We start from the raw sequence: 247,299 nt of genomic DNA, 5'->3' as shown, positions 1-247,299 counted from the left end.
AAAATATTGATAGCAGCTCTTTTTGTAGTGGCAAAGAATTGGAAATTGAGTGAATGACCATCAGTTGGGGAATGGCTGAACAAGTTATGTACATGAATGTAATGAAATACTTTTGTTCTGTAGGAAACCTTGAGCAGCCAGATTCTAAAAAAGCCTGAAAAGACTTGCATGAACTGATGCTGAGTGAAGTAAGCATAACCAGGGCAACATTGCACATATTAACGGCAACACTGTAAGATGGATCAACTATGTTGGGACTTGCTCATCTCAGCAGTTCAGTGAAGGACAATCCTGAGAGATCCATTATGGAAAATGACAACCACATCCAAAAAAAAAATAACTCTGGTGTCTGAATGCAGAGTAAAGCATATATATATATTTTTTAAATTTCTTTTATTTTTTTCTTTCTTTCCCTTGGATTTTCCCATCCTATAGTTCTAATTCCTCTTTCATAACATGATTAATATGGAAATATGCTTTTGTTCATGTACAACTTATGCTAGATTGTTCACTGCCATGGGGGGGGAAGGAAGGGAGGGTGGGTAGAAAATGTGGAATTCATAAGCTTGCAAATGAATGAATGAATGGTGAAAACTACCTTTACATGTAGTTGGGAATATACTTAATATATATATATATATATATATAATTATTTACTCTTTTTTTTTTGCAAGGCAAGTGGGGTTAAAGTGTCTTGCCCAAGGCCACACAGCTAGGTAATTATTAAGTGTCTGAGACGGGATTTGAACCCAGGTACTCCTGACTCCAGGGCAGGTGCTTTATCCGCTATGCCACCTAGCTGCCCCAATTATTTACTCTTTAAAAAATTTCTTCATCTGAAAACTCCCTGTTTATATCCTTTGACTATCAATTGAGAAATAACTTATATTCTTATAAATTTGACTCAGTTCTCTATATATTTTAGAAATGAGTCCTTTATCAGAAACACTAGCTATAAAAATTGCTTTCCAATTTAACTGCATTCCTTTTTTTTTTAGGTTTTTGCAAGGCAATGGGCTTAAGTGACTTGCCCAAGGTCACACAGCTAGGTAATTAGTAAGCATCTGAGGTCACATTTGAACTCAGATCCTCCTGACTCCAGGGTAGAGCTCTATCCACTGTAGCTACTCCTAACTGCATTCCTTTTCATCTTGTTGCATTGGTTTTATTTATGCAAAAGCTTTTTAATTTAAGGTGATCAAAATGAATCATTTTTCATTTTATAATGTTCTCTATCTCTTGTTTGGCAATAAAGCCCTTCCTTTTCTATAGATATGACAGATAAACTCTTCTTTGTTTTCTTAACTGGCTGATGTTATCACCTTTTATTTCTGAATCTTTTACCCATTTTGACCTTATCTTAGTATAGGGCAAGAGTGGAGAAACTTTTTTTTCTGCCAGAGGCCATTTGGATAGTTATAACATTATTTGCAAGCTGTATTGGTCAAATATTTAATTAATTCACCCCTAAAAAGCATCTTTGATTTATTGAATTTCAAGTGTAAGCTGTGGTGTCTTGGCTTGCAGGCCGAAGATATAGGGTGTGAGATGTTAGTCTTTTTATTTTATGAAGAACTCACACAAGGGCTGGTGACCACAGTGAGATCAGAAGCAATACAGGGACACCCTGAAGGTCTCTCTTAAGAATTTTGGAATTTGGGGGGGGGGTGGCTAGGTGGTGCAGTGGATAGAGCACTGGCCCTGGAGTCAGAAGTACCTGAGTTCAAATCCAGCCTCAGACACTTAATAATTGCCTAGCTGTGTGGTCTTGGGCTAGTCACTTAACCCCATTGCCTTGCAAAAACTAAAACAAAAAATGGCCTTTAGTAAGTAAGCACCTACCATGGACCAAGACCTGTTTTAATTGCTGAGGATCTAGACCTAAATGCAAATGATCCCTCCTCCCCTCAAGGAGATTACTTTGTTTTTCCTTTTTGGGTGTTTTGGAGCTCACATTTTACTAAAGGGAAGATAGCCTCTCCAGGGGCATGGTGGTGGCCAGGAAGGAAAACTCTGCTTTGGGAAGTCACAGGGATGATGAGTGGAGCCATAGGGGAGTTACCTGATAAATCTTTCCCAGGAATAGTAGTGGAAGGTGGGAAATGGCAGCAAGGTGAGGGAGACAGCAGCAGATTTGATTAAGAGAAACTGTGACTATTTTACTCACTCATCAGCACAGGGAGGATCCCAGGGCAGGAGTTCCAAGAGGACTAGTCCTCAGGAGGGTGTGGTGCCAGGCAGAGCAAACGGAAAGGAGTTGACTTGGAAGGCCTAGAGCCAGGAAACAAGGAGATGGTCCAGGTAGGGAGGAGTTGTAAATCCTAGGTTCAAGTCTGAGCAGGGCCTGGTTAGGCTTCCTCAGGCTTAAGCCCAAGTTGGAGTTGGGTCTGTTTCAAGACAGAATTAGGAATCTCAGACCAGTATGAGCACATGTAAAATGTGAGTGTGTACGTGGAGGGGGAAGGGCTCTTCGTTAAAAACTAGGGTAAATGTTCTCTTTCCTTTTTTTTAAGAGCTTGTTTTGGGGATTGATTTATTTGTAAATCATTCGAATCTTTTTTTTTTCCTCCTTCCTGAGCAGGTGGGCCATCCAGGAGCTGCACAATAAAAAGAGCGGACATTTCTATAGACTAGGAAGTTTGAAAAACATTTACAATACAGACATTGTTTTATTTGAGTCACACAAAATCCTGTGTGATGGGGATACTATTGCCATCTCCATTTTGTAGACTGGGAAAATAAAGCTGGGAAAAATGTTAAGTGACTGGGCCAAGGTCACACAATAATTGACTGAGATAAGATTATTGCTGTGTCATAAGAAATGTCAAATAAGAATTCAGAGAAACAGGAGAAGACTTCTATGAACAGAGCAAAGTAAGTTCTCAGTCTTGGCCTCTTGCAATATCCCCCTAGTAATCCTGGTCATCTGGGATCAAGAAAGGGTTAGAGTCCCTGACTATCCCAGGGAGATCTGCTATTCTTCCCCTATTCTCCTTGAATGGCAATTACCTACCTCCCTATCACCACTCCCAGTCCCTGAGTTTTCTCTGTTCAAAATAAGGTACACAATAATTACAGTATAGAGAGAACAAAAACAAAAAACTGGACATTGTGTAATTATATACAAAAACAAAACAAAACTGGACATTGTATAATTATAACAATCAATTGGACCCTAGGAGGTAGGGGGGAAGAAAAAAAATCACTTCCATTCCCTCTTTGCAAAAGTGGGGGATTATAGATATAGATTATTGCATTTTCCATCAACTATAGCTGATATGTTGGTTAGACAAGATTACTGTCCTGCCTTCCCCATCCCCCCCTTTCTAAAAATTTTATTTATTTAAGGCAATGGACTTAAGTGACTAGCCCAAGGTCACACAGCTAGGCAGTTATCAAGTGTTTGAGGTCACATTCTAATTCAGGTCTTCCTGACTCCAGGGCTGGTGCACTAGCCACTGTGACACCTAGCTGCCCTTCCTGCCCTCCTTTAAAAAAAACCTCCAAGAAGGAGGAACTTACTACCTGAGAAAGCTGACTGTATCATGGTGGAATCATGTTGGCATTTTAGAAGTTCTCCATTACATGGAAACAAAATCTGCCTCCCAGCAACTTCACTGCCCCAATTGAGTTCTAACTTCAGTTGAACTGTGGAGGTCAGGGACTTCATGTCCTTCATCCTTGTACCTCTTCCCCCAGAGCCTTGAACAAAGTCCGTAATGGATAAAAGCTTCTGAAAGAGAAACAATGAAGCATGCCAATAACAAGGAGACTCTATGGAATGGGAAATTATAATGGCTGATTATAATGGACACCAAGAGGCCAGAAAAGGCATCTACCCACCCCACCTTGGGGAGGGGGTGGATGATATGAGTTTGGAACAATAGCTTTCATTGTCGGTCCTTCAATATGTTGATTAATTTTGCTAAAGTGCTTTTCCTGTCTTTTGTTCTGTGTTAGAAGGGAAGGCTCTGGGGAGACAAGACTGGGAGTGGGGGTGAGGAGAAATACATTGTCAAATTGTAGGTGACATGTCAATAAAAATGATGTTTGGTAAAAACAAAAAAAAAGGGCGGGAAGAATTAGATGGACTCAAGAAGACAATTGAATTAATATTCAAGTAATGATATTATGAAATGAAGGCAGGCACAGCCAGATCTTGGGACCATGACTTGGGGTGGGGGGAGAACAAGACAATCACACTTTAATTAAGGACAAAGGATAGGGTTGCCACAAGTCCATAAAGGCAGAGACAAGCAGCAAAAGGGGTACAGGGTGGGACAGCTAGGTGGTACAGTGGAGAGAGCACCAGCCCTGGAGTCAGGAGTATCCAAGTTCAAATCCAGCCTCAGACACTTAATAATTACCTAGCTGTGTGGCCTTGGGCAAGCCACTTAACCCCATCTGCCTTGCAAAAAAAAAAAAGGAGTGAGCCTGAGTTCAAATCCAGATTTAGGCACTTAATAATTACCTAGCTGTGTGACCTTGGGCAAGTCACTTAAGCCTTGTAAAATAATTATTTTTAAAAAGAGGGTGCAGGGGCAGAAGGTATAGGGATAGTGAAGGAAGATGGGCAGTGAGGGGAAGAGGATGAACAGGGGGAGAATGAGAACCTATTACCATAATAACGATTGGGGGAGCAGCCTAGACTCTGATGGAGAATTGGTGGAAGGGTGAGGAGAAGAGGGAAAGTAGGGGTTGAGGGCTCATAAGGTTTTTTTGGGGGAACAGATCTCATCTTTGCCAACTTGGGGGTAGTTCATTGACATTTCCAAATCATCTCAAAGTGCTCGTGGGCCTGAATCTCAAAGCACCTTTGGATTCTCTGCTGGTCTGGAATTGTGAAAGTCTGGAATTTGTCTTCAAATTTATATATCACAAAACATAGAACCCTGACAGCATCCCCTAGAGGCTTCTGCTGGTTCAGTATATATATGCAGAAAGGGAATTTGGGTTAATATTTGTTGCAATTTGTAAATTCTGCACCTTTGATCTTTGGGAATATTTGTATGTGATTTCCGGGGTCCCCTTTGCAGTCTCATTTCCTGCCATTGCCCCCTTATACTAGCTACTTCTAAACTTATTTACTATTTACTAAGCAGAAATGGTGGGGGAATGGTCAGGGGACCAGAACAAGATAGTTTCTGCACAACAAAGTACACAAAAGCCACAAAAATGTAACTGGAAAGAACCAAAACTTTGAAACTGGACACCTTGTCTAAAAAATGATTAAGTCTAGCTCTGTAGCAGAGGAGAGAATGCATGCTCCTTCCTTCTTCAGCAGAAGTGGGGGGCTGTGGGGATGGAATATCGCATACACTCCAACTCAGTGGAAATGTTTGTTTCATTAAGGCTGAGGCTTTTTGTCGTTGTTGGAAGGTCTTTTTATTTTTTATTGCAAGGAATGTTCTCTGGGTAGGGGAGGAGGAAATTAGAAATATTTAGAAATAAAATAAGGATTTAGATAAATTCTAAAGTGAAAAGTTATTTATAGAAATAAAATTTTAAAGTAGAAATGAAGATGATGGCAAAAACAAATGTATCAGTTTTTTAAAGGTTAAAGAATGGTGAAAGCATTGAGTCACACAAAACACATCCTTCCTTCTGCAGACAGTAAATATTTGAGCTCAAAGTCTTGTTTCCCCTTTGTCCAAAGATCTTCAAAGATGGGACTTGGAGGCTCCTCTCTGATTCATTTCTTTTGCCATTCACACGCTGAAAGGGGAGCAATGGAGGTTGCACACCCCAAGTTGAGAGTCCTCAGAGGCCGGTCTCCTTTGGCAGGAAGCACCGCTCAGGGGATGTTCCTGGTGATATAAGATCAGCCATTCCCCTTGTCCAGGGTCTGGGGTGGGGGTTGGGAGTGCTTAGGGTACCTTGCAAGGTTCCTTTTGGAAGGTAAATGATGGATCTCTCAGGAGTGCTCAGAGCCTCCAGCCCTGAGCCTGGCTACTTAAACCAGCACCCAAGTGAGATAAAGCCCTAGTTAGGCCTCTAATTTGCTTTGTATCTGTGGGCAGGAACATTCTCTTCTCTCTGGGGTTCCTTCTCCCAGTCCCGTGAAGGGTTACTCCCTCCAATCCTTAGTTCTGGCCCTGATATCGGTGGCATCAGCTTTCAAGAAAACTCCCCTCTGCCCCAGTTCTAGCTCCCATCTGCTCCCTGGGGCCCCCCCAGTTCTGGCGTGATCATGCAGTCCCTCTGGGCCAGGGCTTAAAGGAGACTATCTTGGTTACTCAGCCTCTGATTTCAGTGGGTTTTGAGCATAAAGAGACCCCAAGCAAGTCAGCAGGGGGGGGAGGACACAGCCGGAAGGAAGAAGAGAAAGGCCAGGAGGAGGTCTAAAGGCCAGTCTCATAATCTGATTAGAAAACAACCAGAGGAAGAACCGTAACCCATGTCCCTAGCTTCCTTAACACACACACACACACACACACACACACACACACACACACACGCACACATGCATCCATGAAGGTGCTTTCCTCCCTCTGCCTGCACTCTTAGGAAAGGGAGGAAAGGTCCCCACCCCACCCCCAGCCAGATGCTCCCTGTCCCAGGGCTTAGTTTGAGAGACCCCTGAGACATATAAGGCCACAATTTGAGAGCTGGAAGGGGTCTTCAAGGATAACCTCAGTCCTGTCTCCATATGAAGACACCGAGGCTGCACAAGGAGGCATCTTGGCCGCAGGCGCGTCCAGCAGGGCCAGAGCTTGGATCTGAGGCAGCCCTCTCTAGCCCTCCGTCCAGGGTTCCTTCTCAGTCCTAGCTGAATTCCATCTGGGCCTAGCTAACTGCTGGCTCTGAGCCCTGCCCCCCCAGGGAGCCCACCTGGGCCCCCTAGCACTGGGGATGGGGAGAACTTGTATAAGGTTGGAGAGGATTTGCTTAGACCTGTGGGGCAGATGAGAGCTGCTCTCCCAGCCTGGGCCTGTGGGCCTCTTGGGGAAGGGCCACCGGCTGGGCCTTGAAGTCTGGGCCGAGATTAGAGGAAAGTCCAAAGTGAGAAGGAGGGAAATGAGGCTTATAGAGGGAGTTTAGGAGGGAGGACAGGGACCCCACAGAGAATATCTTGTTACAAGTACTGTATCTTCTTAGCTCCACAATGCATTTCTCCCACACAAACAACGCCTCTGGTTTCACAGAATGTATCTTATGTTTAGGCTCTGTCGGTTATTATGTATAAACGATATTCTATGCCCCAGGTCCACAGACAATGGTCAAAGGAGAAGTGGAAGGGATGGATTGGGGGTTCTAAGGACCTGATTAAGGGGTGGGGAGGGAGGAGGTCTTCCCCTCAAGGCAGATGAGCTTGTAATCCTGAACTCCGTCCCTGGCCTGAATCATCCTCACCCTTCCTTTCAGGAGATCCTCTCCTTGTCATTCTGTGGGATCATAGATTAGAACTCACAAGGTTGTTTAGCCCAATTTCTCTCACTTTGTTGATAAGGAAACTGAGACTCAGAAAATCTAAGTTAAATGTCCCAGATCGCACGGATCATGAATCTCAAAGGTGGGATTTTTGATCTGTAACCCCTAAGACATCCCACCAGATCCTTACACACAACATGCTCCCAAACTGGAAAACTTCCAGTCTAAGACACTCAGATCTTTCTCAGATAAGCTTCTGCCTATTTATGTCTAACCAGCTTGTAACTCTCACTATTCTTGTTTTATATTTGAGGAAATTGAAACAGATATGAAGTTAAATGACTTGACCAAGGTCATACAGCTAGTGTCTGAAGCAATATTTGAATTTAGGTCTTCTTGACTCCGGGTAGAAGGTGGGATTTTAATTGAGACCAGAAGGAAGTCTGGGGGAGAGCTAATTCAAAAAATGCCCTGAATTCAGAGAGGAGAACAACCAGGAGACCAAAATAAGGTGTAAGATGAGCGGGGAAAGGGACAGGTTGGGCTTTAAAAACAACAAAAAAAGGATTTTTCTCTTTGATCCTGGGGATACTAGGAACCAGTGGAGCTTGATTAAGGGCATGGCAGTTGTACGGAGTCTTGGCTGGAGTAGGGAGAGACTTGTGACAGCCCAGTCCCCCCAGAAGATGCTGTGCCAGGGGAAAGGGCTACAAACAGAAAGAAAGAAAACTCCCATTCTCTGGGAGCTTCCATTCTGTCTGGGAGGAGGCAATGTGAAAGTGTCAACGTAAATATGCAGAATCGATGAAGAGCACCAGCAGTGGTGGGAGGCAGGAAAAGTTTCATTGCCCAGGTAGTATCAACTGTCTTGGAGAGGAGAGCTTACTGGAGGTAGAGGTGTGTGTGTGTGGGGGGGGCATGTCAGACATTGGGGCGAGCAGCAGAGGTTGGGACCAGGTATCCCTTTTGCTGGATCTTCATTCAGCTCATGACTATTAACAGGAGAGGCCATCTCCAGTCCTCCTGATGCGTATCTGGCCACTGGATCCCATGGCTCCAAAGGAGAAAGTTAGGTATATCCTCACTTAAATCCGATCCACGTGTATGTCACGGTGTCACATGCCTGATGATACAGTCCTCTTTGAGAACAAACAACACAGCCACCTTCAGCTTATAGACAGGATCTATCTAGCCTAAGCCTAAGACTTCTTTTCTGATGAAATTCCATTGACCATTTCTGGATGATGATCTGGACCGCCAAGATCTTTTTGAATCCAGATCCTACCATCCTGTGTGCACCAATTATTCCTCCAAGTTTTGTATCATCTGAAAATTTGATAAGCTTGTCTTTCTTTATCCAAGGCTAAAAATGTTAAAGAGAACAGGGCCAAATATAGACCCCTAGGATGCTTCCCTGGAGACTTCTTTCTAAGCTGACATCAAGACCCCAAACCCAGTGATTAAAGCCCCAATTATTCCCAGGTCTGAATTCACTAGGCTGTACTGTGGTTTAGCCTTCACCCTTTCATCTTTTCCACACTAATAGTGTGTGGTCTCCTTCATATTCATTAACCCCTTTTATTGTTTTTTCCCTTCATGGAGTCTGGAATTCAGAGGTAAGATTCTAGTGCAGGAATGGACCCATCTCTGATCCTTTCTGAAATAATAGGTTAGGGTAAAGGATTTCTCTTCCTCTCATTCTGGAGGGAAGATGGCAATGCCGGGAGCAGTGTGAGCAAAAGTGTGACCAGGGCAGCAGGAAACATCAGAACAGACTCCGAGCCATGACTCAATCAAACCAACTGCTCTGAAGTGGGTGACTGATCAACCAGGAAGATTTCCATCAGCCCCTCTTTCACCTATGAACTTGGAACATAAGAGTAAATTTCCCCAATCAATTTGAACTGTGTGTGTGTTTAGGAAATCTTCCCATCTTTTCTGAAACCCTGGAAGTCAGTGGGTATGATGGGGAAAGAGAGTCAGTCTGCATTGTTGAATTTTATTTCGTACACAGTGAAGTTTTGTGATCGTAATTCACTAAATGACTGAAGCTCTGGATCCTGAGAGAAGAGACCTGAACCTGAGAAAGTGAACTATCCCTAAGGGGTGGGGGATGTGCCAAAAGCACAGTGTTTATTAAATACCACACTTTATTATATTAAATACAGGCTTTTTAATGTTTGATCCTTTCATTCTGGGCTGTGGGGGGGATGGGGGAGGGGTTCCTGGTGATGAAAACAGATGCTCTTGGCTTCTCCGTACCATCTGGACTGTTTGGGTGGTCAGTGAGCCCCAGGAGAAAATGAACTTCTCTTGAGCAATCTCCAAGTGTGATCCAGTGATTGGAGTTCTGACCATGTGGTAAGTTTGAATCCCACCATTGACACAATTTAGACCAGTCATTTCCTTCTTGGTTTTCATATCTTTACCTGTAAAATGGGTATAATAACACCACCTCCCAGGGTTGTTGATAGATGTGGACCGAATGAGATAGTAATATGGGAAGGATACTGCCAATCCTAAATCATTCTGGCTAATATGATCACGGCCAGCATCAACTGTTTGTGTGTGTGTTTATCTGTGGGCGTGTAGGGTGCTGAGATATGAGTCACTCCTAGGTATGTTGAGGCTTGTGAGGCAGAAACCCAGGGAGCTGAGGAGACTGAGGAAGCCAGGTGAAGAAAAAAGGATTGTGGGGGGTTACACAGGGATTGTACCTTACGTTTTGTTATTATAGAGCACCCCCAGGTATGGAGAGATAGATGGACTGAAGGACAACTTGTGGCTGGCTGCCTGGATGCATAAATCATTTATTACCCACTTAGACTCTTCCAAGCTCTGAGCTAAGTGCTGGGGAAGCAGAGACAAACAAACAAAGGAAGCTTCCCTTCAAAATGGCAGGGAGATGCCACATAAAAGAAAACTGGGGGATGGGGCAGCAATGACTTGGGAATGCCAGGAAGTGAAGTGAAGGCCTGAATTCTGGCAAGTTAGGGCAAAAGCTCCTGGATCAGAGGCATGGGGAGGTCTGTGCTGAAGATGAAACAGGTAAATTCATGTAGGGGCTGAATATTTCCTACAACTCGTCCATCCATGAGACAAGAAGGATTCATGAAGCACTTTGATGCTGTGCTCTGGGAAAAGACATATCCTGTCCTCGAGGAGCTTACATCCTAATGAGAGAAACAAGCATGTTACTGAGTGAGACCAATGCGCAGAAGGCTCCAGCAGCTGGGGTGGGAGTGGGGAGAGAGGACTGAGAGTGGGGGCAGTTGGATCCAAGTTATCGACAATCATGTGAAAAATGGTTCGAATCACTAATGTCTGGGGAAATAAGAATTTAATCAACCCTGACTTGCTACATTACACTTCTCAGGCTGGTTGAAAAAGATGACAGAGGTGGGAGGGGTTATGGGAAAGCAAGGACTGTGCTATTGGTGGAATTGTGGAGTTGGGCCGGTCATTCTGGAAAGTAATTGCAACCATGAGTCCAAAGTTCCCAAACTGTGTATGCCCTTTCCCTCAGCTACAGTGTGTGTGCGATATGTGTTAGATATAATATATTTCTATAATATATAACATTTGGTATACTACAGGACATTATATCTAATGCTTACATTATAGGATGTATACTATATATAGTGTTTGTGTGTGTGTGTGTGTGTGTATAGAGGGTGTGCTATATATGGATGTGCTGTGTGTTTGTGTATAGACATACACGGGTGTATCTATTTACACATGCATATGATCTATTATGTTTGCCTGTGTCTATATACACATGCATTCATCTATATACACACATATCTATACATGCAGAATAGGGTGGGCTGTGTGTATAAATGCACACGTTTATACACATGTGTGTAGGGTGGGCTATGTGTGTGAATATATGCATGTTTATCTAGATGCAGGTATATAGGATGAGCTGTGTGTGAATATACACATGTTTATCTAGACACACATGTATAGGGTGGGCTGTGTGTGAATATACACATGTTTATCTAGATACATGTGTATAGGGTGGGCTGTGTGAATACATCCAAACACATGCACACCTACATACATATGGGGGTGGGCTTTGTAGGTGTGTATCTGTGTTTACATGCACAGGTCTATAACCACACATATAGATTCACACACACATGAATACAGTCTAGTTTGTGCTTGTGTATACACATACACACACACTTACATAATCCCATTCTCCAAAGAAATCAAAGAAAGAAGAAAAGGCTTTCTCTGTACCAAAATATTTCTAGCAGCTTCTTTGGTGGTATCCAAAAATTGGAAACAAATTGTGGCATATTAATGTAATGGAAAATTTTTGTGTCATTAGAAATGATGAAATGGATCATTTCAAAGGAAACTGGGAGGACTGGAATGCCTTGATGCAAAACGAGCAGAACTAGGAAGATGACATAAACTGAAATAACACTGCAGAACCAGACATGGTTTCTGAACAACACGGTGATAACCCTTGAGTCCAAAAGTCAGAAAATGAAACCCCACCCCCAATCAGAAGGGGGTAAACTCAAAAATACAAAAAGACACACTTGTTTTTGGCCAATAGAGGACTTTTTAAAATACTAATCTACACACACACACATTAAATATGTAAATTAAATAAAATATGCTCAACAGAAATCAAATTGAAAAAATTTTAAGCAAAATTTGAGCTGAGTTGTGAAAAACACTAACAGGGAAAAGGAGGAAGACAGAAACGGAGGCAGAGACTATGTCTCTCATGCTTAAGGGACAGCCAGTCCAAAAGTGGGAGAATTGAGAGATTAAATGATTCCTATAGGGAAATATAACAAAGATATGTCTGGGTTGGACCTGGAACTCCTGGCAGGTCTTCCTGGCCAACTCTCTAGGGGCTAGGCCTCCTTGACTCTCTGGTAGCTATATATACTGAACAGTTTAGGGAGAAGCAGGAATAACCCAATTGGAGGTCCATGGGATAGATATGATTGGATGGAGAGGGCATTAAAGGAAGAAATGGGGCCACTAAGCCAGTGATATCAGAGGGAGTGTGCCAACCCTTCCTCTTGGCCTTGGGTGGAGGCTGGGAGAGAAGCAGCAATCCACCTGGCAGGATAGATCAAGAGGTGTCATATGTTCCAGAGAAAGCTAGATTGCAGATAGCCTCAGAACATGGGAGGAATGTGTAGTAAAAAATCTAGAATGACTGTTAACAAATGAGAATCTCCCTGATGCAGTGGCTATAGCACCAGCCCTGGAGTCAGGAGGACCTGAATTTAAATTGGGCCTCAGACACTTAATAATTATCAAACTGTGTGACCTTGGGCAAGTCACTTAACCCATTACCTTGCCAAAAAAAAAGGAAGTGGAGGATCATGGGTGTGGAATAGCAAATATATTTTATATGTTGATTAGTTTTATAGGACTTTTGTTTTCTTTTTTCCTCTTTAAAAAAATATTAAAAGGAATGACTCTCTAGGAATCTTCTATAAATTGAGAAAAGTGACCTAAAAACAAAAGACAGCAATAAAATGTATTTAATGACAACAAAATCCCCGTAGACTTGGGTTCCAGAGGACAAAGTTAGAGAGGGAACATTGATTAAGGAAGCTGGGGTGAGTTTGGCCAGGGTGGGACTCTCCCTTTGATGATCTGGTCTCCAGTTCAGGCTGTGCTGGGGTTCCCAGAGAAAAAGAATCTACTCCCAAGGAAAAGGGCCTGTGAGACACCTCCAAGGAGAGGAAACAATTGAGGGTGCTGGATAGTATGGTGGAGGGTGCTCCTCTGAAGTGGGTAACAGCACCCATCTTCCTGCCTCTCAGGCTCCTTGGAAGGGATGAGGGGTGGAGGTGGAGGAAGATGGGGTGGGGATGGGAGGGGGTGCCAAGCAGATTCAAAATCCTAGACCTAATCCTGGTCTCCTGCCCTTGGCTCCCCAGGGTCCACACACTCCCAAGATGATGTATACAGCAGATGAGGGCTGCCACAATGGCCCTTGCTTACCCATAAAGACTCAAGACTGGGTAGGACCCAGGAGCAGTGGCAGAATGCAGGCTGGGGTGGGGTGGGGTGGGGCTGGGGAGTGGTGGGACTCGCCCATCCAAAGTGGATGGTAGCAGGTAGCCCTGGTAGCAGGCCTGAGGGGAACTGGAGAAAGGGGGGACTGTTCCAGAGGCTCCCCCAGCCCTCTCATTCCCACTCCAGAATGGCCAGAGGGCTTGGTCACGCCACGTTCCACACCAGAAGGCCGGGCCACTGAGGGCATTGCCACATTTCATTCTACCCTGCAAGGTGAGCCATCCCGAAGTCTTGAGACTGAGTTTCTGTGCTCTTTCCCACGGGAAACTTGGCCTGCCTGCCTCTATCCAAACTAGGGAAACCCTCCTTCTCCATCCACACCCCCTCCTCCTCTCCCTGGCTGTGTATCGGAGCAGAGCCAGGCCTCTCTGACCACCCAGCCACCACACCCACCTCTTGCCAAGGCCCCTAGGGATGGAAAGTGGGAGAACAGGCCCATTGAGTCCTGCTCCTCTAGAGGGCTAGTTAGTTCTGTGGGAGGAAAGGACAGACACTGTTGGGAAACCCTTATGGCCCCGGGGTCCTCTCTCCTAACCCCAAGCATGTGTTGGGGCAGAAACTCCAGAAAACTCAGCCTCAGTGACCTAGTCTTCCCATTGTCCTCCCTGGGATCTTACAGTGGAACCTCATGGTTCCTAGGGATGAGGGTGTAGACTATTGAGGTATACTATTCCTCCTTTACTCACAAATCCCCCTCCCCTATAGCCCTCTTCCTTTCCTTCCTTAGAAAACATTAGTGGAAACTGGGTTCTCCATGAGGTCCAATAGAGCTTGGCATTGCCCCTCCCCACTCACCAACAAGATTCTGGAACATTCAAGACTCAGTGCTTGAAAAGAAGTCCAAGAGACCATATGGGAAATTTCCCCTCGGAGAGGCAGGTCTATAGAATCTTTGGTTTAGGAAACACCCTTTTATCTCCCTTCCAGGTATCGGTGGGTAGGTTGGAGCCCTCCTGTGTCTCCTGGTCCCTTGCCCTACACCACATCACTTTGATCTCAAGCATGGGAAGGTTTACAAGAACTGATGGCCTGTATGGGGAAAGAGGGGCATGGAAGGGAGAGAAGGACTTGAAGGGATGGGAAGAACTTGTGGGGTACCTTGGCCACAAAGTTAGCCCTCCCATGACTTCCTCTTCCTGCACTTGCCCGTTGTGTAAGTCACTCTCTGAACCTCGGTTTCTTCATCTGTAAAATGTGGCTAAATAATAGAGCCTACCTCAAAAGTTACTCTCTGAAAAATCATTCTGAGCCCCAGTTTTTTCATCTGTAAAATGGGGCTAATAATAGGGCCTATCAAAGCAGTCACTCTGAATGGAAGTCACTGGAAAATCACTTTCTGAGACTCAGTTTCCTCATTTGTAAAATGTGGCTAATAATAGAGCCTACCCCAATAGTCACTCTTTGAATGGAAAAGTCACTGAAAAGTCATTCTCAGAGCCCCAGTTTCCTCATCTGTAAAATGGGGCTAATAATAGGGCCTATCTCAACAGGTCAGTGGGACAATTGTAGGAGATAACGTAGAAGGACTTTGGAAACTTTACAGAGCTGTGGAAAAACCAGCAGATTAATGTTCCCGAGGCCCTATTGCTCCATAGCCCAGGCTTTGCCCCCTTCCCTGTTTTTATTAGCATCTCTCTCCTGGGGTGTAGAGGGAGTGTCTGGGACCTGAGGGACTGAGGGCGTGACCCACCAAGGCTGCTCTGAACAGAAAGGGGGGGGTCGAGAAAAGGAGGCACATTGATCCCCCCCCACCTCTTGATAGAAACAAAGACACATGAGACATAAGCAGGGGTGGGAGGGGGCAAAGACTTTATTAGGTTTTGAGGCCTTCCCCCCAGTAAAAACCCCAGTCCCTGGCCCTGCCTCAACGCCTGACTTCTCCGAAGTGAAGTTCAGAGGATTGTTACGCTCTGTAGCTGCACATCACCCCCAACCTCCAGGACCTGGACCAGTTCCAAGGGGAGACGGTGTGCAAACTGGTGGAATACAGAGTCACCTGACACGGCCTGGGGGGAGGAGGGGGAGAGACAAGGGCAGAGATTCGACTCAGATGCGCCCCCAGCTCCTAGAGGCCCTGGCCCTCCCCTCCCCAGCACCCTCTGTTCCAGAGCCCCAGCCCCTGGGACCTGGGTTGGTCCAAGCAGAGACACCTCAGGGGAAGGGGCCGCATCTGGGACCCTTGTCAGCCCCTTCCTGGTCCCCTCCTGCCTGCTTATTCCCACTCTCCCCATTCTGGGCCCATCATCCAAAGTCCTTCGGTCCCTTGCCATTCCTCTCCCTGTCTCAAGAGCATGGTCATGGACACACACACATACACAGCCAAAGACACACACACACACACACACACACACACACAAACACACAGCCGAACACAAATACACACAACCAAAATACCGCCCCCCCACCACACACCAGAACCTTCTCATCCCTCCCGCCTACCTCAGAGGCAGGTCCCTTCAGACACCCCAGAGGCAGGTGCCCTCCCCTCTGCCCTGCCAGATTCTGCCCCCAGGGCAGAAGGCTAAGGGGTGGAGTGGAGGGTGGGTCCTAGGAGCTCCCCTAGTCTCTGGTCTGATCCCCCCCCAATTCTACCCCATTCCCAGTCCCACTCTGCCTCAGTGGTACCTTGAAGTTGTCACTAGTGGCTATAAGGAGCAGGTCAAAAGGTTGGTCTTTCTGGAAGGGAAGACTGGGGCTCCTCTCCTCCTGACCCCATGCTCCTCGTTCAAAGCTGTTGAAGACCATCTCCCCAGAATCCAGGCGGGGGTTGACGTGAAGGACTGTGTCTACCCCGGAGCCGTCCTCACACAGAAGGTTGACATGGAAGCTGGGGTCAGACAAGGAGGTGAGGGGGGTGAGGCAGCAGCTGGGTGGGTGGAGTGCGTGGGGGGAATCAGATGTGTATGGCAAAGAGTCAGGGGGGGCTGCCAAGACCTAAGCCTTGCATTGCAAGCCTTTCTAGAGTCAGAGGCTGTAGCGAGAAGTTCTGGGGTGATGGTGGGAGTCTGGATCCCCCAAATACACGCCCAAGTCCCTGTAAGACCCCAAACACACCTGGTCAGGTCCCCATCCATGGCACCCTATTCCCCCCAGGGGCATTCTGAAAATGCTCTTAGGAATTGTCATAGGATGAACGGCCCAGATTGTGGGGCTGGGAAAGGGATTCCGAAAGCCAACCCCAACCATCCAGGACCCCAAGACCCTTCCCATCATGCCTCAGGAACCCCAGACTCACCGTTTTCCATTGGCTGGCACAGTCCCCCTAACTCGGATCACGGACCCAGGCCGGAGCCTTTCTCTGAGAAAAGTCTTGTGAGGGACAGTCTGTGGGGCACAGAAAGTGAGCGGTGAGCGAGAGTTTCAGCCACGGGACAGAGACAGTGAGAGATGCCCCAACAAGGACCCATGGAGCCCCTTGGAAGCATAGGGATACAAGAGACACGGAGGAAAAGACGCTTGGACAGGACCCAAAGCGGCCAGAGAACAGAGCTGGAAGCAGCACCGGCGCCCCTTCCAGCCATCTGTTCCCATCTTCCATCCTATCCATCTCACAGACTCACCAAGTTCGACATGGTCTAGTCTGCACGGGTGTTAGGTGGTGGTGGGAGGTGGATACTAGCTGGGACAAGTCTTATAAAGCATGGGGGATCAGGGAGGGCCCTGACTCACCCTCCCCCGCCTGCCCCAGGGGGCTCAATGACTCAGAGCTCTGGAAAGGAGGGGGGAAGAGACAGGGCAGGGAGTGATCCCCCAGATAACAGCTCCCCAACTCCACCCTCCCTGGGAGATCCTCAAGCACAGTTAAGTCTACAGAAGAGCAGGGGTGGGGTGCAGGCACTCCCCAGAATCCCATTTCCAATTGGGTACCATAACCTTCCTGTAACACTATACATCTCAATTAGGAAATGGCAGGGGGAGGCTCACGCATATCCTACCCTCCAAATGAGGGTGCTAGAAGGTCTTTTGAGACTCCCCAGAAAGCATAGACAGGGAAAGTTTGGGGAGAGTGAAACAACTCACACAGGTTCACATTTATCCATCCACATAGCCATCCACCCACTCATCCAACCATTCACACATCTAGCAGGTGACACGGAGACCCAGGGTGCTGGCCTGGGAGAGGAGTGACAGAGACAAGTCTCGGGATCTGGCTCCTGGCACACTGTCCCTCCCCACCCACCCCAGGGAACTTCTACTGTATTAAGAGACTCCAGTGTTTGGAAGTCAGTATACCAATGGAAAGAGGGGGTGAATTAATTGAAGGTAGTTTGAGGATGCATAGGGGTCCTGATCCCTGATTTAGAATCAGTCCCAGTTCCAACTGGTATCTTAAGTGCTTAGAGATCCTCAGACTCAAAGTAGATCAGGGGGGAGAAGGAGAATAAGAAGAAACTCAGATCTGGAAAGGACCTTGGGGAGCATTGTGTACCTGATAACCATCCTCTCATTATAGACCTCCAGGGAAGGGGAAACCTGGACCCCACCACTCCCCATTTACCCTCTAGAAGCTGCTCCTCTTTCCAATTTCCCCTCTGCTGTTCCTCAATCTACCCTTGGGAGCTAAGTAGGAAGAGAATTTCTTTTGCACTAAACCCTCTTCCATTGGAAAACTCGTTGGATTAATAGCTGGGCATATTTCAAGATACACTAATAGCTCTTTGATCTCATCAATGTGAATGGTGCAGATTGAGACCTATCCACCCCTGCCCATCCTGTGGGACTCCGATCCAAGCTCTCCACTAAGATACCTTCTGGAGACCTTCTCGGCCTCTCTGGGCATTCACAGACTTCATTTGCACCAGGCCAAATATCAGTTATCCAGGTAAGTAGTCTGTCTTCTTCATTCATACATTTCCTTTTTAAAACCATTTCTCAAATCTTATTTTTTAATTAATAATAATAATTTATCTCTTCCCTCAATCATTGAAAAAGAAGAAAAAGAAAAAACAAAACCCCTTTGACAAATATGCATAGTCAAACAAAGCAAAACAAATTTCCACATAAGCTATTTCCAAAAAATGAATGTCTCATTTCGCATCCTCTGTTATGGGTTCTCGAGTCATGGTTGGTGATCGAATCGTTCATTCCTTTAATCTTCAAAGAAATTTATCTTTACAGTGTTATTTTTGGTACAGAATTAATTGTTCCACTTCTGCTCTCTTCACTTTGTAGCGATTCATACAAATCTCCCCAGGTCTCTCTGAAATTGTCTCTTTTATTTTTTTCTTACAGTTCAAGAGTGTTCCATCATTTTCTCACCTATTTCCAGTTTCCTGATGCCCTTCTAATTATAGCTGAATTGCTTTGGCTCCGGCACACAAACTTCTTAAATCCAAGTAATCAAATGACCATTTATTTACCTCCTGTGAATCTCTATGTCTTCTTGTTTGGTCATGAATTCTTCCCCTATCCATAGACGTAACAGGTAATTTCTTCCATGCCCCTCTCTTTTGTTTATGATATCGCCCTGCATATCTAAATGATGTGCACTGAAGTTTGTCTTGGTATGTGGAGTGAGATGTTGGTCTAAGCCTAGTTTTCGCCAGGTTACTTTTCAATTTTCTGAACTTTTTGTCAAATAGTGAGTTCTTGGGGGCGGCTAGGTGGCACAGTGGATAGAGCACCGGCTCTGGAGTCAGGAGGACCTGGGTTCAAATGCGACCTCAGACACTTAATAATCACCTAGCTGTGTGACCTTGGGCAAGCCACTTAACCCCATTGCCTTGCAAAAATCCTAAAAAAAAAAAAAATAGTGAGTTCTTGCCCCAGTTGTTGATTTAATCAAACCCTAGCTTACTATTTTATGTATCTGTGCTGTCCCAAAGATCAACCTTTCTATTTTTTATCTAGTATCAAATTGTTTTGATGATTACAGCTGGAAATATAGTTTGAGATCTGATACTGCTAGTTCCCCTTCCTTTATATTTTTTATTGATTCCCTTGATAGTCTTGACTTTTTGTTCCTCCAGATGAATTTTATTACGTTATTTTTCTGGATCTATAAAAAATTACTTGGCAGTTTGACTGGTATGGCAATGAATAAATAAATTAATTTAGATGTTATTTTTTTTAGGTTTTTGCAAGGCAAATAGGGTTAAGTGGCTTGCCCAAGGCCACGCTAAATGTTATTTTCATTTTATTATATAGCCTATTCCTATCTATGAGCAATTTAAATTTCTCAAATTATTTACCTCTTGGTTTGTGTAAAAACCATTTTGAAATTTTGTTCATAAAATTGCTATGTGTGTCTTGACAGGCAAACTGCATTTTCGCTTTGGATTTCAAATTTCTGGCCCCTTCTACCTTATTCCCTTCCATATATTCTGTGAACCTGTGAAACTGGTTTCCCTGCTGTTCAACACACACACAACACTACATCTCCCAACTCCGGAGAATTTTCATTGGCTATTCCCCATTCCTGAACCCCCTCCCTTTTTTGTCACTAACTCTTGACTTCACAAACTTCCTTCAAGTCATACCTGGACTTCCAACTCCTACAAAAATTATTTCTTGCTCCCACTGAGATGAATCTCCAATTTATCCAGTGTATATCTTGGTGCTTAATAAATGATTATTGGTTGATTGGTTGACATTATTCAAGGCACAATCGATGACTGGTTTTCCTGAACAACTTTTTCCTCCCTCTTTTAAGATCTTTCTTATTTGGAGTAGTTCTCTAAGTACGGGAGAAGGATTGGTATATTCAGAAATGAATTTGATGTGAAGCTGTATAAACAAGATTAGAAAAGGGTAAATAAAACAACATATTGAAAATTGGTTAAGAATCTGAAAAACTGAATTCTATTGCTAATCTATAGGAGAGTTTTCTATTTTCTAACTTTAAAAACCAATATATGTTCAATAAGCTTGGTTTGTATGGGTGGGGAAGCTGAGCAATTTCCCTGCTCTTGTCCCATTCTTGATATCCAATTCATTGTCCATTTGTAGCATCCAAACTCTATAGCTAGGGGCAGCTAGCTAGGTGGTGTAGTGGATAAAGCACCAGCCCTGGAGTCAGGAGTACCTGAGTTCAAATCCATTCTCAGACACTTAATAATCACCTAGCTGTGTGGCCTTGGGCAAGCCACTTAACCTCAGCTGCCTTGCAAAAACCTAAAAAAAAAAATCACACACTCTATAGCTGCCTGTTCAACTGCTATTTATCTGTTTGGCCTTCACTTCTCTAAATCTCAAGTTTCTAAATTTAGGTATCTCTAAAATGAGGGGACTAAATAGGAAAATCTATGAAGTCCCTTCTTGCTCTAAATCTACAGTCTTATGATTTGAATATCATAATCTGGACATTTTTTATCCACTTAGTTTGTCCTATATGGATAGTTAGGTCCAACTCTTTTGAGTGATTATGGATCTCATTTGAGAAGCTTGATGCAATCAATCCCAAATTATCTGCAAAGAGTATCTGGAAGACTTCCCCATGAGTAGAGAATCCCTCTTTGATTTTGATTCTCCGTTGGATGTCTTTATGGCAGTTGGTGAACTAACTCCTTTGAAGTGTGTAAATCTCTCTTAATAACAATGATCAAATTGGGACAGCAGTGGTACAGTGACTACAGCACTGGCCCTGGAGGCAGAAAGACCTGAATTCAAATCCAGCTTCAGACACTTAGTAGCTGTGTGACCCTGGGCAAGTCACGTAACCCCAGTTGTCTCAAAGAAGATAAAAGTGGTAAGAGGGTGTTATCTGTGTTGACCCAATTTTCAAGGACCTTTCTGCAATTTTAATATATACACATGTAATCCTTAGTTCAAAGAGGCATCTGTATAAGACTTCTCAATAGTGGAGACTGACTATTCAGTGTTCTGGACCTGAGTTAGTGAGAGCTAAGATCCCAGGTTTGAGCATTTCAGCCTCAAGAGAGAAGACCTGTCATTAAAGAATCTCTGAAAGAGAGAAAGATTCTGAGAAGTTATCATCTGAGAGAAATGAGCACTTCATTTACATGATGGAATGCTGTCATGGGTATAAGAGCTGATGAAGAGGATAGTTTCAGAGAAAGCTAGAAAGACCTGTATAAACTGATGCAGGGGTGGCTAGGTGGCACAGAAGATAGAGCACAGGCCCTGGTGTCAGGAGGACCTGAGTTCAAATTTGACCTCAGACACTTAATAATTACCTAGCTGTGTGGCCTTGGGCAAGCCACTTAACCCCATTTGCCTTGCAAAAACCTAAAGAAATAAATAAAATAAAAAACTGATGCAGAGTGAAGTGAACAGAGGCTAGAGAACAATATGTGCAATGTCAACATTGTAAAGATAAACACCTTTGAAAGACTTATGAAATGCAGATTGACTCATTTTTGTCTTTGTTTACCCTGAAAACAGAATCTGGGAGACCCAGGGAAGTTGCCAGACTGCCAATGAAGAGGCATGAAATATGAATTCTGTAGGTCAAAATTATCTGGCTTTTAGTAGCCTGGTTTCAGACACTTGCCAGCTGTGTGACTCTGGACAAGTCATTTAGTCTCAGTTCTCCTCTGTAAGATGAGGATAATAATATCTCCTATACTTATATGTGAACCTGGATAAATCACTCAACTTCTGTATGTCTCAGATTTTTCATCTGTAAAAATGGGGGTAATAATGTTTCCTGCTTCCCAGAGTCAAAATAAAGATAAAATGAGATATTTGTAAAGTGTATTACAAACTTTAAACACTACAGAAATGTTGGTTTATCCTTATTACATAGTTGATTGTGATTATTTCCCTCTGAACCCTTTTGATTTTGAGGCTTCTTGACAGCTATGTGGAGGATGGGGGCATTACACTGATCATTGTGCTACTTTCTGATGACATACAAGTTACCCATAGCTGGCTTTGGGATTGAGACTGCCCAGCTTCTGAGTGATGGGGCACCTGCGACTGTGGTCACAGACTCCAGGGGCCCAAATGAGACTGCCATCAACTTGTGCTACAGAAGGCGCCCACACTGATCCCAAGTCCTGATGACTTGCCAGGCTGGTGATCTGGAGGAGAAGACTGTTTCTTTCCCTCCTCTGGGATTGTCTGTGATCTGGAGGTGGGATCGCAGACACATGCTTTCCCCCATACCCTTTTCATAGGCTGTGGGTATTCAAAAATTGAGAATTCCCTAATCATTCCTGGGAAGAACTGAGATGGGAAGGGGGATGTTTGGGGAGATTCCAGGTTTGTTTACTAATCTCTAAAATAAGGAGGCTGGTCTAAATAGTCTCTACTATTCCTTTTTTTTTCTTTTGCAAGACAGTGGGGTTAAGTGGCTTGCCCAAAGCCACACAGCTAGGTGATTAAGTGTCTGAAGCCGGATTTGAACTCAGATACTCCTGACTCCAGGGCTGGTGCTCTATCCACTGCACCACCTAGCCACCCCTCTTCTATTCCTTAACAACCCTAGACAAATGACCTTATGATGGGATGGATTCATTTCAAAATGAGTCATTTCTCCCCATATTTGCTATGTTCGTGTTAGCATGTTGTATGTCTAAATCTTGTGAATGTATGTGAATGTGTGTGTGTGTGTGTTGGGAATTGGGGAAAGGGAAAGGATGACAATAAAGTGGAAAGTCCTGTATGTGGTGGGGGCTTAGAGCTAGGTGGGTAGATGGTGCTAGGCCTGAAGTGAGGAAGACCTAAGCTCAGATCTGACTGCAAACATTTGCTAACTGTGTGAACCCTGGGAAACTCCCTTAATCACTGTTTACTTCCATTTTCTCCTCTGTAAAATGGAAGTAACAACAGCACCTACCAGAGTCAATGGGAGGACAAAAATGCTTTGTAAACCCCAAAGTTCTATTATTATATTTATTAGTTATTATTATCTTTTATCCTCTTAGATTTAATTCTGAATCCAACCAGCCCACCTACAGAGACTTGAAGATTGGGGTAGGGGTACAGTCTAGATGTTTACAGGTATAATGCTTTCTCATGTCCCCTGCACCAGAGAGGAACTGAGGTGGCTCCTGGGCTAGTGGCTCAAAGAGAGCTCCACCTGGGCTGGCTGACTCAGATGCTATACTCCCTTGCTGGATAATTAACACAGTGACATACTGCCTTTTTGCATGCTTCAAGAAGACAGTTAATTTGGCAGATAATGAGTTAATTTGGACTGCTTGTACTAAAAGATATTAGAAATATTCCAAGGGCCACTACTGCTAGGTACTCATAGGGTCACACTATGATGTGACCAACATTTCAGAGTACACCAGGGTTATCCACCTCACTCCTAGACATCTTGCTTCAATTCACACAGTGGAGGATTTCCCCCAAGCTAAGGAAACCACAGTGAGAATATGAATGCAGAAGGCAGAAGGGAAGGGTACCTAGAGAAACCATTCATCTGGAGTCACAAAGATCTGAGTTCAAATTTGTCCTCAGCCATTTACTCAGCCATTTAACCTGTTTGCTTCAGCTTCCTCAACTGTAAAATTGGCATAAAAATAGGACTTCTCTTGTGATTGTCATGAGGATCAAATGAGATAATATTCATAGAGCATGTAGTAAGCATTTCAATCAACCAGCATTTATTAATTGACTACTGTTTACCACACACTGTGCTCTTTCCTGACCACTTGCTCATCCGTGTTTTTCCTTAGGCCCTAAATCCCTCTGAATTGATTTATGGTTGTTTCCTGAAGGCAAAATGTCAGCTTCATAAGGACAGGACTGTTTCATCTGTGCTTTTGTATTCCTCAGACCTAGGAAGCTGCTTGGTATGCAGTAGGCACTTAATACATGTTTGTGAAATTGTACGGATGTCAAGGAGCCAGGAAACGAGAAACCAAATGAATACACAAACAAGTGAATGAGAGGAAAAGTGACCAATGCTTTCACAAACACAAGAATCCAAACACAAGGCTTGATCAAGAGCCGAGCCTGTCCGGGTTGGGCCATCGCCTCTCTGAGGGTTCAGATCTGTACATAGGACAGGGTCAAGTCTCCTTTGATCTCCACTGTGTCCACCTTGTGGAAAGCAGAGAGACGGTGGGTGAAATCGAAGATGTGTTGGCCATTGGCAAAGACTTTGAATTGGTCCTGACCACAACGGATGGATAGCTGGAGGAAAGGACATGGTAAGGATTAAGGTGGGGGGAGAAATGAGGGAGCAGGAGATGGGGGGTGGGGGAGAGTTTATCCGGCCTCCCCCATCCCACCTCACTGCCAACTCACATCAAAGTATTGGCCCTGACTGAATGGGTTGAAGGTAAGTTTTCTCTCCTCTTTTCCCCACTTGTTATCCATGAAGCTGTTGCGGACCACAGCTCCTTCAGTTATCCGGAGGTTAATGTGCAGGGCCAAGTTCTCTGACTGGGCCTCCTTCAAGTTGATGGTGATACTGGGGGAAACAAAGGTGGAGAAAATAAGGACAGAATAAATGAGCAATGAATGAATGAATGGAAAATCTGAATCAAAGTCGCTCAAATTTATAATAGTGTTTATGATATTTTACAAAGTACCTTTCTCGCACCAATCAATACATTCAATATTTTTTTCTTTGGTTGTTTGTTTTTTAGGTATTTGCAAGGCAATGGGGTTAAGTGACTTGCCCAAGGCCACACAGCTAGGTAATTATTAAGTGTCTAAGGCCAGATTTGAATTCAGGTGCTCCTGACTCTAGGGCCAGTGCTCTATCCACTGCACCACTTAGCCGCCCCCTCAATATTTTTTTCATGCAAAGAACTGTATTTATATGTAACTGGGGGAAAACTTGTAAGTAACTGGGGAAAAATAAAAGACTAAACAAGAAATTTAAAACAAAAAGAAAAGAGTCACTGAGGATGGGCTCCTATGCCTAGACCTTTGAGGGACTTGGACCCTCAAGGTGAAAGGAATGTGTGAGTATAGGGAGATAGTATTTGCTGTAGGTTAGAAGCTGAGTATCTGAACTCCAGGGGCAGAGGAGGAAGTGGCAGGGGATACCTGGTCCCTTCATGGGGATGAGAATTGGGCAGATGTTGTATGACTTTTCCAGGAGGAATTTCAAGGTTGGGACCCACATTTGGGTCCCTGGGGAATAGCAATAATAGCCTGAATTTGAGTGAGAACTTGGACTGGGAGAAAAGGCTGGGAGTGGGCCAGGGTGGAGGGTATCAGATGTCTCACACCCTGGGAAAGGGAAGGACTGAGAAGCTTCTGGATCCCCAGGAGAAATTTATTGAGGTGATAGACAACTAAATTTCTAAGAGTTTAGAGAAGGGTGGGAGCTGTTGGGGTGCGCTTCTAGTCCCTTACTTGTCAGCCCGCTGGTTCACCAGTCCTTTGATCACGATGGTTTTTCGGGCTGTGAGACCCCCTTGGATCCGCCCCCAGAATGGCACAGGCTGTTGATCAAAGAGTCATACAGGATTGAGAGCTGGCCTTGAGAACATTTAACTGGCAGATATCCTTTTATATGATGTCTGCCTCTGCTTATGGACCAGTCTCCTGTCACGTGTAGACAAGGAAAACAAATCCCAGAGAAGGTGATCCTCACCATGTTACACTGGTAAGAAGAAGCAGGTCTAGGATTTGAACTCAGGTTCTGTGGCTCTGTTGCAAGAGGCAGAGGTGATCAAAGAGATCACCTGTATTCCCACAGAAATGGATCTTCCCCTCTCCACCACCCCCAAACCCCCATGAATTTCCTCCAGATTCTAGTCTCCAAGCTCCTGTTCTCAAAAGCCCCCATGACCTCCCCTTCCCCATTCTACCTCTCTGGGCCCTTCTCTGTCTTCCCCAGGAGCTCAATCCCTACCATATGAAATGCCATACCGGATTGAAGACTGGTGGCCCGTCCATGCTCTGCAAAGGGAGGAAAGGAGGAAGAGATGAGGGGACTCATAGGATTAAAGGAATGAGCATTTGAAGAGCAATTGGTCCCAGAGAAGCAAAGTGATTTGCTCAACTTCACACAGGTGGTCAGTGTCAGAAGCAGGATTTGAATCTGGGGCTTCTCCAGCTTCTCTGCTGATTGATTCTACTACAAGAGTTGGGGGTGACCACCTCCGAATCCAGTTCTTCTTCCAGTCACTCTACTCACCGGTAATGCCTGGGGTGGTTTCCCTTGAAGGGATCCTGAGCCCTGGAGAACGAGGGAAAAGAGAAAGGTAAGGAAAGAGACCTTCTGTTTCCTGGCCATCTTTCGTGTCCTGCCCTTGCTGACTCCACACCCTGGCCCCATGCCCTAGTGGGTACTTACGGGATAAGCTGGGATGGTCATAGGGATCTGTGAGAACAGAATAGAAAGGCTTAAATAAAGTGGCTGGGATGGGGAAAGGGGAAACCTAGAACTCTAGGTAAAAAGGGGGTGGAGGGTTGGGTAGCAACCTTCATCTTTGCCCAATCATGAAACTAAGAGTTTGGAGTTCTGTAAGATCTAATGGAAATTCTGGGGTGCCCAGTATGGACATGGATGGGAGAGAGGAAGCCCCATCTCCATGGTCATTTTTATTAGAAGGAATAGACTTATTCTGATTTCAAACCCCAACCTTCTCCCCAAACTCCTCCCTGTCCCTCTGTTCGAAGGAACAGACTCAAAATCAGAATCTGGGATGACAGAAAACCACAATGTCATTCACAGAGGAGACAAACGGGGGCAGATCCAGTGACTAACCACAGGGTCTCACAGTTAGGAAGGGGCGGATCTGGGATTAGAACCCGTGCCTTGGCTCAGAACTCCGCCCTTTCCACTAAATAGAATAAGCAGATGTTCATCTTCTCACCCAAAGGCAACTCAACATCCCGGCAATCGCGTCATAATTTAATAAAGCAGCTTTGTAGCCTGCTCAAGCTTGAATGATGAATGATGAATTATTCTCATTTGAATTATAGATGCATTTATAAATTCTGTTTCTTTTGCTTGCTCTTTGGCTATATGACCTCGGGCACGCTCTTTCCCCTTCTTCTGTAATATTGGGGAAAGGGGAAGGCTGTGGTTCCTGGTGGAAAATCTTCCCCATGTGGATCACTCTCCACAGAAGTGGTCCCAGAACCTACAGAGTCAGCCAAGAGAACACAGTGTCCCCACCCACTGGACCACCCAGTCTTTCCCTGCCTCTGTTAGCCCCCTTCAGAGATGCTCTTCAGGGCAGCTACCTGGCACAGTGGATAGAGCACCTGCCTTGGAGTCAGGAGTACCAGAGTTCAAATCTGGCCTCAGACACTTAATAATTACCTAGTTGTGTGGCCTTGGGTGAGTCACTTAACCCCATTGTCTTGCCAAAAAAACCACAGATGCTCTACCTGGCCTGGGGCAGGGCCACCTCCAAGGAAGTTGATGGACTGAAGTTCCAAGTCTCCATCCACTTCCAGATGGGTGACCATCTGCACAGGGATCCGGTGTCCATACTCATAGAAGGGGCTGCCATTTATTATCACCTGAGGGAGGGTGTGGGAGAGAGGGCCACATTATTCAAAAAGCATTCCCAGAAGAGTCTTCCCATGCTACCCCCCCACCCTGTGGGAATGACCAGTTCCCTTCCCCTTGGGACCTCACTTTAATACTTAGCCTGAAGAGTGTAGTATCCAGGAAGCCCTGGGTTCAAATGCTGACTCTGACACCTACTAGCTGCCACTTCATCTTCAAAGTGCCTTTCAAGAGATTCTCCAAGGGTACAGGGGTGGGGGGTGCCCACTTGCATTGGTGAAGGGAGTTCCCTGCCCTGGGAAATTCTCAGGTCTAGTTAAATTATGTGTGTATAGGAATTTTATATAATATTAATTCATTCAAAAATCCTTTTCCTGATCCTTTTTAATGCTAGTGCCTTTCTTTTGTGGATCACCCTCGGTTTACCCTGTCTCTATCTCATTTGTCCATGGTGATCTACCTCTATTTATCTTAGAAGTCCTCGAGGCCAGAGACTTGTCTTTTGCCTATCTTTGTATCCTCAGGACTTGGTGAGAACTTACTAATAAATGCTGTGACCGACTAAACAAAAAGTTTATTAAGCGTCCATTGCTCTTCGCTCTAAGGAGGTGGTTGTTGTTCAGGATTAACCTATTCCTCCTGGTGCCATTTGGGGTTTTCTTGGCAGAGACACTGGAGTGATTTGCCATTTCCTTCACTAGCTCATTTTTACAGATGAGGACACCGAGGTGAACAGGATGAAGTGCTTTGTCTGGGACCACACAGTGGTTCTCACACAGTGTGTGAGAACAGATTTGAACTCAGGTCCTCCTAAATGCAGGGCTGGCTCTCTAGTGCCACCTAGCTGCTCCTGCCCTAGATAGGGTGAGCTAGCAACTAGGCAACTCCTAGTTTTCCAATTTCACGGATCCCAATGTCAGGTAATTATTGAATTTATGACACAAATCCGGGTGACTATAAAATGAGAGAGTAGGTTTGAGCAGAGTGTGCAGAGATTCCAACCTGAGGTTGGGTTAAAACCCCTTATTTGACAGATGAAGAAACTAAGACCTGGAAACATGAATGGGCAGTATTTGAACCCAAGTCTTTTCATTCCAAAGCCAGGGATGCCTGGCAATAGTAAATTTGCATTAACTGATTCATTGATTCATCCAGTCAGTTATTCAGTCATCCCAAGTTGGGTCCTGGAGAGGAAGGACATTCTCCAGTGGGGATCTGGGAAGGGTACCCAGAAGAGAGGGCAGGAATGCAACTGATAAAGAGGAGGAAGTATCTGGGTATGCCCCAGAATCGCTGAGTCTCAGTCAAGAATGGGACTTCAGCGTCATCCAAGCCACCATTTTGAACTCAAATTGCATTGCTTTCATTATTAAGAAGCCTTGCTTGAGATGCACACTAAATCTGCTTTTCTGACACTCTTCCCCTTCCCTGCCCTAAGTTTCATAAATGATTGTTGTCTGGCTGACTTTGGGGTGTGGCCTTTACGAGAGTGATGGGACCCCCAAAATGGCCTTCTTGCCTGGCGACTCCGGAAATTTCTCTAAAGTCCATCTAAAGGAGAGGAAGGGACGAGGGGACTTTGGGGCTCCCCACCTGTGAGGCTAGGAGGGAGGTGAAACAGAGGCGGACCAGGGCCCCCTCCCACGGCCCCACCCTCCAACCGGAAGGGGCTCTCCCAGACCTTGTAGTGCTCGTCCAAGACCATGAAGACCAGCTCAAAGGCGGTGCCCTTACGGAAGGGCATGCTTCTCTTTTTCTCCTCGCTCCCCCAGTTGCCACCCTGCATTGAGTTGAAAACAACCTTGTCCCACCCGTCGAACCTCGGGTTGAAGTGGAAGGCAATGTCGCTCCCAGGCCTGGAGCCCACCACAAAGTTGACAAAGAACCTGGCAGGGAGAGGCGACGGGGACAAACCGAGGCTCAGACCCCCCTGCCTCCCAGGCCCCAGTACCCCGGAGCTGCTGAGCCTCCTGGCCTCCTTTGTAACCCCGCTGGCCCCTTCCTAGCTACTCCAGCCTTCCCAGAGCAGATTATGAAGCCCAGTCCTCCCAGAAGGGGAGTGACTTCAAGGCCACCCAGGTAGGTAAGTGATAGGTCCAAGATTAGCCAGCTTTTGTCCCAGTCACCTCTCTCCAGGGACCCCCCCCCATCCTTGTCCACACCAGGAAGGCCTCACCTCTTCATATTGTCACTGGCCGCTCCTTGGATGTAGATGGACATTCCTGAGCGCAGCCCCCCTGGGATCTCTTTCTTGTATGGAAGAGTCTGAGAGGGGAGAGGGCAGGGGGGTCAGTGAGGCTCCGAATCAAGGTCTGGTCCCCAAACAAGGGAGGGAGGGCCTGGCATCACAGCCCTACCATCCTCACCACCCACGGTAATCCGGGGCCAGATCAGGTCCGTGAGCGTGAGCACTGGATGCCTGGGGTGGTTGGCTGGTCACTCACCGGGTTATAGGTGGGTTGATAGCCGGGAGCGGGCACGTAGGCCATGTTGGTAAGGCTGGAAAAAGAGCACTGGATAGCTGAGGAAAATGAGTTTGAGTCTGGAGTAGGGCTGGGAGTGTGCCAGCAAAGCCTTTTATACCCCAGGAAGGTAGGGAAGGGGTGCCCTGGGTGTGGTGGCAGCAAGGGTGTGGGGGATGGACACCCCTTCCTTCCTTCCCCTCCCATCACACAAGCTCCATGGGTCAGAGAGATGACCATTCCTCTGATACTGTCAGGAGGCCTTCAAGCCTACACCCCCCAACTCATCCCAGGCTGGGTCTGGGGGCTCCCTGTTCCACAGAAGAGGAAACCAGACCCCCACAACCTTTAACCACAGTCAAGTTTTATCTTGATTTTAATCTCCAGAGATAATAAACTCTATTGGAGAAGTGGGCGGTTCTGCCCAGAGTAAACAGGTGTGGGGGGGTAGGCAGAGACTTGCTGCTGGGAGACAAAGGGGCACTGGTGTCCCAGGATACAGAGGAAAGCGTCTTTGACCTCTACCATCTGGCCCCCCTCCCAGTTCCTCCCCAGCACACACCCAAGACCAGCAAAGTGCACTTGGAGTCACTGAGTTCATAGAATGACTTTATTACTCAACCAGATGAAGCCTCCTCCCATCGGTCATGCCCCCTCTGAAGGGCAGAGGGGGCTGGTGGGGGGGCAGGGCAAGGGGCATTCAGAGCTTGGAGAAGGTGACACTCTTGGGATCCTTCTTTTCCAGGAGGGCCTGGATCAGCTTGGGTATGTCTTGGGTCTGCAGCATGCTCATGTTCCAGGCGGCCTGGAGAGGAAGGAGAGCCCAGAGACGTGGGGGAGGCCGTTAGCCCTTCGGTCCTACCCAAATTCCAGATCCCACTTGGGGGTGGATACTGGAGCGGCTGGCCATTTCCCTCTCCAGCTCATTTTACAAATGAGGAAACTGAGGCAGACAGGATGACATGACTTCCCAGGCTCACCCAGTTAGCGTCTGAGGCTAGATCTGAACTCAGGAAGATGGCACTGACTGCGCCATGCTCCCTGGCAGCCTAGCTGTGCCTCTCACAAGGGTAGGAGTTACAGGTGGTGCCCAGTGAGGAGAGTCAAGGCTGGGGACAGGGGGGACCGACCCAGCCAATGGAAGGGGGATCCAATCGGAGGGGATGAAGGGGCCTAGCTTCGGGTGGGGTGGAAGGCTTCCAAGACACCCTCCTGAGGCCACTGATCTCTTCGACTCCCCAGACTCAACAGTGGCTGAATAAGGGCTCTCAGGTCTATTAAGTCACCCTGAGGCACCAGGGGGTGTCATGTTCAAATGTGGCCTCAGTCACTAGCTGAGTGAGTGACACTGAGCAAGTCCCTTCCCCCACCTGCCTCAGTTTCCTTATCTGTAAAATAAGTTGGATGAGGAAATGGCAGACAACAGCAGGCTCTGGACCCCAACCACAACACCTGTCTCCTGCCCTCGTGTCTGGCCCTCCAGTCACTTTCCCTACATCCCTAACTATATGTCCAGATACCTCGGTCACCAGAGGACCTCTCTGCGCCCCCACCAGGAGCCAACCTGGGGCCTCAAGGTCTTTGGCCCTGCATCCAAACTCTGGCCCAGGGTCCCTACCCCCTGTTGGACGGTCTCCCAGGCCTCCCTCTACTACTACCCCTGGCTCCCTCCTGCCCTCCCTGCACAGATTATTTCCTGTCTATCCAGGCTGCAGCTTGTTTGTCCTGGCTGTTTGCGAGCTGTCTCCCCTGCTTAGACGGGCAGCTCCCTGGCTGGAGCTCACCATGTAGTTGAGCCCCTCGGCCACGCTGTGGTCCCTGGAGTAGAGCAGGTTGATTTTGGTGCCCTGCACTGCCACCGGGCTCTTGCTGGAGATCTCACTGGCCAGAGTGAAGGCCGCGGCCAGGACGGACTCGTGGTCCTGAAACACTCGGCTGAAGGCAGATGGCGGATGGCGGGGATCCAAGGTGGGGACAAAAAGAAACACCACAGGGGTTTAGGGAAGTGGGGAACAAGAAAGTCCCTCCCCTCAGGAAGGGCCTTGTCAGAGAAGGTAAGACCCCTGGCCAGGTGCTCTGGGTGAGGGTCCAGAAGGGGAGGTGGAGAAGAAACCCCCAGGGAACCCATCCAGGTCTGAAGAGGCTTGTGGGGCTCCTCTGGGAGTGGAATCAGGGGCAGAGACGAACCCTCCTGAGGAGGGCAAGGATTAGGGGCTTACCTGACCAGACCACTGCTCAGAGCTTCATCCGCCATCATCTTTCGGGCAGTGAAGGCCAACTCATTCACCAGGCTGGGGAGGGGAAGCCGGAGATTAGACTTGAACCCCCACCCCCTACCCCTTCTTTCCTCCACCTCCCCAAAGCCCCACCACCCTCCACACCTTTGATTCCCTATGATCCGGGGCAGGCGCTGGAGTGTCCCCACATCTGCAGCCAGACCAATGTCTACCTCCTGTGTGTGAGATGAGGGAGAGGCGGATTCAGGTCCACACTATCATTTAGCCAGAAGGTCCACACTGTCATGTACCCAGAGGGTCCCTCATCTGGGTCCACCAACTCGAGCCTCTACTCACCTTCACCTGGAACCAGGCGTCCTGGGCACAGTATCTGATGTCACAGGCAGAGATGAGGTCCACACCTGGAAGGCACAGGCAAAAGGTTCAAGAAATCACTGGACCACAAAGAAACGGCTCTGGGGAACATACACTGGGGTCTGAGGAAGGCCCTAGACTGGAGACAGCTGCACAGCATCTGCTGGAGCCTTCACTGAATCCCTCCCCCTTCCACCCAGAAATAGGAGCCCGGTGGGGGGGGGGGCTGACAAGGTCCCCCCCACTCACCTCCCCCAATACAACCACCATGGATAGCAGCGATGACCGGCTTGGGACACTGAAAAGAAATGTGAGGGTTGGGGGGGCTAAAGAAGTCACCTCACCCAAACCCTGCCCCGCCCCAGGGCCAGGGCCATCCCACCTTCTCAAGGACATTGAAGGTCTCCTGGTATCTGGTGATCAAGTGGCGCAAATTCCAGCTGACCCGGGCTGTGTCATCGCCTTGTGGCTGTAGTAGTTCTCCGGCCATGTCCATAAAGTCAATCCCTGGGGGGAAGGGGGAGGGACACCCTGGAATGCTGGCTCCCCAAGTCCTGTCTTGCCACTCCCCAGGACTTCTCAAGAGTCCAGAGACCCTGGTCCCTATGCTGGTTCAACAGGCCAGATGACTGCGCATCTTCTGAGGCCCCTCTCCCGTGCCCCAAGTTCCAATCCTGGGGTTGCTGCATCCATGGGAAACTCACTTTCTTCATGGAGGCCTCAATTTCCCCCTAAGTAAAAACGGGGGGAGAATGCAGGAGCCTCCCCTATGCCTGGTTCTCACATCATGTCAGGTGGGGTGTCACCCCCACCCCCAGACAATAGGGGTGGGGGTTCTGGGGACACCAGAGATACCTGACGTGAACATCTGCCCAGCCCCCGAGAGCACCACAGCCCGGCAGTGGGAGTCTTCGGCAATCTTGGTGAAGCATTCCACCATCTCCCTGTGAAAAGAGGGCCCCATTGCAGCCCCTGCTGGAAATGCAGTCTTTTCTCTCCTCAGCCCTTGGGGATCCCACCTTCCTCTGCTTGGGCTATCCCCCCTTCCTCTGCTTGGGCTATCCCCCCTTCCTCTGCTTGGGCTATCCCCCCTTTCTCTGCTTGGGCTATCCCACCCCTCAAACCCATTACTCTAAGATCTCCCCTCCCCCTGCCCCTACCCTGGGGCATACTTACTGCCCAAGGGCAGAGACCTGGTCTTCTATGTATCAGAACCAAGTGACCTCACGCCCAGGGAGCTGGGTTCAGGTCCTCTGATGCACCCTGACTAGATGCCGAGCCTCTTAGATGTTCACTCTACAGGGCAGACCTGGCCCACACTGGGAGGGCTCGTCTGTGCTAGCCCGTCTCCCTCAGACCAGCACGAGGCCAGGCACAGGGAAATTATTAGCTTGCTAAGTGTTGGTGAGTGAACAAATGTTGTCTAGGTCACTGGGGGGTCCTAGAGACCTAAGAAACGCGAGGCCCTGGGCCCCGGCGCGTGGCACTGGGCCCCTGCGCGAGGCACTGGGCCCCGAGCTTCTCCCCTGCCCAGACCTCCAGAAGGCCCGGTTCATGGCATTCCTCTTCTCCGGCCTGTTTATCTGCACGTGCAGGACGTGGTCCCCTGCCTTGGTCACTTTGAGGGACTCGTAGTCATGTTCCTTTGCCTGGGAGGCCGCCACGTCCTTAGCCGAGCTCACGGGGCGAAAGCTGAGGTGTGGGACACCGCTGCCCACCAGTCCTGGGGGGCGGGGGGGGGGCAATCAGTCACCCTGAACTTCAGGAAGATGAATAGGGGCAGGGCAAGAAAGGGTATGGGAGGGGGCTCCGGGGGCCCAGGATGGGGTGAATGCAGGGGGATGGGGGAGGGGGCTCCGGGGGCCCAGGATGGGGTGAATGCAGGGGGATGGGGGGAGGGGGCTCCGGGGGCCCAGGATGGGGTGAATGCAGGGGGACGGGGGAGGGGGCTCCGGGGGCCCAGGATGGGGTGAATGCAGGGGGATGGGGGGAGGGGGCTCCGGGGGCCCAGGATGGGGTGAATGCAGGGGGGCGGGGGCTCCGGGGGCCCAGGATGGGGTGAATGCAGGGGGAGGGGGGAGGGGGCTCCGGGGGCCCAGGATGGGGTAAATGCAGGGGGACGGGGGAGGGGGGAGGGGGCTCCGGGGGCCCAGGATGGGGTGAATGCAGGGGGACGGGGGAGGGGGGGCTCCGGGGGCCCAGGATGGGGTGAATGCAGGGGGGCGGGGCGGGGGGGGGAGAAGGGGGGCCGCAGCCCAGACTGGACTAGGAGAGGAAGGGGTTGGGGGCTGGGCAGGGACTAGGATGTGGGTGAGAGGTCAGGCGGGAGGGGGAGGGGAATGGAGGTGAAAGGTCAGGAACACGAACACAAGGCGGGGTAAAGGTCGGGGCGGGGGGCGGCTCGGATGGTGGGGGCAGTGGGGGGAGGGAGTGGAGGGGTCTGGGAGGGAGGGGGAGACGGGAGCGGGGAGGGGGGTTACATGGAGGGTCAAAGGCCAGGCCCAGGGGATCCGGGGGATGGGGGGCCGCCGGGAGTGGGGGGCGGGGGCGGCGCAGGGCTCCTGTCGGGCGACAAAGACCGGAGTTGTCCGGGGGCCCGGCCTCGGGGGGCCCCGGCGGGGGCCACTCACGCCGCCGCAGGAGGCTCCGGAGGCCGCGGGAGGCCGAGGTGGCGACCGCCATGGGGACGAGCTCGCGGGGCCCCGAGTGGCCGCCGAGTGCGGGGGGCGGGGCCCCGCCGCCATTTTGAAGGCCGCCGCCATCTTGAGTGCGGGCGGCGCGGCGGGGCGGGCCCCGGGCGCCATCTTGCCTCCCCGCCGGCGGCGCGCCCTGAAGGCTCGGCCGCCATGGGCAGTGAGGGCAGGGGGCGGGGCCGGAGGAAGCCCCGCCCCCAGAACGTGGGCCCGGAGGAGGGAGATGGAGCCGGGCCCCGGGCGGCGTCGCCGGGCCGCGCCCCCAGCTCCAGCCAGTGGCCGGCGGGCAGGGCCGCAGGGGGGGGCCGCCCTCACGCCCTCACGCAGCCCCTCTTCTCCCCGGAGGTCACCCCGCCGACCGCTACGGCCTCACTCCCCAAGCTGCGTCCTCACCGGGGGCCACAAAGCTGCCTTCTTCCTCAGTCTCCCCACTCCTCCCATTTCCCGGCTTCTCTCCGGGCTCTCGGCCCAGCCTCCCCGGCCCAGGCCTCCCCGGCCCAGGACCCCCCCGGCCCGGCCTCCCCGGCCCGGCCTCCCCGGCCCAGGCCTCCCCGGCCCAGGCCCCCCCCCGGCCCGGCCTCCCCGGCCCAGGACCCCCCCGGCCCAGGCCTCCCCGGCCCGGCCTCCCCGGCCCGGCCTCCCCGGCCCAGGCCCCCCCCCGGCCCGGCCTCCCCGGCCCAGGACCCTCCCCGGCCCGGCCTCCCCGGCCCAGGCCTCCCCGGCCCGGCCTCCCCGGCCCAGGCCTCCCCGGCCCAGGACCCCCCCGGCCCGGCCTCCCCGGCCCAGGACCCCCCCGGCCCAGGCCCCCCCGGCCCAGGCCTCCCCGGCCCAGGACCCCCCCGGCCCGGCCTCCCCGGCCCAGGCCTCCCCGGCCCAGGACCCCCCCCGGCCCGGCCTCCCCGGCCCAGGACCCCCCCCGGCCCAGGCCTCCCCGGCCCAGGACCCCCCCGGCCCGGCCTCCCCGGCCCAGGCCTCCCCGGCCCAGGACCCCCCCCGGCCCAGGACTCCCCCGGCCCAGGACCCCCCCGGCCCGGCCTCCCCGGCCCAGGCCCCCCCGGCCCCTTTGCACTGTTCAAGGAAGGGGACTCGAAATACTTGTGACTCTCCCCCGTCTTGGGCCGCCTGCCCCCCTCCCCCTCCATTGAGGTCCCTGCTCTTCTTAGGAGCCACCCAAGCAAAACCCTGGCCGCTGCTGTCTGCGGGCCCTCCCCGAGCACTCTGCCACATCGGATGGAGGTTCCCACTAGTGTCTGAGGCCAGACACGAGTCAGGTTCTCTCGACTTCAGGGTCAGTGGTCTAACCACCCGGCTGCACTTCCATTGCAATCTCTCCCGGACCACTCCCTCCAGCCTACAAACCCTCATCCTGATCCTTCCTCGCTATCCATCATTTTACTTTGCTTCTGCCCTCTGGAGCTCAACTCCCCAGAAAGGCCATCTACAGTTGGTGCTTCAGCGCTTCTTAAGCCCTTACAACCCGGTTTCTGACCTCAGCGTTCCACTGGCCCCTCTCCCCTAAGTGACCACCGATCTCTTCTTTGCCCAATTTGGTGACCATTTTTCCTCATCCTCCTTGACCTCTCAGCAGCCTTTGACCCCATCACCATCTCTATACCTTTCCTCTGACTTCTTCCATCTCCTTTGAAAAATCTCCTCATCACATCCTCGGATTCTGTCCTGCGCTGCCTCCTCTTCTGACTCCACGCTATCATTCAGTGACATCAGCTCCTGTGGCTTTACCATTCATACTAAACATTTTCGTATTTGAATTTCAAATTCCCTCTCTCCCTCCCTATCTAGAAAACAATTCTATATAGACTACACATGTGTAGTCATGGAAAGCCCATTTGAGAGCATGTGTGTTTCCAAAATCTACCTTTCCTTTCCCCAATTCTCTGGTCTCCAAACTCCCATCTCCAATTTCAGAAGCACCCAATGGATGGCCCAATAGACATTTCCTTTTGCCTATTCAATCTGGACCCCACCCTCTTCCCTACATCAGATATGGTCTAGGCCTGTGAGATCCTCCAGACAGTCCCCACCGTGCAGCAGACCATCTTATTCCTAGATCTCGAATAGCTGCAGAGTAGCCTGCTGCCTCCAGTCCCTTCCTCACTCCAATCTGTCCTCATCCATTCAGCCAAAGTGATTCTCCCTAAGGTACAGGAATGACCAATTTTCACACTTTATTGCCCCTAAAAGCAAATGCAGCTTGGTCTTCAACATCCTTCATAACCCAGGCCCTCCATTTACCCAGACATTCCCAAAACATCCTCTCCGATGCAGGGACACTGGCCTCCTGGCTGTTCCAAGAACCTTCCATGATTCCTCTCTGCCTTTTCTCCAACTAAAATCCCACCTTCAACAGTCATTCATTCCCCTGCATTTTAGGACCTTCTCTACTACCTTGTTGTACATAGTTGTTTGCAAGTGAGCTCCTTGAAGGCAGGGACTCATGTCCCCAAGGGTCAGCACATGAAGAGGTGATTATTAATTATTCCCTGACTGCTCAGTATTAGAGATGTCAATACAAAAACACAAGACAGACCCAGCATTGACTACAGATCGGTTGGGCTTCCAGGTTAGGATGAAGGATGAAAAAACACTCTTTGGTCATATAACCACAACGTTTATTTTCCAAACAATTTTATTGAAATGTGCTGGAAGCACAGGGGCAGGCAGCACAAATGTATGAACAGGAAAAAAAAAATCACATGTACAATAATTTCAAAAAGTGAAGGTTAATCTTGGAGATGGAGACTCCCCCCTCTCCAGACTTGCAGGGTTTCCATTATGGTTAAGCCTCTACTAAAACTAGCATTAGAAAAGGAATACAAGAACTTTTGCAAAAACCGGCAGAAAGGAAAGGAGGGTGGGCTTCCTGCTTGGGCCTCGTCCAGGATATGTCCTGGGTGTGTCATTAGGAGGCATGCTGAGCGGTGGAGAAACACAGCTTCAGGGTGTACGGATACGGACCATCTAGGGAGAAAAAAGATAACAAGGTCACACATGGAAGGGATGGTGTGGAGGGGCCCCTTCTGTACCTTCCAGGAAACAAGCCCCAACCCACAGCAGCAATGAGCACCAAGTAGTTTATGGGCAGCTTGGGATGCCAGGGCAGAATGCCAGCTTCCACACCGACTAGATCAGCCCCAACAAGTCCTAGTGAAGAAGTCTGGGATAGGTCCTGGCCCCTCCCAATTAAACAATGCACTGTTCTCAGACTTCAAGCCTGGGGCTCTCCTAACACACCTCGCGGCCCTTCCAGGTGTTCCTCTGCCAGAGCTTGGGGCTTTCTACCCCTGCCCTTAGCAGCTGGAGCATATGGATCCACACCCTCAGGCCACTATCACTCTTTCCCCATATACACCATGGTTAGGGGATGAAAGATGGCAGGAAGAGGGGTCTGGATCACTTACTTGGATTCTTCATCTGGTAATGGTTCAGGAAGCCCAAGGTCTCCAGGGCATCACTCTTTGACTCCCACTCCAACAGGCCTGAGGAGCTTCTTTCACCTGCAACCAGATCAGCCAAAAGGTCAGAAGGCAAAGGGCTAGGCCATGATTCAGTCAAGAAGCAAGAGTTGTGGACCCCTCAGCCCACCCATGGGGGTGTCCCCTTATACTCACTTTTCCCTGAAAACACCTTCACTGAAGCAGGCCGCTTTACTCCTAGCTCATCGCAGATCTGGAAAGCAAAGAAAGGAAACCGAGTCTTAAGAAATGTAGCCCCATTTCCTACCTGCCCCAGAGCCCCATGGGGTTGGCTTTCTGAAAGCTGATCTAGGTGGGTTTCATAGGACCACAGACTCAGAGCTGGAAACCTGTCAAGAGGTCACAGAAGGACCCAGGTCACTAAAGCTGCAGTCCACAGCAGCCCCTCCACCTCACACAACTTATTGGTGGATAGAGCTCTTTAGGTATCCCCAATCCAAGAGAAGGAGAATAGCCTGAGGGACTGAGGGTCCTCCCCAATGTTCTGGGAAGCCTGGGAACACAGACCTATCCCTTCCTCACCTCAAAGAAGTTGTCCTCAGTAACCTCCAGGGGAGCATTGAAAAAGTGCAGCACGTTGCTGGGGTGCTGGATCCTGTTCTTAGCTGCCTGCTCCGGAGTCGAGAAGCGGTTGTTGCGTGAGCCACTGAAGTCTTTGTAGCTGCACGACCCGTCCTCCAGTCCATAAGATTGGCCAGGCATGATGGCCTGCTGCTTGGAGACGCTATCGTGGAATGGGGGAAGGGGAGAAAGAAAGGCACAAAGCTACGTTGCATTATCTTTATGACACCAGCTCCCTTCCTGCAACCACCACTCTCCCCAAAACTCCCCTCTTTTCCTTGGTGTCTCAGGGCTAGTACCTGCACCTCGAGCTTTGGCCCCCTCCCCAGTTTCCCCAGCACTTTATAGAGGCCAGGCCCATTTCCTCTCCAGCCCCCCCCCCCCCCCCGTATCAGTCTGGCTTCTTTTTGTCCTTTCTGCCTCCACCACTTTCTGCCAACTAGCTAGGCCTCTCTTCCTTAATTCAGATTGACTAGGGTCCCAATGGTGGCCCCCTATCTGCTACCAGTCCTATAGAATTTGGATCCCACAGAACTGCAGGATTTGGGGGGGGGGGAAGAGAAGCAGGATGATGACCTACCACACATTCAGCTTCTGTCCAAACATGAAGTTGTTGTTGAGGTGAGTGATCGCTCTGTCCACCGCATAGCCATCCGCCATCTCTACCATGGCAGCCCCCGGCTTACTCTTCATGAACTTTACCTACAGAGAGAGCAAAGAAGGGCCCTGCCCCATCAGCAGGCTTGACCCGATGGGCTTGCCCCACCTTCCAAGGCCTAGCAGGCGCACAAGGGTTCTCTGTGTCTTGGCATCTATTAAATTCCCTGTGCAACCCCCTTCCCCTAAATCAAAGCAGATCTGTAAAAGACTTCCTTGGGGCAGTGAGGTGGTACAGTGGATAGAGCACTTGCCCTGAAGTCAGGAGGACAGTTTAGCCTCCGACACTCAATACTTATTAGCTGTGTGACCCTGGCCAGGTCACTTAACCTCAATGATTCAATCTTCCCCCTCCCCCCAAAGATATTTCCTAAATCTTCGAGTCTATCCCTCCATATTTTAAAACTCGGGTAACCAAGGTCCCAAGGGGCTAAAAGTCAGTCATTTTACCCAAAGACAAAGAAAATAAGAAGCTGACTTGTAGATTCTCCCCTGCTCCCTGGCCTCCAAAGCGCTTCCTGTCCCTCCCTGCCTCCAGCTAAGACAAAGCCTGCCCATTTCAGCCTCCACTGGCCGGCTTTAGGGCCCTGCCTATGACCTCTACACTAGAGCTGAGCTGCCCTTGCACACCTGCCCTGTCCCTAGCTCACCTTCTCCACATTGCCGTAGAGACAGAAGACATTGAAGACACGGTCACAGTTCATCTTGGACTGGTCAAGGCCATAGACCATCAGCACAGGGCTGTCTGCGTGGGGGCCATACTCAGGCGGTGGGGGAGGGGGCGGGGGGTGGCCATACTGAGGGCCATAGCGGCTTGGGCCCCGACGATGGCCCCCCACTGGTGGGCCCATCCTTCTCCCTTCGTAGTGAGGTGGAGGGGGCCCGTAGCCCTCATCATGGTAATGGCTGTGGTACCCACCGTGAGGCCCTCCTGGGGGGTGGGAAGGAAAGAGAGGGAGGACGGGTGAGAATTTGCGGGGCGGACGGCGGGCAGGGTCGCATGAGCCACGGGAGTCCACGGAGGGGAACCCCCTGCCCTCACCATATTCTGCGGGGTGATCTCCCAGGAGAGGAGGCTGTCTCTGACGCTTGTTTGGATTGCTGCCGGGGTCACCTGTGAACAGAGACAAGTGTCAGAGCCTCATCCAGGAACCAGGGAGCACTTCTTTCCCTCTCTAGGGGCCTCTGCATCAGAATTCTCAAAGCCCCAGGTATGGCAAACCATACTGGCTTGCTGTCCCAGGGGACACTAGGAGTTGGCTTCCTCTTAAGGCCACGTGAGGTTGGGGGCAGAGGCCTGAAGCCAGGAGCCACTGTGTCTGTTAAGAGACAAATCAATTCTTCCAAAGGCTCAGAGAGCCTTGGGGAGGGAAAGGGGGCATGCGGTCCCTGTTCCTGCCAATGGGCCAGACACCCTGTGTTTTAATAGGGGATCTCTGTCTGCCCCCAGTTCTTTGCAATATGCCTTAATTCTCACTCTATCCTAGATTAAAGAAATGCAGGGATGGTACAAAGGGGACCTTTATCCCAAATGGTTAATGGATCTCCAATTGCCTGACAAACAATGGGCCCAAAGTGGACAGGTGTGGGTGAAAATGGACAGATCACAGGTGCGCAGAGACAGAGAGGCCCAGGAAGGCAACCCCATTGACATCTCTTGGCACTCCTTTGGGTCACTGGGTACAGTCCCCAAATTCACCTCACGTGACCACTAGGGGGTAAAAGATAGCAACACAAGGTCTCTGTGCCCCCCTCCCTAGCCCCCTCCCCGCCCCCAGCCCCTAGGAGGCTGACAAAAGCAGGAATCCGTTAAAATGAGCAATCATGGACAAGGCGTGAACGTTCCCGGAGCCATACAATGTTGCCGTCCCGCCAGCTGCATTTCATACTGGGTTTATTCCAACAGTCAGTCATTACAAAGATGGAAAAGGGCTACTTACAGCAGTACAGAGTACAATGTCCATTTGTCACATAAAACAAATCTGTATTTTCTCTTACCATTGGACGCTTCAACAGTGAGTTAGCACAGTTCTGAAAGATGGCGTCCCATCAAACATACACTGCGACCCTGCATCACATGGTTTTACAGTCATAAATACAATTTACGTTACAAATCCGCTACAATTTTTTTTCAATTTATTTTTCTTTTCAAGTCAATTTTCTGCTTAAACAAAAACTGGCTCACAGAAGTTCTGTCCTCAGCAGAGATCAGAAAGTGGCCAAGAGTGGTGTATAAGTGGAAAGTGTTCCTTCCTCCGTGTTTGCGCCTCCTCAACATTTGTGTGCTGCGGTGGGGTGCGGTGGAGGGGTGCGGCTGCTGCCTGTGTAGCTGGCTCTCCGTGTGCGTGTCTGGCGTCTCTGTTATGCGAGTGTGCCCATGGCCCCGCTATGCCCGCCTTGTGCCTCGGGACGCGCCCCAGCTACGCGCCGGGACATCGCTGTGTGTTCTGAGCTGTTTGACCCTTGTTGGGTCTGGATGGGGTTTGGATCTCCAGTTGGTACGTATTAGGTGGGCAGCCGATGACTGCAGAGAAAAACCAAAACGGAAAAAAGGAAAAAAAGCCCTCCCCAAACCAAAAAACTTAACCAATATGGCGAGGAATGGAGAGGAGAATCCTATAGTCTTGGAGGGCCACTGGAATCTACTTCGGCTTATGAAACGTTCTCCGAAAAGAGCGCCGCTGGGCTGGTTAGGAGAAAACCTCTGTTCTGTGTTTCCTACTTCTGTGTACATTCGTGGGTTCAAAGTTTGGTTTTGACTTTATTAAAAAAAAAACCACCATAATAAAAAAAAAAGCAGCGGCTGCCGCCCTGTTGAGTCTCTCTCTCTGTCTCTGTCTCTCTCTGTCTCTGTGCTTGTAGCTGTTCCTTGGAGCGCGGTGTGGTGTTCTTGATGTAGTGAGCTCAAATCTGCAGCTGTTTCTGGTACCTGAAGGAGGCTGCGTGTTCTCTCCAAGAAGAGCTAGGGGGTCCTACCCTGTGTGTTGGTGAGCGATGTACAGAGGCAGAGCCGCCAAGGGAACGGTCCCCAGGGGGGCTGCCAAACCCCTGCTCACTCCGAGCGCCAGGGCGGCTCCCCGCCCTGCTTTTGTCCCCCAGCCTTGGGCCAGGAAAGGCAAGGGCCGTCAAAACCAAAGGCCCGCCCCTGCCGCTCTGCACATGTTCTAGTAATGTACCTTGGAGAAGAAAGCTGGGCTTTTCATGTTTCTGTTACAACTCATGTAATGCCATTGCTCACTCTGAGATTCACAAATGTGGGTCTGGCCTCAGGAACAGAGGATGGTCTGCCACGATGAGGAGCGGAGCGGGCGCCCCAGGAGAAACCCACCTGCCCAGCCCAGCCCCCTTGCCTGCCTTCCCTACCCCTTCTGTTTGCCCAGAAGAGACCAAGGCCTCTGCTCAGGGGGACCATCCTCCACATCAAGAGCCCACAGAGGAGAGGAGTCCCTAGGGGGTCTTCCTCACCACACAAACACCCATGGCAGCAGCACCACTCAACTAAGAAGTCAGCTAAGTCTCCTGCATGGTCCCTGTGGACACCCCGGGGAGCTAGCAGGCTTCTCTCCTGCTTGGCCTGAGCCTAAACCCACAGGTTCTGGGCCCCAACCCCATTCCCACTTGCTAACTATTCTGCCTCCCTTCCTTCAAGGCAACTCAAGTAATGCCTCACTCTGAGCTTGAGAAGCCCATTACCGGGCCACCCATTTATCCCCTCACGCCCTGACGAGACTGACAGCCCCTTAGGTCTGGTTTCCCCCTTTAATAAAAAGAGCTTAGTAGGGCAGACCAGAGGACCTCTGAGGTCCCTTCGGCTCCAGTATGCTGCCTCAGCCCTAACTGGCCCCTGCAAAGACAGGAGAGGCAATCCCCGGGGCTGGGGGCCAAGGAGTTCAGACAAAGCAAATAGCTTACAACAGGCTCCTCGCCCAAGATCAGCCCCCACAGCCCCATTCTTTTCCTGCTTGACTGTCAAGGCAGGAGCCACACTGGTGCCCTCAGAAGACCACCTGCTTCCTCCCCTGATATGCTCTATGTCCAATGGCATTACATAACACTGAGGCCGACCTAGGAGTGTGAGAGTCGCCTGACGGGGGGGGAGGGGAGTGAGAGACAAAGAAGGCATCAAGGTTACCTTGTCCACTGAGGTTGGGGTTGGTATAATCCCAGGTATCCTGATCGTTCTTGAATACATTCAGACGTGTCGGCTACACACAGAGAAAAAGAACATCAGTCTGAGGTGAGAGGAAGTCAGTCTGCTCCTCCTTAGCCAGCGTCAGACAGCACCCCCTTTCTTGGAGAGAGGTCTGTCCCCCAGGCAGTAAGTCTGCCAGCAGCTCCAGGCTCACTCACCTTGGCGTATTCAATCTTAAGCGTGCAACAGCCAGAATAGATATCAGCCCCATTGAGGGAGGCTTTGGCTCGCTGAGCACTCTGCACGGAGTCAAATGTGAACAAAAGTTAAGGAAAAAGTTCTGAAGAAAACAGTCCTAAAGAGAGAAAATGGGCCAGGGGCCAACCCCAGCCCCTCCGGAGGAGGCCAGGCAGACTGGCTCGAGATGTACTAAGACCAATTACACAATGTGGCAACAACTGACCGGTGGCTAGAATAGCCCTCGTTACAGACAAGGAGACCAAGCGCAGCAACTCAATGACGTGGGGTGCTGAGTGAACACGGCAGCTAGTTCCCCAAGCCAGTCACCCAGATGTCCCCCAGCTCAGCCCTGACCCCTGCCCTGGAGTCACCCTTTCCCCACCTCTGGAGGCTAGTCACACTCCAGTCTCCAAGGATATTCTACCATGGCCTGAACTCCGTTCTTTCGAAAGATGACAATTCTCTGGACAGGGCCACAAGGGTTGCAGATGGTATAGAGGACATCCTGAGGGACCAAACAAGAGGAGGTCAGCTAAGACTGCATCGGCTCTCCCGGCTACCCTCCCGGCTCTCCCCGGCAGCCTGGCTCACCGTTGTAATAGAATAGATGGGATTCAGGATAGTGAAGAGCAGCACGCTGTTGACACTCCGGGAGTCGTCTGTGTCCCCGGGTCGGGAGATCTTCTGGCTGGTCGAGTAGTTGACAAAGGCAGGGTGGCCAGCAATGTAGATCTGGTTGTCTGCTGCATAGTTCACAGCGTTGCAGGCCCCCAGGATGTCCTCAAACTCCACCAGAGCCTGCCGCTTTTTGGGCATCACCACCACATAACTAGGGGAGAGATGAGGCTCCTTTAAGTCCTTCCAGAGAAGAGGTTGGGAAGCAGCAAGCCGATGGCTGACACAGTCTCACTACAGAATGAATGGAGGTGAACCCAGATGCTGGATCCCAATGAGAGGTGCCTCATCAGACCCTTCTGGGCTTCATTTTGTTAATAATCACACAGCCTAGAACTAATCATTTTGCCCCCAAATGTGATAGTTCAATTACAGAACTGAGGAAATAAAAACAGCCACTATACGCCCAAGTGGGGAAGAAGGGCCTGAGGCTGTGCCCTGTGAAGGGTCAAGGGAGGGCAGGAATGAGAGGAGAAAAAGAGATCTTGACCCCAGGGGTGGACAGACATCCTGAACTGATGGGGAGGTAGGGTGATTAGAAACTAAGAACCTATGACCAGTGGATCATAGACTTAGAGCCTGACAAAGCCTGAGGGTCACTCCTGTATCCCAGAAAAGGTATGTGAAGTTATTTGCCCATAAATAGGTGAACAGAGCTGCTTGGCCAAGATTCAAACCCAAGTCACCGACTCCAGAAATCCAGTAAAACTCCCACTATTCAGCAAATCTGGGACCCCAACAAAAAAAGGACCCATCTTTCCTTAAAATGCCTAAGTGAGAGCTCAGAGGTTTGGGGAATTACATGGGTGACCAAAACTTGTCAAGGCATGTGGCCTTAATAAACAACAACAAACCTGCCAAGTCAGTTGAATCCTGAAATACAGGACTACAAAGTTCAATTCTCTTTGGTGAAGTTTACTTGGGCATATGAACCATGGACAAGAGAATGGGGGAGCAGCAAAAGGCAAAGACATGGAACACTGGCACCCAGTCTTGGCTAACAAATAAATAAATAAATAAATAAAAATCATTTCCCAATTGATAGTCAAAGGACAGAAACAGGTTAAATGTTCCAGAGAAGAAATTCAAGCTATCAATTTTATTCAGACATGCCTGAGTCTCTGACCTCATCTGGAGTTTTCTTGGCAGAGCTACTAGAGCAGGTTTGCCATTTCTTTCCACAGTTCATTTCACAGATGAGGAAACTGAGGCAAACTGGGTGAAGTGAATTCTCCAGGGTCACACAGCTAGTCAGTGTCTGAGGCAAGATTTGAATGCATCAAGTTGAGTCTTCTTGACTCCAAGCCTAATGCAATGTCCACTGACTTATCTCGTTACCGCTAAGTTATCAATAGGCTTGTAAAAAAATGTTCCAAATTGCTATTAATTAGAGTACTGTCAAACTGAACTAACTCTGAGGTCCTACTCGAAAAAGTCGATCGAAAAAAGCTAATGACAAATGTCGAAAGAATTGGAACTATTTCTCCATTAATGCTCTGTTGGTAGAACTCTGATTAGCATAACCCTTCTGGAAAGCAATTTAGACCGATGGCCAAAAGTCACCCAACTGTGAACACCCTTTGAAACAGAGAAAAAAGGGAAGGGGTTCACGTGCACAAAAATATTTAAAGCAGCTGTTTTGGTGGTATAGAAATGGAAACCGAAGGGGTGCCCATCAATTGGAGACTGACTAAAACCAAGGTGATGGATATGTACTACTACGCTCTAAGAAATGAAAGGGGATGTTTTTAAAGAAACCTGGGAAAACTTGTCCAAAGGTTACAAAGGGAAAAGTAAGCTGAACCAGAAGAACAATTTATACGATAGCAGCAATATTATAAAAACAATCTCAGAAGACTTAAAAATGCTGCTAAATACAATGACCAATCATAATTTCAAAGAACCAAGGAGATCTATGCTTCCTACAGCACAACAAAGAGATAATGGACTCAAGAGTACAGAATGAGACTGTTTTTGGATATAGTCATTATGAGATTTTTGTTGATTGTGCCTTATTGATTACCAAAACTTTCTCCTTTATTCCCAATTGGGTGGGGTATAGAAAAAGTTTTTGTTGAATTAAAAAAGTTTAGTTTAAAAACAGCCATCTTCTCTCCTCTATACTCATTCCTAAGGATAACAAATGATTACATCAAGATCAGCAGCAAGCAGAGCACTATCAGTCAGACTCGGGAGGTAAAGAGAATATGGAAATGAAATGACCAAGATTTCTCCAACCCGCACCCCCCCCCCCCCCCCCCGCAATCCTCCATACCTGATAGGCCCAAATTCCTGCAAGGCCTCCACAAGATCGGCTTCCACCACACCATCAATCAGGCCCCTTATGTGGACGACTGGGGAGGCTGGGGTTTTGTGGGGGTCATCGTAATTTTCCTGAGGAAAGGAAACAAGGCCCTGTTTCATTTTCTCCCTGTAACTACTGCTTCTCTCACAGAAACCACCAGAGAATCTAAAATACCTCAAATTCAAAAGCTCAGTCAAGAAATGACTATGACGTAGCAAAAACAAAAGTTATCAATAAAGTGAATTTAGTAAAATAAACAGCTGAGGCAAAGCCCCTAATGAAGGAAGCTCTCTGCCTCCCTCCCCATCCCTAGCTCCCAGAAACATAGCATGCTTCTCCAGCTAAAGGTGGAGTCGGCTGAGAGGAAACAAGTTATTTAGAGACCTTATACTGTAACTATGAAGAGATTAAAAAACAAAAAGGGAGGAGGAAGGGGAGCCCATACAAGGACAACCCTGCGCTCTGTCCTGCTTCAGACCAGGCTGCACTCACAGACTGCCAACATCCCAAGGCCCTGTTTGCTTTGGCCACACTCCCATGGAATCTCATGGCTAAAGAACATTGGGGAGGATGGGAGCCTCAGCCTGCCAGGGGGCCTATTCTTCCTGGAAGGTCACCCCCTAATCCTACTCCACAGCTCAACAACAGCTCACAACTTTGCCACCTCATCTTTCCTATGATCATAGAACAAGAGCCAGAAGGTCTTTAGAGACCATCCGGTCCACCTCTTCATTTTACAGGTGAAGAAAATGAGACTCAGAACTTAAGTGACTGGCCCGGGATCACACAGCTAGTTGGTGATTGGGCAAGGTCTGAATTCTGATTTTCCAAGGCTTCAAGTCTATGGAGAAGTTGTCAGGGATCTACCTCACTAGGTGAGACAACAAGAAAGGTCCTCTCTAAAACACGAGGAGCAGTCAAATTCCAGTCTGCAGAGAAAGGGAATGAGTAGCCTATTGAAGCCCATTCCTTCTTGTTCCCCTTCAGATAGAAGATCCTTAAAGGGTCTTCTACAAAGCTGAAGTCCACCCCTGACCACAAACAGCAGAGGAACCTCCTCCTGCCTCACCCTGTCCCAAACGGGGACCAAAAGGGCTTCCATTTCCCTACTCTAGATGGGGTCCCCCTCTGCAGCCCCCTTCCCCAGGGGCCTGGCTGCTGCTCTCTGCAGCACTACTTGGCTGGGGGGGGGAGGGGGGGCAAAGAGGAAGAAAGGAGGGGGGCTGCAGGGTCAGGCAGGAAGGGCAGCATCAAACGGGAAACTGAAATGGGGGAAATGAGGGGACCCTCACGTGTCTGGGCTGGATTCCAAGGTGCTGCCACTCCCCGTGGCCCCTCAGCTGGGCTGGGGAGGAAAGCATTAGCTACTTAGGTGGTGGGTATTTGAGACCATGGCAATTCGCGCAGCTTCTACAGGCCTCGGCCACAAAAAAAGAGAAAGGTCCTACCACGTGTGACCCACAAACGGACCAGGAGATGGATGGCAGACCTACTGCGCAGGCGCAAAAAAATCCGGCCGCGTATCAGCATCACCCCCCTCTCCGCACAGACCAGCCTGCGCGCGCACCCTCCCAACCGCCACCCACGCGGGAAGGGCGCGCAGGCGCACAGAGCGGAGGCGAGCGCTAGCGGCCACCCCGGCCGAGCTCCCTCCCCCGCCCCAGGAGCACACGCCTCGGTGGCCCCGCGCACGCGCAGAGGCTGCTCCTGCGGCGCGAGCCCGGCCGGCTCCAGCCTCCCAGAAAACGTTCGCCCCTCCCCCCGCGGCCCCAACGGCACGAGGCCGGCGCGCACCCGCCCGGCCCAAAATGAGGCTCTCGGCCCGCCCGCCCGCCCACCGGCCCCGTTAGGCCCCGGACCCTCCTCACCCCTCCGCCGCCGCCGCCGCCCGCCGCCCCGGCTCCTCCCCCGCCGCCTCCGTGCTGCTCGCCGGCGTTGTCCGTCTTTAGCCGCTTCGGGGCCCGGCCGCCTTCGCTGCCGCCGCCGCCGCCTCCGCCGCCTCCACCGTAGTAACGGCCGCCGCCGCCACCGCCGCCCGCCGCCGCCATCTTCACCATGGCTCCCGCCGCCCGCCGGCGCCGCCGCTGCAGCTGCTGTGGTTCCTGATGCTCCTGCGGCTCCTCCAGTTGCTGCCGCTGCTCTTGCCGCCGCCGCCGCTTCTCCGCCCGGGGCAGCAGCCTCCGCGACATGGCGGCGCGAACCCGCCTCCCCCCGCCTCTCATTGGGGGAGGGACCCGCCCGTCACCCGCCGCCCCCTCCCGATAGGGGGAGCACCCCCGCCCCGCCCCTCCGGCATCTTCATTGGCACGGCTACCCGTCACTCAGACGTGGGTCCCGCCCCCCCGCCCGCTGAGGTGGACCTGGATTGGCCCTGACCGGGCCACCGCTCCCTGCCCCTCCTCCCTCGTGCGCGCTCCCGGCGCATCGCCGCTCGGCAACAAAGTCAAGTCTGATAGGGCCGGGCCGTGGCCCTTTTTTTTTTTTTCCGAGTCAGGCCCCCGACCTGCTCCCGGCGCGCAGGTGAAGCCCCGCCTCCCTCCGCGATCATTGGCTGCCCGCCCCGTCGGTCGAGCCTGATCCGAGGCCGAGCGCTTCAGGCCACCCACCTTGCCTCCCACGACCGTGACAGCGTTGCCCCTTCTCTCCCCGCAGTGGCTGGAGCCACTGTCTGTCCGGAGATCCTCGAAGCTGATTAGCGCCTCGGCGCGGAGCGGGGTGGGGCGAGGCCGCCATCGCCCGCCCACAGGCAGAGCGAGAGTCGGGAGCCGCGGGCGGGGGCCGTCACGTGGTGGGCCGCAGGGCGGGGAGAAGGGGGCCCGGCAGGGGGGCTGCGGGCCGCGAGGCGGCGGGGCCCGGGGCTGGCCCGCTCCGAGCCCACCGCCGCCGGCCATGTTTCCGGGCCGCCGCCGCCTGGTCCTCGGCTCGCTCCCGCCGCCGGGCCTCGAAGGGGGCCCCCCCGGAGGCCCGCCCCGGCCCCCTGCTTCGCGGCGCCGTGTCGTCCCGCGCAGGCCTCGCCCGGCCCGGGGGCCTTTGTCCCCGAGCCCGGGGGCGCGGGCGGAGAGTTCCAGAAGGGGGCCCCGGAGAAAGAAGTGGGGCCGGAGGGGGCCGGCGGCTGCGGGGCGTCCGGGGGGCCCGTCCGCCCCCCTCCCCTCCCGCTCGGGACTGGAGGGCCTGTTGGGCAGGAACGAGACCTGGAAAAAGGCAGGAGAGGCCGCATCTGACCTCATTCCTCAGCGACTGGGGTGTCTGCTGGCAGACCTGCTCTCAGCAGCCGGGTGCTGAGATCGGGGACCCCAGATCGTGAGCCTGGCTTGCTTGGTCAGGGCAGGAGGCTAGGGGCACAAATTCCTCGAAAGAGGGTGCTGGGGAGTGGGACCCTAGAATGGCATTGAGATGGGCGTGCAAAAATAAACTTTAGAAGCCAGATGAGGGGTAGAGGAAAAGAGATCAGAAGAGGCCAAACTCAAGCGTGTGGGTGATATAGTTTTAACTCAGTAAATGTAATCTTTGGGTGGATAATTCTTCCAGGTCCTGAAAACTTGGGACGATTAGAATTTCAGTGGAATGGGGAAGAGGCAAACATGAGCTAAATAAGTTATGAACGCTTGTTGGAAATAAATCCATGCCCTCCGACTAAAAGACTCCATAATGTTCCTTCTTTAGGATTGGAGACCTAGAGATGCCATTTAATCCAGTCCCATTTAGTCACTCCAGTAGATCCCTTGACTTCAGACCCAGTACTCTCTCCTGGGCCACTTGGACCAACCCTAGGCTGAGCACTAACTGGAAAAGAATGACCAACTCAGGGAAGTTTTATCTGCTCCTGAGCCATGGAACTGAAAGGCAACACGGGAGCTGGGGTGCAAGCAGGTGCAGGGAAGGGGCCCAGAGCACCCCTGGTGGTGCCCACCGACACTGCAGCCTGATTCCTGCCCCTTCCCAGCCTCTTAGCCCTCAATCTCAGCAGTGAAAGACAACAGCTCCCTGAGAGACTGAAGCCCAAGGTCACTGAAATGATTGTTACCAGGCTGAAGTACCCCCTGTGTGCCCCCCCATACTGTCCTCTGAGCCCCAGACAGCACTGAAGGACACAGTCATCTACTGGGAGCGGAGAAAAGGAGGCTTGGACTGGAGCCAGGAGGCCGAGTGGCCACAGTGGACCTAGCTGAGCTCTCCGCCTTAGTGGACAGTGGGGGAGGAGAACCCCTGCTCAGTCCCTAGGGGTGTCTGAGAGAGATCTCTGTAAACCTCGGGAATGGGAAATGATTCTGAGCAAAAGGAGCACAATGGGACATTGAGGACCGGTTCTCCGGGGACAAAGGGCCTCAGCTGTCCCAGGGAGACGAGTCAAACCAACTGGAACTGTGTGTGTGAGCATGTAAAAAGGCCCAGTGAAGCCCAGGCCCTGCCAGGGAGGAGCCTTTGCTCCCCAGAACAATAGGAGATGCTGATGCTAGCTAGTCCTGCCTGAGCTCACACAGAAGTCTCTGTCTGCCCCTTAGCTGCCTCTGGCCGGCTGTCTCTACGAAGTGGCTTCGTCTACAGGGTTTCTGCTGGCCTCTGAAATCTCCCTTCCCTACAGTGGCTCTATCTCCCTGTCCTCAAACTGTCTCTGTTCCTCCAATGTCTCTGGAATGAGCAGAGGGACACCATACTATAAATATATCCTTCCCATTTGAGGCCAGAACATTGAACAGACCTCCTCCCTGCACTCCTCTTTATAACTCAGAGTATGGAAGGAGAGGAGAGAGAGCATCTGGGTCTATCCCCTTCACCCCCAACTCATACTCCCCACTATGTTAGTCATTCATTCAGATTCTCCATGAGCCCCCACCCAATCCCCCAGGGCCTGGGAGAAGCCAAGCAGGGATAGCCCCCCAGGAGGGAAGAGTCAGTAAGGTCCTGATTTAAGACCCCCCACTCCAACTCTTGCCCATGGGTGTTCCTGGCAGAGGGAACACAGGATTTGAAATGTGATGCTTGGTCCTGTGGAGCTGGAGGAGAAAGGGATAGGAAGACAGGTCAATGTAAAACAAAAAAAATCATTCCCTTTAGGCATGTCCCCAGGAAAAACGCAAAGTGGGAGAAAAACCTCTTGGGGATGGATCACTGGAAAGGTCTTGAAATACAGTGAAAGCCTTCTTGAACTTCCATCTGCTCTATAACTCATGGGCCTCCACAGCACCTGACATTAGCTGCTCCATTGGCCTAGCAAGGGAGGGGGGGTCCTGGGGGGCAGATGGTGGTGATGCCATCTCATTCTTACATCCTTGCTGACAGAAAATACTAGAGCAAAAGCCAGAAAGCCCAAAAGGAAGAAGCAGCCCTCAAGAATGAGATTGTGGTGGACCCAATTCCAAGAAGACAAAAGCCAGGTCAGGATGGAGGCATGGAATAAAAGAGATGTGGATGAAGAAGGAGCTCACCAACCAACCCAAATGTGGAAACTGATGGACTTGGGGAAGGACTAGCTCAATATGCTCTCTGCCAGAGGGAAAAGTCACGTCGGGCTGCATTCCAGAACTTTCACAACACTTCAACAAACTCTCTGACAAATTCCACTGCTGACACCAACATTTGCCTGGTGATGCCAACCACAGAGCACCAGCATCTCAGAAGAATCAAAATTACACATGACCCAGTGGATGGCAAACTGGCAAACTATCCCAAATGATGCAAAGACATTTCAATTCATCCAGAAGGTGTAGAAAGAGAAAAGGAAGTGGGTTAATTCTATCTCAAGGACAAAGAAGAGTAGAAGACCAGCCAGAGACCTCTTAATGCAGAAGGGCTGGAATTTAAGAATACTTCCAAAGACTAAGTTTACACATGACATCTATACCTTTGCAGAGAGAATGGGATAAAAATTCTTATTCTGAAGTAAAATAATATCTGCTTGTAATTCTTTGTATTTAAAGTAAATTTTCATAGGATAAATTATAGTAAAGTTATTTTAAAACTTTTGAAAAAAAATTATTGCATCAATTAACACAATCAGTGTACCACATGGTCCTTTTAGTGTTAAAAGATGGAGAAGTAGGCTTTTGGTGCTTTGGTTAGATCCCCTATGGAGGAATTTTGTGGGAGGACAGGAACAGGAATGATGAGCAGAGGTCCAGATAGACTGTGATCTTCACCATTGGAGGGATGAGATCTCGGGTCCATGGAAGGAGAGAAGAAAGAAGTCCAGAACAGATAACAGGATGAATAGCCAAAAGCTGCATGATTCTGTAAGATTGGTGCCTAAAAAACTCTGTGTGAGCTGGGGCTGCACATGAATGAAGGGAACAAAAAAAAAAAAATCTATGGCAGAGATGAGAGGAAGACCTAAGAGGAAGAGGACTGTTGGTCAGAGAAGAAGAGACAATGGTAACAAACAGAATAGAGAAGGTAAAAGGATTCTGCTATCCGCTTTGATCTAGATTCCATTTGGATTAAGAAGGATAAAACAGAAGCATCACAAAGAGAGGCATGAACCTGAAAGAGCTAGAAAGTATCAGAGAAGGTGATGATGTGGACTCAATACAGATCAACAATGGCATCTAGCAGTAGAAAGCCAGGGTAACAAGATAGCTTTGAGAGAGGCACAAGGGGGCCTGAAAGAAATCAGTGGGAAGGAACCTGTCCTGTGCCCTGGTCAGACCCCCATTGGGAGGTCTGAGTTCATCTCCAGGGATTGCTTTTTAGAAAAGGCAAATTGGGTGCATGACTAGGCTGGGATAACCAAGCTGCTGAGGATGTGGACATGTTGATAGGTCCCTTGAGGGAACAAAAGGTTAGACCTCAGTGTCTGGGCTGCCACAAGATGAAATGGTTGGTTAGAATTCTTGTGGCAAAAGGTCTTCATCAAAGACCATGGGCTCTTTTTCACCCTTCCCTTTCTTCTCTCCAATGCCTCTATGACCTAGAACTGTCAGTAAAAGGACCAAGTGGGTGAGGGAAGAGAGGATGTAGGCATTTAGCCCAGAGGAGAGGAATTGGAGGTAGGAGAGGGTGTGTGCCAGTCAACAAGACTGAAGGTCACTATGTTGAAAAAGAATTACTTATTTTGCTTATGTGGAGGCAAGATGTTAGCCAGATACTAGGGAAATGTCCTAATGATTAGTACTGTGGCCAAGTAGAATGAGCAGCCTAGGGAGGTAATGAATTCTTCATCACTTGGAGATGTTTAGTCATAGTCCAGGTGGTCACTGATCTAGGGATGTCGTAATAGAGAATTCCAGCTGGGAGGTCATTTCTAGGTATTAGCTTCTGTGATGGAGCCAGGTGGAAGTGAAAAGACAGGAGAAGCTTGAAGATTAGAGGCTGGCAGTGGAGATGTCTGTAGGAATAATCTTCCTGAAGAGACAGGAAGGGATGGAATCAATGATGTGGGTGGAAGGGTTGGCCTTATTGAGAAGGACCACCTTTTCATTAGCAATATGGAAGTAAAAGAGGAGAGACAGAGACAGAGAAACAGGCACAGAGAGGCAGGAGATGGGGAGAGAGGGATGGAGGGATGGAGAGACAGAAACAGAGACCTAGAGAGAGACAATAGGAGGGATAGAGGGAGAAAGAGAGAGACAGGAGGCAGAGAGGGGGAGAGAAGGAGATACAGAGAAACAGAGGGAAGGGAGCTCATGGAAAGTGGAACCTTCCCTCCAGAACACTCTTCTCAGGAACCCCAATATCTAGTCTCTTTTTACAGCCCAAAGGAGACACAGGAGAGAAAATAAAGGTTAGTGTTGCAATGCTCTTGTTTTTAGATGGGGCAGGATTAGGGAAGGCTGAGCTTAGCCGGCCGGAGACAAGGAAACATCTCTGAGTTGTGACTGTTAGCTCAAATGTTGTGGCTTCACAGGTCGCTGTTGATAAAGGAAGCAGCTGCCCCTGGCCGGCAGCCAATCTCAGCTCCAGACTTGTGCTCTTCCCAAGGTTTCTCAAACTGCGTGGATGGGCTGGGTTGGGGGAGGGGGAGGATGGGAGTCAGGTCAAGGCAGCCTGCTCACCCCAAAGTCCAAGACTGCCTAGTCTTTGGTGTTTCCCATGGGCCCAGCTGTTCCGGGGATTAGGGGGTGGTTACCTGGCCACAGCATGGCACGAGGTGTGCAGCGTCCGACGGCGTTGCCAGAGTCGAATGGAGGCCCTGGCCTCATAGCTGAGGCCCTTTGGGGCTGGCCCGGATGCTGCTGGCTGGAAGTGGGCTATGTGGTGAAGGGCTCCAAACCACGTGGTGAGGTAATACCCAGCTGCAGAGGAGTCGGGGGACCAGAGTCATTCTGACCTATAGACCTTTACTCCCCTAGAAAGTCTTGGCTGAGCCAATCCTGCTCAGGTACCCCTTCCACAGTCTGCAGAATCTAGGACTGTGATCAGACCCTCCCAGATGCAAACCAGGGCCTTGGGGTCCCCTCTCTCCATGAACATGCCTGTCTGTCCTGTGATGGAAGCCCCCCAGAAACCCCAGCCCTGGTCTTACTCTCCCCCAACAGCTCTGCAGGGTCCAGGATCTCCATCAGGAATTCTACGTCCAGCTGGGTGGCCTTGATGTCTGGACTCCAGAGAAGCTCCTCCGTCAGAGCTGGCAAAAAGTCATCGGCCCCCAGGGGTTCTATAGAAAAGGGTTGTTGGGCTAATGGGAGTAGAGGAACCTCCCTCCCCAGCCCTACACTTGCACAGGCCCCTCTTACCCTGGCTCCCACTTTGGGTGAGGCCCTCATAGACATCCCGGCAGATGGCCAGCAGGAGAGACACCTTGCGCTGTGGGGTGCAGGTGGTGTGCAGGCGAGCTAGGCGGGCGTGGATACGGCGCCTGATCGGGTTGGGGACAGGAGCTTCTGGGGGTGGCTTGGGGTCTTGCTGAGGCCTTGCTTCTGGGTCCTGGTCTTCCTGCAGTGCCCGGGCCTGCATTGCCTCCTGACGCTTCTGTAACTGCTGGAGATCCTGAGCCCTGAGCATCTGAAGCTTGGTCCACAGGGCTGGCTGGAGAGGTCTCAACACCACCCAGCACACAGCGGCCTCCACCATGGCTTCTGGGAACAGGACATCAGACAGCATCCTATGGGGCTTAGACCCTATGCCAGATCTGCTCCCACACCCCCTTTTGTGAATCATCTTCCCCCATTAGGATGTAAACTCCCTGAGGGCAGGATCTCTTCTTATATTTCTACTTTTAGTGTTCAGTCCAATGTACATAGTAAGTATATAATAAATGTTTGTTGACTGACTGACCCAGAGCTGTAACTAGGGTAGGGCAACAGGATCTTTGCCTCAGGATGCTCTCAAGGCAAGGGGCACATTTCTTCAGGCAGTGCCCACCATCACCATGCCTCACTCTTGGCTGTAACCCAGGCCCCATCACCATGGAGATCTCTTCTGGCTCCCATCTTCTCCACACTGTCCTTTATAACAATGCTTCTTCTCTAAGCTGAGTTTGCCCCAGGAGCAGAAATTCCAATTTATCTATTCTGCCCTCTTTCTTTCTCCAGTCACCAACCCCAAGGAGTCTGTTGGTACCTGCAGCTCTGGATGTGAATCCAGATGTAGGAGAGAACCCTAACATGATCACGAATGTATAAAGGGAACATGAGCATGTGGACTCATCTGGAAGGGGACAGGAGATCCAAAATGGTGGAAGGATAAACATGGAGCTGAGCACAAATGACTTACTCAGGGCCATAGAATGAGGAGGCTGGATTGGAACTCACTCCAGGGCCAGCTCTCTATCCACTGTGTCATACTATTTTTATTTTCTCTCTCTCTCTTTTTTTGTTTTTTTTAACAAGGAAATGGGGTTAAGTGACTTGCCCACGGCCACACAGCTAGGCAATTATGAAGTGTCTGAGGCCGGATTTGAACCCAGGTACTCCTGACTCCAGGGCCCGTGCTCTATCCACTGTGCTACCTAGCTGCCCTGCCACACCACTTTTGAAGTGCCCCTCTTTCTGTCAAGGTCACTGTCATCTGCCCAAGTTCACAAACTTGGACTTATCCTTACCTCACCTCTCTATCTCAGCCCATGTAGCCAATAAGCCAATAGGTTGTCAGTTCTTATCTTTTCTACATCCACATCAATAGAATCCTCTCTACTCATACAGCCATCACCACTTGTCCAGTCTGGTCTCCTAACTGGCCTCCCTGCCTCTGGTCTCCAGCCTCTTTCATCCATCCTACACCTAGCTGCTAATGTGACTTTTCCAAAGTGGGGTCTCAAGGGGCAGCTAGGTGGCATAGTGGAAAAAGCATGGGCCCTGGAGTCAGGAGTACCTGGGTTCAAATCCGGTCTCAGATACTTCATAATTACCTAGCTGTGTGGCCTTGGGCAAGCCACTTAACCCCGTTTGCCTTACAAAAAAACCCTAAAAAAAACAAAACAAAAAAAACAAAGTGGGGGTCTCCCCATGTAACCCCTGACTCCATGGCTTCTTCTACCACCCCACCTACCTTACAACTGTGCTATCCATTCAGGGTCCAATGATACTGGCCTTCCTGCCTAACCTTCTGCTACTTTGGACATGGAGGATGTTCTCCATGTCTAGAAAGCATTTTCTAGACATTTTCTCCTTGAGTACCCAATACAATGCTTAGTAAATGATTATTGACTGAGTGATTGAATGGGAACACATGTAGGAGGAGGAACTTTCATGAGAGGCGCTATATATGTGAACTCAGGAGAGGGAGATTTATGACTGTTGTAGAGTCTTCACACATGAGTGAACCTTGAAGCAATATAGACATACCGATCCTCCAGGACTATAGCAATAATGAGTAACATGAGTGGGCGCGCATTTGTACTCACTCTACTACACACACACACACACACACACACACACACACACACACACACACACACAGGTTCTTCTTACCCAGATCCTCATAGTCTGGCAAGGGTGGGGCTGTCCGGGTCCTGTAGGCAGCCCGGACCTCTGGGTCATTCACCAGGTGGTCTTTGAGGTCAGTAAGGAGTCGACGTACATCCTGTAGCAGCTCAGTGGCTGGGTCCCCAGCCTCTGGCCCACGGGGACCCCCCTGGGCTTCCCTAAGCCTAGCTTGAAGGGCTCGATGATGCTTGGCCACAAGGCTGCCCCGAGCCTGGGCCAGGGCCTGCACTCTCTGGTATACCCCATCCTCAGGCTCCGAGTCCTCTTCCCCTTCCTCCTTGGCCTCATCAGCCCTCAGCCTGTTCTCCTCCCCTTCCTCCAGGTTATGAAGGGACCAGGTCTCTACCTCAGTCTCTAGACTGGGAGGACCCTCTATCCAGGAGACCCGGTGAGGACCCAGAGGTTGAGGGGCTATAGAGAGAGAGAGAGTGGAGGAGAGTCTGGATCCCCACACTCTCCATGATCTAGATAGGCATCTAGCCCCCCAGGACCAGCCATCCCATCCCAATCAGGAGGTACCTACCTAGGGAATCCTTCTGAACTGTCTCTGGGGAGTTCTCTCTGGAGTCCCATGGCCCATGGTCCCTCAAGTACAGGGGATTCACCACAGAGAGGGCCCCTTTGTCAGAGGTGATCCAGACCATGCCAATCTGAAGAGGTTCTGGGAGGAAGGAGCAAGCTAGAACTGATGAGAGGGGTCCAAGCTGTGCATTCCTCAGCCCCCAGTGGAAGAGGGAGACTCACCAGTGGGAGGGACTACAGGTCCCAGGGATCTGGGGGGAAGGAGCAGGGGCTGGGGCAGGATGTCCCTGGGGGAGGAGAAGAGGGTCACAATGAAGGAAAGGTCAAGGACTCCCCTCCAGGTCCTACTGGGCTCCCCACCCTACCTGCTGGTGGAGAGAAAGGCCAGAAGTTCAGGCAGATCTGGGAAGCTGAGCTGGGAGCCCTGGAGAGTCACTCCTAGGGGCAATGGAGAGGGATTAACTGAGCAATCCCCCAGGCTCCCTCCAGAGGATTTAGGGCTTTAATTGCTAGAGCTTTAGGCAGGCCTAGGCTTTGGGTTCCAACATCCATCCTGAGGGCAGTGGGAGGGGCAGGATATCTAGGTTGTGGGCTAGGGGGATGGATATCTAGAAGGAAGGATGATGAGGTCTGATCCCCTGCACATTAGTAGCTGGGGGAGCTCCTCACCTGCAGGGGTCTCCAGAATCCGGAAGGTTCCTACAGCCTCCCGGTGGGGATCTGTATTCATTGTCAGGGCCAGGCTCAGGCCAAACCCTGTGACTAGGAAACTCTGGGGGGATCACAAGGAGGTACGAGTAGAGATTAGCTGGAGGGAAGAGAAGTCACAGGAAAGATCCAGGGGGACTCCGGGAGGCCCGTGATCAGAAGAGTCTGGGGAAGGCCCTCCTCCCCAACACTCACCCCTGGGGGCTGCAGGGCCAGGATAGCAAGAGAACTCCGAGCATCCAGTTGTGGGATCTGCCACAGACCCCGAGTCCTCATCAGCCGGCGTCTCAGCTCTGGGATCCTGGGGAGAGTCAGAGGTGACTCACGTGCCCCATTCACCTGGATTTGCTCTCGCACCAGGACTGAGGCTGAGGCCTCAGAGGGTTGTCAGAGAGCAGAAAGCTAATGACCGGGGGAGCGGGGCTCAGGGGTGAGGGGTGTTGGGCTCAAGCAAGTGTGATAAAGAATGGAATGAGTGGAAAAGGAAGTGCTCACAGCCCTCCCTGTACCCCCTCACCTCTCCCCCTCCAGCGAATGGCTATCTCCTGAATCCACAGGCTGCTGCATCGTCAAAGCCCAAGGGTCAGTGGTCACTGACCAGAGCCAGGGGAATCCAAGACCCAACTCTTGAACCTGGGCAGAGGGGGCTGGATCATGGGGATCCAGAACAGCATCTTTCCCCATGACAGGCCCTCCCCCCAATCTTAGAATCTGGCCATAGATGGGGGCAGGGACTCTTGGGTCTGTGGGAGAGGGTGGGGGAAGGGGGCAGCTTGGAATGGGGTTCCTAGGAAGAGGCAGGTGGAGGGGCTGGATGCCATGGTCCTGGAGAAGATGTTATGGGAGAGGCCAGATACCTGGGTCCCGGGGGAGCAGAGAGTGGGTCCTCATGAGAGGAGGCTGGATCCCCGGGTCCCAGGGGGCGGATCAAGGGGAGGATGGCAGAATGCCAGAAGACAGGGAAGCTTGGGCACCTGGGTTCCCAAGGGACCCAGATTACCTGTTCTTCATGGGGAAGGTGCCAGAGCAGCAGGAAGTAAAGTCATTACTTCCCCAGAGGAACCCAGCTGGGCTGAGAGCGGAAGGGGGAGGGGGAGGGAGGGGCCACGCCCAAAGCTTCCTCTCCTCATTCTGCGAGGCGCAGGTGTCTGGCGGCCTGGGTTGGGGGACTGGGTTCCCTGGGAGACTTGGATTTCAAGCTTTCGGACTACAGGAATTCCAGTGTCCCCCTCCCCTCCTTTTCCCCACCCAATTTCCTGCAGCGGGTTTCCCTGTGGGGTGGGAGGCTGGGAGATGAAGATGAAAAGTCCTCCCTGGGGTCTAACCCACTTCCCGCCTGCCACAGCGTCACAGCTCCTCGCCGGCAGCTGGCCACCTGACCCCCAAGACCCAGCTTCTACAGACAGACACAAATGGGAACCAGATCCCATTCTTGGCTTTATTTAGCTCCAGTCACAGGCTCGTCCCCCCCTCAGCTGGCCACCCCCTCTCCATGTTAGTGTTGAGACAAAGGGAACGAGGGCCCTCGTCTCCCAGGGTCTGGGTTAGCTGTTAGGAGGGAGGCGGAGGAGGTCCCCACCTCCCTGGGGAGGGCAGATGGCAGGGTCCCAGGCCCTGGGGAGATGTTCAGACCCCAAACTCTGCTGAGAAGCTGGAAATGGTTAGAGGTTAGAGCTTTCCCAAGGAAGGTGTAGAAGCCAGGCCGTGTCCGTGGGGAGCAGGGAGGCCCTCAGGAAGGTTAGAGGTTAGGGCAGTGTTTGTTTCCTCAGTGGAGGCCCCAGGGGAGAGGGCCCCGGTCTCTGGCCCCTGCGGTGGGGGGGAGGGGGGCTGAATCACTGGGTCTTCTGGGCTTCCTCAGTTTTGGTGGACTCCTTGTCAGGCTGGCCAGACTTGGCCCGGGCCGTGAGGGGATGGGCACTGGACCCGGACTGGGCATCGATGGCTGCGTGTTCCTTTTTCACGAGCTCCTCCAGCTCCTTCTGTGGGGACAGAAGGGACGGGGTCAGCCTCAGCTGTGCCTGGGGTCAAGGCTGCTCAGAGTGGGGCAGGAAGTGCCTACCTTCCATCCCAGGAGGTCCGCCAAGGCCAGGCAGCCCTCGTCACAGTCCCCGAGCCAAGCGACATCCCTGAGGAAGGGGATGGGGAGGAGTGAAAACAAGGACAATCCTATGGAACGCTCCCACACCCTCAGCCTGTTCCTCCTCCCCCAACAACCAGGAAACCCTGAGCCTCCAAACTCCCCCGCCCCAGGCCAGTGGCTCCTCACCTGTAGGCTTTGTCTGAGTCAAAATCCATGCTTCCCCCCAGACCCATGAGCCCCAAAAAGGGATCTCGCTGAAGAAAGGAAAAAGCAGTTAGAAAACAGTGGGATGGAGGAGGGCTAAACAGTGGTCAGGACTAGTGGTGGGATCCCCCCAAGGCATAAGAGGGCCAGGAACCTCCTTAGCAGTCTCTGAGGGTCTGTCTCCCTTGGACAGGCTGAGGCTCTGCAGGCCAAGTCCGCCTGAGCTGCTGGGCCCAGAAAACACACTCACCTGTCCTGTCTTCTCCTTGTTAATGAGGAGCCGAGGGGTGGAGAGTGGGGCCCTGGGGCAGGAATGGACAGAGAAGAGAGGGTGAGGTGGCCCCTCCCCCCCTCAGCCCATCTCCCTCATACCCTCCCTGGCCCTCAGTGCCTCCTCCCCCTGCCCTCATACTTGCTAACAAGGGAGGCAAAAGGCTGCACTTGCAGGGAGGTGCCCATGATAATAAGCAGATCCACCTTCTGGAAATCCTGTGGGGCAGAAGAGGGACGAGTGGTTTTCACCCACCCCCCAAGCCTCTGGCCTTGCTGCAGGCTGAAATTCAGGGACCCCCCCCCCAAACTGAGAAGACTTACACTGGCCTTCACTCAGGCAGGCTCCTCTGCCTCCCCCAGACCTTCTCATCCCTATACCTGGAGTCCCACCTATGTCACTCTGGACTTGAGGGTCCTTCCCAGCACCACCACCAGGGGGAGCCCCACAGCCAGCTTTGGGCTGTCCTGGGAAACCAAATTGGGGGTCATCCCTCCAGTTCTAAGGGAACTGAATTAAATTCTTTGTCCATTAGGCAAGCTCCAGAAGCTCTAGGTCCTGGATGGGAAGAGAGGGAGCAGAGGAGATGGACCACCTACCGACTGCAAGTAGGAGAAGAAGCGGGCAGGGAGGGTCTCTCCAAAGAAGACGATATCTGGGGAGAGAGGCAGAGATAGAAGAGAGATAGATACAGACAAGGAGAGGAAGATGGGAGAGAGACAGAGACAGAAAGGAAAGAAGGCAGAGAGAGAGGAGATGCAAGGGTCAAGATGAATCAGAGACCAAGACAGGTGACAGAGAAGAAAAGAGGCAGACAGACATGGAGAAAGTCCAGGAGGAAGGAAAAAGAGCAAGACAGAGACAGAGAGACAGAGTGACAGTCAGAGAGACAAAGATAAAGGGGCAGAGAAACACAGAGAGAGAGAGAAACAGAAAAATACAGAGAGAGGAAGAGTCACAAAGAAAATAAGAGGGGGGGGCTAAGCCCAGGGAAACCAGGGGCCAGGAGGAGAAGGGGATGCCAGGCAGGTGCTTCTGAGGTCTAACAAACCAAAGGTCCTCTAATTTGGGGAGGGGAGGTCTTCTCTTTCCCATAATCCTTGTTCCAACCCCTCTAGGTCTCTTCCCTTTCCCATAGTTCACCTGGTTTCACCAGACTCTGGCATTTATCACACTTGGGAGTCACCTCTGAGAAGATCTTATCTGGGGCACAGAACATAAGGAAAAGAACAATGGGGTTGGGGGGGTTGAGGGAGGAGACCAGTCCTTCCCCAGACCCCACGGCCCTGCCTTGCCCAAGCCAGCCCAGGGACCCAAAGCTTCCAAGCCTCACCTTTCATCCAGCCCAGATCATACTCCTTCCGGCAGTGGAAGCTCACACAGTGAGAGGTAAAGAAAGTTCCATGGGCTTCAATCAGATCTTCAGGATCAAGCCCTGCCACCCGCTCCAGTGTGTCAATATTCTGGGGAAGGGGAAGGAAACTGTTTATGGTACCTTCCCTCCTTCTGTCTCTTGGATCTCCCCTTTCCTCTTTATTCCCCTACTAGACTTGAAGCTCCCTGAAGAAAGGGACTCTGAAATCTAAACTGTGTATCTGCCCATGTATAATCTAGCTTTCTGCCTACAGTGTCTGGAAATTACATAGTGAAGTTAAATTGCATCCAAAGTTACCTCCGAATGGATGGAAAGAAATTCTAACTAGTGCAGGAAAAGACTGATCAGTCATCAGTTTAACTTTCAAAGACAGACAGCATAGAACATTTGTGTCCTTTTCAAAAATAAAACAAAAATGCATGTGGCTATTTTGGTGAAGAATTATATTTCTATTGCAATTGCACATCTGGGGGGTAATGGCCTCAACAGTGCCCTCTGACCGCTCAGGCTGCCCACTGGGTGACAGCAAAGCTGGCAGGGCAGCCCTGCATCTATCGGACACATATGTAGTAACGTGTGGGCATCCCCTCCTTCCCCCTTCTCTGGCTGCCCTCACCTGGGTATAGCATCGAAGCAGCAGCCCCTTCTCCTTGAGTAGGCGGATGAAGTAATGACACACAGTGGGCTAAAGAGGGATGGGAAGAGTCAAGGGATACACACACTTGTTACTTATGGGGAAGCAGATCTGGAACTTGCCCAGTTTCTCAGTCAGTTCCACAAGTCCAGATGGGGAAACCCTGATTCCTTCCCCCAACCCCTCAAGCTGTACCACTTCTGGATAGGGGGAAAAGGGGGTCCCATCCTTCCCCTTCCCCTTGATTAAACTCACCTTAAACTGCCCTGGATACAGCTCTCGGGCAAGAGCAAAGAAAGGCTCAGGGTTTTTCTGAGGGGAGACACAAAGATATATGACTCCAACAGTAGAGAAGGAAGTGAGGGGGGATTCTCTCATGCCCCACCTTTCAGCAGCCCAGATTTAGGAGTCTCACTATTGATACCTGATAGGGTGAGGGATTTAGTGGTAGGGGTCTCCTCCCATTTGAGATAAGGGGTTAAAGATTTGGAGGGGGCTCAAAGGTGGGGCATTCTTTCATGACTATACAACCTTAAAGTAGCTGATCTCAAAGATGGCTTCAGGATAGGGAAGGTTGTACTTCTCCAAATTGGCATAGAGGCCGGTGGACGGGGAGCGGAAGTCAGGGATGCCAGCAGCTGAGGATAAGGGCAATGGAAGAGGGGTCAATGGGGGAGGTCCACCTCATGGATCACCGGGCCTTCTCCCAGCACCAAATTTAGCCCCTTGGGGCTAGGCCCTTAATCCTGGCCCCTTTGCTTTATTCTGGGGTGAGATTTGGAGCCTGAGGGTAGAGGGAAGCCGCTACTCACATGTAGAGATTCCTGCCCCTACCAAGCAGATGATATTCTGACCTGGAAAGGAAACAAGAAGTGGAGTGACCTTTGGGTTGGCGCTGGGGCAGGTTTTCTTTTCTCCAGGCCCATCCCCAGCAGAGACTTCTTCCCGGAATCCCTAGGAGGACTGCCTTGGCCCTTGGGAGCCCCCTGGAATCCCAGGGTGAGTCCCATCCTTTGGTCTTGAGTTCTCATCTGGTCTGGATGGTTCTTACTGGGTTTCATAAGGAAAGGGACATGGGAGCTGAGGCTGGATCCATGGGGAGAAATAAGAACTCACAACGGTCACTCTGGATGTACTTGGTCACTCCTTCCAAGGAGAGGTCATCCAGCAGCTTCTCCCGTTTGCCGCTGCCCAGGCCCACGGTCCGGGAGAAGAGGTTTCTCAGGAAATCCACTGAGGGGCAGAGCAGAGGACCAGGGTCACTCGGGGAGCGTCTTCAGCCAGTTCCCCCCCCATTCCCAGCCCTGGCCTACTCACTGTCCGACTCTCCCGATCCTGCTCCACACTCAGGGTCTGAATCTGAGTCCTGGATGGGAGGCAACGGTCAGAGAGGGAGGAGGGTCAGGGGTCCCCCGAGGCTCAGCACTTGGGGAGGAGGGCTGGAAGAGGAGGGGGGGCGGGAAGGGGGTCGGGGGGGAAGCAAGCCATTGGAGGGGGTCGGAACGGGAAAGTTTGGGGGAAGAAGGGGGTCCGGAGGGGACGGGGAGGGTCCTGGGGCGGGGCGCGAGCAGCCCTGCAGCTCCCGGGCTGGGGGTGGATCTGGGGCACTGGGAGACCCTCTCCCTGGGGAAAGCAGGGGCAGGACCACGAGGGGGAGGCGAGGATCCTCTACGGGCCAATCACAGACTTCCTCTCCCTCCCTGGCCGGCCAATCCGAGGCCTCACCCCTCCCGGCCGGCCAATCAGCGTCACCCGGGGGCGCCCTCTCACCTGAGCATCCTGTACCTTCCCTGCCTCGTCCTGGGAGGGGCCGGGGGCTGGGGAGGGGGGTGGGGAGACAGGGTTACACCGGAGGGGGAGGGGAGGCTGTTAGCGTGGGGGCGGCTGCGGGGGGCGGTTGCGGGGCGAGGAGCGGGGGAGGGGCCCTCAGGGGGACGAACCGCCCCGCCCCGGCCGCCGAGCCCCCGGGGATTAGGACCTCCCCCCCCCCCCCGGCACCCCCACAGCCGGGCCCGGGCCCGCCCCGCCGCCCTCCTCCCGCCCTCCGTGAGGGCCCCGCGCGGTGGTTTCCGGGGGACGAGTCCCCGGGGCCGTTCGTCCCGGGGCCCGGGCCCGGGCCCGTCCCCCCCAGCCCGCTGGGTCCCGACTCACGATCCGCCTCGGCCATGTGTTCGGGCCTGGGGAAGGGCTCGGCGGTGCGGGGCTGGGCAGGGGCCCTCGGGGCTGTCACCGACTGCTCCGTCCCGTGATGGTGCCGGACGCGGACGGGGGCGGGGGTGGGGAGGGAGGCCGGCGGACTACGATTCCCAGAAGGTCATGGGGCCATCGCGGGAATCCCACAAGCCCCCGCGCCGTCATTCCGCCGAGAGTCGGAGGCCGGCGTGAGCCTCGGCGGCCCGAGAAACCACGATTCCCGGCGTGCCTGGCGCCGGAAGCCATCTCGGTAAAGCGGGCCCGGAGGCGGAGCCGCGGGGTCCAGCTGACCAAAGGGGTCTTTCCTAGGCGAGGGGCGGAGCCCCGCCGGCAAGGTTACGCGGTCTTATTGGCAGCGGCGCGGGAAGGGGCGGGGCGGCTCTCCCCGATTGGTCGGAGCGCTGAGCGAGTCGGGGTGCAGGGGGAATTCCCCGGGTCCTCGGAATCCCCGGGCCGGCGGCGGCGGCGGCGGCGGCGGCTCTGGATGGGCCGGCGGGGCCCGGGCGCGGAGGGCTCTGCGTAGGCCATGGCGGCCCCGGCGGGGCCCGTGAAATCCGGGGACGGGAGCCTCGCGGACGACTGGTGCGACAGCGGGCTGGGGTCTCTGGGGCCCGACGCCATCGGGCCCCCCGCGGACGGGGCCAGGGACAGGGCGGACGAGGACGAGGAGGCGACGAGCTGGGCGCCCGAAGTGTTCGGCTACGTGACGGAGGACGGGGACACGTAAGGGGCCGGCCGCTGCCCCCGCCCCGCCTGGGGGGCCCCTGACCCCTGACCCTGCCTGCCTCCCCGGGGCCGCCCACCCCCGGGGCGGAGGCTTCGGGGACCCTCGCCCCTTAAAGAGGAGGAGCCCGAGGGAGGGGGCGGGGTGACGGCAGGGCCAGGAGGCCGCCCCTGTGGCCCCCCCCCCGGGGGTGGCAGCCAAGACCCCGGCCAGCCTGGAGAGCCTATTGCCCCCCAAGCTTCCTGGTGCTGGGCCCTCGACTCCCCTCCTTTTCCCTCTGAAGAGTGATTCCTTTAGGGACCGTAATTTCCGGCACCCCTGAACCTGTAGGGCCCCCCAGCCAGGCTCTGACCTCAAAGGAGATTCTTGACCCCGGCTCCTCCCGACCCCTCTGTAGGGCCTTGCACTTGGCAGTGATTCACCAGCATGAGGCTTTCCTCGACTTCCTGCTGCAGTTCACGGCCAGGACGGACTACCTGGATCTCCAGAACAACCTGGGCCAGGTGAGGTTCTTCCCCTGACTGTGGGAGGGTGGCCACTGGCCCGGTCCCGGTGGCTCCGCACCGCCACCTCCCACCCCCTGGTGACACTGGCTTTCCTCCGTCCGCAGACGGCTCTGCACATCGCGGCCATCCTGGGGGAAACGGCCATAACTCAGAAGCTCCGGGCCGCCGGGGCCGGGCTCTGTGTGGCTGAGCGAGGAGGACACACGCCCCTGCACCTGGCCTGCCGGGCCGGGGCTCACGCCTGTGCCCGAGCCCTTCTCTGGCCTCCTGAGGGCCAGACGCCCGATGGAGAAGATGAGGAAGAAGAGGAGCAGGAGAGATGGGACCAACTGGAATGCACCAACTACCAGGGTATGGGCCCCAGGTGCCATGCAAACAGTAAAGGATTTACAAAGGACTTTTCCAGCATTCCTGTGAAACAGGTGCTGTATTGTTCTCAGTTTCCAGATGAGACAGTTGGGGACGGGGACTTGCCCAGGGCTACATAGGAAGCAAGCGTCTGAGTTCAGATCTGAACTGCAGAACAAATCCCCACTAAATAATTTTTCTTCTTTCCTTTGAGCATCCTCGTTTGCCGTAAGCATTTCACAGGTGTGTCTCTTAGGTTCCTCTTAAATCTTGATTTCTCTAAAATATCCCACCAGGTCACACTCCCCTCCATGTGGCTGTGATCCACAGGGACACAGAGATGGTTCAGCTGCTCCGGGAAGCGGGAGCTGATCTCAACAAACCAGTAAGGATCCGGAGTCCCAGCTGCCCCTCACTTCTCCCTCCACTCATTCCATTCTCTTGTTCTCTTGTATTTCTGTTTTGCTAGATTCTTTTCTGCACCTCCAGATCCTTACTGTAGATTGGGGGAGTCTAAATGAGGGAACTGATTGGTTCTTTCTGAGCTGTGAAGGCTTCAGTGATCTTTTTGAGACAAAGGGGGCTCTCTCAGACCATTCATAGTTTGGAGAGCAAAGTGGGTTAGGTGGGGAAATAGTGAAGGTGGGGGAGCAGGCCCAAGCTCTAGAAGAGCTTGTCAGCAGCAGCAGTGACTGGGAAGCAAGGATTTGTTGGGATTGGTGGGGACTTGGGGAAACATGGAAGGGAAGCAGAATAGATTAGTAGTGATATGGACCCAGGGAGGTCAGATAAGGGTCAGAAGCAGGTGATGCTTTCCTTTCTCCCCAATTAGGAGCCCACATGTGGGCGGAGTCCTCTACACCTGGCAGTGGAGGCAGAGGCAGTAGAAGTCCTAGAGCTGCTCTTGGATGGTGGTGCAGACCCCAAGGCCCGAATGTATGGAGGCCGTACTCCACTGGGTAGTGCCACGCTTCGGTCAGACCCCCTCCTGGCCTGTCTCCTACGTGCTCATGGAGCCCCAGAGCCCGAGCCCGAGCCTGAGTCTGAGGACGAGGAAGACTATAGCCCCGGAGGCAGCGACAGTGATGAGGGGGTAAGTGACCCTGGGCAGTATAAGGGATTCAGGCAGTGAGAAGGACTAGATGATTGGAGGGGGGGGAGAGAGAGAACATAGTGATGGGGGGGGGGGTTAATTGGTTAATTGGTCATTCTGGAGGGGATTGAGTCCAAGGGAGACTGAGGAGTGAAGTGAGGGAGTGGAATAATTGAGCCCAGGATGAAGGAAAATCAAGTTTGGACCCTACTGTCTCCTAGGATGAGTACGATGACATCGTGGTCCATGGAAGCCGAAGCTGAAACTGAGGTGCACCTTTCTCCTAGCTTCTTCCTTACCTGCTGTGTCTTTAGCCAATTTCTTTTTTGTTTGTTTGTTTTTGTAGAAAAGCCTTAATTTCAATAAAACCCTTGTTTCTGTGACTGGAGTGTCTGGGGATTTGTGTTGGGGTCCATACCATCGAATTCAGAAATAGACCAAGGAAAGGCTGTGTTTTTATCTGTGCTTTATTCGTGTTGGGGTGGGGAAGGAGACAGAGCAGGAGGAAGGAGAAGTCTCTGACCCCATCCCTTCCTCAGGTTTGGTTTCATGGTGACCCTCTCGTACCCCCTCCCCTCCCCCTCCAGGGAGAGGCTCCTGGGTGTGAACAAGAAGGGCAAGAACCAGTCCATAGACAGATGTGCCTGGAGAATGGAGGGGCCTTGGGGCAGGGGCCAGGGTCAGCCCCTCCTGCCTAGGGCCTCTGCTGCCCTCTTCAGCTCCTCCCCCATCTGTTCCAAGCGCTCCAGTTCATGTTGTTCCTAAGGGGGGGGTGGCACGGCACTTAATGCTCTGAGGGGTTCTCCTCCACCATCATTGCACTCCCACTTCCTGCCCATCCCTGGTCTCCCCAGATGTGATCATTGGGAGGTTGAGACCATCCAGACCCTGCTCCAGCCTCTCATTCCCTTCATGGACCCAGGTGAGGGAACCTCCTCTCCTGCCAACCAGGGTCTTAGGAGAGCTGAGGTGAAGTGACTTCCAGGCCCGGTGGCTTCTACCTGGAGTTTTTCCATATTTATCTGTGGTTCTGCCATCTCTCACATTAGATGTGAAGCTCCTAGAGAGCAGGGACTTCCTTGCCCTCTTGCAACCCCAGTGCTTCACAGGGCCCAGCCCAGAGTAGGCACTTAATCCATGTCACTGACTGTCCTGATAAGCAGGACTCGGAGGGGGCCTTTCTGATTCTCCTCTGGCCTTGCCAGCCTCCCTCCAACCTCCATGGCTCGCCTTGGTTGCCATAGCCCCAGTGGTCTGTCAGCCTTCCTGGCTCACCTTCTTCTCTGCCTCCTCGTCCTCCTCTTCCTCCTCAGACTCCTGCTCAGGATGGGGCTGATGGTGGTGTCCATGTGCAGGGCCAGCCCCCTGCCACAAGCTGTGGCCCCCATCTGACACCCTTACGCCCTTCTCCTCCTCCTCAAACTGGGCTGTCTCCTCATCACTGGCCTTCTCTGCCACACGCTTCTCCACATCCTCGCCCCAGCTCCTGCCCCGGCCCCAGGCCTCTGCCTCCTGTTCCTCAGAACCCCGGACTCCCTCCGGTCTCCGCTTCCTGAGATCATCCAGGGACTCTCGGGAGACCCAGGCCTCGGCTGACCCCCTCCTCTTCTTGCTCTTGTCCTCCTCCTCTTCCTCCTCTCGAACCCTGGCCTCACCCCTCACCTCCTGTTCCTTGATCTCTGACTTCTCCTTGGTCTTCACCTCCTCCTCTTCCTCCCTCACCTCCTGGCCCAGCCTCCTCTCCCCCTCAGCCTCTTCTGGTCCCCTCTTTTTCTTCCTGAAATCCTTTTCTTCTACCTCCTCCTGCTCCTCTCTCTCCGCCTCTCTCTCAGGACCAAGATGGTGCTTGGAGATCTCTGAGGAAGAAAGGTAACGGCAGAGGATCTGGCATCGCGTTGCCCTCCCCTTCACTCCCTCCTGGACCACCCGAGGGACTCCCCCCACCCAGGAGTGAGGTTGCCCCGGAAGCCAGGGACCATACCTTGACGCCTAAGCTCTTCTAGTGTCCGAAGCAGGGATGGGAGCTGTCCATCTATGGGCAGGAAGGGTGATGTTAACGGGGTGGGGGAACAGGGATACTAGGGAGCTCAGGAGGGGGCCTGGGGGCCCGTCTTCATACCTTCTTGGAAGAGCTGCATGCAAGGACCCTCCCGAGGGCCCCCCTGGGCTAGCTCGTCTTTGAGGGCCTCTTCAAGACATCGTGTGACCTAGGAGGGGCAGTGAGGATGAGAACTGGGGAAACTGAGGGAACAGGGCAACAGGAACTGAACAGCAGCATGAGGGGAGCCTGGAGGAGAGACCTAGGGCCTGGGAGATGCTTGCAGACAGATGGGGTGATCCGTGGACACAGGCAGAAAAGAGTCAGGGACAGTTGAGTCATTTGGAAAAAAGGGAGATTTGGGAAATAAACTTTATAGGTCAGTGGGGGGATAGGGAGACCGGGATCAGAGAAGACAATTTAGGGGCTGAGAAGGGATTTGGGGCAAAGAAACTTGGGAGTAAGATTTTGGGGTCCTGACCCCTCTCACCTCCTGCTTGGAGAGAGGCGCAGCACCAGCTGTAAGGGAAAAAGGAAGCAGGGTGGGGCTCGTCAGGAGCAGGGGCCGGCCCAGCGCTGTCCCGGGTCCTGACCGGCTTCCTCGCCTCCCCACCTCCCACTTCGACCTGAGGCTGGTTGCTGCCCCTCCCGGACCCCCCAGCGACGCCCCTCTTGCATTCCAGGAAAGGAGTCCTTTCTCCTCTTCTAGCCCCCCCAGTTTCGAGCAGTCTTTCCAGGCTCCCCAGCTCACCCAGTCCCAGCAGCAGCAGCAGCAGAACCAGGGACCAGAGGCCAGGCTGAGGCATGGTGGGGCTGAGCGGTCAGGGGCTCCTGGTCCTCGGCGCTCCCTAGGGTGGGCCCGGGCTTGGGGAGCTGAGCAAAGTAGGCAGAGGCCCCACTGCTGCCTTATATTCTCCTGGACAGACGGGTGGGTGGAGGAAGTGACGTCAAGGACAGGCTGTCTCTACCTACCGCCCCCCACTACAGCAACCCCCGGGGGTGCAGGTGGAAAAGCGGCAGCTGGGAGGCAACTCAAAGCCAAGCTTAATAATTTACAAGGGATTAGAGCTGAGCTGTCACACAAATCACATGCACTCATCCTGCTTGCAGGGTTCTCCTCTAGGGAGCCCCCCAAAAAGTCCTAACCCAACCCCCCCTTACCCAATTGATTTGGACACAGACGCAGATGTGGTCACACTGGAGTTTATTGTGCCCATGGGGCAAAAAGCATAGAATGGCCTGCCCCCCAACTTCTTCCTCCCCAGTGAGACAGTTGGGACTCAGGCGCGGGGGCTATGGCGTGAAGGCGAGCCTTGTGAAGCAAGGAGGGGCTTCTTCCTCATCCTCCCTCATTTGGGGCTAAAGGGACCAGGGGAATGGGGGAGGTGTAGAGCCTGGAACTGGCCATTCAAGTGGATGGGTCAGGAAGGCCGGGGCTGGTTGGGACCGATGTATCTGAGGAGGGGGCGTGAGGGGGCAGAGATCCGGTCAGTGCCCAGGAAGGGCTGAAGGACGCTGGGCACCAACACTGAGCCATCCTGTGGGGACAAGGAGCACAGTGAGCATCCCTAGAGACCCCCTCCCTGCCCTACCCATCCAGCCCTGTCCCCTGACTCTCCCACCTTCTGCTGGTTGCTTTCCAGGAGGGCGATGAGGATCCGGGGTACTGCGCAGCCAGTGCCATTGACCTGGGGGAGGGAGGAGCTTAGTCCCCTCATGCCCACCTCATAATCTCCTGACTGGCAGAGGAGGGGGCATGCAGATGGGCCTGGAGAAGTCAGGCCCCTTTTGGTGTGTGTGCTCTGAAGGTTGGGACCTGGGGGAGGGAGAGCCCCCAAAGCTTCTCTTGGAGAAGCTGACAGGGTGGTCTCTAGAGAATTGAGGGACCCCCCCCTCACCGTATGCACATGCTGCAAATCCCCTGTCTCCGTCTCATACATGATATGAAGCCGCCTGCTTTGGAAATCTGTGCAGTTAGAGGCACTGGAGACCTGGGAAGGAAAGGAAAGGAAGGAAAGCTCTAGGCTTCCCAGTGACATTCTGGCCTGCCAGCCCACCCAAAGAGCTCTGGAGATGGGGCTCACCTCCCCAAAGCAGCCTCGGCCTGGCATCCAGGCCTCGATGTCAAACTTGCGGTAGGCAGGTCGGCCAAGCTCTTGGGTGGGCATGTCCAAGACCCTGTGAGTCGGTCAGAATTTTGGAAGGTCAGGAATAAGGGGCTCCAAAGAAGTCACCTAGTCTACCCTCTACCACTAGGGAAACTGAGGCATGACATCTGGCATAAAGGGAAAATGAGGCAGAGTGACAAAAGAACTCGGGGGTCCACAGGAGTTGTGAGCAGAGGCAGGCTTCAAATCCAGGAGTTTCTACATCTACAAGACTGTCTGGGGAGTCTTGCAGATCAGCCCTGGCCCCTTCCTCCCCCATAGACCCGGCTGCTGACCGGAAGTGCAGGCCCAGCTCTGTCAGGATCTCCTTCTGCAAAGACACAAACTCGTCCAGTAGCTCCGAGCTGTGCTCTGTCCCTGAGCACGTCAGCCCAAACATCTCTACCTGGGGGTGAGCGAGAAGCTGGGGGTGGGTATCTTTGGTCTGACCAGGGAGGGCAGTGAATGGACAGTGGGAGTCGGAGGAAGTCACCATTTAGCTCTGGAGCTTCCTGGGGTGGGGGAGGCTGACCTTGCTGAAGTGGTGGACTCTGAAGAGCCCCCAGGGATCCTTCCCTGTGTTTGTCTCTGCCCGATAGCAGGTGCTGGAACAGACCACCCTGCAGGGGAAAGGGATGTCAGACCCAGAGATGCTGGGATCCCAGGAGGGCTGGGAACCAGAGTGTGAATGACTCTGGGAAGATAAGGGAGGGACCGTGGGAGAGGGGGAAACTGGGAACGGTGGCCAGGCCATGAGGAAGGCATGTGAGGTGAAGGATGTCACCTGATGGGCAGGTCCTTCCAAGACACTGCATGATCCATGAAGTATCCTGTGGAGTGGGAGAGATGCCGCCCAGGTTCAGCCGAGGACGGGACCCCCTGGCTTACCCCCCTCTCCCAGCCCATTCCTCCAACTGCTCACCTGCAATCCCCACCTCTGATGTCCCTGCCAGGTTGAGGTCCTCAAATCGGGAAGGATCAATGTTGTAGATCTGAGAGGGATTGGCATTGGGGTTCATCCCACAGCCCTCCTGGGGGAAAAAAGTAAGATTGGGCAGGGAACCCCTTCCCTCTAGTCTTGTTCCTGAAGACCAAAACTTCCCAGATCTCTCACCCACCTGCCATCAGCCCCCCCCACCCCCAGGATCAGGCCTATCCTTTGTCTGTGGACCCGACCTGGAGGGTTCTTGGGACAGGAGCAGTTCCCAAGGTTTAAGATTCATCTCCCAAGCTCCTGAAGCGGGCCGTGCCCAGAGAACAGAGAGGAAGGGTCACTCACAAACACAGCTCCTCTGAGCATGTCGGGCACCGTCATGGCTGTGAAGCCCTGGGGAGACCGAGAAGAGGGGGTCAGAAGAACAACAGGATGAAATGAGAACAGACCCTCAAGCCTCCATCACAGCTCCCAGCATCCCCATTTTAGGATGCGTTTGGTGTGTAGCCATGAGAAAACTGAGGAATGGCAAGCTGCCCAAGTACAAAGCTCCAGATCATGGGATGTCAGGACTAGAAGGGACCATGGTGACCTAGCCCCCTCTCTGAAGATCCAGACAGCTCATTCCCACCGATCCATAGACCTAGGCACCTCTGGATGCTTCTTTCCTAAGACCCTCCCTTCGGCCACCCTCATATCCTGCTAGCCCAGGACCACTACTCAGGCAACCCTATCTGCCATCAGCAGGGATCTCTGCCCTCCTCCTCCTCTCTCCCTCCCTTGGGGCAGGCAGACTCAGGTGTCCCCATATCTTCCTACCCTTTGAACAAGTTTGCTGAGGGTAAAGCTGACCAACGCGTGCTGTAGCAAAGCCCCTGACCCACGCAGGTAGTAGGATCGCTGTCCAGACACGTGAGACAGACGCCTGTACAAAGAGAGACAGGCCTCAGAGCGCCTGTGGAGGGCACTCCCTGCAGGGACCTCCCCTGGGTCAAGAGGGGGGAACAAAGGGAAAAGGGGGCAGGTGGTAGGCAGCCCAGGAATCAAATATTCATGCCAAGGCGCGGCTCTGCCAGGCTGAATGGACCCATTCCCTGCTGGGGGGCAGGCCTTGGATGCCAGCTGTCAGGAGCCAAGGGGCTGCTCACTTCTGACGGATGATATCGAGCTTCTCCCCAATCTCCAGGTGGCCCCGGGGGCGGAAGGTGAAGGCTGGAAGGGGGACAGACACAGGTGTGCAATGTGAGACATTCCCAGTGTGAAACATGCACCAGATGAGAGGGAGCAGGGCAGAAACATGGACGGAGAAACAGACGAGGAAAGAGAAAAGGGATGGAGTGTGACACTAAGACAGATGGTGGGCCTGCGCCCACAGGGAAGGCCAATGGGAAAGCAACGGAGTGGGGGGGGCACCTTGAGCCTGGCTTACTTGGCTTCTCTCCGAGCACCTCGAGGACCCGGGCCTGGCTCTCATCACCCACAGGCTAGGAGAGCAGAGAGAGGGGTGGATTGGGGGAGGGGACCAGCCCTGGGCCTAGGCTCCTCCCCTGCCCCAGACCCCCCACTCACCACATCAGGATGGGTTTGGTTGGGGAGTCGGAGAGCTCGAGTGTAAAAAAGCTCTTCTAGATGGGCCTCGTCAGCATACAGGGATGACAACTGTGTCCGGATCAACCTCCCCCGGGCCCGGGTCTTCTGAAAGTTGGGATCCTGCAGTGGGAGATGGAAGCTAGATCTGGGGGTGAGGGATCGCCCCAGTCATTTATGCCCCAGAGTCCCAACAACTTAAAAACAGCCCAGAATCATCTCCTCCTCTTCCCTCCCCTCCTCTACCAGGGCCCTCCAATACCTGTTGGATGAAATCCTTGTTCTGGTTGACCTGGGGAGAGAATGACAGTCTTGGAGACAAATCACAGCTGTGTGAAGGAAGGGGAGGGGGCAGGCCCTAGACCCTGGCTTCTGATCTAGGTAGGGGGTCTTTCCCCTCTCCACCTGTGTGGGGGGAGGCCCAGCCACAGGGCTGTTTCCTCATCTCTAAAGGGGGGTGGGAGGGTGGGAGTGGGCAGCCTCTCTAGCTTGACCTCTGGCCCCATCTAAGCAGCAGTGACTCAGGCCGGCAGCAGGCTGTCTCGGTGCTTCACATGAGACTCAAGAGTCAACATTATTAGGATTAGCAGCAGGAGGACAGACAACTGGCCTCAGGCCCAGTCCTGGGTTCTTGTCTATCCCATCACCCAGCAGAAATCCCCTGCAGTCTCTGAGGTCCAAGGCGGGTGCTGAACATCACAGGGGGGGGGGGGGGCACAAGCTCCCCACCCCAGAGAAATCACCAGTCTGACCACTGATAACACTGATTACTTATCAACAGGTGACAGGTTCTTTCTGGGTTCTGGGAAAGGAGCTGTTGGGGTAAAGGCATTTGACAGAGATAGCAGCGGCCCTCTTCCACTAGCTATGCATGAACCTAAGACTCAGGGAGGGGCAGGGGGGCTTTGTGGCCTTTCTGATTCCCCTGCACTGACACACAGAACGGTTTCATAAATGCTGACTGACCCCCAAGGTCCCTGGCGGCCCACACAGTCACTGCCCTCGTGGGCAGCACCAGCCAGCCCAGACCAGCAGCTGTGGTGATGTCCCTCCCAGTGCCGAGGAGGAATGCTCTGGAGAAAGGTGGGAGGGGACTCCTTCTTGGGCTCTCTTCTGGAGGTGACAAAGTTCACTCTTGTTCTTCAGCAAGACATGATAGCAAACAGCATGCGTGAGCGGGTGCGTGTGTCTGTGTGGTACGTGTGGTGTGCGCATGTCTCAACATGTACATAGGTGGATATGGCATGTACGTGCGTGTGTCTGTCCCCAGCAGATTGCCCTGGTCACCTCCTCTCGGCCAAGTCTGACCTGTCCACACCCTGCCTCCCAGTACGGCCACCCGGGCCTGGTTCAACCAGCACAGACCCCCCACCCCCGTACCTCCAAAGGAGGGAGCCTGGGGGGTGGGGGGAGTTGGAGGGTCCACTCCCCCTCAGGAGCTTCCTCCCTGTGAGACCCTGCACAGGCCATGCTCCCCCTCTGGGCCCCAGGTTCCTGATCTATGAGAGGGTGTGGCTCGATGGCCTCTGGGGTCCCCCTGGACCTAAGAACACCACCTCTTGGGTAAGGCAGGATCCCCCCCAGCACCCTACTCCCCGTCTCATTGGGACATGGCAGTAGGGATGGGAGCTTCCGTGGAGCTACCTTCAATGGAGTGGGAGCTGGGAGGAACTGGCCTAGGATTCTGGCCCTCAGCTTGGGGACATCAAGGGAGGACTTGAACTCACATCTTTTTCACTCCCAGGTCTTCACTCTCTTTAGAAGTTAGCCCTTGTTCGTTTTAATTAATCTATCCCTCTGACAATCTCCCGCCCACTATTCCCCAATGAGGCAAATTAAAAAGACAAACTGAAAGACGTCATTACTATAGAGGTGCGTGGGTCAGCAAGACAAATGTCCATCCTGGTCACTGGCTTTTGTCCATACTTTAACTCCATCTCCACTCTGGTGGGTGCTATGATTAATCCCATTTAACAGATGTAGAAACTGAGTCGGGCAGATTCAATGATGTGCCAGGCAAGACAGTGAGGAGGGGTCCTTCCCCCTGCACCATCTTGTGACCTGCATCCCACCCTTGGATTTGAGGCACATCAGTGGGCAGACAGAGTTCCAAAGTCGGCCAAAAGTCTCCTCTATGATGCTTTAAGCACAGTATCAACCATCCTCTTCATTCTGCTGACTTCGTTCTGCATCTGCTCATTTTCTGGCGTCCTCAGAAACTGTCCCTTCTGTCGTTCCTCAGAGTCCTGTGAGATCCCCTTCCTCTACACACTGGAGCAGCCTTGGCCCCAGGGCCACCGCCTGTCAGCTTCTCATTCTCAGCCTCCTTGGAGCACACCCAGGAAATGGATTTGTCCATTGGGATGCGTGGCCTCCTTCTCCATTCTCTCAGGGCAGAGGCCAGGAAGACCAGAAAGTATCCCGGTCACAGGGCACATGTGCAGACACAGATCCAAAGACACAGACAGACACAGACTCAGAAACATAGACACAGAGAGACAGACAGACACAGACACAGACATAGACGCACACAGACAGACACGCAGATAGACAAAGTGATAGACCTCAGCTCCACCTATAGGACCACACCAGTTTTCTTGCATCCAGTTCTCTGCTTTTTTCTCCATTACACCCTATGACTTTCCTACAATTATTTACAGGTCATAAAATGCTTTATGTACCATTTACATTTCTTAAAAGCTAGGCCAGCAAATTCACTGGTCTCAGGGGTTCCTGACAAGGAAGCCTCCTCTACCAATGCCTGTGGTAACTGGTGGAATGACTCGTCTAGGGTCCCACAGCCGGCCTGTGTAGGAGCCAGTACCTGAAGCCAGGTCTTCCAAGATCCGAGGCTGTGCACCAACTCCTTTGGATTGTACATTCTTCGATCTTGTAGGAACCCGTGTTTGTACCCTATCCCTATAGGTGTCACAAGGGCAGCGACTGGACCTTCCTCAAATTTCCTGTGACTCCCCAAGTTAAGAGCATAAGATACTTAAAATGTGCATCTGATGAATGAAAGATTGGAAATGAAAACCAGAGGCAGAGAGGCTGCAGCGTCACTCACCAGAAGAGCCTTGATCTGCTGGGCCACGGCAGCCTTCTCCTCCTCCAGGGCCTGGATCTCTTCCCTCAGTCTTCCCAGGGATTGCCACGTAGAAATCTGGGGTGGAAGAAGCAGGGAGAGTTAGGAGAAATGGAGCCAGGGAGAGAGGGGCCCCTGACTACTACCACCATCCCAGCTTGTAGATCAAAAGATCCCATCTGGAAAAGCACACTGGAGCACCTGCAGCAGGAAAGGAGGGTTCAGCTTGGGTATGTCCTCCATTCCCCTGATTCCACAAGAAGCGCAGCACCCAGGTTACTTCTAAAGTTCAGTCCCAGTTCCCAGAAAGTGACTGTCCTGGGGGCTAATTGAGAGGGGTCTGGCCTGCAGAAGCCACAGGAGAATAGGCGGAGAGACCCTGAGCCTTCCTCTGGAGGCAGCACAGGGGAGAGTGTCTCATGCCCCCCACCCCAGACATGGCTCCACATCTCCCAATGCTCCAGGGCACCCTGAGACCCCAAGTGTAAAGATTTGGGAATGTTTATCATTAGTGAACATGGGGCCATTGTTATGTCTTTACAACTATGCTTAGGGTCCCATCAGCCAAACATTGGGCTAGTCCCTCATCTGTGTACAAGTTTTGCTCTTCCTCTGAATCTCAGCTTTCTGATCTGTAAAATGGAAGTGATGATGATGATGATGATGATGATGAGGCAGACCCTGGGCTTCTCGTGAAGAACCTATAAGGTTTTTTAAACCTTTTTTTACAGGTTCATAGGTTTTTAAACCTATGAAGGATGTACTTTCCCTCTTAATATGTATATAGGTGCCCAAGACTCTACTCCTAAATCCACACCAGGGACATTACACATTTAATCTACTGCTCTGATTTACATTCCTAAGAGCTGCCCAAACTGTAGGCAGCTGGGGGTGGGGTGGGGGTGGAGTTGGGGGCAGGAGGAAACAAGTTGATACTCAGTCATGTACGGCTCTGTGTGACCCCATCTGGGGTTCTCTTGCCAGAGACTGGTGTGCTTTGTCATTTCCTTCTGCAGATGATTTTACAGAGAAGGAAACCAAGGCAAAGAGTGAAGTGACTGATCCAGGGTCTCCCAACAAGGAAGGGTTTGAGGCCAGATTTGAACTCATCTATCCACTCTGACCCTAAGTGGCCCTGGAGTCAGTAAGACCTTAGTTCAAATCCTGCCCTGAGTCAGTCATTGAATATCTGTCTACCTCAGTTTCCTCATCTATAAATCAGGAATAATAGCAGGAGCCATAAGATTGCAAAGTGCTTTGCAAATCCTAGAGTCCTAGCTTGCTGACTCTCAAAGCCACGGATGGATTATTATTATTTATGATAATATTGCTTTTTTTTGTTTTTTTTTTTTCTGAAAGGCAATGGGGTTAAGTGGCTTGCCCAAAGCCACACAGCTAGGGAATTAAGTCTCAGGTCCTCCTGACTCCAGGGCCGGTGCTCTATCCACTGCACCACCTAGCTGCCCCTGTAATAATATTCTTTGTAGGGGTAGTGGGGGCCCTCCATTCTTTGTTAAGGGGGGATTAAAAAAAAAACAAAGAACAAAACCCAAGGAAATTATAGCTGAAGAACCTTCAGCCCTAGGAACCTTTCATCAAAAATTTTCTTATTGACATTAGATGTGCAATGATTAATTTATGCAACTTATGTAAATGAGATCAGATCTTAAGGGGCCAAGGAGAAGTGTTGAAAGGAGCCCCTCCCTGCTTCTGTACCAGGAAATCTCATTTTTCTTTCTTTCTTTTTTTTAGGATTTTGCAAAGCAGAGGAGTTAAGTGGCTTGCCCAAGGCCACACAGCTAGGTCATTAGGAAGTGTCTGAGGCTAGATTTGAACTCAGGTCCTCCTGACTCCAGGGCCGGTGCTCTATCCACTGTGCCACCTAGCTGCCCAGATAGCATTCTCTTTAGAGGAAACATCCTAATTTCCAGTGCCCTGTAAGCTTCTTGAGGGCAGGGACTGGCTCTGGCATCCCCAGGGCTTGCCTGGCACGGCCAATACTCCAAAGGCCTGCCTCCGCTCTCAGCCAATCAGCGGCCAGAATGGGAAAAAAAAATGAACCCAGAGCGAGCGTAGGGCGGGGACGTTCCGGAGGCGGCGCCTGAAGGTGGCCAATCAGGAGTCTAGAAATGCGTAAAGCGGAAGAGTTGGAGTGGTTTGTACATAGCGAGCGGGCTTAAACGGGGTCCACTAGCACCTTGGGGGAGGAGCAGGAGGGCCCCCCGCTGCCCCTCTCCTACGTAAAAAAAAAAGTACGCAAGCCCCGCCCCTACTTCCGCTCCCTTAGCTCGGCCTGCTCCCGTCCCACCCGGCTAAGGTTCGGTGGCGCATGCGCCCTCACAATCTCCGACAGGTCGGCGGGTCTCAGCTCCCCCTTGCGGTGCTCCAAGGCGCGCGCAGCCTCCTCCGGGTGCGCGCACAGCCTCTCCATGTCCAGCTGGGGGCGCGCGCTGTAGCCCTCACGCACGTGCTCGTACAGGAGGTTCCGGGTGCGGCTCGGGGCCCCCCCGGAGCTACTGAGGTTCCTCTCTCTGCCCGACCTTGGCATTTCCCGGCGAAGCCGGCAGCTGCTTCGGAAGGGGACGGGGAGCAAGTTGGGCACTCGCCGCGCTGCGGATGCCGCCATGCCGACCCGGAAGTCACGTGGAGATGCCTGCCTAGTCTCTGGAGCCGGCCACTAACGCAAAGGCCTTCCTCCGCTCTCAGCCAATCCGCGGCCAGAATGGGGAAAAAAATGCACCCAGTGAGCGTAGGGCGGGGACGTTTTGGAGGCGGCTCCTGAAGGTGTCCAATCAGATGAGCCCTCCCGAGGCAGATTGACAGCCTGCTCGTCTAATCCGCGGTTCCTTTCTGCCCGGGGCTTCCGGTGTAGGCCCAGGGTTGAGGCTGGGAGACCTTCCCGGGCGGGGCACTTGGGTCGGGCTCCCGTCGGGGCGGGACTTCCGGTGTGCCTGCCCTTCCGCGAGGCCCCCCAGGCAGGACTTCCCCGGCGTGGGGGAGGGGCAGCAGCCTGCTGGGGACCCCCGGCTTTGGGGGAGGAGCTCTCTCCTAGCTGCCGCCGAGCATGGCGTCCTCCGGCCTCTTCCGCCGCTTGCACTCCTCCCTGAGCCAGGGTGAGCCTTTGTGAGCGCGGGCGGGCCGGGCGGGGGGCGCGGGGCTGTCCGGCCGGAGGCGGGGCCGCCCCTCCCCCGCGTGTGTGTGTGGGGGGGTCCCGTTGAGGCCGCAGGACTCCCAGCCTGGGGTCCCTGAGGTCAGCCGGCTGGCCCGCACGCCCCCGAGGCCTGGCGTCTCCGTTCAGAAGGGCAGCTTGGCGCCCGCATGTGAGAAGGGGGCAGAGCCCGGGCAGCGGGGGCCGGCTCTGAAGAGCCGCTGCCGCGGCCAGCCGGTGCTGGGCTGTAAGGCTCGGAGTCAGGAGGACCGGAGTTCGAATCCAGCCTGTGTGACCTTGGCCAGGTCACCTAACCCTCAGGGCCACCTCCAGCCGTCCTGATTCAGATCTGCCCCCTGGACCCGGATGGGTGCGGAGGAGAAAGTGAGGCTGGGGACTTAGCACAGCCCCCCTCACTCAAATCCGATTCATGTGCTCGTCAGGGCATCCCCTCCCTGATGTCCTGGTCTTCTTCTGGAAGGAAGGACAAGGAGTCCAAAAGAGACAGTCCCTGTCCCCAGGGAGCTTACAGTCTGTAAACAAATGTGTACAAAGCTAACTGTACTGGATGAACAGGGAAGGTTTCCTATAAATGGTGAGATTTTGGTTAGGTCTTAAAGGAAAGTCAGGGAAACCAGTAGTGGAGTAGAGGAAAGAGAGACTTCCAAGCCTGGAGAAGGCCTGAGAAAATGCCCAGAGCCAAGCAAAGATTGTCTTGTTCATGGAACAGCCAAGAAGCCAGATAGGGAGCTTGGTAGGGAGTAAGGTATAATAAATATCAGAAAGGTAGGAGGTGGCTGATTATGGATACCGAACAAGAAGGTTTTTGTATTTGAACCTGGAGGCAGTAGGGAGCCACTGGAATTTATTGAATAAGGGAGGGGTGACATCCTGAGGATGAACCTGAGGGAAGAGAGATAGGAGGCAGGCAGACCCTGCCAGCAGCTATTGCAGTAGGCCAGGTGTGAGGGGATGATGGCCTGGACTGGGGTGGAGGAAGTGTCAGAGGACAGAAGGGGCAAATTAGGGAGATGTGGCAATGCCTTGGATGTGGGGGTGAGAGTGAGGAGTCCAGGATAACTACTAGGTTGGGAGCCTGTGGGATGGGAAGAGGTTGGTGTCCTTAATGGTAATAGGGGAGATAATAGATGAGAAGGTATGGGGGGAGGTAATGAATTGTTTTGGACATTTGGTGTTTAAGACGTCTATGGACATTTAGTTCTTTTTGTCAGGTAGACTGTTGGAGATGGGAGATTGTAGGTTAGCAAAAGGCTGGATAGGTAGGTTCAAGAGTCGTCATCCTAGAGATGGCAGTTAAATCCGTGGGAACTGATGTCACCAAGTGAAATAGTATGGAGGGAGAAGAGAGGAGGCCTGAAGACAGAGCCCAGAAGGCATGTCTGGAGGAGGATTTCAGCAAATGAGCCAAAAAGGAAGAGAACCCTGGGAGTGGGAAGTTGGGGTGTCTTGAAAACTTAGAAAAGAGAATATCAGAATATTTAGGAGGAGAGTGATGAACCATGTCAAAGGCTACAGAGAGGTCAAGGAAGATGAGAATTAAGAAAAGGCCATTGAATTTGACCACCAAGAGATCAGTGGTCACTTTGGAGAGAGCATTTCTGTGCTGTGATGTTTGGAAGCCAGATAATAAGGGGCTATGAAGAGAGAGAGAAGTGGAGGCACCTATTGCAGATGCCTTTTTGAGGAGTTTAGTTACAAGGGGCAGAAGAGAAACAGGGTGATAGTTAGCAAGGATGGAAGCGTCACGTAGGGTTTTTGAGGATAGGGGTGATCTGGGCATGTTTGTAGGCAGGAGGGAACGAGCCAATAGATAAGTGAGAGACTGAAGACAAGTGAGAATGGAGAAGTATGGAATGGGAGCATTTGGACAGAAAGAGGGGGTCAGCCTTGGGAAGGGAGGAGAATAGAGAGGAGATGGGGTAGAAGGTGTCTGAGTGATGGGAGATGTGGAAGAGGGGAAAAGAGGGAGCTCTTGGCAAATGGCTTTCATTTTTTTCCTGTAAAGGTTCTCTGCCTAGATGAGGAGGTCAGAGGGAGCCTTGGGAGGTTTGAGGAGTGATGAAAATGTTTGAGATACCCACCAGGGAAAGTGGAAGAGTGAAGTGAAGAGGGAGTAGAATGGGATTCCCTGGTAGGAATGAGGGCCCAGTTGAATGAACTGAGGGAGGTCACACAACTAGTAAGAGTCTGAAGCTGGTTCTGACCTCTGTTTTCCCAACAGGAGGAATCATGGAGGATGGGCTCCCAAGCTGGGCTATAGTATTTTTTAAACTCTTGCTATGGCATTGTGTTGGGTTCTGGGAACATAGATGTACAGAATGAAATAATCCCAGGGTAGGATCTCCTCCAGTCTTCCAGATGGGAAAGGATGGGGAGAGGGTACCCCCCTCCAAATGAAGTGGATGTGAAGAGAGGAATGTATTCTTGATTTTCATCAAAGCTGGAAGCCAGATGATAAGGAATAGCCCTGACTGGCAGAAAGTTGGGAGGGTGGCAAGAGGAATGTTGGCACAGGAGCTAGAAACATCTGTTGGACCTTGAATGCCAACCTGAGAATATGCAGGTCTGATATGATCTTGAGAAGAGCTAGGTTTTAGCCCAAAGATTCTGATCCTGTCTAAGCTGGCTTCGAAGGGGCAGAGAAGCTGGAGGGAGGGAGCCTGCTGCTGCTGACTGCTTGTGGAAGGGAAGAAGTGAAGGAAGGGTCTGGGTGAGAGCAGGACAACAAGCAGAAACAGGGCTGTTTTGGCCAGAGCCAGGAATGTGATCGGCTCCTAGATATGGAGCCAGGAGCCTCACAGGGCATCTTTCTCACTCACTTCTTCCCTCATATTACAAATGATTTGTTCAAAGTTACATAAGTAGTAAATAGTGGGATTTGAACCCTGACCCTCCAACCTAAGATTCTAAGAAGACCAAGCATGACACAGGAGCAAAGGGGTTGGGTTGGAAACCTAACTTTGTAACTTACTACCTGGGAGATCTTGGATAATTCACCCCCCACCTTCAGTGTTCCCATTTGTAAAAAAAGGAATTGCAAGAATGCACAGGATTGTTCCAGTTTGTTTTTAAAAAGCAAATAGCACATTTAATTTGACAGTAACAAAATTGCCCCATTTGTGTCCCCTTAAGAATTTTTTTTCTCTGTATTTTAAAAATTTGTACTGTGGATCCACTACCCATCCCTTGATCACTTCCCATTTCCCTCTTCCCTCTCAGCCCAGTAGATGTTCTTCTGCATAACAAATTGGTTTAACCAAAGCCATGATGGCCAGATAATCAGCACCCATATCCCTGCCTGCCCAGGATCCCAAAGGAGGAGGGCTTCAGCCTCCCACTCTCAGACTTGTGACCAGAATTCTGAAACAATTCAGAGCCACTTTTTATTGTGTCTTGGTCACTGTATCAATTATTTCTTTGGTTCTGCTTCTATGTCATTCCAGATATATTCATACCCCCCCCACAGGTAGCAGAAGGCAATCATTCTATCTGCAAACCTCTATTTTGTGCCCATGTCGGGATGACTGTTTATTGAATAAGCCCATAATAAAAAACAAAAGGGTCAGACTCACTGGCTCATCTCTGAGGACATTCAGTGTCCTCAGGACAGAGCCTTAACAAGGATGAACCCTGGAGATGGCATGTGGTGCCATCCAGAGGGGGAGAGGAAGCACCAAGGGTCAGTAGTCTCCCCTTTGGCAACAGCACCTGTAGCTTCAGTGCTGGGGGCAGGGTGTTAGCTGAGCTGGGGACTCCTGAGAGAGCAGGACATGAGGTTATTTTGGGGACATGGTCTCAGAGACCTGGTGGGGCCCTGTCTCTCCTCAAATCTCCTTTCCCTTTTCCTCCAAATCAGCTCTCCAGCCGATGCTGAAGGCTCAGCAGTACCAGCTCCGTCCCATGGCCACACTCAACCAGATGCACCGCCAGGGCCGCCCCAAGTGGCCCACGCCCGGCCCCGGCCCCATGAATGGCTGTCCCCAGCTCAAGGCCGTGGTGTTGAAGACGATGATCCGGAAGCCCAAGAAGCCCAACTCCGCCAACCGCAAGTGCTGCCGAGTGCGCCTGAGCACGGGCCGCGAAGCCATCTGCTTCATCCCTGGCGAGGGCCACAGCCTCCAGGAGCACCACGTGGTCATGGTGCATGGGGGCCGCACCCAGGATCTCCCAGGCATCAAGCTCAAAGTTGTGCGTGGCAAGTACGATTGTGGCCATGTGCAAAAGAAGAAGAAGTGATAGGGAGGCCTGTGGTCACTCTTTGTGGGCCGGGCAGATGGACAGACATGGCAGGGGGGCCCAGGGCTGCAGACGGGAATAATACCATCATGATGACTCTTTCTTTGTGTGCAGCTTCTTCTAGTTTCCAAAGCGCTCTCACTTCCATCTGCCACTTACCCTTGTCCTATGAGATTGACTAGGCAGGTATAGTTTACAGGGGAGGAACACTGAGACCTAAGGAAAGAAACTTGTCTGACATGCAGTCAGGCCAAAATGTTTTGTTCAGGCCGGATAGTGGAGTGGTCTGCTAGGCAGCCTTCCAAGGGTCCCTGTGACAAGTTAATGGGAGCCCCACCTCTTCCTAGGGAAATAAGATTTGGTGGGATGGGACTAGGTGGAATGTGGACCCCAGTTGGTGTCCAATTGTGTCTAGTCCAGGATTGGCCTCAAGGGCATGACCTGCGTCTTGGAAGAATGGGCAAAATTTGGAGAATGGGGAGGAGAGAAGGCATCCTAAGTAATATATGAACAAGAGGATAGGAACATCAAGGAGACTGACCCAGGACCCGCCCCCCCCAGTAGGGAGTGGGGTGCTGTGATGGGATCCAGAGGGTGTGAGAACAATCAGTGGAAAGGTGGAAAGGCGATTCGCATCCTACCCCCCTGCCCAGGGTTCACCAACAGAACTGCCCCCCCCCAACCAGCTGATGGTGCAGCAGCTTCCATTTGGGCTGGGACAGTCACACCAGAAGAGCAGGCTTGGAAAGATTGCAACTGGCAAAACATCTCATTAGCTTATCTTTCCCCTTAAACTTACCCCTTTTCCAAACTTCCTTATTCCTTCTGGCATCACCATCCTCATAGTCACCTTCCTGTCACCTTCACCTTAGAATCCTGCAGTTGCCAAATCTTGTGCTCCAGAACATTTCTGCTGCCCTTCCCTTCCCCTGTCATGTCACTGCCCTGCTCGAGGGCTTCCCCTGAGCTATCTCCTCAAATCTGACTCAATCAGAGGGATCTCCCAAAAGTCAGCCTTCAGGGACCCCCTCTCGACTCCAGGTTCAAGTATAAAATGATGTTTTTCTGTTAAAAGCCTTCATGAGCCAGACCCCCATCTGCCTTTCCCAGGGTCTCCTGGGTTATTCTCAGCTTCCTACACTTTTAGGCCACATAGCTTTCCTGCTGTCTAACACTGAACAAAGACATTCAATTCTGCAGGCTTGGAGAGGGAATGAAAGTATAAAGCCATCCCTGAAAACAGGTTAGGAAAAAAAGCGGCAGGAGAGAGGGAAAACTTGCTGTGGAGTTGGTCAGACTCTGGGCTAGGAGCTGGGGGGGGCGGTCAAAAAGAGGCAAAAGACAGTCCCTGCCTGTTTGGATCTTGCCAACCAATGGGGAGACCAAGCGAACCATCATATACAAAGCACATTATCTCCAGGATAAATAGAAATAATTCAAGAGAGAAGACTTCCTATAGAAAGTAGAATTTTAGGTGGGACTTAGGAAGCGAGGAAGGTCAGTAGTTGGGAGTGGTGAAGGGAGAACCTTCCAGGCCTGGGAGCAGCTAGAGAGAATCCCCAGAACCTTGTGGTGGAGGGTCTCATTCATGGGACAGCCAGGAGGCTGGGGTCACTGGGTAGAAGAAAATGTAGTTAAGGCAGGAGAGGTGGGAAGAGCATTTTGTATTTGATCCTGGAGGCGATAGGGAACCTTTGGGGTTTATTGAGTGGGAGAGGGAGGGAAGTGACTTGATTGGACCGGGCTTTAAAAAAGCTGCATTAGTGGCTGAATGGAGGATGGATGGATTGCAGTGGGGAAAGATCTCAGCCTCCCCCAACAGACCATTGAAATAATTCAGGTGTAAGATGATGAGGGCTCATACCAGATGCTGGCTGTGTCAGAGGACAGAATGGGGTACCGGATGTTGGGGGTGTGAGGAATAGGAGTCGGAGATGATTCCAGAGTTGTGAGCCTGCAGGACTGCCCTCCACAGTGAGAGGCAAGGAGTTTTGGGGGAAAGACAGGTTTCATTTCCACCTTGACAGCCAGTTGGAGATGTCTGAAAGGCAGTTGGAGAGGCAAGATTAGAGGTCAGTGGAGAGTTGTAGACAAAGTACAGAGACTGTAGTTAAATCCATGGGAACTGATGAGTTGACCAAGTAAAGTAGTCTGGAGAGAGGAGAAGGCTCCAAAGAGCCCCGAGGGATACCTAAGATTTAGAGGGTGTGATCCAAAGGGGGAGCCAGGGAAGGAGATGCCTGTCTGTGTCTTCTGAAAACAAGACTTGTGAACAGCTCTTCTGTTCCCTGTCTATTCTGGCCTGTTAGGATACTATAGTTGTATTGTGTCTCTTTTCAATTAAAAAGCCTATTAAAAAAGAAATCCACCTGCCTGTCTAGCCAAGTAGATTAAAATTAAGGGGATGATTAGTTATATGATTGTGTTTATTTGTTAAGAGGGTGGGGGTGGGGCAGAGATAGTGATTCAGAAAAGAAAGAACAGAAAGAAAACATGAAACAGTATCAAGACTAGGTTAAAGGACATTCTGAGGAGAAGGATTTGTGCTTGCCACCATCCAGTTCAATAGACTTTAAAAAGGGTCCTGATAGGAGTTGTTTCTCTTCTTTGAATAGCAGGGCAGGAAGGTGTTCAATTTGATAATTTAACATTTACTCACTAGTCTCCCCCCACCCCAAGCTCCATGACTAACAATTAGAACAGTTCCTTCCTTGCTTCATCCTGGTGATTCCAGCTGAAGGAGGGAACAACAGGAGGGTTGAGTGCTGGCTTTCTCCTGCGGGCTCTGACCCCTGCTTGCTCAGAGCTCCCTGTCTCTGGGGTGGAGCTTTAACTGAGCAGGTCAGTCATAGGGTCCTGGAATAGACCTTGAGCTTAGTGATTAGGCATCGTAATGCCCAGCCAGTGCTAGGCATCTTTGCCAGTGTGTTCAAAAAAGACAAGAAAATGCCTTTTGGGAAGTTGGTGAAGATGTGGAAGACCTATGGAAGATTAGGATGGTGTTTTGGGACCCTAGATCCCCCCAACCCTCATGGTTCCCCCCAGACTTCCTCTTGCCTCCTCCACTCTGAAAGCCCACCTGGCTGTAGGTATTGTCATTTCAGTTGTTGATAGGATTGGGCGAAGCATCAAATCTGACCAATACAATGCTATTGGGCCACTAGTGTGACATGAAGCTGGTACTTGAAGTCATAGTCCCAATGGGTTCCCCATCATCCATGAATGGGACATCCCCTCAAATGTCTTTGACCTGGAAATCTCCCTGCCCATGATCGGTGGTGAGAGGCTCACTAGTCACTGATCTGGATCTCTGTCCAGGGGTTATCCAACATCTCTGGCAACAGCGTCTGAGTTAGGAGGTCTACCACCTGCTGCTTGCAGCACCATCTGGGGAGGGAACAGAAGTGATGGCTATTGTCCCCCAAAGGGGTCATTGAAGGGACTTGGAATTCATGGGGGACCCACCTGAAGGAAGACAACTAGAGGCAAGTCTGGCCTTTCACCCAGGGAGATCTACTGTCTTCCACTTTCTAGCCATTTCCACCCATTTTCCATTTCTAGAACCTTTCTATGGGAACCAAAGCAGCATATATATGGGTTGGGAGGGAAGGGGGTTGTGGAACCTCCCCCCACTTCTGCATTTAGGGGCCTTTCCCCTAGACCGCCCTCTTGGCAGAACTTGCCCTTCTGATAAGGGTTTTGGAGCAGGTTCCATCCCAAAGGTTCCAGGATGCCCAGGCAGGCCCAGGAACAGAGCTTGGGAGCTGGAGGCCAGTGTCCAGTAGCCTGGCCTGGGCCCACAGAAGACACCCTAGTGCTGGCAGCACATGGCCTGGCATGTCACTGACCTTCAAGGGAAAACATGAAGCAAGACTCGCAGCAGCTCCAGAGACTGGGAGCTCGGTTCAAGAGTCTGCCCTTTCTCTGGTACCTGGCTCTTTGGCTGGTCCTTGTGGGAGACAAACTCTCACTCAACCTGGCTCCGAGACAGACTACCCACATTTGCTGCCCTCAGGGAGCTAACCATCAGACTTAAAGGAGAAAGTCAGTAGAGCTTGTCATGGCAGCAGTGTGGATCCTTTTCACCATGGGAGAGACAAAGACAAAATATCCTGCTTCAGTACCCTCAAGAAGCTAATGATATAGCTCCCTTAGCTCAGGTGAGTGCTTCAGACTTGCTTAATCAACTGAGATGTCCATCATTGAACAACCCATTGGGGCCCATTCCAGTACTGGAGTCCTCTTCTTTGCTTGAGCTTCCTACACATATACTTATCCCTCCTAGATACAGCCCCCCAGAAGTCTGCCAGTAGCTATCACATCCTCCTAGATCGTCTTAAGACCAACCCACCCCCCAACTTCCCTCCACTGATTCTCACCAGATCTGGGTTGGGGACTCTTCATCAGGTCATGAATGTCCCTTCAACAAATGGAAGAGACCAGGGCAGAGATGGGGAGAACATCTTCCTTCACCTGGGAACTGACCCAAGGGCGAGATCAGACCTGTAGAGTGTTTTGAAAACCTCAGCACAGTAGGTAAAGGGGAACTGTGATTATGGTTTTTATTGAATTAGCTTTTGGGGGCTGCACAACCATTAGATTCATTGAATAATAATGTTATATCAAATACCATTGCATTATTGCCTTCACAGGTATGCTTATTTTAATGATACAGTGTGACTACATTAATATTTCTCTATTCCTGTCTGATGGATAAACTCAACATTTCATAGACTAGGCAAGTCTTTCCATTGGTACTGACAAAAATAATTTAATTGTGATAGTCAGTGTGGGGCAATGGGAACAGCCCCAGCCTTGCTGTCCCAGAGGGTTCAAATTTCATCTCCTCCCTGTGTGGCCAAATCGCTTGCCCTTTCTGGGCTTTAGTTTCCTCATCTATATACAGGGGTGGAGCAGACTCAAAAGCCTGAGGTCTTTTCCAGTTTCAGTTCTGTAATCCTAAATGTGGGCTTTCTAAGAAAGAAATGTGGTACCAGGCAGAATGGCATACCCCTGAAGACCCTGCTGCACCCAGGCGGTGAGAATCCAGTCACCTTTTAGTCAGCAAAACAGGACAGGTTAAAACTTCTGTCCTGGTCAGTACTGGGATTAGTTTATGAGAGGCATCTTCAGCTTGGGAGAGACAAAGACAGAGATAGAGATGGGGAGAGACAGACGAGGGTGGGGAACAGAGCAGGGGGAAGAGAGAAAGAAGGGAGGAGAGACAGAAGAGAGAGATGGATAATTTGCACAGTGCCTTTATTGTTTTTGTTTTTGAGAGGCAATGAGGTTAAGTGACTTGCTCAAAGTCACACAGTATCAAGCATTTGAATCTGGATTTGAACTCAGGTCTCCTGACTCTGAGACTAGTGCCTTAGCCATTGTAACACCTAAGCTACCCATACATTGCCTAGTAATAGTTTTATTATGGAAAATGAGCACCAGTTAGCTGAGATATTACTGCTGTGTTCCTGGGTGATTAAGTGATTCTTTCATTTTCAGGGGTCAGCTGATAAATCTAAGGTTGCAGAATGTGTTCCCTGCTTGTCCTCTTCTTGCCATCATGTGTCCCAGGACCGCAGGTCCAGAACTGAAAGGGCCTTAGAGGCATCTTATAGGAAAGATAAGGGGAAATGACTCCCCCCAGGGACACAAAGGTAGAGAGGGAAGAACCAGATTTACCCTAAGTCTCCTGGCTCTGTGTCCTACTGAGCAGCTTTATTCTTCCTCCTTTAAGACAGAGCAGAGCCTGGAGGCTCCTGGATCCTTTTAGAGGCACATTCCTTCCCAGTCCCTCCACCCCCAAATACATAATGCCCAACATATACCAGAAGGAATACAGTCTTCAGATCACAAATTTAGAGCTGGCACTGGTCCAACCCCCTCATTTTACAGTTGAGGAAATTGAAGCCTAGAAAAGGGAAGCAACAAGCCTGAGCTTACACAGGTAAGCACCAGAGATAGAACCTCTGACTCCAGGATTATGGGGCTTCCCTAATCACCCCCACCATGACCAAAACTTGTATGTAAGCCTGCTAATGATGCTACTAGCATTACCGTACATCATGGCTGTAAATGTTAATGACACTACCAAAGAGTAACCTGAATTGTACAAGTAAGACCAGAGACAAGAGAAATGGGCCTAGGAGCATCTCATGGGGTCCTGCCCCTGGACTGTGGCAAACTGGACCCACTCAAAGGCCCCTCCAGGCCAGAGACACCTAGGCTCTCCTCGAAACACAGCAGATATTTTTAGAATGTTCCAAAACCAATGAAGGATGACCTGCCAGGAGGCTGGGGAGTCAGTCTCCAGCTCACAAGGGCCAGGTTCTAGACCTTCCTCTGACACAGGGACAGATGAATGTATGAAAAGTCACCCTATCTGTATGACTCTGGACAAATCACCTAACAGTACCCCAAGCAATTCTATAAGAGTGCCAAAGGGTTGATTGTGTCAGGAAGTTTGCACCTTGGAATTCCACCCCCCCCCATACACACCCTAATGAAATCACTGGTCTGGCCCAGGACAATGGATCTTGAGGAAAGGGGTTGAGACCCAGGCCTGCTGGCCCCAGGGAACCTGGTGTCAATGTGGGCTGACCCTGGATGGAAGGGGCCCAGCCAGCCCAGCCTAGCTCAGCCCAGAAAGGGGACCATCCTGAGCTCCTTCTAGTTGTGATTTGGTACAGAGGCCGCCGATCCCCAGGCTTGGTCATAGCTATTTTCTGATATTACAAGAATGAGTGATATAGTGACTGATGGAGGGGTGAGTCAAGGACACATCCTTCTGGGATGAATGGGGATGTTGGGGGGAGGGTTGAAATCTTCCATTTCCCCATCAGAGACCCAGGATTTGGGACCAGACCTCAAGGTCACAAAGCTGCCTGTTTGTGCCCAGCTAACACCCTTCTCCCCACCTGTGTCTGGGTGGATCTCGCACGTACTGCCAAGGTAATCGGCCCACTGACCTACTCCAGTTTCCGGGTTTGGGAAGGGAAGTGTGGGGTGCTAGGACACCTGGGTTTAATTTCCAGACTCCAAGTTCTCCTCTGGCTTCTGAGAGGGAATGTAGGTGGTGACTTGGATCTCTCCCTAAGGCAATTCAGCTAGGGGAAGTTATAGTATTTCCCCCCCACCCTCAGCAGCCTCCCCCACTGGCCAGGTGCACCAAACCTTCTCGGGCTCCAGGTACCCCTCCCTCCCTTGGATCCACCCCCAAGGGGTGGGCGTGTGGGCGTGCCCCTTTCCCCCAACCGGCCTGACCTGTGAGACCTGGGGGTTTAGCTGTCTGAGGAGCCCATCACCCCAGACCTGGGGTTCTTCCAGTGCTGGGATGGGCTCACGGGTGACTGGAAGCCTGGCCAGAAAAGAGCCCGGCTGGTACCATCAGCTGCACCCCGAGGCTTCCAGGACAACTGCCATAAAAAGGCTTAGGGCAGTGTGGGCCTGGACAGTGACTTCTGCCAGTGGGGTAAGTGGGGGGTGCAGCAAGAGCTGGATGGACTAGCCTGGACCCTGGCTGGCCAGCCCCTATCTCCCAGCACCTCCTGGCTTTCCTGGCAGGCTCCTTCTCCTTCCACCCAAGAATCCCCTCTACCTTCCTCTCCCAGGAAGGGAAAGGGGGGGCCAGAAAGACTCTGGAATAGTTCTGGGAGGGTGGAGTCTGAGGTGGGAAAAGGAGGGCCAGGAAGTTTTAGGGAAGGATACTGGAGAGGGGGAAGTGACCAGTAGCACTCAGAGAAGGTGGAAAGGGGAGGTTTGCCGGGATAGGGAGTTTGAGATGAGAGGGGAACCTGAGAAAGGATGCGGGGAAAGAGCATGCGCTGGGAAGGGAGGGCTGGGGAAGGGTGCTGAAAGCAGAGAGCTTGAGAAGAGGCGGGGAGGTCCAGGAAAGATTGCTGGAAGGGGAGGCTTGAGATGGGAAAGGATACTGCGATAGGGAGTTTGAGATGAGAGGGGGACCTGGGAAAGGATGCTGGGAAATAGCATGAGTTGGGAAGGGATGGCTGGGGAAGGATTCTGGGAGCAGGGAGCTTAAAAAGAAAGGGGGGGAGAAGGGAAGGATGTTGGAGGGGGGTGTCCAGGGGCTCTCAGGGAAGGGTGTTGGGAAGAAAAGAGATGGGAGAGAGAGCTGGGAAAGGATGCTGAAATGGGAGAAGGACCAGGAAAAGAGTATGAGGAAGGGGGAGCTTGAGATGGGAGGGAAAAGCTTGCAAAGAGGATGTCAGAAGGGGACATCGAAGTGTAAGCATGTAACAGAGACTGGGAAAGAAAGAGAACTAGCCTTGGGAGACTTAAGATTGTAATAAGAGACTGTTAGGGGATCCTTGGAAGGGTTCAGATTCAAGGACAAAGGGTGGCCAGAGGGGAGTCAAAGCAGAGCTGAGTGAAGGTGGGTGGCCTGAGGATAACCTGGCATTGATACTGTCCATTCATCTCTCCTGCCTAGATTAAAGATCTCATCAAATAGCAGCAGCCACTGGCTCCCTTCTCCTTCAGGATGATTACTGGCCCCAGCCCTAGCTGTTACTGCCTCCTCTTTTTCTTCCTTTTGGGGGATGTAGTAGCTGAGGGGTCTCAGAAGGCTGTCCCAGAACAAATACATTTGTCTTATCCAGGTGAGTGCCCAGGAACCCCCCACAGGGACCAGACTCCTATCCAGCCCAAGCCTGAGTCTGCCTGCCTATGTCCTGGGCCCAGTTGACTTCTCTTCACCCTAACTCTCCGTGTAGGTGAACCTGGTTCCATGACAGTGACCTGGACCACTTGGGTACCAGCTGCCTCTGAAGTCCAATTTGGACTGCAGATCGGGGGGATTCTGCCCCTGCGGGCCCAAGGCTTCTCCAGTCCCTTTGTGGATGGTGGCATCCTGAGACGGAAGCTGTACATGCACCGAGTTACCCTTCGGGGGTTGCTGCCTGGTGTCCAATATGGTGAGGAAGGTTCAGGGACTAGGAAGTGATGATGGTGGGAAGAGAAAGAGGCAAAGGGTTGGGGGTACAACTAGGGGCAAGTAGAGACTTTTAAATGTGCTTAGAACAGGTTTCCTGGAGAGGATATCTGGAAATGAGGGGGCAGGAGAGAACCAGCCCTTTGGGAAAATGGGGACAAACTGACCCGCCCACCCTCCCCTCTCTCAGCTGATTCAATTCAGTTATAATTAACATTGTGTAATGACTTTGGGGTGCTAGTCCCCACCCTTGGCCAATCTGGGGAGAAATGGGGAGAGAGTAGTCAGGACCCAATCCTCTCTCCCTCCTCTGGCCCTCAGTATACCGCTGTGGCAGTAACCAAGGCTGGAGCCGGAGGTTCCGCTTCCGAGCTCTCCGATTTGGGCCCAACTGGAGTCCCCGACTGGCTGTCTTTGGGGACATGGGGGCTGACAACCCACAGTCTCTGCCCCGACTTCGAAGGGAGACCTTGCAGGGGATGTACGATGTGGTGCTGCACGTGGGTGAGGTGTGGGTGAAGCTGGATAGGGTGGGGCTGGGTGAGACTGGACAGGTGGGGATGGTGAGGGGTGAGACTGGACAGGTGGGGATGACAAAAGGTGAGACTGGACGGGGTGAAGATGACGAGGGGTGAGGAGGAGTCACGGAGGTGAAGGCAGGACTGGGACCTCACTACTTCTCCCTTTCCTTTCCCCATTCCCCAGGAGACTTTGCCTATAACATGGACCAGGACAATGCAAGGGTAGGGGACACATTTATGAGAATGATCGAGCCGGTGGCTGCTTCTGTCCCCTATATGACGTGTCCTGGAAACCACGAGGAGCGCTAGTGAGGAAGGGGTGGACCCTTGTGAGGGTGGGGGTATGAACTTGATGGCCATTGGAGGTATGGGATAATCCATGTGCTCCTACTGTAGTCTCAGCCTCTTCCTTCCTGAGGAAATGACCAGCAGAGTGGTCACCAGAGGAGGTGGGCAGGCAGACCAAGGAGCTGAAGTGGGCAAGGGGTCACGCTGGCTCTCACCACCCAGCTGATGTGGTCCCTTTCTCCCAACCTAGCAATTTCTCCAACTACAGAGCACGTTTCAGCATGCCTGGGGACACTGAAGGGCTTTGGTACAGGTGAGTCCCAGCTGGGCTTCTCTCCTGAGGGCTGAGGATCAGGGCTGGGCCTGATCTCTGATGTCTTCCTCCTCCCCCCTTTCTCCTTCCTTCTCTCTCCCTGCAGCTGGGACCTAGGGCCTGCCCACATCATCTCCTTCTCCACTGAAGTCTATTTCTTTGTCCACTATGGGCGACACCTGATTAAGAAACAATTCCACTGGCTAGAGAGGGATCTTCAGGTGAGCCGGAAGGGGATGGGTTTGGGACCCAGTAACACACCCATTATTGGTGGTTTGGGGCCATTCTCTCTGGGCATCATCCTTCATCATCCTTTCTCCACTGACTCCCTCCTTGAAACATTCTAGGAGGCCGTATGTCCTTTGGGGGCAGGGTCTTGTGTTTGGAAGCCTGGTAGGTGGTTGGCACCTATGTTGGCACCTATTAGGTCCTCTATAGATGGTGGAATCCCTGCTGGGATCTCTCTCTCAGCAAGGTTCCCTCTCTCCCAACCTCACAGCTGCCCTTCCTTTCCCCTACCAGAAAGCCAACGACAACCGGGCTAAGAGACCATGGATTATAACAATGGGGCACCGCCCCATGTACTGTTCCAATGCAGACCTGGATGACTGCACACGCCATGAGAGCATAGTAGGGATACAGACCACACTCAGCCAACTAAGAGGAGCTGGGGCTAGGGGAGGAGGGATAACATTGGGGGGGGATTTGGAGAGTTCTGCTCTAAGCCCCACTTTTCTTTATACTCCTAGGTCAGAAAAGGCATTTCTGGTGGTCGCTACGGCTTGGAGGATCTCTTCTACAAATATGGTATCCATCCCATCATCACCCTCTTCTTCTATCAGCCTCATTTATTAAACACCAACAGTATAATCAACATACACAAAAATAGATGATGGGACGATTTTGGTGTAGGGAAGCACACTAACTGGGAGAATCCCCTTTCCTGTGGGAGGGGATAGCCCAGCTGATATCTCTGGGCTTGAAGATGGGTCTGGTGACTCTTCTTTCCCTTTCCCAGGAGTTGACCTGCAGTTGTGGGCACATGAGCATTCCTACGAGCGCCTCTGGCCAATCTATGACTACCAGGTGAGGAGGTGGTTTGGGCCAGACTTTTTATTCTGGGCTTCCTCCCCCAGGACAGACCTTCCTGAGGTTCCTGGCTCTGACATCCCTGATAAGCACATTTCCCAACCCTTCAGTCCTTCCCTGAGCCTCCTGCCACAGTCATGTGGCAAACAATTAGGAGATACCTTTCCTTTAAAGTCCTTCCCTTCAGCAGACCTGAGGGGTGAGGCAGGGTGAGCCCCGGGGTGTGCTGGTGAAAGTCAATGGCTAAATTTTCAGAAATGGGCAATCACTATAAATTGAGGCTGGATTGATGGTTTTACTAATTGTCTAGACTTTAAAACGTGATGGAGAAGATGTTAATAATAATGTAGGTTAAAATTAAAAATGATTTTGGCGATAGTTGTTTACTAGTACACCAACCAGCTAAGCCCATTGCTGAGGGTTTGGAGAGCTGGTTGTTAAAATATTGACCACCATGCCTTTGTCTGAGTCCATTGCTCGGGCTTGGAGAGCTGGTTGTTAAATACAGCATCCCACTGGGTAAACTATTGTTTGTGCACTTCAGGGAGCCTTGTCTGTGTCTCTTCATCTGACCTTTCTTCCTTTTGGACCTTTCTCCCAGGTCTATAACGGTAGCCGAGAAAGTCCCTACACCAATCCCCGTGGACCCATCCACATCATCACTGGATCTGCTGTGAGCCGAGCTGCTGGGGTGGCTAGGGAGGGGCGCTGCTGTCCATGGTGCTCAGGGAGGAAGGGGCTGCTCCACACTGAGGTTAGGGCTGAACTGAACTTCCCTCTTTTCTTTGGGCAGGGTTGTGAGGAACTGCTGACTCCATTTCACTCTTTCCCGAGGCCTTGGAGTGCCATCCGGGTGAAAGAATACGGCTTCACCCGCCTTCACATTCTTAATGGTACCCACCTCCATGTGCAGCAGGTGTCTGATGACCAGGTCAGCAGCAGGGCGGTTGGATGGTGTGGCTGGGTCCTGTCCCCTTGGGAACTGGGAGGTCTGAGGCCCAACAGCCCCTGGGGCCATGGCTCCACTCAGAAGACTCAAAAAAAAGCTTGGGACTTGACTCCCAAATTAAGCAGGGGATGGGGGAGAAGTGAATTCAGGGCTTCTCTGGTGACTGGTTGTTTCTCTCTTTTAGAATGGGAAGATTGTGGATGATGTATGGTTGGTCAGACCCCGTGAAGGCCGCAGGAACTACCTCTAGGAACCCCCCAACCCTAAAGTATAATCCCAGGCTCAGGGGGTGGGCACAACCCGACCTCCATCGAAGAGGACAGAATCGTTTTCTGCATCCAGGGTCCTGGGGGGCATAGAAGACCTGAGGTCTTAGGCTCCTGGGCACAGGGCCTCCTTCCCACTGCTGGGAGCAGGAGGCCAGCCCTGGGGTGAGTAGGGAAGGGAGCTAGCTAAGACATGTTCAGAGAGGGATGGAGTGTCCACATGGAGCCAATGTCAGGCTATGGGGCTTCCCTGCCCACCCTTCCACAAAACCCTGCCACTGTTTTCTGCTGCATGGTCATGGATTTCAGGATCCCCACAGAATAAGGCAAGTGGGGGTCTCAGCTTTTCCTGAGACTATAAAGGAAGGTCCTTAATAATGCTCTTGACCCAGCCCTTCCATGCCGGGAGATCTTCTGTGGTTCTCAATGCCCACAGTGAGACTTCTAGTCTCCAGCCTTCCTCAACTGTCGTTTTTCTGATTCAAGCCTCATCTGTCCAGACTTTTCTCCATTCCGGCCTCCATTTTCCTACCTCCATGTTGCACCATTATGGATGCTGGGAATGCCCTCCCCACCCATCTCCACCAGTGGAAGTTGTGACCATTCTGAAGGCTCAGCTGAAAGGATGCTTGACTCCTCTCCCAGGCTCCCTGATTCCCTCCCTTCCCCTACCAGAAGCATCATCTTCATCTTCCAAACTCTGACAACATTTTGTGCCCTTCATTTTTGGTGGGGGAAGGAAGACTCTTATTTCCTTATTATTATTTCTGGTGAGGACCCTTCCCCTCCCAAAATAAAATGGATCAGTGACTGCTCCAAAACTGCCCCAGGCTGAGATAGTGACAGCAGGTCAGTCTGGCTTGGATCCAGTTCAGCCATGACACTCCCAAGGGGAGGTTGAATTGGTTAGGAAAGCCCTGGCAGGGGGCTTCTGGCTCCAGAGTCCCTCTTTCTCAGATCTACCAGATATCTGAAGCACCCCAGTTGTTGGTGAAGGATTAGCACAGCAGAGCAAGAGTTCCCACTGGAGGGTTAATCAATGATCCTTCTGTGTCACCTTGGTCTTTCCCTCTGCACCTCAGTTTCCCCACCTGTATAATAAGAGGGAATCAAGTAAGATTTCTCCAATTTCTTCTAGTTGAGAACTACCCCCTCTCTTCCAGGAAGGCCTCTTGGCTCCAGAGCCCTTTTTCTCACTTTTCCTTCAACTTCTCATCTGTCCAGTGAGGCCTATGCCCTGGACCATATCCGAAATTCCTTTTGACTCTGATTAAGATTGAAGACCTGCATCTGCTGGCACACAGCACCTTTAACCCAACTAGAGCCAATGACCTATTATGTTGAGCTGCTTCCCTCCCCCAAGTCCCTTTCCCTGAGCCTCAGTTTCCTGACATTTATAAACAGGGAATAAGCTCCCTCTCAGAGCTTCTTTAAATCATGAATCACACTCAGGAATGCTTAGTATTGTGACCAATATCATTCAAGTAGCTTCTGTATTTTTCAGTTCTTAACACATGGGAAGGGTTGGATAAATGTTTGCTGAATGAATGAACAATGAGTGGCCAAAGGAGAGACTCAGAAGAGCAGCCCATGGGCATTTAAGGGGAGGTGCCTCTCCAGGTTCACTCAGTCAGCAGATAATTAGTCACTACCATGTGCCAAGCTTTGGGAAGGCTTCCTAAAGGAAGCATGTGAGCTATGTTTAAGTGTCTTTTGATCATGCTTCGTAACTGGAAAAAGACTTCTGAACACACATCACCAGTATCTGGAATATTTATTTATTTATAAATGATGTAGCTAGTCTTAAATTAGGGTCTGGGTTGGAATAGATGGTCACTGACTTCCCTTCCAACTCTGAAATTCTGTGAATCCATGATAATTCATTATGTATTTTATGAAATATATATGCCAAAACAAATTTTAAAAAGATACTAAAGATGAAATAAACATTTGCAAAGCATTTTTCTTGTTTTTATGAAACACTCCAAATAACCTAAAACCTTTCTCATCTCCTTGGAAACAATTATGGAACATGCCTCACTATTTTTGAAAATCTTGCTTTAGTGCTCTCTTAGCAAGTGGTTTGAAGATCTGGGCCTAAGGTCTGTTTATTTCAGTACTGGATTCAATATTTCAATAGGTGCTTCCAGAGCTGAAATGGGAAGAAGGTTATAATCAACAGAACCCACAAAATGCCATTTTTAAAGGCAAGAGGGTGATTATGTTAGTATTCAGTATTTATGTATTCATCATTGTGGCCATTGCTTTCAGTCTTCTTTCCTATGGGGGGGGGATACACACACACACACACACACACACACACACAAACAAACATATATAAAATCCAAAGAGTTCCCCAGGTTCCTGGAAGTGTGGGTGGTGAAACCCCCAGCTATTCATACTTAGTCCTCCAAGCTCCTTCACTGCCCCAACCAAGAAACTGGTGTATTGAGGTACACAAAAGTGTAAACTTCTCAAAGGTAAGCACTTGTTTTGTTTTTGTCTTTGTATCACAGTACTTTGTACACATCCTTCATACATGCTCAATGAATTAAGATGAAGCTTCTATTGTGGTGGTAAAGGTTTGAATATTTTGAGAGTCCTTTAAGCTCTACCCATGTTGACACATTTGATCCTCATAACCACTCTGGAAGGTAGAGGCTGTTATTATCCCCATTTTACAGCAGAGAAAACTAAGGCAGATAGAGGGGAAGTGATTTGCCCAGGGTCACCCAGGTAGTGTCTAAAGTTGGATTTGAATTCAGGTCTTCCTGACTGCAGATCCAGTACTCCTCCTCCCAGTGACCAGCCATTAGAACCGATCTTTCTCTCTTTTTCTTTTCTTTCTTTCCATCCTTCCTTCTTTCCTTTCTCATGATTGTGGATTCAAAGCTGGGAGCCCAGGGATGGCTAATTGGGTCTTAGATGGAGAGCTTCAAGGGAATATACAAGAGGTCATCACGTGCAGCCCTTTTATTTTAAGGATGTGGCAATTGAGGTTCTATGCCTTGCCCAAAGGCACCCAGTAAGGCAGATCCAGGTGGGTAGAAAGTCTCTTCTTCCTCCTTATTAAAGGGCTGAGCTAACTGGGATGACTTACCCAAAGCCTCGGGGGCTAGGCAGGGCGTCCTGGTGATTAGTGTCCCCAGAGGGGTTCACCCCATTTTCACAACTGTATTTGGGACCATTTGACATGTGATCCCAGTGTCAGGGGTCAAACCTGATATTGATTAGTAGAGCTTAATTTTTTTAAATTAAAAAAATAGAAGTTCTCAAGAATGGCCACGAGGTGGTGCCACATTGCACAGAACTCTGAACTTGGAGTCAGGAAGAAGCCAGTTCAAATCCAATCTCAGAAGCTCCCTGACCAGTCTCCTCAGGTATGAGAGGAAGGGGTTGCACTGCACAGTGCTTTTTGTCTCTAGAGCTAGGATCCCACCTTGACACTTTTCAGAATCCCAGCTGTTCTCCAAAACTGAGCTGCAAGGCTGGGTGGTCTTAAAACCTACTGCCCCTCCCCAAAGCGATCTAGAATTGACTATTTTCTATTTACTTATTATATTTGGATTCCTAGGCCTGGCCCAAAATAGAAGTATGAGGGAGGAGGGCTTGGAGATGATTTCTTTTAAATCCCATGAGCAGAACCAGAAAACCACGCACACCCTAACAGCAACACGGGGGGGGGGGGGGGTGATGATCAACCTTGATGGACTCGCTCATTCCATCAGGGCAACAATCAGACACAATTTTGGACTATCTGCGATGGAGAATACCATCTGTAGCCAGAGGAAGAATTATGGAGTTTAAACAAAGACCAAAGGCTATTACCTTTAATTTATGTAATTTTGCTATCTCTTATATTTTATTTTTTTTCTTAAGGACATGATTTCTTTCTCAACACACTCAATTTAGATCATGTATAGCATGGAAATTGCGGGGAGGCAAGCGAGATTGGGGGGGAAATTGTGAAATTCAAAAAACAATAAAAAATCTAAAGGGGGGGAAATCCGTCCTCCATCTGGCAGCGGAGGCTCAGAGAGGGGCTGCCCTTGGGGGGGTTCTGGATGGCCCCCACTCCGCCTCCCTCTTCTTCCTCTCCCTCGGGAGGTGAGGGGGCCTCCACAAGTCTCTCTGACAGCGGCCCCGGAGCTCTTGTGCCAACCAGCCTGCGGGGCAGGGGCAGGGGCAGGGGCAGAAGAAAAGGGAGGCAAGGAAAGAGAAGGGGGAGGGGAGAAAGCAGGGGTGAAGGGGAAAGAGAAGGGGGAGCAGAGGAGGAAAGAATGGGGAAGGGGAAAGAAGAGGAGGGGAGGGAGGCGGGAGAGGCGGGGAGGGGGAGGGGGAGGGGAGCGGAGCCAGGGGGCGGGGCCGGGGCCCCTTTAAAAGCCACGTGCTTTGCCCCGCCTTCTTCCGCTCGGGACGGTTCTCCGTCTGAGCCGCAGGGGGCGCTCCGAGGCCGGAGTGTGCGGGGCGGGAAAGAAGCGGGGGGGGGGGGGGGTCGCTCCGGCTAAAGCGTTCCCCGCCCCGCCCCCGCCCCCTCGGAGGCCGCCGGCGTCGGAGCCGCCCCTCCAGCCGAAGCGTGCCTGGGAAGCCCGCGGGTTGGCCGAGGGGGAGGCCCCTTACGTCCATTATCCCCTAAACTGGCCAATCCCCGGGCAATATCTCCCTATGGCGCTCGCCTATTGGGCGGTTCGTGCGGTTCGGGGGCGTGGAGGCCAATCGGAGGCCGCTCGAGTGGGCGTGTGTCAAGTCCTGGCACGCCCCACGCCCGGAACAGTCGCGGTTGCCATGGGCACGGGTGGGCGGCGGGGGGAAAAGCCCCGGATGTTGGTGCGGGATTCAACATGGCGGCGGCGGCGGCCGCGGTGGCGGCTCCGGCCCGGCGGAGCTGAGGCGACGAGGGCCCCGAGCCCCGGGAGGAGCGGCGACCCAGCCGAGGAGCAAGGTTGGAGGGCCGGGGGTCGGGGCCTGGCGGCGGCGGCGGCGGCGGCGTGCGGCCTGGGGGAGGGGAGCCGAGCTCGGGCCGGGGCGGAGGGGGCGGGGCCGGGCGGCCCCGGGGGCCCTGTACGCGGGGCGCTGGCGGTGGGCGTCCTGGGCCACCCCGAGTCCGGGGGGCGCCGGATCCTCCCCCCGGGCGCACGCCCCTGGGCGCCTCCCCCACCCGCCCACGTGGCCCCAGGCCGCCCCGGGGCCCTCCTCTCCTGGGGCCCCTCCGGGTGCCGGGAGGGCGTGGTGCCCGACCCCTCCGGGCCCCGGGGCCGGGCCGGGCCGGGCCGGGCAGGGAGCCCTGGGACACCCTGCCGGGGAGGGGGCCTCTGGGCGGTCCCGAGCCCCGGGCTAAGTGTGGGGGCCCCGGGATGGGCCGTTCTGCGGAGGGGCCCCTTGTGCGCCAGCCCCCCTGACCCGGGGGCCGAGGCTGGCCGGGAGGCTGAGGGGCGCCTTGGGACCTGGGGCAGGGCCGAGGCCAGATGCCCCTCCTTGGAGCTGGTGCGGAGCTGGCAGCCCGGACTGAGGTAGGTGCGGCCCGGGCCCGGCCCTTCCCTGGCTCTCAGTGACTGGCCCTGCCTGGGGGCCCGACCCTGCCTCGGGGCCCGACCCTGCCTCGGGGCCCCGGCCCTGCCTCGGGGCCCGACCCCGCGGGCCGGAGAGCTGGGCAGGGCCCAGGGCCGAGATGCCGCGTCCAGGCTCCCAAGGCACGGGATTCTAGGTGGCACTGAAAGAGGCCAGTCTCCCCCCCATTTTACAGAGGAAATGCTGGCACCCAGAGGCCAAGGAGGGGTACAAGGTAGGATTTGAATCCAGAGCCACGGAGGCAAAATTCTTTTCACTGGACAAGCAGCACGAAATAGGTAGAAGAAAGGCTGGGGCAGGAGGGGCAGACTTGACCCCCACCCCCACAAGCCACGTAGCCTCAGTAACTCTGTGAAACAAATAACGCTGAAGGGCCCTAATTCCTGTGGGAGGTTTAGAGATGGATCCAGAGGATGATGGTCCACCTACACCCTGGTCTAGGACCAGAGACCCCTGGGGCTTGCCCTGGCCCAGAGGCATTCACTGCTCATATCCTTAGTTCAGAGGCTCAGGACTTGGGGCAAGACCAGAGCAGGCTGATCTGTCCCCTTGGGGGACATTCCCCTCTGTGGAATGGCACCCCAGGACCCGCACTGTTACTGTCACGTCCACTTCTCTGTGACCCTTGGCAAAGATAGGGGAGTGGTTCACCAGCAGGTTCCTTCTCCAGTTTCATGTAGGTCAGGGTTAAGTGACTTGTCCAGGGTCACACACATAGCTAAGTGTCAGAGGTCCGATTTGAACTCCAGTCTTTCTGATTCCAGACCTGTTCTCCACACTCGGGCCCATTTTGCTGGCACTGTCCTGTATTTATTTCCCACTCGGTTTCCCCAGCTGCTTCCCAACCCCTGGCCTCGGGGCGTCCCCGGCCAGCTGGTATTCCCATTCCCGCAGCTGTGGTCTAGTGTGGTCATTATCGACCCGGCCAGCAGGAAGCCATCTCCCATCTATGTCGTGTCAGGGAAATGGGACCTCTTCCCACTTCCCATTCCGGGCTAGTCCCAGGCTGGACTCATTGACTGTCCCTGTCCTTTGACCGCCCCAGCTGGTTTCTGAATGAGAGGAATCACAGCTGCCCTTCCGAGGTCTCCGAGAGGACTTGGAGCCTGGGCTGCCTGGGGAGCCGGCTCCTTGCCTCTGGGTCTGCCAGCCTGGGAGAATGTGGGTGGTGGCCACTTAAGGCTCTGCTGCCCAGTGGGCTGGAGGAGGCCTTGAGCTCTGGGGGGGAGGGTCTACAGGCCCTTGGGACCTTAGGTTTCTCCCTTTGTCCTTCCCCCCATAACCAGGTGGTTGTTCAGCATTGGATATCCCCAGCACCTATTCTTTGTCTGCAGTTGTACTTCCCATTACATGCTTTGAGGGCCAGGTACACCCCACCTCCCAACTTCCCAAGTGAAAGAGTAAGTACCAGTGAGTTGGCCCAGCCCCTTTTCTCCTCTTTCTTCCCCCAGGTGGGACGCTGCCACTTAATAAAGCAGAATTGGGGCAAGCCTGCTGTCACCTGGGCTCTCTTGCCCAAGGCAGATTCACTTCTCTGTCCCTCACCAGTCTTGCCCCCCAGGCTCAGTGGCCCTTGGCAGGGTCCCCATAGGTTCTGTACCTCAGTGTCTTCATCTGTAAATTGGAGTATTTCTAGTTGTTTGTTGTGAGCTTGTCTGTCCTAGTACCCCCCCCCCCAGTCCCTCTCACCTCTCCCATTCTCCCGGCTGGTCCCTTACCCTCCAGCTGATCACCAGGCTCTCCTCTGAGATCGCCTCCTTCTGGCAGCACCCCAAGAGCCAGCCTTGATCTCTGCTTTGCTTTGTGGAGGTTGCTGAGTGACGACTCTGGACTTGCGCCAACCTAGGCCTGAGCCTGGAGCTCCTGGGAGCCCTGGGCTGGAGTCCACGCTGCTAAATCATTTTCTGCCCAGCACCGGTCATGTCTCCCTGCCCCAGACCTTGGCTTGTCGGCCAGAGTGGGGTCAGCTCTAGGACCCAGGAACACGAGCCCTAGGGCCAAAAGCACATGTGAGGGGCCGGGGCAGGGGCCCAGAGAGTGTGCTGAGGCATTGTGGGCTTCTCTAGCCCCAGCACCCGCTGTTGGGCTCTTGAGGTCAGGGACCTCTCTTTACATCCTAGATCTCTTGGGAGCATTTCTGAGCCCCCCCCCCCCGGAGAAACTGAAGGGATCTGCAGGGACCCCATAACTTTGCCCCAAACCTCCCTTGGGGTTTTCTTCTGGGATTATGACCCTGACTCCTCTCTCATATTATCTGGCTCCTGCCCATCTCTGAGAGCCCCTTAAAAAAGGGCGGGGGATGACTTCTCTCCAGCCAATAAGGAATGAGCAAAGCTCTGGGCTTCCTTCCTTCCCCATGCTCTGATGGGGGAGAGGGGAGAGGAGAAGAGGCTATAATTTCCCTGAATTATGTCAAGGGCTAATTAAAGGTTTTCCTCAGCTAATCAACTTGTAGTTTAATTAGCAACAAACAGGAATTACCCACCCAAGAATAAAACAACTTTGCTGACAAAAATTTCATGTCCTTGATTCAGGGGCTTTCCACCTAACATGAGAGAGCCCTTTCAGGGGACATGTCTGGTGTTCCATCATCCTGCCAGGTGCTGGGAGGTGGGGGCTGGGGGTGAGGGGAGGGCTCTAGTGTCAGGAGCTAGGGCCAACCTGGGGAGGAGCCTGGGATGCCCGTACCAGGGTTTCCCCATTCCTCACATACCTCTGCTCAGCCCAAAGCAGAGGAGCTCATCACTTTGCCCCAACAGCCCCCATCCAGCTCCTTTAAGCCCCCCTCTGGACCACTCCCCTGGTCTACTACCACCATCACATCTTTCTCTTCCCACCCTGCTGTGGACTTGGTTGATCCTGGAGGAGGTGGAATGTGGGGGGGATGGCAGGGATACGACCCAGGCCAGGCACTGCCCCCTCTCAGCCTCAGTCTCCTCATCTGTAAACTAGGGTTAATGATCATTTCTACTCACAGGCTCATTGGGAGCTCCCAGGAGGTAATGCAGTATGTCTGCAGCAGCCTCCTCACTTCCCTGACTCCCCTTCCCCTACCCCTCCACCCCAGCAGTCCCTATGCTTAGGGGTCCCCTGCAGTCCCTGCCTCCAGGTGCAGGCTGGGCCTTCTTCTTAGGCTTTGGGTAGACTCCTCCATTCTCTGATTGCTGCCCATGCCCCAAAGGCAGGCCAGCTATCTCCTGGGGATCCTGTTTTGCAGCCATGCTCTGCACCTCAGAACAGCTCTGGATTCTCTTCTCTCCCCTCCCCCTTCCACCAGGGACTGGTCACCTGGGTCAGTCCCCAGAGTTGAAAGGCAGAGTGCCAGGTGGATGCTTGCAAAATGGGCTTCATTTTAGCACTTATCTTTCCCTGTGGTGAAGACCAAGTAAGAGAATGTGTGCCTGGCATACAATAGGCACTTAATAAATGCTCATTGTCTTCTTTCTGCCTTGTCTCCCCTCAGGGACCTGGGGGAACCCTTGAGCTGAACTTTGGTAGGGGCCTGGAGGGCAGCTCTGGCAAGGGCCTGAGACCTGCCAGGGAAACTTTCTTAGGCCAGTTTGTCTGGCGGTTACACACAGGGGCAGAGAGAGAAGGGAGGGCCCCAGCGAGGCCCTCTCACCCAGGATGCGCATGGTAGACCTGTGTCAGCTTGGAATTCCTTTGAGGAGCTCCTCCTGTAGCCATCTTCTTGCTCACTAAGCTGGAGCTAGGCCGAACAGGACTCTATGTGCTGAACCCCAGAGAAGAGACGTGAGGCCCCCCCATCCTCCTTGTAGAGGAAGGGGATGGGATGCCTGGGCTACTTCTGAGCATGGCTCCGGGCTGCCAGAGGGGAGCTTGAGGCTGTTAATGAAGTCTCGGGAGGTGCTCAGTGATAGAGTCCTGTCTGGATGAGGCCCTGACTGGCCAGGTAGACAGCACTTTCCATTTCCTGCCCTTTTTTCTGCCAGAAGGCAGTTCCTCACGTGCCTCCAAAGTGCTATTTGGTTCCCTAGAAAAGCTGCGTGTCCGTCACTCTTTGCCGACCATTTGTGTTCCTCGAGTCCAAGCGAGGTGCAGGTGATGGCCTCACTGTGGCCTTCTCTCCTCTGCCCTCAGTGCCATTCTCAGTGGTATCATCTTCCCCCTCCAGCCCTTTTCTCTTTGAGGACCAGAGACTGGATGAGGCGATTCGCCATCTCCTACCCAAGAGGGTTTCCCTTGTTCCCTGGGTTAGAACGGATCCATTCAGAGCCTTCTTGAGACCACAGCCTAGTGATGAGGGTGCTTCAGAATCCAGCTTCCCTTTGGGGTCCCTGGAACAGATCTGCCTCTCCTCCTCCTCACACACCCCCGGTGGCTCCCAGGAGCACAGCCTACCTTAGCATGTTCCTGGCCACTCCATTGGATAGGCTCCCACTAGCTGCCCTGGCTTCCTCCTCCCTGACTTCTCCATTTCGGTGCCTCAGCCCCACCCAGAGGGCTCACTTCAAGATGAGGGTGCCCTCCCCTTCTCTGTTCACATTCTTCCACCTCGTGCCTCAGGTGGTCGTCTAGGCCCCAGTCACGCTCTTCCCCCTTCCCTTCCCCTCTCCTCCCTCAGCAGTTCCACTCCCCGATGTTCTCTGCTCCTGGATCCCTGTACCTGGGACGCCTTGCCAGGCTCCCGCTGCTTCCCACCAGACTCCTTCCTCATGCTCCTGAACAGAGCTGGAGGAGGTCCCATGTGCACAGGCCTCTCCACAGCAGCTTCTGCACCCTCTTGCCCCCTGCCCTTTCTCCTCAGGGAGAGCTCCCCTTCCTCACACTGTACCTGGGGGCTCTGATGGCAAGGCTAGCCCCTCTTCCTTTGCCCTGCCTCCCATGCCCTCCTCTCTTCTCCAACACAAGGCACAACATTCATGTCCAGCCTCCCCCTGCAGCCTGCATTCTTGCCTGTCTCCCTAACTGTTCAGTCCACCCCTCGGCTCTCTTCCTGTTTTCTTTAATCCCCTCAAGACTTAACTCCTGGGCGCTCCTGTCTGACCTCTCCTCTCTCCCCTTCCTCTGAGTAGCCGCTACTCCTCAGTCTCCTTGCCTGGCTCTTCAGCCAGCCCGTGCCTCGGGGTGGCCATGAGGCTCTGCCTCAGGCCTGCTGTTCTTCCTTCTCAAGGGGGTCCGCTGATGCGGGGATGGGGGGGAGAGGTGAAGGCTTGACTTTGGGGTGAATTGGATTTAAGTGAGGCAGAGCTGGGCAGGCGTCTGCCTCAGCCCGTCTGCATCATTGGACAGACCTGAACCTCCATTGACGTCACAACCTGCGGCAGAACAGAGTTCCCCCACCCCTGCCAGGTTTCCCTCTCTCTGTTGAGGATGCCACCATTCTTTTGGTCCCCCAGGACCACCCTCCTTATGTCCTCCCTCACCCTACGGTGTGTCCGCTGCTAGCTGGTGTCATCTCTGCCTTGCAGACACAGTCACCAGCTACGTGGGCAGTGGCGATCTCCCTGATCCCCCCCTGCCCCCACGTGGCCAAGACGGTTTCTTGGAATCCTTGTCTGACTACGTTCCCCACTCTGCTCCAGGTGCTGCTCCCATGTCAATCCCTTCAGAACTCGGGGCCCCTCTCCTCACCTTTCCAGCCTTCCTACACCCGACCCCTATCAAGTTAGCCCTAAGTCTAGACGCTCCAGGCCTCTCTTGTTGTCAAACGCTCATTGTCTTCCCCCCCTTCAGGCCCTCAGAGGTCGCAGGTGTCCTTCCCAACTCAGCCCAAGCCCACCTTCCATCAGAGGCCTCTCCTGCACCCTCCCAGCTGCTGCCATCTACACTGCATGTAGTTTGTACACTCTAACCCCATTTAAGATTTTCTTAGCAGAGATACTGGAGTAGTCACCATTTCTCCAAGTGATGGGGAAATTGAGGCAAACAGTAAAGTGACTTGCCCAGGTCAGCCAGCTAGCAAGATCCGAGGTTGGATTTGAATCCAAGTCCTCCTGCCCCCAGGCCCGATATTCTCCATTGTGCCACTTGACTGCCCGTTAGGGTGTCTGCTTCCTGGGGGGAAGGAGATTTTGCTTTTCTTTCTAACTCTTGCCCTGGCAGGCAGCCTGAATGGACTTCTGCTCCAAGCAGCTTCTCTTACAGCTTGGGGAGATCGGGGGGTATGCCTTTCCCCACCCCCCCACCCATGCTTCCCCCCTCAGACTGAGGCTGAGCAAGTAAGGGTTTGAGCCTGGGGCAGCGGGCCCATTGTACACCCGTCCTGCTCCCCGGGCACACCGAGGGATGGCCTCCCCTTGGTGTCCTCTCCCTGGGCATGCCCTGTAGGGGTCTGGGCTGGCAGGGGGGTACTGCGGTGGGTGAGTCAGACTGCAAGAAGACTGGGAGTCTTCTTAATGACCACTGCGGGGGTGGAGCCCTTCCCTTTCATCTTGGGATCTCTAAGCACCAGGTAGTGGCAGTCATTAACCCTCCTGAGGAGCCTCGAGGCAGCTCTGATATAGTAGGGGGAGGCTCCCTGGAGCAAACATGGCAGCCCTGCCTGTGCCTCTGGCCAGGCCCTTGTCTCACCTTCCCCACAGGCCAGTTGTCCTCCAGCCTTTATCTCACTGGTCAGTTTGTTTGAAACAGAGCCATCTCATTGGCCATCCAGCCGGACCTCCCTTCCTGCCTGGCCCTCTGCCCCTGCACCTTTCTAACTGTCAGGACACTCCCTCTGCCCCCGCCCCTCACACATAAACACACCCTCCCTCCTCTCCCCTCTTTCTCTACCCCCCCTTTCTCTTCCTCTCAGGGCCGGACTGCTGTTCCACCCCTCTAGCCCTTGTCCCCCTCCCAGCCATAAGGAGAAGGTAGACTGGGGGTCATCTTCCCTCTCTACCCCTTCTGAACAGTAACAAACAGCAGGGAATCTGACTCAGGGCCTGGATTGCTTGGGGCCCCTCCCCATGGCAGCCGAGGTTGAACCCCTGCCAAGGGGGCAGGCCCTGAGGAGGGAAACTGGGGGAGTGAGCGGGAGCTGGGCCGCTTGGAGCAGGGTCAGCCAGCCGAAGCAGGACTCAGATGCGGACATGCCAGGAGAGGGGAGTGGGCTCCCTCTGGCCTGTGAACCCACCCTGCCTGGGATTGCCCCTCTCTGAACCCCCCACCCCCAGGTCCAGCTTTGCCTGGCCTGGAAACAAGAAAACTGGAGGAAAAGAGGGAGGTGGAGGTGAGCCCAGAGGAAGAGGGGGCAGAGATGGGGAGAGGAAAGGCCTCTCCCTGTTGTGGGGTGGGCGCAGGTGCCTTGAGTGAGCTTCCTGTTTGGGGGGGGGGCTTGGGGATCAGTGAGCTTCTTGTCCTTTGTGGGAAGGTGCTAGCTCAGTTTCTCATTGTTCCTTGAGGGAGGAGGGAAGTAGGTATCAAGGAGAAGGACCCATTGATTGGAGAGGGGGGAGGGGGCCCTGAATTTGACTTTTCCTCATCTTTCACTAGAATGAATGAGGTTTATCTGATCTTCCTCCTCACATACTTGTTGTGGGAATCAGAGCCTTGGCCTCCTGCTGAGGCTCCCAGAAAAGCCTCCTTTGTGTCGGGGCCCCTACTGGGGAATAATCGTTCAGCACCCTCTCTGGAGGGAGTTCCAGCCCTTCCTTCCTGCTACCTGCGAACCTCCCTGGCGGCCCCCAACTCTGTGTGTTTGCCTTAGGTCTCTGGTTTTGGCTGTTTGTTATTGGGCAGGAAAAGGAGGGCTGGCCCCAGACTGATGGGGAGAGAGAGTCCTCCAGACTGGGAGTGGTCCTCCAGACTGATGGGAAAAGGGAGTCCCCCAGGCTGCTGGGAGTAGGGAGTCCTCCAGGCTGATGGGAAGAGGGAGTCCTCCAGGATGCTAGAAGCTGGGAGTCCCCCAGACTGATAGGAGGAGGGTATCCTCCAGGCTGATAGAGAAAATCACAGACAGATCTAGGTCTGGGCTCAGGTCAGTCAACACTGCTGCCTCCTTTCAGAAAGGGTCTGCTCCTTTCCTCTTGGGAAGCCACTTCTCTTTCTCTGCCCCCATGGCTTCCCTTAAAGGAGGAGGCTCAGTAATGGCTCAACAGAGCTTTGGAGGGGTCATGGGCTCCAGCTCCCTCCCTCACTGTTGGGACGAACACATGAGGACTGGATATTTCCCTTGGAGAAGGGAAGACCCAGGAGAGCTCTGTTCACTCTGTTCAGGTATTGGAAGGGTTGTCATATGGTTAGAGATGGCCCTGAAGAATGGCAGACTATGATTCTGTCCTGGGAGGGCGATTCTGGAGGATTTGTGCTCAGTTGGATTCTCAGGGGACTTATCCAAGCTCCCCAAGCCAGGGCCAGTGATGGACAAACCCAGAATCGGTAGCATTTTTAACTCAATGAACAGGTGATCCCAGAGAGGGAAAGCAGGTAGAAGTCACCGCGTCAGCCCAGGCTAGCAAGGTACTACATCCCACTCCCATTTTGGCATAGAAGCTTCTCTGGTCAGCAGTATTGCATGTGGCTCCTCAGAGCAGGTGCTTGTCCACAGCCTTTGGCAGTTGATCTTGGTCAGCATTAAGAGAGGCCCAGTTTCTGGGAGGTGATCATTCTCCTTTACCCTGCTGCCCTGGGCCATCCACATCTGAGTATTGTGTTCTGCTGTGAAGGCCACAGCTAAAGGGTCCCTGGGCTGAGAAGGAGCAGTTGCAGGGATTTAGGGGAGAATGGTTGAGCCAGCTCTGCTTTCAGGTGTTAGAAGGCCTGGGCTCCTTGTGGTAGAGGCCTCAACTTGTTTTGGTTTGTCCCAGAGAGTCAATGTTCCACAGAGGCAGACATTTGGGCTTGCCTGCAACTGTCTTGGGAGGCCCAGACTGTGGGGCCACTCATCCCAGAAGGGGGGGGGTGTTCCTTTGGGCTCCCGGGTGGGCTGGCTGACCACCAGGATGGATTCCTCCCTCTAGAATCAGAGATTTGATTCTGTTTGTCCTCACAACAGAGGTAGATGCACTAGAGAAGGGGCTACAGCCTGGGAGGGGCAGAATTAGCTCATAAGCTGAGAATGGTTTTTAAGTAAAGTATGAAAAAAGCATTCTTAGTTGGTACAAAATCAAGCAGCAGGCCATATTTGGCCTCAGGTCAGAGTTTGCCTGACCCTGATGTCCCTGAGCCTCTGGGGGGTGGGGGTGGAGTGGGGAAGAGCTGCTGCTCTTGTTTGGGGGGGGGGGGCTGAATCTTCCTGCTGAACACTAGCTGCCCTTCAAGCCCCTGTTCTTGACAGGTGACCTTGTCCCAAACCAGGGAGGAGCTCCTGGTTCTCTGGAAAAGGCCGAACCAAGTCTGGGCTCAGAAAAGCTAGATTTGAAACCTAGCTCTCCCAGGGGCTCCATGGTCCTGGGCAAGACCTTTCTCTCCCACTGACCCAACCTTGTAGAGTTATTGGGCACAAAGAACCATCCTTAGTTACTTGTTGCTGGCCTAGTAAGGGGGTTCAGTTAGAAATGGGCCTGGACAATCCACTCTTCTGCTATGAGTCTAATATTCTATCAAGCACAATTCCTTATTGTGATTGACCTCAATGGAGGGTCATGGAGAGCATCCTAGGATCAGCCCCCAGGACAGATAGTCCATGGGGGCAACATGCACCTCCCCTTGTTCCCACACATAGCACAGCCCCTGTGTGGTTCACATCATTTGGAGAATTTGAAGAGTTGGCCTGGTGATAACCATTGCTTTTAGTTTTTTGTGAATTGAGGAGCCATAGTGGGCAGTGGGTCGGTTATTGACTGAGGTTTCCAAAACACTTCTTGAGGTCTGAGATGGATGTCACTGCACAGAAACTTCCCCATCCAACTCAGCTTTTCAAAAGACTCTTGACAGAAGATGGAAGTAGGAGCAGGTAGAGGTCAGAGGGCCAGAGGATGGCCCCGGTGTGAGACAGCTGAGGGCAGCTAAGAGGGGCAGGGCTTCTTTAGCTTAGGATGGGGACTGAAGCTCCTGGCGGAGCGACCAAAGAGAGCCAGTGATAGTGGGGAGGATCTTTGTACCAAAATAAAAATGGCCAATAGGAATCCGACCAGACTGCCAGCCCAACAGAACTCCAACCCGGGGTCCTGAAAGACCTGGTGGACACAGGTCACTACTGGACCCTTGCCAGGGACCTGACCTTTCATTTCTGACCAGATTCTTGATTCTTATTAATAATCAGCATGGCACAGTGTTGTCCTGGACCCAACATGCCCAGGTTGCCAGATCGGTGAATCTAGGGTCTTGCAAATGTGGCTTCTTCAGACTGCCACCAGTCTCTCTTCTTGTTGTGGATGCTGGAGAGAGGGGGACCAGCCAGGAGCAAGACTGACCTGCAACCAGAGCCCTGGGCTGCTTTGGTGGCATGTCTGCAAAGGGGGCAGTGGAGAGACATTGGATAGCTTAAGATCAAAACCCATCAGGATAGCCTCCTGGTTCTTGGGGCCACATGGACTTAGGGATGAACGTAAATGTTTACACTTGGGCTTAAAAAATCAACCTCCTAAGTGTAAAATGGAGTTTATTTGAAACAGGCCCAGGCTGTAATTGCCTCTAGTGGAATATGAAGTCACAAGGTGAGGAAGCATTAAGAGGCTCAGTGGTAGCCTGGCCTAGTGAGGGACTGTTGGCCCCTGGAGGAGGACACAGAGTCTGGAGAGCATCTCCTGGCGGCATCAAGGGTCAGACAAGCGTACGTCCTCCTCGCAGCCCCAGCTTCTGCTAGGAGATGAAGACTGAGCTTGGGGGGCACACTCAGATTCACATTCCTCCGTACAGATAACAAAACTTTGCTAAGCATCTCCTGAATATGACAGGCCTTGTGTGGGGCCTCATAACCCTGGGCCTGGCCTAGGCCACCAGACCCCAGTAGGGAGTCCCTCACCAGAGTTCTCTGAGGAGAGTAGTGGGGTGCCCCCAGCTCCTACTCTGCCCCTGGGCCTCCTCTCTCCCTGGCGCACACTTGGCATGGAGGATGGTTTTCCTCTAGGCAAGTTTCCTTGGACTTCTTGTCCAGGGCCTCCTATTTCCTGGGAACACTTCTCTTGCTGATTCTCTGGAGCCTTCTAGAGCCTTCTGGAGGAATGGAAACCCAGCCTCCTCCTGCTCCTCTCCTGCTCTCCCACCTCTGCTTTTCTAGGCTCTTCCTCCCTCTTGTTTGTGTTAGGGGCCTGGCAGAGTTGCTGATAAGGCCTGAAGGTTGGGGACTAGGTGGGGGAGGGGCCCTGGGATGGGAAGGGAAGGGAAGGGAAACCTTGACTGACCCTGATGTCTGCCTTCGGGTGGGAGCTGACACTCCTGGACTCTGGTTTGGGAACACCCAGGATACACAGGCGCACAGCCGGACCTCTTGAGCTTTCCTACAGCAACCTCACTGCTCAAAGGATCTTGCGATCTGGGGGAGACAGGGTCCAGATAGGCATCTTAGAGCTGAGATGAGGGCCCTAGGACTGGCAGGTGGGAGTCTGGGGACACATGGGGAGTCATAGCTGGTATCCCCAAGGCCAGGAACAGTCTGGAGGCTCAAGGGCAGTGCCGTGGGGGTGACCTGGGAATAGAACTAGTCTCTGGGGACAGGTTGGGGGCTACCACAGGCTTCTGTAAATATGCTCCACCCATTCAGTTCCTCTGTTTATGTGTCCATCTGTCCAGCTGCTGATGGGGGGGGTCTAAGACAAATATCCGGAGGTGTGACTTCCTACCAGACCCCCCAGTGACAGTGGGGTGGGCCAAGAAGGGGAAGAGAAGAAAGGGGAAGGGAACTGGCTGGTGGGAGGCAGATAAGTTGGCAGGCTAGGCTCCCACGTGGCGTTGTGTTTATTGGAACTTTCACTGGCCTGGCCTGAGCAGGGAGTGCCCAGCCAGACCCCAGGAGGACGTGGAAGCTGGCCACATGATTTCCCACCCAGCAGAGGTGCCCCCCCCCCTTAAACCCATTCTGCCTTCTGTGTTCGCTGCCTCCTGCCCCTTCAGGAAGTGCTCCCCTAGATCTGCCTTTGCCATAACAAACTGGTTTTCCTTTTTATCTCCCTCTCCAAGCAAGGCCCTCATTCTCATGCCCTAGGGACATGGGCTCAGCTGCAGTAAAAGTCATAGCAAAATGCTTTGAAATCTCTTTTCTGGGGAGTGAGGTGACTGGTGGCTGTGCCCTAGAACAAAAAGAGTGGGAGAGGAGGCCCCCCTCTGCCCACTGACACCCCCTGCTCACTGACCAGGACAGGCTGGCACTTAGTCGGCCTCCCTTCCCTAGCTTGGGCCGGCCCGCCCCACCCCCAACGGCTTCCACAGCCAAACCGGTTCCCCAGGATGGAGCTGCCACTGGGGGCCACGTTGGGCACTGCCTGGTGAGCCTGGGATCAGAGAGGGCCTTAGAAAAGCCTGGATTGGGGCGAAGGAGAAGGCCGCCACTTTGCCTGGGTCTTGACAACCATGCAGTCATGTGGATGTCCGTGGACACCCCCCTCACATGTACCAACACACATGGACTACATTCCAGAAGGGCCCGTGGATGCTCACATGTGGGGGGGGGAGGCAGGAAGGCCAGCCACCTGCTCCCCGCCCCAGCCCAGCCTGAATGCTCCTTCTCCTTCCCACTCTGTGGGTCTCTTAATATGTGAGATCGTGGGAAGAGCCCCCACTTAATGACTCCCCTGCCAGGAGTATCCCCCTCTTGTTCCCAGACTCCTCAACCGTAGAATGGAGCTGGGCTTAGAAGAGATAGTCAAGGCCTTTGGAAAGGGAGGCTTGGCCTCGATCTCCTGAGTCTGAGGAGTTTTCGGGGCACCTCGGTGACTATCCCTTCCCTTCTGTGCTCACAGACCTGGTAGCTGGGACGAGGTGACCACAACCCACCACCATGTTTGGCAAGAAGAAGAAGAGGCTGGAGATCTCGGCCCCGTCCAACTTTGAACATCGTGTCCACACGGGTTTTGATGAGCAGGAGCAGAAGTTCACGGGGCTCCCTCGGCAGTGGCAGGGGCTCATTGAGGAGTCGGCCCGGCGGCCCAAGCCCCTCATCGACCCCGCCTGCATCACTGCCATCCAGCATGGGGCCCATAAGGTAAGGGAGCATCCCAAATCCTCATCCTCCCATCCTAACCATGACCTTTCACACATGTCAGGCCTCCCATGTGATGTCCCCCAACACCAGCCCTGCTAGCTCTCACTCTTGACTCCTGGGCCTTCCTTTGGCCAGGCTTGTCTAAGGCCGGGTCCTGGCAGGACTGAGAATTAGAAGATTGGCCCAGCTCTTCGTAATCCTTGTCTTCTGACCCCGGTGCAAACTGAGGCACCTGGAGTGGTGGGGCAGACTCCAAACCCAGGCTGTCACTACTGAGGCCCTGCCCTCCAGCTACACTTCTGTTGTTCCTCTCTGTGACCTTCCCCTACTCCTTCCCCTGCCTGAAAATCAGCCCCAGGGGATGTAGAGGGGGAGAAAATGGCAGCCCAGCCCAGGTCAGAGCTGGCCCCGCCCTAAGGGCCACCCCCGCCCCTCCTCCCACCAGCCGGAGCCTTACCCAGGGTGCCACAAGTCCTGCCCAACCGGTTCAGTCACATGATAGGATAGGAGTGGACTCTCCCTGGGCTGGCCCTGCCTCAGCCTCAGGCCCACACATCCTTGGGACCCGGGGTTGTTGGAGTTTGGGAGTGGCTATCCAGCCCAGTGGTTATCCTTGGTGTTAACCTTCTAGAACCTCCTTTCATCTCCCAACTCCCTCAGCGCCCTCTTCCTTCCCTATTCTCCCCCCCCCCCAGGAAGGGGGGGAGGGGAGTCTGGGAACTACACAGCCCTCATTTCATAGGGAGAAGATGGAGCCTCCCCAGGCTGTGGGGTGGGGGGGGCCTTTGGGGGCAGTTTTCCCTGCCAGGGGTGCCCGTGTCATTGCCATGTGACATCTCATTCTCCGTTTCTGTGTTGTCTCTGTGAACACACATGTGGTTCCATTGTGTCACTTCCCATGTCGGATGCACGCTTCTCCTACCTCCTCCTCCACGTCCTGCCCCTTCCTGCTGACGAACCCCAAGACCATCGTTCGGGGGAGCAAGGGCTCGAAGGATGGGGCCCTCACGCTGCTGTTGGATGAGTTTGAGAACATGTCTGTGACCCGCTCCAACTCCCTTCGTCGGGAGAGCCCTCCCCCGCCCCAGCTGGGTCCTCCAGCCACACACCATGCTCCTCATCAAGAGAACGGGCTGGCTGAAGCCGAGGGGCTGGGGGGTCGTGCCTGGGCCCAGGAGAAGGGACACCCAGAGTCTGGGAGCAGGGGTCCTGCAGAGGGCCGGATTCGAGTCACTGGGCGCAGGGACCACAGTGGTGGCAGCGAGGCAAAGCGGGAAGGGATGGAGAAGAGGCCCAAGTCATCAGGGGAGGGAGCTTCAGGCCAGCCAGGGAGCCCCCAGCCACCCCGGGACAAACGACCCCTGTCGGGGCCTGAAGTGCGGACCCCACGGCCCCCAGGCTCAGGAGGTGGGGCGAAGTCATCGGCCGGAAGGCCGTTTAACACATACCCGCGTGCTGACTCGGACCACCCCCCACGGGGTACAGGGCCCCAGGTAACCACCTCAACCAGCTCCACACTTCCCCTCCTTCTCACTCCCTACTGCCCACTCCCTCTGCAGAGTAGAAGATCGGGAGGCCCCAAGCTCGAGGAGCTGCCACTGGCTCCAGCTTCCCCTGCTCCGGCGCTCCCCTCCCCTCCATCTCTCATCTGTTTGTCCACCATCAGCCAGGGAGATGGGGGCCCAGAGGATGACTCCCTTCCACTGCTCTGTGCTCAGAGGGGCTGGGGGGGCTGGCTGCTGACCCAGTGCCTCTTTCTCTTTTCTGTTTCAGGGAGAGCCCCATAATCCTGCCCCTAATGGTCCCTCCACCGGAGGCCTCCCTCCCCACTCCTCCTCCAAGCTGTTGCCCCGTGCCGCCCGGGGCCCAGAGCCTACCCCTACCCCAGGTACCCTGAGCCCACATGCTTCAGAACCCCAGCTGGTACCTCGTGTCCTCCCCCCTGCTGCAGCCCAGCCCGCCGTGCCCCCATCAGGACCCCGTTCACCCCAAAGGGAGCCCCAGAGGGTATCCCATGAACAGTTTCGAGCTGCACTGCAGCTTGTGGTGGACCCTGGTGATCCCCGCACCTACCTGGACAACTTCATCAAGATTGGTGAAGGTTCCACAGGCATCGTGTGCATCGCCACAGTACGAAGCAGTGGCAAACTGGTTGCTGTGAAGAAGATGGACCTTCGGAAACAGCAGCGACGAGAGCTGCTCTTCAATGAGGTGGGAAATAGGGAGGGAGGGGCTTTGTAGGGCAACCCCAAGTGGAGACTTCAGTAGAGACTAAATCTGGGTACCTTCCTATGGCCTTGAAGGCCCACCTTGATTCTTCTCCCCCCCCAAGCTCTCTCCAGACTTGTTCTGCTTCAAGGCCCGTGGGGGGGGGGGCTGTCTCATTCCCAGACTTTCAGCCAGGCCTTACTGATGGGCCCCCCTCTCAGACTCTTGTTGCTGAGCACCCCAGGTCTGAGTTCTCTCTGGATATGCATGAATCTTCCTGCTTTCTGACCCCTCCAGAGCAGACTGGCAGGTGGTCCCCATTTCATCCATTCCCCCAATCCCCCTGACCCTGATTCCCTACAGGTGGTTATCATGCGGGACTACCAGCACGAGAACGTGGTCGAGATGTACAACAGCTACCTGGTTGGTGATGAGCTCTGGGTGGTCATGGAATTCCTGGAAGGGGGAGCCCTCACAGACATTGTCACCCACACCAGGTATTGTGGGAGATGGGGCTACTTTCTGGCCTTACAGAGCCTCTGCCACCCCAGCCTTTCATCCTTGGTCCATCCATGCCTGCCCAATCCCTCAGGGGACTTTGGGGAATGAGGGGTGGCCTCCCCCTCAGGCTGGTCTCTGTTGCTACAGGATGAATGAGGAGCAGATCGCGGCCGTCTGCCTGGCTGTCCTGAAGGCGCTGTCTGTGCTCCATGCCCAGGGCGTGATTCACCGAGACATCAAGAGTGACTCAATCCTGCTGACCCACGATGGGCGGGTATGAAAGGGGCACCTTAAGGGGCCAGACCAGATCACGGCCCCATTGTAGGTCCTTTGAGCAAATCCAGGGTCCTTCTGGGCTTCTTGGAGGCCCAGGGCCCTCAACAAGCCACTGTGAAATGGTGATGAGGATATGTGTGGTTCCCGTGGTGTGTCAGTCAGAGGAGGGAGGTTAGCTCTCCTCCTTGGGTCTGGCAGCTGCCTCCTGTCTAACTCGTGTCTCTTCTTCTCCATCCTGTTCCAACCCTCAGGTGAAGCTCTCTGACTTTGGCTTCTGTGCTCAGGTGAACAAGGAGGTGCCCAGAAGGAAGTCCCTGGTGGGCACCCCATACTGGATGGCTCCCGAGCTCATTTCCCGCCTGCCCTATGGGCCTGAGGTGAGACCAGGACATGTGATTCTTCATCCCTACCCCTGTCCCCCTACTTCCTGTGCAGAGCCAGGCTAGCCACTCAGCTCTCTGTGGTCCTTAGGGAAGGGAGCTCCAGGATGTGGGAGGAGGGCCCTGTAGGGTAGAGATGTGGGGAGGCTGCCTAGAGACTGGTCTCTGGCATGGAGTAGGATTGGGGGGGGGGGTCTGCTGATCAGGGAGGAGGAAAGAACAGGGCAGTCTGTCTCCATGTCCTCCCTGCTGAGGCCAAAGCATATTTGCTCTTCTCCTCAGGTGGACATATGGTCCTTAGGTGTGATGGTCATTGAGATGGTAGATGGGGAGCCCCCATATTTCAATGAGCCACCTTTGAAGGCCATGAAGATGATCCGGGACAACCTGCCCCCTAAGCTGAAAAACCTCCACAAGGTGAGTGGCCTGGGTTGACATCCCAACTCCCACCAGGGGTTGTTAGAAATAGTAATGTTCCTTGGGAATGGAGAAAGCTCAGTGGACAGATGGGCCCTAAGGAGAGGAGAGAGGTGGGTGCAGTCCTTAGCAGGGGTAGAAGGTGGAGCCCTGTGGGCCCAGACCCTGGCCTGGGAGCCATCCTGGACCCGTCCTCAGTCCTGCCCCCTCTCTTTCCTGACCCTGCAGGTTTCCCCCTCACTGAAGGGCTTCCTGGATCGCCTGCTGGTGCGGGACCCAGCGCAGAGAGCCACAGCCAGTGAACTGTTGAAGCACCCCTTCCTGGGCAAAGCAGGCCCCCCAGCCAGCATCGTGCCCCTCATGCGCCAAAATCGCATGAGATGAGACTGGACCACCCTTGGCCCTTCCCCTAACCAAAGAAGCGCCTCAGAGGGAGTGTCCCCAGCCTGGAAGACAATGGACTCCTTGCCACCTGAAGCAGGGGAGAGAATCCTGGGGTGACCTGGCCCTGGCCTCCCCTCTCACACCTGTGCGATGCCTCCTGGCAGGTGGATGTCTCACTGGATGGACTGGGCCTGGGTCACTCCGTGGCTCCTTCAGATCCTTCTGGGGAACTCAACTACTGAGTTTCAGTTTTCACTTTTTGATATTTTTAAATAACTTTTGGGAGCAAGGGCATCAAGGGTCTCTTTTTGGAATGGAGACCCTATCCCTGCCTCTGCCTCAATTCAAGGGCTGGTTGACTTGACACTGGAAATCTGCAGACCAGGGGTCCCTCCCCTTGTCCCCCAGAGAGCTCCTGGGGGCTCACACAGTGGGGGAGGGCTATTTGGGGTAGGCCCTGTGCCCTCTATCTCATGGCAGTGTCTTTTGTGTGACTTGTCTCTGTCAGAGCGTATGGTTCTTGGGTCACCATATTTTGTGTGTGTGTCTGCACATGTCTGTGATGGGGCTTTTGTGTGTGTGTGTGGCTGGCGTGACAGTATGTTGACATACAAAGTGTGTGCAAACCGGTTTCCTTTTCTCAACTCCAAGCCAGTTGGGAGGACAATCGGGAATGTCTGGTGAATTTGACTGCCTCTGCCTGCCTCTCCCTCTGCTGATGGCTGATGACGCCTCCGCCGAGAATACTACTGTGCTCCTATGGGACTCTTTTTAAAAAAATAGCTATTTATATTGTCATTTCATAACAATCCTTTGGCCCTGGCCCCCAGAAAGGGATCCTGTAGGAGCCGGGGCCCTGGAATTGGGAAGCCATGCTGCAAGCCTGGGCCCCCAGTTAGTTTTACAATTAAAATGTTTTCCTTCATTTCTGAGAAAAGTTGTCAGAGTGGGTCTCTGGGATCAGACTGTGGGCCACAGGGAGGGGATGCTGGGAGCCAGTCATTGTCCTGGCTCTCCTTTGTGCTTCCCAACATGCAGCCTGGTAGGATTGCCTGAAAGGAAGAAAGTCCCAGGAAGATGTGGGCGCTGGAGTGTGTATGTGTGTGTGGGGGGGGCAGCTACTACAGACCTGGACCCAGGGTCGACAGATGGTTCCCTGGAGGTCTCAAATACCAGACTTCCAAGGAAGACAGTTGAGGTCACCTGGCCTGAGATGGAGGCACTTCCGGCCTGAACCCTGCAATTCATCAGCCCCCATGCTACTTTGAGGTCCTAGGCTGGTCTCTGAGGTCCTAGGCTGGCATGACCAGTGTGGGAGTGGGAGTTCACTGTCCACCTCCTGGCCCCAGTGCTGGAGAGCACACAAAGTGCTCTTCCTTCCTTGTCAATAAGGAAGCTAGTGCCAGGCCTGGAGTTTGGAAGCTGACTCGCCTGGATCCCGAAGCTGGTGTGGAGGCAGGCTGGACTGGCCCTCCAGGGACAGCTCCTCCCTATGGTTGGGTGTGGTGGTCCAGCCCGGCCTTTTTCTCAGCCTCAGTTGCTTCCTAAAACTCGTGCATTGGTCTACCTGTGCTTTGAGGGTCTGTGAATGGATCTTTTTTGTCTCACATTTTTCAGATGGGTCTTTAACTGGGTTAATGTCCTTAGCTAATGAACTGGTGAAATGGGACTGGCAATAGGAGGTCACACTGGGGAGAACAAGTCAGGTCCCCTTGTGTCCAGGGCAGCCAAAGTATCCTATCAGCTAGGAAGGGGGGGGTGGTGGTCTCATAACAACCCCCACAGCCCAGAGAGTTGTACAGATACTGGTTGTGATGGAGGATTGGAGGGATAATGATGGGTCTTCCATCTTGCAAGGTCGGAGATCAAACTCTTGCCACCATATGAGCTGCCCCCCCTCCATCTCCAAGCCTTCCCGACCAAGGCACATGGGCTAGGCTTTCACTATTGACTGACTGATTGGAAATGATTAATCATCATTAAAATGATTAACAGGAGGGGAGGGGATTCATCTGAATTAACCAGTGATTAAGATCAGCCCCAATTTGCTAGGTCTCAGCTCTTAGTCTTGGGTCCCTGGGCCTCTTCCCTTTGCTACCCCCCCCACCATCCCACTACTGTGGATCTGTTTCTCCCTTGGCTCTGCTGCCCCCTGCAGGTTGTAATCATCTTCACCCCCCCTGGACTGCGGGCACCCTTGTTTCAAGGAGTTGGGGGGGTATGATATGGAGGGTCAGCTGAACCCCACCCCTGGGATGATGAGTAGAATGAATATCGGATTAGAAGTCAGAAAACTCATTCTAATCAACTTTGCACACGTGCCTCTTCTCTGGTCCTCAGTTTCTCCTGTTGTTTAAAATGAGATCCTATTTGTTCATGTCCTATCCACTTAATCCAGTAGCTCCCCTCCCCCCATCTCATGGCCATAGAACTCCCCACCCATATCCCCTCAGACAGGTCTTCCGAGGGACTGGAGCATGACACCTGTAAGGTGACACCCTTACAGGGCTTGCCCAGACCCCTCGTCTTCCCCGAGTACACTGAGAGCAGAACCTCATCTCCATGGGAGCTGGGCCTGATGGTCACGTGGTTTATCAGCAGGACTAGTCACCTTAACTTTGGGAGAAAGAGCCTTGCTCTTAACCAAGACCTGAATGAATTTGTTGTTCCTGCAAAACCGGAAGAAGCTTGAGATCAATCTAGTTCAACTGGTTCAGTTTTAGAGGAGGAAACAGAGGTTCAGAGAGGTGATGAAATAGGACCAAGGTCATAAAGGTAAGAAAATGCAAAGTAGAATTCGAACTCACATCCTGGGACTCAGGCATCCCCTGAAGAGTTCTAGGGCCCTGGAATTTAGAGGAGCTTAGGGAGCATTTTGCCTTTGGTCTCCTTGCCTCTGTCTCTTTCTGTTGGTGTCTGTCTCTGTCCCAGGCCCCTCCCTGCCCTGGATTCTTCCGATGAAGACACACTTTACTCATTTCATCATAGATGTGGTTCCCACCCATCCGAGTCCTTTCCTGTGGCACTCTTCCCTCCACCTCCACCTGTCTGGTGGAAGGGGGCGGGATGCTGGGCCAGCCCTGGGTGGGGTTTGTATGTTTATGTCTGCGGTGGATGGGAGACTTTGGGCTGGGCTTCCAAGCCTTCCTCCTCCCTCCCCCCTCCCCAATTCCTCACCTGCTGCCACCCCTTGGTTTCTGGGTTTTAATGATGAAAGCAGGAAATGGCTTGGAGCCCGGATGCCTGGGACCCAGCAGGTAGGGCGGGCTGCTCTAAAGAACTTCTCAGATCTTCTGAGGTCAGTGGGCTCCTTATTAATTCTGCCATTAGGAATGTTAACGAGGCTGATTGACCTCATTAGGGAGGGCCCAATCCCCACATTAACCTCCTTAATTAGTCCTGCTCATCTCTTTCCCCATTGCCCAGAAAGGAGGGGGCCGGCAGTGTCCTCTTTCCAAGTCTGAGAAGGTCACGGAGCTGGTCGCCTGGACCCCCCAAGGAGGAGGCAAAATTGGGGGGGTTGGTCCCAAATAGGACCAAGGTCAGAGAGAGGGGTTCAAGGGCCTGAGATGGGACCTTAGAGATGGGGGAGGGGAGGATACCTGGGGCCTCCTTCAGGTTTCTGCGAGGGGAGGGGTCGGGATGAGTAGGGCTGGGTGGACTGGATCCCACGTCCTCTACATAGATTTCAGGAGGCTGGGTTCTCAATATGGTGGGGTGACTGGTCTGAGTCCCTAAGTGGGGAGGGAAGGGTTGGGGACATGAACTCCGGGCTCCTTCCCCACCTAGAGTAGCTCCTCCTTAAATACCAAACTGCTGTGGTCGCACCCTCAGGAAACCCACAACTAAAGAAGCTCCAGAGATGGACGGACCCACGGCCAGAGAGATGGAGGACCCCTCGACGGAAGGAGCAGCGGTCGGCCGGCCAGCTGGAGGATCTGATGGGCAGAGGGGACCGCTCCGACCCCCGTCGCCCCAGTTCCCCCCACGGGCTCCCTCGCCCCCGCCCCCCCTATCTCCTGCCTCCATTCTCGGGGAGCCCCTTTCGCCAGGGCCGTCGGAACAAGGGGCCCGCCAGCTGCTGCTAGACGAGTGGGGGGAGCCCGGGACCCAACTGAACCTGCCCGAGGGGCTCAGCTGGAAGCTTCTCTACGTCCGGAGACCCCTCTACCGCAACCTACTGCGCTCGCCAAACCCCGAGGGTGCGCGGGGCGCGGAAAGGGGGGACGAGGGAGAGGGGCTGGGGGCGTCTCTCAAGTACCCCCTCCCGCGCCACCGAGTCCCTGCGGCTGCCCCGCACGTCGGGCTTTCTCTACAGAGCCATCTCTGACCCGCGCTGGCCGCCCCTCTCCCCCTCATGCCTCCAGCCCCTCCTCCGTGTCCTCTAGATCTCTGCGGGTCTCTCCCTCTGTCTCTTTATCTCTCCTCTCTCTCTGACTCTACCTCTGTCTTTCTTCCTTCTTTGTCTCTCTCTCTCTGTTTCTGTCTCTGTTTTGTGTCTCCTCTCGATGTCTCTTCCTCATTCTCTTTCTCTCCTCCTCTGAATTTCTCCATCTCTCTCTCTTGTATCTGTCTCTTCCTGTCTCTGTCTAGCTGTTTCTCCTCCCTCCCTCTCTCCTATCTCTGTGACTCTGTCTCCATCTCCATCTCAGTCTCCCTCTGTCTCTCCTCCCTCTCTCCCTCTGTCTCTCTTCCCTCTCTCCCTCTGTGTCTCCCTCTGTCTCTCCTCCCTCTCTCTCCCTCTGTCTCTCTTCCCTCTCTCCCTCTGTGTCTCCCTCTGTCTCTCCTCCCTCTCCTCCCTCTGTCTCTATCTACTCCCTCTATCAATCTTTCTGTGATGTTTTTCCATCTGTCTCTCCTCCCTCCCTGTCTCTCCTCCCTCTCTATCCTCTCTTTATGTCTCTTCCTGTATCTCTGTTGCTCCTCCCTGTCTCTCCTCTCTCTCCCTCTCCCTCTCTCCTTCCTCTGTGTCTCTGTATCTCCTCCCTCTGTAATTCTCCCTCTGTCCATCTTTCTGTAATCTGTCTCTCCTCTCTTCCTCTCCCTCTCCCACTCTCCTTCTTCCCTCTCTTTTATATCTTCTCCCTTTGAATCTCTCCCATCAATCCTTCTGTGATCTGTCTCATCGTCTCTGTCCCTCTCCCTTTCTCTATCCTCCTTCTGTGTCTCTTATCTCTCCATCTCTTTCTTTCCCCCTTTCTGTGTCTCAGCTAGGTGGTACAGTGGATAGAGCACTGGAGTTAGGAGGACAGAAGTCTCAGACACTTGATCCTGACTAGCTGTGTGACCTTGGGCAAGTCACTTCGCCCTGATTGCCTCCCATCCAGGTCCACCTCCAGTCATCCTGATTCATATCTGGCCATTGGACCCAGATGGCTCTGAGGCTGGTGACTTAACATAGCTTCTCCCTCATTCAAATCCAATCATGTGCTTGCTATGGCATCACCTCCCTGATGCCATGGTCCTCTTCAAGAAACAAAGGACAAACATCATTCTGTTTTTACTCTATCTCTGTATTTCTTCCTTTTTGTCTCTTGTCTCGCCCTATCTCTCCTCCCTCTGTGTCTCTTCCTCTGTCTCTGTTTCTACCCTGTTTTTACTTTACCTCTCTAACTACTTTTCTCCATCCTTCTCTATCCCTGTTTCTCTGCCCTTTTCTTTCTTTCTGTCCACCTCTGTCCCTCTCTGTCTCTCCCCCAGCCCCTTTGTCTCTGTCTAGTCTGCCTCTTGATTCTCTCTTCTATAGGGGTCACCAAATGGTTCCATTTTCTGATATTCTCTTTCCCACTCCACCCCTGACCCCACCCCAACTAGAGGGAAATTGTTTTCTCTAACATTGTTCTCAACCTCAGGGCCCTGACTCACCCTGGATTTGCCTGTCTTGCCTTGCCCCCGGGGAAGAGCTGGCAGAGCTGGGAGATCTGGATTTTTTTTTTTTTTTTTTGCTGAGGGTGGGGGTTGGAGGAAGTGGAAATGAGGGGTTTGGAGGACCTGTGAGAAGAGCTATCTGTTTGAAGAGAGTAGAGGCATTTGTGGAAAGGAACCGGCCAGTGATCAGGGAATCGATAGTTTTGTGAGCAATTAGCTACTGACAAGGGGGGTTACTGAGGGACCTGGGGGTCACTGAGGGATCTGGAGATCTGTAACAACTTGGGAAGACAAGTGGTTAGTGAGGGAGAGGGTCAGTGAATATTGGAGGGTCAGAGGGCATGAGGGAGTCCACAAAGGGTCAGTGAGAAATTGTGTAAGGTTAGGGATCATTGTGGAGGGGGCGCTCTGAGAGGCTCTGACCTCTTCCTTCCCCTTTCAGGCATCAACATCTATGAACCACCACCCCCTTGTGGCCCAGCTCAACCCCTGGAAACACTGGGTAAGGATCCCTGACATTGGCAGAAATTGAAAGGCTGGGGAAAGGAAGGAGAGATTAGCTTACCTCTCATCCCAGAAATAGGCTCCTGGAGGGCAAATGTAGCATTTCAGGGCGATGGTTGGTGTATGTTTATGGGCTGAAAGGTTTAGGACCTGGATCAAACCCTGCCTTTCCTCCCTCAGGTAACTTTAGTGGATGGCAAATCAGCACTGAGAAACTGCTCCCCAGCTTCAGGTGAGGGCTCTGGGACAGGGCAGCCTACTAAAGTTACCCCCTTGGCACCAGAGCTAAGATATCAGGACTCTGGGCTAGAGGGCTGGGAGCAGAAGGGCAAATGTCAAAGAAACCAAATGCTGGGCTTCTTATCTCAAGGGAATGGGGGAGGTAAGCTCTGAGTCCATTACCAACCCAGATCCCTCTTCTTGCCACCAGTTGGACAGTGAAGCAACAATGTGTGGACCTTCTGGCTGAAGGCCTGTGGGAAGAGTTACTGGATGACGAACAGCCGGCCATCACCGTCATGGACTGGTATGGAGGACTGAGAGTGCAGGGGGTGGGCAATGCACTTGGGAAGGAGGGGCTCCTGGGAGCCTCTCTCTCACCCTCCCCCCCCAATCCCATCCGACTCCAAGGTTTGAGGACAGTCGCCTGGATGTGTGTGTGTATGAGCTCCATGTTTGGCTCCTGGCTGCTGACAGACGGACCGTCATCCGGCAGTACCACGTAGCTCCCCGCCCCTCTCCACGGGGCCCAGGTGGACAGTGGTGCCAGGTGAGCCCTTGAGAAGCTGAGCATCCCCCTGGTATTACTAATGGACTTCTGGAGACTCTCAAATCTCCCTCCTTCTCTGTCCTCCACTCTTCCCAGAAATACTCTAGAGGCAATTCACAAAGTCCTCTCTGAACTTTTCTCACTGTTCCTCGATCCAAGGTCATAGATTTAGAATGACAAGGGACCCTTTGGGTCATCTAGTCTACTGTTCTCATTTTAAAGAAGTGGGAAACTAATAGAGAGAGCAGGTTTTTTAGCCCAGGTGACCCAGGGAGTAAGTAGTAGCTAAGATTTGAACCCAGGTCCTCTGACTAAGAACAACTAGGTGACTCATTTGGATAGATCTCCCAACCCAAAGAGAGGAAGACCTGAATTCAAATCCAGCCTGAATTCAAATTCATCACCTGTGTGACCTTGGACAAGTCAGGAGATTAACCTCTATTTGCCTTAGTTTCCTCATCTGTAAAACAGGCTAGAGAAGGACCACTTCAGTATCTTTGCCAAGAAAACCCCATAGACCCTATGGTCCAGAGAATCATAAACAGTTGAACATGACAGACTGACCCTAAACTCTACACTCTTTCCACCATACCACCATACTTTTTAGACATATCCCTCAATATCTTCTGCAAAGATCATACCTTGTTTTCCAAGTATTTTCCTGTTTCTTCCCAATTTTCTCTCAGTATTCTCCAGTATTCTTTCTTTCTCCCAATATTATCTCAGCCTTCCATCCCTGCCTTTGCCCTAAAGTTTCACCAATGCCTCCTTTCCAGTCTCTCCCAATATTTCCCTGTTCTATGCCAGTGTCTCCCAACATCTCCCCAATGTTCCCTCCCAACATCTCAACAATATTCTCTGGAAATCCCTCCCCCAATGTTTCCTCCTTCTAGTACCCTTCCCTCCTAATGTCTCCCTAGATAGTCTCCACTCCTCCAACCTCACTGGGGAGGGAATGGGTAAGAAGGACAGACTGGGAATTGTTTGGTCTTTCTTAGCCTGGGAAGGGACCCTCACTTTGTCCCCCTGCCCCTCTAGGTGTCTCATGTATTCAAAAACTATGGCCCAGGAGTCCGATTCATTCACTTCTTGCACAAAGCGAAGAACCGTGTGGGCTCTAATGGGTTCCGGAGAACCCGGGTGACTGACTCCTCAGTGTCCCTGCAGCTACAGAATTAACCTGCCATCCCCCTACACCTCTGCCCCAGTGACCCCTCCTTCCCCTCAACCCATTCCTCATGCATATGTATAAGGAATTTTCTGCTGACCTCCCCATACTTTCCTGGAAGGACCTCTCTTTTTTGACATGATATCATCCATAGTTGACTCCCCTTGTGGACACTCCCTCTGCCCATTCTTCCAGACTCCTCATGAAAAGGTGATATAGCCAATATGTATAAGAGTAAGAACTTACCTCTATAGCTGATCTCTACCCACTGGGTCCTACTTTCTTAGCTCCTGCCTCCCTCCCCTTAAGGATACCTTCTTTCCCCCCAGAACACCCCCAGATATTCTTCCCTGGAAATCACCATCATCAATATCTCCACTAAGGGACCTCTTATTTCCTTCTAAAATTTCTAGGAATCCCTCAAATCCCTTCAATATCCTTCCTAGGGATTTATCTCTAACAAACAAAGCCTAAGAGTTACAAAATATCTTCTCAAATATACCCTGGGAACTCTGCCTTTACTTCCCTAAGTCCCTAAATGTTCCCCAAGAACTCATCTGCAAGAGAGTACCTCCTCAAGGATCCCCACACGATCCCCAAATTCTACAGAACCCTCTTTATTCCAAAAAAATCTATATAGGGTCATTTCATCTCCCCCAAAATGTCTCTTCATAGTGATCTGCTCATCATTCTAATATCTCTCTAGGGTATTTTCATCTCCTGAAAATCCTTCCAGAAATTTATTTCCAATAAATAGCTCACTGGAAACTCTTCATCTCCCCTCAAAATCTTTGCCCAAGGAACTCCTTATCTCTCCCAGACATTTCCCAGGAACCCTTAATAACACTCTAGCTGTCCCTTATATCCCAAATATGCTCCCAGATAATCTCTTCCCTAAGGATCCCATATTTCCTCAACATTCCCTGAGAATCCCTCATCTTCACCCCAATAGATCCCCTAGGGACACTGATGCCTTCTCCAGAGATCTCCCTGGGCTATACCTTGTGGGATATTCTCTCCATGTCTTTTCCCTGGAGCTCTTGGGGGTTTCCCTTGGGACTCCCCAGTGCCTCTCCTCATCATCTCTCCCTTTAGAAATGTCTAGATTAAAGTGCTCTGATTTGTGTCTTTGTCCCTATTTCTGTCCCCTGGGGACCAAGACCTCCCCCCCCAACTTTCAAGTCTGAAGCGAGTTTTGACATCGAGTCCCATTCTTCCCACAAAGGAAGAGAGTGTTGAGTATTTTCACAAAAGCTCTTTATTGAATCAGAGCAGTATGTGGGGCTGGTGTCCCCAGCTGATTAGCAAAAGTGGGTGAACATGCAGAAAGATGGGGTTAAAGAACCTGAAGTGGGAAGGGGGATAAGAAGGGTCATGTGAATTGGGGGCCTCCTGGGCTGGGATCAAGCTAGGTTCTGGTCTCCTGGTTCACTCTTAGGTCAGCTTCAGGGATCCAGGTCAGCTATGGTACAGTGAGGAGGGGTCCTGATGAAGGCTCAGTTGGAAGTCTTGGAAGAGATCTGGGTTCTCAGCTGTCATTGGTGACAGCTAAAAACTCTAGGACTCTGGAGATAAAGTGGGCTCCTCTAGCCCTAGAATGCTAATAGACTGAAATAGGGGTTCCAGATAGGGTCTGAGGGCCTTGGAGGTGGATTTCTGGCTAGGAAGGAGGCTCAATCTCCTGGATCCCTGCTGTGGGTGGTCAATAGTCTAAGGGCACCATAGTCAGGTCCAGGCTTATCTGGGCTTTTGACCAGTCAGCATTGGTGGGTGGCAAAGAAGAGGGCAGGGGATCAGGGTGCAAGGCTTGCTCTGGGTTGGGGAGGGGTCCTGGCGTGGAGTTCCCCAGACCCCAGCCTGGCTTAGGTACACTTGCAGTACAGAGCTGCGATGGCATTGTTCCAATCTCCAAATATCCCCAGGCGAAACTCGGCTAACCGAGGGTAGGATCCTGATGAGAACTTGCGGGTCTTGCCAGCCTTACCCTTTCGAGACCAAACAGTGATCTCACAGCGGGGCCCCACCACCAGGGAGGAGGCAGTGCGATGCCAGTCGGAGGGCAGGTAGGGCAGGTCAGTCCCGGGTTCCAGGCTCAACTCAGCTCCCGCACAGCAGTTCTCATAGTAGGGATCGCTCTTGTCATAGAGGCGGGCACAGAGGCGAGGCCCATCGGCGGGCTTCAGGACCGCTGGGGCCGGACATTCAGCTTGTGCACCAGGGATGGCCCCCAGGAGGGCCTGCAGGAGTAGCGACAGCAAGAGAAGTGGTGCCATAGCCAAAGGCAGACAAAGGTACCTGTTGACCAGCCCTCACGAGCCTCCTTATAAGAGCTTTGGGGAGTGACATTGTGGGAAGGGAAGAATCTGGCCAGGAGGAGATAAGGGAGAGGGTGGGGTGTTTAATGGGATCCCACCACCTGGGAGTTTTAACTTGAGCTCTCCTGGCAGGGCCTGACAACCCCAACATACAGCTGGCTCCTCTAAGAGCACCCCCACCTTCTCCGGAGTATCCATCACCTGTGTCCAAGCCATTGAGTCTTCACTCAGGGTCAGTCAATATTGATTGATTGGACACCTTATCCCCTCCAATCTAATCTTCCAAGCCAGGTGTTGCCTTCCCAGAGGCCCACGAGCAAGGCCAAACAAAAGACCCAGACTGCACCCTTATCTTTGAGCAGAGCACCTACATTGAGATCCATGCCACCACACTCAGACCTACATTCCCACAGTTCCACTTGCAGCCACATTATAGACTCACAGCCACACACACAAAGACCCACAATCCCACCTGCTTACAGCCTTGCACAGACCCACAACTACACATGCACTCACACACACACGTGTGCACACACACATGTGCACACACGCACACACACACACTGGCAATCCCACCTGCTCAGTCACACACACACACACATATCTACAATTATACTGCATTCCCAAATTCAAAATCTCACCTGTTCCTAGTCATGCACAGACCCACAACTATATACACAGACCCACCATCCCACCTACTTACAGCCTTACACAACCCCACAATTTCACACAGATCTACAACTCTATATTCAAACCCATAATTGCGTTCTCAAATTCACAATTTCACTTATTCCTAGTCATAGACAGATCCACAATTGTACTCACAAATCTGCAATCTCACCTGCTCACAGCTGTACACAAAAACCTACAACCATAAACATATAGACAGACTCACAACTACACAGTCAAACCCACACATGCTCACAACCAGATAAAGTTACATATACCCACAGCTACACAACCACATCCAAGCCTTCAATTTCATTATAAATGATTCCATCTATTTAATAAAATGGTAGAAAAATACAAAAATAAAAAACCATCCAGTGGAGTATAAATAGAGTAGGGGAATAAATAGGGAGTGTTGATCATAAATAAGATGTGGAGTGTGTATGTCCAGCTTCAGAGATCAGGCTGGGTCTGGATCATCAACAGAGGTCCCCATAGGCCACACACCGGAGGTCATGGTTCAGGAGACGGAAGAGGTTGAGCATGATTGAAGCCTCTAGGCAATCCCGAGATTCCTGAAGAGAGACACTTGGATCAGGGTCTTCTAGGGAAGTGTGGAATCTCCCTGGTCCCTGATCCCAAGTGTTGCTCCTCTCTTGGGGAGAAACAGAGCTTCGGCCTGCCCGGATTCTGGGGTCCCATTGATATTTCCCCTCTATCCCAGGGTGGCATGGTGATCTAGATAGGAAGCCCAATTCTATTCATAACTCACCTTCTTGGCTTCATTGAGCCTGTGTAGCCATTGCTTCAGGCGACCTGGACTTTTGTGTTCTCCAGAGGGCATGGAAGTAACCTGTGTGGAATGAGGGTGGACTTAATAAAAGGTAAGGGAACCCCAGCATTTGATGGTTTGGGGGAGGGAGAAAGAATCCAGGCATTCCAGCCTCTCAATGTCACCAAAAGGAACCCAGGCTTTTTGGAGACAGGGGGAAAGACCCATTGATTCAGGGAAGACATTGATTCGTGGAGACAGGGAAAAACTCATACTTACACAGTTTTGGATCTCCTGGTTGATGTGGCTGAGGGTTTGTAGAGGTTGAGCCAGAACCTTTTCCAGGTCAGGTTTTTTCATGGCTTTTAAGACCTCCAGAGTCAAATTCAGTTCAGCCTTTAAGACTGTGAGACGATCTGACAACTGTGAGGGGTTAAGATAAGAGATGATGTGAAGGAGTGGTAGGTAAAGGAGACATGGGAGGGGAGACAGAGGGGGGAAATGGAGAACAGATTTGGGAGGGGAAAGTGGGCAGAAGAGATGGGAAGAGGTGGAGATAGTGGAGAAAGATGATGATGGACTGACAAGTGAGGGGGAATGAATGAAGTTTCCCTTCTTACCGGTATCTTCCGAAAGTCCCAGTTCCTGTGAAAGAATTTGGAACTACATTTCCTTTCTGTCTGAAGCATGGACTTCTCCTTTGGGAATAGAAAAGAAAGGAAATTAAAGGTTTGTAACCCTTAACTCTAGGTCCTTGAGTTCCACATGGTATAAGGAATTTTTTTAGGTTTTTTTTTTTTTGCAAGGCAATAGGGTTAAGTGGCTTGCCCATGGCCACACAGCTAGGTCATTATTAAGTGTCTGAGGTCGGATTTGAACTCAGGTCCTCCTGACTCCCAAACCAGTGCTCTATCCACTGTGCCACCTAGCTGCCCCGGGAATGTTTGAATAGGATGGAGGTTAGAAACACAGACCCACAATTATACACACAGACTCACCTCCCCTCTGCTCACAGATACACACAGAAACCCACAACTGCTTTCTGACATCCATAATCTCACCTGTTCAGTCATACACAGACCCACAACTACAAACACAGATCCACAACCTTGACTCTAAGCCCTTGAGTTCCACATAATATAAGGAATTTTTTTTTATAGGATGGAGGTTAGAAACACAGAGTAAGAGAACTCAAGAACGGATTAAGGTTAGACCCAAGTGAGAGAGACGAAAGACCACAGTAAAAGATCAAGGTTAGACCACAGGAGAGGGGGGATTATAGAGGTTAGACAATGGTGGAAAGAGAAAGGCTAGCAAAGCAGCATTAGGTGGGACATGAGGGCAGCTCCCAGGTCTCCAGGGACTTACGTAGGCTTCTTTGGCCACTCTGAAGGCTTCCAGCTCCCGCGGTGAAAGAGACTTGAATTGGCTGATTTGACAGTCCCGGTCCAGGGGCCTCAACATCACCCCATATACCAGGGCAGAGAGCAATAGCAGGAGAGAGGACATGGTATCTGAACTGCAGTGGAGACGACATCTCTCTGCTGCTTTAAACTCAGGAACTGGGGAGTTCCAATGATGAAAGAAAAATAGAAACAGATTTAGAAAACCCGCTGTGACTTCTACGTAAAAGGTAGGTAGGTATCTACAGGTATGCTGGTAAAGGGAAACTGAAAGCTCAGGCTACCTGTGTCTTCGTCACCTTCTGCCTTCCTCAGATCCTTTTCCCATTTCATCTTCCCCATCTCTATATTCTATTTTATCTCTGCCCTTTTATTCTACTCTTGTCCCCCACTTTTCTCCTGGATCTCTCTATCCTGGTCTTCCCACCCATCTCATCTCTCCCCTTTTGTCCTCTCTCTCTCTCTTACATCCCCTCCAATCTCATCCCTCCCTTCCAGCTTTCTCCTCTCCTTTCTTATCCTGTTCACTAATCTCTTAATTTCCTCCAAATTATTTCCCTGCCTTCCCTACTTATGTCAGTTTTCCCCTCCTCCAACACTTTTCTCTTTTCCTCTCTTCCAATTCTCTTTCTCCCTCCCTCCCTCCCTCCCCAAAATTGCTTCCTCTGCTGCTACATTTCTCTTCTGTTCCATCCTCCCCCTCCATTCCTGATTTCTTTTCCCTGTTCCCTGCCTCCATTTTCATCCCTTCTCTCCTTCTTTGTCCTTCCCCCTTCATCTCTCTTCTCTCCTCATTGGGGGTGGGGGAAGGGTTTTGCAAGACAATGGGATTAAGTGACTTGCCCAACTTCACACAGCTAGGTAATTATTAAGTCTGAGGACAGATTTGAACTCAGGTCCTCCCGACTCCAGGGCCAGCGCTCTATCCGCTGCACCACCTAGCTGACCCTCTTCTCTCCTCATCTAGATCCCTAATTTCATCTCTTCTCCCCCACTCTTTCCCCTTCTGTTTTTTCTCCCTCTCCCAAGTTTTTTTCCATTTCCCAATCCTCCATCTCTCCTCCTTCCATCCTATCTCCTTTTTCCTCTTTCCTTCCCTTCCCCTTCTTCCAACCTCCTTACCACTTTCCTCACTTCGCCCTTCCATTCCATTCTCTTTTCCCCACTCATTCGACCCTTTCCTCTCTCATTCTGTCTCTTCCCCTTTCCCCTCTCCCCCAAGTCTGACATTCTCCTATCTTTCCGTGACATTTGCCAGCTCCTGTTTTCCCCCTCATGTCTTTCTCCATTCGTTATGTTTTCCCTCTCCCAATCCTTTTTGCTCTTCCTCCACTCCATCTCAACTCTCCTTTGCTTTTCTCCCATTATCTCTTCTCCCTTTTTACCACTTCCCCTCTCTCTTTTCTCCTTCCTCCTTTCTCCTTCCTTTTATCTTCCCCCTTCTAACAGACCTTTCACAAGTATAAAGGAAAGAGTCATACGCTGGAAGTTGGGCAACATAGAACATTTCCTTGCTCTGCTCAAGACTTTTAAATCAAGTACCTTACCCCCTGGGATTCTGTGTATCCCAGAGCACATCTGGGCTTTGGTTTCTTCATCTGTAAAATGGAGACAATAATATTTGTCCTACTTTCTTCCCAGGGTTTTTGAGAGAATCAAATCAGCTAATGTATATAAAATGATTTGCAGTCCTTATAAATATATAAATGCTAGTTTTTATTATTATTGGGGTCTTTGTTTAGGGAAAAACTTGAAGTTATTAAAATAATATTGCATTTTCCTGAAGCAATTATTCCTGATTTCTTCTTCCTGTACAATTCTGGACCCAGCTCATTTTTCATTTGTAATATATGTACAAAATATGTCAAATTCTTTACTAAACAAGTTCCATACAAAACATATCCAATTCCAGGGTGGCTAGGTGGTGCAGTGGATAGAGCACCAGCCCTGGAGTCAGGAGGACCTGAGTTCAAATCTGACCTCAAACACTTAATAATTGCCTAACTATGTGGCCTTGGGCAAGCCACTTAACTCCATTGTCCTGCGAAAAAAAAAAAAAGCCTAAAAAAAATATCCAATTCTGTATCATAGTCTGAACAATTGGTATTCTTCATCCTGTGGGATTTTTGAAGTAATTATGGGTCTCATCTAGAATGCAGAAATAATCTGTTGCTTGAAGCAATGTTTTCATTATATAACGTCATTCCTAAGCAAAAATATACAGAATCCATCTTCTGTAGAAAAATCTAAGTTGGATCTCCCCCTTTACTTGATATTAATGCTCAGAGGGACATTGAATAAAGATTCTTATATGATTTTGATGAATGAATGGGAAACAACTTGGCTCTCTCTAGAGCACCTACAAGGACATTCTGTGCTACCAAATAAAATGTTTTTCCTATGGATATATAAATACAAATTTACATGTGGATTTTTCACTAAATAATAAGGGGATCTTGTATTTCCTACATATCTCATTCAACTGTGGCCTGTAATCAACACTGCTGAGACTAGCCTGCCAAGGTTAATTCGGTCCAGAAGACTTACTATAGAGGGTTCAGTGTCCCAAGGTAAAAGTGGACTAGTAGAAAATTCAACTTTTGAAAACACTTTTGAGTGGAAAGGGGTAAGGACAGCTATCTACTTACCTCTCTTTCCACTCATCACAGTCCTAACTTTGAGGTGGGGTCTCAGACATTCAACTCCCCTCCCCAACTTTGCCCACACATACAAACTTGAGCTTTTGCATGACCTGCCAGATCGTGTGTAGGCGTTTCAAAATTATCCCTCTGACATCAAAAGAACAGCAGGAAGACAAGGAAAATGAAGTTCAGGGGTATATTTGAATTTGGAATACTTCAAGTAAGTATGCTGAACACTTTTTCCTACATTTTTGATATGTTACATAAATAGTCTGGCCATAGTCTGGTGATTCCCCATGCCTTATGAATTGAGAGAGAAGAGGTTGTTCCAAATGAAAACGCAAAGTCCAGATGAAGGGTTGGGGGCTCTAATCAAGGATTTCATATTTTAATTTTTTAATAGTATTTCATAATCCTCTCATCTAAATTCAGAACCTAGCCAGAATAATTTTCTTTTCATCATGTTTTCTTTTGGCTTACTTGCCTAATTGTTTCTAATCAGACTGCTGGGTGATGTGGGGGAGGCTTGTGGGCATAGTGCCGGAGAGACCCTGAGAAGTGGTGATGATTGGTGACTGCTGGTGATAAATTGGTGAAGAAATGATGATGAATATAAGAAACATCTAGTGGACAATTTAAATATGCTTTCCAAGAACAATGAACCAAGTGATCCTGACTTCATGTAGGTTTAATGATGATGACACAAGAACTGATGACGTTAGGTTACTAACATAGCTGTGTAATTTGTCACCAGGAATATCCACCACACAGAGTCCACAGGTGTCACCTTAAAATATTTACTCCTCTTCCTCAACTTTAATCTTTTATATTATCTTCCTTTCAATTTCATTTTTAAATGCCCTCAGGATAAGTGTGTTGGTTGTCAAGCTCTTGTCAAACTTTCTCTAAATTTGTTTTTGCTTCCTCTGCTTCTCACTACTTCCTGAGATGATTCTGCTCAAAATCTTCCATAATATTTACAGTTTATATTCTAAAACTAGCGCTGCCCTTGGCTACCACATATTTCTCTCACTTGGCTAATGGATCAAACACTTGCTGACTCAAGTGGCTTATAGGCTTCTTTAGACTTATTATAGCATTTGATTTACACAGGTTAAACTTCTGTAAGCAATTCTTATAATGTGGATCAATATCCATTCCTCCATCCATTTCCCATTTTGATATATCAAATATTCTTCTGTGCTGATTAAAATCATCCCACCTACAGTAAAAGAGATCGAGAGCCTTGAGCCAATGGCACTTTATTAAAGAGTCCATAGTCCAAATGGACCTCAGATCTTCCTCACTATCAGAGATACGATCTCTTTCCAAGGTTCTAATTTTATAGGAGTTGATATTTAGGCATTCAAGAAAGGCTATCTCAAATACAGAGTGATTCCATTGGTTGACATATGATGCATAAGCTAAAATAAAATAAGCAAAATAATATATCAGTAGAGTCACAGTGTGGGCAAGGCAAAAATATCTTCACTGACTAGGTAATCATAAGATGGATAAGTGCCTTTTTAGGTTAGGTAGGAGGAAATGGTCTGGAGGCACAAAAATAAATTGGAGAACTTTCTAGTAGCTGAGTCAGCTCCACCACAGTATCACTAATATCTACCTTTCCATTGACTGATAGACATTTCAAACTGAATTTATAGACTTCTTAAACTCAATACATTAAAAACTTGTCCTTTTAATGTAATTTTTTTTTTTGGCTAGGCAATGGGGTTAAGTGACTTGCCCAAGGTCACACAGCTAAGTCAATATTAAGTGTCTGAGGCTGGATTTGAATCCAGGTCCTCCTGACTCCAGGACCAGTGCTCTATCCACTATGCCACCTAGCTGCCCCAAGTTGTCCTCTTAAAACCCCTTCTTTTTCCTCTTTCTTAACTCCTCAGCATTGCCCTTCCAGTCTCTCAGTCTTATAAGCTAGGTACCATCTTGGACTCACTCACTACTTGGAGTCACTACCACTCACCCCTCAATCTACTGCTAAGGTCTGTTGATTTTATCTTTCTAATCTCTCTCTCTCTCTCTCCTCTCCTCTCCTTTAACTGCCTGTAACCTAGTGCAGATTTACATTCTCACAGACTCATATATAGTATGCTGGTTGGACTTCCTGCTTCAGGTCTTCCTATTCTAACTCATCCTCCACTCAGCTGTCAAAATGACAGGGCTGACTGTGCCATTTCACCGCTCAATAAATCCTAGTGTTTACCAACTTCCTACAGGATCAAATAGAAAATGCTCATGTAACATTCAAAGTCCTTCATAGCCTGCCCCTCCCACCTTTTCCAATCTTCTTCCCTTTACACTTCATAAGATACTCTAAGATCAAGTGACACCAGGCTCCTGTCTGTTCCTTGAACACCAAACTCCTTATTCTGGCTCCAATCATTTTCATTGACTGCCCCCTATGCCTTGAATGTTGTTTTGCCTCATTTGTACCTCCTAGTCTCCTAGTCAAGGACCAAATAGAATTCAATATTCAACAGCCAGACTTTGTCAATCCTCCTTAATTCTAGTGCCTTCATGTTGCTGATTATTTCCAATTTATCCTGGTTATAGTTTATTTTTAAAATACACACACACACACACACACACACACACAGTCACTTTCATGTGGTCTCTCCCATTACACTATGAGCAGGAACTTTTACCTTTATCTACCTTATCTTTTGGGGGATTTTTTTTTTTAGGTTTTTGCAAGGCAAACAGGGTTAAGTGGCTTGCCCAAGGCCATACAGCTAGGTAACTATTAAGTGTCTGAGGTTGGATTTGAACTCAGGTATTCCTGACTCCAGGGCTAGTACTCCATCCACTGTGCCACCTAGCTACCCCTACCTACCTTATCTTAATAATATTGTCCTTCAGTTTTGAAAAAGACCATGACATAAGGGAGGTGATGCCATGACAAGCTCATGAATTAGATTTGAGTGAGGGGGTGCTGTGCTAAGTCACCAGCCTCATTTTCTCCTCCAGAGCCATCTGGGTCCAGGAGCCAGATATGAATTAGGAAGACTAGAGATGACCTGGATGTGAGGCCATTGGGGTTATGTGGCTTGCCCAAGGTCACACAACCAGTAGGTATCTGAGGTCACAGGTCCTCCTGACTTGAAAGCCAGGGCTCTACATACCATACCATCTAGCTGCCCTATTAGAAACTTGTTTTTGCTTTTACAAGACAACGGGGTTAAGTGACTTGCCCAAGATCAAGCAGCTAGGTAATTATTGTCTGAAGTCGAATTTGAATCCAGGTCCTCTTGACTCCAGGGCTGGTGGTGCTTTATCCACTGTGCCCACCTAGCTGCCCCCTTTAGAATGATCTTAATAAATGTTTATTGGCTGACTGACTAGAAGAGTGAGTCCAAAGCTATCTGACACACAGTACCTTTTGGGGCAGTTAGGTGGTGTAGTGAATAGAGTGATGGACCTGGGGTCAAGAAAACAGCTTCCCAAATTCAAATCTGGATTCAGACAACTCCTAGTCTTGTAATTATGGGCAAGTCACTTTGCCCTGTTTGCCTCATTTTCCTCATCTGTAAAATGAACTGAAGAAGGAAATGACAAACTACTCCAGGGTCTCTGCCCAGAAAATCCCAAATGTGCTCATGAAGACTGGGACACAACTGAACAACAAAGTGTTTTTTTCACTTATTCTTTCATTCGAAACCCTTTCACATCTGGAAGAGGATACACAGGAAAAAGAACCGGAAAATCTTGAAGAGTTAGTGTGGAGAGATTTTCAAAAGCTAGGAAAATTGGGTGCCTGGCTAATCATTGGGATTTCTCTGGGTCATTCAGTTGCCTCTAAATAACAGTCCAAGCCTGTAGCCTCAACAGATTAACTGGGGAATTTTTTCAGCTGACTAGGGACCTATTGAGCTATCCTCCTCTTATACACTAATTTTAATCTTCTAATTCACAAAGAAATCTAATTCCGGAATGATTTGTTTCTTGTCCAATAAAGCCTAGTCAATTTCAAATTTGGGGTAAACTGTTTTTTTAAAGATTTAAACTTGAAAAATACCAAATAAAATGATCATCCCCATAAACAAAGTAGAAGAGAAAAAGATTTCAAACAAAAATACAAATCTCTATCCCATACAATTTACTTTTCTTATTAAGTATATAAGAATTTCAACTTTCAAAGCTGTTCCACTTTCCCATGGTTTCCTTTTGGCCTTCATTTTCTTCTCTTCTATACATTAAAAAAATACTTCAATAATCCTCTTTTTTTTCCTATTCTTTCACTTTTATAATTCTATTACTGATGACCCTCCCCATCCACCTCCCCTCTTCCACTGAAAAAGAAGAAAAAGAAAAGAAAACCTTTGTAAATATATATATATACCAATCAAACAAAGTCCCAAGATGACCATAACAACATATGTAAGTCTCCTTTTGTTACCAGAATCCATTATCTATGTCCTAGGAGGTGGGTAACATTCTTTGGCATTGGTCATTGGAATCATAACTGGTTTTCACATTGATCAGAGATCAAAAATTTTCCATAGTTCTTTTTCTGTATATTGTTGATGCTATATTGTATAAATTGCTTACTTCATTTGGTAATCAAACCCATCTTTCCAAGTTTCTCTGAAATTGTCCCCTTTGTCATTTCTCACAGCAAATGGGATTCCATCACATTCATACCATAGCCTAATCCACATTATTTCTTGTTCAGCCATTCCCCAAGAATGAAAACAGTTTAATTTCTAGTTCTTTGTCACTTCCAATATAAATATTTTTGTACATATGTGTCTTTTTCCTATTTATGATTTAGGCCTAGCTGTGGAATTAGTAAGTCTAAAGGCTATTCACAGTTTAGTGACTTAGTGAAAGTTTTGTCAAATTATTGGACTGATTCAAAAACTGGGCAACAAGGTAAAGTCCACAAACATTTCTATCTGTGCTAAATGCTGGTGATACAAATATAAGCCAAAAGAAAGGCCCTGCCCTCAAGGAGCTTGGTTCTAATAAAGGAAGGGGGTTGTAATACCACAGAAAAAGGGGTTGAAATGAGGGATGAAGATGAGGGAGTAGAGAAGCATGGTGTTAGAAGACTGGAATATCAGAAGCAAGGTAGAGGAAAATGATGGTGGGGACTTCCTTAAAACAGAGATTAAGGGTGAGGTGGGGAGGGAGAATGGGAGAAGGGGGCCAGGGTAGCAGAAGGATGTTCCAGGGTGAAAAGGCCACAGGCAAAGTTGGATATTTTCAACTCCAATATATTAAAAACATCTTTTTCTCCAACAATTATTACTTTCCTTTAAGAAAAACCTTTAAGGGGCGTCTAGGTGGTGCAGTAGTTTGAGCACCGGCCCTGGAGTCAGGAGTACCTGAGTTCAAATCTGACCTCAGACACTTAATGATTACTTAGCTGTGTGGCTTTCAGCAAGCCACTTAACTCCATTACCTTGCAAAAAACCTAAAAAAACCCAAAACTTTAAAAAATCAATTTGATAGGTGTGACATTGTTCTCATAGTTGTGATTTCCATTTTAATAATTACTAGTGATCAGAAAGACCTGAGTTCAAAGTCTTAGACACTTTCTAGCTGGATGACTCTGGGCAAGTCACTTAATCCTGTTGGTCTCAGTTTTCTCATCTGTAAAATAAACTGAAGAAAGAATGTAAATAGGACCATGGAGAGGCAGGCAAAACTAAAATAACCTGCCACCAGTTGTTTTTTTTGTTTTTTTAATATTCAAATTTTTTATTTCTTTTTTAATTTTTCAAATCTTTTATTTATTTTGAATTTTACACTGGCAACAATTGTTATGTTGTTGAGAATGTTGGATCTTCAAAATCATTTATTCTGACTGCTAATGCACTTGCAGACAAAACTTGAAATTCAATAAATCAAGGAGCATTTGAGGGTGAATTAATTAACTGTTTGACCAAATATAGCAGGCTAATTTTTAAGTTGATAATTTTGTGTGACTCTCAAATGATGTTATAAATATCCAAATAGCTCTTTTCAGAAAAGAATTTCCCCATCCCGGCTTTCACTCTTCCTTTTGAAAATGACCTATTCATAACCTTTGACCATTTACTGAGGAATAGATTCACTGAGAATAGTCATAAGTCTTTGAATCATTTCATTCTTTATTCCTTTATGGAGAACTATATTTTTTTTTGACAAGGCAATGGAGTTAAGTGACTTGCCCAAGGTCACACAGCTAGGTAATCATTAAATATCTGAAGTCGAATTTGAACTCAGGTACTCCTGACTCCAGGGCCAGTGCTCTTTCCACTGTGCCACCTAGCTGCCCCTGAGAACTATATTTCTTAGTGTTTTTGCCAATCTCACACTATATCCACATTTGCTTAGAAGTCATTGAGGTTCAGGACATATTTTGATTTAATTTGAAGAGTTTTGAATTAATATATGAATAGAAAAGATTTATTAAGAACTTACCCAAGTACCAGGACCTAGAGTAAGCCCAGAAGAACCCAAGATTTAAAAAAGACATATACACATCCATCTATATGTCTATGTGTCCCTATTTGTGTGAGTGAGAGGTGCCAGGGAAGTGATTTTTCTTTTGCAAGGCTTAGATAGGGGGTGGGGCAGATGGCGAAATGTCATAGGTGAAATGGGTTGGATTGCCTATAGAGCTGAAGGAGAGATTGGTGTCTAGGTCAATCAATACATATAATGAGCTTAAGTCTGGCGGATAATGCTGATGATGTTTATCCTTCCTTCTCAAAGACCATGACATCGGGGAGGTGATGTCACAATAAGCAAATGAGTTGGATTTATGTGAGGAGGTGCTGAGCCAAGTCACCAGCCTCACTTTCTCCTTCAGAACCATCTGGGTCCAGTTGCCAGATATGGATCAGGACAATTGGAGATGGCCCTGGATGCAGGGTAATGGGGGGGGGGGGGTGTGTGAAGTGGCTTGCCCAAAGTCACACAGCTAGGAAATGTCTGAGACTGGATTCGAACTCCAGTACTTCTGACTCCAAGGCCAGTGATTTATCCACTGCACCATCTAGCTGTCCTTCTGGCAGATATTAGACTTAGTCTAAATCATACAACATATCCTGTAATAAATTCAAAATGGATTTACAACCTGAATAATTAAAGGTCAGACCATAAAGCAATTAGAGGATGAAGAGATCATTTCCTTTCCCACTTGTGGGAAACAGGAGATGGGTTCTTAACAAGAAAAGTGATAGCTTCTGCTGCAAAAAAGAAAATGATATTTTTTCCTTTTGTGTTGTTTCTTTTTTCACAAGATGATTATTGTGGAAATGTGTTTTACATGATTGAATAATTGCATGATTTATATCAGATTGCTTGCTGTCTTGGTAAGGTCAGAGGAGGTGAGGGAGACAGGGAGGGAAATCTTTCAAAAAATGAATGTTCAAATGAAATACTATTAAATACTAATAAAAAAAGAATATCATGAAAAAAATAAGTGCTTGCTATTTTTTTTAAAAAAGTGAAAATAAGGGGCGGCTAGGTGGTGCAGTGGATAAAGCACCGGCCCTGAAGTCAGGAGTACCTGGGTTCAAATCGGCCTCAGACACTTAATAATTACCTAGCTGCGTGGCCTTGGGCAAGCCACTTAACCCCATTTGCCTTGCAAAAACCTAAAACAAAAAAAAATGAAAATAAGTAATTTTGATTGTGTGAAATTAAAAATTTTCATTAAAATAATTTTACACAAAATAAATGGATTTAGAAAAGTAAAAGAGCATTCCAGCTATGGAGATAACCAGTCAAAAGCAGAGATGGAAAGTGGAGTGCCAACTCTATTTCAAGTGATTTTGTTAATCACATTACAAATATTATCTCATTTTACCCTCATAGCAATCTTAGGAGTTAAATACTATTATTTCCCTCATTTTACAATTAAGATAAGAAAATTGAGGCAGACAGAGGCTAGGTGACTTGTCCTGGGTCACATAGCTAGTAAGTGTATGAGGCTGAATTTCATCTCAAGTCTTCCTGACTCCTGCTCAGTGCTCTATCTGTGGAGCCACTTAAGAGAGTAAAGGACAACTCGGGGGTACAGTAATAAAGCACTGGCCTTGGAGTCAGGAGGACCTGAGTTCAAATCCAGCCTCAGACACTTGGCATTTATTAGCTGTGTAACCTTGGGCAAGTCATTTAACCGTGATTGCTTTGCTTCAGGGCCATCTCCAGTTGTCCTGATTCATATTTGACCCCTGGACCCAGATGGTTCTGGAGGAGAAAGTGAGGTTGGTGACTTTGCACAGCCCCCCTCACTCAAATCCAATTCATGTACTTGTCATGGCATCACCTCCCTGATATCATGGTCTTCCTCATGAATGAAGGACAAAGACAAACATTATTATAAGAATACTATAATAATTAAAGGAGCAAGTCAAAAAGGACCTTAAATTCCAAACAGAGGATTTTATATTTGATAGGTGATAGGGAGCCACTAGGTTTTTTTTGGGGGGGGCAGAAAGGAAAGGGTCACATGGTCAGACCTGTCAGTAATATTTAGGAAAATCTCTTCAGTATCTGAGTGAACAATGGATTGGAATGGGGAGAGATCTTGACCTCTGTCAAGAAAGCTAATGCAAAGCACCTCCAGACATGAGATGCTAAGGCCTTGAATCAAGTTGGTGATAGTTTTATGAGGGGCAGGACCCAGAAATTCCAACGTTGGACATGTGCCCCAAGGAGATTATTGACAAAAAGAAAGGCTCTGTCCATTCAGCACTTTTTTTTAATGGTAGCAACTAACTGGAAACAAAGTCATTGAATGGAGAATAGCTAAATTGTATCAAATGACTCCGATAAGGATTTTGTATCAGAGAGATTTATAGTCAACTAATATAAATATATAAGCCATAAAACTAATTCAAAACAGACAGGTGGGGGTGGCTAGGTGGCGTAGTAGATAGAGCACCAGCCTTGGAGTCAGGAGTACCTGGGTTCAAATCTGACCTCAGACACTCAATAATGACCTAGCTGTGTAGCCTTGGGCAAGCCACTTAACCCCATTGCCTTGAAAAAATCTAAAAAAAACTCAAACCAAACAAAATAGACAAATGGTCAAAGGATAAAGAACAAATAGTTCTGAAAAGAAAAGCAAACTATTAACCTGTGAATGACTGCTTCAAATCACCAATAATAAATACAAATCAAAACCATTCTAAGGTTTCACCTGATCCCCCCCCAACCTTAATTTGCAAACTTAACAAAAATGAGAATAGGCAGTAATGGAGAGGTTATATAAAGCTAGGTACACTAATACATTGTTGGTGGAACTGTAAATCAGTATAACCATACTGCAAAGCAATTTGGTATTATGCAAATAAAATGGGGAAAATGTTTATTCCCTTTATGGCTAGGCATATACCCAAGGAAGTTATTAACAGAAAAGAAAGTTTCCTTATACATCAAAATGTTTACAGATGCATTTTTTGTGTGGTAAAAAGAACATGAAATGAAGATAGCCATTGATGGGGGAAATGATAAACAAATTATGGTACAAAAATATAATGAATGTTACTGTGGTTTAAGAAATGATAAATACAGAGAAATATAGGAAGACTTACAAGAACTGATGTGAGGTAAAGGGTTTAAAAGAAAACAATGTGCACGATGACTACATAAAATACGTGGAAAGAACAACAGAGAAAACAATTGAAATTAATATTCAAAATTATTTTTAAAAGAAGTTTGATACCAAATGCGAAACGTGAGACAAGTCCCATCACACTACCATCGCATACTGCCATTCCATGGTGGGAAGTCCAGAGGTATGAAACATTTCATTTTTTTCAGATTTACTCACTTATACTGGTTTCCCCTCTTCTTCCTCTTTTATTTTTCCCTTTGTTTTAAGGAATAATTCCCTGGGAGAAGATAGTCCAGGAGAAATCTAGGCAATTTAAAAACAAAGTATGTCAACCAAATCTCATATCAAAAAGTGATTAGACAATTGTTGGAGGGGTTACAAGAAAACAGGCACACTAATGAATTTTTGGTTGAGCTGTGAATAGAGTCAAATATTCTGAAAAGCAAATTAGAATGATGGCCCTGAGTCACTTAATTGTGGATGTCCTTTAAATTTAACAATACCTCTACTAGGCCTATATTCCAAAGAAAAGAAAGAAAAAGAAAAAAACCTCAAATACCCAAATATCTCTATTAGTTTTTTATTATGGCAAAGAACTATAAACTAAATAGGATGGCTATCAATTGATTAATAGCTGATCAAACTGTGGTTTATGATTGTGAAAGAATATATAAAGAGCAAAGCTTCAGAAAATTCTGGTAAGACTTAGTTAAGTTAATGCTAAGAGAAATGATCCGAATCAGGAGAACATTGTACACAGTAATAGCAATATAGAAACAATGATCAACTGTGAAGTCTTAGTCACTCTGCTCAATGCAAGGATCCATAACAATTCAAAGCATTCATTGAAGCATTTTAAAAACTTTCTTTCTCATTCTTTGTTTCTTTTATCATGACTAATATGGAAATATGTTTTACATGATTTCATATTTACAATATCATATGGATTATCTTCTGAATGGATAAAGGTTGGGAAGGACAGAAAGAATTTGTAACAAAAAATGAAAAAATGTGAAAAAATTAATTAAAAAATTAAAAAAAAATTTTTTTTAGATTTTTGCAAGGCAGTGGGGTTAAGTAGCTTGCCCAAGGCCACACAGCTAGGTAATTATTAAGTGTCTGAGGTCGGACTTGAACTCAGGTACTCCTGACTCCAGGACTGGTGCTCTATCCACTGTGCCACCTAGCTGCCCCCTAATTAAAAACTTTTGAGGAAAAAAAGGTCTTGTTTTACCATTGTTATAGAGACATGACATAGGAGGTGACTTTCATAGGAAAGTTAAACATGAAAGAATTTCTATCTGCATTATTCAAGTCAGTGCAATGTCCACATCATCTACAGACTCATTGAACTATTGTAAAATTACTACTGTCAAAGATGTTGAAGTGTGACAGAGTAGGTTTGGAATCAGGAAGAGTTGGGTTCGTATTTCTCCTCTAATATTCACTACCCATGTGGTTCAGGATAAATTAGTTCACTACTAGATATTTTAGAGCTTATTTGTTTTGACTTGGTTGAATTTAGAATGTTCAGTGGAGAGACTTTCCACACCAAGAATTCCCCACAGGAAGATCACACATCAGTCAAAAAGGGGGTGGCTCTCTATGATCTCCTTCTAGTTCATGGATTCTAGGAACTTTTCCTTATCAAACACTCAACTCCCAGGGTCAGCCTGTGCTTTGTAGTCAACCTCTAAAGAGCATGGGGAATGGTCTAAACAAAACCAACTTGCCAACCCCATCATTCCAGTCTGCCTCTAGGACCCATAATAATGGGTCTGAATCAATCTGGTTTCATTCCCTGGGTTCCTGAAGTGACTGGCTCTGACTTGAGACTGCAGAGACCACAACACCTGATAGTAATAAAAGCCAGACTATCCCAACTGGTCCCAACATAATGCATCGACAGTTGCCCATCTTTGATTGACTTTATTCCAACACAACCAATTGCATTAAGTATCTGCTTTTACTAGGTCATTTGAAGCAAGTTGGTTGATCTTAGCATGACTGGATTGGTATGGCTCCAACCCCAATCCCAGCCCCACAGATCATTCAAGAGACAGTAATCAATACTTGAAAAGAAGGTGGTTATTACAAAGAGCCAACACGATTTCATCAAAAACAGGTTATTCCAGCCTAATCTCATTTCTCTTTTTCAACAAGAAGTCTAATCTTATACATGAAGGGAATGCTGAAGAGATAGTTTACCTAAATTTCAGCAAAGCTTTCAATAAATTATCTTATTCTATTCTATTGAAAAAGATGGGGGCAGCTAGGTGGCACAGTGGATAGAGCACCGGCCCTGGAGTTAGAAGACCTGAGTTCAAATGTGACCTCAGACACTTAATAATTACCTAGCTGTGTGGCCTTGGGTAAGACACTTAACCCCATTTGCCTTGCAAAAAAACCTAAAAAAAAGAAAGAAAGAAAGAAAGAAAGAGAAAAAGATGGTGATAGGGGCAGCTAAGTGGTGCAGTGAATAGATCACCAGCCTTAGAGTCAGGAGTACCTGAGTTCAAATCTAGCCTCAGACACTTAATAATTGCCCAGTTGTATGACCTTGGGCAAGTCACTTAACCCCATTGCCTTAAAGTAAAAAAAAAAGATGATGATGCAATCTGATGCATTCAGGACTGCTTGGATTGTCAGTCATTTTTATTGGTTCAGTGTCAATGTGGAATCTATGCTTCCTTTGTATTGTTTACATGGTTACCAATAACTTGGGTGAAGGCATAAGAAGGTGAGCTCATCACTTTTGCAGATGACACAAAGCTGGGAGGAATAACACAGTATATCAAAGAATCAGCATCCAAAAGAGCATTGAACTAAAAACCTAATAAAATGAAATTCAGTTGGAATAAATCTAACATCTTGCACTAAAGTAAAAAGAAAATCAATTTCATAACAATAAAATTAAGAAGTTATAGGGAGATACGGTTATTCTGAAAAGGACCATGAGGTCTTCCCGGGCCACAGGCTCAATGTGAATCAGCAGTGAGATCTGACAGCCAAAAAAAAGTCAGTGGGATGTTTTATGAAGTATATGTTTTATGTGATATTCCCAGGGCTTTTCCTTTTGGGATTCTTTTCAGGAGGTGATCAGAAGGTTATGTCTATCTTCATCTTTTGCTTCTAATAGATTGGAGCAGTTTTTATTTTATGATTTCTTGAAATAGAGTATTTCTCTTTGAACTATTTTCTTGGTTAGGTGTTTTTGATATCAGATATCTTGAGATTTTCCCCATTTTTCAATTTTTTTTTCCCTAATATTTTCACTGACTCATGGAGTCATTAATTTTTTTTTTGTCTCTTTTAATTTTCAAGTATTCCATTACTTGGGTAAGGTTTATCCTTCTCTTCTAAATTATTTATTCTCCTTCCAAATCTTTCATCCAGAACTTTTTTCCCTTTTAATTTTTTTTTGCAAGGCAAATGGGGTTAAGTGGCTTGCCCAAGGCCACACAGCTAAGTAGCTTTTTAATTTTTTTTTACCTCTTACTTCATTTTTTGTAAACAATCATATAATTTTTGTGGAAAATCCTCTTCCCCCACCCCCACCTTGGAGTTTCTAATAGTAGCTCTTATGGAGTTATTTTCTTCTTTCTTTGAGGAAATCTCTAGATTTGGAATAATTTTTTTTTTATTTTTGCAAGGCAATAGGGTTAAGTGATCACACAGCTAGGTAATTATTAAGTTTCTGAGGTCACATTTGAACTCAGATCCTCCTGACTCCAGGACTGGTGCTCTATTCACTGCACCACCTAGCTGCCCCTGGAATCATTTTCAATCCTGAATGGCATTTCCTCTGTTGTACTCCTTTCTCCAGATCTAGTTCCTGAATTGGCCAGGCTCTGACTCCTACTGGGCTTTTGTGTAGAGTGATCAGTTCTGCTTCGTCTCACCCTGGTTCCCTGAGTTGCTATGCTGACTTCTTCCTTTTGGGGTTAGGCCTCCTGGATCTTGAGGTTCAGAGCACGGGATCTTTAGAGCTCTCTCTTGTCTCAGGACTTTGACCCTGGCATATATGATTTCAACTGTATTTGTGCTGGTTTACCCTACTGCAACTAGTAGTTTTTCCTTCCAAGGGCTTCCAAACACCTCCTTGGGGGTTAAATTCTCCTTGGGATTTTCTCAGGGTGGCCTTCTATTCTTGCTACTTCCAGACACAGAACTCTGTTGGCTATAATTGTCTCTTACCCTTCTCAGTCACGCTCAAACTGGGAGAATCCAGTTTGTTTGCCCACGGTTTGCCCTTTCCTATTGCCTGTGACTTCTTAGCTGACTTTTTATGCAGTTCTATTGTTGAACAAGTAATATCCTGTAGTTTTCCTTGGATTTCTGGATCATTAGCTGACTTAGTGTGAATTCTAGATTTTTGCTAGAGTAGATGTTGAGGAAATGGGTGGTCTGCTTTGCATTCAAACATATTGGCTGGAAGTCTAATAGTTATCTTTAAGTATTTGAAGGATTGTCATGCTGGACTCTGATCCAATGACCCTGTTCCTCTGACTATTCCATGAAGAAGACAGTCTCTTGACTGGGCATTTTCTGACTGGCTATTCCTATGCCTGGAATGCCCTTCTTTCTTTGCTCTCCTTAACTTTTTTTTTAGGTTTTTTCAAGGCAAATGAGGTTAAATGGCTTGCCCAAGGCCCCACAGCTAGGTAATTATTAAGTGTCTAAGACCAGATTTGAACCCAGATACTCCTGACTCCAGGGCTGGTGCTTTATCCACTGCGCCACCTAGCCGTCCCTCTCCCTAACTTCTTCTCTATTTGTCTCTTTCTATCACTGTCTCTGTGTCTTGTCTGTCTTTCTGTCTCTCTCCCTCCTGAAAGTCTTCCCTGATTTTTTTTTAGTACCTTCCCTCTGTTAACTGTTTCCTATTTATTCTGCATGGAACTTGCATTGTACATATTTATCTGTATGTTGTCTTCCCCCATGCAAACTCCTAAAGGCAGGGACTAGTTTTTACCTCTCTTTGTTTCCCAAAGCTTAGTACGTTGTCTGTCATGTAATGGGCACTTAACAAATGATTGATGACAAGGAGGGATTAAACACTCTGTTTGACCCTAGATGACTGAGCCACTAGGAATGGATGGAATTTGTGAAGGGGCCAACTTATGCTATATATATTAGGAAACGTTTCTTCACATGTGGAGCTGTCCCAAGGAGGAAGAGGATGGCTTGGAAGATACTGGGTTCTTCCTCTTCCTTAGAGGTCTTCAAGTACAGACAGACTCTCCTCATTGGATAAATTATAACAGGAATCTTTGAAGTAATGTTCTGTGATTCTGTAACACAATCTGTTGGGGGATGGGTAGGGTGAGAACAGCATCTATATGCACATAAGTACAAACTGTTTATTAGTAATGGAAGGCAGAAGTGTCTGGGGAGAGGAGAAAATGTCTGGGGTGGATGGTGGTGCCTGGGTTGAGCTCTGAAGACAGCCAGGGAGGGGAAGATTCTTTCTTCCTTAGTTACTCCTTTCCTCCCTTGACTGGTTCCAATGCAATGCATAACTTCTTAATGATTGTCTTTATGCTAAATGATTGCCATGCCATTGGTTCCAATACATTGAGGCAGCTACCAGTCCTTACTTTATTGGTACCTTCATTGAGCTACACTGATTGATATGTTAGATTTATTCCAATTGTTTCTAGAGTTTCACTCTGAATGGCAGCTCTTCATGGTAGGGAACACAGGTCCTCTGGTACCTATTCCATGCCTATATCTCTTACCCATTACATGGAACCAAATAATGTTAGCGTTTGAAGGTCTTATGAGCCCCTCTACCCTCCCCCACATGTGTACACATGCATATTTTGTAGGGGAACCCCTAAAAAGAAGCATGGAGAGAGTGAGATCACACCAAGATTCAGGAAATGCCTGAAGAATGAAACCTGTCTCTTGGCTTAGTCCTGCGCCCTCCTCTCCTGCCTTCCCACCCCCAAATATTGCATTGCACTGTTTTTTATGAGATCCTAAATATTCCAAAGATTTTAATGAATGGGATGAAGCCTTGAGCTCTGTAGGATAGGAGTGAGTGCAGTGAATGAATTACAAGACACCATTGTTTGGATAAGTTTATAAAGAATTATAAATTAACAGGGAGAGAACCAGGCAGGAAAACCGTTTAAAAAAATAGCATCTTTATCATATTAACATAATTATACCTCAGAGAGGTTCAGCAGTCCACCCTTAACAAAGACTATATTTAGGAAGCATCCTGCAAAAGTCAAAGCCCTTTCTTTATCAACAGCCTTATGAGGTGGGCAGGATAATGGCATTCACATTTGCAAAACAACTTAATTGACAAAACATATTTCTCACAACAATCTTGTGAGCTAAGTACTTCAAGTATTGTCTCCATTTTTCAGGAAGAAAATGATACCTGTTTGGGTAAATGACTTGTGCAGGGTTCCACTAAGTCTCCTGACATCAGGTCCAATTTACAACAATCAATTGCATCATACCACAATGGCCTATTGGATAGGCTATTATCCCCATTTTCCAGATTGGGTGAATTGATTCACAGAATGATTTACCCAAAGTGGAGCTGATAGAGAGTGGCAAAGGCAGGCTTTTTTGAGGTAATGGGGGTTAAATGACTTGCCCAGGGTCACACAGCTAGTCTGATGTCCTGATTTCAGAGCAGGTGTTCTATCGACTGTGCTACCTAGTTACCCCTACCACACTAATTATAAAATCATCACTCTCACCCCTCAACTCCAACCCCTGCCATGGCCCCAGTATTTTGAACAAGAAGCTATGGACCCTGAGCCAACCACAGTCCACTTGCTCATGATCTTCTCTGGAAAGGAGTGCTGATGAAGTTTAGAGTTCCAGAAGGGTACCTGATGACCTTCCTGACCAGAGGCACTGACACAGCCTCAGGTAAGGGGGAAGCAACAGTAGAACCCAGGCTAAGTAACCCAGTCACCATGGAGCCACGTTTGTCCTTCCTTCTCAAAGAAGACCATGGTATCTGGGAGGACGTCATGACAAGCATGTGAGTTGGATTTGAAGGGGGGTGCTGTGCTAAGTCCCAGCCTCACTTTGTCCTCCAGAGCCATCTGAATCCAGTGGCCAGATGTGAATCAGGAAGACTGGAGATGACCCCGAATGAGAGATAATCAGGGTTAAATGACTTGCCTAAGTTCACACAGCTGATAAGTGTCCAGTGTCTGAGGTTGGATTTGAACTCAGGCCCTCCTGACTACAAGTACCACCTGGCTGCCCAACTCAGGCACAGAACCCAAGGACAACGGCCAGCTTCAGGTCAACGATGAGCACTCTCAAGAGGTTGAGAATGATCTCTGCTTCAAGACAGCGTGGGTTCTCCTGGAGAAGAAGCAGGAACTCTCACTTTCTTCCCTTCGGGATAATCCCCCTTTCCCCACCCAAAGCCTCCGCCCTCCAGCCCTCCTGCTACGTCTAGCCCTCACCGAGCCCTTACGCAGCCTCCTCTCCTGGAGGTTCTTTCTCCTGGTCTTGGAACTCCGATCCACTCCCTCCAGCGTGCCGTGGTCGGTGGGGACTTGAGCGTGGGAATCTGGGGGCTGAACCCATTTCCGCTGTCCAGGGGCCTCTGTCCCTGGGCCTCTTGTCCGGGGCTGTGTAGTCTGCTGAGCTTTCGAAAGGCGGGGTTCCGCTAAGCGAGACAATGCCCTGGGCCTGCTTGGCAGGGGCTCGCTGGGACTATAATCTGACCCGGCAGGAATGGAGAACAGCTCCGACGGCGAGTCGAGGCTGGGCCGGGTCACACAGGCCCCCACGTCCTTCCTCACCGCCGAGAGCACCTCCAGGACCGGGCGGGCGGCCGCAGCCAGAACGGGGCTACTCAGGTTCCGCAAGACAGCCTCAGTGTTCGCCAGGACCATGGCCAGCGGATGCAGCGGGGTGCAGCCCTAAGGGGGAGACCGCCCTTGGAGGGAGGGTCCTTGGAGCATCCTCCGAGTGTCCCCTTCCCCTCCCCAAGGTCCCCGGCCCTCACCAAGACTTTCCGGGGCTCCTTTCGCCTAGAGAACGAGCAATTTCTCTTTTCCCAGCTCAGCATCTCTTGTTCCTGGGGGAGAAGGAGGAGGAGGAGGAGGAGGAGGAGGAGGAGGAGGAGGAGGAGGAAGAAGGAAACCTTTAAGGAGAATGAACAACCGAATGCCTCGGGCCATTGCAGGGAAAGGGTCGAAGCTGGAGTATTCTGAGTCCCGAAAACTCTGTAGTCTTGGCTAGGGAATTCGGGGCGTGAGAGTATCCTAATAATAGAGAGCTCTGGGAACCTCTTGGGGGGAACTCCCAGTACCAAAACAGATCACCACCTCCCGGTGTTAATGGAGACCACAACCTCCTTTGCCATTGAGAGAACTACCGAGAGCACCACTGGGTGAAGTGACTTGTCCAGGGCCACCCAGCCAGCACATGTCCCAGGTGACACCTGACCTCTTCTCTTTCTTGCTTCGGAGCCAGCTCTCCATCTAATAGCGCCATGGTATAAATATCTATTCTCATATATATACATATATGGGTATGTATATATTCTCTCCTTTGGTCCTCTAAACAACGCAGAGAAGTTGAGGCTGTTATTATCCTCCATTTTTCTCTTGAGAAAGCTAACGTTAAATTCCACAACTAGGCAATGTTTTGGGTGGGATTCGAATGCGGATCTTCCTGACTCCAGGTCCGGAGTTCTCTCCAGTAAGGGTCCTAGCTCCACTAACTGCATGAGGCAAGCTAACTTTCCAGATACCTGAACCCCTGAGGAGCTGGGGGCAAAAGATTGGGAGCCGGAGTGCCTCGAGCCCTGCTCTGGGAAGGGTTGGGAAGGAAAAGTCTGGAGAAGCCAGCATTCAGAAGTCCTGGCTCCGTGACTCACGTATAGATCCCTGAAAGTTTTGACAGCCGCCAGTGTCTTGGAGTCCAGAGAATGATAACGTCCGAGACTGCAGCGTGTCGGACGTGGAACGCCGGGGTCCCCTGAGCCCAGAAGCGCCAAGAGAGCCAGACCCAAGGAAATCAGGAAGCTAGGTCCCATTTGCATCGTGGATCAGGTTGAGATTGGAGGATGAATGACCGACTCCCAGTCCTTGCCTCCAAACTACCAAGGCTCCTTCCCTCTCTTTGCAGGTGCAGTTCCGGGGTCCCCAGGAGAGCTATGGCTTGCTCACCCATGACACTCGGTTTTATCCTTTAGAAGCGGGGGCGGGGGGGGAGGGGAGAAGAGGGAAAAAGAAAAGGAAATAAAATAGAGGACCTCCAGGTCTGCCTGCTATTTTCTCTTTTCAAACGTTAGTCCTCTGCGTACTTTCCTCACTCAGGATTAGAATTACATCAGACTCTCTCCTCCAAACTTTCTGTTCTCTCTCTGCCCCCGTTTTTTGGGGGTCTTGGTCTATCTCTTCCCCAATTCTTTGTCTGTCTGGTTTCTTTTTTCTCTCCCAACCCTCTGAGTGTGTGTGCATCTCCACCCTTCCCCCACCCATCACCTCCCTGATGTTATGTGGTCTTCTTTAAGAACAAAGGAAAGCCCGTTTGTTCTTTCCTCAATACCTATCTTCCCTTACTCTCCCTCCTTCCCATTGCTGTGATTTTCTAATGATGAGATTGTAGAGTTGGAAGTTTAGTTTATTGATAAGGAAACAGAGATACTGAGATTTTTTGGGGGGAGGGGAGGGATAACCTGAATTAAGTGACTTGCTCAGGGTCACACAATGTCTGAGACCTAATTTGAACTCAAGTCCTCCTGACTCCAGGGTGGTCTACCTACTGCCTAACTGCCACTAGAGAAGTTAGGTTTTTTTTTAAAGCTACTTGCAAAGGATGGTACCCTGAGAAGTCTTCTAAAAGGAGATTTGAACTCAGATCTCTCCACTTCGAGTTTGACCCTCTAGGCCTGTTTCTCTTTCCTCCTATCTTCAGTTATCTAAGTAGCCTTGATGATGTTTGTCCTTCATTCTCAAAGAAGTCTATGACATCAGGGAGGTGATGCCATGACAAGCAATTAAATTGGATTTGAGTGAGGAGGGGCTGGGTTGTCACCAGTTTGACTTTCTCCTCTGAAGTCATCTGAGTCCCGTGACCAGAAAAGAATTAGGAAGCCTGGGAGTGTCCTGGGTGAGAAGCAATCAGGATTAAGTGCCTTGTCCAAGGTCACAGGACTAGTGTCAAGTATCTGAAGTCACATTTGAACTCAGGTCCTCCTGACAGGGCGCACCTCCTAAGTAGCCCTCTTGCATAGTTTTGGATCTGGAGTCAGGAAGATGACTTCAAATCCTGTCTTTGACAATTACTAACTGTGTGACCCTGTGCAAGTCACTTAAGCTCGTTTGCCCCAATTTCCTTGACTGTAAAATGGGGGTGATAATTCAACCCACCATACAGAGTTGTGAGGATCAAATAAGATATTTGTATCATAATTAGCAAAAGGGTGGGCTCTTAATTGCTTCTTTCCCCCATGTCTACCCCATCTTACAGGTGGAACTTTTTCTTTTGGGTCACCTACCAGCAGAGACACTAGCAACACATGTCTAGACTCATCTCATTTTTAGAGAGGGATCCCAGGGTCTTGAGATTGAATGCCAGTATCGTGGAGGGAGGTAATGACAATGTTGAATTTAGGGGGGGCTTCTCAGAGGAGGGCTCAGGGAGCTGGGAAGGGCTGGAAGTGGGGAAATCCCTCCCATGGGTTTTCCAATTACCTAAGAGGTGACACCAGCCGAGCCCTGGCTGGTTATTGGTTACTCCCCTGAGTCACTTTCCTTTTACGATAAAGGGATTCTCTGTGGGGAAGAATTAATCAACAAAGGGGCAGGGCCTTTCTTCTGAGCAATAGGACAGTCACTCCAATTACAAGGCAGGTGGATAGTGGGGAGGGAGGGAGAATGGGGGCGGACCTGGGAAGAGGCTGATAGTTCAGGCCTACAACTACCACAATTCTTTAGGAAAGCATAGGAGGCGGAAGCTGGTCCAGTTCTAGCTCAGAGAGAGTGTTTAAAGGGTTTTCTTTTTGAGTAAATCTCCCTGCTGCTTCCGCAAGCTTCCTTCCCTGTTCCTTGTTTAATTCCTGGGCAGGCAAAGACTCTCTCACCAGTTGCAGAAATACAGAAGTTTAGAAAGTACTAGAATTCCAACTTAGATTCCTGACTCCAAATCACTAGCTCTCTCCACCATAGGATCCTCGATTTTAATCTGCAACAGCTACCAGTCCCAATTTCCTCATTTCACAGAGGAAGAAACTGAGGCCCAGAGAGGTCAGGTGGTTTGCCTAAGGTCACACAACTGATATGAGACAGGATTTGGATTCAGACCTACCTCTGAACTTCACCTTTTCTCTATAACATAGTATCACCTTTGCTGATGGTACAGAATTCTGGAACTTGGGTTTTGAGTCAGAACTGGTCTAAAAGCTGACCCAGTCCAAAATGACCTACATGGACCAGTATCCAGGTACAGCTCCTTCAGGAGATGGTTTTAGATATATTCTTGGGGTTGAGGGGCATTAGCACAAAAATTCATATTAATTCCAACTTCCTGTAGGGAAGGTATGGTTACTTAACTTTACCCCAACATGACTGATACTATACATGTTCATGAAAACCCTCTGCTTTGCCAAAATCCTCCCCCAAACTTATGGCATTGGAGTCAATGGGAGAGTCAGATCTCCTTTCTGGCAGGGCTTGCCCCTTACTTTCAATCACCCTTCAGAACCAGAGAAAAGGTCCCTTGTAAGATGAAGCCCATTGAAAGGGGGATTAGCCAAGGTCAGTGGCAGAGTTGACCCTTGACCTCAAGCCTTCTCCAACCTTCTCCCTCTTGGCTAACTTTATCCTTGTTGGCCTGATGGGGGCTTCCCTGTCCCAACGGGCAGCTCTGCAAGATTCCTCTGATTTCAAAGTGGTCTGCCTCTTATGTAGGTCGGCCCAGTCTCCAGGACCCATAGGTTCTAACCTCCCACTCCTCCTTTTTTTCATGGACTGTGCTTGGAGTGAAGGGAGTTATGTTCTATTTGCAGTGGAACTGGTTTAGTGGGGACCTGGGGATGTCTCAAAGTATGATTAAGGGTGTTCTGGAGAGAGCCCATCAGGAGTTACTACCGCAAGTGAAAGCGTCATTTGAATTATCTTTTATCTTGGCTAACCTTTATCTCTCTTTCTGTTTCCTTTTCTGATTGTTTCTCTCCATTGACCTCCCTAGCTGTCTTCCTCCTTCTTTGAATCTATCTCCTTTCTGCTTTCATTCCCCAGTCCGTCTGTCTCCTCATTGATTACAAAACATTTATTGAGATGATATTGCCCTGCAGGGTCTGTCTCTCCCAGTCTCTCCAGACCCACCCCACTGGTTCTGTCCCTGCCTGCTTCCCCTCCCCCCTCTGCAGTCTGCAGTCTTTTCCATTCCCCCCTCTCTCTTGGAGACGTCTCTGTTTCTATTTCTGTCTCTCTCCATCCCCCGCCCGCTTGGCCCCAAGGGGACATAGGGCTGGCTCTGCCCCCAGCAAACCCAGGAAACTGGGGCCTCACATCTCCATTCCCAGACCAGGTAGGAGGAGTTTGGAGTCACCCCCCAAGGACACCTTTCTCCATCCCCATTTCTCAGTATCTCTTCATTTCTGTCTCCTCCTGCCTTTTTGTTGATCCTCCCGACTCTCCAGGCCCCATCCGAGCTCCACACTGCCACCGGGAGCAGATCTGTACCTCCACCTGCCTGCCCCTAGTACCAGCTCTGCCAGTCACCTCCTCCCATCTCCCTCTCCCCCCTCTCATCTCCCCACATCACTCTTCCACCTTGGAAATTTCTTGCCTTCTGAACCTCCTCCAGACAAGGGTCAGCAGAGCCATCCCTCCTCTTCTGGAAGTGGGGAGCCATCCTTTGGCCCTACCTGAAATCCAACCGAAATCACTTCCCATTGCACACACACACACACACACACACACACACACACACACACACACACACAGATCACTCTGGAGGACTCAGACACAGAAAAGTTTAATTCTGCTGCGACTGGAAGCCCCCAGCTGGGGGCAAGGGTGTTGATGGGAGAGGATTTGGTTTGGTTTGGGGTAGGTCCTAGTTCCAGGCCTACAAAGGAAAACCCTGAGTCCAAGGCCAGGACCAGCCCAGAATGAAGATGATGTGGGAGAGACAGGGCTGGGGAAGGAGAGGTGGGGATGACTGGGGTGGGGAGGGTGAGAGAGAGAGATGAGGATGATGGGAGAGGAGAGATGGAAAGATGGGGGAAGGGAGGAAGAGGAGGCAGTGTGGTGCATCGAACAGAGCCAGACCGGAAACCAGGAGACCTGGGTTCTAGTCCAGGCTGTGCGTCCTTGGGCAAATCCCTTCCCCTCTCTGGGCAACAGTTTCCCCGCAGGTGACATGAGGGAGCAGGCTCTGACACAGTAATCCTTTGGGTCAGGAGGGAGGGGGCTGAAAGGTGATGAGTGAGGGTCGGTGGGAGCGGAGAGCGAGAAAGTGGGGGTGATGATTCGGGGAATCACGCGACAGAACAAGATCTAGTCCAGCCAGATACAATAAATAGGCCCCCCGCCCCCGCCCCGCCCCCTTCCCCGCCCCGGGGGCCCCCCTCCCGGGGCTGCATCCACCAGTCCCCGGTGGGGAGTATCGTGTCTCAGTGCTGCTAATGTCCGCCCCGCGCTCCGCTGTGTAAGGCACCGGCTCCCGCGAGGTCCCGGAGCGCGCGTGAAGAACCCGGGGTGGGGGAGAAAGGGGAAGGGAGGAGCCCCAGTCCGTCCATGCTGCTGCCCTCGCCCCCCCGACCCCCACGCGCGGGCGGCGCCGGGCAGAGACGCGGGGCTCCCGCCCCCCCGCTCCCCTCGGGGCGCCCCCCCCGGGGCCGGGCGCGGGAGTGGGCCCCGGCCGGGCGGCGCCAGGGCCGCTCACACGGTGCTCTCCAGCATCCACTCGGTGCTGGTGAAGGCGAGGCGGGCCCGCGCGGGGCTCATGCCGCCCAGGCCCCCGTCCTCGTCCAGAAGGTGGGGCGTGGAGCGGTGGCGCTTTGTCCGCTTGGCCCGGCGCGGGTAGCTGTGGCTCTGGAAGAGCGCGCCATAGTCCCCGTCGAAAGAGTAGCGCTGCCGGGGGGTCCGGCCCGGGGGGAGCGCGGGGGCCGAGGCCGGGGCCCCCAGGGGCGCCCCCGAGCGGCTGCGCCGGGGGCCCGCGGGCCCGGGGGGCGCCCGCCCGTCCTCCTCCGGCCCCGACGGCGCGGCCTCGCTCCCCGAGGGCAGCGGGCAGAGAGAGGTGGAGGAGCCGCCGCCGCCGCCGGGCCGGGCCGGGAGCCGCTGCTCCGCCTCCGCGGGCGCGGCCGCCGCGGGCTCCGCCTCGACCTTGACTTTCTCCTTGTCCGGCCCCGACGGCGCGGGCGCCAGCTCCTGCAGAGCCTCGTATTGGTCCAGCGCGGCGGGCGGGGGCGGGGCCGCGCCCCCGTTGGTCTGCGAGCACACGTGGCTGACGCGAGGCGGCGCCCCCTTGTGGCCGGAGCCGGCCTCGCCGCCCGCGTAGACCTTGTAGCGGATCATGAGGATGACGATGAAGACGAGCACCGAGGCCACGATGACGCCGCCGATGACGATGATCATGGTGCCCCCCAGAAAGTGAGCGTGCAGCGGGCGGCACGGCGTGACCTCCCCGGCCGTGGTGAACTGCACGCAGCCCACGACGCGCGTGGCGGTCAGCGCCGTCACCCCGTCGTCGTACACGGCCAGCACGCACAGGTCGTACGCCCGCCCCGCGGCCAGGTCGTTCACCAGGAACGTCTTGCTGCTCGACGGGATCATCCTGGGGGGCCCGGAGAGAGGGAGAGAGGGGCGGGGGACCGGAGAGTCAGCAGCGCCCCTCCCGTCCAGCAGGCCCCGCCCCGGCCCCCAAGAGTCTAGCCAATCCTGGCCTTTCATTAGCAAGCCCCGCCCCTCCCGCTGGGGCCGCGCCCCAGGTCCCACCCCCCAGGTTCAAGTCCGGGCCGGGCTGTCTAGGGCGCGCCCTTCTCCGGACGACCTCGCTCCAGATCCTTCTTCGTTCTCTTCCCCGAGCCCTCCGAATCCCTCCGGTCCCCACCCTGCTTTATCCTGCATAGATCTGGTGGCTTCCTGGGGTCTCTCCCCTGAGCCTGGGAGCCCCGGGAGGGCAGGGACTTTGTCTGAGGGTTACCCTGTGAAAGTGGGCTCCCTCCCAGCACCCCGGTTTCCCCCTCTAGAAAAGAGAGGCCTGGACCTCCAAGGTGGGTCCTTTGGAGAAAATGGCCCACCTCTTCAGGCTCAGAGTCCGGTGACTCAAAGAACCTTCCAGATGCTGAATTAAGCCGGGCCCCTGGGTTTCTCTGCAGCTTCCCCCAGACCCTCCCCTCCCGTCTAGCTAGCTGCCTTTGGATGACAGAGCACTTTACGGTTTCTTCCAAAGTATGCTCTGCGCGCATCATCTCATTAGGTTTTCCCAACAACCCTGTGGGGACAGGTGTTATCATGCCCAAGATATATCAAGCGTAAAAGCGGAGAGAGAGATTTCGTGAAAAGGGTAATAAGTGCCCGAGGCAGGGATTTGAACCCCAGTCTGTCTGCCTCCAGGCCCAGCATGCGCTGCCGCTTCAACTGGCTCCTCACCAGAGCCCTCCCCCATCTCTGGCATCCTTCCCTCAAGCTCCGAGCTTTCCCCACAGCTATGGTCCAGAAAGATTCTCAGCTTGGAACTTTTCTTCTTAACTCCAATAGCCCCTAAACTAACTCCCATCAGGTGGGCCTCACTCTGAAAACTCAGTGCCCAGGTCACCCCCCCCCTCCACTCTAGGCGAAATGGGGACATATTGGGTTGTGGTCCCCAGAGACCTGGCCAGAGGGAACCGTACAAATGAATTAACCAATGAAAAGCACTTTGTTAACTTGAATGTGCAATTAAAAGGTTATTACCAGGATGATAATGATTATCATTAAGAAGCATCCAATCCTCTATTCCAGCTCAAAGGGGTTCCCAGGCTGCAAATCCAACCCTAACCCAGTCTAAACAGCCTCACGTAGCTTAGGCTACTCCTCAGAAGCCTTCATCCTTCCCACAATTCGGGCTCCTCCCTTCTTCCCAAGATATGTCAAATACAAGAAGCCCCGCCTACTACTCTAGCTAAGCCCCTCCCCTCACCTAAGACCATCCCTCTCCCCGCCCCACCTTTCCTAAAAGCCCCCACCTCCTTCATGCCCATATCTAGGTCCAGGCTCAAAAGTGAGAGGAATCCTCATCCTCCGATCTCCACTGAGCTCCCTCCCCTAAACTTCAAGGATCCTTTTAGGATTAATCAGGCCCATTAGGCCCCCTGGCTCTTTAAAGACCCTCCAAGCCCAAGAAACGCTGATTGGTCAGGAGCTTATAGACCGGGGTAAAAGATGGCTTCTGGTTGGGTGAGACCTCAGCCCATCTAGGCAGGTCTATAAATTAACCCTCATGGCCCTGGTCGGGAAGAGAGTGAGGAGGAAAGGTGGTATTTTAGTTAGTTCCCAAATTTATCTTTCCTTGGAATTAAACCTCTCCATCCCCCCCTTTACTGGGATCTGAGGATGGGGAAGGGGGAGGGAAGAGAGGTGAGAAAATGGTTAGGTTCCAGTGTCCCTGCTGAGTCTAGACTGGGGGACCTGGATAAAAATATTGGGGGGGAGGGCTATTCTATACCCCAAATATGGCAGAAGGTGAGGTGGGAAGAGAGACAGAAGCAGGAGGAGATGGACTTCACAGTTACTTGGGGGAGTCTGCCTGGTATTATGGACAAAGCTCTTTCCCTTCCCTTGGCACCAGTTTTTGCCATCCCAAAACTGAGGGGACTTTAGATTCCTTTTCTGCTCTGAGACTCCAGGATACTTGGAGACAGTCCCGAGGAGGTGAGAAGGTCAAGAGAGAGAATTATATGGAGACAGAAAGATCAAAGGAAAGAAAAAAGGGGGTCTGAAGCAAAAACAGAGGTGGAGAGAGGAGGAAATGGGAAAACAGATGGAGAAATTCAGAGGGTGGAGAGAAGACAAAATCAAAGATGGAGAGAAGCAGTGACTTGGAGAGACTGCTTGGGGAAGGGGTCTGGCACCCAATGGCTCACCATTGGGTTTCAAGAGCCCCTCCTCCAAGGCTTCCTGGCCAGTTGAACTCACCTGTAGACCAACGAGTCATCAGCCGAGCTGTTGTACTGGACCTGATACATACGAATACCGGGTACGGGCCTCTGAGCTGGCCAGCGAATGACCACCGAGCTGGAGGTCAACTCAGCCGCCACTAGTCTGCGCTCAGCCCCGGCAGAGCCAGTCTCATTGGCCCCGGGCCGTCCAGGTGTGGCAATGTCTGAGGACCCAGGCTCACTGAGAGGGGGTGGCGCGGCAGGTGGTGGGGCCATGAGAGGCAGAGGTACCACACACACCTCCACAGGGGCAGTGGCCTCTCCAGCTGCATTGGAGGCTATGCAGGTGAAGATGCCGCTGTCTCGGAGAGTGGTGATAGTCACTTCGAGGGTCCCGTCCCCCCGAACTCGAGTGCGGCTAGAGTTCCCCAGAAGCCTCCCATCGGGTGCCACCCAGTGTACTACAGGCTCGGGGTCACCCACAGCCTTGCAGCGCAGACTCACAGCCTGGCCTTCCACCACAAGGGCCCGGCCAGCTGCCTGGCGGGTGATGAGGGGTGGCTCACAAAGAAATTCCTCCTCAGGGATGGACCAGAAGTAGCGGTCAGTCAGGTGCTCTGGGGTAGCGCAGGTCTCCAGGTCATCTTCTCGGGTCAGCCTTCTCAGCCAGAGAAGTTCACAGTTACAGTGCAAGGGGTTTCCTCCAAAGCTGACTGTCAGAGTGGATGGAGGCTTGGGCCCTGAGGCCTGGGCCCGGAGGAAGAGCCCGTCAGGGGGCAGCTTGTGCAGTCGGTTGGATGTCATATCCAGCCGGACCAGCTTGTGAAGTTGTACGAAGGTGCCCTCCGCAATGTGGTCGATGAGGTTGTGGTCCAGGGTGAGGGTGTTGAGGTTGACCATCTGGCCCACGGCCTCCCAGGGCAGTGACTCTAAGTTGTTATAGGACAGGTCCAGGTCCTCCACGGTACCCAAGAAGGCATCGAAAGCAGCTGGCTCCACCCAGCGGATCTGGTTGTTGCCCAGGATGAGATGTCTGAGGTTCACCAAGCCCCGCAGGTGGTCACCTCTCACCTCCCCCAGGCGATTGCTGTCCAAATGTAGGGCTCGGAGGGTCCGGAGGTCGGCAAAGGCGCCAGGAGCTACCTGGCCAATGGTGTTACGGGACAGAGTGAGGTGGACCAGACTGGTCATGTTGGCAAAATCCCTGCGGCGGACAGCAGCGATGAAGTTGTCAGTTAGTCGTAACTCCACTACTCGGCGGTCAATGGCCGGTGGGACAAAAAGCAGACCAGTTTTGGCACACAGCATGGTCAGAGTTGGGGATACATTTTGGCAGATGCAACGACCTGGGCAAGGCTGCCCAATGGATGGGGGTGCCCCAGCCCACAGGAGGAGGAGAAGGGGCAGGGCTGGTGATGGAGGAGATGATGATGAAGAAGATCCTGGGGCCATGGTGGAGACCTCAGTGACGGGTCCTAGGAAAGGAGGAGAAAAACATTTAGAGATATGGGGAGAAGGGAAGGCTGTCTCTGTTCCCCACTCTATTACAGCTTCCCTTCTCATGTCTGGCATACTTCTTGCGGCTTCGCTTTCTCTCTCTTCCATGGAGTAGAGGGATCAGGGTTGGAGCTTTTGCACAGTAAGAATTCTGAAGTTAGGCCCTGGCACTTGTTGGGGGGAGTCTTTGTTGGTGTCTAACCTCCACCCCTCCCACAGCAGTGTCAGCCTCCAGTGTCTGAGTGTGAGAATGCCTGCTCAGACAGTCACAGACACACACACACACACACATATACAGAGCCCCCTACTTGCTCCCGGCAAACTTTTCATCTGGGAATCCCCCTGCGGCAGCTCCAGCCCACGGTATGTCAGCTCCCATCACAACAGGGCCCCGAGGAGGAGTGTGGAGGGAATGTGGAGAGATGGGAAGGGGGGGGCATCCGTTTCCCCTTTCACTTTATGTTCCCCCACACTATGGGCCAGGACTTTTCCAGGGGAAACAAGTATCCAAGAGTCCAACTGGACAAAGTCCTTGGTCCCTTTTTAGCCCCCTTAAAATCCCCCATCTCTTTATTGCACCCTCAACTTATCTCTCAGTTCCTTCACCTGTTGGTCTCCATCTGTCTCTTTCTTTCCATTTCCCTCTCACTTTCTGTTCATTTGTCTCTATCTCTGTCCCCTATATCTGTCTGTCTCTGTGTCTCTGTCTACCTCTGTCTCCTTCTCAGTTCCTGTGTTTGATTTGTCTCCAGATGTCCTTCTCTTCCCCTCTCACTGTCTCTGAGTTACTCAGATGCTGTGTTTCTGGTCCTCTGTCTTTGGAGTTCCCTGTCTCTCTGTCTCTATCTTCTCTGTCTCTCTGAACCTTTCAGTCCTGTTGTCTATTACTCCATTTCTCCAAATCTCACAATTCTTCTAATTTTTCTTCTCTGCTTCTAGGTATTTCTGAGACCTTGTGTCTGTTTCTCCATCTCTAAATTTCCCTGTCTTTTTTTTTTCTTTCTGACAGCTGAATGTCTATTGTTGAGTTTTTCTTTCTCTTAATCTGGAACAGCAGGGGTGAAATTGGGACTCATAGATGTCCATTGCCTAGGATAGGAGGGAGGGAGCTCCTAAATCACTGCCTCCAGAGCCCCCAATCCCATCTCACCCCAGAATTTGGAGGTTTGGCTTATACTATTTATCTTGGATCCTGATCCAACTACCTCTACTCAAACCCCTCCTCTAGCCTGGTAGGGGCAGAGTCAGCCACCTGTCTCCTTTTTCCTTCTTCCACCTCATCAAGAAATTCCTAGCCAGGCTATCCTTTCTACTGTCATAAGTGGCCATGTGGTGAAAGATGACACCTGCCCCCTCCTCCCAGTTCTCCTCCAACCTCCCACCCTCCTATCCCAATCTAAGCCCCACCCTTCATCCAGACATGCTCCTCCCTGGCCCCTGTCACAGCAGAGCATTGACCCCCAGGGCCCCCGAGGTTTTTAAAAAATCCAAGCTGCCCCCTCCAGCATCTGACTCCTCAGCTCACCTCTCCTCAGGAAATCATGGCCGGCACCACCTGGAAAGACAGCAACATTCCCCCATCAGCCTCTGACTAGCCTTCCCCCCAGTTGGGGACTGGGAAAGTCCCTTCCTCAGTCTTTCTGGTTCCCCTCCTGCTGCAGCTTCTCTCCCCCCCTCCCTCCCTCTAATTTGGCCCAGAGAAACAAAGCTTTGGGCCTTTGACATAAACCTGGTAGCCCAAGATTCCAGACTTTTCCCCCAGAACAACTCCTATTTTTATTATTCATTTATACATGTTATCATCTGAGTCTTACAACAACCCTTTGGGATGGCAACTGCATGTTATCGACCTCCACCCCCCCCCCCAGGGTCCCTTTATTTTGCAGATCAGGAAACTGGGAATCAGGTTGAATAGCTTGCCAGTGGTTTCAAAGCTAGTAAGAGTCAGAGAGAATCTGAATTCAGATCTTTGTGGTACCAGGCCCAGCACCCTCTCCCCTACCTCAAGCCGCCTCTCTAAAGGGAGCATAAGTATTCTAGGCTCCAATGTCCCTCCCCCGGCACTCTCATGCCCACTGAGGAAGGAGGAAGGAAGGAGCATAGAATCAGCATCCTCACTGACATGCAATCCTCATGTTAAGAAACATAGCACATGCTCAGACATGCACGCACCTGTTCTCACACACGTCAACACACACATGTCCCCACTGGAAGGCATCCATAGGGACTGCCACAGGGACACCTGTATTTGTACATACTCTGATACACAGACACACACATTTCCCATGTTCCCAAGCAGTTGACAAAAAGCCCGGCCATTGACAGTGTATGATGGGACCTTGACACACAGATACACAGACACAGAAAGATGTGGAAGGGAGGAGACTGGCTTGGAAGCACATGGTTTCACTCCACACACACAGATACAGAGAAAGACACAATTCTAGAGCCCCATTGCCAGGCAGTCCCAAGCTGACCTAACCACCCTTTCCTTGGCTCTCAATGGCACCAGCCTCAGCCTCACCTTGGTCCAGTTCTCACCACCCCCAAGAGAAAGTCTGGGGTCGAGAGAGGGAACTCAGGAGTCTGGGCCTCTGGGAATCAGGAGCCAAGGTGAGGGGTCAGAAGGTCATGTCTCCTGAGATGGAGGAGGGGCAGGTAGGGGTTGGGTCTGAGATGGGGGGGGGGAGGGTTTGGAGGGGATGGGGTCCAGGGCTCTCTCTCATGGCTTCTCTCCAGGCCCCAATCCCCAAACACTGAAATGGGCTGGTGATGGGGGGGAGGGAGGAGAGAATCCTGCAAATAAAATTAGATCTGGGCCTATGGCAGGGTCCCTCCGGCCCCCCCTCCCTCTAGAGGCCTAGAGGATCCCAAAGGATCCGGGCAGCTTCTGAAGGATCCTGGGAGATCTAGCTAGGAGGGGCAGGGCTGGGCAGGCCTCCCCCTTCGGAAGGGAGGGGTAGTCTCCGGTCAGATTCCACCTTTCTCCCCTGGAGTCCGGTGTCCATGTGTCCGGCCCCAGGTCTGCTCCCGGGCAGGGGAAGAGATGACAGATTCCCCACCCCCCCAAAGCCCTAGGGACCCAGGCCCGCGGTGCCCCCCCCTCCCCTCCCAAGGGCTGAGGGTGGGAGCAGTCCCCGAGACACCCGGCCAGCCGCGGGGCCAGGCGGACGGCGGGGAGCCCCCGGGGAGCCCCCGGGGCCAGGGGCGCAGACACGGCCACGGAGGATCGCAGCCCCCGCCGGGCCGCCCCGCCGCGCCAGCACCGCCGGCGCGGACAGCTCCCCGGGCGCGCTGGAGCCCGCCGGCCCCCCGCGCCCGGGCCCGGGCCCCCGCGCCCCCCGCGCCCCCCGCGCCCCCAGACACGCCCGGCCGGCCCGAGCCGGGCGCCGCAGCGGCGCGGACACCCGCGCGCGCCACAGCCCCCCGCGCCCGCCGCCCGCAGCCCCGGCGCCCGGCCCCGCCGCACGCGCTCCCGGCCCCCGCTCTCCCACCCCGGGCTCCGGGCTCACCTCCGGGGGGGCCCGGCCCCGGCCCCGGCCCGGCCCCGGGCTCTGGCTCCGGCTCCGGCCGCCGCCGCCTCGGTCCGCGCCATGGCGGGGGGAGGGGAGGGGAGGGGACGGAGGGGAGGGGGATGGGGACGGAGGAGGGAGGGAGGGAGGGAAGGAGGGAGGGGGCCGGGGCCGGGAGGGCTGGGGGAGGGGGCGGGGGGCGCGGTGCAGCCGGAGCTCGGCGCGGGGCTCCTCCCTCCGCACAGCGCGGGGCGCGGGCGCCCGATCTGCAAAGGGGGGGAGGGGAGCGGAAGGGAGGGGCGAGGAGGGGGCGGGGAGGCGGGCGCGCCTGGGTCCCTCCCCTGCTCCGGGGCCCGGCCGCCGGGGCGCCGCGGACCCCTCCCCACCCGCCGCGGCCCCCCGCCTAGCCGCAGCGCCCCCGAGCATGGCGGCCGGGCTTCGGCCCCCTCTTCTCTCCGCCTCTCCCCCACCCCCTGGTCGCAGAGGGAGGGGCCATGGCAGGCCGGGGACCCTCGGATGCCGGGGTCCCCGGATCCCTCGCCCAACCAAGGGGACTAGACGGACTCCCGTGGAGGCGAGATCCTGCTGCAGGAGGAGGAGGAGGAGGGTCCCCATGGACCTGGAAGAGGGGGAAGAGGGAAAAGTAAGAGACGGTGATAGGAATGGAAAGGCAAGGCCCGAGGAAGAGCCAGAAAGGCGTGGAGGCAGAGAGGGGGAGTCAGGGAGACGAAAGGGGACCCAGACTGAACCTGAAAGGCAGACGGCCAGAGCCGGGGAATATCTAGGCAGAGAGACACAAGAGACAGCCACGGCCACTAGGCTTGCACAGAGTAGGTGCTCAATAATGATGTCCTTGGGCATGGGAAATGAAGATAGAGACTGAGGATTCCGGGGGTGGGTCAGCTTATGACTGGGTCTGTCTTTGATGGGAGAGGGTCTTCTCTCCTTCCCCCTCTCTATTTCATCCTTGTGGTTTGCCTCCCCCATCCACCTGGCCTAACCCAATCCTCCACTCCTTTTTTCCATATCCCAACTTTTTCCTCTGCCTACCAATCAGGTCTTCTGATTGGTCTATTTATGATTTTATGATTCAGTTCTCTCTTGAACGCCCCCAAGAAGACCCCCACCTGGGCTGAGTCTAAAAAGGATGGGATAAGCTGGGGATGAGCAAAACCTGGAAAGCCAGAACTAGGAGTTTGGTTAGGCAGAGGGGTGAGAAAAGGAGGAGGGAGGTATACTTAGAACAGACTTCAGCCCACTCATCCCTCTCCAAGGTCCTTCTGCAATCCTTCAGGCCTAGCCTGCCTCTCAGCACCCCCGATCACCCAAAAGCTTTTCATGTCTTCTCCATCTTTCCGTTCATCTGATTCCTGCATGGGTCCATTGGTCCTGCCTTACACCCTCCAATTGTGATAGAATCAAAAGGATTTGGAGCTGGAAGGGACCTTAGTAATGATGCCAGTAGGGAGTTATGTTACCTAGAGGTGGAAACTAAAGCGCAAAGAGGGGAAGTGATTCGAAAGGACCTTCAAGTAGCCTTCTCCCATCCATCAGTCTGCCAGTTTTCTGGTTTTGCTCTATACTGGTCATTCCTGATTAAACAGAAGTCTTCTCAACACCTTCTCCAACTGGTCCTTTTAAGATTCCTCACACATCCCACTCGAAGCAAACTGGATTGGACAGACGCCTCCAAAATTTGCACTCCGATTGGTTATTCTTCAATCCAGATGGCTCTGCCCCAGTTTGGGTCACCTTCCTACACCCATGTCTAATTAAACCTTTTTTTTTTTTTACCCAAGTGGACAAGTTACTTTTGCAAGACTTCCAGGGGGCAAAGAAATCAAAAGGTACCATTAATGCCTGATCCTCCTCTCTCAAATCCAATAAGAAACAGATTTTTCTTCTTTGGATAACCTCCTCTTTCTGGAAGCCCCAATCCTTTCCATCTCTGGCACTCGGGGCCTCTCACTCACCCCATCCTGCACCACAGCAAATCAGAGAATGTAAAGAACCACAGGATGTTAAAACAGGGAGCTTGGGATGATTTATTCCAACCTACCCATTTTAGGGTTCAGGAAGCTGAGACCTCATGGGTGAAGATCTAGTGAGACTGGGAGAGTCCATGCGGTGATCAGTAAAACGCGTAAGAAGGGGATTTCGTGTGAGTTGGAAGGGAGGATGAGCAAGTCTGCCTCTGTGCTATCCAGACCATAAGACTTCCTCACTATGAAAGAAGTAATGGTACTGGCATCTCCATCCTAGTCCATCTCTTACTCTTGTTTTGGGAGGATGAGGTGGAAGAGGAAAGACAAAGGGAGGGAAGTCCTTCAAAAGATGGGAAGAGAAAGACCAGGCCAGAAACTCCAGTGGAAGCATTGTGGAGTCTAGGAATCAATGGTGGAAGGGTGACTGAGGCCCAAGGTCACTAAGTCATTGTTACCATGGCAACTGCCACCACTTCCCTTCAAGTAACCTGGGAATGAAGGAGGAAGAGGAGGAGGAGGGGCTTTCCTCATCTAGGGACTAGGACTCAAAGAAGGGAAACACAGGGATCCTTTGGTTCTCTTTTCCCTCAACTGTGACTTTTCAGGCCCCCTTCCATGGGGTCCACTTGGACCCCTGATCTTCCATTTAGACAGGCATGGTGGGTAATTTTCAAAGATCAGTCTCTTCTCCCTCCCTCCAATTCCCCAGTCCCTGAAGCAATTACATTAAACTGTTTGGTGACTTTACTGCTTTAATCTCCTCCTGCCGACACCTCCTCCTTTGCATGCTAATTCCCAGATTGACAAGCCCTGAAGTCTGGTAGGCGGGAGCTTCCTCTCTGCCTGTCTTCCCCCCCCCTCCAAGTTTGGGGAAAAATAAAGGTCATAGGAACCCTCTCTGTATCAAGGGAGGAAGAAAGGCATCCCAGATATGTGAGGTGGGAATGGGGGACACGTTTTGAAGAAAATAGGGAGAGGCTCGGTTTAACCCCAGTGATCAGAATTGGGGGCCTTACTTCTGGTAATTGGGGACAGGAAGGTTTATAGGAGTCCCCCATAACCCTAACAGAAACAAAAGAATTAGTTCAGGAGATCCCTTTCTTGCCCCCAAAGCCTTGGGGTGGAATACCCTTATCTGGAGGTTGGAGATACAGTTCTCTGGCCTGGAGACCTAGGGATGGTAGTTGGTTGCCATGGAAACGTGGCCTCAGTCTGAACAGAACCGCTCTGGACTAGGGCACACCTTGCTCTCTGAGGGGGGGTGGGGCGCAGGACTGACTGGTGCTCTCTTGTATCTGGGTTTTTCTGGTTCCTTCCCCACTCCCATCCCCCAACACATACATTATAGAGGAGACATGAAAGGAGAGAGGAGAACTCTCACCCCAACACCAAGGAGAGTGGTCAGACCGCAGGAAGCACTTCCATGTGACCCTACTCCCTTTCTCAAACAGTCAATTTTGAATCTCGTTAAATAATCCTCCCCCCCCAAAAAAAATATGTGACCCTTTCCTTGAAGGGAAAGAAAAGGTTTCAGATGATAGGAAGGCTTTCCCAAGAATATAGGGGCTACTTGTTCCCCTCTCTCACCAGAACAGATGTCTGGTTCCTCCAGCCTTATCTATGGAACCCAGGTATTCTGCCTCCCTACCAGGTTAGATGATTCCTGTGGCCCTTCCCTTTGGTCATTTAGGGACCCAGGTGTCCCCAACATTCACTCCTCTACCCTTTCGGGGAACCTCGTGTCCTTTCCCCAAGGCACTCCAGAGTGGGACCCGGATGGGCTGTGCTCCGCCTCCTACTTCTGTGATGGCTGACTGCCCTCTACTGACCACATGGAGCCCTGCAGAGGCTGCGTGGGTGGAGTCACGATAACCACTGGGGCCAGTCCAGGTTTCACTAGTTTATTTTGTCTGAGGGTATTTCATTTCCCCGGATCCAGGGGTCCTGTCTTCAGATCCTTGGACATCTGGGTCCTTTCATCTCCAGATACCCCCAACTAACGGAAGAAGGCCAATTTCTCCTTAAGCCAAGTCTCCGTTAGGTCATCTGTGGTCCGGATCTCAAACACCTAATGAAAGACCAAGGGGAGGATCTGGGGATTGGCTAATATCTCAGAGGCCCTGGCAGCCAGAGAAGAGACAGGGTGGCAAGTTATCTGTCTTCAACTAGCTAAAGTGCCCTCATGTGGAAGAGGAGTTACTCTTGTTCTCTGGCTCCAGAAAATAAAACCTCAGAGCAGGAAGAGGTGGAAGTGACAAAGAGGCCAAAGGGAAACCTCCTGACCTTCTCTAAAACGGCCTCAAGAAGCCATTTTACAGTTGCCTGTTTAGGGGTCTTCAAGCTAAGCTGGATGCCCATTGGGCTAGGTTGGAGAGATCTCTGAGGGTCTGAATTTCAGACTTTCCAAAGGCCCTCCAAACCCTGCCCTCCTCCAGACCCAAACCCTGGGGATACCCCCCTCCCCAAGTCCCCTTCAAGAACCCAAGGTTCCTAACCTTGGTGAGCTCAGCAGTTTGGACCAGCCGGTTTTTGCTCCCTGCATACATCATCTGCTGTTCTGGCTTACAGCCTGGTAGGGTTGGAAACAGTTAGAGTGGAGAAGAGGTTCAGTGTTGGGGTCCTGAGCGCTCCCCAAAGTGGTTATAGGGATCAGGTGAGGAAGTCTTACCCACGGGACTGGAGAAGATGAAGCAAAGTGGATAGGAGACCCGTCCATCTCCATGGAGAAATTTGTAGCTGTAAACTACGAACCTAGAGATAGGAAAATTAAAGGATTTAAAATAGAAGTCAGATGGGAGAGACAGCCCCTTAGACCTCAATCTTCTTATTCCTTCCTCTTGCCTGCTCCTCCCCTCGAGAACTGGTTTCTCCCCGGGTAAGTAGGGTAATAGTTGCTAGCTCCTCGGAAATACCTGGGCTGTCTCTCCGGCAGCTCATCCCTTAGTTCCTCAGGAGAAATATTCTGTGAATATCAAGCAAGAAGGAAGTCAATTGGCAAAGGAGTAACACTATCTCCCAGGTCTCAGCCCCAGGCTTTCCCCATTCCATCCTCCATCCTGTCACCTGAAATTCTTCCTCCATCACCACCAGTTGCCGGTCTTTGTCCACCTTCACTGGGAGAATCCCCGGGGGAAGGACAGAAAAATTATTAGACTCACCACCTCCTCAGGGTCTCCAAACCCTTAGAGGCTCCTGCTTACAATTGTGTGGAGGCCAGGTGACCCCTTTCTTCCCCTTGGGCAGGTGGGGAGACCTGCATCAGAATCCCCCAGAGCATAGGGAGCACTCACTGATGATGGCTGCATTGTCTGTCTCTTTCCGGAAGCGGAACTTCCGAAGTTTCTCCTTCAGCTCTGGGTCCACCTCACAGACCACCAAAGAATCGGCCTGCATCCAGAATGAATAAGAGTGGAGGGAACTGGGGTGATAGGTGGGAGGGAGGCAGCTGGTGACCAATAGCCCTCTTGCCATCCCAGGACCTAGAGGGAACTCTGCAGCTTTTTACCAAGGGGTTGGCAACCTTGGGGAGGAACCCAGGAATTGGACCCTCTAAGATCTCCCCAGTCCCAGTTGAAAATCAAAAATTGAGAGGGAATTAGAATAGAGGGAAGAGACTGAATCCCAAACCTTTGGGAGTCCTTCCTGCCCATGGGCCCCAAGGGTGGGAACAGGGCAAGTTAGGGACTCAGAGAACTTTAATCTGCTTCCCTTGACCCCATTATTTCTCATACCAAATTTTTATCTCCCTAGCCTCCTTGCAATGTCCCAGATTGTCTGGACCCCACTCTATGATCGAGGATTCCCTTCCTTTTTCCATCTTCCCCATTTCCATTTGTGGCCCTCCTATCCCTTTTCTTCTCCCCATCTGCTCCTTTTCTATTTCTCCCATTCCTCAGCCTTATTAAGTGTTCTCTTCCTCTTCTCCCCCCCCCCCCAACCTTGCCTATCCTATCATCTTTGGCCTCTTATATTTTTTCCTCAAACTTCATAGCTCTTTCTCCTTCCTGTTTTCCCTGGCTCATTTCTTTCCTTCTCCCTCCCTCTGCTTCATTTTTTTTTCTCCAGTCCCTCAGTCCTGTCCAGGGTTCTAGAGCTCTCTCCTGCCTCTCCTCCACCAACCTCATCTCCCTCTGATCTCTTTACCTATCTTTCTCCCCAAGTCCATAGTTCTGTCCAAATTTCTTGTTTCCCTAGTTGCCCCCCTCCTCTCCTTCCCTAATTCATGTCCCCAGGCCTTCTCAGACCTTCCCCTCCCCATCTCGTGCCCCCTACCCCCAAATACTCTGACCATGGCTCCCAAGGATGTCTTCCTTGGGTTGATTCCTGTCTTCAGGGGAGGGGGGAAGGTCTGCTCTGATACCACATCCTGTTTATATCAGTCCTGGGGTAACTGTTGCCTGAGCCCCTCCTCTTCCCTTAAACCCTGTCATACTTCCTCTTCCCCTGCTTTCTCCCCACCCCCGGGCTTCTGCACTACAGGACTCACCTTCAGGTCCCCAATGCCCACCCTATCCCATCGTCTTCCAGAAAGTCCTCCCATATCCACAGACCCTTCCACTCTCTAAATCAAAGGGTTCTTAACTTAGGGTTCATGGAGAGGGGGTCTGGGAATTTGGATCAAAAAATATTACATCTTTATTTCAATATAATTGCTTTTCAGTTTTATTTCACTTTATATTTAAAAACAGGTTTCTGAGCATGGATCCAAAACACACAAAAATATGAAGCCCTACTGTAGATTCTCTCTATTCTAGAGTCAAGAAGTATCCTTGAACTTCAACTTCCTCAGTCTACATGAAGGGAAATTTAGCCGGGGTCCTAGATTAAGTCAGATGTAGTGTTGCCATTAGTTTTAACTAGTTATTAGTTCTAATTAATAACTAGTCATTAGTTCTAATTAGTTCATTGAGTTCTAACTCAAACCTGGATTCCTCTGCATATTAGTAACACCTGTTGTCCACTTCCTCTCCACCTCCTTCACCCTGTCTCCTATTTCTCCTAACAAACACCCAAGTTCATTCTTTCCTCCAATATCCAGCATCCTAAAAAGGATTAAAATTAAAGGATTCAATTTAAGGGTTAAGGGTTGTTTCTAAAATAGGTGGAGAGACAAAGCTGGGGATAGGGGTGGCTCTGCAGAGAACTAATGAAAAGAGGCACAGATTCAGTTCAAGAGTTATTGGGGGGGGCAGCTAGGTGGCGCAGTGGATAAAGCACAGGCCCTGGAGTCAGGAGTAACTGGGTTCAAATCCATCTCAGATGGATAAATAATAATTACCTAGCTGTGTGGCTTTGGGCAAGCCACTTAACCCCATTTGCCTTACAAAAACCTAAAACAAAAACAAAGAGTTATTGGGAAGGCTACAAGGAGTTTTATGGGAATCAGAGAGAGAAGTCTAGAGAAAAAAGATAATGGGATAAGAACTACTTTGAGGGGAACATGGAAAGATGGACAATGAGGCAGAAGCATGAGGAAGGGGTATTTTTTAAAGTTTTATTTATTTAAGGCAATGGGGTTAAGTGATTTGCCTACGGATTTGAACTCAGATCCTTCTGACTCCAGGGCCAGTACTCTATCCACTGTGCCACCTAGCTGCCCCAGGAAGGGGTATTTAAATGAAGATTTGGGGATCAGGTAATGAGGAGAGGAAACAGGAGAAGAGCATGTATGGGATCAAGGGTGGGGATATGGGGTGGACAAGAATTCAAGACGATCCTCAAGATTTAAGATGTAGGATGGGATAGAAAATAGGGCAGAGTTACAGGGAGAGAGGATGGAGAATTCTGGAAGTGGAGATATGAGGGAGAAGAGTTTTGGAAAGCAGGAGACTTGGGGAGATATTTGAATAAAAGAGTGATAAGTCAGAAGAGTGTGGAGAAGGGATTTAGGGATGGGGTGGAAGAGATGTATGAGGAAGGAATTTCTGAAAGGTGGATGTATAGAATGAGGATTTGGAAGGAAGGCACCTGAGAGGGAGGCTTGGAGACAAAATTTTGAGGGGAGATGTAGAAGGGTCAGGGGGAGGAGATTTAGGGAAAAGAAAATTGGAGAAGGAAGAAATGGAGCGGGGGCTGTTAGGTAGCCTAGTGGATAGAGCACCGGCCCTGGAGTCAGGAGTACCTGAGTTCAAATCCGGCCTCAGACATTTAATTACTTAGTTGTGTGGCCTTGGGCAAGCCACTTAACCCCATTGCCTTGCAAAAAACTAAAAAAAAAGAAAAATGGAGGAAGGAAGTTGGAGAAGGTAGGGGAAGAGATGAAGGGCAAGGATTTCAAAGGAGAAGGATATAGGGGAGAGATGAGGAGGGAGGATATAGGAGTCTGATGAAGATAAAGGGATTTAGGGGAAGAGATAAGAAGGGAAGTGGGAGAATATTTGGGAAGAGAAGGAAATGGGAAGAGGGAGATGTGGGGAGGGGCGATGACAGGAGGAGGTGTGGAGGGATTTGGGAAAAGGGATCCAGGAGGTTAAAAGGAAGGGATTATAAAATCATTTCTTTCTAGAGGTGACCTTAGGAGTCCAAAGGCTTCATTTTGCTGATGAGGAAACAGAGCCAAAGGAGCTGAAGTGATTTCGGTGCAGAGGTGGCGCGGAGGGATGTGGAGGGGAACCCGAACCCGCCCTCCCCCCCAAGGGGAGGGGGCCCAACTCTGGGGGGGGGAGCCCTGCTGAAAGGGGAGGGGGACCAGCTGAAGAGGGAGGCTCTGCCAGGAGCAAGGAAGGGGACCGGCTGAAGGGGAAAGTTTGCGGGGGAAGGGGGCACACTGAAGTGGGGGAGGGTCTGGGGAGAGGAAGGGAACCCGCTGAAGGGGGAGGTTTTGCGGGGGGCCGGGGAGGAGCGACTTGCTGGGGGAGGGAAGGTGAGGAAGGGGATCTAATGGAGGGGTGGAGGGCATCCGGGCGAGGGGAGTCTGGAAGATGGGGCGGGGGGTGCAGAGCCCGCCGGGAAAGCGTCGGTCTGAAGTCGCCTCCTGCAGGGCGGAGGCCCGAAGCCCGGGACGGCCCGGCCCGTTGGCATGGCAACGCTCCAGACAGCGCGGTCCTGCCTCCCTCCCTCTTCTTCCCCCGGTCCTCCGCCTCTCCCCGTTTCGGTCTGCCAATCAGACGACGTCCAGCCAATCCTAGCCAGCATCTGGGGGCGGGCCCTTCTCCGCCGGCGTTTCAGCTAACCCGGTGGCGTTTCTCTCCTCACCCTCTCTCGGCTTCCGACCTCCGCGGCACCCATTGGCTCACGGGCTGTCCGTCCGCGGAGGGTCGCCCAATGACCGGGCGCGTCGGCCCGGAGGCGGTGGCGAGGGCGGAGCGCCGGCGCGAGCAGGGCGGAGAGGGAGGAGGGGTGACGCAGCGGCGCGGTGACGCAGCGTGGCGGCGGCGACGACGGCGGCAGCGGCGGCGACGGCGTCGGTCGGTGTGAGGAGAGAGGGAGGGAAGGCGGAGAGAGCGAGGCGACCGAGGGCGGCGGTGGCGCGGGCCGGAGGCGGTGAGTCCCGGGTGGCCCGAAGCGGCCTCCCCACTTCGAGGGACGGGCGGGAGGAAGGGCGGGCCGAGCCGGGCAGCTCCCCGCCCTCCCCGCCCCGCGGCGCAGCTCCGGAGCGGAGGGAGAGGCGCGAGGCCGCCCGGCCCCGCCCCCCCGCGCGCGTGCGCGGCGCCAGCCCGACCCCCCCAGCCGCGCGGCCCCGCCCCTCGGGGACCCCCGGCCGGGCCGCGGGCCCAGGCCCCGCCCCCCGGAGGACGCCCCTCGGCCCTCCCCCGAGAGGCCCCCCCCCCAGAAGTCCCTTCAACCTGCCCCCAGGCCCCTTTCGGAGGGTCCCGCAGGCCTCCCCGGCCCCTTAGAGACCCCCCCCGTCAGTTTGTGAGCCCCCCTCAGAGTGCCCCAGAGACCCCCGCCCCCCCGGCGATGCCCCTCGGCTTGTCTCTAGGACCCCTCAGAGCGCCCTCTGGGCTTCCCACTCTCAGTGTTCTCATTCTCCGTCAGAGGGTCCTACGGGTCCCCCCTGCCCCTCAGTAATACTCCTGGACTTGTCTCTAGCCCCCCTTCAGAGGGTCCTATGGGCCCCCCATTCCTCTAACCCCTTTTAGAGTGTCCTCCAGGCCCCCCCATTCCCCTCAGTAAAGCTCTTTGGTTTGTCTCCAGCCTCCCTTCAGAGAGTCCCATAGGTTCCCCCTTCTCCTCAGTAATACCTTCTGACTTGTCTCTAGCTCCCTTCAGAGGGTCTTACGGGCCCCCTTCCCCTCAGTAAGCCCCTTCAGCTTGTTTGTAATCCCCCTTCTGAGGGTCTTACAGGCCTCCCCATTCTTCTCAGGAAAGCTCCTGGGCTTTGTCTCTAGCCCCCTTCAGAGTGTCCTCCAGGCCCCCCATTCCTCTAGCCCCTTCTAGAGTGTCCTCCCTCCATTCCCCTCAGTCTTCTCAATAAAGCTCCTTGACTTGTCTCTAGCCCCCGTTCAGAAGGTCCTACAAGGCCCCCCCCATTCCCCTCAGCAATGCCCCTTGACTGTCTCTAGTGCCCCTTTTGAACGTCCTATAGTCCTCCCATTCCTTTTAGTAATGCCTCTCAGCTTGTCTCTTAATTCCTTTTCAGTGGGTCCTATAGATTCTCCATTCATTCCCCTTAGAGATATTCTTTAACCTATCCCCATTTCACCTCCACCAGGCTTTCCAGGTCCTTTATCTTTCTTCAGATTCTTCCTCTTCAGAGTGCATCCTCTAGTCCCTTCCTCCATCAGGAGAACCCTAAAATTCTTTCCTCAGAGGGATGCCCTAACCACCATCATTTCCCTTCCTCTGATCATGTTTCTTGCTCAGAGAATTTATTCACTGATCTATGGACCTTTTACAGCTCCTCTGGGATCCCTTTTACCAGATTCCCCCTTCAGAGAGCTCCCTAGAGTCCTCCCTTGGTGTTAGTGTACTTGTTTCTCCACATCCTCCAATCCCACCAGTGCAGATACCTGCTTCCCATTCTTCTTATGAGGACCTTTCCTAGCTCAGAGATATCATTCCCCCATCATCAATCTCCTCACTCTCCATCCCTGACAAACTTATTCCAAAAAAAATGAGTCTATAGTAAGTATCCTTCCCCAGAAGTCTTTCAAAGAGACTACTACCCCAGACCCACTTTCTCAAGAGACTCAGTTTGTCTTTTTTTAGTTCCCTTCAACTCAGAAGAGTCCATTAGAGTTTTAGAGTCTCAGTCTCTCTCTCTCTCTCTCTCTCTCTCTCTCTTCTTCCCAAAGCCCTTAACTTCTCTGATTCAGTAACCTTGGCTTCTTTTCTTTGTACTCCTGTACATCCCCCTTCAAAGTGGGGGTCTTGCCCACCTCCCTTCAGTTCAGCAGATGTTTATTAGGCACTAATGATGAGCTGAGCACTTGAGCAGATTCTGGAAAAGGAGAGGAGAGATAACTTTTAGACTCAAGGAACTATCATTCTAATGGAGTGATAAACAGATGCCCAAATTAGCACCATCCAAGAAAAATGGAGGAGTACAGGTTTGCTTACAAGTAGGTGAAATCAAGGAAGGCTTCACAAAAGGCTTAATGCAAGACAAGGCTTCAGACAAATGGATGTGAGGAAGGTCATTTGAGGCATAAGGGCCCATTCTGGAGTTTGCTGAATGGCTCATAGACCAATTTGGCTTGAGAATAGAGTGAACAAATTTGAGTATTTGGAAATGATGTTGGAAAGATAGATGGGAACCAGGTTAAGGAAGGATTTCAGTGCCAACCCAAAAAGTCTATGATTAAGCCTGTGGATATCTGGGATCCCAGGAAAGGTTTTTTGGTCAGGGAAGAAGTCAGAACTAGGCATTATGATTATTTTGGCAGTGGTACATAAGATAATCTGGAGGAAGAAGAGACTAGAAATAGGGAGGTTAATGAAGACTAATTAGTCTAGGCAAGAGTTAATAAAGGTGAACAGAAAGGGGAGAAAGTAAGAATGTGGGAAGGTTGTTTTTTCCTCTTTCCTTATTAGTTCCCATCCTCCAGCAGAACCCCCTAGCCATTTCTTCTCATCTCTTCAGCCTCTCCTGGGTCCCTTTAGAGGCTCTCTTTTAGACCAGGAATTCTTAAACTAAGGATCATGAACTTTTTTCCCCCCATTACTTGGTAACTTTGTTTCAACACAATTAGTTTCCTTTGTAGTCCTATGTATTTTATTTTGTCCATTGAAATACTTTATCCTGAAGGAGATCGCAGACTATCTGAAGGAGACCACAGACTTTACCAGACAAGACACTAAAAAGATTTAAGAACTTTCTAGGCTGTTCCTACCAATTCGTAGGTCTCCATCAGGGCTTCCTCTTTGCCCCACTTTCCCCCTATTTCCAAAAACTAGTTTTCTCTTCATTCTTTACTTTTTCCTTAAAAGTATTCTCCATACCTTTCCCTCCTTTCATCACCTTGGTTCCTTAACCTATTGAAATTTGCTCTGAGCTGTACTCCTTTGAACTCCCACAACTTTGTCTGAAAGGTCCTTCCCTTGCTTTGGCATAGCTCTCTTCCCCTTTCTGTATATCTATCCTCCTTAAAGTTTTTTTTCTTAGACTTCTCTTTACCTCCAATAGTCTCTCTTCAATACTTAAATGGGTCTTATCCTCTTCCATTTTCTTATCTAATAGAGCCATTATCTGTTTTCTCTCTGTGCCACACTGTTCTGCCCATGGAAACCAGGTTTCTCCTGTCTTTAGATAGAATCCTATCCTCTTTGTTCCCTGACCCCCTTTTCTTTTTATTATTCCTGTTGTCTAACTCCTATGTGCAATCTAGTAGTATGTTATCCTCCTTTCCTTCTTGGGGTGTGGGTCAGACATGGCCAGTCAAGTTGATTCCTGGGCCTCCAGGTAAAGAGAGATTATGTCATGAAATCTTAAAATTGAAAAAGGGATTTGAGAGATCACCTACTCCAGTCTTCTCAGTGTAGGGATCCTCTCTACCACTTTGCTGACACAGACCACCCCACCCCTCATTGACCATTGCACAGAATAAGGGGGTCCTGGCCTGATGAGATTTCTTATGGTTACTTTGATTGATCAGAAACCTTTCTTTTGGACTCCTGTTCCTGGGCTCATATTTGCCCTGTGGAAGCAAAAGATTGAGTTGGCTCCCATTTCTGTGTGACAGACCTTCAGGTGTTTAAAGGTATCAGTCAGGATATCCCTTAAATCTTTTCTCCATGGGTCTAGATACCTTTCATTCCTTCAACCATTCCTCCTCTGAAATGATTTTCTAAACACTGTCTCCATCCTGATCACTTTACCTTTCTGGTTTTCCAGTTTGATAGAATCCTAGCAAAATGGGCTAGCTAGAAACAAACCCCAAAAATCTATATTCATTCTTCCCTGGCGAGGACCCCAGATGAGACATTCATTATTGTGTTCTAAACTTTTCACCCTGCTACCTTTTGTCTAGAATTTTATTTTTCCATCTTAGTGAGATAGTTCTTCAAAAGAGGAAAGGTCTTTTTCTTCCCTTACTTCCCCCTGTCCTTTGCCCTCCTCACTGCCCACCATCTGGAGTCTTTCTTCCTCATCCTGTCAGTTCTCTTTTTAAACACTAGAGTCTTTAGTCAATTTCTCATTCCACAGTCATTTTTAAACAGGAACCACAAGAAGCAGGGGTACCTGGTTTCTTTAGATTCTTTATGTACCCCAGATTCCCTCCCTTGGCTTTTCTGTACTTCATTTTCTTTCTCTCCCTTGGAAAGAATTCCTTCTGAACATTCCTGTTGAATAGTGAGGCATGAGAGGGAATAAACTATACAGTGCTTTGCTCTCCCTAGCTAATAGATAAAAAGTATGTCCATATATTCTTTATGGCCTATGCGAATAATTATTTTAAATTAGAAAGGTAGATTTTTTTTTGCTATCTTTAGTTCTCATTGTACCATTTAGTTTTGCTGAAGACTTCTGTCATTGTCCTTTAGCCTGAATCTTTTGGTTGAACAAAATAGAGCTGGGAATCCAGAGCTGAGTATTACATAGTTATTCTTCATTTGCCTTTCTGAACTGTAAAGGTAGATAATAACTCTTTCCTTCCTAACTACCCTGCAGTATCACCGAGCAAAAGGGCTTCCTAGGATACTTCCAGTTGAAAATCTGTAACACCTCTGAGTAATTGGTTGGAAGGAGGAGGTTGTGCTTCACATCACGGGAGCATAGAAGTAGGACCCAAAGGATCTTCAGAGGATGCTTAGTCCAGCCGCCTCATTTTACAGAGCCATGAAGTTAAATGACTTGTACAAAGTCATACAGGTAACAATGGCAGAGTTGGGATCTGAAGCCAGGTCTTTAAACTAAATCCAGGGAGCAGCTGGGTGTCGCAGGGGATCAAGCACTGCTCCTGGAGTCAGGAGGATCTGAGTTCAAACCCACTCTCACGTACTTAGCTGTGTGACCTTGGGCACGTCACTTAAGGCCATTGCCTTGCAAGAGCCAAGTAAATCCAGTCTTCTTTTCACTACATCATGTTCTTCCCAACTGTGACCCTGCTTCCTTTTCTCTTAAATTGGAGAAATAATTATATGATACACATCAAAGCTTCTGTGAGATCAGATGGAATATAAGGAATTGCTAGCTGTGTGCCATCATGGTATGTTTTCTGGGCTTGTTGTTTGTCCTTTGTTCTTGAAGAGGATCATGATATCAAGAAGGTGATGCCATGACTTGAAAGTGAATTAGAGGGGTGGCTAGGTGGCACAGTGGATAAAGCACCGGCCTTGGAGTCAGGAGTACCTGGGTTCAAATCCGGTCTCAGACACTTAATAATGACCTAGCTGTGTGGCCTTGGGCAAGCCACTTAACCCTGTTTGCCTTGCAAAAACCTTAAAAAAAAAAAGAAAGAAAAGAAAGTGAATTAGATTTAAAATGAGAGAAGGACTGGTATAGAAGAGATGAATGAAGAGTTCAATCTTGTTGTAGGATTGACAGCATTCCTGTGCTCAAACCTTTCTCTCCTCATCCCTAGGTTTGACTCAGTGATTTCTTAGACCATCTAGCTCTGACTGGGCTAATTATTAATTTATCTGATTATTAATATATTCACTTGGACTCAGAGTTGTGGAAGGAATAGAGAACAATCTCTGAAAGTGGAATGAGATGATTTTTTTAAACTGTGCATTACATTATTTTTTTAAGGTTTTTGCAGAGAAGAGTCAAATTTACAGTGGGGACCACAAGAGGTCAGGAATGCTAGGAAACTTGTATAGACCAAACCAGATTAAAATGTTATTGGGAACACATGTAACAAAATGAATAAGAATACAATATAGCAAAGATAATGTGAATCTGTGGTTTTCTAAGCAGTTGTTTCATTTCTGTTTGAGTGTGATACTACTGGTACAGAGTTGAGAAGAGTTAAATTGAGACTAGGCTAGTCTTAGACAGATTCTGGGCTCAGAAGAATTGTGTCTTAATATCATTTCCCTAGTAAACATTCCAGAGGTGGAGGTGATGAACAGTGGAAATGGCATTTGAAGGGTGAACCTTAGGCCAGGAGAGAGAGCATTGAGGGAGAAAGAGGACCATAATTCATCATTGTTGCTCATCTCAGTCCTGGGTGAGCTATGAAGACAAATATGATGTTGTGCCTGTCTTCAGGGGACTTACATTACATAGTGAAACAACACATAGCTATAAAATCATGACATATGGTGGTTTATTATTAAATGAAAGATACAGACCATATGAGTGCTGTAGACATTCAGAGGAAAATGAGATCACTGTAGTCACAGAAAGTTTTATGGAGAATATGGGCTTAGAATGAGCAGTAGTTGGTCTGAGGTGGCAGTTTGGGAGGTATGTTCTAGGTGAGGGGATTCATTGCACCAGTTTGAAGCAGTGGAGATGAGGTAGGTTTGGATTAGTCATCCTTGTATTTGGGGCAGGGGAGTCACACAATGAAAATTATATTTTAGAAAGATGACTTGGGCAGTCAAGTATACCATGTTTTGGAGGAGGAACCAGCTAGGAGTGGACTGGGTATGAAGTGATAAGGATGTGGTCTTGGGGCCAGAGGGGGAACATAAGGGACATGAAGAAGGAAGAATCATTATGATGAGTTCATATGGAGTTCTAGGGAGAGAGGAGTGGATGGGATCCTAGAGTTCTCTAATTCAATCTCTACTTAACAAAAATCCCCTTCACAACAACCTTAATGAGCCATCATTCATTCAGCCTCTGAAGACTGCAAGTGATGAGGAATTTCCTATTGACAGAGGAAGCCCCTCCATTTCTGGACAGCTTTAATCATTAGGTAGTTTTTCTGTACATTAAAATTAAACATTTTTTCTTTGCAGCTTTACCCATTTCTCCTAGTTCTCTGCTCTCCATTCTAGGGGCCCAGAAGGACAGTGACAAAGATACAGAGATAGGAAAGTGCTTCTACTTGAGAAGCCTTCAAATTTGAAGACAGCCAGTCGTTCCTCCATCAGTCTTCTCTTCTGTAGCTAAAAATCGTGAGTCCTTGCACTCATTTTCATCTGTCATGGTCTTCCATTCTCTGGACATGCTCCAGTTTGTCAGTTTCCTTCTTAAAAGTGACCCAGCTAAACATAGATCACTTCATGTAGGTGGACTATTCTGCGGATCTCTATGTAAAATGACTTTTGTGTAATGTGAATTTGCCTATAGACATGGGGAAGGGAGGGAGAAAGGGAACAGTGCACTCATGGAAGAAGAGGGCTGGCACATGGTTCAAGGGACACTTGAGGACTCAGCAAAGAGAAGAGAGAGTAGGAGGAGAAACACATTTGGGCTGGACCCAAACTGAGAGGAAGAATATGAGGGGGCTAGAAAGAGGGGACCAGACACAGACAGGAAAAAAAACACATGGTACCTGAGAGCTAACAGATGGAAGACAGACACCATATGAGTAGGTGGGCATTAGAGGGCACAGGTCTCAGGCTAAGTCCCTGGTCCACCGTGACAGCAGTGGTCTTTTCTGCTTTCACTTGAAGGTATTCATTTCAGGGTTTTGGAGGAGAAGTGTCTGGCATGCTAAAGCCAAGGGGCAGAAGCAGAGAGAGAATGAGAGTGAGTGTTAACCTAGGTTTTTGGATGGTAGGCTTCTTTTAGAATTCTTTATATAAAGTCAAATTTATGTAAAGTGAGAACTAAGAACCATCTGAACCCCAAATGTATTTTAATCCGGGCAGGATACAACAGGACTGTTCATATCAATCATTGATTGGTCCCTGCCTTGTGCTAAGACCAAGGATGCAAAGAAAGTCAAAGCCAGTCCCTCCCCTCAAGGAGCTTTCAGTCTAATGGGACTACTGGTGAGGAGGAGGGAGAAGATGTGGACAGTACACAATTTTAAACATCCTGTATTATTAGCATTTTCTTTATCACTTTTTTAAGACCAGACAATTAGAAAAACAATCAAGCCCTGATTTCATTGTTGATTTCCCAAGTATGAATGGTCACAATGAAAATGGAGTAATTGACTTTTTCATGTCAAACTGGTTTCAACAAATTTCCTGGGCAACATGCAGACAGTGATGTACAAGTGAGACATTTGCAGGCTAAATCAGTGGTGATTCCAGAAGACATCGGCATTAAAGAGGTCAAGGGAGAATTTTAGCTGAAACTCAAAGGAAGCCAGGAAGTATTGGTGAGAAAGGAGTTGAAGGGTCTTGTTCATGGAATAGCCAAGAGGCTAGGTTCATGGGAGCACATTGTAAAAAAGTCTGGAACCATAGTATGGGGAGAGGTTATGAAGGACTTTGCATGCTAAGCAGAGGATTTTGCATTTTATCATGGAAGTAATAGGAATTCAGTTGTTAATATGGCCTGAGGAGGATGGAGTGTGTGTGTGGGGGAACCATGATCAGACTGTAGGGTGATCTCTTTGGCAACTGCATTAAGGGATGAGCTAAAACAAGAGACCAACCTGAAGGCTAGTGAGGATCTCCGTGGTCAACCTCAGAGTGAATTGGAAATTCCATGTTGGGGTATCATGTTAAGATTGAGGTACAGGCCATGTATTCTACTAGCAGGGAGAGTTGGAGGTGTGAGGCATCTGCATAATAGGGCCATTTGAAAGAATGAGCTTTCCATTGGTGGAGTGTATGGTAGAAAAGAGCAGAGTAGTACAAAGTCATTTGTACTTGGAACATAGGATACAGAAGAGGAGTCACCAAAGGAGACAAAAGGAAGACTCTGTCTTCCTTTTATTTGGAGGAGACACATTTCAGGAGACACTCCTGAAGGACTCAGGCAACTTGTTTGCTTTCTGCTTTGAGGATTTTCAAGAACTCCTGTGCTCTGGTCATTTCCCAGAGAGCTGTAGCCATTTTTTTTTAACCTCATGATGATCATCATTCGTATAGCAAGATCTTCCCTTTTCTCCCAACCAGAGTCTATGCTTTTTTTTTTTTTTTTTTTTTTTTTAGTGTATGCCTTTTTGAAATGCATCACATTTTTAGTCTTCTCAAGGCCTGAAGCTGTTTCCTAGGTTTTGCCATTCACTGTTAAGAGAGGCAGTTGCTTTAGGTTATTGGCCTGTTACTATCTCTCTGCACAGTAGGCATGCTGAGAGTCTTATCAGGGTGTGGGAAGTCAGTGATGCCACCTAGTTTATCTAGCTATTGTTGGCATACATGAGGAGTGGATACTCCCAGTAGGAATCAAGAAGGGTTTGCAGGGAAATGAGTAGTTCTAAGGAACTTCTTTGACCTGTTCCCCTTTTGGAGCTGGACCCTCTTCTCACTAGGAGTGAAGAAGGAAAAAAACTGAGTCAAATCTCCCAGGATCACCCCGTCTGTCTGGGTGATTTCCTGGATAATCCCTCTGCTGTTCATCTTTGAGATTAGGAGGTACTGGGGGCAGCTAGGTGGCGCAGTGGATAGAGCACTGGCCCTGGAATCAGGAGAACCTGAGTTCAAATCCAGCCTCAGACACTTAATGATTGCCTAGCTTTGTGACCTTGGGCAAGTCACTTAACCCCATTGCTTTAAATAAGTAAAAAAAAATTTTTTAAAGATTAGATGGTACTTCTCAAGGATCAAACTCGTTTTTCCTCATTTGTTGGTAGGGAGTTGTATGAATTCTCTTGAGAGGACTTTTACCTCCAGGATTTCCCATGGTGCTGGTTCATCTGTGACATACAGTGATCCCTGTTTTGCTGGGCATACCCAGAGTAGCTGTGATCCTTGTTTGAGGGTGAGGTGGATGTGCTTTCATCCAGCCACCAAAAAGGTTGTCTTTCCCAGTGGCAGCTCCTGAGCTAGGATTAGGCAAGGATCAAGGGGTAGCTAAGGGCCTTCTCATCATTCATTCATATTCCAGACATCTAGATAGCCCTTGACTCTTGAAAAAAACTACACATTTCCTATTTGGATGAAGTTTTAATGGTGCTGATTTAAAAACCATTATTTTCCCCAACACCTAACTTATTTGTAGATGACTGTCAAGCCCCCCTGCAGGTTTCTGAACCCCTCTTAGGTCATCCTTCCTCCATTTCTCTGGTTTTCTATAACTATTGGAGAGACTTTTCTAGCCTTATTGGAGATAGTGAAGAGAGCTGGACTGGCCTAGCCACACCACAGATGTGACTGCCCTAAAAATTATCTAGTTCAGGTCTCTTATTTTATAACTTGGGAAACTGAGGCCTAGAGAAAGAACAGACTTTCCCCAAGATTATATATGTATTATGGCAGAGAGCTGGAAAGTGAAGCTTTGTCATTTTTCTATTTACTGCATGAAGCCTCTCACTTCTGGCCATTTAATGGAGCGAAAGACAAATTTGTTAAAATTCTTCAAGTATTTGAAGAAAGTGATTGTGTCAATCTCCTCTCCCTTTTTAAGAACCTTCTCCACTTTTCTCCCTCCAGCCATCTCGGCTGTGTCATTCAGTTTCTAGACTCACCTTTCCTTCTATCATGCCTGTTGTGGAGCCCTAGGAATTTTCTGGATAGTACTTGATATTTACATGGTGCTTTATTTGCAAAGTGTTTTACATTTTATTTTATTTGAGCCTTATAATAATGCTATAAAGTACATATATTACAAGTATTATTGTCCTCATTTCATAGATAAGAAAAATGAGCTTCAAGTGACTTGCCCATGGTCACAGTGCATAGAAATTTGAATCCAAATCTTTTTTAACATTGCTGCTTAAGACTCTTAATTTCCCCATCACCCCTATTAAATAAGCAAAGGATTGTGCCCACCCCCACCCCCTTAGGGCTGCTAGGAATATTTCTAGTAGATCATAGTGTTCATGCTGAAGTATTACAAGGTAATTTCCCCTCCTCACCTGGAGAAATCAGCTGTTAGCTCCATTGGGTTTCTTGAAAGGGCCTTGCAGGAGAAGACTGGCGTTGTTGATCTTTCTGCCTCCAGTCCTCAGCAGGGGTCCCAGGACTATCCAGATCCTGACCCTTTAGAGCTGCCAATCAAGGGTCAGACACTTCTTGATGTGCTTCAAGCCCTGTGCCCACTCAAAGAGTGAGATGATTGATCTCTGTTCTGAAGGAATTGATATTCTATTGGGTAAGTCAAGGCCTGAGAGAGAAGAAATACAAAATGAATAAAAGGTAGGAAAAGGAGGAATTGATGGAAGTCAAGAGAGACTTTGATTGGAGGAGGAAGAGACGAGGAGGCTATGGTCAGTGGAAGACTAAAGACAAGTATTAGGGATGTGTTGGTAGTCTTCACTGAGGCCTCTTATTGGGAGAGGGCTCGAGGGAGCTGCTGTGAGAGGGCCCCCCCATTGGAAGTTTTGGGAGATTGGGGAATCATCTAGGCATTTGTAAAAGACCCCAAGACTTCCTGGTCTGCCCAGATCAAAGAGTGCTTGGGGTCACAGGGTCAAAAAGACCTGGATTCAAATGTGCCCTCAGATGCTTTCTAGATTTGTGACCCTGAGGAAGTCACTTAACCTCTCTGTTCTTCAATTTCCTCATTGTAAAATGGATATGATAAGAGTGTTTACTTTGCAGGGTTGTTGAGAGGATTAAATGAAATGATGTTTATATTAAGTGCTTGGCACAGTATTAAGTGCTTAATAAATGTTCTCTTCTACCTTCCCTTCCTAAATCTGAGGGTCAGGGAAGTGAACTTAACTCTGAAGGAAGCAAGAATTTCCCCCAACAGCTTCTGGGAGTAATCTGCATCTGGAAAAAAATATATATATTTTACAAAAGCAGAGGAAGATCCCTCTTCTGAAAGATCACACTATCTGTCCTCTTGCCTTGGGACAGGAGTGCATCTAGCTGCTTCTGAGATAGACAGGTGGTTCTTATGCTCCTTAGGACCTTTGAGTGGCCTTTCAAAGACTCTCATCACAGGGTTAGAGCATTTCATAGATAGTATTTGAGCCAAAAGGGGTCTAAAGGGATTGTCTCCTTCCAGGTTAGGTCTTTTCACCCTTCCAGCAATGAGGCAGCTGAAACCCAGGCAGTTAGGCAAGTGATATACTGAAGGGTTCAAAACAAGTCACTTGGGGGCCAAAGAAGCCAGAACTTGGATGACCTGCTTCTGTGTGAAGTACTTTGACCTGTCTTCCCTTCTGGACATGCCACCAGCACTTTCTGAAAGTTCCTTGTTCAGTCAGCCATACTCTCTTACTGCAATTTAAGCTTCTTTCTTCAAAGATGTGAATGAGTCCACCAGCGTTTTCCTTTAGCAGTCTTGGATAGGCTGGCCTAGGGGGTCTGGGACAGAGTCAGAGGGACAGCCATCCCTACATTCTTTCTAACCAGAAGCTCACCTACTGATTTAGCTCAGCACACAGTGAAGATCCTGAGACTTCCTAAGCCCCTGGACTGTGTAATACCCCTCTTTTCTTCTTCCAGGAGCCCGTGGAGACCTTCCTGATGTGAACAGGCCTCTGCCCCGCTGCCCCTCCTGGGATTTTCTAAGCACCCTGATCCCCCCGGGGAGAGACAACAGGATTCTGGAGCCGAGACCATGTGACAGTGTTGCCCTGCCCCACCATTCCCCCACCCCCGGCCTCTGCCGGTGCCAAGCCCAGGCCCTGGCCACGGCACCATGATGTTCCGAGACCAGGTTGGCATCCTCGCTGGCTGGTTCAAGGGCTGGAATGAGTGTGAGCAGACAGTGGCCTTGCTGTCACTGTTGAAGCGGGTCACCCGAACCCAGGCCCGATTTCTGCAGCTTTGCCTGGAGCACTCCTTGGCAGATTGTAATGACATCCACCTTCTGGAGTCAGAGGCCAACAGTGCTGGTGAGTCTGCTTCCCCCAGACGTGGGGTTTGGGAAAGGGAAGCCAGAGAGTCCAAGAACTTTCTTGAGGTCATCCCTATATTTCTTCCATTTCTGGGGTTTTCTTGTTGTGTAGCATGTAACAGTCATAAAAACGGTCTTGAACCCTAGATGTCTGGGGAGAGCCTAGGAGAGATGAGCTGTGTTGGTACGCTGCTCACAAATAGACTGAGTCCTCTTCTCCTCAGGGCAGTTTAGTTAAATTCACATTAACCGCAGCTAAGAGGAGCCTGGAGGGAGGGATGTACCAAAAGTTCTCTTAAACCTCAGAGTTAAAGGGCAGTGCTAGGGAGGGCTCTGTGAATTGATAAGGTAGAGAATTAGCGTCTGCCATGTAAGTCATGAAAAGGATGTGCCCCCAGGCCTAGACACTCAACCAAAGGACATTCTAGGATGGACTTCACCTCTACCAGTGAGGATCAATGTTGCAGGGAGATTAGCATGCCAAGCTCAGAGGGGTGCTGGCTTCTAGTCTGAGGCCACATGGTACCCAGTAGAGATCGCTTTATGGTCATGAGAAGGTGATATGGGTGGAGGGGGGAAGAATTTTACCTGATAAGGTGGCTAGAAATAACACCTGGTCATCCTGACCTCAGCCCCTAAAGTGAGTGGCTCTTCCTTTCGCCACATGGTCCTACTCATTCTAAAAGATAAAGTTGGTGAACCCTCAGTGACCCCAGGAAAGTCTGATCCTCTCAGGAGTTCATAACTCTCCTTTGGGTCTGCCCTCTTTCTGTTACCCCTTGTTCCCTGCCTGCCTCCACCCCTGTCTCCCCACTGAACTCTGGATGCTGGGGTATGTGGGCTGTTTCATGGGTAGTTTGTGGAGGGAGGAAGGGAAGGCCCTCATCAGACCAGGGAGCTTCTGGCTGTTGAGGAGAGATGCGATCTAACCCTACCCAGCTAACCCAAGAACCAGACCTGGAGACAAGGAAAAAGAACTAGACTTAGGAGGAATGCTCTGAGTTAGAATTCTGCTCCTGCCACATTAGTTAAATCTTTCAGCCTCTCTATTTCTATAAATAAGACAAGGGCAATGATAATCCATGAAGTAGCACTCTCCTAGGGTGCTTGTGGGCATCAGAGGGGAACACTTTGGGAGCCTTATTGCTCTCTACCATTGTCAACTTCCCTTCAGACGCAGTGCACAGAGCCCCTGGCCTAGAGTCAGGAAGGCTTAGCTTCCTGAATTCCAGTCTTGCCTCAGACTACCTGGGTGACCCTGGACAAGTCACTTCACCTCACTCAGACCTCTGACCCCAGCGGATAAGGAAGTTTGTTGGAGGGCCTGGCATGTCAGCCTGAGGAGACCAAGGAAACTATCCTGGCCTGGAGCCCTCAGGCCAGGATCCTCTCTTGTTTTTCCCCCCCACAGCACCCAGCATGGGGGCTGGGCCATCACAGGCTCTGGGATGACTTGTTGGAGTCCACTGGCCCTGAATTTCCCATAGGAGATCAACCGGTAAAATGCCTCTTCTGTGCCCCTTCAGTCAGAACGCCCCCAGAGACTTCCTACATACTTCTTTGAGTTGGGGCTGTTGCTCTCAGGCTCTGAGATTTCCCTGGCAAGGTCAGAGGGCATATTGGGCAAAAGTCAGGGTGCTTTCTCCCCAGGAGCAAAGCCCTGTGGAATCCGCTCTGGGATGGAGAACACAACCATTAGACCAGGGGTTATTAACCCCCTTTGTTGTCAAGTCTTTGGTATTTTTGGCAGTCTGGTGAAATCTGTGGCTCCCTGATCAGAATCATATTTTTCAGTGAGGGAGGGGAAGGGCAAAGGAATAAACCTTTATAGAGCAATTACTCTGTCAGGCATAAGCACTTGAGAATATTTCATTTAATCTTCACAACAGCCTTATGAGATAGGAGCAATTATTAGCCCCATTTTACAGAGCAGGAAGCTGAGGCAAGCAGAGGTAAAGTGATTTATTTACCCAGGGTTACACAGCTGGGAAGTGTCTGGGGCTGGATTTGAACCCAGATTTTCCTGACTCCGAGCCTAGTACTTTGTCCCCTGCACCATCAGCTTACCTTTGAGCATTATAAATAGTTACCTAGTCGTTAAAAAAAAAATACCAGAAAACCAGTTCATGGACTTCAGGCTAAGAACCCTTGTTTAAACAAAAGCTAAAAACCTATTTGCCTTAGAGTTTGGAGCAGGAGCTATCTCTACTACCTGGAAGGAAGGGCACCCCCACAAACAAAAAGTGTAGCAGACTCCACTCTGCTCTGGGGGGATTAGGGGATGAAGCAATACTGTCCCTTTCCCTAATGGATCTGGAAAGACTTCAGCCAACCTCTATGAGAGCTGGTTTCATATCTCTAAATGAGGGGATAGGAAGATATAGATGGTCTGAAGACCTGGGAGTTACTAGCTTCAATCTCCCTTTTCCTTTTCACCCCACCCATTCTGGCTTCCCTACTCTTAACCAGCTGTGAGTAAGGGACGTAAATTTAGGCCTCCTTGGAAGGCGAGAACCAGGTGGGCTAGGACAGGGGTGTCCCTGGGCTCCAGTGGGGGGCCCTGGGGACACATGAACTGAACTCCATTTCTTGCCCCTGGAAGCTCCCTGAGCAATGCTCACAGCCCGCTTGTATTGACTTCTGTGAATCAGAAGCCATCTTTCCCCTCTCCCTCCCCAACAAAACAACCAACCAACCAACTCAGCCTCAAGGTTAGGGTTATTCTGCTTCCTTCCTGCCCTGCCTCCCTCTGGCTCAATCTGGGTGGGGAAACTGAGGTCAGGAAAGGGACAATGAGTCACCAGATCAGGACCTGATCCCAGGTCAGATCATCACCTCCACACAAACACCATACACCCTGGGCTGGAACTTGGGGAAACCTCCTCTTTCCCCTTTTTCCCTATCCAAATGAGGCCAGCAGTGCTGTTGCTTCACAAGTTCCTTCAGTCCAGTTCATTATACAAAAATGTGAGCCTCCCTCCTGGCCTGTTTCCCCCCATTCTCCCCTCCCACCCCCCACCCCCCCAAGCAATGTCTAGAGCATGGGGAATGGGTAGTTGTTCTCAGCCAAACCTCAGCCCCTCTGGCAGCTGCCCAGCGCGATTGCAACAGTGAGGGATATAAAAATGGGTTTGGCCTCATCAGAGCCTCAAAGATATATTTGGCCCCCGAAAGCTGCCAAGCCTCAGGGTCGTGCCCTACTTAGCTGGAGTTGGCCCTCTCCTGGTTGTTCCCACCTCTGTCTGGGGCCTGCCTACTCACCATCCTTGCCAGGACCAACCCTTCTCCCTCTCCAAGTCATGCCCCCACCCCCTTCATGAGAAACACCATCTCCCAAGAACAGGTTTGTGGCTTAGGGAGGGATGGGGATAGAGCCCAGGGCCTCATTCTCCCTCTTCCCTCTATGTCCCTGGGGTCAGGGGGGGCTCGTTGTGCCTCTGGCTTCCAGGGTCACCATCACATCTGGTTTGGGGGAAAATAATTTCCTCTGAGATTCCCTTGCATGGCCATCCCAGATCTGGGGGGAGGGGGGGAACCTCCGAGTCAGCTCTTCTCCCTTCCTAGATGGGGGTAGGCACACTGATCCTAGAAGGCATTGCCTTCTCTTCCCTCCTATGTGAGCCCCCACCATTGTGGACAGCCCACAGAAATGGGCTCTTCACATGTATTTATTGCCTAGTCTTTTATCCAGAAATCTGCCGAGGACAGATTCTCACCCATTACCCAGAGTTTCCAGGGAGGCCCATCCAAGTTGTACCACCTTACTGAGTCTTAGGTACCTTCCTCTGGGTGTCTGGCTCTGTCCCCAATCCTAGACTCAGTGTGCCAGAAACAACTCTTCCCTTTCTCCTGAGCAGAACAAGATCCCTCAGTGAAGCACACACTTCACTTGGGCAGTGTTTCCTTCCCCAAGGAGGGACTGGGCTGCATTTAGTGGCTCGGAGACCTTGGGTCGTACCTGGGGAAGGAGGCATGGGTAGCCCCTCCCAGGATTCCATTGTGGAACTTGGTTTGTGCAAGTCTCTTTAAGATCAGTCTTAGCCACTGAGGAGGGAGGGCAGGCGGGTGAGCAGGCAGGCCGGCGGGCGTGTGGATGAGGAGCTCAGAACAGGGATTGGTAAAGACTCAGAAATCTTCCTTTCCTTTATCCTAAACCAGGGATCATCTGTGCCCAGCCTCCTGGGTTAGGGCTTGTCATTTGTCTCAGAGACTTTGTGACCACAAGGGTGGAAGTGGGGGAGGGCAAGGGGGAGGCAATTGAGAACCTGAAAGAGCCTAGCTTTTTAGTCTGGAAAGTCAGAGGTTGAGTAGAACTCAGCCCAGGGAGGAAGGGATGGGAGAAAGATATCTTGGCATCTGACCTCTTGCTGTGTACTTAGCAGATACTCAGTCATGTTGTTTGATGAATTGATGAAATCCTTGATGCTAAAATTAGCTTTTGCCTCCACCCTGCTCCAGGGTTGGGTATCAAGTAGGCTTGGGCCAAACTGGAAGGCCTCAGTAAACCCGCGAGGTGGTGGCATGGATAGGTAGTAGAGGTTGCTGAAAGATTTGAGATTTCAGTCCCCATTCACACACTTACTGGCAAATCACAGAGCTCCCTCCACCTCAGTTGTGAGAGACAGGCAGGATCCTAAATAAGGAGCTCATTAAGTGAGTATGGAATGAAATTGGAGTCCAGGAAGACCTTGCTGGGGCTTGCTGTGTGTCTCAGAGGTCCCTTGTGCATATTAGCTAACCTCAAGAGATAGCAGCACAGGCTGAAGAATCAGGGGTTCAGGAAGACTGTGACTGTGGAAAGTCTGGCATCTGGGGATATCCAGATATCCAAAAAGCAAAATCTGTGCCCCCTTGGTAGATTGAAGGACTGAGGCATCCTCTGACCCTGCCAGGGGTACTGTTTGGTATCTCACTGAGAAAAAAGGCAGAAAAGAGAACTGGTTTGGATCCTCAAATGCCTGGAAATCAGGACACTTGGTTTCTTCAGATACTGTCCTCTTACCTTTATCATGATAGCTTCCCCTCTCAGTGTTTGGGTGCTCTTCATGCAAATTTGTATGGAAGAAGGCAGAATTATCGAGGATGAGTTGGGGAGGAAGAGGCGGGTGCAGGCCCTTCCTAGTTCTCAGGATTTCTGCATTAGTGTGCCAGTGTAGTTGGTAGACATTCACCAACAACTGGAGAGACCTTTGGCTTCTTTGGGCCCATAGCTTTCCAGACCCTTGTCTCTGCTTTCTGAAAATATTGAAGGGAATGAGCAGTGAAGTGATGTTTGCCCTCTTTCCTGAGTGAGACTCAGTTTGTTAAGTTTGTCCCAAAAGGAATGGGGGAAAAAACTGAAAATCGATATGTGGTCTGACTAGCAGGTTTTCAGCCCCTCACCTGCCTCCCTTTTAGCAGAGGGGCAGAGTCTTTTCCCCTAAGGAGTTTATAGTCTCAGTGAGGAGATAGGTCATCTATGTGGAGAACTGGGCAGGGAGACTGGACTTCAGAAAAGGCCTAGGCTAAGAAGAGTTACCCAGAAAAGTTTGAGGTCACTGTGGACAAAGAGGGCTCTCTTGTTAAGGGTAGAGGTGAGGTATATGAAGGTAAAGAATCCACAGAACAGTGCTTCAGAAGATGTGAGCTGCCTCATCTGGGACTTCTGAATGAATTGGGTGCACTTTGGGAAGTGTTGGATCTTAGGGGTTATGGCAGCCATGGCAGGGCAAAGAAAAGGGCATCCTAGAACTGTGAGGAAGAGTCCCCCAACCAGGAAACTGGGAAGAAAGGGAGGTCCCTAGGATGCCTGAAAAGACCTGGATTTGGAGTCAGGGAACCTGAGGTGGAATCCTGACTCTGCTCTTTGCTGCCTATGTGTCCTTGAGGAAATCACTCAGCTTTGCTGGGTCCATCTCCTATCTCAGAAATAAGAAGGTTAGACTGAATGATTGATCTGTAGTCCTCTTCCAGGGTGAAAGCTATGATCTCTTAATGTAGGCATATGGTTTTGAGGATAGGGGCCTAGCCAGGTGAGGAAGTGGGGAAGGGGTTAGCAAGATGTTCAAGGGTCAGGATTGGGGATTTGTGAGAGAGAAGTAAACTTGATGAGGCTTTGGGGGGAGGAGCAAGGAGATAACTATGGGAATGAGAGGGACACCAAAATAGACCCAGAATCCAGAAGTTAGGGTATTGTTCATCACCTTTTCCATGATTCTTTTCCACCTTAAACCCTTCACTCTTGGCAGACTGAGCTCTTCACCATCTCCTATGTTTGTCTTTTCCTCTTAGCCATCATCAACCAATGGCAGCAAGAGTCCAAAGAGAAAGTAGTCTCCCTCTTGTTGTCCCATCTGCCCCTGCTCCAGCCTGGCAACACAGAGGCCAAGTCTGAATATATGAAGCTGCTGCAGAAGGTGCTGGCCTATTCAATTGATAACAACGCTTTCATTGAAGAGAGTCGGCAATTGCTCTCTTATGCCCTCATCCACCCGGCCACCACGTTGGATGACCGAAACTCACTAGCTCTCTGGCTCAGTCACTTAGAAGAACGACTGGCTGGGGGCTTCCGGACCCGAGCTGAGACTGCCTACCACTCCCGCCAGGGCTCAGATGAGTGGGGTGGTCCCGGGGAGGCTGGTCCTGGTGAGCTAGGGCCAAACTGGCAGGACAAGCCACCACGAGAAAACGGACACGTGCCCTTCCACTCTTCTGGTGCGGTGCCATCCACCATCAACAGTATTGGGAGCAATGCTAATGCAGGTGAGATCTGGCCCATAGCCACCCCATAGCAGCCACTGGTCCAGGGCCTGAGCCTGGTGGGGAGCACTTTGGATCCAATTCCAGCTCCCAGATCTAGTTCACAGAAACAAAATATCACACCCTATTCAAATAAGATGGAATTTTAAAGATCTCAAGGCCAACCTTTTCACCTTCCAAATGAGAAACTGAGCTTGACAGAGGGGAAGTGGTTTACCTGCGGTCACATGTGGTGGGAGCTGAGCGGAGCCTGGCAATATGCGTCACCTGGTCTTGTTTAAATGTCAAGAGGGAGAAGGGATCTTGGTAGGGGCTGAGACTTCCTGGAAGTGCTTGAGCTGGGTCTTGAGGAATGATGGGGAGGGGAGGCAGGTGCTGACAAGAGGTGGAGGCAGAAAGCAATGGAGGGTTTTCTTTGGGGGACTGCAGGTGGCTTCAGGTAGGTTGGATCTAGATTGTAGAGGGCTGGGCCTTGAAGATTAGGAAGAGCAGGTTTGTCTTGATGCAGCAGGAAATTAGAATCTTCCATGGTTTTTTTGAGCAGAGGAGTAATGTAGTAAAAGCAGTATTTAAGGAAAATTATCCTGTCAGATGTGCGGGATAAACTGGAGGTGGGAAAGAGACAGGAGTTTGATGAAAAGTATAGATCTCTCTCTCTTTCTCTCTCTCTCTCTCAGTGAGAGGAATTGTATTCTTTTGATTCTGTGGTCAGTCTTAGGCCCTGTGTAGGGACAGTCTGTTCATTCCCATCTCTCACTTCCTTCCATCTCGGCCTCATTGCTCCAGACTGCCTTCCTTCCTCCTCCCTACCCCTGACTGATGCTGGGATCTGGGGAGGGGGGCAGGGAGGGACCTGTACTCTGGGGAGGGCAGAGGAGGCTGGACGCACCAGGCAGATTGAAGATGGGGGTGAAGGGTGTCAATACTTTGTTCTGAAGAGAGTTTTCCCTGCCAGTGTCAAGCATCTTCTCCCATGTTCCCATTCCGCTCCATTCAAGATCCTGGAAACCTTGCCCTCCCCTGGCCTGGGATCTGTCTAGCATCTTCCTCTTTGAGAACTCATTATGCCTGAGGGGGCAGAAGCCGGGAATAGGGGAGTCTGGACTTCAGGGTTCTCCTGCAGAGAAGGAAGATACAAAGGCTGAGATGAAAGGGCCTGGATAAAGGAGGCAAGGTTAGAATTTTATTCATAAAGAGAAAAGGTGGCAGCAGGTACCTAGTGACTGTTCAGGCCTCTGACTTAGCATCAGGTTAGTGCTTCCATCTGCAGAGATGCTTGAGCACAAGGAAATGGGGCTAATGTGGAGTGTGGGGGCAGCTGGATCCAGGCCCCCCTGGGGGCCCCCTTAGGAGCAGCTGGCCCTCAAGAGCTGAGCAAGCCTAGGGGCTGTTGGGGATTAGGCTTCTACTGAACCAGGAGTTAGGAGATGGGGGTTTCAGTCCTCCCTCTGCCCTAGGCAAGTCACTTACCCTTTCTGTGCCTCAATTTCCTCATTTGGGACAAGGGGAGAAACAACACCTGGCCAGCCTGCAGTACAAGGGCTACTGTGAAGAATAATTGTGATGATGGATGGGAAAGGATGGTGGAGTGTACCACTAGTGCTGTAGAGTGATTGCCTGGGGTGGGGGCTGGGCTTCCCAGCACCCAAACTCTGGGAGGCTAACACCCCTCTTCTTTCCACTGCACTTCTTCCCTAGGCCTCCCCTGCCAAATCCACCCAAGCCCGCTGAAGCGGTCCATGTCGCTCATCCCCACGAGCCCACAGGGCCCTGGTGAATGGCTGAGTCCGGAAGAACTGGGGGCAAGAGCGGCCTTTGCCCCACCCGACCATGCACCCCTCTCACCCCAGAGCAGTGTGGCTTCCTCAGGCAGTGAGCAGACGGAGGAGCAGGGCTCCAGCCGGAACACTTTTCAGGAGGATGGTAGTGGTATGAAAGGTGAGCTGGGAGGGGCCTGGGAGAATGAATGTGGTTTATCCTTGCTGGCCTCAGTGAGAGGAAATGGAGTAAGCCCCCTTTATTTACCTGGCATGCAGGATATCCATAACTGTGACAGAGAGTTAGGAATTCTTAAAGAGAAACATTGGGGTGATGTCAGGTTCCCTTGGAACCAATAAAATAGAAACAGATTGGGCTCTTCAGAGGACACTACCTTGAAAAAGGATGAGTCTGGCTTTGTTGGGGACGAGGAGGGGCTCACTCAGAGGGAAAAATAGCCCTCCTGACCCTGCCTCTCTTCCCTCCATCTCCCAGGCAAAAGGCCTCCCTGTGTCAGGCTGCCTACTGTCCTTTAGAATGTCCTTTCTATGGACCAGGCTGTGCTCAGTTCTGGGCCTGGAGAGACAAAGTGGTTACAGTCCTTGCCCTTAGGAAGCTCCCATTCCATGTGCCCCATAAGTTTATTTACAATGAAGTGAGGCAGAGGTAGGGGGCCTGGTAGAGTAGGAGGGTTCCTAAAGCACAGAAGGGAAGGCCTCTGGTGGCCTGGGGTGAGCTGGTGCTAAGGGACTTCTCCCCTCCCCCCCAGATGTGCCATTGTGGCTCAAGAGTCTTCGCTTACACAAGTACGCAGCCCTCTTCTCCCAGATGAGCTATGAGGAGATGATGACCCTGACTGAGCAGCATCTGGAATCGCAGGTAAACTCCCAGAGGGTGGGCTTCCTGCTCCTCAGTCAGGTTGGGGAGGGCTCGACTTAGAGTGGCCCCAGTATCATCCCCCCACAACCCCCCAGCTCTGGCTCTGGCTTCCCATGAGCGGCCCTGCAAGACCTTCCTTCCTCTCCTCCACAGAATGTGACCAAAGGTGCCCGTCACAAGATTGCCCTGAGCATTCAGAAGCTGCGTGAGAGGCAGAGTGTCCTCAAGTCCCTGGAGAAGGTGAAGACTCGGGGTGGGGCATTTGGCAGAGGTCATGTGGTTTCATGGAAGGATCACCAGGCTGGGGGTCAGGTGGTGAGATGGACAGCCTTCTCAGGTCTCTCGTCGGCATATGCTATACAGGCCCAGGGCTGGATTTCTAAGGGCCCTTCCACTTTTGAGACTCAAAATGGTCAGATGCGCCATTTTTAGCTTTAAGATTCTGGATATGAGGAGCCGGAAACCCTGCTCTTCTTCCTCTCTGCTCAGTGCCCTGTCGAAGGCACCTGTAGGAGAGGCTGCCCGCCTCAGTTTCCAGCTTGATTTTTCATTAAACACCTTGTATTCTGAGTAAGGCTGTGTCTGGGACTTAGAGAGAAGAACAGCAGGGTCTAGAGGTGTGAGCTTGGAGGAGACCCTTGCATATTTTTCACAAGTCTGTGGTCCTACCATGAGTTTCAGTCTCTTTTATCCTTGGCTCCAATTATGCCTTGCTCTGAAACCCTTTTTGACTCCCTGTGTGTGTCCTCTCACCCATCCCCAGGATGTGCTGGAAGGTGGGAACCTGAGGAATGCATTACAAGAGCTCCAGCAGATCATTGTCACACCTATTAAGGCCTACAGCATCCTTCAGGCAGCTGTAGTGGCTGCAGCCAAGGAGGGGGGCAGGGGGGAGCCGCCGCTGGGCGCCGAGCCTCCCCCAGCCCGCCCAGGTGCAGAGAAGGCCCCCGAGGCCAAGGATCCCCCAACAGAAAGCTATCCCCCCCAGCCGGCCCCTGCCTCCAGTGATGGCAGTGAGCCGGCGACAGCCCCTGTCGCCGATGGAGACCTCCCTAGCCAGTTTACCCGTGTGATGGGCAAAGGTGAGCACCCCCTACTGGACACCAGCTGAACCGCCAACCCTCATGAGCACAAAGTTGAAGGCCAAGGGATAGAGGTTGGGGACTAGGGGGGAGTGGAGATGAAAGCCTGGGCTTCACTTGCTGCCTAGAGACTAGTGCCTGAATCAAGAGCACTTTACTGACTGTCTTGCCAAGGATCTAAGAGAGGCTGGGCTGAGCCCACCTGGGTTCCTTTGTACTTCTTTGCATTTCCCCCATCTGCTCTGGGTCAGCTTTATTTCACTGCAAACTTGTCTTCACTGCTAGACTGTAAACTCCTATAGGGCAGGGGCCTGACTTCCTCTTTGTTTTGGTAAATGGATTGACCTGTGCAGTTGAATACAGTGGGCTTCAGTCCTGATGCCAGGGCTCATTGACCTCAGCCAGGAGTGTTTGCATGGGGGGAGGGCAGCTGCAGGAAGGGGCTGCCCAGAGCCAGTCTGGGGTGGCTGCAAGATGTGGGAGAAGGTTTAGCAGGGCGCTCACCAGAGCCTATCAGGAACTTCCTGTTCAAATGGATGAGTCCTCCCCCTTGGGGGGCAAGTTCTGTTAAGCTCCCCTCTGGCAGGAACATGTTGCTGTCAGAGGCTCTGGGCATGGGGCCTGCTGCTCTTCCCCAAGTCCCAGCTCAAAGGGGGGGGGTCAGGGGAGTGCCAGGGCCCCCCTTATCTCTTTTCCTTTCCTCTCTCTCTGATCAGTGTGCACCCAGCTGCTGGTGTCCCGGCCAGATGAGGAAAACATTACCAGTTACCTCCAGCTCATCGAAAAGTGCCTGACACATGAGGTGAGGCCCCCAATATTCTTCTGGGAGCTGAGGGCTGGAGGGTCCCCTGTTTCCAATCAGCCTGTTCTGAAAGAGATCCCTCTCTGCCTACACCCCCCACCCCAGGCTTTCACCGAGACACAGAAGAAACGCCTGCTGTCCTGGAAGCAGCAGGTCCTTAAGCTGCTCCGAACCTTTCCCCGAAAAGCTGCCCTGGAGATGCAGAGCTACCGGCAGCAGCAGAAGGGGTGAGAGCCAGGGAGGGACCATCTGGTCATGGTCATGGGCAGGGTCCTCATTCCTGCTTCTGGCCCAGCTATCATGCCCACCAAACAAGAGCAAGGGTTGCTGAGTTATAGAGGCCATTGAAGGTTAGCCCAGCCCTTTACTTGGGCCTTGATTCAGCCTCCCAGCTGGTGGCCTCGAACTTGTGGAGGGTCTGGTGAATGCCTGGCAGCTGGGTAGGGAGGCAGGATGAGGATGGATGGTCATCACCCTCACACCCTGACCTTTCTGTTTTGACAGCTGGGCTTTTGGCTCCAACTCACTCCCCATAGCTGGTTCTGTGGGGATGGGAGTGACCCGACGGGCCCAGCGGCAGTTCCAGATGCCCCCTCGGGCCCTGCCACCTAGCCGGATGGGCATCCTGAGCCCTGCGGGCATCGGGGGCGTCTCACCTCGGCATGCCCTCACCAGCCCTAGTCTTGGGGGGCAAGGACGACAGGTACGGCCAGGTCAGGACTCGGGTAGAAGAGGAGCCAGCTGACCAGCTCTGCTGGACTTATGAGAGAGTGCAGTAGGGGAGGTTCTCCTCACCTTCTCTCTTATTGCCCTCTCTGTGTCCCACCTTCTTACCCACAGAACCTGTGGTTTGCCAACCCTGGAGGCAGTAATAGCATGCCCAGCCAGAGCCGGAGCTCTGTACAACGCACCCACTCCCTCCCTGTGCATTCCTCTCCCCAGGCTCTCCTCATGTTCCCACCAGGTGAGGCCCCTGCTCCTCCTGCCCTTCTCTCTCTCTCTCTCTCTCTCTCTCTCTCTCTCGGGATCAGTTCCTCTCCCTTTTCTTTTTTCTGCTCTTCATTTCATGGTATTTTAAGGTCTCATTCTCTGTGTTTTCATTCTCTGTCTTGATTGTCTTTACTTTCTCAGGTCAATTTTATTTAAGGTGATGGGATGAAGTGACTTGCCCAAGGTCACACAAATAGGCAGTTATGAAGTGTTTGAAACCAGATTTGAACTCAGGTCCTCCTGACTCCAGGTCCTGTGCTCTATCCACTGCACTATGTAGCTGCCCTCTCAGGTCCATTTTTCACCTAAGATTCTGTGGCAAAATATAAAGGATAAATAGACATAGGGACAAAAGGAATTATACCAGTGAATTTGATTTAATCCAAAGCTGTTAGAAAAGTTTCATATCAAAAAGATAGTTTTTTAAATGAGTCATCTGGAATTAGGGAGATGTGGATAGTTTTGCTGTAGTATTGATTGACTGAGATTGACCGTGGTGTTGTTTTCTTTGATAATATATGACAAGTAACCATTGATTAATGACAGATGGGGAAAAAAATAGGGTTATCTCAGATTAGAGTAGGTCACCAGGAAGAGGTATGGGAATTGGTGCTGGGGAGAGTGTGGTGGTGGTGGTGGTGGTGGCTGTTCAGGTGTGACCTGAACCCACCAATACTGACCATGAGCTTCTCTTGGCAAAGATACTGGAGGCATTTGCCATTTCCTTCCCCTGGGAGTTCAAGGCAGTCAGGTGGAGTGACTTGTCCAGGTCGGTCACACAGCTTGATGTCTGAGGCCAAATTTGAACTCTGGTCTTCCTGACTCCAGGCCTGATGACCCACCTAGCTGCCTGAATAAATAAATGAGGTAGAGAAGGATGTGTGGTCAGATGAAGTCCCCCCAGCTTGTAGAGGATGTTCTGTGAGTTAACTGCTCCACCATTAGTGAGAAGACTCAGGTGCTCTCACAAGCCTGTTGTAGTGGAGAGGAAAGGTCGCTTCACTTCCCCAGTTCATGTACCTGACTTCCTACACAGAGGCCTTTTGCCTGTTTCCTTCGCACTTAGCATCTAGTAAGCACTAACTCAAGAAGATGGAGTGGCTGACTCTCCAGTGCCTGTGCTGCTCGTGGTGAGAAGGCAGGGAGGGCTGGGGCCTCTGATTCTCAGAAAGAGGAGTGGCACCTTCACAGTGCAGTCTTCCTCAGCTTTCTTCTCACCTCCGTTGGTCTGTGATTCTACACTTCCCTCGAGCTGGGGAAGATCCCCAAAAGAGCCTCTAATCCCAGGCCGGGACCCTGAGACTCTTCCCTAGAGGTTCTTTGAGTCAAGAGCAAAACCCAGCTTAGTCCACTTTGGTCAGTGAGGAAGCTTGGGCAGGTAGGGACACACACCACGGGTAAGTGCAGGTCTGGGGCACACCCCCACGGGAGGCAGGCCCAATGTCTCTGGTCTCACCAGGGTCTGAGAGTCTTTCTCCTTTCTTCCTTCTTGTTGTGCCCCCCCCCATTTCTCTCTTCTGCATCTTCTGTCTTCTCACTGCCCTTTCCCTTCATCCAGACTGCCAGGTGCCAGGCCCAGACCTGGAGATCAACCCCACGCTGGAGTCTCTCTGCCTCAGTATGACAGAGCACGCCTTGGGTGGTGAGAGCTCCCCTTTCCCCGGACCCTCCCCTCTTAGACCATCCAATATCCCTGGGGTCTGCAGGAGTTGGGGGGACAGAGGGTGGAAGGAGGTTCCTTCGGCTCCTGACTCCCCCCTTCCTTTCTTTTTTTTACCACAGATGGGACAGATAAAACCTCCACAATCTGATGTGACCGAGAGCTCAGCGGACACGGCATCCCCCTGGGGTGGGGAGAGGGGGCCACCCCATCCCCTCAGTGACAAGAGGGGTGGTGTTGGCTCAGTTATATGTTCTAATATTTTTCTACTTTATTATCCCTTTAACTCTGGTTTAATATTGATATACACCATTTGCCCCCTCCCCCTGGAAGCCCCACGTTGCTATGACGCAGGGTAGAGAGGAGGGGGATCTCTGCTGAGGGCCAGGGCATGGTTGGGGTGGGGAACCAGGGCCAGGGGAACTACCCTGGACACCTCTTTCCCAATTCCTTTCTGGACGATGGCTTTCCCAGAACTCTGGCCACCCCTCCCCAGAGAAACTGACTCCAAAGGAGATCACCAGATCCCCCCCTCGGGGGCCTGCCTGAGTGCAGTGGGGGTGACAGAGCCCAGATCTGCCTGCTCTGGTCACCACTTTGTGGGAGGAGACAAAAGTCTTGTTTTCTTCCATTGTTTTCCTCTTTCTCACAGACACACACACACACCTTGCCCCAAAGATGGGAGCCACCTCCCTCTCCCCTCTCTCCCTTCCCAGAGTTTCCGTACGATTAATTTCTTAGGCCTATTTAAGACATATATTTATATAGTTCTTAGCGGTTTCTCTGTCTCTCTTTCAATCACACTCTCCCTTCCTCTCATTTTTAATCTCCTCATTGGGTCTCTCTGAGCCATGATGTGTGGAGGGAGGGCGACAGGGGAGGCTGAGGGTTTGGGGGATGGAACCAGGGGAGAGGGCAGCGCCTTCCCCCCATCCTCCCTCCACCCCGCCCCCCCCCCAGACTCCCCTCTACCCCCTGCCCAGCTCCCGGAGGCCCCGGGGGGAGGGGGGGTGGTAGGGCAGGGCAAATAGGTGGGGGAGCGGCCAGTGGGGTCAGAAAGTCTGTTGCCTTAATGCCCCCTCCCTTCACACACAGACACAGACACACGCACAGACACACATGCACAGACACACACACACACACACACACACACACACACACACACACACACCCCTACCCCTTCTAGAGCCCCACCCTAACCAGGAGGTGAGAGACTGGGGGTGGGCACTGGAAGGGCTTCTCTTTTAAGTTTTTTTCCTTTTCTTCTAACCCTCTCCCTGCTCTGTCGTGACCTCACTAAAGTGGAACACTACATCATAGCCTAGAGTCCCATCCCCCCACCCCATTTGGGGAGGAGAGTGCTCGTGCTCGGGGACAGCTGGAGGGGAGATGTCCGAATCCACCGCCCTCTCCTCCCCCTCCCCCTCAGGTGGGCCTCTTCTTGGTACAGAAGCCTCTCCCACCCTACCCTTCCCGCTGGGACTCTCTCAAGCTTTTCACACAGAAAAGGAAAAAAAATGTTATTTTTAGATACATTTTATGAATAACTTTTGTTATGACTATGGCTGGTAACCATTACGTATGTTATTAAAGAAACAAAATGTTGGAAAAAAAACCAAAAAACCCCCCCCCTCCAAAACCTCCTGGCCCCCTCCCTTCCCAACAGCCACCCAGTCTGGTGCCCCTGGCTCCACTTTTCCCTTCTCAGCTCCTGGTCTATTCCCTTTCCTGCCCTCCTTTTTTACCCAGGAAGGGAGGGGGCAGGGAATCCCAGGGGCCTCATCTCCAGGGGGGGCCTCCCCGCACCCTGGCTGGGGGGAGGGGTGGGGAGGGGCTCGGGTTTATTTATGTACCTCTTGCACTCATCAACCTATGCAAGCCCCTCTCCCCCATCCCCTCCATATTGCTGTGCCTTTGCCTGTCCCCCATCTCCTGGGGATCCTCACCCCACATGGGGACAGGGGACACCACGATTTGGAATCAGCAGAATGGTGTTTTGTGGGGTAGGGGTTCCTGTCCACTCTAGGTTACCCCCTTACCCCCATCCCCAGCCAGGTCCCATCCCATCCATCTGGCAGGCCTGAGCCGGCTCAGCCTACCAGTGAGGACCTCCCTATTGGAAGGGGGTGGGGACCCCAGAGAGGAGAAAACCATCCTCTCCCCCCTCCAGCCTGACACCAGAGCGTGTGGGACGCAGGCGGCCCCCACCCCGACGGGCAGGCCCCAGTCCCCCGTCCCGTCTCTGTCCTTCCCTCCCGGGCCCTCCATGGTTTCAGCACCCCCATCTTCCCCCAGCCCCACTGGCAGAAGCAGCTTTGAGTACAGTTTTTCTCTCTGTTGGAGAAAACACATTTGTTGGAGTTTCACTTGTTTAATGGTCCGGGCTTATTTTGGAAAAAAAAATTCTGACCTTTGTTATAATACATTTAATGAAAACCCGAAATTCCTCTGACCCGATCTTTGGCCGCCTTGCTTCTTGTTGATGGGCCCCCTTGTGTGGAATGGGGGTGTGGGGAGAGGGTCGGGTCTGTGTGTGTCCAGGCTTCCCCTGTCTAGAAGGCAGGGGGGGATTGGGAACCACTGTCCCAACATCCTGGGGGGGGGTGGGGGATAAAGGTAACACATTCCTTGGCTTTCCAACTTGTAAACATATTTATTGACAGCAAAAGTGAAAAAAAGAAGTAAGTCTTTTCCTTTTGTCCTGAGAATGGTGCCTGAGCTGGAGAGGCCCAGCCCCTCCTGGCCAGCTGGGTGGCCTGCAATGGGCTGCTGAGCCTCAGTCACTGTCGCTGGCCTCCTCGCTGGAGTCAGAAGCGCCCCCCTCACTACCATCCTCTTGGGCCGAGTGGTCACTGCCACTAAGGAAGGAGGGGCTGGGACTGCGGCTTCGGCGCCCTGGCCCTCCCTCGCTGCCGCTCTCCTCATCCTCATCGTCCCCACTGCCCCTGGCTCGGTCTCCCCCATCCTCTTCCTCCTCTTCCTCCTCCTCATCGTCTTCAGAGTCGGCATCACTCCCAAAGATCTCCTCCTTGTCTCGGGCCGCTCGGGCCTCGTCCTCGCTGCTCTCTTCCTCGGCCTCCTCCTCTCCGCTCCCGCTCTTCTCGCTTTCCTCTTTCTCTTCCTCTCCCCGGTCGCTCTCGCTTCCTGATCGCTCCTCTTCCTCCTCCTCACTCGCCTCCTTGTCACTGCCGCTTGCTTTTTCACGCTCTTCATCTGAGGGAGAGATGGAGGAAGAGCATGTTGGTGCCACCCACCGCTTCCCTCCCCCATTTCTTCCAGGCAGGAGGCTCGGGTGCCCCCACAGGCCCCCAATGCATTTACCAGAGCCTGGGGCTTCTTTCTCCAGCTCCAGCTCCTCCTCCTCCTCCTCTTCTGGCTCATGATTCTCTAGCTGGGCCTTTCGAGCTTCCTAGAAAGGAGGAGGCAAAGCTCTCAGGCAGCTGTCCCTCCCGCACCCTCTTCCTTGTTGGCACCTTGACACCCGGGCCTTTACCTGAGCTTCCAGCTCCTTCTCGTTCATGTCCCGGTGTTTGACCACCAGTAAGGCATTCGTGCCGGACTGCACCCCGGCCTTGGCCCGACGTTTACTGAGGCGGACCCTAAGGGAGAACAAAAGGAGGGTCAGGGATCCAGGCCCTAAGGACAGGCCACAGGTCCACCCCCAAGGACAGACAGAAAGGGGTGAGGTTGACCCCATCCACCTGGTCTCCAATTCGTTGTAGTAGACCCCATCCCCTTCTCGGAAGATGAAGAAGTAGTTTTCTTCGTAGCCCTTGCTGGCCTTGTTCTTCACGTTCCAGTTGTATTCCCGTGCAATCTTATAGTCATAGCTGTGGGGGGGGAATGGGATGATGGGGCAGTCAGACCTCCCTCCCCCAGCTCCCGCCCTGTGACCATCTGCCCTGCCGCTTACACATCATCAGGCGCATAGTCCATCTCCTCCTCCTGATCACGCTTGCGCTTCCTCATGGTCTCGTCCACCGGCAGGAAGTAGGCCACAAACTGGTTGCCCTCCTCGTCCATCATTCCCCTGGAGGGTGGAGGGAGAGTGTTGGAAGGGAAGAACAGCCAGCCCAGAGGGAGGTGCCACCATATAGCCCGCCTTGCCTTATCATGGCTTGAGACATCATCTCCAGGGCTGCTGAACCACTGGTGTCCTTGGGGGCCGGGTCTGAGTCAAAGATCACTTGGGCACAGGGATTGATCCACATCTGGGAAGGGAGGAGAAAAAGGGCTCAGAGGGGACCACAAGGCTCTGTATCTTCCCTCCCACCTTCAGATTCTCCGGGGCTGACCTTGAAGTCTGGGAAAACAGGCATCACCTCCACTGGGGTCACTCTTGGCTTGCTGTAGTGTTGAGAAATCTGAGGAGCAAAAGCATCTATCAAAAGGGGGCTCAGAGACCCTCCTCTCTCTCTCAAGTCAGGTCCTGCCCTTCATCCCCCATTACCGACTTCTGAGCATCCTCAAACGTCTTCTCGATGGCAGTGATCTGGCTGTCTCGATCTTTGTAGATCTCCTCCTCAGTGAACTGCTGCTTCACAGATACCCCAATCCTAGGGGAGAGCAATGAGCAGAAAGGCCGGCCTGTGAGATGGGAAGGCTCAGTCCCTCACCCACCCACAGCCCCTCCTTCCCCTAGCACCCACTTACTTGACTTCAGGCTTCTCATTAGAGACCCCATAACGATTGAACTCTGTGGAGATATATTCTGTCTTTCTCATCCAGGGTACCACTTTGGCATGCTGCTGGGATCTGGGGAGGGGGGGATTAGAGGAAATAGCCAGGATGGGTTCCAGAACTCACTCCCCCACTCCAAGCAGATCTTCCCTTGACAACTGACCTCTCCCCCACCCCCAGAAAGCCACCTTTTGGAGCTGGTTGGAGCCTGGATCTCTTCTTCGAGTAATTTCTCATCGGCTGGATCTAGGAGAACTGGAGGAAACTGGACTGTGAGGAAGAGGAGGGACCTGGCCTGCCACCGGTTCCTCCAAGTCTTCCCCCGTCTTCCCCCAGGGCCTCACCATTAGGGTCGATTCGGTAAGTATCCGGGTTAATGAGGTCAATAGTGACTCCCAAGTCCGGCTCTGTGAGCAGGTCGTGTTTGTGCTGCTTTTCTAGAGATGTTGCCTTATACTGGACGAACCTGGGAGCGGGGAGGTAGGAGAGACCAGCCTTCGTCACAGAGGGATCCAGCAACTTCTGAGGCCCTCCTGGAAGAGGCTTCAGGAGCTTCCGTCCCCAACCCGTGACACCCCCCTGCCTCCTGCAGAGAAAAAGAGAGGCAGGGCCAGAAACTCTGGGACTGGGGAGCCCTGGAGGGGAAGGGGTCGGGGCGGACTCACCTGTTCTGATCAAAGGGGTATGTGATGAACTTGGGGTCGAAGGGGATGTCCGGAAGGCTGTTACAGTACTTCACTCGGCAGACCACCCCGGACCTAAGAGCAAAGGCCTCAGGACGGGGGCTCCCCCCCGGACCCCTGCAGCACCGCTAGGGATCAGGTGCCCCCCCCTGCCCAAAGGGGTCTAGCCCTCCTCCTTCCCCTCAGGGCAGGTGCCAGGTCCAGCCCTGGGGGTTGCACGTGCGGGGCCGCCCCCCCACCAGGAGGCATTCAGGTGAGCCCCTCCTCTCCTGCCCGGGCCCCTGCCCCGCACTCACCTCTCTGGCAGAGTCCTGTGGGAGTTGGGCCTGGGGGGACACAAGGTTTGGGGTCATTTGTGCCCCCGGGGGTGGCCGCCCCTCCTCCCCGAGGGCCGGCGGGAGGCTCCGCGGCCTCCCCGGGGGGCAGGAGGAAAGGCATTGGGGTGCCCCTCGGGAGCGGGGCCAGCAGCCCGGGGTGGTCGGGGCTTAGTGACGTCACGGGGCCCTGCGGCGAGCCGCCGTCACGGGGAGGGGCGGTGACGTCGGCAGCGCCGGGCGGCCGGGCGGTTCCGGGGTGCAGCCGCGCTCCCTCACCTGTGGCCGTCCTCCCGCTGGGCCTGGGTCTGGATGGTCGGCGCCATGACTACGAGCAGGCCTGTGCTCCCGACGCGGGCCGGCTCCGGCCGCAGGCCACGCAGCCCTCGCTCCAGGCAGCCCCAGGGCCGCTCCGCCTCCCGGCCCTCCTGGCGGCGGCGGCGGCGGCGGCGGCGGCGGCAGCGAGGACCCCGCGGGCCTCCAGGGCCGAGCTACCGGTCGCGGCCGAAACGCCTTCTGGGAAACGTAGTTCGGGTTTAATTTTTTTTTGAATGCGCGACTGATTGGTCGCAGTGGGGGGAGGCGGGCCTTTGAGGGGGAAGATGCTTGTGATTGGCCGGAAGTGCACGAACTGGCAGGAGGGAGAGGGAAGAGGCGGCCCCCAGGCACCCTCGGAGCCCGCGATGGACCAGTCAGCCGAGGCAGGGCCTTAAAGTGACGCACGTCCGCGACCGCCTTGAGTGATCGAGGTGGGAGCCAACGGGTGGCCGGGGAGGAGTGGCAGGAAAGATGGCGGCCCCGCCACAAGCGCCGCCGGCGCCGCAGCCTCCTCCCCCGCCCGCGGCCGGCGTCTCCGGCCCGGGCTCGGCCGGTGCTTCGGTCCCGGGGCCGCCGCAGGCTCCGGCGCCGCCGCAGCCGCAGCCTCCCTCGGCCCAGCTGGTAGCGGCCTCGCAGATCCAGGCGGCGCAGAGCGGCCTCCTGCAGCAGCAGCAGCAGGACTTCGACCCCGTGCAGCGCTACAAGCTCCTGATTCCGCAGCTCAAGGAGACCCTGCAGGTGCCCGGCCCCCGGCCCGCGGGAGGTGGTTCTGGAACGCCGGGGGCGGGGGCGGGGAAGGGACCGGCTGGATGTGGGGGGGGGGGGGGACGCCAGCGCTGGGATTGGCGGGACCGCCAGAGCCGAGTCTGCCAATGGAGAAGCGCCGGGGAGGTGCCGCCCCCGGGGTCTGCGCATGCGGACTGGGGCCGGGGAGGGGCGCGGCTTGTTGGGGCGAAGGCGAGACTAGGCGGATCCCAGGGCCTCTGATTGGCCGATGGCGGGAAGGGGGCGGTGCCCGGAGCTCAGCGTGGGTCCTCCTGGAGGGGCGTGGCTTGCTGCACGTGACCCCACCCTTCTCCGTCTCCTCCAGAACCTGATGAAGGTGGCAGCCCAGAACCTGGTGCAGAACACCAACATAGACAATGGACAGTGAGTGTCTGAGGGTGTGGTGGAGTCCTCCAGCCCCGCCCCGTCCCGCCCCCGGACCATGCCCAGCCCTTGCCGAGGACCCCCGGGAGCCCCAGGGTCTGCCTTGGTCTGCAAGGGGTTCTGGACCCTTCGGTGACTTCCTACTACATTCCTCACAGGAAGAGTAGCGAGGGAGGCCTGCAACGCTTCGACAAGAGCCTTGAAGAGTTCTATGCCCTCTGCGACCAGCTGGAGCTATGCCTGGTAATACCCTCCTTGAGGCCGCAGATGGGGAGCATGCTTCTGAGGGTGCCCTTCCCTGGTGCCTCCTGGGAAGCCAGGAGTGACTTTTTTTCTTAATTCTAAGAATTAGGGAGATCTGATCCTACAGTAGCTGTCTCCTCAGCTTGTAGAGACTAACCCCAGACGAGGGAGGGATTCTAAGATCTGAACTCAAAGAGAATGATGGGGCTGCTCTTAAGGATCAAAACTAGGAACGCTTTGAGCTGGGCTTTGGACCAGAGGCTGGGAGCAAGAATAGAGCTGATCTAAAAAGAAGTGGAGGCCAGAGGTAGTGCCTGATGGGAGGGGAGAGGATTCACTATGGGATGAGATCAGGGTCATTCCTCTAGAAGGGACTCTAAAGGTCTTCAAGGTGTGGTCCTAGTTTACGGATGTCAAAACAGGCCTGGAGAAGGGAAGTGATTTGCCCTAGATAATACATACAGTAAATGAGGTGGCTGAGGTTTGAACCCAGGCCTCTTGACTACAAATCCATGGTCCTCAAGGAAGGCCAGAGCTGAGGCAGGTCTTCAAGGGAATGAGTCCAGGGTTGGGATGGGAATAGAACTGAGGTGACCATCTACAGAAGGAGGGAGGGAGTCAGGGAAGGATGGATGAGAAGGGCAACAGGGCCAGGTCCTAGCAAACCTGGTATCTCCAGCATCCTTCAGAATTTCAGAATTCTAGCAAATTGATATATTGACAGTGATTCTATCAGGGACAGCTTCCTCTTTTCTGACTCTCTCATCCCTTTGCACACAGATGATTCTCACATCTATTATCTAGCCCTGACTTCTCTTCCCATATCCAACTGTCTATGGGACATCTTGAACTGGATGTTCAAAATCACCACATCCAAATCAGACAATTCTCTTCTCCCTAAAACTCTCCCCCTTTCCATATGTTCCCCTTACTGTCTAGGCCAGTATCACCCACAACAAACCCTCCCACACTCTCAACCCCCACATCCAATCAGTTTCCAGGACCTGTCATTTCTGTCTTTCCAGTATGTCCCCATCTCTTCCCTGACACTGCCACCATTCTAGTTCATCCCCTCCTGCCTGGACTGCTGCAGTAGCTGCTGGGAGCTCAGGTCGAGTCTCTTCCCCACTCTGGTTCATGCTTCACTTGGCTGTCAAGGTGGTCTTCCTAAATCACAGAGCTGACCACATCACCCCCTATTCAGTAAACTCCAGTGACTACCTCTTACCTCTGGGATTAAATAACCTCTTTTTGGTTTTTAAAGCCCCTTCAACTTTTCCAGTAGCTTTATACTTTTACACTCCCCTCCACAAACTCAGTGATTGGGCTCCACAGGTCTTGCTGTTCATTTAACTCTCTCCAGCGGCAGCTAGGTGGCGCAGTGATGGAGCACCGGCCTTGGAGTCAGGAGTTCAAATCAAACCTCAGACTTTTGACTGTTACTAGGCATGTGACCTTGGGCAAGTCACATGGGCATCCAGGGCCGTCTCCAGTCCTCCTGATTCAGATCTGGGCCCGGACCCAGATGGCTCTGGAGGACAAAGTGAGGCTGGTGATTTAGCATTGCGTCCCCCTCACTCAAATCCAATTCAATGTTTTTCGCGGCATCTCCTCCTTGATGTGGTGGTCTTCTTTGAAAGCAATGAAGGACAAAGATTCTCCAGCTCCAAGCATTTCCTTTGACTGTGTCCTTTGGCAGGCCTGACCTCCTTTCCTTCCCAGATGTGCTCTCTGGCTTCTTTCCTGATCTCCTTTAAAGTCTGTGCCTTCCCTGTTCATGATCTCGGGCTTAGCCCTAGACTTCTCACTGCTCCGACTCTTGCCCTATGGTGGGCTCTGCTCCTTTTTTTGAATATCTCCAATTCACAGGAAAGGCTTAATGAGTCTAGTTAACTTGACTGAGGGAGGTGAGGGGTTCCATGCCCTGCCCTGGGGGCCATGTCCGCTCTGCCCAGTGTCCCGTGGGCCATTCTGCCCACAGACCTCTCCTTGGGTCAAGCCATCACCTTCTGCCGCTCACTGGGCAGAGGGGGACACTGAGGCGGCTTGCTGGGGGGGAAGCTGGCCGGCCTCCGCTTCCCCCGTGACCCCCCTCCCTCCCGCAGCGCCTGGCTTACGAGTGCCTGTCCCAGAGCTACGACAGCGCCAAGCACTCGCCCACGCTGGTGCCCACGGCCACCAAGCCGGACGCAGTGCAGGCCGAGAGCCTGCCCTACCCGCAGTACCTGAGCATGATCAAGGCCCAGATCGGCTGCGCCAAGGACATCCACAACGCGCTGCTGGAGTGCTCCAACAAGGTCACGGGCAAGCTGCCGGCCCCGGGGGGGCTGTGACCGCCCGCAGCGCGGGGGGGGGGCGCTGTGGGCTCTTGGTTTTTTATTAAAGGTTCCGAAGTTACGGTTGGTCCTTCTTGGGGCTGGCGCTGGCCGCGATCTGGGGGAGCGCCTCCGCCCCTCGGCGGCAGGGGGCGCCGGAGGACGGCCGTGTGGGCCCGGGCCCGCCCATCTGGCACGCGCACTGCGCCTGCGCCTCTCGGGGGGGGGCTTGGAGGGGGCCTGGAGCCCCTCTGCTCCAGCCGCGGCCCCCCGCCCCTTCCTGGGCCTCTTCCCGGAACCGGCTCGTTTCCCGGGGGCCCGTCCGGGTCTCTGTCCCCGGGCCGGGCCCCGGCAGGCCCGGAATGGCGGCCGGGGAGGAGCCCGGGCCCGAGGGGCGGCGCTGCGGGGCCGGGGCCGGGGCCGGGGCCGGGCCCGAGGGGCGGCGCTGCGGGGCCGGGGCCGGGGCCGGGCCCGAGGGGCGGCGCTGCGGGGCCGGGGCCAGGGCCGGGGCCGGGCCCGGGCGGCGCTGCTGACTCAGCGGCTGCCGGCGCGGGGCGGAAATCCCCCGGTTATATAACACGCTCGCGGGCCCCCCCGGGGAGCAGGGAGCCGAGGCCTCGCGGGGCAGTGGGCCCGAACCCCCGTGCCGACCTCGGCCGACCCCCACTTTCCCTCCCCGGGCTTTGGTTCCTCTGGTGTCGGAGGAGAGAGGAGGCCGCCCCCCCTCCGACTCCTCCCCGGCCCCTGATCCCAGGACTGCCCCCGCCTGGGGCAGGAGGGAAGTTTGGGGGGAGCCGCAGGGAAGGGGGAGCCGTGACGCCAATTCCTAGGCATTTACCCTAAGCTCCCGCTTTAGGGGAAGCCTCGCGCCTGCCCTGGGCCCAGGAAGTGGGGGGCTGGGCCCTGGGGAGGACAGGCCGGGATTACCAGGATTTAACCGTCCTCCTCTGGAGACAGCTCCCCTCGCCCCCCGCCTGTTGGGGGGAGGGCGCTTTCAGGCCCCTCATTTTCCCTCCCCTCCTCCCCGGGCTCGCCTGCGTCATCCAGCTGATTGTGCAAGGGGGGGTGGGGCCTGGACACCGGGGTCCAGGGTATTTTTAGCCCCAAAGGAGAAGTGAGAAGGGTGGAACAGTGTCCTGCAACTGTGCCCATGGCTGGGGGGAAGCTCTGAGGGGGTGGCCTGACCTAGCCTCTCCGGGAACATCTGGGAGCCAGCTGTGGACAGCCCCGAAGCCGTGCCCTCCTGCCAAGCCTGGGAAATTCCTCTGGCCCCCTAGCTAGGGCTGGGGAGGACACTTAGGCTAGGACACTTTGTTCTCTTCCCCCCCCCCCCCCGTGGGGGAACACCGGCAATGGTGAAGCAGAGATGTCACAGGGCACCACCAGGACCCCTCAGAGGCCCGCAGACCCACAAGCTCTCGCTGGGCCACTGACACACTCTGCCCTGAAATACAGGATCACACAGCCCTTGGACCCAATCTGTCACCTGGGACTGGCGTGTGCCTGTGCTTGCCACTTGTCTGACACACTTAGAAGGGCAGCAATCACCAATCTCCCTCTTCTCCCCTTCTCTCTCTTTCACTCCCTTCTCTCTCCCTTCTTTCCTTTCTTCCCTCTCTTCTCTTCACCTTCTTTCTCTCCCCCTCCCTCCCTTTCTCTCCCTTTTCCCCCTCTTCTCTTTTTCTCTCTTCTCTCCCTTCTCTTTCCCTTTTTCCATAACTCCCTCTCTTCTTTCTCCTTCCCTTTCTTTCCCTCCCTCTTCTCCCTCTTCTCTTTTTTCTGTCTTCTCCCTTCTTTCTCTTCCCCTCCTTTTCCCATAACTCCCTCTCTTCTCTCCTTTTTCCTTCCCTTTCTCTCCCTCTTCCTCTCTTCTCTTTCTCTCTCTCCTTTCTTCTCTTTCTCTCCCTCTCCCTCCCTTTCCCCTACCTCTCTCCCTCCTCCCTCTCTTTCTCTGTCTCTCCCTTCTCTCTGGCTCCCTCGCTCCTTCCCTCTCTCTGTCCGCATCTCTGCCTTTGTGTCTCTCTGTCTCTTTCTCAATCTCTCATTCTCTCAGGCCTTGGTGGTTTCCGGTTCTGGCCTCCCTCTCCCTTGTTGTTCTGGAAACTCTGCCCACCTTCTGGGCCGGAAGCTTGATGATATTTTTAGATCAACCAATTTCCGTCTCCTCCCCTCCCCCTTCCCCATCCCAGGGGCCCTGGCCCCCAGTTCCACTCTTTCCCTACCCTCGTTCCAGAGGGGATTCCCGCCAGCTAAGCCAGCCAGCCTTCCCAAGTTGGGATTTCCATTTGAATAGCTCCAAGCACCTAACTTCCTGGCCTAGGAACCAGAGGCTACCTGGGGCCAGAGGAAGCCAATGTTGTTGAAGAGACTAGAAGCCAACTCAAGTGAAGCCAACCAGTATCTACTTCAGGCTGGGTGAAGTGACAAAAACTACTCATCGTCCCCAACTCAGTAAAGATTCCCCAGATTAGTTCAGCATTTATTAAGTGCTTACTCTATGCAAACTCCTATGCAAAATCTTTAGGACTGGTCTGAGACAATGAGAGGAGGCCCTTAAAGAGTACAATAAGAAACAGGACAAATTCCAGGGGATCTGGGAAGGTGAGATCTGCTCTGGCCTCAGAGGCTAGGGAGGTGGGTAATAAGCATACTGGAGGGTTCAGAGGCTGGGGATCTGATATCCTTAGCTATCAGAGGTTGGGAAGGAGGGGATGAAATTCCTAAGGTTCTGGAAACTTTGGAGCCTGGGACTAGTTAGAGGCAATGGAATTGAAGGCAGTCAGAAGGAAGTGATATCTTCTGAAGAGACCTAAATTTAGAAGGGGAATGAAAACCTGGATCCTGGAAGGATATGGAGTTGAGGGGGTCAGATGCCTGGGACCTGGGGTTTCTATTTTTGTGTGACTCCATGGGAGGGATGCTAGAGGAAATTTAAAATGTCCTTTTTTGTGAGGCTTGATGCAAAGCACTTAGAAATATAAGGATGAAAAAATGATTTTAGTTCCTGGAATGGTAGAGGCCTATGCCCTAAGGGACCTAAGGCTGGAGACTTGGCAGCCCAAGGAGTGAGGGGAGAAGGTTAAACAGCTTAGGCCTCTTAAGATCATAGATTTAGAGCAGTAAGTCAAGTGGAACCCCCCTTTGATTTTACAGAAAAGGAAACTGAGACCTAGGGAGACTACTGAGTTTGCTTGAGTTCAGCCACCTAATAAGTGTGCGAGTCACAATTTCAATCTGGCTCTCCTTAACAATAAGTTCAGTTACTTATCCCCTATAACGAGTTGCCAGAGGCTCTGAAAGCAGTAGATAATTTATATTTTTTTGGGGGGAAGCAGGAGGCCTCCACGTGATCCTTGAGGACACTACTCAGAGATTGAAAACTATGGTCTTTGATTAGGAGCAATTCAGTGGGGTTCATAGACTGTCCCAGCTCTAAAACTGGGGCTAAGATCCCAATCCTAAGGCAGGGTGGTTAGGGGGTGGAGTCTGGGGAGCTCAGAGAGGAATCAGGGAATGAGTCAGGATGCTGGAATGTACTCTCAAGCTCAGATCCCAAGAGAAAGATCAATCCCCTTTAGGATGACAGGGAAGTAGGGAAGGGTCTTGGCGAAGGAGTTTCCCTCTGGATCCAGGGGGCCTCAGTCAGGGAGTGGAGGATTGAGAGGTGGGTGGCTATTCCACCTTTTCTCTCAGGTGGCAGTGACCTTGTCTCTGGGTCACAGTTTCACCTGCTTTGAGCTGAAATCAAGGTCTAGATTTGAAGAGAGCATGCTGCAGACCCAGAGCCATCAGCTCTCTGTTTACAAGGAGAGAGGAACCCCAGCATCAGATCAGCCCCCCTCCTTACCCTTACGTCACCTGATTCCAGGAAGGGCCCCCACACACATACACACCCTGCGGTGGGTGAGTCACTGGGGAGCGTGAGAGCCAGCCACTACGGGCAGGTGAAACTTAGAGACCACAGACTCACGAGACCCAGGGGAGCCTTGGGGAGGTCCCAACTCCTGGGAAGGTCCCTCCTGACCCCCCCCCCCCCCAGAGAAACTTCCCACAAGTCAGAGATTTGGATCCTTTCAGAAGTTTTCATTCTGGAAAATGAGCAGGAAGGAAGCCTTCACTGGGAGGAATGAAGATGTCTGTTCTTTTAAAGTGTTCAAGTCAGGGAAAGACCACACCTGAGAGACCAAGCCCACCCTCCGACCGCCTCCAGCACCTTAAACAATCCCTCCGAAAGGGAGAGAGGATTCCAAGATTCCCAGGCTTAACTATCCTCCCCCAGCTCCTGGGAGGTTTGAGACAGGACCCTGCTCCTCTGTGTCCTTCAGTTTCCTTTCCTGGAAAATCCCGTCCTTCCCATGGGCTCCCAGCTTTCTCTCCTGGCTGTATTCCGTGGGGTTAGCTAACTCAAAAACTTACTTTGCATCTTTCTGTTTCGGCGTCTCTGCCCTTCCCTGTTTGACTTTGACTTTCAGGTCTTACGACTTGCCTACCGTCTGTCTGTCTCTCCTTTCCGACCTTAATTGAGTTTCCCACGTTTCTGGCCCCTTAGGTAAAAGGAGGGGCTTGGACCTGGGAAGGCCCCTTTCCTTTTCAGATCCTTTCTGGGGCTCAGTTTCCCAGTCTGAAAACTGAGGGGCTGAGACTGGAAGATGAGTTACTTTCCAGATCTGAAGTCCTAGGGGTTGCGATCCAGAGAGTGGGGGCACCTCTAAGGGCCAGCTTTTCCCTCAAATTGGGGTGCTGGTCCCCCCCGCCCCTCCCGGGGGGCACTCAATCCGGGAATCGCCCCTCCCCGGAGCCCTCCTTCGTCCCCGCCCTTTCCCGGTCCCCCCTCCTCTCTCTCTCTCTCGAGCTCCTCCGGCTCCCCCGGGGGTGGGTCCTGGGCGGCACCCGGAGACCCCGCCCCCAAAGCAGTCCCTTCAAGAACGGCGCTCGGGCCACCCTCTCCACAGTCCTGGCTTCACGCACCACAGGAAGGTTCACGGATGGACGGAAGCGCCACCGCAGGCGGGAAGCCCGCGTCCCGCATGGACCTGTGCACCCTCTACGAGGTGAGCCCCCTCCTCTCCTCGGCGCTGGGGCGCCGGCCCCCCGCCTGCCGTCGGGTCGCGCGGCCCGCGAGCCACGTTTCCCCTTTCGCCCAGAGCCTGTGGGTTGGGGGCTCGGGCTCCGGGGTCCCCTAGGGCTCTCTAGTACGGAGAGGCAGGTAGGCTCGGCAACAGGAGGCCCCCCGAAATCGGAGAATAGTTCCCCCCCAAGAATAGGGACCCCGAGGCTTGGAAGTGGGGCCACTTCCCTAGGGCGGAGGTGGTGTGTGTGTGTGTGTGCGCGTATGTGTGTGTTGGGGTTCTCTAAGTTGGGGAGGGTTATTGGGGAAGACTTAGGACTCCAGTTTATGGGCTGCCTTGGGGTGGAGTCAGGTAGGGGCAAAGATTGACGCTCGGGTCCTGGCCCGCACCCCACCCCCCCATCTTAGGGTGGGGCCGAGTTTGGGGGACTCTGGAGAGTCTCGGTCCCAGGGACCCAAGGAGCGTGGCTGGGCGGGGCGGGGTCCCCCGAATGGCGGCCCCCCCTGAACTTGCCCTTCCTCCTCCTCCTCCTCCTCCCAGAAGCTCCTGTCCCTGAGCCCGGACCTGGCCTCGGCGGCCCGAGGGGAGCAGCTGGAGCCCGAGCTGGGCTGGGGCTCCCGAAGCCCCTGGAGCCCGAGCCTCCCGGACCTGGAGCCGCCGTCCCCGCCGCGGGCCCGGGCGCCGGCCCCCCCGGCCCCCCGGCTGCCGGGCCGCTCCACCAGCTTGGTGGAGGGCCGTAGCTGGGTGCCCCCGCCGCCGGGCTTCGAGCCCCTGCCGCCCCGCGCGCTGCGGGCGCCCGGCGGTGCCCCCGCGGCGGCCGCACCCTCGGAAGCCACGGCCGGCCCCCCGGCCCCGGCGGCCGCCCCCTCGTCCCGCTACAAGACCGAGCTGTGCCGGACCTTCTCGGAGAGCGGCAAGTGTCGCTACGGCTCCAAGTGCCAGTTCGCCCACGGCTCGGCCGAGCTGCGCCCCGCCAGCCGCCACCCCAAGTACAAGACGGAGATGTGTCGCAAGTTCCTCACCCTGGGCTCCTGCCCCTACGGGACCCGCTGCCACTTCATCCACTACCCCAACGACTTGCTGCCGGGGGCGCCGTCTCATCCGCCCCTGCTGCGCCAGAGCCTCAGCTTCTCTGGGGTGCCCTCCACCCGCCGCCGGGGCTCCCCCACTCTGAGCCCCCCGGGGCTCCCGGACTTGCCTTCCCCGACCGGCTTCTTCTCTCCCCCTGCCTCTCCGCCCCCCCTAGCCACAGTCCCCGGGGAGCTCCCTTTCTCCCCCTCGGCCTTCTCTGCTGCCCCCGGCCCGGTGGCCCGGGGCGCCACGGCCGGAGAAACCTGTTGCCCCTCCTGCCGCCAGAGCTCGGGCACCTGGGGGTCCTCGAGGGATGTCCTGGGGCTGGGGCTGGGGCTGGCCCGGAGCACTTCGGCGCACTCCCTGGGCTCCGAACCCGATGACCAGGTCAGCAGCGGCGGAAGCAGCCTGGGGGGGTCCGACTCCCCGGTGTTCGAAGTAGCAGTGGGGGGCGCCTTCGCCCCCTCTAGCTCGCACCTCCTGGCCCCGGCCACCCCCCGACGGCTCCCCATCTTCAATCGCCTCTCTGTGAGCGACTGAAGACGCCCCCTGGGCCTCCAAGCTTAGTTGAATTAGGCCATCCAGAAGGTTCTCTCCCCTCCCATGGCCAGCTGTGCCCAGCTGTGGGGGTTTCTCCTCTACTTAGCCCCCCGAGCATTAACCTATTGCCTAGTGTCCCCGGGGCAGGTCCCTATGGGAAGCCAAAGCTCTCCAGGGGCTCTCCAGGGGCTCTCCTGGGGCTCTCCTGGGGCTCTCCTGGGCCTGGCTTTTGGATGTTTTTAATGTAGCAGGACTGAATCCGACTGTATGTCCCGTGCAGCGGGTCCCCAAAGTCTTAATGCAGTTACAAGCATTACTGGATTAAAACTGTACTGTCTCTGAGACACCCTGTGAGGGAGGGGGTCACAATAGGAAATACCCCCCCCACCTTTCTTCATGCTGTGAACAGGCTTCCCTAAGTCTCCCCTGGATGGGGGTCTCTCCAGTCCTGGTGCTCAAACCCCATCTGACCAGACCAAATCCACATCTCCCTGCCTCACCTCGGGCCCCTTATTTATGGTGACGACATTATTTATTCCGCCGGGTTTTATAGTATTTATATATTCGGTCGTCCCCTTCCCCTTTTGTCTAATATTGGGAGATTGCTGCCACTATAATATATATTTGAAATCTATTATATATATATATATTGTTAGCTGAACAAAAAAGAAATCTATTTTTGTTTTTGGTGGATTTTGTGTTTTTTTAATTAAAACTAATACAACACGGCAAAGAGGAGTCTGAGTAAAGGGTGGTCTTCGTCGCCGGCTCTGGGGGTTCAGGGGTGTGGAGGGCCGGTCTGGCTGGTTCCTGACTCCTCCGGCCCCAGGGTAGGGTGGCTCCAGGTGAGGTCACCTGAGGAGGTGAAGTCACCGGGAAGGGCTCAGGGGTGGGGAAAGGAGCTCCGAGTGGCTCGGCCCTGCTGCTGCTCCCGGGCCCAGACGCGGCCAAAGTGCAGGGAGGATTCCCCACCCCTCCTCCCTTCGACCTTGCCCAGGGGGATGGTTCTCCGCCCTCCCTGGAGCCTGTGCCCAGCTGCCAGGGGGAGGGGGTCGCTGACGCGGCCCCTCCCTTCTCTTGTGCGATCCGGGGGTTCCCCTCGGGTGGCGCATACAGCAGGCGCCCAATGGGTGCGCGCGCTGCGTCACCCCCCCAGGCTCCCGGACCCCCGGCCCTCCGCGGGCTCCCAGGCCCCGGGAGGGACCGGAAGTTTCGGTGCGGAGAGCCGCTGGGGGGCGGGGGGCGGGGAGGAAGGGGAGGGGGCGGGGAGGACGGAATGTGCCCGGCCCGGCCGCGGCTACGTGTCAGTGACGCGAGCCGCGTGTGCGGCTGCGCGTGGGGCCCGCAGGCCCCGCCCCCCGGGGCCCGGGCCGCCGATGCCCGTATAAGGCCGGGAGGCCTCCCCGGGGGGCGGAGCCCGCTGGCCCCGCCCCGTTCAGCCGGGGGGGGGGCTTCCTTCCCGGGGCCTCCTGTGACCTTCGGCCTCTTCTTCTAGGAAACCGGAAGGGAAGGGCGGAGGGCGCCCCCCAAGCCGGGGAGGGGCTCAAGGGAGGCCCGCGGCCGGGGCTGCCCCCTCCGGGCCCCTGCGCGAGGGGCCCCGAGGCCGGAACGCCAGGCGCCCGGGTCCCGCCCCGCCGGGCTCCCAGTTCTCCCAATCTCGGGGGGCGGAAAAAAAACGCGTGCTCCAGGTGAGGATCGAACTCACAACCTCGGCATGGCTACGGCCGCACTGCTGTATAAGTACCGCGCGCTAACCGATTGCGCCACTGGAGCCACGGCCGGCGCTCCGCCCAGCGGGCCCCTTCAGCCTCAGCCACGTGACCCCGGCCCCGGGGCTGCCCACCTCGCCCGCCGCCTGGTCTCCTGCGCCTGCGTGACGCCGCGCGTGACGTCCTTTCGAGGCCTCCGGAGGCCCTCCGGGGACGCATGCGCACCTCGTCCGCTTCCCCCCTGCCCTTCCTACAGCTTGAGCCTGCCCCCTGTCGGCCAAGGAGAAAAACGCTCTTCGGCTCTGTCCCCATTGGCCGAAGCGAGCCGGGGGGCGGGGGCGAGGAGGAAGGACCGGTGCTGGGATGGGGAGCTGGAGGGGAGCGACTAGGTGCTTGGGGGCGCGTCGTGTTCTGCGGATGGATGAATGGGGGTACAGGGTGCTGCCCTCCCCGGGCCTGGGAGCACTCTCCCTCATCTTCGCTGTGCCCCCACCCAGAGCAGGGCCACTGCCACGTGCGCCATTTGGGGACCGGGATCTCGGAGTCCGAAAGAACCCGAAGGACCGAGCTCTAGACTGGAGTCTTCCCCAACCCCCTCCATTTACTTAGGATTACTCTGAAGGAGTCCATGCCCCGCCCCTCTCGTAGCCCCCTCCCGGAGGTCTGTAAGCCCCCAGACCCAGGCTGGAGTCGGCGGATCCCTGGGGGCAGTGGGCCTCCAGAGTCCGGGCAGCTCCCGGGGCCGGGCCGGCCTGGGGCTCCGAAGTGCCCGGCCTCATCTCCCAAGTGGCTCCCTTTCTTATCTCTAGCTCTCTGGTCCCCGGCCCGGCCCGAAGCCCCGAGGGGCCCCGGACTTCTTTGGCCTTGGTGCATTTGGGAAGATGGCATCTTCCCGAACCCGCCTCGCAGCCTCGGGGCGAAGTACATCGTTACCAGAAAGGCGACAAGGCCCGGCCCTCGGGAGGACCAAGAAGCCGGGGCCCGGCTAAGGAAGGGCCCCGCGGGGAAGGCTTGGAGGGACGGGGAGGGCAGGGGAGCTTCTCCTCTCGGCTCTCCGCGACAAGCAACAAGTGCCGGGGCTGGGGGGAGCCGCTGGGAGGGTGGCGGTGGGGGGCTCTGAGCTGGGAGAGACTGGCTGTTGGAGGCACTGAAGATTCCGCAGCCGGTTTGGGTTCGGACCCGGCATCTCGGGCATCCACTGCTCCGAAGTGGCTATTCTTAGAAAGTCTGGGCAGGCCCCCGGACGGGAGGGGTGGTCTTGGCCGAGTCCCTTCACCTCCGGAGCCCCGAGCCAACGTGGGAAGAAAAAAAGAGCTTTGCGGAGGCTGAGGAGGGAAGAGGGAGGCCGCTGGCGATGCCCGGAGGGGTCCTGGGGCTCCGCCACGGGGTTCCGAGGTGGCCCCCGGCTAGGCAAGCCCAGCCCAGGCCTGAGAGCGACCCGGGACTGGGGATCCGAGGGGGAGCTTCGCTCTCCAGTTCTCACGCTCCGGCCCCGGAGGCCCCCCACGGCCAGAAGAGCAACTTTTCCAACCGTCGGAGGCGGGCCGGGCTCCGCACCCCCCGGCCCCGCATCCCCCCGGGCTCCGCACCCCCCGGCCCCGCATCCCCCCGGGCTCCGCACTCCCCGGCCCCCCCCGGGCTCCGCACCCCCCCCCCGGGTCCTCATCCCTCCGGGCCCGCATCCCCCGGGCCCCGCACCCCCCCCCCCCCCCCCCCCCCCCCCCGGCTCCGCACCCCCGGGCTCCCTCGGTGAATATGCATGAGGCGGCTCCGGCCCCGCCGGCCGCGCCTGTAACCCCACCCTCTCCCGGGGCCCCCCGCCGGCGGGAACAGGATGTCTGGGCGGGAGGGGGCGGGGAGCAGGGGAGGGGGCGGGGAGGAGCCAGGCCCCCCTGCCCGCCCGCTCGCCTGCCCGCCCGGTCCCCTCCTCCCGGCCCACAGCTGGAGCCGGCCCCCCTCCCCAGATGTGGCGCCGCCGCCGCCCCCCGGCCCGGCCCGGCCCCGCGCCCAGGGACTGACGGACCCACGGACGGAGCCGGACGGGCGGACGGCCCGACGGCTGGCAGCGCCCCCCCGCCGGCCCCGGAGCGCCCCCCGGGGCCCGCCCGGACCTCCGGCCCGAGTTGGCCCCTCGGCTGGCCCCGGGCCGGCCCCTCGGGCGGCGCCGCTCCCGCCCCCCTCGCGGGCGCCCCCGGGGCGGCTGCCAGCCCCCCCGGAGGAGGTGAGGTCCTGGGGGGCCGAGGGAGGGGGAGGGGAGCGGAGGGAAGCGGGGGAGGGGCGGCCGGGGCCCGGGAACAATGAGCAGGGGGCGAGGGGCGGGGCCGGCCCGGAGAGCCCCGCGCCCCTTCCTCCCGGCCCCCCGCCCTCTCCTCCTCCTCCCGGAGCCCGGGGGCGGCTGGGGGAGTCGGCCCGATCCTGGGCTCCTCCGGGGTCCCCCGACTCCGGCCCCGGAGCACCCCGAGGCAGACGCCTTCCGCTCCCCCCACAGCCCGTGCCCGGGGAGTGGGGGGCGGCCGGGGGGAGGCCCTCCGTCGGCTCCGGCGCCCCCTCCCAGGTAATCTCGGCCCAAGTTCGGGGGGGGCGTCCTCGGAACCCAGGGAGAGACAAAAGGAGACACTGAGTGGGGGGGCTGGGGGCCTCAGCTGGGACCCTGGCAGCCTGCCCTGCAGCCGCCTCGCCCTCCCCGGGGACCCTCCGAGGCTCCCGCCCCCGCTGCCTTTCCCAGCCCCTCCCCTCCGGCACGCACGCCTGTCTGTCCGTCTCTCATTCCGTCTGTCCGCCTCGCTTCTCCCCTGCGCTCCCCTCTCCTTTCTCGTATCTGATCATGAAGCGGTTCGCTCTCTGCTCCAAGGCTCACAGGGCCGCACATTCCCCGGTCTCGCGCAGTCTGCCTCATCTTCCCTGTCCTTCTCCATCACAAGCTCCGTCTCTGTCTCTCAGTCTCTGCTGCTGTCTCTTCTGCCGAAGGGATTCCTCCCCTTCCTAAGACCCATCCAACTCCTCTCTCTCTCTCTCTCTCTCTCTCTCTCTCTCTCTCTCTCTCTCTCTCTCTCTCTCTTTCTCTCTCTTTCTGTCTCTCTGTCTCTCTCTCTCTGCCTCTGTCTCTCTCTTTCTCTGTCTCTGTTTCTCTCTCTGTCTCTGTCTCTCTCCCCCAAAGCTTGGTTTTCGGTTTTCTGAAATGTCCGTGGCCTCCTCCCTTCTGCTGCCCTCCAGGTCAATGCTTTGAGATCTGCCAGCCATGCCTGAGGGAGCCCACCGCCCTAATCTCATCAAACCCAGCCCAACCCCAAGCCCTGGGTGTAGCCACCGAGGTGAGAGAAGATGGCTTAAAGCATGTTTGTACAGTAGATGGTGTTTGAGGGGAGTGTGTCAGCGGCCCTGCTGCTAAGTCCAGCCTGGTCTTCCTGCAGGACTTCCCCCAGCCCTGCCTATGGCCTCCCCCCGAGGATCTGGGAGCTCGACATCTCTGAGTACGGTGGGCTCCGAGGGAGAGCCCCATGCGGGCGCCAGCCCAGGTCCCAGTTCCATCCAGATCTGTTCTGTGCCAGCCCTGGAACCCCCACCGGGTCCCCCCATCCAACTGCACCTGACTCCTGTGGGACCTAGAGGGGAGCCAGGGCAAGGGACCAAGAAGCTCTCACATCTAGAGCGTGTGGTCCGAGAGATTGTGGAGACGGAAAGGGCTTATGTAAGGGACCTGAGGAGCATTGTGGAGGTAAGGGGTCCTTCCTCAGATTCCCCAAATCTAGTATCCATCGGGGCCCCAAAAAAATGCTTCTCTCCTTTAATTCTCCCAGAAGTCCTCTCTGTCCTGTGCCCCCCTATCCCTTTGCTTCCTGTTCTTGCCCCGGCTATCAGCCTGAGCTTGGGGACAGGCTATTGGGACACCTGGTTTTCTTCCCCATAGGATTACCTGGGATGTCTGGTGACCAATGGCCCTCCTGGACTGAACTCAGAACATCTTGGGACCCTCTTCTCCAACATTGAAGATATCTACGAGTTTAGCAGGTCAGAAGGGACCCAAATGTCTAGGAAGGCTTAATAATGACCTAGCTGTGCGGCCTTGGGCAAGCCACTTAACCCCATTTGCCTTGCAAAAACCTAAAAAAAAAATGTCTAGGAAGGGAGAGATTCTAGGAGAAGCCCACTCTCATGGGGGCTGGTCTCTACATAGAGCTTTCCTTTTCTATCATGGGGATAAGGTTTCACTGTAATCCATTCTCCCCCTCTCTACTTAATGAAGATAAGAAGCCAGATAACACATTAGAGCCACTCTATTTTGCAAATAAAGAAACTGAGGCAATCCAAGTGAAGTGACTTGCTCAGGGTCACACAGCCACTAAGTGTCTCAGGCAGGATTTGAACCCAAATCTTTCTGACTTCAAATTCTGCACTCTAGCCACCATGCTTTGTTTGTGTTGGGGGTTTTTTTTGGGGGGGGGGAGACAATCAGGATCTCTATAAATGATCTTCCCATAAGAGCCCTTCTTCCCAGGAGTCTTGATCTTTTCTGAATCAGGGGAAATTCGTAGAATGAACATGTGATTCATGGGTGGCAGGATGCCTGCCTGGGCCTTAGAATAATGACCTAGCTGTGTGACCTTGGGCAAGCCACTTATAACCCCATTGCTTTGCAAAAACTAAAAAAAGAAGAAAAATTTCTTAGAGCTAGGGAGAGGACAAAAGATCCTCCCTCCAAGCTGGGGGACCTGTTGTCACCACCTGACCCTCTCCTGTCCCTGCCCCCACCCTGCAGTGAGCTCCTGGAAGATCTGGAGAATAGCAGCAGCGCCCACAGCATCGCTGATTGCTTTGTGCAAAGGGTGAGCATTAGTCAGATACTAGGGGTACGCCAGTCAGAGGTCAGGGGTTGGGAGGAAGGGCACTACTGGGTCCCCAGAACCCTGGGAGAGGGCGTCCCTGGCAGAGGAAGGGGATGGAGGAGGGGCTGGGATCCCCCTGGGGTGTGTGTGTGTGTGTGTGTGTGTGTGTGTGTGTGTGTGTGTGTGTGTGAGATAACTAAGTTCCTTGCTGATCACACTCATTGTCCACCACAGAGTGAGGAGTTTGACATCTATACCCTCTACTGTATGAACTACCCGAGGTGAGCCCATTCTTCCTCCCCTTCTATCTCCTTTTGGGGCCCATTGACCTCCAACTGCTGTCATTTTCCTTTCCTTGACCCTTCGTGTCATCTGATTGCAGCTGTTTGAAAAGCCCACCTCCTCCTTGATCTAGCCCCCCCCCCCCAGATCCCAATCATCCCCTCAAGACTCTCACCATCCCTTGTAACTCCTGTGACTTCTGCCCCTCCCCAGCTCAATGGCCTTGCTTCGGGACCTATCCCTCTCCCCTCCTGTGGCTCAGTGGCTCCAAGAACGCCAGGCCCAGCTCCAGCATTCCCTGCCCCTCCAGAGTTTCCTCCTCAAACCTGTCCAGCGCATCCTCAAGTACCACCTCTTACTGCAGGTGCAAAGCTGAGCCTGGGGATGGGCAGAGAAGGGCAGGCCCTGAAAATTAATCTGCCCCCTGTTAATAGGTGGGGGGCTTAGGGCTGGGGAAGGATGAGGCAGGGATCAGGGGAAAAACCCAGGGCAACAGCTATAGGGGCAAAGATCAGAGGAGACATGTGTGGAGATTGGCTCTCTTAGAGAGACATTTCCTAAGACCCTCCAGTAGGCCCTGCCCTACACTGGGGCTGGGGAGAGGGAAACTCAGGCCTTGGAGAGATGGGGGGGGTGATGTGACAAGAAACCACTCCCAGGGCCACATGTAGACTGAAGATGAGACAAAGAAGAAAGAGGCAGATGGCAGGAGAGGAGACAGAGGTTGTGGAGAAAGCATTTGAATCCATTTCCTTCCTTCCTCCGTCCCCACCCTCTCTTGACTTCAGGAGCTGGGCAAACACTGGCCAGAGGGTGCCGGGGCAGAGCAAGGCCCTGGAGGCCGCGAGGCAGTGGAAGATGCCATTGTGTCCATGACTGCGGTGGCGTGGTACATTAATGACATGAAGAGGAAGCAGGAGCATGCAGCTCGCCTGCAGGTGGGTCCAGAGCTTGGGGAGCAGGGCAGGGTGCCTCAGGGAGTCTGGGATGGGGCTGCCCCTTCCTAGCCCCTCCTTGTCAGTCCATCTGTGCCCCTCTCAAAGGCGGCCCATTTTTGTGTCTCCATTCTAGGAAGTTCAGCGGCGGCTGGGGGGTTGGGGGGGCCCGGAGCTAAGTGCCTTTGGGGAGCTGGTTCTGGAGGGCGTGTTTCGAGGTGGAAGTGGCCCCCGGTTTCGGGGCGGCCAGCGTCTCCTGTTTCTCTTCTCTCGTATGCTTTTGGTGGCTAAAAGACGAGGGCCTGGCTATTACTACAAGGGTCATATCTTTGTGAGTCTGGGGGCTTCCTGGGGGGGAAGGGCTAGACTCAGCCTGGGCCCTGGTGGGGGTAACATCCCTGAAGGGGGAGGAGCCCAAAGGATGACTTCCTGAGTCCTTAGAGGGTGGTGGGGCTAGAAGCCCAGCATCTGTGACTGCTCCTGGGGTGAGTTAAGGAGGCAAACCGTCCTGTACTCTTTGGGGTGGGAAGCGAGGACAAGATTAGAGTCTTGAGGTGCTCGGGGGCCTGGACCCTATAAGATCTGGAACTTGGGCGTCCTTTCACCATCCTATCCCATCTTTCCCTCCAGTGCTGTAATCTGTCTGTGACTGAGAGTCCCAAAGACCCGCTGAGCTTCAAGGTGACCGATGTGACCATCCCCAAGCACCAGCACCTGCTGCAGGTGACCAGAGACTTCAGGGGCCCAGGAGGCTGGGGGGGGTCTCCTCTAAGAGCCCCTGGTCCTTATGCATCTCCCTTTCTCCACCATCTGCACACTTCAGGCCAAGAACCATGAGGAGAAACGGTTGTGGCTGCATTACCTGCATCGATTAATAGTGGAGAACCACCCAGCCTCCATTCCCCCTAAGGTGAGGAAGGCCCTGCCCTGCCTCCCCTCCCCCTAATCAGCCCATGGCTCTGCCCAGAGACCCCAGGAGAGCCCCCCCTCTGCAGCCATTTCCCTTGGTCTCTTTCAGGCAAAGCAAGTCCTCTTGGAAAACACTTTCCACTGTGAGTGAAAACCTTGGGGATGGGGTAGGGGAGAAGCGGGGAAGGAAACCTATTGGGGGGGGTGATGGCTTTGACCCTCTAGACTTCCTTTGCAGATGCCCCTGAAGGCCAACCCAGCTGTGAGCCTCTAACACCCCCTCTTGGGTCCCCCCGCCTCCCCGAAGGTCGGAACTTCACGGGACGAAGGACAACAGGTACAGAGAGCCCCCCCCTGCCATCAGGGGTTTCAGGACCTCAGCACTTAGGAATTCAGCCCCAACCCATTCAACCCTGGGTCCAAGGCTCACCCCCTGCCTCCAATCCCTCAGGGCCCCAAGGGGTCCACATGTCAGCTACAACCTCAGCGAGAAGGAGAGGTGAAATCAGAGGATGAACAGTTTCCTCTTCCCCACAGACCCTTCCCCATCTCTGAACAGTCCTGCAGGGGCCTCCCCAGGCCGAAGAGGCCGAAGGCAGTCTGGTAAGTGGAGGGTTCAGACAATTGGGGTTGGGGTTGGGGTTGGGTGGGATGGGCATGGTGGGGGGAATAACTGGCCAGTTACCCCAAGTCGCTTACCTTGCTCCACTCACCCCCACAGAGCCAGCAAAGGAGTCTCACAACCTGTTTCCGCAGATCGGTCAGTGTCCCCCAGCTCCCTCTGGACTGGTGTGTCTGGTGGGGTGTGTGTGCATAGAGCTTGGTGTCTGTCCTTTGTCCTTCACTATTTCTTGATGGCCTGTTTCTACTGGTGGGGGGTCCAGGAGATTAGAATCGAAATTAAGGGGCTTCCTAATCTCTTGTTCTCTCTTCACCATGCCCTCTTCTCCAGTTGGATCCGGGCTTAAGGTAAGAAACATCGTCTCTATGGTAAGGATGCAGAAACCTGGTCCTCTTAGGGGTGGGGGCTTGGGCAGGCACCTGGGCCTCTGAGGGGGTGGGGACAGGGTACCCTGTCTATGGCCCTGGAGTCTCATTCTTCACCCCTGCTAGCATGCCGGCAGTGAAGGGGAGCTGTTCCCGATGTCAGAGGCCCTCTGCAAGCCGCCGACACCGGAGCCAACCCCGGTCATGGCCTCAGGAACCCCTGAAGACTTGGAGGAAACAGCTCCCCCTAACCTGGGTCCCCCAGGGCTCTCTATCACTGAGGAGATCATGGAGCTGCTAACCCAGAGAGGTCTCCAGGAGCATGGGGTGAGCAGCATCGGCCCCTGGAGCCTCTTGGGGGAGAGCTGGTTGAGTCCTGTCTCAAAGACCAGCTGTCCGGTCCTAACTCTTTTTCTCATTTTTCCTCCAGCTTTCCCCCTTGGAAGTTCCTGAAGCCCCCACATTGCAGGGGGAGACTGAGTCTCCTAAACAACCAGAAAATGCTGGCCCAGAGACCCCAGCCCCATTAAGCAGGGAATCCTCTGAAGAAGAGGAAGAAAAACAGCCAGAAGACCGAGGGCCGTCCCCACTTGACGGCCCAGAGGGTCTGGACCGGACTGCAATTTCCAACATTTCTGAAATTCCAGACTCTGCAGCAATTTCTGACATTCCCAGGCTTCCAGACATTCCCCAACTTTCCAGTTGTGAGGACAGCCCCAGGATTTCTGACCACTCCTCAGAACAAGGGGAGCCCTGCTCCCAAGCATCCGCCCAGGATGAGGATTCTGAGGCTCCAGTGTCTGGGAAGGCCACCCCATCAGAGAAGACAGATGATGGGGCTGGACCCAGACAGGACAGCCAGTCATCTTGGACAGAGGAAGAAGAGGAAGAAGAGGAGGAGGAGGAGGAGGAGGAGGACCCAGAAGAAGGAGAGCCGTCTCCCACTTCTCCCCACAAGACTGATAACGTAGAGACCCCCGAGTACCACTCCTCCTCAGAGATCCGCAGGGCCTGGCGGGCCATGGAACAAGGGTCCATGGAAGGGAGGGGCAGCATTCTGGAACCATTGCTTATCCTGGAAGAGTCAGATTTCAGGGGAAACTGCAGAGTGGGTTCCCTGTCCCAGCTCCTTGTTGGCGGGGATGGGGCCAGGAATGGGGACGGCCCCGGGGGAGCTGCTAGTTCAGAGAGGGTGGCCACACGGGTCCGGGAGCTGGCACGTATGTATAGTGATCGCATTGAGAGACTTCAGAGGGCCGGGACCCAGGCGTCTGTCACTGGTTCCCGGAGGAGGACGCGGGGCCTGCTGCATTCCCACCAACTCCTGGTTCCCCCCAAGGAGGAAGAAGAACTCCAACCTGGTAAATTTCCAGGACATTTTGGGGAGCTGGCGGGGGAGGTAAAAGCCGTTGATGAGGGAAAGGGGAGAAAGGTGACCGTTCCTTTGTCTCTCTGTCTCTCTAGGGCCTCTCCCTGCTTTTGGCCACGTCCTAGTCCGAGAGGTGAGCTTCCCAATGGCTTGTGTTCATACTTCTGTGGCCCTGGCCCCTCCGATGCGATCCCAAGCTACCGCCCCATTGGTTACCCAAAGGCCTGAGCCTTCCCCTGCCAGAAGGCATTACCCTACTGAGTCTGGTGGACTCCAAGACACTGAGGTCCCCAAGAAGGAAGTCTTGACCCTCCCTGCTCCAGAGGCTATTCCGCCGGCCCCTGAAGCCCTGCCTCCAGCCCCAGCCCCAAGCCTACCTCCTCCAGGACGCCAGCTCTTAGGGTCAAGTGCAGCTGCCCTGTCCAGGTACCTGGCTGCTTCTTGTATCAGTCAGAGTCTGGCAAGGAGAGGGGCAGGGGTCCTAGAAGGGGAGACTCCTCTGGCCTGGAAGCCTTCACCAGCTAGGGGTCCCTGGGCCTCAGCCCCCTCATCCCGAGCCCCATCACCACCACCCGCAGCTCGCTCTAGCTATTCTACCACAGTCAGCATCCGTGTTGGGGGTGGAGGGCGGCTGGGTCCAGCCAAGGCCCAGGTCCGCCTGAATCATGCCCCTCTGCTGGCCTCCCTGGATCTCCCAGGGCAACGCCGGATTCAAGGGGCTGCTGAGGCCACTCCTAGAAGGTGAACTGAATGTAGGTGTCCTCCAGAGATGTGATCAGGGGTACAGCCGGGCCTGGGTCTCCAAAATAAGACTTGAAAATATTTAAGACCCTGAGAAGTTGGAGGAGCTGGACATTTAGTCCTACTTTGGAGCTGGCTTTGTGCCTCAGTTTCCCCACACACTCCCCTGTTGTCCAATACAGAGGTCTGTTAGGCCCATGAAGTGCTTTGAAAAACCCCGAGGGCTGCCTTTAATGTTATTAATTAATGTTATTATTTTCTATGTTTGCACATTTCCTTGGGTGGGGTGGGGGCGTTTTCCACTCTCCATCAGTATGGTCAACTCTGCCGCCCTTCCCCCAAATGCTCTTTTTGCAGGGTATGGGGGCTTGGGGATCTGGGTAAGGAAATGCCCCATATTCCACCTAACCTTTGAGGGGATTGTTTCCTAACTCCCAAGCCCCGCCTCTTTATTCTAGCACTGACCCCAGCCCCTCACCTCTTCTGCAGAAACACAAGGTCCTTAACCAAGCCCCCCACTCGCCCAATAAAAGGACTTAAGCTATGTCATTCTTCCATGGTATGTGTTTTCGGGAAGTTCCTGGAATGAGGGCAGTCAAAACTTCTGGGAAGCCTGTAGGAAGCCAGGGGATTGGCAGGCTGGCAGCCGTGGCTCACTCGTGGGAGCAGGGCAGATCTCATGAGGCTGAACGTCCTCACCAACCAGGAAGGGGGTTTGAATATATCTCTGAAGGCAAAACCAGGGTGCAAATCTCCATCCTGACTCCAGATCTATCACTCCTCCTTGGCCTCATCGAAGATGAATTTGCCCACCCTCCAGAGCACACGGACTTGTTCCATTTTCTCTTCCAGTACAGAATGCCTCGAGAGGACAGTGGTCTCTTTCCTTTCTTTTCAGATTAGGAGACTGTGTAGGACAGTTGGGTGGTGCAGTAAATAGAGCACTGGCCTGGCCTTGGAGTCAGGGCAGCTGGGTGACCTTGGGCAAGTCACTTAACCCTTAAACCAGAATGTCAAGGTTGTCCCGATTCATATCTGGTCTTAGCACCCTCTCACTCAAACCCAGTTTATGGGTTTATCATGGCTTCACCTCCCTGATGTTATGGTGTTTTGAGGATGAAGGATGAAACATTGGCAGACAGTGTGGCCTGAGTTCAAATTGTGCCTCCGACCCTCATTAGCCATGTGAGCCATGGCAGACTATTCAACTACTTTCTAATCTGTTAATGTGAACACATTCCCCTGGGTTGTGTGGATGAATGAGAACCATGGGCATAACACTGCAGTTCAAAATGTTTGACTGGGGTGGGGGGTGGGGGTGCTGAGAATTGGGTGCAAGCCAGCGGCCTGTGCTCGCTTCCTGGGCATGGGGATGGAGAAGGCAGCAGGTCCCACCCCTCACCAGAATGTCTCCAAGAGGCTCAGGCCTCCTCAGTAGGCACTTTGTTGGAGTCCTCTCCAGTTCAGGCCGAGTCAGGTCAGCTGAGCCTTGGGAGCCTGGCTGACACATGTGGCCCTGGGCAGGGTGTCCTGAGTGAAGGTGTGGCTTCTCCCCCTGCAGTTCTGCTCACCTCAAACCCACAGGGTCACTAAGGACAGTCCCAGCCTTCTCTGGTCTCCATCCAGTCCAGCTGCTGGGTTAGATGGACTTTTAGGAAGCCTCCACCCACAGGGTGTTTGTGGGTGGGGGCTGGAGCCTTAAGAATGATGAGCCTTGGTACCCCTTCCCCTAGGCTTGTCACAGGCCCTTTGTAGCTAGGGGGGGAAGGGGAAGATTTGGGACACGGATGGACCGTATAAGGGCTATTCCCAGGCCATGATTCTCCCGCCCACGGCTTTCCAGGATGCCATCCAAGGGAAGGAAGGAAAATTCCCAGCCAACGCTCCCAGTCAGCAAGCATTCCCAGCATTCCACTCCCCCCTTCAACTAAGGCAAGTAGGAGGGGGGGAATTCTGTTTTGCATTTTCCCTCCTCCCCCTAGGGGAAAGGGGGTGGGGTATACAGGCAATCTTTCAGCTCCAGATGCATCCCAGCTGTTCCTAGTGAGCGATGAGGCAAGCCACAGCCCTCCCCAGATGTCCAGCTGAGCTAAGCTAGCCCCTCTGGAAATGACCAAAGACCTAGGCACTCAACACCGCTACTCAGAGGATTTCACCTGATTGACCAGAGATGTGGCATGTGAGAAACAGGGGCAGTGATTGGTGGACCTCTTGTATTAGCTCAGTTCCCATGTTTCCAGTCTGAAGACTCTCCCAGTGTAGGTTATGTCATCAAACAGCTCCCACTTTTGGATGGTAAAGGCACCCTTTTTGTATATCAATTAGCTCCTGAAGTCAATGAACTCTTCCCAAAGTGAACAGATCTGTGCGCTGGTTGGTTGCTCCTTGGTTATCAAAGACCTATTAGTGTCTGACTGGCTGATCAGACCAACATGAGCCAGAACGCTGTACCATGGTTCAGGCACAAATAGTCTATTTTGATATCTAGGATGTTTACATTAAAATTCCAGAAAGTTTCTTTAGAGCTGCTTCAATTTTTTTGCTTATAGAGCGTAGCAACATCACCGATGAGGGCACACCCATGCCGTGCCACTATCTCCCAAACAGTTGACTCTTAATTCTTAGACCTCCAGGGTGTCCCTATGTGACTTTTGACCACCTGTGCTTGCCACATGAGCTTTCCATATAATTTTTTGGCAATCATCTGTTTGGCTGTCTGGCCCATTGTCGTTGCACTCTCTGGTAGTAGTGTTTGGATGCTTGGCAATTCTCTATCCATTACACACCTTCCACTTGCTCATCACACCCAGATTCTTGGTCCCTTGGGGTCCCACTATCCCTCCTCTACTACTAGCTGGATCTGGCCCTGGGAATTTCTTTCCCCTTCCCCCCAAAAACACCCTTTTCAGGGTCTTCTTGGGATCTGCAGGATCAATCTCTCAAGCTCCTTAGCCCATGGAATTTACCTTTCCTTTTATTCTTCACAAGATTGGCAAAATGCATGCATAGAAAGCAGGTATAGGAGCCAGCAAGGTAGGACCATTTGTGAAACTGGTTCCTCATCCTACTTGGGAAGTATCAGTGGTGGGCTTTTATGATCTTTTGTGGAAGATCCATTCCCACCCATCAGCAGGACACTCAGTGTGTTCTTCTGAAAACCTTTCCCTTCTTAGAAATGCTCAACAATCACTCCCTCCCTCAACCATCCCTACCCCACTAACCAATTTTTGTGACCTTCTGGGATCTGCCAGCACACAAAAGGTTCATCCCATCATCTTTGTGCACCATTTCCCTTCTTGTGCCTAATCCTGCCCCATGTCCTTAACTCATTGGGTGAGATTGCTTGTTCAGAGCTATGTAGTGGATCTCCTTTAGGAGGGGCTTCCCAAGGCCAAGGTCTGGGTGCTTTCAGGGCGCAGGGAAAAAGCCTCAAAATCCAGCTTCCGAGGGTGACTGGGGAGAAGTATGAATCAGGTCAGCTGTGCCTCAAACATGAGTAAAGTAGATCCAGGGCTAATAAGCTCTTAGAACAGAAAGGCACCATCCACATTCAAACCTCAAACGGTCACATACCAAATTTATTGCAAAAAGACCCATAATCCTAGCAGTTGCCTTATCGATAGGATTTCTGGTAGCGAGCCCGGGCTCCAGGTCCACCAAACTTCTTGGACTCGCAGCGTCGAGGGTCAGCCACCAGCAGAGTTCGGTCATACTGGATGAGGATATCCTTTATTTCCTTCTTGGAGGCCTCGTCCACATCTAGAGAGGAGTAAGAGAACAGGCAGTGACTGCTCTGACGGCTCCAAGTACAAACATCATCGAGAGGTTGCTGGCTGGGGGGTCTCCACTGCAAATCCTGCCCCATTCTTTACTAGCAGTGTGATCCTGGGTCAATATCACCCCCCCCAAAGAAGGGAACCCATTTGCAACCATTCCTCTATAAAGAGATAGCTCTTTGGGCCTACCCACCAGACAGGAAGCTCTTTACTTACATTTCTGGTAATAGGCCACCAGCGCTTTGGAGATGGACTGCCGGATAGCTGCAAGGAAAGAAGAGAGGAGGTCAGCACCCCCTAGAATACCAAGAGGCTAGCAGAGACCTCCTCCAGGTCCCTCTCTTCCACCCCAACTCACCATAAATCTGGGCGACATGTCCCCCTCCTTTCACACGCACGCGGATATCTACGCCTGCAAAACGTTCCTTGCCCAGTAGGAGGACAGGCTCCAACAGCTGTGAGACAGGAAATCCCAAATCAGGCGCTAGGCCACCTCAGCAGACCTCCCTTTCTTTCTTCTCTAGGGGGGTCACTCCATCTGGCCAGAACCCAGTGAAACAATCTGCTCTCTCATGATTATGCATCCCACTCAGAGAAGAGTTATTTCCTTCCCCCTCCCTGGACACTTATGTGACTAGGGCAGACTCTCTCCTAAACTATCAAACACAGCTAAAAAGGAGACACAATGGGCTGGCAGCCTGGATAGCAAAGATACTTAGAGATGGGGCCAGTCCTCCAGAGGCTACACTAAGGAAAGAGCTTGTAAAGAAATCAGCATATAAATGAGTATTTGTTGAGAAAAGCCTAGAGTCTAATCCCTGGCAGCAGCACCATGACTTAGATCACTGTAGAAATTGAACCTGACCAGAAGCACAAAAGCAGCCCAATTTATACATATGCTATCAATAGTTCACTATCAGACCTCAGCAGCCCCTGAAGTCTCCCCATCCCTTTGGCCCTTTTTTTGCCATTGGTGAGTTCCTTCCAATCTTTTTGTTGGAGAGGAATTTAAGGCAATTATCTTTCGTGCCCCCCCCCCAGTTTTGTCTTCTCATTGAAGCAAAACTACCCGAGGACCAGGTCTGCCTTGCTTCATGAATAGTCAAATATAGGAAGTACTCCTCATGTTTTGACAATTCCCGGTTCTGGCTTGCTCTCCTTGCCTTTCACCTGATCTACTTTGGTATGCACAAAGCCTAGGGGATGCCTTTGTCTTTTCTTTTCCCTGAGAGGAAGGGGAGCTAGAAATCAGGGCATGTTTGGAGAACTTCTCAAGGCTTTGGCGGGCCAGTCCAGGTACCTTGTACTGCAGGGTGCGGGGCTCAATCATCTCCAGTGGTCGTCCATTCACCTTGATCAGCCCATTGCCTCTCTTGCAGTGGGCCACTGCGGTGGCGGTTTTCTGGGAAGAAAAGACAACTTACACGTTAGGGTTTCAGGGATTATCGGGCAAGGGTTTTCTTTCACAGGCACAGGTAGGGTGCCTTAAGCCAAGGACAAGGAGGAACCCGGGTCAGGAACCGCTTTACTGGGTGTCGTGTAGATGCAGATCCTCCATATGCCTGGTTTTAAGATCTGCAAAGAGCACTTTTGGGGGGTCCCGTGAAGGAGGAAGGTCGATTCTATCTATTTTGAATACGAGGAACCAACTCACCCAGCAAACCCAAGGATACAACTTTACCAGGTTTCCGATCCAAAACCTTCATCTCACTGAGAGTAGGAAGGCCCTGGGAGAAGCGTGGCTTAAGGGAGAGCAAGGCGCTAGATCTCGGGGCCCCCATCGGCCTCTCCCCAAGAAACAAGGGGCCAAGAACGTCCCGCCGGGCCATCCCGGGCTGCTGCTGAGCCCCGTCAGAGGGAGGAGAGGAATCGGGGGTCCTCGGGAAGGGTCTCTAAGCCCCCCGGGGGGCAGCCCACTCGTTCCCGGCCGGCTCTCCAACGGCCCCGCAAGCTCGGGGTCCCCGCGGCTGCTCCCCCCACTTCGGGAGACTCGGAAGGGCCGGATCGCCGGGACCCCGAAGGATCCGCAGACACGTGGGCCCGGCGGAACCGGAAGTCCCCTGCTGCTCCCCTCCCCCCCGCGGCCCCCCCCCCCCCCCCCCCCCGCTTACCTTTCGCCCGAAGACCTGGACGGACTGGAGCGGCCCCTTGGACGGCATGCTGCTGGCGGGCGGCGCGGGCTCGGGGCCGGGCTGGCGGCGGCGGCGGCGGCGGCGGCGGCGGCGGAAGCCGGAGAAGGGAGCTCCTCACCCGCGCGGAGCCGACGCACGAAAGGGGCGGCCGGGGACGCCGGGGCCGTTTTCCAGGGCTTGCGCAGGCGCAGACGCCCAGGAATAACCCACTCTCCGGAGGAAGGGGGCAGGGCCTGGGAGGCACGGCGCCGGCGCTCTGCGTCGGGGGCGGGGCCTAGCGGCGCAGCAAGGCGGAAGGGCCAATGGCCTAGCTGCGAAGTGGCGGCGCTCCTCATTGGCCGGCTCGGGGAGTCGTCGCGCGGCCCCGCCCCGCCCCTCCCCCTCCCTCCCCCCAGGATCCCCTTCTCCCCAAAGTCTCCTCGAGACCCTCTTCCCGCGGCCGCCTCCCCCGGCGCTCCGGGGTCCCCTCCGGAGCCCCCGTGCCCGGCTCCCCCCGGGGGGCGGCCCCTCTGAGTCGCCTCAGTTTCTCCAGCTCACCTTCTGCCCAGCCAGGTGAGGGCTAGGCAGGGGTGTGCCCGCGATGGCCCCCCGGCCTCCTTCCCCGGCCAGGCCGGGCCCCGGGACTTCACCCCCTCCCCGCTGGGAGGGGCCGGGAGCCTCCCACTGGTCGTGGCCAGCCGGAGCTGAGAGCCGAGAATGGACCAGGGGTGAGTGAGGACGGGCTGGGGGTCACGGGGGCCGGCCTTGGTCCAGCAGGGTACGGACAGCAGACGGCTGAGCCCCGCCGGCGCCCAGAGGGGCAGGCACGCTGATTATTCTGTTTAGGCGTGGGGAAACCGAGGCAGGCAAAAGAAGGAACTCGCATCTTCTGCCGCCATTTGGTGTGCAAACAGACCTCTTCCAGCCCTTAATCCATGACCCCATGTCACGTAAAGCTGGACACACTCTTCTTCAGTGAGATTGTGTGTGTGTGTGTGTCTCGGACTGGGTCCCCCTTCCCCCCACTGAAGCCCTGGAGGGGACCTAAAGCTGACGTCTCCCTCCTCACCTTGAGGACTCGACACCCTCCAAAAGTTTCCATGATTTAAGGGGTTTCTCTGCATTGCAGAAATGAGAACTCGGCCCCTCCCAACTGAACTCTAACCCCTGTGCCTCCTCTCTTCCAGGTGCCTGAGTGTCCTTGCTCCCTAGGCCAGGGAGATGGATAGGAGAGGCCCTTGCCTCCCTGACACCCCTCATGTGGCTCTTCTGGGCCTTTCTTGTGTTCATTCACCCCCTGGGGGGCCCCCCTCTGCAGTCCCCCAGCTGCCCGTGGGAGCCCTTCGAGGGACTTGTAGCTATCATGGAGGCCCTGGTGAGTGGGCAGGCTGGTGACGGGTGGCAACTGGGTAAGGGATGGGAGGGTATGTTGAAAAAGGAGCCTGGGTGAACCGTTCTTCCCCCCTCCAATCCCAGGGTGATACCAATGATGGAACTCTTTATACTCCGGACAACCTCTCTGTGAGTATGCTTTGCCCTATCTCCCTCCACATAGGGGGCCCTAGTTTCTCTTGGGTATTTGGAGGGGAGAGGAAAGTCAGGGACCCTTAAGAAGGGTCTGTTTCTCATGGGTCCCTTAACAAGAGCGTCCAATTCCCAGCCCTTTCCCCTAGGTATTCTGGGGATCCAGTATCTTGGGAAGGTGTATGCCTCAGAAATCAGTAACTTGGGTATCTTGGGAGGTACATCTGAGAAGCCATGGTTTGGGCCCTCTGATGGGGACACTTCAGGAGGGGAGGTGGTGAGTCATCAGTGTCCAGTCTATCAAAGCTATGGGGAATGGAGTTAAGGGGCATCTCTGATAGGGGTCCCCCAGGACAGCATAGAGTTGGTGGGCCCTCAGAAGTGTATCAAGTCAGGGGAACGCCACAAGGCGGGGTTGAGGCTGGGTCCAAATCTCTTCCAAGGGTCCCCCCCAGGGCAGGATGGAGATGGTGGGTCTCTGCAGGTATGCCCTATGGAGATTCTGCGCTGCTTTGGGGTGGAGCTGTCTGTGATTGGGCATGAGGAGGGTCCACCATTAGCCAGGGCTGTGAACCGGCTGCAGCGGACATTGAGAGCCCTGGGGCCCCATCTGTGGGGAATCAGGGGGAGGGCTGCCTCAGAGCCCTGCCCCCCCTGCGAGGGATACCCTGAGAGGCCTGTCCTCCAATTCTTGGTCAAACTTCTGGAGCTACTGCAAGTGGCCTGTGCTGGAGTCCATCAGGTTGGGTGAGAGGGCCTCTCCCAACAGGCTAGCCCTGTAGGTCCCAGGAGACAGTCCCAGGTATCCTTCAGGGAAGGAGGGGGGGGGGGGAGGGGAGGGGGAAGAGGGGAGGGAGAAACTTGACTGGTCTGGGAGATCTCCTTTACTCCTGTCTTCACATCTGAATCTTCTTCAGAAGCTTAGATTTCTGGGGTTCCCTATTACCACTTCTATATCTGAAATGTCGACAGGCCCTAGGGTGGGTGAGAACCGGGGAGGACTGAGAGAAGGAAGAGAGGCAGATAGGGTGAGTACCAGCTACTGATCTCTTCAGGGAGGGCCTCACGTTCTGGGCACGGGCTAGAGGGGTGGGGTGGTTGGGGACCCTTGACTTCTACTCCCCAGAGGGTTGACTTCCATCCAGGAGGGCCCCAAGTGTTGGCCTCGATCTCAGACCCCCTCCATCTCCAGACAGGTGATAGCTCTGCTGCTCTCCTCACCCTGATGGGGCACCTTCTACCTTCCCTCGGCAGGAATGCTTCTGCTCACAGGATTCCTGCAGCACCCCCTTCTCCACCCCATAGCCCTAGACTTGGCTGGACACAGAGTTGGCATTTAAGTGTTTATTGAATAAATGGATGAATATCAAGGAGTGATTGATCTATAACCAACATCCCAAGGGCACAGGGAGGCTTGTGAAATACTTAACCGACCTGGACCTTGGGTGACCCTGTTTGTATAACCCGGAACTGGAGGGATTTTGTGCTTTTTCACATATGATGATATACTTTTCCCATCTCCCCAATTTGAGACCCAGTCTCCTGACCTTGCCCCAGGACAGTGAGAGCCACTTCCTTGCCCAAATGCCCCCTCATGATCCCTACTTCCCACTAAACTCTGTATTCTGCAGGGACTTCCAGTTTAGAAATCTTCCAGAAGTCCCCTTGCTCACTGCCTCAGACTTTTTGGTGTTGCATCCTAGGTCCTTTGTGATTCCGCCTCCTCCTTCCTGCCAAACAGGGTTACTTACCTCCTAGAAGTGGGCACCAAGCTTCCTGGCCTCAGCATCTTTGCTCTTTAGGTTCTCTCCATCAGGAATGACCATTCCCCTCACTTAACTCTTTGTGTCCAAATCTCACCCTTCCATCCTTCAAAGTCTAGCATGGTGGAGTGGAAAGAATGCTGGCTTGGACTTAGAATGACTATATAGCTTACTGCTTAGCCAAGTGACCTTGGGGAGGTCTCCTTCCCTCCACAGAGATCCCTGCCTTCTCTAAGGGAGCTTCACTGTGTCTTGGTTCATCTGCTGAGCCCTGGGTGCATTTCACATATCATATTTTGTGATATTTTGTGAATATGGCTTTAACCACCTCTTAGACTGGGGTGGGGGGGCCAGGCCTTACTGTCGTTGTACCCACCCAGTGATTGGCACAGCCAGCATGGACACTTAGTACTGATAAATGGTTGTTAAATTGCATTTAAGCTGGGCACTTAAGCCTTTCTGAGTTGGAGAGTCTCTTTGAGGTTCACACAAGTTTTCTGAGCTGCCCCACCCCAATCCCAAAGTTCTTTTTTTCTTGTTTGTTTGTTTTTTAGGTTTGTGCAAGGCAATGGGGTTAAGTGGCTTGCCCAAGGCCACACAGCTAGGTCATTACTGAGTGTCTGAGACTGAGCAGCCCAATCCCAAAGTTTTAATGAAGACTGATATTTTCCTCCTCCAGTTGTTTGTCTGAATTTTTATCCATTCCAGAACATTGTTCCCTTCAGTTCACAGGAGACAAAAGTCACCTGAAGGGGACTGAGAGATCGTCAGGAGCTGTCTGGAGTCTTTTAGGAATGGGAGATTGGTGGCTGGGTGTCTGTGTGTCTCTGTGTTGAGAGGAGAGTAGGGATGGGTCCGGTCACATAGGCCTAGGAGCAGGGTACCATCTCTTAATACTTAGGAGGACCAGATGAAGATTTTCAAAGGTGAAAACTGGCTGTAAGGAAGCAGGTGAAGGAGGAAAGACTATCAGATTTAAGTTATTTTTAATTTTTTTATTTATTTAAGGCAATGCGGTTAGGTGACTTGCCCAAGGTCACACAGCAAGACAATTATTAAGTGTTTGAGGCCTGATTTGAACTCAGGTCCTCCTGACTCCAGGGCTTGTGCTCCAGCCACTGTGCCACCTAGCTGTCCTCATATCAGATTTAAGTTCAAGGGACACACCAATCACTGTCTTAAGTGCTAGAACACTAAGGGAAGGGTCTCCCCAGTACGACTCTAGGGAAGTGCCTTCCCCCTCCTACAACCCATTGTGCCATGACAGAACTGGAGCAGGAAGGGAGGAGGAGCCTGATGGAACAAAGCTATTTGTACAAAGTTAGGCAAACCTGCCAGTGATGCAGAGAGGCAAGCTGCTGCTTGGCCTTCTTGGCTAGATGTCAACTGAACCCTATTCCAGACCCTTGGGCCCTGCCCTGGCATGGCCTGAGACCAGATCTGAACTCAGGAAGGTGAATCTTCCTGATCCTAGACCTGGTGTTCCATCTACTGTCTCACTTTAAATGGAGGATTTGAGTGATTCTGCTCTGCTCTGCTTTGCTCTCCATCAGAAAGGCAGAGGGTATGAGTACCAAAGCTGATAGAGCAAGGACCTATTTCTTCTACAAGCTAGGAATGCAGCCACCACTACTTAGCTCTACCATGCGAGACCGAAGCTTACCAAATTGTCCCTGTTGGTTCTGTAATTTGCCCCTTTCATTGTCATCTCTCACCCAGTAGGGTTAGGGGCTCTAGAACAGTATGTGACAAATGGATTCAATTTATCAATTACCAATTTGTGGTTCTGTGATGGATGGTAGTTTGCATCTTCCCTCACAAGCAAAGTAAATACACCAGTGCCAAAATATGGAACCCATCCTTATTGGCCACCAAACAAAATTCAGTAAAGGACGATTGAATAAAAGAATTAAAAAATTAACTGGGGACTAATGTCCTCCAAAGAATTTTTGAGGCAAAGAACAAATCATGGAAACTCTCATTACAAGAAAGGAAACAACCTTGGAACAATATGTCAAAACTGATGGCTGCTGCCCTTTGGGAACTCTAAATACATCAACAAAAGAACATGTAGAAAACCACTCAATAAATGCCATCATACCCCCAAATAAAAATTTTGAAAGTCAAAAAGATTGATAAGTTTCAAAGGAAAAATTAATTTAATAAAACCAGGGTTGCTGATTGAGGCAAAAAAGTCACTGAAATGAGCAATTGAAATTTTTAAATAGTGAGGAAAAACAAATTCCCAGTAACTAAAATGATGGAGAATTCACAGCACATGAAGGAATAAAGGAAATTATTTGGAACTATTTTGTCCAACTATATAAGTCTGAATGAAATGGATAAATGGTTACAGAAATATAAATAATAAGTAAGTAGACTATAAAATTTTTCTGAAAAAGAAATTGGACCATAAATGATTTTCCAAAGAAAAATACTGTAATTAGATGCAAAATAAATTCTATTCAGTATACATCTTAAACTCACTGTGTCCAAAATTGACATCCTTCCCCAACTCCTAACTCCTCCCCACCTCAATCCCCTGACCACCTTCCCTAGAGGGAAGTCTCTCGAGGTCCATATTGGACCCTGCTCCCATACCCCCTCCCTCCTCCATCCAAGCTGTAGCAAAGATCTGCCACTGTCTCTCCTCTGGCACTGACTTCTCCCAGGTGCCAACCATCAACTCATACCTGGATGGATGCAATTGCTACTGGAGCCCAGGAGGACTGCCTGCCGCAGGTCTCCCCACTACAAACCATTCTCCATTCAGGCACCAAAGTAATTTTCTGAAAGCGTGGGCCTGACCCTTCTCCAAGGGCAAGGACTGACTGGTTTCTTTTTTATCCCCCAGCTTAATAGTTGATTAATAAATGTTTACTGATAGAGTGAAACATTCAAAAAAATTTAATACATGACTGGTTTGGGAAAAACTGGACAATATGAGATAATAAATCCCTTCTACAATATAAATACAGTCTTGATGCCTAAACCAGAGATAGTCAAAACAGAGAAAATTAATTATAGGCCAAGTCTCCTAATAAGATGTAAAAATTTGAAGAAAATATTAGCAGAGACTTCAATGACATATCAAAAACCTGACCAAGCTATGTTTCTATCATAAGGGCAGCATTGATTCAATATTAGGAAAATTTAAATTAATAGACTACATAATGAATAAGAAAAAAATCAATAGTATTATGTTAATAGATGAAGAAAAAGCTTTCAACCACACCCATTTCTCTTAAAAATACTAAACAGCATAGATTAAATATATCCTTTAATATGGTGAAGACCATCTAGCTAGCCCTAAGGGTTAGCATTATGTAAGATAAAGATAAACCTGAGGCCTTTCTAATAAGATCAGTGGTAAAATAAGGATAGATGCCTATTATCATCACTGTTATTTGATACTGTAACAGAAATACCCAATCTCTTTTTCTTTAGGTTTTTGCAAGGCAAATGGGGTTGATGGCTTGTCCAAGGCCACAGAGCTAAGTCATTATTAAGTGTCTGAGGTCTATTTTGGACTCAGGTCTTCCTGACTCCAGGGCCAATGCTCTATCCACCATGCCACCATCCACCATGCCACCTAGCTGCTCCTGAAATACCCATAAGAAAATAAATGAATAAGGATAAGAACTGTGCCTCCATGAAGGCATTTTTAGCAACTATATGCAACAGTAAGTATCATTTTTTTTTTTTAGGTTTTTGCAAGGCAAACGGGGTTAAGTGGCTTGCCCAAGGCCACACAGCTAGATAATTATTAAGTGTCTGAGACTGGATTTGAACTCAGGTACTCCTGACTCCAAGGCTGGTGCTTTATCCACTACGCCACCTAGCCGCCCCTTAGTCTTTATCATTTTCTTGCAAGATTTTGAGTTTCATATTTTTCTCCCTTATTCCTTTCCCTCCCCCCTCCCCTGAACTTAAAACAATCTATTATAGACTATACATATATAATCATACTAATCATATCGACCATATGAAAGAAGAATCAAATCAAAACAAGGAAAAAACATAATACTTAAGACAACTTCTAAAAATTGAAGACAGGAAGCTTTGGTCTGCATTTAAACTTCACAGTTCCTTTTCCGGATATGGATGCTATTTTCCATCATGAGTCTTTTAGAATTGTCTTTTATTCCTGTACAGCTGAAATGAACAGGTCCATCATAACTGATGTCACCCAGTGCTGCTGATAACGTGTTCAATGTTCTTTTGGTTCTGTTCGCCTCACTCAGCATCAAACCTTCCAGGTTTTTTTGAAGGTCCTGTCTTATAGAACAATGATGATCCATCATATTCATAAACCACAATTTGTTCAGCCATTCCCCAATTGATGGGTATCCCCTCAATTTCCAATTCTTTGACAATACAAAAAGAACTGCTATATTTATGTACATGTGAGTTTTTTTAACTCTTTTTTGTGAACTCTGGTATGTACACCTAGTAGTGGTATTGCTGGATCAAAGAGAACACAGAGTTTTATTGCCCTTTGGGCATAATTCCAAATTGCTCTCCAGAAAGGTTGGATCAGTTCACAACCCCAGTTTTCCCACATCTCCTTCAACATTGGTCATTTTTCTTTTTTGGTCATATTGGTCATTCTGATAGGTGTTTTAATTTGCAATTCTCTAATAATGATTCAGAGCATTTTTTTTCATGTAACTAAAGATAGCTCTACTTTCT

The 247,299-nt window shown here is 52.0% G+C and overlaps 24 protein-coding genes, 1 long non-coding RNA gene, 1 other non-coding gene and 1 pseudogene across 56 annotated transcripts; 11 read left to right on the top strand and 16 right to left on the bottom strand.

The window, feature by feature from the left end:
• The first annotated feature begins 13,452 nt into the window (after positions 1–13,452).
• On the top strand, positions 13,453–19,112 carry LOC141509448 (uncharacterized). The gene is made up of 3 exons (XR_012474652.1): positions 13,453–13,644; positions 18,117–18,253; positions 18,664–19,112. It is a non-coding gene; the product is annotated as an uncharacterized LOC141509448 (long non-coding RNA).
• On the bottom strand, positions 15,218–17,099 carry LGALS7 (galectin 7). The gene is made up of 4 exons (XM_074219019.1): positions 16,992–17,099; positions 16,667–16,755; positions 16,057–16,258; positions 15,218–15,437 (listed from the first exon to the last, which is right to left on the bottom strand). The coding sequence occupies exons 1-4, from the start codon at positions 17,001–17,003 to the stop codon at positions 15,324–15,326; spliced, it is 417 nt and encodes a 138-aa protein (XP_074075120.1). The 5' UTR covers positions 17,004–17,099; the 3' UTR covers positions 15,218–15,323.
• A 4,671-nt stretch (positions 19,113–23,783) lies between the features above and the next one.
• On the bottom strand, positions 23,784–30,720 carry LGALS4 (galectin 4). The gene is made up of 10 exons (XM_074219015.1): positions 30,214–30,720; positions 29,946–30,034; positions 29,451–29,655; positions 27,646–27,780; positions 26,603–26,629; positions 26,444–26,485; positions 26,176–26,205; positions 25,657–25,745; positions 24,595–24,760; positions 23,784–24,480 (listed from the first exon to the last, which is right to left on the bottom strand). Exons 1-10 carry the CDS (start codon positions 30,469–30,471, stop codon positions 24,334–24,336), a joined length of 1,188 nt encoding a protein of 395 aa, XP_074075116.1. The 5' UTR covers positions 30,472–30,720; the 3' UTR covers positions 23,784–24,333.
• Positions 30,721–30,818: 98 nt separating this feature from the next.
• ECH1 (enoyl-CoA hydratase 1) lies at positions 30,819–35,549 on the bottom strand. 2 transcript variants are annotated; one of them, XM_074219018.1, is made up of 10 exons: positions 35,453–35,549; positions 34,359–34,545; positions 33,678–33,766; positions 33,205–33,329; positions 33,072–33,120; positions 32,805–32,869; positions 32,613–32,683; positions 32,451–32,522; positions 32,016–32,166; positions 30,819–31,036 (listed from the first exon to the last, which is right to left on the bottom strand). In XM_074219018.1, exons 1-10 carry the CDS (start codon positions 35,502–35,504, stop codon positions 30,932–30,934), a joined length of 966 nt encoding a protein of 321 aa, XP_074075119.1. In that variant the 5' UTR covers positions 35,505–35,549; the 3' UTR covers positions 30,819–30,931. The 2 variants fall into 2 exon arrangements, with proteins under 2 accessions (XP_074075119.1, XP_074075117.1); XM_074219016.1 differs by having other exon boundaries at positions 35,402–35,519.
• A 2,572-nt stretch (positions 35,550–38,121) lies between these two features.
• On the bottom strand, positions 38,122–49,806 carry HNRNPL (heterogeneous nuclear ribonucleoprotein L). Of its 3 annotated transcripts, XM_074218999.1 has the most exons (13): positions 49,448–49,804; positions 47,550–47,668; positions 45,191–45,428; positions 45,019–45,104; positions 44,578–44,674; positions 44,360–44,432; positions 41,270–41,341; positions 40,878–41,158; positions 40,151–40,272; positions 39,532–39,733; positions 39,145–39,202; positions 38,935–39,030; positions 38,123–38,494 (listed from the first exon to the last, which is right to left on the bottom strand). In XM_074218999.1, the coding sequence occupies exons 1-13, from the start codon at positions 49,799–49,801 to the stop codon at positions 38,436–38,438; spliced, it is 1,857 nt and encodes a 618-aa protein (XP_074075100.1). In that variant the 5' UTR covers positions 49,802–49,804; the 3' UTR covers positions 38,123–38,435. The 3 variants fall into 3 exon arrangements, with proteins under 3 accessions (XP_074075099.1, XP_074075100.1, XP_074075101.1); XM_074218998.1 differs by having other exon boundaries at positions 38,122–38,494; positions 40,878–41,341; positions 49,448–49,806; XM_074219000.1 differs by lacking the exon at positions 49,448–49,804 and adding an exon at positions 48,872–49,062 and having other exon boundaries at positions 38,124–38,494; positions 40,878–41,341.
• A 2,566-nt stretch (positions 49,807–52,372) lies between these two features.
• RINL (Ras and Rab interactor like) lies at positions 52,373–61,016 on the bottom strand. Of its 4 annotated transcripts, XM_074219004.1 has the most exons (12): positions 60,669–61,016; positions 60,186–60,301; positions 59,864–59,969; positions 59,630–59,732; positions 59,326–59,398; positions 59,183–59,247; positions 58,962–59,099; positions 58,424–58,849; positions 56,249–56,590; positions 56,038–56,169; positions 55,642–55,807; positions 52,373–55,516 (listed from the first exon to the last, which is right to left on the bottom strand). In XM_074219004.1, exons 2-12 carry the CDS (start codon positions 60,233–60,235, stop codon positions 55,414–55,416), a joined length of 1,704 nt encoding a protein of 567 aa, XP_074075105.1. In that variant the 5' UTR covers positions 60,236–60,301; positions 60,669–61,016; the 3' UTR covers positions 52,373–55,413. The 4 variants fall into 4 exon arrangements, with proteins under 4 accessions (XP_074075105.1, XP_074075102.1, XP_074075104.1 ...); XM_074219001.1 differs by having other exon boundaries at positions 60,186–61,016; XM_074219003.1 differs by having other exon boundaries at positions 56,038–56,139; positions 60,186–61,016.
• A 103-nt stretch (positions 61,017–61,119) lies between these two features.
• On the bottom strand, positions 61,120–66,636 carry SIRT2 (sirtuin 2). 2 transcript variants are annotated; one of them, XM_074219010.1, is made up of 16 exons: positions 66,384–66,636; positions 66,003–66,049; positions 65,550–65,598; positions 65,349–65,465; positions 65,045–65,086; positions 64,764–64,870; positions 64,488–64,544; positions 64,215–64,283; positions 63,557–63,686; positions 63,367–63,426; positions 62,823–62,878; positions 62,365–62,441; positions 62,203–62,254; positions 61,935–62,002; positions 61,728–61,794; positions 61,120–61,647 (listed from the first exon to the last, which is right to left on the bottom strand). In XM_074219010.1, the coding sequence occupies exons 1-16, from the start codon at positions 66,397–66,399 to the stop codon at positions 61,501–61,503; spliced, it is 1,161 nt and encodes a 386-aa protein (XP_074075111.1). In that variant the 5' UTR covers positions 66,400–66,636; the 3' UTR covers positions 61,120–61,500. The 2 variants fall into 2 exon arrangements, with proteins under 2 accessions (XP_074075111.1, XP_074075112.1); XM_074219011.1 differs by lacking the exon at positions 66,003–66,049 and having other exon boundaries at positions 61,121–61,647; positions 66,384–66,635.
• Positions 66,637–66,942: 306 nt separating this feature from the next.
• On the top strand, positions 66,943–69,479 carry NFKBIB (NFKB inhibitor beta). The gene is made up of 6 exons (XM_074219012.1): positions 66,943–67,148; positions 67,547–67,652; positions 67,760–68,006; positions 68,300–68,388; positions 68,836–69,096; positions 69,318–69,479. Exons 1-6 carry the CDS (start codon positions 66,952–66,954, stop codon positions 69,357–69,359), a joined length of 942 nt encoding a protein of 313 aa, XP_074075113.1. The 5' UTR covers positions 66,943–66,951; the 3' UTR covers positions 69,360–69,479.
• Positions 69,480–69,554: 75 nt separating this feature from the next.
• CCER2 (coiled-coil glutamate rich protein 2) lies at positions 69,555–72,253 on the bottom strand. The gene is made up of 6 exons (XM_074219013.1): positions 71,886–72,253; positions 71,625–71,653; positions 71,216–71,303; positions 71,078–71,128; positions 70,372–70,952; positions 69,555–69,857 (listed from the first exon to the last, which is right to left on the bottom strand). The coding sequence occupies exons 1-6, from the start codon at positions 71,938–71,940 to the stop codon at positions 69,777–69,779; spliced, it is 885 nt and encodes a 294-aa protein (XP_074075114.1). The 5' UTR covers positions 71,941–72,253; the 3' UTR covers positions 69,555–69,776.
• A 70-nt stretch (positions 72,254–72,323) lies between these two features.
• SARS2 (seryl-tRNA synthetase 2, mitochondrial) lies at positions 72,324–81,583 on the bottom strand. Of its 3 annotated transcripts, none has more exons than XM_074219006.1 (16): positions 81,229–81,583; positions 78,870–78,965; positions 76,065–76,094; positions 75,785–75,925; positions 75,645–75,699; positions 75,364–75,427; positions 75,035–75,140; positions 74,561–74,608; positions 74,204–74,312; positions 74,066–74,111; positions 73,814–73,901; positions 73,578–73,687; positions 73,219–73,312; positions 73,033–73,125; positions 72,757–72,822; positions 72,324–72,672 (listed from the first exon to the last, which is right to left on the bottom strand). In XM_074219006.1, the coding sequence occupies exons 1-16, from the start codon at positions 81,511–81,513 to the stop codon at positions 72,556–72,558; spliced, it is 1,548 nt and encodes a 515-aa protein (XP_074075107.1). In that variant the 5' UTR covers positions 81,514–81,583; the 3' UTR covers positions 72,324–72,555. The 3 variants fall into 3 exon arrangements, with proteins under 3 accessions (XP_074075107.1, XP_074075108.1, XP_074075109.1); XM_074219007.1 differs by lacking the exon at positions 81,229–81,583 and adding an exon at positions 79,089–81,129; XM_074219008.1 differs by lacking the exons at positions 78,870–78,965; positions 81,229–81,583 and adding an exon at positions 77,668–78,786.
• A 177-nt stretch (positions 81,584–81,760) lies between these two features.
• MRPS12 (mitochondrial ribosomal protein S12) lies at positions 81,761–86,393 on the top strand. The gene is made up of 2 exons (XM_074219014.1): positions 81,761–82,000; positions 85,913–86,393. The coding sequence occupies exons 1-2, from the start codon at positions 81,952–81,954 to the stop codon at positions 86,290–86,292; spliced, it is 429 nt and encodes a 142-aa protein (XP_074075115.1). The 5' UTR covers positions 81,761–81,951; the 3' UTR covers positions 86,293–86,393.
• Positions 86,394–89,199: 2,806 nt separating this feature from the next.
• On the bottom strand, positions 89,200–92,356 carry LOC141508569 (F-box only protein 27-like; annotated as a pseudogene).
• Positions 92,357–93,594: 1,238 nt separating this feature from the next.
• On the top strand, positions 93,595–100,620 carry ACP7 (acid phosphatase 7, tartrate resistant (putative)). The gene is made up of 13 exons (XM_074219009.1): positions 93,595–93,763; positions 94,742–94,910; positions 95,025–95,225; positions 95,564–95,746; positions 95,948–96,071; positions 96,302–96,364; positions 96,471–96,585; positions 96,887–96,994; positions 97,114–97,171; positions 97,383–97,450; positions 98,055–98,126; positions 98,247–98,384; positions 98,587–100,620. The coding sequence occupies exons 2-13, from the start codon at positions 94,793–94,795 to the stop codon at positions 98,650–98,652; spliced, it is 1,314 nt and encodes a 437-aa protein (XP_074075110.1). The 5' UTR covers positions 93,595–93,763; positions 94,742–94,792; the 3' UTR covers positions 98,653–100,620.
• Positions 100,621–103,479: 2,859 nt separating this feature from the next.
• PAK4 (p21 (RAC1) activated kinase 4) lies at positions 103,480–122,325 on the top strand. Of its 4 annotated transcripts, none has more exons than XM_074218994.1 (10): positions 103,480–103,610; positions 105,523–105,636; positions 117,019–117,260; positions 118,226–118,753; positions 119,034–119,471; positions 119,832–119,965; positions 120,117–120,243; positions 120,497–120,622; positions 120,908–121,042; positions 121,271–122,325. In XM_074218994.1, the coding sequence occupies exons 3-10, from the start codon at positions 117,057–117,059 to the stop codon at positions 121,424–121,426; spliced, it is 1,848 nt and encodes a 615-aa protein (XP_074075095.1). In that variant the 5' UTR covers positions 103,480–103,610; positions 105,523–105,636; positions 117,019–117,056; the 3' UTR covers positions 121,427–122,325. The 4 variants fall into 4 exon arrangements, with proteins under 4 accessions (XP_074075095.1, XP_074075093.1, XP_074075094.1 ...); XM_074218993.1 differs by lacking the exon at positions 103,480–103,610 and adding an exon at positions 104,090–104,450; XM_074218992.1 differs by lacking the exon at positions 105,523–105,636 and having other exon boundaries at positions 121,271–122,324.
• Positions 122,326–122,595: 270 nt separating this feature from the next.
• Positions 122,596–130,859, top strand: NCCRP1 (NCCRP1, F-box associated domain containing). 2 transcript variants are annotated; one of them, XM_074218995.1, is made up of 7 exons: positions 122,596–124,724; positions 125,261–125,628; positions 127,737–127,796; positions 127,979–128,030; positions 128,229–128,324; positions 128,429–128,567; positions 129,606–130,859. In XM_074218995.1, the coding sequence occupies exons 1-7, from the start codon at positions 124,384–124,386 to the stop codon at positions 129,744–129,746; spliced, it is 1,197 nt and encodes a 398-aa protein (XP_074075096.1). In that variant the 5' UTR covers positions 122,596–124,383; the 3' UTR covers positions 129,747–130,859. The 2 variants fall into 2 exon arrangements, with proteins under 2 accessions (XP_074075096.1, XP_074075097.1); XM_074218996.1 differs by lacking the exon at positions 122,596–124,724 and adding an exon at positions 124,740–124,967.
• A 709-nt stretch (positions 130,860–131,568) lies between these two features.
• SYCN (syncollin) lies at positions 131,569–132,008 on the bottom strand. The gene has a single exon (XM_074218997.1). It carries the CDS (start codon positions 132,006–132,008, stop codon positions 131,598–131,600), a length of 411 nt encoding a protein of 136 aa, XP_074075098.1. The 3' UTR covers positions 131,569–131,597.
• A 1,190-nt stretch (positions 132,009–133,198) lies between these two features.
• LOC141508562 (interferon lambda-3-like) lies at positions 133,199–135,000 on the bottom strand. Its single transcript, XM_074217305.1, has 5 exons — positions 134,860–135,000; positions 134,112–134,189; positions 133,771–133,914; positions 133,492–133,572; positions 133,199–133,294 (listed from the first exon to the last, which is right to left on the bottom strand). Exons 1-5 carry the CDS (start codon positions 134,998–135,000, stop codon positions 133,199–133,201), a joined length of 540 nt encoding a protein of 179 aa, XP_074073406.1.
• A 26,002-nt stretch (positions 135,001–161,002) lies between these two features.
• Positions 161,003–167,245, bottom strand: LRFN1 (leucine rich repeat and fibronectin type III domain containing 1). Its single transcript, XM_074192601.1, has 3 exons — positions 167,225–167,245; positions 164,240–165,677; positions 161,003–161,897 (listed from the first exon to the last, which is right to left on the bottom strand). Exons 2-3 carry the CDS (start codon positions 165,652–165,654, stop codon positions 161,003–161,005), a joined length of 2,310 nt encoding a protein of 769 aa, XP_074048702.1. The 5' UTR covers positions 165,655–165,677; positions 167,225–167,245.
• Positions 167,246–170,990: 3,745 nt separating this feature from the next.
• GMFG (glia maturation factor gamma) lies at positions 170,991–178,488 on the bottom strand. Of its 4 annotated transcripts, XM_074218989.1 has the most exons (8): positions 178,391–178,488; positions 176,120–176,238; positions 174,487–174,583; positions 174,260–174,309; positions 174,109–174,158; positions 173,865–173,947; positions 173,692–173,765; positions 173,048–173,264 (listed from the first exon to the last, which is right to left on the bottom strand). In XM_074218989.1, coding segments are annotated over exons 3-8 (330 nt in total). In that variant the 5' UTR covers positions 174,488–174,583; positions 176,120–176,238; positions 178,391–178,488; the 3' UTR covers positions 173,048–173,192. The 4 variants fall into 4 exon arrangements, with proteins under 4 accessions (XP_074075087.1, XP_074075090.1, XP_074075088.1 ...); XM_074218987.1 differs by lacking the exons at positions 176,120–176,238; positions 178,391–178,488 and adding an exon at positions 175,485–175,594; XM_074218988.1 differs by lacking the exons at positions 176,120–176,238; positions 178,391–178,488 and adding an exon at positions 175,469–175,571.
• A 50-nt stretch (positions 178,489–178,538) lies between these two features.
• SAMD4B (sterile alpha motif domain containing 4B) lies at positions 178,539–207,773 on the top strand. Of its 4 annotated transcripts, none has more exons than XM_074218980.1 (13): positions 178,539–178,678; positions 190,994–191,385; positions 197,658–198,128; positions 199,824–200,063; positions 200,653–200,762; positions 200,916–201,002; positions 201,526–201,844; positions 202,561–202,646; positions 202,752–202,873; positions 203,151–203,349; positions 203,487–203,610; positions 205,195–205,278; positions 205,419–207,773. In XM_074218980.1, the coding sequence occupies exons 2-13, from the start codon at positions 191,190–191,192 to the stop codon at positions 205,445–205,447; spliced, it is 2,067 nt and encodes a 688-aa protein (XP_074075081.1). In that variant the 5' UTR covers positions 178,539–178,678; positions 190,994–191,189; the 3' UTR covers positions 205,448–207,773. The 4 variants fall into 4 exon arrangements, with proteins under 4 accessions (XP_074075081.1, XP_074075084.1, XP_074075083.1 ...); XM_074218983.1 differs by lacking the exon at positions 178,539–178,678 and adding an exon at positions 179,285–180,262; XM_074218982.1 differs by lacking the exon at positions 178,539–178,678 and adding an exon at positions 180,276–183,449.
• A 151-nt stretch (positions 207,774–207,924) lies between these two features.
• Positions 207,925–211,393, bottom strand: PAF1 (PAF1 homolog, Paf1/RNA polymerase II complex component). The gene is made up of 14 exons (XM_074218984.1): positions 211,253–211,393; positions 210,956–210,985; positions 210,642–210,734; positions 210,321–210,442; positions 210,165–210,231; positions 209,950–210,051; positions 209,747–209,852; positions 209,592–209,660; positions 209,404–209,507; positions 209,210–209,326; positions 208,998–209,126; positions 208,790–208,895; positions 208,618–208,705; positions 207,925–208,509 (listed from the first exon to the last, which is right to left on the bottom strand). Exons 1-14 carry the CDS (start codon positions 211,297–211,299, stop codon positions 208,073–208,075), a joined length of 1,617 nt encoding a protein of 538 aa, XP_074075085.1. The 5' UTR covers positions 211,300–211,393; the 3' UTR covers positions 207,925–208,072.
• Positions 211,394–211,466: 73 nt separating this feature from the next.
• Positions 211,467–215,080, top strand: MED29 (mediator complex subunit 29). Its single transcript, XM_074218985.1, has 4 exons — positions 211,467–212,029; positions 212,382–212,440; positions 212,599–212,683; positions 214,789–215,080. The coding sequence occupies exons 1-4, from the start codon at positions 211,763–211,765 to the stop codon at positions 215,014–215,016; spliced, it is 639 nt and encodes a 212-aa protein (XP_074075086.1). The 5' UTR covers positions 211,467–211,762; the 3' UTR covers positions 215,017–215,080.
• A 4,887-nt stretch (positions 215,081–219,967) lies between these two features.
• Positions 219,968–222,772, top strand: ZFP36 (ZFP36 ring finger protein). The gene is made up of 2 exons (XM_074218969.1): positions 219,968–220,049; positions 220,608–222,772. The coding sequence occupies exons 1-2, from the start codon at positions 219,984–219,986 to the stop codon at positions 221,676–221,678; spliced, it is 1,137 nt and encodes a 378-aa protein (XP_074075070.1). The 5' UTR covers positions 219,968–219,983; the 3' UTR covers positions 221,679–222,772.
• A 317-nt stretch (positions 222,773–223,089) lies between these two features.
• Positions 223,090–233,977, top strand: PLEKHG2 (pleckstrin homology and RhoGEF domain containing G2). Of its 4 annotated transcripts, none has more exons than XM_074218960.1 (19): positions 223,090–223,366; positions 226,601–226,698; positions 226,798–227,102; positions 227,295–227,395; positions 228,144–228,210; positions 228,445–228,491; positions 228,706–228,856; positions 229,281–229,430; positions 229,564–229,758; positions 230,058–230,150; positions 230,251–230,337; positions 230,446–230,479; positions 230,575–230,673; positions 230,874–230,939; positions 231,058–231,096; positions 231,289–231,305; positions 231,450–231,650; positions 231,754–232,684; positions 232,788–233,977. In XM_074218960.1, the coding sequence occupies exons 2-19, from the start codon at positions 226,626–226,628 to the stop codon at positions 233,435–233,437; spliced, it is 3,306 nt and encodes a 1,101-aa protein (XP_074075061.1). In that variant the 5' UTR covers positions 223,090–223,366; positions 226,601–226,625; the 3' UTR covers positions 233,438–233,977. The 4 variants fall into 4 exon arrangements, with proteins under 4 accessions (XP_074075061.1, XP_074075060.1, XP_074075059.1 ...); XM_074218959.1 differs by lacking the exon at positions 223,090–223,366 and adding an exon at positions 225,530–225,608; XM_074218958.1 differs by lacking the exon at positions 223,090–223,366 and adding an exon at positions 225,656–225,941.
• On the bottom strand, positions 223,359–223,451 carry TRNAI-UAU (transfer RNA isoleucine (anticodon UAU)). The gene is given in 2 exon segments: positions 223,359–223,394; positions 223,414–223,451. It is a non-coding gene; the product is annotated as a tRNA-Ile (tRNA).
• A 3,013-nt stretch (positions 233,978–236,990) lies between the features above and the next one.
• RPS16 (ribosomal protein S16) lies at positions 236,991–239,467 on the bottom strand. Its single transcript, XM_074218971.1, has 5 exons — positions 239,321–239,467; positions 238,510–238,611; positions 237,568–237,664; positions 237,426–237,473; positions 236,991–237,192 (listed from the first exon to the last, which is right to left on the bottom strand). Exons 1-5 carry the CDS (start codon positions 239,366–239,368, stop codon positions 237,047–237,049), a joined length of 441 nt encoding a protein of 146 aa, XP_074075072.1. The 5' UTR covers positions 239,369–239,467; the 3' UTR covers positions 236,991–237,046.
• A 45-nt stretch (positions 239,468–239,512) lies between these two features.
• Positions 239,513–246,297, top strand: LOC141509423 (interleukin-15-like). 9 transcript variants are annotated; one of them, XM_074218975.1, is made up of 6 exons: positions 239,704–240,048; positions 240,508–240,695; positions 240,797–240,841; positions 241,329–241,646; positions 241,817–241,872; positions 242,037–246,297. In XM_074218975.1, exons 2-4 carry the CDS (start codon positions 240,579–240,581, stop codon positions 241,593–241,595), a joined length of 429 nt encoding a protein of 142 aa, XP_074075076.1. In that variant the 5' UTR covers positions 239,704–240,048; positions 240,508–240,578; the 3' UTR covers positions 241,596–241,646; positions 241,817–241,872; positions 242,037–246,297. The 9 variants fall into 9 exon arrangements, 7 of the variants coding, with proteins under 7 accessions (XP_074075079.1, XP_074075076.1, XP_074075077.1 ...); XM_074218976.1 differs by having other exon boundaries at positions 241,762–241,872; positions 242,099–246,297; XM_074218974.1 differs by having other exon boundaries at positions 241,762–241,872.
• The last annotated feature ends 1,002 nt before the right edge of the window (positions 246,298–247,299 follow it).

Source organism: Macrotis lagotis, chromosome 1, assembly GCF_037893015.1.
Source record: "Macrotis lagotis isolate mMagLag1 chromosome 1, bilby.v1.9.chrom.fasta, whole genome shotgun sequence".
Taxonomy (NCBI): Eukaryota; Metazoa; Chordata; class Mammalia; order Peramelemorphia; family Peramelidae; genus Macrotis; species Macrotis lagotis.
This window is presented reverse-complemented; position numbering and strand designations above follow the sequence as displayed.

Coding starts and splice junctions, on each gene's coding strand:
- SAMD4B (XM_074218980.1), top strand. CDS start 191,190: ATGATGTTCCGAGACCAGGTTGGCATCCTCGCTGGCTGGTTCAAGGGC. Junction 198,129..199,823: donor TGGGAGCAATGCTAATGCAG/GTGAGATCTGGC, acceptor CTTCTTCCCTAG/GCCTCCCCTGCCAAATCCAC. Junction 205,279..205,418: donor GACAGAGCACGCCTTGGGTG/GTGAGAGCTCCC, acceptor TTTTTACCACAG/ATGGGACAGATAAAACCTCC.
- RPS16 (XM_074218971.1), bottom strand. CDS start 239,368: ATGCCGTCCAAGGGGCCGCTCCAGTCCGTCCAGGTCTTCGGGCGAAAG. Junction 238,612..239,320: donor TCCAGGTCTTCGGGCGAAAG/GTAAGCGGGGGG, acceptor TTTTCTTCCCAG/AAAACCGCCACCGCAGTGGC. Junction 237,193..237,425: donor GGTGGCCTATTACCAGAAAT/GTAAGTAAAGAG, acceptor ACTCCTCTCTAG/ATGTGGACGAGGCCTCCAAG.
- RINL (XM_074219001.1), bottom strand. CDS start 60,352: ATGGGGAAAGATGCTGTTCTGGATCCCCATGATCCAGCCCCCTCTGCC. Junction 56,591..58,423: donor GCCAGACTATGAGGATCTGG/GTAAGAAGAACC, acceptor TCCTGTTCCCAG/AAGCCATGGTGGAGGCCGCT. Junction 55,517..55,641: donor TCGTGCCATGCTGTGGCCAG/GTAACCACCCCC, acceptor CCCCCAACCCAG/CCCATCCACGCAGTTTGAGA.
- CCER2 (XM_074219013.1), bottom strand. CDS start 71,940: ATGCCTCAGCCTGGCCTCTGGTCCCTGGTTCTGCTGCTGCTGCTGCTG. Junction 71,304..71,624: donor CGCCTCTCTCCAAGCAGGAG/GTGAGAGGGGTC, acceptor TGCCCCTCCTAG/GTCACACGATGTCTTGAAGA. Junction 70,953..71,077: donor AGAAGAGCTTAGGCGTCAAG/GTATGGTCCCTG, acceptor TTTCTTCCTCAG/AGATCTCCAAGCACCATCTT.
- PLEKHG2 (XM_074218960.1), top strand. CDS start 226,626: ATGCCTGAGGGAGCCCACCGCCCTAATCTCATCAAACCCAGCCCAACC. Junction 230,940..231,057: donor AAGAGGCCGAAGGCAGTCTG/GTAAGTGGAGGG, acceptor TCACCCCCACAG/AGCCAGCAAAGGAGTCTCAC. Junction 232,685..232,787: donor GGAAGAAGAACTCCAACCTG/GTAAATTTCCAG, acceptor CTGTCTCTCTAG/GGCCTCTCCCTGCTTTTGGC.
- ZFP36 (XM_074218969.1), top strand. CDS start 219,984: ATGGACGGAAGCGCCACCGCAGGCGGGAAGCCCGCGTCCCGCATGGAC. Junction 220,050..220,607: donor ACCTGTGCACCCTCTACGAG/GTGAGCCCCCTC, acceptor TCCTCCTCCCAG/AAGCTCCTGTCCCTGAGCCC.
- ACP7 (XM_074219009.1), top strand. CDS start 94,793: ATGATTACTGGCCCCAGCCCTAGCTGTTACTGCCTCCTCTTTTTCTTC. Junction 96,072..96,301: donor GGAAACCACGAGGAGCGCTA/GTGAGGAAGGGG, acceptor CTCCCAACCTAG/CAATTTCTCCAACTACAGAG. Junction 96,586..96,886: donor GGCTAGAGAGGGATCTTCAG/GTGAGCCGGAAG, acceptor TTCCCCTACCAG/AAAGCCAACGACAACCGGGC.
- SIRT2 (XM_074219010.1), bottom strand. Junction 64,545..64,763: donor TTGAGATCAGCTACTTTAAG/GTTGTATAGTCA, acceptor GTCTCCCCTCAG/AAAAACCCTGAGCCTTTCTT. Junction 62,442..62,822: donor TCTTCTCCTACTTGCAGTCG/GTAGGTGGTCCA, acceptor TCTGCCCCACAG/GATTTCCAGAAGGTGGATCT.
- NFKBIB (XM_074219012.1), top strand. CDS start 66,952: ATGGCGGCCCCGGCGGGGCCCGTGAAATCCGGGGACGGGAGCCTCGCG. Junction 67,653..67,759: donor TCCAGAACAACCTGGGCCAG/GTGAGGTTCTTC, acceptor CTCCGTCCGCAG/ACGGCTCTGCACATCGCGGC. Junction 68,007..68,299: donor GGAATGCACCAACTACCAGG/GTATGGGCCCCA, acceptor ATATCCCACCAG/GTCACACTCCCCTCCATGTG.
- LOC141508562 (XM_074217305.1), bottom strand. CDS start 135,000: ATGTCCTCTCTCCTGCTATTGCTCTCTGCCCTGGTATATGGGGTGATG. Junction 133,915..134,111: donor GGGACTTTCGGAAGATACCG/GTAAGAAGGGAA, acceptor AACCCCTCACAG/TTGTCAGATCGTCTCACAGT. Junction 133,295..133,491: donor GGCTCAATGAAGCCAAGAAG/GTGAGTTATGAA, acceptor GTCTCTCTTCAG/GAATCTCGGGATTGCCTAGA.
- NCCRP1 (XM_074218995.1), top strand. CDS start 124,384: ATGAAGACACACTTTACTCATTTCATCATAGATGTGGTTCCCACCCAT. Junction 128,031..128,228: donor AAACTGCTCCCCAGCTTCAG/GTGAGGGCTCTG, acceptor TCTTGCCACCAG/TTGGACAGTGAAGCAACAAT. Junction 128,568..129,605: donor CAGGTGGACAGTGGTGCCAG/GTGAGCCCTTGA, acceptor CTGCCCCTCTAG/GTGTCTCATGTATTCAAAAA.
- SYCN (XM_074218997.1), bottom strand. CDS start 132,008: ATGGCACCACTTCTCTTGCTGTCGCTACTCCTGCAGGCCCTCCTGGGG.
- LRFN1 (XM_074192601.1), bottom strand. CDS start 165,654: ATGGCCCCAGGATCTTCTTCATCATCATCTCCTCCATCACCAGCCCTG. Junction 161,898..164,239: donor GATGACTCGTTGGTCTACAG/GTGAGTTCAACT, acceptor CGGGCCCCCCAG/GATGATCCCGTCGAGCAGCA.
- LOC141509423 (XM_074218973.1), top strand. CDS start 240,579: ATGTGGCTCTTCTGGGCCTTTCTTGTGTTCATTCACCCCCTGGGGGGC. Junction 240,696..240,796: donor TAGCTATCATGGAGGCCCTG/GTGAGTGGGCAG, acceptor CTCCAATCCCAG/GGTGATACCAATGATGGAAC. Junction 240,842..241,761: donor ATACTCCGGACAACCTCTCT/GTGAGTATGCTT, acceptor AATCTTCTTCAG/AAGCTTAGATTTCTGGGGTT.
- GMFG (XM_074218986.1), bottom strand. CDS start 174,589: ATGCAGGCCGATTCTTTGGTGGTCTGTGAGGTGGACCCAGAGCTGAAG. Junction 174,159..174,259: donor TGATGGAGGAAGAATTTCAG/GTGACAGGATGG, acceptor TGATATTCACAG/AATATTTCTCCTGAGGAACT. Junction 173,265..173,691: donor AAACTGCTGAGCTCACCAAG/GTTAGGAACCTT, acceptor GTCTTTCATTAG/GTGTTTGAGATCCGGACCAC.
- PAK4 (XM_074218994.1), top strand. CDS start 117,057: ATGTTTGGCAAGAAGAAGAAGAGGCTGGAGATCTCGGCCCCGTCCAAC. Junction 119,966..120,116: donor GACATTGTCACCCACACCAG/GTATTGTGGGAG, acceptor CTGTTGCTACAG/GATGAATGAGGAGCAGATCG. Junction 120,244..120,496: donor TGCTGACCCACGATGGGCGG/GTATGAAAGGGG, acceptor TCCAACCCTCAG/GTGAAGCTCTCTGACTTTGG.
- SARS2 (XM_074219006.1), bottom strand. CDS start 81,513: ATGGCGGCATCCGCAGCGCGGCGAGTGCCCAACTTGCTCCCCGTCCCC. Junction 76,095..78,869: donor AGCAGATCAAGGCTCTTCTG/GTGAGTGACGCT, acceptor TTCTCTCCCCAG/GTCAACCAGAACAAGGATTT. Junction 73,688..73,813: donor GAGTCCACCACTTCAGCAAG/GTCAGCCTCCCC, acceptor GCTCACCCCCAG/GTAGAGATGTTTGGGCTGAC.
- MRPS12 (XM_074219014.1), top strand. CDS start 81,952: ATGGCGTCCTCCGGCCTCTTCCGCCGCTTGCACTCCTCCCTGAGCCAG. Junction 82,001..85,912: donor GCACTCCTCCCTGAGCCAGG/GTGAGCCTTTGT, acceptor CCTCCAAATCAG/CTCTCCAGCCGATGCTGAAG.
- HNRNPL (XM_074218998.1), bottom strand. CDS start 49,801: ATGAGAGGCGGGGGGAGGCGGGTTCGCGCCGCCATGTCGCGGAGGCTG. Junction 45,105..45,190: donor CCATCTATTCTATTACAACG/GTGAGCCAGGCT, acceptor TTGGTCCCTCAG/GATGTCCTCTATACCATCTG. Junction 44,675..45,018: donor GGAGTTCAGGCCATGGTAGA/ATATCCTTGGAG, acceptor ACTTTTGTTCAC/ATTTGACTCCGTGCAGAGTG.
- PAF1 (XM_074218984.1), bottom strand. CDS start 211,299: ATGGCGCCGACCATCCAGACCCAGGCCCAGCGGGAGGACGGCCACAG. Junction 209,327..209,403: donor ATGTCTCAAGCCATGATAAG/GCAAGGCGGGCT, acceptor TCCACCCTCCAG/GGGAATGATGGACGAGGAGG. Junction 209,127..209,209: donor GACTATGCGCCTGATGATGT/GTAAGCGGCAGG, acceptor CCCCCCCCACAG/CTATGACTATAAGATTGCAC.
- LGALS7 (XM_074219019.1), bottom strand. Junction 16,259..16,666: donor GTGCCAGCCAATGGAAAACG/GTGAGTCTGGGG, acceptor GTCTGACCCCAG/CTTCCATGTCAACCTTCTGT. Junction 15,438..16,056: donor CCACTAGTGACAACTTCAAG/GTACCACTGAGG, acceptor TCCTCCCCCCAG/GCCGTGTCAGGTGACTCTGT.
- MED29 (XM_074218985.1), top strand. CDS start 211,763: ATGGCGGCCCCGCCACAAGCGCCGCCGGCGCCGCAGCCTCCTCCCCCG. Junction 212,441..212,598: donor ACCAACATAGACAATGGACA/GTGAGTGTCTGA, acceptor CATTCCTCACAG/GAAGAGTAGCGAGGGAGGCC. Junction 212,684..214,788: donor ACCAGCTGGAGCTATGCCTG/GTAATACCCTCC, acceptor TCCCTCCCGCAG/CGCCTGGCTTACGAGTGCCT.
- LGALS4 (XM_074219015.1), bottom strand. CDS start 30,471: ATGGTCATCTCTCTGACCCATGGAGCTTGTGTGATGGGAGGGGAAGGA. Junction 29,656..29,945: donor GCCAGTGACAATATGAAGAG/GTGAGGCCTTCC, acceptor TCTCCCTGCCAG/GTTCTTTGTCAACTTTGTGG. Junction 26,486..26,602: donor TGACCATCCCAGCTTATCCC/GTAAGTACCCAC, acceptor CTCGTTCTCCAG/GGCTCAGGATCCCTTCAAGG.
- ECH1 (XM_074219016.1), bottom strand. CDS start 35,504: ATGGCGGTCGCCACCTCGGCCTCCCGCGGCCTCCGGAGCCTCCTGCGG. Junction 32,523..32,612: donor CGGATCATAGGGAATCAAAG/GTGTGGAGGGTG, acceptor TCCCCTCCCCAG/CCTGGTGAATGAGTTGGCCT. Junction 31,037..32,015: donor CCGAGGGGCTCAACTACATG/GTGAGCTCCAGC, acceptor CTTCCTCTCCAG/GCCGCCTGGAACATGAGCAT.